The 288,358-nt window shown below is 43.4% G+C and overlaps 3 protein-coding genes and 1 long non-coding RNA gene across 13 annotated transcripts; 2 read left to right on the plus strand and 2 right to left on the minus strand.

The window, feature by feature from the left end:
* The first annotated feature begins 8,139 nt into the window (after nt 1–8,139).
* On the plus strand, nt 8,140–9,525 carry LOC142826838 (uncharacterized). The gene is made up of 3 exons (XR_012901099.1): nt 8,140–8,343; nt 8,462–8,533; nt 8,999–9,525. It is a non-coding gene; the product is annotated as an uncharacterized LOC142826838 (long non-coding RNA).
* Nucleotides 9,526–22,690: 13,165 nt separating this feature from the next.
* C2H7orf78 (chromosome 2 C7orf78 homolog) lies at nt 22,691–88,202 on the minus strand. 9 transcript variants are annotated; one of them, XM_075922297.1, is made up of 9 exons: nt 88,075–88,202; nt 86,056–86,142; nt 82,988–83,133; nt 73,315–73,465; nt 39,448–39,926; nt 33,465–33,549; nt 32,191–32,330; nt 31,023–31,103; nt 22,691–25,745 (listed from the first exon to the last, which is right to left on the minus strand). In XM_075922297.1, the coding sequence occupies exons 4-9, from the start codon at nt 73,358–73,360 to the stop codon at nt 25,728–25,730; spliced, it is 849 nt and encodes a 282-aa protein (XP_075778412.1). In that variant the 5' UTR covers nt 73,361–73,465; nt 82,988–83,133; nt 86,056–86,142; nt 88,075–88,202; the 3' UTR covers nt 22,691–25,727. The 9 variants fall into 9 exon arrangements, with proteins under 9 accessions (XP_075778412.1, XP_006114585.2, XP_075778415.1 ...); XM_006114523.4 differs by lacking the exon at nt 82,988–83,133; XM_075922300.1 differs by lacking the exons at nt 73,315–73,465; nt 82,988–83,133.
* VWDE (von Willebrand factor D and EGF domains) lies at nt 88,084–124,563 on the plus strand. Its single transcript, XM_075919835.1, is given in 25 exon segments — nt 88,084–88,137; nt 90,795–90,901; nt 96,796–96,983; nt 97,862–97,875; nt 99,259–99,288; nt 99,602–99,648; nt 99,763–99,987; nt 99,989–100,182; nt 100,185–100,614; nt 100,964–101,106; nt 101,305–101,332; nt 103,647–103,719; nt 109,626–109,737; nt 116,184–116,455; nt 116,573–116,771; nt 116,774–116,819; nt 117,870–118,003; nt 118,615–118,792; nt 122,102–122,485; nt 122,712–122,794; nt 122,797–122,932; nt 122,934–123,076; nt 123,155–123,231; nt 123,234–123,273; nt 124,448–124,563. Coding segments are annotated over 25 exon segments (3,453 nt in total).
* A 92,917-nt stretch (nt 124,564–217,480) lies between these two features.
* TMEM106B (transmembrane protein 106B) lies at nt 217,481–256,788 on the minus strand. Of its 2 annotated transcripts, XM_075922306.1 has the most exons (8): nt 256,558–256,788; nt 242,752–242,973; nt 230,943–231,006; nt 228,497–228,656; nt 225,780–225,920; nt 225,644–225,693; nt 224,456–224,509; nt 217,481–223,337 (listed from the first exon to the last, which is right to left on the minus strand). In XM_075922306.1, the coding sequence occupies exons 2-8, from the start codon at nt 242,969–242,971 to the stop codon at nt 223,199–223,201; spliced, it is 828 nt and encodes a 275-aa protein (XP_075778421.1). In that variant the 5' UTR covers nt 242,972–242,973; nt 256,558–256,788; the 3' UTR covers nt 217,481–223,198. The 2 variants fall into 2 exon arrangements, with proteins under 2 accessions (XP_075778421.1, XP_006114584.1); XM_006114522.4 differs by lacking the exon at nt 256,558–256,788.
* Between the last annotated feature and the right edge of the window lie 31,570 nt (nt 256,789–288,358).

Below are 288,358 nucleotides of genomic sequence, written 5' to 3' on the forward strand. Positions count from 1 at the left end.
CTGCCTCCCCTAGCCCTAGCTGCACCAACCACCCATGGCTTAGCTATTAGAGAGGGTTTTTTTAGCTTAAGCAGTTAGGGGCTCATGTACCAAGCTCCAGAGGTCTCAGGTTTGATTCTACCGCTTGGCATTACATACACACAGTGCTGATGCAAGCAATCAAATATTCATGCAACTGAGTGAAATGCAAATTTCTGCAGTTTTACACCAATATAACTTATGTCAACCATACCTTGTAATGTAGCCAGAGCCTGAATGAATGAGGTGAGGTCACACTGTCTTTTAATCCAACACTCTTTTAATGAAGTTAGAACCCTTAGATGATAGTGATTAATGCCGTGGGTGGTTGGTAAAAGTAGGGCTGGCAATTTGGGAAGGCAGTGCCTTCCCCTGCCTAGGATAGCGGCTTGCCCATGATTACCTCCCCAAGAACTAGTTACAAGGTACACCAAGCTCTAAAACACTTTCTTTTACTGTCCATTCCTCTCTTGGGTTTTTAACTCTCCCATCCACAAACTAGTTCATGAGAAAAGGGAAACCGTTATACCGCTCCCATATATGTTCCCAAATGTGCTTTTCCCCAGCAAAATACTTTTGTTCACTTCTAAACCTTAGCATTGGCTTGTGATATTTATAATAGAATCATAGAATACCAGAACTGGAAAGAACCTCAAGAGATCATCAAGTCCAGTATCCTGCACTTGTGGCAGGACCAAACACCATCCAGACCATCCCTGACAGATGTTTGTCTAACCTGTACTTAAAAATCTCCAATGATGGAGATTCCACAACCTCCTTAGGCAATTTATCCCAATGTTTAACTACCCTGACAATTAGGAAGTTTTTCCTAACATCCAACCTAAAGCTTCCTTGCAACAATTTAAGCCAATTGCTTCTTGGCCTATCATCAAACATTAAGGAGAATATTCTTCTCCTTCCTCCTCATAACTACTTTTTAGATATTTGAAAGCTGTTATCAATTCCCCTCTCAGTCTTCCAGACTAAACAAACACAGTTCTTACAGCCTTACTCACCCCTCCTCCCCTCAATTTGCAGTCAATGGACCATCAGCCACCCAAAATCATAGAACATTAGAACTGGAAGGGACCTCCAGAGGTCATCGAGTCTAGTCCCCTGCCATCACAGCAAGACCAAGCACCATCTAGATCATCCCTGATAGAAGTCTATCCAACCAACTCTTAAATATCTCCAGTGATGGTGATTCCACCACCTCCCTAGGCAATTTATTCCAGTTTTTAACCACCTTGACAGGAAGGTTTTCCTAATGTCCAACCCAAACCTCCTTTGCTGCAATTTTAGCCCATTGCTTCTTGTCCAAATATTAGAGGCCAAGGAGAACATTTTTTTCTCCCTTCTCCTTGTAGCACCGTTTTAGATACCGGAAAACAGCTATCATATCCCCTCTTAGTCTTCTCTTTTCTAAACAAAACAAGCCCAGTTCTTTCAGTCTTCCCTCATAGCTCATGTTTTCTAGAACTTTAATCATTTTTGTTGCTCTTCTCTGGACCTTCCCCAGTTTTTCCACATCTTTCTTGAAATATGGTGTTCAGAACTGGACACAATACCCCAGCTGAGGCCTAATCAGCACAGTGTAGAGCAGAACAATGACTTCTTGTGTCTTGAGCACAACACTCCTGTTAATGTATCCCAGAATGATGTTTGCTTTTTTTGCAAGTGTTACACTATTCACTCATGTTTAACTGGTGGCCCACTATGACCCCTAGATCTCTTTTTGCCGTACTCCTTCCTAGACAGTCGCTTCCCATTCTGTATTTGTGAAACTGACTATTCCTTCCTAAGAGGAGTACTTTGCATTTGTCCTTATTAAACTTCATCCTATTTACCTCAGATCATTTTTCCAGTTTGTCCAGATCATTTTTCATTATGACCATATCCTCCAAAGCACCTGCAACCCCTCCCAGCTTGGTATCATTCTCAACTTAATAAATGTACTCTTTATGGTTATATCTACACTAAAATGTTTTTGCACAAAAATGGCAGTTTTTGTGCAAAACCCGGTGGAGTGTCCACACCTCAACTGCACTTTTGCGCAAGTAAATCGGCAGAAGAGAAGGCATTTTGCAGTACAGTTATTCCTCTCCCCATGAGGAATAACTCCTTTTTTTGCTACAGCTCTTGTGCAAAAAGGCAGGTGTGGATGCTCCAGAGGGGTTTTTGTGCAAAAAACCCCTATTGCAAAAATCACAGGTGCTCTGATGACCATTCTATGAATGGCCATCAGAGCTTTCTTGCACAAGAGCATCCATGAAGTGTAGACGCTCTCTTGTGCAAAAGCACATTGCTTTTGCGATACTCTTTGAGGTCTGGACACGCTTTTGCATGAGACGTTTTTGTGCAAGAACTCTTCCGCAAAAGGCTTCTTGCGCAAAAACCCTGCAGTGGAAATCAAATGTTACATCTTTCTATTCAAACTGATCTGTTTATTTAAAATTTTCAAATGACAGGTCATATTTTGTGCTCAGATGTATGTGTGTAGCACCACTGATGTCAGTAAGGTTATTGGTTTGGTGAACAATGACAATGTGCTTGTTCCCGTACAACATACATAAACAAAGTTAAATATACTAATGCTGTTTTAACTGATTTATTTAAGACAGAAATCAATGAGAACTACCCATATAGTAAGGTACTGCTTAGGCTGGCAGAATTTGACCTTTAGTTCATTTACACAAATTTGCCTTAGCAAGTTCAAATACCAGATAATTAGCTGTTTATTGGTTTATTAATAAAGGAACCATTAGTACTTTTAGCTCAGTGCCATGTATATTTATTTGATTACCTGCCCCACAGTCCAAATTCTATATCCACTATTATTTTCAGTCTTCCTAGAAGACCTTTTGCAGTCTACCTCCGATCATTTGATTGTAGTTTTAGTCCCAGAATGATCCCCAAAGATTTCTAACTCTTGTCCATTTATATCCGAGTTAACATCTAAATCCAGAACCTCGTGCTACTTCTCTTCGCACACTTAAATCTAATTCACAGTCTTCTTTTTGCAAAACTGAACATTGGCTTTGTTAAAATTAGTTGTATTTAGCCCTAACCCTAAAGCATTTATATTTTGAAACAGGCTTAAAGCTCCCAACAGATGAAATTATATTTTGGATCAAGTGTCCATCTTTAAATTACAGGGATTATATTTGGACTAGTCATTAAGGTAAAGTTAGCAGAAATTTTACATTTTAATCTTCAATATGCACTTGCTTAGTGCTTTCTATTTTGATCTAAACATCTATTCCCCAAAAGAAAAATAGTTGTTTGACAATTCATGCCACCAACGATATGGAAGGTCATATAATTTAAGTAGCTTTTGATTTCCAGAAACTATGGGTCACATCATGCTCAGTTTACTCATTAGCAGTTTCATTCCTGTTTTCAAATTTACCTAGGAAAGTCCATTCAGGCTTGCTGGAGAGAAAAGTGAGATTTACGCTTAAAAATTAGATTGACCTAGCTATGGTTGCTCAGGGATATGAACAATTTCATTCCCTAAGCACTGCCATTAGGTTGACCTAACTCCTGTTGTAAACACAGCTTGGATGACAGAAGAATTCTTCCATCAATGCACCTCAAGCTTTGTTTTGATAGGTAGCTGTTGTTTTTTTCACTGAACAAGGTGAGAAAAAGAGGAATTAAGAAAGGGGTCACACAAGGGTTTGCAGAGGGCTCATTGCCAGCTTACCACATTCCCATGTCACTCTGCTCCACAGTCCAAGCCTAAACTATGGGACTGCATGAGCTTCCTCTTTTTTCTTCCCATTTTGAGCAATGGTAACACCTTACAGTTTGCTTCACACTGAGTAAATACGTAAAAGGCATGAACTTGGCCAAAATCCAACCTAAAGCCAATTTCTGTGCTTGTTACACTGCTGTAGATCAAAGGTAAAGACAACAGAGTTACGCTGGATTTCACTAGTATAAAAGAGCAACTCTCCTCCACAATGCAATGATCAAAGACTTTAGTGATGTGCACTAGGGATATTGCAGCCCAGCAGACAGCATGCTAGAATGACGGTCCTAACCCTGCCACTGCCTTGGTAAGTGACCTTGGGCAAGTCACTTTTGTCAGTGTAAATTCTCTAATCTGTAAAATGTAGCTAATGATACTGACTTCATTTGTAAAGCACTTTGAGATCAACTGGTGAAAATTGTTATATAAAGAGCTAGTTTGCATTTAATGAAATGTGAATTTGATCCTTAATCTGTATATACAATTCTTTGAAGTTTGAGAAACAAAACTATCCATAATCTTATATTACATCTTTGAAAAATGTCAGTTGTCACTATTGACACTAATAAACTATTTGTCAGTTTTAATCTAAGTCTAGACAGCTTGGTAAAACATTTTAATGCCATAGTGAGAGAAATTAAGCGTCAGGAATTTAATATGGTAGAGCAATGCCTTTTTATACAGTTTCCTCCTGGTCCGTGGAATTGTTTTGGTATGGGTTGGTTTTACCTCTGGAGTATTTTATACCTACATTAACAGTTTGATTAATAAATTACAATTTCATGTCCAACCCAGCCAATACAAATGAGCTTAGTTGCATGTTAATACCAATATTTAAAACCACAAGAGAGCAGAGATAAGGAATCCGAGACATTTGCCTTCGTCAATGTTCTCCTCCCAGCATATCACCTCCCTTGCTTTTATGTGTTATGATAGAGTCTTTCATTGCATGGTCATAAGGCGTTAGCTAACAGGAAATATTCATGGACAAATATAGGTTTCCAACTCTGTTGTCTGTCCTGATACTAACTAAGCATGGTGATAACTGTAGCTAGTTTGACAAAAATTCACCGAAATCACTCAAGCGGGACTGGAGTTTGCTTGCTTGCGTTTGGACACCACTGTCAAAAGTTATTTGGCAAAAGGTTGGAGATCTGTGCCACAAGGAAGATCAAGCCTACAATGAGATCATGTTTCTTATCACAAAGCATGGAGTAAAGGCAGGAAATAAAGGAAAATGGAAAATTAAGTAGTCTGATCTGAGAAAGATTCAGGGCACTAGGCCAGATAATTAGCTAGTGTGATTCAGCATATTTGAATTGAAGTCAGTGGAGCTAAAATAATGTACATCTACTGAGGATCTGGCCCAATATTGTAGGTCATCCCTTCCCCTTCATTTCTTGGCTAAAGGGTCACTTGAGGCCTTATTTTCCAGTCAGAGTAATAAGGATGCAACAGACAAGAGAGTAAGTAAGAGACTGATCTTTAGTAACTGGGGGTATGTCTACACTACCACCCTAGTTCGAACTAGGGTGGTTAATGAGTCAATCGAAGTTGCAAATGAAGCCCGGGATTTAAATATACCGGGCTTCATTTGCATCTTGCCGGGCGCCGCCATTTTTAAATCCCCGGTAGTTCGGACTCCGTGCCCACGGCTACACGCAGCATGGAGTAGGTAGTTCGAATTAGGCTAATTCAAACTACCGTTACACCTCGTTCCACACTCCTCGTTTTATTTTTAGAACTGAGAAGTGGTGGTGTACTGCTGAGTTCCCCATTTCTATCTATATGTATGGCTTTACAGAGATTTGTTTATTTCTCTTTCTACTGGTCTGAGTCTTTACAAAGTAAAGAAGGGGAAACTGTCACACTGCTGTGCTATTTATAAACATTATTTCTTCAACACGCATACTTATAAAAATTAGACTGAACTACCAAAACCCTAGGAAATGAAGTTCTGGCAAACACACTACAAGACTCACCAATCAACACTAATTTATAGAAAGTACAGTCCTCCTCTAGACTCATTCAATGCAACATCTATCATATTCATAAATCAACTATCCATTAAACCAACCTTTACTCTGTCCTGATAATGATGCAAACATTAAATATGAAAAAGGTAGCAATCTTCTCCATCCATAATAAGTTTTAAAGCATCAGTGACAGTGAATCTCAGAACATTATTAAGAGAAGTTCTGTTCCACGGAACTTTTATTACTGGCATGCAAATTAACCAATTTAGCATAAACTAATGCTGTCACCTCGGGAGCTGTAGACCACCTTAGAAAATGAGATTTCTTCTTCCATGATAAAATTTCCGGTTAGTAAAATTTCCCCTTTATAATTTTTAATACAAATATTTTGAATTTGTTAATTTGTTTTAAAAGCCAATCAACCAACAAAAGGAAGTTCATTTAGACTTCATGAAATTTAGGTTTTTTAAAAACTAAAATACTTTATTTAAAGTTTGGAGATACCTTTATTTTTACTTTCTCTCAGCTGGAAAAGGGGTAGGAGAACATATGAGAAAGAGAAGAACACTTCAGTGTTCATTCCTTTAACTGTTCAATTAAAACAATAAAAAAAATATGAAAAGCAAATTTTCTCACACTTTCCAAACACTCTCTAACTATTTTCCCAACTGACAAAATTTGGAAAATAGTACTCCAGAATGGGGAATTGCTCTATTTTAATTTTTTAACAAAAATTTTAACTTGGAATCATCAGTTTTTCCTACTCGTTTTTTATTTTTTGTTAATGAAAAAACATTTTTTTCTATAAAAAAAAATAATTTTAAACAAACTCCTATTTCCCAACAAAAAGTTTTCAGCCATCATTAAGTAGCTTGCTTCATAGTCTGCCACAACTCATGCACTCTCCTGTTTCCAACCAGCAGCACTGTCGTTCTTGAGATATAGCCACACCGTGGCATTAAAGAGACAATTACAGAAAAATATTCTAATTGTATCTAGTTTTGCTGTAAGGAAATCACAATGATAAGTTCTCTTGTCTAGTTCCCTTTCTCTTAAAGCTTTTTTCAAATTATTAAAAATAAATAGCTTCAGGGGGTAGCAGAGTTAGTCTGTACGGAAAAAAACAACAAATGGTCTGGTAGCACTTCATATAGACCAACAAAACACTCAGAAGAAGTGGGCTGTGCCCACGAAAGCTCATGATATCATCTGAATGTTTTGTTAGTCTACAAAGTGCTACCAGACCATTTATTGTTTTTTAAAAATAAATTATTAGCCATACTCAACAGTAAGCTGGGATTCAGCACTATGTTATAAAATGGCAAGATGTTGGAGAGTAGCACTAGCTAATTATGAGTTTACTGAAAAATAGGAGTCTAATTCCTTTATTATGAAAGAAACAGTATCAGATTTCTTACTTCAACAGTAGCCCAAAGTGCTGGGAAACACTACTTCATGTCAGTGTTAATAGCCATTGCAGATGCCAACACTGCTCTTCAATTTTAAGTAGAGCTACTGTTCTTCATTTCCTTTTTTCAGACTCCTGCTTTGATGCTCCCTAGAGGTGGTTACATTTCAGTAATAGCTGGACTTAATCCATTTACTTACGGTGAAGTGTTTTGGGATCCTTCTGGATGAAGGGGCTATTGCAGTGGTCTGCACATTTTTGAATGCCAGGGTATTAAGTATATGTTTCACCTACTATCATAGGCACTGATACAAGAACCAAACTTGCCTGCACGTTAAAAGAAGGGTCAGTTTCAAAAAGAAAAAAAATATTTCAGAGCCCCGATTCACCACTATGGTTTGGTGATGCAAAGCAACTGTAAGCTTAGTTTAACTGGACACCTGAAGTAGGTGGTCAACTGTTTTGCATTATCAGAAAGACACAGAGCAACTATAGGGGGGCTATGTCTGCACTGCCCTCTCTTGCACAAAATGCAAACGAAGCAAAGTGTAGCATATCGCAGTGCCTCATTTACATAATTAATGAGGCTGTATTTTTGTGCAAGAGGCTTTTGCGCAAAAAGGAGCTGTCTACACAGCTCTTTTTTGCACAAAACCCTCCTCTTGTGCAAAAGCCATTCTTCCGCTTTTTTCAGGAAGAATGGCTCTTGTGCAAAAACGGAGCCTAATTAATTATGGAAATGAGGCCTGGGGATATTCCACACTTTGCCTCATTTGCATATTTTTTGCACAAGAGAGGGCAGTGTAGACATAGCCTTAGTGTGTAATGGTGTACCTGGTCCTTTAAACACATAGCTAGGTCTTTGCTAGGAGAGTCCAGCGATTTTCACTTTAATAAATAAAAATCATTTCAATGAACTTTTGGTTTTGTTGTATTTAATTTTATACTTGGCTTTTCTCCATTGTCTTTGATCTGTTCTTTTTAACCCTTGCAACATTTGTATGAATTTTAAAATAAATTAGAGATGACAGTTTACATTATAGAACCTTCTACTTTGTAGTAATTCATGGAAACTTTAGAGTTTTTGTTCCACTGAGAATTGTACTTAGCACAATGTATACATTCCATCATTGTAGGTGAAAAAATAAACCAGAAAAAGCATATGGCATGATGAGAGACACTAGCAGGTGAGAGATTTTATTTTCTGGACAATAATTATGTAAGTGACCTCAGAACTAGGACGTTCTTAACTTTAATGTGACCTTTCTGAAATTTAGAAGCTTTTTTTTCCTTACATTTTTGCAGATCTCTCTAGAAACACAAATAATAAGGACTGAGTAATAACTTGCATACGGTTTTACACCAGACTCCAGTGATGTAAGTAGTTCAGTGCAGTAAATTTCTATAAAACCAGCATCAACTTCATCTACAGAGGCTGGATTGTAGACAGAAATTACTGAGAAACAATGGTGTATGTGGGTGAATATGGGATTGAACATTTTCCAGTTTGCTCAAGACATCAGAATTCTTACACCCAGCATTTTAAAAAAACTAGTTAAGAGATTCACATTTGTTTGACTAAAATACTACTGTATTTTTTGCCATCTTCAAGGAATGGAGTTCAAAATGGTTTCTAACTACATTTAAATATACTGTTTTTAAAATATATTTATGAGTCATGAACTATTATGTTTAATGTTAGCCTGGAAATGAATGTTAACTTTCAGGCTAAGAAATATAATTTAGAAGAAACTGCACCTTCTGTCTCTTTGAGGGAGAAATAGAGGGTTTGTTTGTTAGTTTGTTTGGTTTTGTTGGTTCATTTGTTTTTTTCTTTTACAGAGCTCTTTGGAATTCTCTAAAGCGTCTAGGAGTAACACTTGAAGCAAATCTCTCTTGATAGTCTGGTTTGGCAGAAGTCAATTTTTATTTATTTATTTTATCATTTTGATGGACAACGATTCTTTTTAAAAATGTGATTGATTTAAAGTTTTCACAGTTGTTAGAAATAATGAATAATAGTTCATCAAATGACAGAAAACATTGAGACTAAAAGTTAAAGCTTTATAACCATTCAGATCCAAATTGTCAACATCACATGTAAAAATATACAAATTAAATAGTTTTAAATCAAACTCGAATAAGGTCTCCAGCAGCATTTTCTGATTTGGCTTATCTGTAAACTTTGATTATCTTCAATAGAAATACTTTTTCCTTTGCTTGGTTATGTATAGTGAAATTGACATTTACCGATAAAAATCTAATTCTTTCAAGCCTATTGATAGGATATGGTCAAGGAAAACACTTTAACATAGAGGAAGGTCTATTTTAAATCAAAGCTTGGGATTGGTTCCTGTTTCCAGATACTGATAAACACATTTAGTGGAAAAAGGCACATTTTTCCTGTCCCTTTTCTGACTGCCAGTGACCCTCAGAAGTATAGGGAACATGCTCTGAGGTTGAAAGGCATGTTATCAAAATAAAATTCTTTTCAAGTTTATTTCACAGGCTTAAATGACAAATGAGGACACCAGGATATATCACATTAACTGTAAAAGCCATCTAGTGCATTTTATCAGACAAATGGACATGTTACAGGGACTTACTTTGATTTGTGTATCCAAAATGAATCCATCCTACATTAGGCCCCTGTACCAGAATTAAGTATCAAAACATAAACATTACGGGAAACATTATGTAACACATGACCTTGCAGTAGGGGACTCTCAAGTTTAACTCTGTCACTGCTTGTAGATATATTTTACTAGAACCACAGTTTACCCAGGACAACCTGATAAGATGTTAAAACCCTATCTGTACTAGCTGCAAGGTCACAGTTAGCATCATGTTAATACTTATATCTCTTTAAGCTGACGTGCTAACACAACCTAATTTCCTAAGGAAGACACACCCTCTGGGACATAAATGTGTCTTTTCAGCAAACTCCTTTGTTCCCTGTCTATTTCACTGTATATACTGATAACCAGCCAGCAGGTATAAATATCAGAATTCATTAATATAAGGACATACCTGCTGGAGTGTTTCCTGCTTTTCTGGGCACAGCCCTGATGTGAAGGCTTTTCCAGCAGCAGATATAAACACACTGTTCCCTACCACCACTGTATGTAGGCACCAGAATTAATCTTTTATGGATGTAAGCAATGGACTAACCCACAGTTACAATCGCATACCTGCACCTCATTTTCCCCCTGTAAGCAGCATCTGTATGAATGTTCCCTGACAGCCCGCTGGAAAGGGGGAGAGACCCTCAGTGTGTCTATGTAAATATAGTTTTTGCCTATTTGCTTAGATTTGCTAGATATTCAGCTGAAAGAGTGATGTTTTTGCTCACTGTAATCCATTTGGCTGGTGTTAGGTCACAAATAATGTTAGTGCTAAAGGCAGGAATTGTGAAATTGGCCACCAATGCTTGTAATTATTGTGGGAATGCAGAAAAGACAGACTGCGCTTAACCTGTCCTTAGTTTAAAGAACATTGGATGGAGAAGGGCTCCAATATCAGACTCTAGCAGTCTAGCAGGACTCCCAAACAGTAGGCTGTATGCCTCAAGGGTCTGCTGTAAGACTGGTTCAACCTGTTTCTCGCCAATGTTCCAAGAACAGAGTTAAATAGGCTTCATTAGGAGTCACCTTTGTTATTTTTAAATTGCTCCATTGGAGCTGAAGTCATTTGTGGTAGGACTGTGCTTCTGTCATAAAGGTGAAACCAAAAGAGATGAAATTACCTGGAGCAAGACCATGCTTCTAATCAGAGAGACTGCTTCATGCAGACAGCTAGCAGGAGCAGCCAACAAGCAACCAGGAGGGCAGCTGCACAGAGGCATGATGAGCAGCCAGCAGGGCAAGTAAGATGCCTCTTTACCTCACCTCACTGAGGGTGGGAGATGAACTCTGCAGATGCACTTCTAAACTCTGGGTCTGCATTAACCAAGGGCAGCAACTGTGAGTGGCGCGCAGAGAAGGATTTGCGCATGTAGAGAACATTTACACTGCTGGACTTAAGAACCTGAGAGGAAAAGGGCATTGCCCAACTTAAGTGGAGTGGGATTTTACCTCTTGGTTTATGTTTATTATGAACCTTGTTGTGTTTTCCCAAATTAATGCCAAGTTACTTCCTTTCTTTTATTAAAAGCTTCTTTTCAACACTCAGACTCTGTGTTTGCAAGTAGGGAAGTATTGCCTCTCGAGGCTCCCAGGGGTCGCGTATGAATTTCCAGGTTACTGTGTGGAGGCTTGAGTCAGTTCTATCTTGTATCAATGGAAAGGAACCCCGAGATATTGAACCCGGCCCAAGTTGCTGCTGGATCCACCTGACAGGAGGGTTACACCCAATGTCAGTCTTCCACAAGGTTATAACTCTCTGGTCAAAAGCCTAAAGTGTTCAGCCCTTTCAGCGTTAAACAAAAGCCCAACACCATCAAACAGTCTCCCAGCCATCAGCAGTTCTTCACTCCTGTCATCACAGGGTGCATCCTCCTCAGATTGCAGCTCCTCTTTGTGCCTGCTCCTGGCTACAGTAGTCTAGTTATCCCCTTTCTGCACTGAGTAGTAACCATAGCTCCTTTCCCTTGCTCAGCAGCTCATTGACCTGTTTGCTCAGGGGTAGAGAAAAAGAATTCACTTTCACCCTCACCAGAGGCCATGTCTTGGGAAAATGCAAATGTCAGCTCATGCCTGAACACACCTTGCACTCTTCTTCTGGGGCCCTTTTTTCCCCTCGTGTCATCCATTCCAGAAGTCTTTCTGCATCCTACCTCTTAACCCCTATAGGGCCCTCTCCAGCCTCCATTCCTCAAGCCCTCTTGCCTTGGCACTGCAAAGCAACCACCTCTACATTTTACCTCCAACCAAACCATTTTTAAACTGAGCTCCATGCTTATTTAACACAGAATGGCAGAAATTACTGACATCCCTCTAGGACTACATTTCCCAGTACTCCCCTGCCTTAAAGAGTCAAATCCCCCCTATCACTGGGATTGGTGGTGCCAGCTCTTACAATGCTCATTATGCTCCTGTACAGTGACAATGAGGTGATAAAAATAGAAGCCCAAAAATTCAATAAATACACTTCTCAGATTTATATAGTATCTTTGTACAACACTTAGACTACAACACAGCACCATGATGATGGAATGTGTCCCTGCCCAAGGGATGGAGCTAACACACTAGGGACTGATCTAATTTTTATTGAATTCAGTGGAAGTTCGTCCACTGACTAGGTATGTCTAGACTACATGGCTCCATTGACGGAGCCAGGTAAACTAGTTTACCCGGCATAGTTAAAGAAGCGGGGATTTAAATAATCCTCGCTTCATTAAAATAAACATGGCCACCACACTGTGCCGACGATCAGCTGATCCGGCATAGCGTGGCAGTCTAGACACGGATCTGTCGGCTGGGGAAGCCTTTGCCAACTGATCCCTTATGCCTCGTGAAACGAGGTTTACAGGATCAGTCGGCAGAGGCTTCCCCAGCCGACAGAGCCGCATCTAGACTGCTGCGCTGTGCCGGATCAGCTGATCGTCGACACAGTGCAGTGACCGTGTTTATTTTAATGAAGCGGGGCTTATTTAAATCCCCACTTCTTTGACTATGCCGGATAAACTAGTTTACATGGCTCTGTCGACGGAGCCATGTAGTCTAGACATACCCACTATGATGCAAAAAAGGAGTTAATGGAAACATAAATTGTTACACAACTTCTCCCCATTCAAATATGAATCGACCCTCATGTTTTATGTATACGATATCAGCCAGTTGCTAAAGAAGTGTTCAATGGATAGTGTATCTATCTTCTTGGTACTTTTAAGATAAATCAGATTATGGATTTCCCTTTTATTTGGTCTCCTTCAGTAGCTCAGTGCATTTCCTTAATCGAAAAAAACAACTCTTTGGCTTTGTCTGGTTCTAATTATGCTTGACTATTAAAGGTGTATAACTATCAACAGGAGGCTTTTCCTCTTTGGAAAAATATGCCCCAGAATGTATCTGTTTACTGCACTGCGATTAACTTTCCACAGTGTGCCCTGGGATTTTTGTGTGCCTCACCATTTCCAAAGAAAGGAAACAAAGTATATAACAATTGCTCAGATATAATTATCTTGAGCTAAACAAGGATGCAGACTGAGAAGAAACTGCTGCAGTTTCCATTTAGAAAGTGAAAGATGATCAGTTAAGAAAAGTCAAGAGAAGCAGACAACCAAGATGCCTTGGACAGAGTACAATTTTAGTACAGACTACATGGCAGGCATTTTCTTGCCATGTTTTTCCAAGTAGGAAGAATTAGTGTTATTGTAACTTACCCCGCACTTGTCTGTTTATAAATCTTCATGTGTCAAGAAGGTCCAGCACAGGTCCTCTGCAGCGTAGAAGTGTTACATTAATCAGGAGTATTTCCAAGACCTTCTGTTTGCCCTACATCTGAGGATCTTATTAAAAGGCCTAGTTCTCATCTCTGATAAAGTAGCTCCACTGAAAGCCATGTTGTTACATAGCGTAAAACATGTGCAAGTGAAAGAAGGCTCAGGCCTAAGGCATTTCTCTTTCAGGCCTCAACCCTGCCTTGAGCTCTGCCCCATACTTGCGATTCTCAGTGCAAGGTGGGCCTTTGACAGGCAGGGATCTCCCTTCCTGTCTTACAGGAAGCATCTGGCATACTTGAGAGTGATATAAGTTAATTGTTAAGCTCACAACAACAGCAACCATAATGCACAATGCAGAGTGACACAAATGGCACTTTCTATTTCTAGAGTAGTGACTGGAAACGATGTATTCATTTATTACAATAGTATTCTCTCAGAGTAAATGCTGATTTGAAGCAGGCCACATATATTGGTCCTCTGTTCAAGAAAATCTGCACTAAATTGTGCACCAGCATTGCAAATTTTGGTAAATTAGGTCCTCGGGATTCCTAATCATCAGGAACTGGCTCTTTATTTCATCTAAATTAAATAATGAATTACAAACTTTGGCGGCTTCTTGAATTGTCAGGTGATTAGTTTAGTTAACTCAGATCCCCAAAGGTATTTAAGTATGTAACTTCTATTGATATAAATGGAAGTTAGACACAAATATTTTTGAGGATCTGGACCGTCGTGCTCACAATGATTCTCCCATGTTCTTTCCTGGAACTGTTCAAGAGAGAAGACTGCAACCTTAGCTGTGCCCAAGACAGTTATTTAATGCAGGCTGCCACTTCTCCTGTACTAGGACAGAGATACAAGCTGGAGAGATCAGCCAGCATGTCTTCTGGGACGGAACAGACAAAAACCAATACACAACTGTTGAAAAACAAACACATTGACGTTGGTAGCTAGTGGTAGAGAAAATGGAATTTTACATGTGTTTTGATTTTTAAATATCACATGGTTGAGAGGGATAGAGACAATGCAAATTTCTTTCAAATGAGCCTAGATATAGGTTAGGTGAGAAAACTGATACTGCACAAAGAATACAATTACCCTAACTCAAGCTCATCTGAAGAAGTGAGTTGTGCCCAGGAAAGCTCATGAAACTGTAAATTTTTGTTAATCTCTAAGGGTATGTCTACACTACCCCGCTAGTTCGAACCAGCGGGGTAATGTAGGCATACCGCACTTGCAAATGAAGCCCTCCTCATTCCACAAGGAGTACAGCTAGTTCGGATTAGAAGCCTAATCCGAACAAGCTACTCTGTGCCACGTGTAGCCGTGCGGCACGGGGTTCGAACTAGCTGGGATTTAAAAATGGTAGCGCCCGGCTTATGCAAATGAAGCCCGGGAAATTCAAATCCCGGGTTTCATTTGCAAGTGCGGTATGCCTACATTACCTTCCTAGTTCGAATTAGTAGGGTAGTGTAGACATACCCTATGGGTGTATCTACACAGCAAGTTATTTCGGAATAACGGCCATTATTCTGAAATAACCATGCGAGCGTCTACACAGCAATTCCGCTATTTCAAAATTATTTCGAAGTAACAAATGGCTTATTCTGGCTTCTGTAAACCTCATTCTACGAGGATTAGCGCCATTCCAAAATAGATAGTTTGGAATAGGGGCTGTGTAGACAGGGTAAAAGCAAGTATTTCGAAATAGGGGGCCTCCAGCCCTTCCCAGGGTGTCCTGCTGGCCACTCTGTCCATGCTCAGCCAAACTCTATCTTCCCATCCCCCCCCCCCCCCCCCCAGAGCCCTTAAAGCTGTAGCCCCTACAGAAAGAATTTGTAGCTAGCAGGAGGCCTGACAGCCCTGAGACACCCTGCAGCTGCACCTGCCTCCCTTTGCCCCTAAAATGAGCCAGTCTGCTGCTCCCACCCAGTGCTCCACTGCTCCCAGGGAGCAGTCAGACAGCTCCCAGAAGCCTGCCAGGGGCCGAAAAGATTCATGCCTTCCTGGTCTGGTGCGGAGATCCTGGACCTTATTGGGGTTTGGGGTGACAAGACCAACCTCCAGGATCTCCACACCAGACATCTATGGCCGGATAGCCTACAGCCTGGCCAACAAGGGGCACATCTGCACTCAAGAGCAAGTGCGGATGAAGGTTAAGAAGCTTCACCAGGCATATGCTAGGACCAGGGAGGCCAACTCCCGCTCCAGGGCAGAACCCCATACCTGCCTTTACTTCTAGGACCTGGACTGCATCCTGATTGGGGGGGGGGGGCAAGAGGAGGAGCAGGAACCGGACGAGGCCAGCATCAGCTGACCCTGGAGCCAAAACCTCTCCCTGTGGACATGTCCCTGGCGTCGTCCGAGTCCAGGGAAGGAACATACTGTGAGTGCCATCACTTTCCTTTCACACAGGGGATGGAGGAGGTGGGCAGTATCTGGGTACTCCTTGCTTGCCCACACTCTCAGGATAGCACCCACTCCCAGGGACATCTGGGCCCACTGGCCGGAGCACATGTGCCCTTCCTCCAAGCACATCGCCTTTGACTGAGCTGAGAACTGTCACTCTCGGCTCACAGATGAGGGCTAGGCTTCAGGCACAGTGCTCCCTGGGATGACTGACCATCTTTCTTTATTCTCCACAGCCGGACCAACTGTGGGAGAGGGTCAGTCGACACCACCCGGGACAGCCTCCCAGACCTGAGGTATCACAGGCCCCACTGACCCATGGACGAGTTCCAGAGACAGCACCGGGTGCCATTCCGATTCCTGGAGCAGACCATCGACTGCAGGCTCCAGGAGGCCACCCAGCTGTGTTGTGAGAGCTGGAAGTTGCTGCTGGTGCAGGGCCGCTCTCTGTGCGTGGATGTGCACTCCCTCATAGTGAGTACGATGCCAGCTCCTGCTCCAGCTTCTGCTTCCACTCCTTCTGTAGTTCCTCCTTCCACTCCTGCTCCCCTGCCACTTCTCCCTCCACAGCCTCCCCACCCCGCCATGGATGCTTAGGCCTCTGCACCTGTGGTGGTGGGATCAGCGGAGCCAGGAGCCACTCCCAGCCCCAGCCTTGAACCACCCTTCCACCTTCCAGCTCCCTCCTTCATCCTCCAAGGTTCTCAGCCCCCCTGCCTCCCCCCTCTCTCCTCCCTTCTCCCAGGTTCTTTCCACATTCTCTCCTCAGTTTCTTTGACCCCAAATTTTTCAAAAACAAATATGTGGTTTATTTTGTCACCAGGGAACGGGAAGGAGGAAGTGGTTACTGGAGGACAGGCAGTGAGGGGTGAATTAGAAACCCCCAGTGGGGCAGCCCAGGGGAGAGTGTCACTGGTCCCATGGGGAGAAGTTCTCCCTCTGGGCCTCCCTGATGTGCATGGCCCCCTGATGGGCCTGCCAGATGGCAACAATGTGTTGCTGTTCATAGGCCCAGCCTATGCGGTCAGCCTCCCCCCACCCGTGATAGGAATGCCTCCCCCTTCCTCTCACACACATTATGGAGCACACAACACACAGCCACCACATGTGGAATGTTGTGCTTCCCGAGGTCCAGACAGGTGAGGAGGCATCTGAAACACACCTTCAAAAGGCCGAAGGCACTCTCGACCATCATGCGGGCCCTGCTGAGCCTGGCATTGTACTGTTCTCTGGAGGGGTTGAGGTGGCCAGTGCATGGCTTCATGAGTCAAGACTGGAGGGGATAGGCTGCATCCCCCACCAGGCAAACAGGCATGTCCATGTCCCCGACCCAGATGGTGCGGTCAGGGAAGAAAGTTCCAGCATGAAGCTTCTGGATCACGCTAGAGTTCCTAAACACACATGCGTTGTGCGCCTTCCCTGACCACCCGACATGGATGACAGTGAACTGGCCCCAGTGGTCCATCATGGCCGGCAGGATCATTGAAAAGAATCCCTTGTGGTTGATATACAGAGATGCCCGGTGGTTAGAGGCCCGGATAGGGATGTGGGTTCCATCAATAGCCCTACCTCACAGTTGGGGAAGCCCAAGTCAGCAAACCCGGTGTTGATGGCATCCACATCTCCAAGGTGGATGACTCTGAGCAGCAGGGTGGTGTTGATAGTCCTGACCACCTGCAGAAGGAGACAAACAAACAGAGAATCACAAGGGTGCCAGGGTGTCTAAGAGTTCCTTCAGTCCATTCTCCTGGTCCCCCTTTCCCCATGCTTACCAGGAGCAACTCCCCAATCACCCCAACCCCTGGCAGGGCTTTGTGAGGGTGGGCATGAAAAAAAACCTTCTGGGAGGGGGCTTGCACCACCCCCACCCTCATCCCCCTTTTCCCTGGGGAAGCCTATTCCTTCAGTCCACTCCCCTCCTGGAACAATAACCTCAGAATGCCATACCTGCATGACCAGGGCCCTGACGGTCGATCTCCCCATACCAAAATGGTTCCCTATGGATCAGTAGTGGAAAGCTTCCAGAGGGTGATGGTGACAAGCTTTTTGAGGGGGCTGGCAGGTATCATGTGCATGTCTTGTCACCACAGAGCAGGGGCGAGCCACTCACAGAGCTCCATAAAGGTGTCCTTCCTCATTCTAAAGTTCTGGAGCCATTGTTGGTCTCCCCACCACTCCAAAATAATCCAGTCCTACCAGTCTTCACTGGTGTCCAGACACCAGATGTGGTGGGCACATGCCCAGGGGAGGGCAGGTGGGATCCAGCTGCAGGAGCCGCACCTGCAGAGATACAAGGAGTGTCTCCCAGATGGGCTGGGGGTTGGGTTCTTGCAGAGCCTGGGAGGTTGCATGTAGAAACTGTTGCATGACTTGCTGCAAGAATTGAAAACTGCGCAGAGGCAGCTCCAGCTCCATAGCAGAGAGTGCTGTGGTGTCTAAAAGCAGGGCAACCACAGCATACAGAGGCAATGCTTTGCTGTCCCTCAGTAGGCAAGCAAGCAGGAAAAGCTAAGAAACGGCTGTCCAGGGGGGTCCCTTTAATGATGAGCCTCAGATAGCCTCAAGCAGCAGCCAGATGAAGTAACTACTGACCTGATGCCCTGCCTGAAGTAGTTCTGGGTGCCCTTAAATGTGATTCAGTGTCCAATCAATGTGGATGCTCTATTTAGAAATAGCTAAGCGCTATTTTGATGCACATTTTGTGTGTAGTCATGCTATTTCAAAATAAGCTATTCTGGAAATCTATTCGGGAATAGCTTATTTTGAAAAAAAAATGTGCAATGTAGACATAGCCTAAGGTGCCACAGGACAACTCACTAGTTTTAAAATTACTCACAGTGAAATAGGATCAAATGTGGGCTGTGAGTCAGGACACCTGAGTTCTAATCTAGACCTTGACACAACATTCTGTGATCTGGATCAAGTCACTTCGACCCAGATCCTCAAAGATATTTAGGCATCTCCCACCCATTGAAATCCATGGATGTCAAGTACCTAAATATTGTTGAGGCTCTGATCCATATTCCCTAAGTCAAGGAAGCATTTAAACACATGCTTAAGTCCAGCCCTGATTAGAACAGCATCTAAGCACAGGCTGTGAGGAGTTGGTATCAAAGGCCAGGGCAGGCTAAGACTCCCCTAATCCAGGCCATGGCCATGCTCATGTTCTATCCCAAGGCCCCGTTTCCCTCCCCATCTCCCCTGAAGCTGGCAGGGGCTCAGCTCCAGCCAGCAGCCTGAAGCGTGGGCCTGTCAACAGCCTAGGGCTGGGGCGACCCTGGGCAGATTGGAGTAGCTGGGCAGTGGCCCTTCTGGTGGGGGAGGAGGAGCATTCAGGGGCTCCTATCGCAGTGAGGCGATGCCTCAGGCGAGAAGTCTTGGGGTTCCGCTGGCTGGGGGGGGGGGGGCATGCAAGCGGAAGGGGTAGGGCTGGCAGATTAGGATGGATTCATGTGCGTAAGGACTGCCCTAAATAGAGATGTTTTCATGGCCTGAGGCCTTAAAATCTCTCTTCTGTCTTCCTGTCTCTAGAATAGTGATAGAAATGTCTCTAGAATGAAGTTGTTAAAGATTCATGAAGTATGTTAAGCTCTGTACAGAAAGTACCATCTACATGTCAAGTGGGACGAATAGATCATGAGCCTGCTGATCTTTCCTTTGACATAGTGAGTTTTCTTGGAAAACAGAATTGCCCATATTCTTGCCCAGCACTCTGGTCTCAGGGCATGTTTCAGAACATTCCATGTATAATTAATTAATGTGTATGGAAGTTATTTTTCTTCCGTCTTTTAAAAGGACCCAAACCAACACTTCTCAGATTTACTCTACTTGTATGGATAAAAAGGGTGCAGAAGTGTGTATAAAAAGCACTGTGTAAAAATACCAGAAAATGCAACCCATTTCAGATTTATAGCCTGTGGACAATAAAAGTTCTGTCCCAAACAAAACAAAGAAATAAATGATCTTCTCTGGGCCTACTCCATAGCCCACTGAAGTCAATGGAAAGACAGTCATTGACTGAGTGACTCCCAGCCAGCTTTTATATTTCCAAAGAGATTTACAAGTAATGGATACTGGCTGTTCTTCCTACAGTATGCAAAATGGTGTTTGCATTGCAGCTCATTGCAGTTCAGCATGGGCATAACTGTCAGTAAGATTTACAGTTAGGGGTACCAGATGGTTTAAAAAAAATACCGGACACACGATCTCAGATTGGGGTGGGGGACCGACCGGGAGGAAAGCGGGGCTAGCCAGAGGAGATGAGGAGGAGGGAACCGGCCGGCAGGAAGCAGGGCTGGCCAGGGGGGAACCAGCTGCCAGGGACCAGGGCTGGCCGGAAGGGGAGTGGGGGGAGAACCAGCCGGCGGGGAGCAGGGCTGGCCCAAGCGCATGCAGATCCCTGGGTGCTGCCCATCCCGTGCACAGCCCCGGTGGGGCACATGGGTGAGTCTGGCCCCGGGGATTCCATCCCACCCCAGCCCCGCCCCCACCTTCGTCTTCTCTACTGTGTAGTTTCATACTGCCTAGCTGGTAGACATGCTGATGCAGCATGAGCGTGTCTACCAGCCCGGCAGTGCTCAACTATGTACTGATACTCATGATAATAATAAAAACTTAATTAGAAAATACCGTACATACCGTCCATTTATATGTCCGGTATTTTCTCAATTTGTTTCCCGGACAGAAAGTTCAAATACCAGACTGTTTGGTTCAAAACCAGACACCTGGTAACCCTATTTACAGTGCATTGCTCAGTCAGAGTGAAAATAATGAAAAGGATCAGGGGTAACACATGGGGGGGATCAACCGGGGTCCTGTGCCCCTCACACTGGGTGGGAGGGCAAGGGCACAGCCAGCACCGGTGGACAGACTAGCAGGAGGGACCTGGTGCATGCAGCAAGAGTTCACCCACCGCTCACTGGCATTGGTGAGAAAAGCGGAGTGTTGCTCCATCTTGCCCTACTCCTCCAGGCATGTCACTCAGGGGAGGAGTGGTACTGTCACCGCACTTACCGGTGGGAAGCAGAGTGATGTGGTCAGAAGAGCAGAGTGAGGCAGTCTTGCTCTACTTCCCCCTCCACTGCTGGTGAGTAGAGGGGGGGCAGACCCCTGCTGCTGGCACTGAACCTGCAGCCCTGCTATTCCCCCCGGGCTGCCTCAGTTGGGGTGGGGGTGGAGCAAGGGTGGGGAAGAGGTGGGACAGGGCAGAGCAAGAGTGGGGAGGGGGCAGAGGAAGGGTGGAGAGAGGTGGGATCTGGGGTGGGAGGGGGTTGTCCTGGCCCTTCCATAAAATGGGAGGGGGGGCCACATGGCTAGTGGCTCCCTGGGTCCCCCCTCACCAGTTGCCTTTGAAAAGGATTAAAACATTTTGCTGGAATCTCCAGTGCCAACAATTGTTAAGTCATAAGACCAACACACTCTAGCCAGTGCTTGCTACCAAAACATAGTGCCCTTTTTTAAATTTAATTAATTAATGTTGTGAAGCATGTCAGTAGAGAGGGATTCAGGGTTGAGTGGCACACGTCTTTGAAGTAGAATCACAGGATCTTTTGTGTTGTGAGTGGGTTCAGGCATAGAATATACGGACAAAGTGACTGTTTCAGTGACAGCACTAGCAGCTGACAGTTCTTTGCGTAAGTGAGTGGTTTTCCTGTGGGTATCAGACTGCTGTGGTGAAACCCTTATGGAAATCATGCTTTTTTTTCTGCATTTTGCTGAACATGAGAGCTCAGCACATTCTTCTATCTTCATCTTGCCACTTGTAACTGTGGAAGACTCTATGGCTATGTCTGCACTAAGGATGTTAAAGACTAGGCTTTTGACTAGTTGATATCCCTCCCTTGCTGACTATAAGATAGAGGCAGAAAAGCAGGGGGGAAGGGGTACTTCAAAGTAGCAGCACCGCACAACAGTGCTGCTACTTTGAAACCCTAAGGCTGCCACCGCACAGCTGATCCACGGATCAGCTGTGCGGTGGGCTTCCCCTTTAAAATGCCACCTCCACGTGATTGAAAGGGACAGCTGCCATCTAGGGACTCCTAGCTGACCCCAGACTCCTAGCAGCATGCAAGTAACAGAGATAGGTGTCCAAACCTCAGAATCTCAACCTTGTTTCTTAGGGTATCTGTTATGAGACACATGTTAAGAGGAAGCACTATGGTTTGCCAGAAGCTGAGAATGGGTGAGAGCGGATGGATCACTTGATGATTACCTGTTCTGTTCATTCCCTCTGGGGCAGTGGTTCCCAAACTTTTTGGCATCACACCCCCTTTTTGATTATTGAGAAACCCTCGCACACCTCCATAGCAGCAAAATTTGAGCAAAAAAAAAAAAAAGGAACTGACCCGGGTTGAAAAACAAAAATAGCAGCAAAACTTGGGGGAGTGGGTTGCCTCATGCCCCTGCCCCCTGGAATTTCTTCACATCCCCTCATGAGGCACACCTCCCAGTTTGGGAACTCATGCTCTGGGCCATCTGGCACTGGCCACTGATGGAAGAGAGAATACTAGGCTAGGTGGACCATTGGTTTGAACAACCATAGGGCTGTTCTTATGGTTTAATGCAAGCCTACCAATGAGGTGTGAAAGGGCAAATGGGGCAGTTGCTTGAGGGCCTAGCGATTTAAAGGGGCCCAGATTCCCAGCCTCTGCTACTGTGGCAGTGGTAGTGACCAGCCCTCTGGGTCCTTTAAATTAGTGCCAGAGCGCTGCCCTGCACACTTCACATGGCTCTGAGGGCTGTGGAGGGAGCCTAACATAATGCTGTGCAGTGCATAGGGCTGGCTGCCCCAGTCCCAGCCTTTTCCAGGGCATGGGCAGGCCTCCCCCCACACTTTGCCCGGGGGCCTGTGGAAGCTGTTACCCCCTGGTTTAATGGACTGAGCACAAGTCTGACATCCAATTCAGGATGTGAAATGGATGTTTTCTGTGGCCATTGGCAAGTGATTAAATGTATTGGTGCCTGTTTCCCCATCTGTAAATGATTGTTGATTATAGTGCTGGAGGGATACTAGGCACACCACAATTACTGTGTATTATTTCCTTATTTCACATTTGCCAAGTGGTATATGAGTGCTGTTTTATTAGTGTATCCACAAACATAAGGTCAAATTCTGAGTTTCTGATGCAGTTTTTAATCAGGACTTGTATTGCTGGGTAAGAACAGTACAAAGTTGGGGTTTTTTGGTTTGCTGTGTTTTAAAACAAAACAAAACAAAGGCATTGTGCCTCTCCAGCACACAGCAAGGAAAAGAAATCCCAAACATGCCTGGAACATAGTTCATTTGAGGTCCAGATTCAGCCCTTGAGACTTAAACAATGAACTTCACATTTCAAACCAGACAAGGATCTGGAAATGTAGTGAATTTGTTCTCTAGCCAGTAATATATGAAGGCAGATGTTGGTTTTCAATATATAAAAGGTCAGTTAACACAGAAGTTTCTTGGGGAAGATTTGGAGAGAGACTTTCAGAGAAAGACATACATGAAGAGCTATGATATTATTGCACAAGGGAGTACCATTGGTGGGAGTTAAATTAAGGTCTCCCGCTTTCCAAAGCATATGTGCATTGCCATCAGCCTGAAAGTGCAATTCAATCCAGAACACAGTTTTCTCAGATAAAATCATCATTGGTGTGTGTTCACACTGCATTGCCTACTTATGACTTCAGTCTTTTTCTGAGTCAAGGTTGATAATCAGAAGTGAAGCCCACTGCAAGTGGCTGCTGTAACAGATACTGCAATTTCTAGAAATTTCTTCCACAAAGAAATTAAACTTGTTGAATTAAGTTTAAGTGTTTTAGAAGTTCATTGTATTAAAATACACGTTTATGTATTACTGTGGAATTGTATATGACATCTCCAGTCAAATATATGCCTAATGTAGACCTCTGGGAAGTGAGGAGAGCTTCATAAGACTATTTGAAACAGTGTCCTCAATCTTTTTAAGCTTTGTCCGAGAAAAGAACCTGTCTGCTGAGCTGCAGTTACATGAGGACAATATCAGAGGCTCACATTATATAAAGAAGAGGCCCAAAAAATTCAAGGGGATACCTGTTCTGAACTTACTGCTATCATGAACTTTGACCACAACAAATCCCCTAGCCAGGGTTTGAAAACCTAACCACTGACCAGAGCCCTCTCTGGAGTTGGGGTTACCTCTGCTATCCTTACTAGCACATGTAGGTTCTTGATTGTTTTAATATGTTTCTGTGGAATGCTTTCATGTTGCTTGCTTAGAAAGAGCAAAGTGGTAACTTGTAACTGTGGGCAGTTACACTGTTCTTCAGCCTTGGAAGAGTAAGCAAAGAACAGATACTGGCTGCTTAGACAGACTCCCACACACCACTGCCTCCAGAGCAGCTCAAATGGGGCACATGACAAGTGGCTATTATTGACACAGTGTTATTCATAGCGGGGACTAACCACATGGTGGGGGCATGAAAGGGACGCCCCCCCAGAAATGCCCCTGGGCAGGAGGGATAAGGGGCCAGTTAGCAGCCGACATGGCCAGAGTCCCCGAGCATAGAGAGGAACAAGCTGGAGAGTCTGCCATAGGTGACTGGTGTTTGTGGAGGGATGGGGTTGAGGGCCATCCAGAGGAACAGGGAGGGAACATGACGAGGCATGCCATTTCAAAATTAAAATTTTAGCAGCAACACAGGGAGGTGGTACACTTCCCCAGTGATACCATGAATCACTGATAGGGCTTGGCGCTCACAGCAGGTGCCACCCCCATTGGTAATGGTGGGAAAAAGTGAAGCAACTTGGTCCCAGCTTGCTCTGCTCCTCCAGCTGCATCACTGGCAGGGAGTGGAGTGATGTGGCTGAGTGAGGAGAGGAAGAGATTGTGGGACCACACTGATCTAGGGCACTGAGCCCAAGTACTTTGCTTGGGAGAAGATTGCAGAAGGTAAGTTACTATTGGTCATTCTGGCTTTCATCAGGAGCCAGCCAGGGGGTTTAAAGGCCAGATTATCTAGTCTGAGCTCCTGTGTACCACAGGCTGCCAGCCCCACCCCACACCCTCACACTAAACCCAAATCCAGGCTTAGATCAAAGTATTACAGCACTCAGGAAAAAAAACCAACTATTGTTTGTGAGTCTGGTGTGTGCCATTGACAGAAAGGAAGAGGGACTGTGGTGTGCCCTTACTTCATCTCCTTCTATTCTTCCCTTTCTTCAGTAAAATGAAGGAGGAAAGGGAGAGTAACTTGGGGAAATGAAAAAGGGGGAGTCTGGACAGAGAGAAGGGGGGATTTGTGGATGTATAGGAATTAAATAGTAGAGGTATGTGGGTTAGTAAGAAGGGGAAGAGATTGAGGGGCAAGGAGGAAAGAAAAATAAAGAGCTATTCTTAGGGATGAGAAATTCATAGCATTATCTACTTCATTTCTTCAGGAATAAAAATGCTGTAAGGGAGAGAGTTCCCATGTTCATTTTTAAAGATTATATGAGTCAAAGCCTTGGAGAACTGTGGTAGATGTAAGGTTTCCATTTTTTACTGGTATAAACTTAAAGTTATGCCTACTACATTATGCAAAAGATATTCCAGATCCTCAGGGTTTACATCAGCTCAGGATCATGCCCTCATTTGTTACTCCAGCTTGGAGTTCTTAAAAAGTTAACATCTGACAAAACAGAACATACAAGAAATGCAGCGAAGCACCACTAGTATCTTTCACCAAGTTTGCTGACGTTTATACATTTCATAGGACTGGACTTGGGGCATTGACTTGGATCCTGCTAGAGAACATCCACTGCACTGCTTTTTCCTCTTCCTGCTATTTGGACTGGCATGCCTATAAAATTAAAACATTCTCATTTAGTGCAATATACCATACCAAGCTGCACGGAGCTTGTAATAGACCCCATGAAGTTGAAAGCAAAGTAAGAACAGAATGTTTACAAAAGACTAGTCTATAAAAAGGAGAACAAGGACAACCTGAGAATCATAGACCAGTCAGTCAGTTTGACTTTGGTACCATTGATACAAATATGGAGCAATAAATAATGCAGCAAATAATCAGTTTGTAAGCATCTAGAAGTAACAGTTAGCATGTATAAAAGTATATGATGTCAAATCAACCTAATATTCTTTTCTGAGAGAGAAACAGACCTTGTAGAGGATGGGGTGGGAGAAGAAGTAGATGTAATATCTTGACTTTAGTCAGGCTTTTGATATGAATATGATCTTATCATAAGCAAACCAGGGAAATATAGCCTATATGAACCTATTATAAGAGGGGCACCCAACTGCTTAGAAAACCAGACTCAGAGAGTAGTTATCACAGGTTCAAACTGGAAGGGCCTATTGAGCTGGGTCCCACAGGAATCTGTCCTGAACTGAGTTCTCTTCATTATCTTAACAAATTATTTGAATAGTGGCATGGAGAGCTTGTGGGTAATGGAAAGTTTGTGGCATGGAAAGTTTGTGGATAATGCCAAATTGGATGGACTTGCAAATGCTTTGGAGGATAGGATTAGAGTTTAAAATGATCTTGACAAACTGGAGAAACAGATCTGCTGTAACTAGGATGAAATTCAAAGAAAAGCAAAATGCAATGTACTGCAGGCACTTTGATTATTCCTTCCTATCACACAAATAAAAAGTAGGAAGTGAACACCTAGGAAGGAGTTCCATACAAAAGCAGAAAATGCACCACAAATTAAATATGCCTCATAAATGTAACAATGTTGCAAAGAAAGCAAACACCATTCTGGGCTGTTTTATCAGGACTGCTAATAATTCTTCCACTCTATTCAGACATCAACTGGCATACTGTGTCCAATTCTGGTCTCTGCACTTTGGGAAAGATGAGGAGAAACTGAGGAAAGTTCAGAGGCAAGCAAAAAAAATAATCAAAGGTCCAGAAAACATGATTGATAAGGAAAGAGTGAAATATAATTGTTTAATCTGGAGAAGAGAAAACTAAGATGGGACATACATTAAGCACATAAAAGTCTGTTGAAAAGAGTGTGATAAATTGTTTTCCTTATCCCCTGAAGAAAGGATAAGAAATAATGGGCTTAAATTGCAGCAAGGAAGATGAAGGTTAGACACCAGGGAAAAGCTTTGGTCATGGTTGTTAAGCACTGGAGCTAGTTACCTAAGGAGGTTGTGGAATCTCTGTCCTTAGAGGTTAGAACATAACATAAGAATGGCCGTACTGGGTCAGACCAAAGGTCCATCTAGCCCAGTAGCCTGTCTGCTGACAGTGGCCAGCACCAGATGCCCCAGAGAGGGTGGACCAAAGACAATGATCAAGCGATTTGTCTCCTGCCATCCCTCTCCAACCTCTGACAAACAGAGGCCAGGGACACCATTTCTATCCCCTGGCTAATAGTCTTTTAGGGACCTAACCATGAAATTATCTAGCTTCTCTTTAAACTCTGTTATAGTCCTAGCCTTCACAGCCTCCTCTGGCAAGGAGTTCCACGGGTTGACTACACGCTGTGTGAAGAAGAACTTTCTTTTATTAGTTTTAAACCTGCTACCCATTAATTTCATTTGGTGTCCTCTAGTTCTTCTATTTAGGGAACTAATAAATAACTTTTCTTTATCAGCCCTCTCCACACCACTCATGATTTTATATACCTCTATTATATCCCCCCTTAGTCTCCTCTTTTCTAAATTGAAAAGTCCCAGTCGCTTTAGCCTCTCTTCATATGGGACCCGTTCCAAACCCCTAATCATTTTAGTTGCCCTTTTCTAAACCCTTTCCAAGGCCAACATATCTTTTTTGAGGTGAGGAGACCACATCTGTACACAGTATTCAAGATGTGGGTGTACCATAGTTATATACAGGGGCAGTAAGATATTCTGTATCGTATTTTCTATCCCTTTCTTAATTCCTAGCATCCTATTTGCCTTTTTGACCGCCGCTGCACACTGCGTGGAAGTTTTCAGAGAACTTTCCACGATAACTCCAAGATCTTTCCTGATTTGTCATAGCCAAATTAGCCCCCATCATACTGTACGTATAGTTGGGGTTATTTTTTCTAAAGTGCATTGCTTTATACTTATCCACATTAAATTTCATTTACCATTTTCTTGCCTAATCACTCAGTTTCGTGAGATCTTTTTGAAGTTCTTCACAGTCTGCTTCTGTCTTGACTATCTTAAACAGTTTAGTATCATCTGCAAACTTAACCACCTCACTGCTTACCCCTTTCTCCAGATCATTTATGAGTAAGTTAAACAGGATTGGTCCCAGGACTGACCCTTGGGGGCACCACTAATTACCCCTCTCCATTCTGAAAATTTACCATTTATTCCTATCCTTTGTTTCCTGTCTTTTAACCAGTTCTGAATCCATGAAAGGACCTTCCCTCTTATCCCATGGCAATGTAAATTACTCAAGAGCCTTTGGTGAGGGACCTTGTCAAAGGCTTTCTGAAAATCTAAGTATACTAGATCTACTGGATCCCCCTTGTCTGCATATTTGTTAACCCCATGTTTGTGTTCGACAAACAACTCTCAGGGATGATCTAAATAATACTTTGTCCAACCTCAGTGCAGGGGTCTGGACTAGATGACCTACTGAGGTCCCTTCCAGTCCAACATTATTTTTATGATTCTAAGATTGTACCTGCTGAGAGATCAAAAATTTGCTTTTGAAATGTTAAATGATCACAGCTATGTGGGAAACGTAAGCTCTACAGTCAATGTATCTACATTTGTTGGAATGTTCTGTTTCTCAAGGGGGGGGGGCTTACCCAGGGCTGAATTAAGGGGGGTGCCAGCTGGGCAGCTGCCCGGGGTATCAACCTATGGGGGCACTTGATGGCAGCTGTAAGGGATGTCGCGTGGTGCCCCTTAGATCTGCCATCAGGCGCCGCGCGCCCAGGGCTGGTGGCCACGTGGCGTCCCTTAGAGCTGACATCTGGCGCTGTGCGCCCAGGGCCAAGGGCCGCGTGGCGCCCCTTAGAGCTGCAATCAGGTGCCGTGCACCCAATTGCAGCTGTAAGGTGTGCAGCGTGCCGAGGGGCGCAGCCATGCATGTGCTGTGTGCCCAGGGGCGGAGCCACACATGCGTCGCACGCCCGCTGCCAGGGTGCAGGAATGGCTCAAGCCAGCCCTGGGCTTACCTAGGATGGGCATATTTTCCAATGAGAAAAGAGGACACCCTCTGCTCCTCTCATAAGGCTGTTGCTCAAAACCGTAATGTTCCAGTAGTGCCCCCGCCCCAAACATAAGGCTGTTGTCCATTGCTGGAATCCTGTGGGGGCCCCTCAGTGTCTCCCCCTCCCTGCCAGCTCTCCTTCCTCACTGGTGAGGGGCTGGCATCTCTGGTCACCGCTCTACACCACATTCCTCCCCATCATGCCTTTTTTGACAAAAGTGGGCATTTGTCCCTTTTGCTCTTGCCAACTGATCACATCAGCAAAAGCAAATGGGACAAATGCCTCCTTTTGAATACAAGAGTCAGGATGGATGGGACAGAGCTTTAAAAAGGGACCAACCTGCCAAAATGGGCAGCTGAATAGAGGTGGCTTGTTATAAGTTGGAGAGGACTCCTGAAAAGGTCCACAGACTGGGAACACAACAGGAGAAGCATCGGAGAAAACTCTTGAGAATTTATTTTTAAGTGTTGTGATGCTGCACTAACTGATCAGGACAAAAATGTACAACTCCAGGGCACTTAAGAGAATCACTGAAGCACTGAGACGGTGGTGAGCAGCGCCAGCAAGATGGTTCCCAGCAGCCTTTCTAACACTTTATTCAGCAGAGCACTACGCTACAGTGGCCCTGGCACTGAGAGATTGTAAGGGTAAATATGCTAGTACATCAGGGTGAATTTCACTTCTCTCCACTGGGGTAAGCTACAGCTTTATGCACTTTGTAAGACCTCAGCATTCAGGTGAATTTACACCCAAATACAGAATACAAAATTATTTTAATTATGTTAATCACAAAACCAACATCTGATAAAAACACTAAACTTTCCATGAGAAAGATGCCCTCTATTTAAAGTATCACCTGCCAGTATTTTAGGATATAAAAGATGCCCTTGTGTTTAGATTTTGATCCCCACTTTCAATTTGGACTGCAAGGATAAGCAAAATTCATTTCAGCAGATCCCTCATCACCAACAGCTGCTCTTCTGAATCACACCCTGGCTAGAAATAAAAGCATGCAATCTGGCAGAAGGTGAATCTTTAATCAGCATGTGTCTCAGTCCTGCTTTTTAACAGCGCAGTTATAGATCTGAGAGCTGCTCCAAGAGGGGAAGAGTGCACTGTCTGCATGTTAACGGATGGAGGCAGCATGCCTGTGTAGGACAGGAACAGGCATAATGTCCCATTCTCCTAGGCCACGTCTACACTGGCAGCTTCTTGCGCAAGAACAACTGTTCTTGCGCAAAAACTTGCCGGCTGTCTACACTGCATGAGCGTTCTTGCGCAAGTAAATTTGCAGTGTAGAGTTGTAAAACTGGGCTTCTTCCCACAAGGAATAAGCTCTCTTGCACAAGAGCTCTTCTACAAGAGGACAGTATAGACAGGCAACATGAATTTCTTGCACAAGAAGCCCCTATGGTTAAAATGGCCATCAGAGTTGTCTTGTGCAAGAGAGCATCCACACTGCCATGGATGCTCTTGTGCAAAAGCACATGCTCTTGTGGAAGACTTTTTGCACACAAACTCTTCCGCAGAAGAGTTCTTGTGCAAGAAGCTGCCAGTGTAGACTTAGCCCTAGAGTATTATAAGGAGCTCTGTCACCCATGGCCCTTGCTGCTCCTTTTCTCTGCCAGCACGCAGAGAGCTATTGGTATCAGTTCAGGTACTGCCACTGTATTGGGCTCCATCGGATCTGAGCGCGTCCCACATCCTAAAGGGAACACCTGAAGACTTTGGCAGCTCTCTTCTCCATCCCCCAGGCAGGGTTTATGTTTGTGTTTAACCTCCCTTCACTCTAGCCAGCCACTCCCCCTGTGGAGGCATAGCATGATCCCTTTTCCCCTTGAGTTCATGAGAAGTAAATATATCCTCGCTCTCCCCTGCGCAAGCAACCATCATGTGGCCCTAAGGAAACACCAGGTATGCTCCATAGAGAACACTACAACATCACCACCTACTTCCTCCTGCAATGTTGTCCGCAGCTTTTCATCCACACGATCTAGGAATGCTGTGTAGGCATCACGTCGCTTTCTGTGCCTCTAGAACAGGAAAGATAAATTAGAGCCATTCAACAACTCTCAGGGCATGAGACTTTCCTTGTCTTTGACAGGAGGGTTAAAGAACCAGAAACTCAGACATACTTACACGTCTGACTCTGGGAATAGGACATGCAAATGTTTGAGGCACGCGTGCATGTGCAATCACTTTACTTGCCTGTGCAAATATTACAAGTAATACTTCTAATTAGCAAAATAATTGCTGCAAGTAGATTAGGTACAGATGATCTAATGCAGGGGTCATGGCCCATCATCCACTGGCAGGCAGCGAGACAGTTTGTTTACATTGAGCATCCCCAGGCATGCCCCCCACAAGCTCCCACTGGCTGCGGTTCACCGTTCTTGGCCAATGAGAGCTGTGGGGGGCCATGACTGCAGGTGTTCAATGAAAACAAACTGTTTTGCAGCCTACCAGCAGATTGCCCTGATGGGCCATGAGCCAAAGGATGCTGACCCTTGATTTAATGTTTCTCCTCATTACACAAGGAGACAAATTCATCCATCTGCTACCCATACAATATCCGTGTTCAATATAGACTCCATTAACATTAATGGGAGTTAAGTGCATGCGCTGGGAACAGATGTAGAGGACATTTTAGCTTGATGGGCTTGGTTTGTGTTTGTAAGCCATTCCGACATCATTCCCTCCCCCACACCTTTGGAAATCACCAGTGTCTTGCACCAGGAATATGATTCTTCCTCTCTCACCCAGCAATGAACTTCCACACAATCCCCTGGCAGTTTAAAGCTATGAGGGTATGTGTCACTGCTGTGTGCTGTGATGTAGACTTTAACAATAAGGGCTTAATTTGCAAAGCAATCACTAGGTAACTGTAATATCCTCCCAAGTCCCATCACAATCAGTGGGAGTCCCCCTTGCCTCCAGGTACAAACTACAACAAGAGTCGGGAGAGAACCAGACCAACCATCTACTGAGTCTCCTATACTCCCCAGTAGACTGGTGCCCTCATTAGCTGCATCAAAACCTCCCAGAATCCCTAGCGACTTGATCTGCAGCCCACTGGAGTACAACAGAGTGGCAATAAGCTTGGCTTAGAATACAACTAACCGTAAATGAAGCAGACTTAGGTGGCCAAGGGGTCTTTGGTAGAATTAGCCTGGATTCCCATTTGCATTCACGAGGCTTGCACGTAATGAATCTCCCCTTGGGATCCATTTGCTTCTCTGTCAGTGGCTGAAGTCCACACACTGAAGTAGTAAACAACATAGGAGTAGCTGTAAAACAGGCCATCAGTGCTCTGGAGTTATATCCTACATTGCTATCCCCAGGAACTCTAGAATCATTGGGGTTTGGAGAGCTGTCAGCAGATGGAAGTTTGGAAGACAGTCCCAGAAAGAGGAATATGTGAAAAATGCATAACCCTTGTGAACTCCCTGCCCATCCCTTTGCTGTAAATGGTCGTTGATATTCATGTTTTACGGAAATAGCATATATAGAGAGTGGTCAGAACTATTGTGCAATTGTTGACCAGAAATATGGGACTTGAGAGCTATAGCATTTACAGTAAGAGCACTTTTCCCTTGCTCCATCTGCTTAACATAAGAAACCACAAACTAACTCTGAGCAGTGTGCATAAGGAAGAGTGTGTACCCTGAGCTCAAATCTCCAGAGGTGCAGTAGAGCTGCATTGCTGTTGGGGAACTTCTCCCTGAATTTTCCCGCATGCAGGCGAGCATACTTTGCACCCCCTACATAAGCCTCATTGGGAGGGCTATGGTTGAGGAGTGGAGAGGTCTGGCCCTGTTTCCTCAATGCGCTTTGGGATTGTGGATACCCCTACGCTGTGGTGGAGATGGATCAGTCCCTTTTTCCTCCAGGCACAAGGATTGCAATTGAGCCTGTCCTGCAAGCCATGTGTGTGATTGGAAGATCCCTTGTGCTCTCCCCCCAGCCACACATTCAAAAGGGCCAGGCACAATCTAACAGTGACAGCTGACTCAGGAATGGCTGGTTACAGTAAATCTATGTCTAGAAGCAATTTCTCCAGCAATTTGCTGTCACTTTCATGCTTGCATGCTACCCCATGGTGCTCATCCAGTGCTATAGGACCCAATCCTGCTTCTTAAGGTATTCTGAGACAATCTGATGATGTGCATGAGCCAGGTCTGAGACACAAATCCCATGTTAACAAGGAAAATAAATTTGATTTTATATACTAGTTATCCAGACATATTGATTTTAAGTGTATCATGCTTCATTTTAGACCCCTTAAACCTGCCCTAAGGTCAGTTACCTCAAAATTATCCCTACCCCCCCTGAATTCACCACATCAATAGCTAACTTCTACAGTACCACACATTTGCACAATAGCAAACACTTACCTATGTTTAAATGCTGAGACTTGAACTTTAAATTGAAAGGGTCTCTGGGGTAACTTGTCACAAAGTTTGGTATATTAGTTTCATACTGCACAAGACAAGGAACATTGCAATGTTAGACATGTCATCATACCGAAACCAAGAGTCAGGGAAGCCCTGATGTGCTGAAATTAGCTAACGGGCAAGGTATACCACTACATCAAAAATAGCTTTAATGACTTTTCAATGCATAAAACAAAAGTTTGGGATTAGCTCCCCATCTGGCTAACCTGGCATAGTGCCATTCACTTCAACAGACCTACCCCAGCTCAACATCTGTTCATTATTTTAGCTGCCCAGAGATAAGCTCTCTGAGGTATGAGCCATCTTTATAGTCTGTTTGTACAGTAGTTAAAACAATGTGATCCTGGTCTATGAGTGGACTCCTAAGCACTACCACCATCTAATTAATAATAGCAGTACAACATTTTCCCACAGGAGTCAAGATCCTAAAACTGCTAGGGATGAGGATTACTTTCTGTGAATGTGATGAGGGAGTACTTAAGATTGCCTTCCAACAACCACATTTGGTTGACCTAAGCAGCATCATGTACTAAAGCTGCTGAGGGATTTTTTAACAAAATGTTGTTTTTCAACCAAATGCCGATTCACTGAAACCAAACCTTTTTACAGAAATCTATTTGATTCAATGCAAGTTTCTCTGGTCCAGGATGGAATTTGTGATTGTGGCAAATTTTGAAATCTCAGTTTTGTGCCAGTGCAGATTAGGAAAAATGTTGGAAATCTCAACATTTTTGAAAGACTAGGAAACTGTTTCCAGTCAGCTCTAATCAGTACTCCAGTGAACATGTTTAAGAGATTCTGGTTAGTGGAGAACAAACTAGCAACGCTGGAACAAAGGAGCTTCAAGAGATTCTGTATTTGAAAGGATGAATTAAGCAAAAATGACTCTAGGTTCAAAATAGACAAGATTAAATGGACCTGTAGTTTGCACAGGAGGACATGAAAGTTGCTAATGCTTGGTAGTTTTTGACTGAACTAATAGCCTGTCTTCAAACAGCGACTTCACATGCATGGGGCAAGATTGGGTCCTTGCAAAATGGACTTTGAAATATGCAGGGAAGAGAGACTTCATTAGGGTGAGCTCTTTCACCTCGTTGGGAATTCTGTGAAAGGCAATGGTAGAAAGGGAATAAACACCATTCCCTGTTCGCTGACATGGCTTCCCTGTTCGCTGACATGGCTGAGTGAGCAGTTGCACACAAGGGTGAGCTACTAGGTGTGCTTGCCATGGTGGGCAATCAAGAAAAGATATTTTAAAAACCTACACAGAGCTCTCATGTGGGGTAGGGAGAGGAGGAGCTTCTGGTCCCAGTGACTACAGGGCAGCAGAATTTACAATTATGACCACAGCAATCATGGTCGCAAGGAATAGGGCATTGTGGGACAGCTTCTGAAGGACCATTGCAATAGACACAGGTCACGGAGTTTATATACTAGCGCAGCATTGACTTCAGAAGGTCGATCATGGTTTTGTGCCACTCAGGGCCATGGTTTTACAGCATCCGTGTAATGAGATATTATGTCAGACACAGACAAATTTGAATGCAAGATAACTAATGTCGACCTAACTTTGTAGCACAGAGTAAGGTGCTTAACTAGAAACACAAACCAAATTCACAACTTTCTCAGACCTCCACAAAGCATCTAGGATATAAGCACCTCTGTCTAGGCAGACACATCCCAGTGGGATTACAAAGGAGTGATCTAGTATATTGGAAGAAAACAGGTCATCATAAGGCTTTGTGGTATCTGAGTTAATGATCTGTGCAAATTATGGGGATATTATGCTTTAATTAACTGGACATGTGAAAACAAACGGTGGGGGCTTGTGCAGCAAAAATAGTTCTAGGGCCAAATTCAGAGGTCATTAAGTGGCAGTGTAAATGACAGACTGGTAATTTGATAAAAGCAGATGTGGAAGGGTAAATTGATGGAATGTGGTGTTCACACACACACACACACACACACACACCCACCCCCAACCAGTGGGTCAGAACGGGGAACAGCAGGAAGACCTACTAATAGGAGTGCTACCTTGAACTCTACTAGCTGAACCTGCTTTCTAGTCTTGTTGAGCCCAATTCTGCCTTCAGTTATAATGTGCCACTCCTACTGACTTCAATGGGAATTATACTATGTAAGTGAGAGTTACTGGGCTTTCAGTATGTAAATGACACTAACTTAAAGCCATTTACATCCACTTACTATCATAATCTGCATCAACATTTACCTCATCTCTGAATTTTATACCTTGTTTTTTTCGTCTCAGACCCCATCAATACTGGAGGTTTTGGGACTAATATAATTACACCCAGCAAATTTTTAATGTAGACACACTGTACTGGTGTGTGTCTTGCACTAGCATCGGTTCTCTTATTCCCAAAAATTGTGCAGCTACATCCACGGACAAGGCCTAAACCATTCTGATCATAGGAAATCTCAGCAGAACAGGGCCCAAATGTGGCTTTAAGCCATGACATCAGCCCTTCACTAGTTTATGTTGGTGTGCTTCTGTTGTGTCTTAAAGGCAGCATTGCACAGAGCAGCCTTGCCACAAGGGAGAACCTAGGACTGAAATTGCAAGGGCCTGTCTCCGTGGGGATTTTACTGGTATAATTATGTCAATGAAATTGTGCCAGTAAAATTCCTTATGCAGATAAACCCTTCACAGCTCTCAACTTGCATCACTATCCAGAAGATTATTCAAGAGCTGGCTTGCCAGACTTGTGCAGTTTGCCAGTTGGCTGGAACTGTGGTGAAGTGTAGCCAATTAGGATATGTGTACACAGCAGCTAGCGTTGTGGGGGAGGAGGGGAGGAAGGGAAGAGGCAATTCCCAGCATGGATACACAGACGTGCCTTAGCCCTGCTCCCATTAGTGCACTAAAACTAGCAGCATGGCCCTGGAAGCCCAGGCTGGGGCTATAGGTAGCTATCTGTGAACAATCCCGCCCAAGCCTCCAACACAGACTTGGGTGGCTAGCCTGAACCACTGCCAATGCCACAATGTTCATGCTGCCATTTTGAGCATAGTGGTGGCATTAGCAAGTGTATATCTACATGAGGAAGGAGTCACACCTCCCACTTCCTCTGGGTAAACATCTCATTTCCTAATTTGCAGTGAAAGAAGCACCAGCACTCAAGCAAATTAAAAACAGATGCACCAAGCCCAGGGGTGCCAGAGCCGTGAAGTTCTGGGGCTTAGCCCTAGCAAACACTTGCACAAACTAAGCTCTGAAACAGAGCCTTGGAGGCTGAATGCTGTATTCCTCAAGTCGTTAGAGTGGGGAATCCTTTTGCCCTCTGGGCCTGATCCTGAAGGCAGGGGGAGCGGAGGATATTTAGCAGTAAGCAGAAGCAGACTCTCAGTGCAGAGCTGGAATCAGAGTGGCCAGGTGAATGTGTTTTCTTTCTGTTGATGGCAGAGTTTTGCCTGGGAGGTTTGAGAAAAAGCTTTCCTCTCTAATGTATTTAGTGGAAGGAGAAAAGTTTGGATTTGAGAAGGTTAATGGAAATTAGTTTTTCCGCTAGGATTCCTGTAGAATGAAGTGTTGGAACACATGAGGATTTCCCATAAGACAGCATTCAATTAGACAATTTTCCTGTACCAGTAAAGACTAAAGCCAAATCAACACTTCAGACTTCTGCCAGCACGTGTGTTTATCAGGGGCACTCCCTGGTCATCAACACAACCCCCCCCTCCACTGTAAATGCAACTATACTGGCAAAACTGTATTTTCACCAGTCTAGCTTGTTTGACTCATTGGTGGTGCTTTTACTATGCTAGTACAAACTGTAGCTTTACCCGTAACGTTGTATCTGCACTAGGAATACTTGGATGAAAGATTAGACAAGTATTCCTTAAATACTCCTGGTGTAGATATAGGCTGGAGAATTGGCATTTATTTAACCTGAGTAAACAAAGAATAGAGGAGATAAATTCCAGTGAACGCAATTTGGCAATGGAATTTAGCCCTGGGTACAGCTGAGACTGAAAAGTGGGGAACAGTTATTTATCATTTTTCTGGTAAATATGACCTATAAAAGAAAACAATAGGGTCTATGCTGCTTTTTTTGGTCACTTTGTGAATTATAACAAAAGTTAGTTTTGGAGGGACGGGTAATTGCCATTTTTCACCTTAGAAATTTTCCTCCCATTTTCCCTTGTCGTCCCCCCCCCCCCCTGCTGATCTAGCTCTGCTGACAAAACTCTGTAGGGTAGATCCAGCCACAATCTCACCTATTACACCAAGTGTAAGATAGTTGAATAGGCATTGAATCATGTGCAAGGAATGTTTTGTGATTGGCATCTCTTTGGGTATGTCTACACTACCCTCCTAGTTCGAACTAGCGGGGTAATGTAGGCATACCCTATCTTAGGGAATCTAGCCTGAAAAACTGAAAATTCAGTTTCAAATTCATTTTCAAATTCTTTATTTTAACCAAAGCAAGGCCAAATTGAGATGAATTCACAAAATATTTTAGTTGTCCAAAATCTGCATTTTTGGGCAAAATAAAAATTATGGTTAACAGTTTCACTATTCTATTGCAAATAAATACAAATAATAAATGAAGATACATTTTCCCCTTCAATTAGTTAAGCACTTCAGGCAGGGTTTTTGGAGACCCGACATTGCAGCCATACAGCAAAGAGGGAAGAAAAACCATAAGGTAAGGGGAATGAATTAGTCATGAACCACTCAGCCATATTTTTTATTTCGATCTTGTATGCAAAATTATGTAGAATTCCAAAACATTAGGTCCATCAGGGAACCCGTGTGCTTTCAACAAAGCTTTTCAGAGACCATTTATTTTCTTAATCAGAGCTTGTATTTAGCTATCTACAGCAAAGTTGGGTAACTACTGCCCAGCCTTTGATCAAAGTTTTTATTCCAAGAGTGACATCTAGTGGCCTAGGTCAGTGTTTCTCAACCAGTGGTATGAGTACCCTCAGGGGTACTCGAGAGAAGTCTGGGGGGGGGGGGGGGGGGAGGAGAGAAGGGGGAGAAAGCCCCTCAACACAATTGAAATTTGGAGAAAACTGAATTGGTGTTCAGTTTTACAGCGCTTTATTTTTGTACTCTTTACACCCAAAAATTTCAACCACCCGGCTAGGATTAAGTTGTTTAAACAAATGTGTTTCAATGGTAGACAAGAAAAATGGTTCTGAAAACTGTAGGTACTGGGGGTACTTTTAAAAAAAATAAAATAAAATAAAATAAAATAAAATAAAATAAAATAAAATAAATAAATAAATAAATAAAGGGGATACGTTAAAAAAACGGTTGAGAAACACAGGCCTAGATAATGGTATTGTAGCTGTGTTGGTTCCAGGATATTAGAGAGGTAAAATGGGTGGGATAATGTCTTATTGGACCAACTTTTGCTAGTGAGAGAGACAAGCTCATACAGAGCTCTTCTTTACCTTGTCTCTTTTACCAACAGAGGTTGGTCTAATAAGAGCTATTATCTTACCCACCTTGTCTAGTGGCTTAAGACGTTAACTATCAAGGATTTTATGGCTACTGAAAGAAATTGCTTCAGACAGTCCAGAGGGATGCCCACATGGCATTTTGGAGCAATCCTTCCCACCTGGGTTGACCTATCATTTTTCATTGTCCAGTCAGAAGTCAGGGTACTAGGCTTGATGGGCCTTTGGTCTGACCCAGCAGAGTCATTTCTTATGTGCTAGCACTCAGAAAAGGTGTATAGCCAGTGCTTTGAAGTTGCAACACAGGCTCTGAAGCCTGGGGAGACGGGTGGACTTCACAGCCCAAGCTGAAGCTTCAAAGTGCTTCCTATATGGGAGCGCTAACCTGGACCCCGCCAGGTAAAGTCTGTTGACCATGGCTGGAGGGCGTGTTTCCACTGGTTCCAAACTGTTTTGCAGACATACTACCATGTCATACTCTTATGTACCTTACCTGCCTAAAATCATGTGGTTTGGGATCACGGTAGATGCCACTCTTATATTTTCCATTCTCAACAAACATTTTAGCTGCCTCAAATGAGCCTATACGCGGAAACCTTGTGACAAGCTTGGGTAACTCTTTCTTCCTTTGCAAAGCAGGGTAGAACTGGCTGGTGTCTATCCTTGGCAGACATTGCTTAGTCTCAGGTTCTTTGTTATTGAGGGTATCCAGCCCTTCCTTGTCCTTTCCTGGTGCCTTTCTTGAAAGTGTGGAAGATGTATAGAGTTTATAACTAAAATCTGGAGGCTGCTTTTGCCATCTATCCCTCTGGGGGATGGCTTGGAGCTGCTGTACAAAACTTTGGTTGTGTGCAAAGGCCAAATCCAGATATGCTGAAAATTTGATTTGTCTCTCAAAAGAGAACATGGGATGTCTGCCTTCACAGCGAGGGGTGAACATTATGGGATCTTTCCTTGCCGGTATTTTAACCCCTGGGAGAAAGAAAAAAAAAAAAGACAACATGCATCTGATTAATGATTGTTCTGCATGGGTTTCACACTGATTACATGCCCAGTGCTGTACAGTTCTAGTGCAGCTCAGATAAATGAATGCCTGTAAAACTTCGCTCTTCATTACATTTCATTCAATATCAGTATTTAGATTAATATCATTGGGTGGTCATATCTGGAAGAGGGATAGGATGAGTCTGTGGTTCTGGCACCCAAATGGGACTCTGAAACTAGGTTCAATTTTTTGCTCCACCAGATATTCAGTTCTAGTCTATATAGGCCCCTCTAGCCCATTTATCACCATGCTATCTGGATTGCCTTTTATGAGTCCCAAAGGCCTCACGTCTGTAAGCTGACTGGAACAAGCAAACACTTAAGGCCACTTAGAGCCTCATTAAAATCAGCTGGGTAAGAGAAAAGTTAAGATTGTCATGATTATTTTTAGTAAAACTCAGACAGGACATGGACAACAAACAAAAATTCACAGAAACCCACAGCCTGTCCCTGACTTAGTAACAGTAACAAAATGATTAGGGAGAAGAGTCAGAGGGTGTCTGGGCATTATGGGGCCAGTGGCTAGGATCTGAGGGGACCCCTGCTGCCTGCAGCAGCTGTGAACTCTTGGGTCCTCCCCAAACCTGTGGCAGCTCAGAACTGTGGGTCTTCCCTCAGACGCTGAGCACACCAGGGTCTTCCCACCCCCTAGGAGCTCCAGGACCTTAGCTGGCTGACAGCTCCAGCCCCACCACCCCAGGGCTGAAGTGGAAAGTGTCACAGAGGTCTCTGGAAGTCATGGTTCCGTGATCTGTGACATAATCGCAGGCTTAGGTATGAGCACAGGGATCAGTCTGTGGATGTCAGCTTGTAGGATCAGGATTTTGATCCTGCTGTGCCTTAGTTCCTCAGCTCTAGAATGGTGATGGTAATGCTCCCACCAGGTGTTTTTTCTCCTCTATTTAGGATATGGCTAAAAGCTGGAATGTACAGCTTTTACAGTGCACTAGCCTAGGACTCCCAAGTGTTTGGGTTTTGACCAGCATACCTGGTCAAAGGGAACCTGGTGGCTCCAGACAGCACTGCTGACTGGGACAAAGAGTCCAGCTGGCAGGGCAGCAGAGCAGGCAGGCTCCCTAACCTGGCTGCATGTAGCTCCCAAGAAGCTGGTGGCATGTCTGAGAAGCTCTGCACTTTGCTCCTGCCCAAAGCAATGGATTCACTGCTCCCATTAGCTGGGAACCATGGCCAATGGGAGCCGTAGGGGCAGCTTGCGGAGTTCCTGGTCATATCACCACCTAGGAGCTAGAGGAATATGCTGGCCACTTCCAAGAGCCACCTGAAGTAAGCCTCCCATGGAGTTTGCATCCCTCACCCCAACTTCCTGCACCAGCCCTAACCCCCTTCCACCTCCAGCTCCTTCCTAGGGCCTGCACCCCCTTCTAGACCCCAACTCCCAGTTTCAGCCCAGAATCCCCACTTGCACTTCAAACCCTTCGATCCCAGCCGAGCCCCTTCCTCTACCCCAAACCCTTCATCTTTGGCCCCACCCCAGAGCCTGCACCACTAGCTGGATCCCACACCTCCTTTCACATCCCAACCCTTTGCCCCAGGCAAGAGCTCCCTTACATCCCTCATTTCTGGCCCCAACCTAGAGCCCACAATCCCATCTGGAGCCCTCGCCCCTCTATCTGCTCCAGCTTGATGAAAGTGAGCTAGTATGGGTGGGGGAGTGAGCAATGAAAGGAGGGGGGATGGGGTGAGCAGGGTCTTGGAAAAGGGGTGGGGCCTCTAGGAAGGGACGGGGCAAGGCTATTTGGGTTTCTGGAATTAAAAAGTTGGCAACCCTACACTAGCTGCCATGTAGTAACTCTCCATGGGGACTCTAGGGTGCATCGACCTACTCCTTGTTCAAAGCCGACTGAGTCACACTAAGGAACTTTTAATTTTCAATAGCGGTGTCCATGTGGACTGCTATTATGTGCAGTAGTAGTGCACTGTAGATTTAGCCACAGCCTTGCTATGCTCTACCTGTTCATTTAGACAAGCTCTTGGACTGCAAAGTTCTTCAAAGCAGACTGTTAGTAGGTATAGATACACCATCCAGCACAAAGCAGACTTGTAGGCAGCTAGGCCCTGTAGGCAGAGTTGGTAATGTTTTACACCCACCTTGATCAAGTATAAATGACCACATCAGGTGCAAGGTGGAGGGGAAAAAAAAAAAATCAAGCCCCTGGACACTTTCTCCATCTGCTTGGTGAAGGAACAGAACTGGGGTAGAAGAAAGGCAGCTTTATGCCAACTTTGTGGTTCTCCATATTCTTGTATTTGCCCACACCGCACTGCTCTAATTCATACCCAGCTTCTATGACCATCTAGAAACTGCTGCATCAGCCCAGCATAGCTAGCATGCAACTGTACACACCAGCTCTGCCCTTTCCTCCCAAGCTCGTCATATATTGAGGGCTGTCAGGGAGGCAGCCCTCACTACACTATCCAGGGAAACATTGCTGCCAAGTGGAGAGATCTGATCCTCATATAGACCCTTTATCCCACTGGAGTGACATTAGTGGAATGATGGGCAATAGAGGATTTTTCCCCCCAATGCCCCTACACATGGCTGTGGCTAAATGCACAGAGGAATTCCCATTGATCTCAAAGACAGTGCTATAATTAATTTCCTTTTCTTTTAACACCGTTGTAAAAGTTTGTTTAATGAATTCCTGGCATCTCAGGCAACATTTTGAAAAACTGCATTTGATTTTAATGGCATTACATCAGCAACTTGGCCAACATATTAGGAGCCAGTGTGCCAATAAATCACAATGTTCACATTTTCCCCCTCCTTTCTTTCATATTACTAAGGAAGCCTACATAAAATTTGGAATCTTGCTGCTTAGATGAACAAATGCTCTTGCTGTTTATCATTCAGCCCTTTAAAGTCATAATCTCCTAGGACATCACAATCAATTCTTGGACATATCTGCATGAGATCACAAAGGATTTGGATTAGAGAATGGCCAAGTGAAAACCCCCAAAATCTTTAGAGGCTATTTGCATCCACATCAGACTTTGACAGGCATTATACAGCTAGATTTGAACCCCGGAACTGAACTTCTGAAGAGTCAATTCAATTCAGAGTGACTTGGGCACGCTCCAGGACCTTATCTCCATTAGAGAAATTCATAAATATGCTGGTCCAAGTATGGTTTATGTGAAAGTGGCTTCAATGGATAACCTAGGAGAGCAAATTGTACCGGCAAAAGCCATGTACTGCATTACTGAAGCCCTATGCATTAGGCGTTGTTTGCACCAGTGTAAATTGCTCCCGTGCAAGTTGCTTTAATGTGAGCAGTGCCCAATGATGACTTTAAGTACAGGGCAGGTGAACTCCTGAGCAACAAAGACCTCATCTGAATGTAAACGTGCAGAGCATTAGGAAAGGGGGGGGGGGGGGGAGGGGAGATAAATTCTTAGAATCCAACATTTAGAGTGATCTCATTGGGTCTCAAATGGATGACTGACCACAATCAAAACTATCCTGAAAACCTTCAGAGGGATAGCTGAGTTAGTCTGTAACGGGAAAGCTTTAAAAAAAAAAAACCCCCACACAACAACAACTAGTCTAGTAGCACTTTAAAAACAAACAAAACATGTAGATGTTATCATGAGCTTTCATGGGCACAGCCCACTTCTTTAGATGACTGGGGCATGCTGGGCAGGCCAGCCCACAGGTCTCCTAAGCACCAGTCCTTCACCAGAATGCTTTGGTCTGGACCAGAGAGTCTCACTTTTCAGAGGTTCAAGCTGTATACTTAATTGCCAGGCGCACACAGATCCATGCATGTGGTGACAACCACAAAAGCAGCCTCAAAGAGAAGCATCAACAGAAGTGTTTAAGAGACACCACTCACCGCTGTAAAGTCAGGTCTCTCTGGCTGTATCAGAGGCAGGCTTGTCTTCTCCACAGCGCTAGGGGACACTGAGCAAAGAGATGAACTCACAGCACATGTTTATTCTGGAAGCTGTTTATTCTTTTGTTGCACTAAAGAGCTCCAATGTATAATCTGGCTCGGCCCCTCTGGGTTGCTAAGAAACAGGATCATTTTGCTTCAGGGCTTGATTGAGAATTCAAAAATGAAAATAGTGCCTCTCTCGGTTGCATAAATTTAACTTGAAGCCTAGCAACAAGGCCACAAGTTCACTGCTATTGTTTCAAATGTTAGAAAACAGAAAATATGATATAAAAGAAATATGATCCAGGGAGAGAGAGCGGCTAGTTGAAAGGAGAGCACATCTGCTGTATTTTGTACAGTGTCAAGCGATGGAATTGTGCAGAATACACTTTTCTCCCCCTGAAAATATAGTGCCCAAACCTTTACCACACTGCACCTTTTTTGAGTCACATACAAGCACAGTCAGGGCTGGATTTACACCTTATGCACTTGTAGGCACGGTATCTTCAGCAGACCCCTGCCTACAGCTGACCTGTGTGTTGCCCATAGTTGGAGAGGGGTCAGGAGCCCTTATAACACGGTCACTCCTAAACATGTGCCTAATTGGAAATCCAGCCTGCTGTGTGTAAAGCAGCTGTGGATGAGAATGACGACATTTTCTACTGATAACTTTGCATTGGTATAAATGACAACAAGGTGCAGGGCAATGGAGAATAAGTTCCTCCATTTGCATTTCACTTTGTAACTAATCACCCTCCCCTCCCCCATCCACTAGAAGGGCACCATCCTACAACTGCATAGATTATACAACTTTAAGGAAAAAACTAATATACATATACATATACACATGCGCGTGCGCCTGAAAATACAGAATATTTTCAATGTGTGATCACAGTATGCCTTTAGCACAAAAAATTGCCAGTGATGAATTGTGAAGTTATAAGTACAATACAATGTTCATCCATCTCCATGTCCTCTGTTTAATTCACATGGGAAAGCTTAGCATGCTACAAACATTTAGTTACAAAACCGGTTTCAGATTGCCATTCAAATTTTAACCTCAGGCCAGGACCCCAGAAAACATTGCAATTCTAGGTCAAGCTTTTGAGGAAGACTGGGCTGAGTGAGTTATGACTTTCAGCTTGGAAAACCTTGGATAGTTTCTTGGAGGGAATCAAACATATATAGACTCACTCTAATTTTAACATTGTAATCTGGGGTGAGAAACCCCAAAACATAATGGAGGCATCAAGTTGTGCTACCTCCAAAACTAGGTGACCATTCAAACTTCTGTCACCACATTATTCTCACACAGAGAGCATTGCCTCTAAAAGAACAGCCCGATTCAGTTTGTTCTTACTCATGAACAAAACTGGAGCAACTCCAGTGACTTCAGATGATAGATTACAAATTCATGTAGGCAGGACCTTTGTCCTTTAAAAGAACAGCATTAATATATAGTAGGGCAAAATGCAGCTGCTGATGGTTTCATGGCAGTTTCAATTGACATGTGAGATAAGGTTTTGGATTTGAAGGAAAGATCATGCAGGCATGCTGAGTTAAAAATCAGGGATGTATTTGCATAATCTTCTACAAACCAGCACCACTGAGATTTCAGTTTCATTGAAGAGTGCCTTCAACCATAGGTTTTCCACTTCATAAACACTAGATGGCAGCCTATTACCTGCTATATCAAAAAAGAAAGCTGTGAAAATTATGAAAGAAACTTTTTGCTATAGATATGTAGTGCAAGGGAGCCTGTATTTTTCTAATCAAAATAACCATACATTTGCAGCTAAATGCAAGCCACCGTTTCAATTAAATATGAGCAAGCAGACCATGTAGCACAGCAGATAAAACAAAGTGAAACTAAGAGGATTCTAAAACAAAATTCAGGACTATGTAGCACTTTAAAGACTAACAAGATGGTTTATTAGATGAGCTTTCGTGGGCCAGACCCACTTCCTCAGATCAAATAGTAGAAGAAAAAAGTCACAACTATATATATCTCAAAGGGTACAATTAAAAAAATGAACACATACATATGAAAAGGACAAATCACATTTCAGAACAGAATGGGGATGCGGGGGGGGGGGGGGAAGGAAGGTAGATGTCTGAGCTAATGATATTAGAAGTGATAATTGGGGAAGCTATCTTTGTAATGGGTAAGGTAGTTGGAGTCTCTGTTGAGCCCCCCGCGGAGAGTGTCGAATTTTAGCATGAATGACAGTTCAGAGGATTCCCTTTAAAGTGCAGATTTGAAAGTCTTCTGGAGTAGGATGCATGTAATTAGGTCGTTGAGACCCTGTCCTTTCTGGTTGAAATGGCAAGAAAAAGTACCAGGGTTGGTATTCGTGTGGTATCCTTTGGTATATATGGTTGTGACTATTTTCTTCCACTATTTGATCTGAGGAAGTGGGTCTGGCCCACGAAAGCTCATCATCTAATAAACCATCTTGTTAGTCTTTAAAGTGCTACATAGTCCTGCATTTTGTTTCAGCTACACCAGACTAACACGGCTACATTTCTATTACTAAGAGGATTCTAATGTGAGTCATTACATCAATGTGTGATCTTGGGGGAAAAAGTCACTTGTGTGAGACTGAACATGGAAAAGTATGCAAACCACATGCTGGAATTGAATTGTGTGATGACTAATAGCGTCTCCTTCAGAAAAGAAGTTTTCAAATAATGAGGCTAGCCCAGTCTACCATTTATTTTTAACCATCTTACTTGTATTGTTTGTATTCAGTTTTGTCAACTCCTTGGAAAAAGGCATCATCATCCAAATACTTCAAGAAAAACTATTCCATTTTATAGTATCATTAAAATGACCTTTCATGTGTTTTTTTGTTTTTGTTTAACTCTTCTTGTGCAATATGGTTTCCCATTGCAGTAACAATTTAAAAAAAAACAGAACAAAAAAAAGGCCAAAAAACCTCCCAAAGAATCATTAAAGGAATTTTACAATTGATTTTGAAGGTAGATACATTTCTCATTAGAAATGCCCCCTATGCTAGGAGAGAAATAGGTTTTGTCAGGAAATTCGCATGGACACTATTGGATACTTATGAATCTGATTCTCATTGCACACTTTTACACTAGCTAACACAGTTGGCTTCAGGGCAGTTACTAATAGTTTGCAACAGTGTGAGATCAGAATGAAGCACTTAGAGGGAAGCACTGGTAGCTGCACCAAACAGGGAATAAGCACAAGGCCTACCATCCTCATGTATCAGAGCATAATGCTAACCCTCTGATGTCAGGGAAAGATTTCCTTTCCCCTCATGCCTATGTTGTGTGATATGGGCAAGAGCATTACAAGACATCACGGACCAAAATTTGCTCTCTGTTATACTGGTGTAAATATGGAATAAGCTCCCTTCTTACTCCTTGGAAGACAGGATCACTCCTTGGAAGACAGGATCACTCCAGAGTTACACCCATGTGTTTGAGAGAATATAGCCCACTGTCTCATCTGCCCTGGGAACAGCTCACCAAACTCAGGGCTCTGGGAGATCATTTCCTCACCATTCATATGCTTTGCACAGAGTCACGAGGAAGAGGAGTACAGCAGTCTCACCAGGAAAGCGATGACCTCAGATTCTGCTTCAGGAGCAGAAGAGAGGCAGAACATTTTGGATAGTCAGGAAACCAGAAAAAGTAAGTTACAACTTAGCCCAGAGATCACATTTCCAACCTGAGAGTGTTTTAACGGTCGCAGTTGGATTGGGAAGGGGGGGACGGGGCATTTTCCATTTCCTTTATAAGGTATTAGTTTAATGGTCTAGAGCCGTGGTCCCCAACCCGGTGTCCGTGGGCACCATGGCGCCAGCCGGGCCCTTTACGTGCACCCGTGGAGCAATCTGGGCTGGCCCCGCCCCCAGGCGTGCGGCAGGTGCCAGCCCCGGGCGCATGGCCGGCCCCGCCCCCAGGGGCACCACGCATGCCCTTGCTGGCCCTTGCCAGCCCTGGCCTTGGCCCCGCCCCCAGTGCTGGCCTTGGCCCTGCCCCCAGGGGCGCCGTGTGTGCCCTGGCCCTGGCCCCGCCACATGGAACCTGGGCAGCCCCTGCCCGGGATCGTGACACATGCCAGTGCTGACCTCGGATGTGCGGCGCATGCTTGGCCCTGCCCCCAGTCACGTGGCCTGTGAGTGGCCCCGCCCCCATATGCGCAGCACATGAGCAGCCCTGCCCCCAGGCACCCGGCAGACCCAAAATGTTGGGGACCACTGATCTAGAGCCTGCGGCAGCTTTGCATTACTCCAGTGCATATGAGAATCCTGGGAGGGAAAAGGGCTAGAGAGCCCTTGTAGTGGTTCCTAGGCCACCTCCCTCCTAGCCACCAATGTGAGGAGAGTGGCCAGGAGAAAGAGCAAGACTTAAGAGATCCTGGCATCCTTACTAATTGCTAGCTGCTAGAATTAATCGGGGAAGGGGGGCTTCCGTCAGTGGGAGAAGGTTACACCATCTTCTTGCCACGTGGATGCTGCAGGGGTACTGGAACCATTTTTATACAGGCAGTCCCTGGGTTAAATGGATCCGACTTACATCGGATCCCTACTTACAAATGGGGTGAGGCAACCCCCCACTTCCCCCCCAGCAGACCAGGGAGACGCGGAGCGGCTTCTCAGCAGACACCTCAGCTTGAGAATAAAGGACTGAGGGAAGTGAGGTGTGGGAGAATAAAACTGAGCTCTGGAGAAATGTTTGGCTAGAGTTTCCCCTACAATATGAACCAGTTCCTACTTACATACAAATTCAACATAAGAACAAACCTGCAGTCCCTATCTTGCACGTAACCCGGTGACTGCCTGTAGTGGGGCTGCTGAGAACCATTGAACCAAACTGGAAACACTGTATACGATGGAAACCGCATCAAGCCACCCATAGTTCCAGTACCTATGTGATACTGTACTGGATATGCAGCTGGAACCAGTTGTGCTAAGCCAGCTCAGGAGTGTCATAGAATCATAGAATAATAGGACTGGAAGGGACCTCGAGAGGTCATCGAGTCCAGCCCCCCGCCCTCAAGGCAGGATCAAGCTCCGTCTACACCATCCCTGACAGATGTCTATCTAACCTGTTCTTAAATATCTCCAGAGAGGGAGATTCCACCACCTCCCTTGGCAATTTATTCCAATATTTGACCACCCTGACAGTTAGGAATTTTTTCCTAATGTCCAATCTAAACCTCCCCTGCTGTACTTTAAGCCCATTACTCCTTGTCCTGTCCTCAGAAACCAAGAGGAACAAATTTTCGCCTTCCTCCTTGTGACGCCCTTTTAGATATTTGAAAACCGCTATCATGTCCCCCCTTAATCTTCTTTTTTCCAAACTAAACAAGCCCAGTTCATGAAGCCTGGCTTCATAGGTCATGTTCTCTAGACCTTTAATCATTCTTGTCGCTCTTCTCTGTACCCTTTCCAATTTCTTCACATCTTTCTTGAAATGTGGCGCCCAGACCTGGACACAGTACTCCAGCTGAGGCCTAACTAGTGCAGAGTAGAGCGGCAGAATGACTTCACGAGTTTTGCTTACAACACACCTGTTGATACAACCTAGAATCATATTTGCTTTTTTTGCAACAGCATCACACTGTTGACTCATATTCAACTTGTGGTCCACTATGACCCCTAGATCCCTTTCTGCCATGCTCCTTCCTAGACGCTTCCCATCTTGTATGTATGGAACTGATTGTTCCTTCCTAAGTGGAGCACTTTGCATTTCTCTTTATTAAACCTCATCCTGTTTACCTCTGACCATTTCTCTAACTTGCTAAGGTCATTTTGAATTATGTCCCTATCCTCCAAAGAAGTTGCAACCCCACCCAGTTTGGTATCATCTGCAAACTTAATAAGAGTACTCTCTATCCCAATATCTACATCATTGATGAAGATATTGAACAGTACGGGTCCCAAAACAGACCCTTGAGGAACTCCACTTGTTATCCCTTTCCAGCAGGATTTAGAACCGTTAACAACAACTCTCTGACTACGGTTATCCAGCCAATTATGCACCCACCTTATCGTGGCCCTATCTAAGTTATATTTGCCTAGTTTATCAATAAGAATATCATGCGAGACCGTATCAAATGCCTTACTAAAGTCTAGGTATATGACATCCACCGCTTCTCCCTTATCCACAAGGCTCGTTATCTTATCAAAGAAAGCTATCAGATTAGTTTGACATGACTTGTTCTTCACAAACCCATGCTGGCTATTCCCTATCACTTTATTACTTTCCAACCAAGCTTGGGTAAAACAAGGAAGATCATTTCTAATTCAATCCCATATGGCTGAAACTTCATTGGCCACCACTCTTGCAGTTTATAGCACAGTTCTAAGACAGGGCTCTGTCAGTAGCTCCCCCCCCCCCCCCCCCCCGGTCTTTTGAAAGCCTTCTCTACAGGCAAGAGCCACACATGTAAGTTAAGCATCTTAACTCTGGTTTATGCCATACACATGATTTTTCCCCTGCCTTGTCCATCCTCCGCTCATTACACTGGGCTCAAGGGATCCAAAGCCTCCATACCCCCAGCAATTGTTCAATCTTTTATGGTCACCTTAGAGCTTCCTTTGAATGGCCACCACTGCTATTCCCAGAACGAGGCTATTTAGGACAGACTGCAAAGCTACCTTAGCAGTCCATTTCTCCCAGCTCTGTTCCTTCCAGAACATATTCACTCCCACCTCTTCTAATTCCCTTGTCTCTCACTCCTGTGAGGTATCAGAGGGGTAGCCGTGCATCTGACGAAGTGGGTCTTTGCCCACGAAAGCTATGCTCCTACACTTCAGTTAGTCTATAAGGTGCCACAGGACTCCTCGTCACTCCCGTGAGGCATCCATTTCCCCTTCCACTGTTCCGTTTTACTCTACGGACATTTTTCAAAAAACCCAGATCTCTCTGAAGTGTTTTTCCCTAGTCAAACAAAAAGCTTGAGGGACATTTAGAAAAGTTATACATTTGTATGAGCAATAAAATCTCGTTCCCCAATCAGTTCTGGTCCCTCTGTCCTTTATACAGCAGGGTTTCCAAAAAACGCGAACTCGCACTGAAAAGTAAAAGCAAACAAGCAAAGACTTGGCAAGAGATGAAATTCATAATGAAGCCATCGCAATTCACAGTGACCTACCAAATCCCATCTTATTGCAGGGTGGATTGGCCTTTCAAGAGAGCTTGGTTCAGCACCTGTGATTAATCAGCTGCCTCCCAGGTGGTCAGATGAAAGTCTGCCAAGCTGTTTAGTTGGCTGGGTGACCTGCAAGGATTAGGTAGGTTCCTACCAGACATTTTGGCTCATGGGAAAGTGCCTGGCTTATATTCAACTCTCAGGCAGATGGCTTGGTTGGGGGCTGTAATCCCACAGGGAGCAGGGATGAAAGAGAGAATGGAAACCAGATACTTTCCTTGGATGGCCTGGGAAGTGAGACCCAAGGGGAGCCTCTGGGAAAGGAAAGGCCATAATTTACATGAACTGTTTTATTTAGAGAAATAAAACTAAGTCCCTGAAAAAAAACGAGTAGTCCTGTGGCACCTTAGAGCAGTGGTCTCCAACCTCTTTAACTACAAGACCACTTTTTCAATTTAAGTGTAATGTAAGATCTACCTCAAACCCAAATACCCTTGTCCCACTTCCTTCCTGCCACTGCTCCATCCTTTTTCTGAGGCCTCACGCTGCTCATGCTATCCCCCTTTCCTCTCCCATCCTCATTCACTTTTGCCAGGTTGGAGTGCAGGCTCTGGTTTGGGCCAAGGGGTTTGGAATGTAGGAGCAGCTCTGGGTTTAGCTCAGGATGGGGGATTAGGGTCCATGAGAGGGTTCAGGGTACAAACTCTAGGAAGGAGTTTGGGAGCAGGGGAGCCCATGTCTGGGGCAGGAAGTTGGGTGCAGGAAGGGGCTCAGGACTGGGATAGGGATTCAGGATGCAGTGAGGGCAGAAGGGACACCTGGACATCAGCACCCCCTCCTTCTCCCTCCCACTCTCTGAACAGCAAGCAGGAGGCTCCCAGGGTGGCAGCTCCAAGGCAGAGGGCAGTAGGTGGAGGGGCAACTGAAATGCCAGCACTTGGTAGCTTCCTGGCCAAACCAGACAGGATCACCTGTCAGAAGCTCCAAGATCCACCAGTAGATCCTGATCTACTGGTTGGTGACCACTGCCTTTGAGACTAATAAAAAAAATTACACACACAGTACCATGAGTGTTAGTCTAACTTTAAAAACGAAAGCTTAACATGGCTTCTCTTCTGAAACTTTTTATCCCCGAAGAAAGGGATTGAACTGCTGTGGCTGATGAGAGCTGTCTTGGTCATACAGGCCTGTGAGTTGGCCTATTGGTACACACAGCAATACTTTTCAATGCTGCTGTTCAGACTGAGCACACAGGAATAGATAGGTGATTACCCTGAAGAGCTCAGACTTTTAGGCAGACAACAAAAGGGGTTTTGTGTGTCAAGCAATAAGATTCTTGATGGGCAGCGTTCAGGCGACAGTGGACAATGTAAGGCAGCAAAAGAGGAATTGGTTTTTAAGCTACAGGGTGTGAATAAAAGCTATTGAACCTAATACACTTTCTATATTTTTAAATTAAAAAAAACACCCACTAAATCCTGGGTTCAGACCTAGTACAGGTTAAACCTTCCTGGTCTGGCACTCTTGGGACCTGACTGGTCCTGGATAATGGATTTTGCCAGACTAGGGAAGGACATTTCTGGCTCCCCTGCTACCAGCCCCTTCCAACCCTGGCCCCAGTGCCAGCCTCCTGGCTGACTCCCCCCTCTCACTGGCCTCTGCTGCCCTGTTAGCCCCCGCTTCCCTACAGGGCAGCCCCTCCATCTCCATGCGCACTGGGCTCCAGCTGCAGCACCCCACATGCCCTCTGCCTCCCCAAGCAGCCCTCAGCAGTCCCACTGCCTCCCTGCCCCTATTCCTGCTGCCATACCGGGCAGCCCCACTGCCTCTGCACACTGGGCTCCTGATGCCCTACTGGGCAGCCCCATTACCTCATGTCAGGCTCCCACTGACCCGCCAGCCTGCAGGGCTCCAAGGCACTAGATCTCCACTGGGACTATCTGATCCTGGAACACCTGGGCCAGAGAGTTCCAGTTAAGAGAGTTTCTACCTGTGTACCAATTACAGTCTAGAGGCATTAGCATGAAAGTTTATAAACCCTTTCAAAGAAGACTTGGCACACTAGAATTGCTGGCAAAATCTAAACCATGGTGATTCTACATCATAATATTGTGGCTTGGAAGCCAGTAATAGTTGTTAAATCAATTATTCTTCCCTCCTCCTCCCCCCCAAGAGTTCTGAATCTAATGGAATTTGGATGGCCACAAGTTTTGAATTAACTGGAGCTTAGTCTGTATGGAAGATAGATGCCATGCTTATTGTATTATTGTTTTTTGTTTAAAGAACTCACCATGTCTCCTCTGAACTAAATAACTTCAGCATTCTACATTTACTTTTCCTGGTTCCTTTCCTTGTGATTGATGTGCCCTACAGGTCTCGATTTCACCCACCCACCCACCCACACACACACACACACACACAATAGCTGTGTGATGACTGGCTGAAGGCTAGGGTTGGAGGACTAGTAGATTGTTACAGTTAAACAGGGTTTTGGAGCATTTCCAGCTGTGGCATTTCCACAGCAAAATACTCAGTCCAGGGATTCAAATATCTCTATTAGCATGGCCACTTCTAAACAGGGATGATTTTGAAGGCCACCTCACATTGATATATACCAATCACATTGATAATGTTGTAAGAACCCCAAGGCAACCACAGGAATTGTACACATGGAAAAACCATAACAGGACAGTTCTAAATGTATATGCAACTGCTTTTAAATGAAATTTAGCAGCTGAAAGCAAGGAGCAGAGGTAGCATGATGATATCAACTAGCTGTTAACACTATACCAGCAAGTGTCTTGTGGACACCTATCCACTGACTCTTTAGTGTGATATATGATAACAAGATTGAACAAATGCTCATTCTTGGGAAACACAATAACTCAGTTATATAAATCTCCTGGAGACCTCACGTTCAAAAGGTGTAATTTCTATAGATGAAGCAGAACAAACAGGAACATGCATGTCTAATTCAAGCAATACAATCATCATTTATAGACTAAAAAGCCTGAAAAATTCCACAGAAGACTTCCAGACTTGATAGCATTTCCAGACCAAACTTGCCCAGAGAGGTCAAGAGAACTAGGATACAAGCTTTATGGCAGTAGAACAAACATGTCCATATTTATTCTAAATTGTCATGGAGAGAATGAACTTTAAGGTGTGCACATTCATACCACGTTATGAATAATTTATTCTGCTTGGATGGAGGTTAGTGGGTCTGTCTTTTCTGCCATGGTCCCCACTCCTGAAGTGAGGACTGCCTCCAGGTGTCACGTTAACTAATTCTACCTTCAATGTGCAAATAGCAACATGCTGCCAAGACAGTCTCCATTCCCAAAGAGCAGATAGCCCCATTTGGATGAATTTTGTTTGCAGTTTTAAAACAGCTGAGCCGACCAGCTGTGAGCCTGTGTGACAGTTTAACTTCCAGAGTCCCCTCGAGGGCAATCCTAGCCTGTTTCTGAAGTCAATGGGAGTTTGGCCAGAAATTCAATGAGGCTAGGAAGTCATCCTTTATGTCCAGCAATAGAAGGCATAGAACAGTTGAGACAAGCTTAACAAGAGTATTACAAAAAAGATGCAATGATCCATTCCTTTATTGGCAACTATTTCTTTGTTCCTAACTCCTGCTCTCTAGGGTCTCATTCTTTTTTTCGTTTAGTTGGTTTATTAGGAGTCCCAAGGAAAAAGCTGTAAGAGGGAAGTCATTCACTGCACCTTTAATTTGGCGGTATATTTTTGCTGCACTTTTCTCTTGGCCTGCTGCCTACACAGCATCCCTCCCTCTGGTCAGGAATAGGGGAGCCATAGCTTCCTGCAATAGTATCTCTAACCAGCCTATCTGTTTTGAACTCAAAGCCAGGTCTTTGTGCTCTCTGCTGGCCAGTGGGCATACAGAAATGGGCACTGTCAAGTCAAGCCATGTTCCTTTTTCTCCTGCCTAGCACTTTTTAAAATGCAGCCTGGCAGGAGATGGTGGTACTCATGGGCTGTTCCATTCCAATGCACCAGTGCTGACACAATCAATGGATCTTATTTGTGTTGGTTTTACAAAGTCTCTGGCTGCATTTCAAATAAGGCCCTTGCCTGCCAGCCTTACTTCAACTGCAATCTATTGTGTGTGTAGTGCCATTGTTTCCCCAGGGGTAATTTAGAAACCCCAGTTCAGTTAGGCACCTAAGGACATGCCTGACTTTAAAGCTTGTGAGTAGTCCCATTGGCTTCAGTGGGATTACTCACTTGCAGAGTCAGGCACACGCACAAGGCCCCTTCTGAGTCAGGGCCAAAGAAAGTGATTTACTGGGAGAGGGCTGGTATTGGAACCTTTCAAAAGCATTGTGATTGCACACATCAGAAGCCAACCAGTTCCAAGGATTTACACTGAGAAATAGCAATGACAACTAGGGACCCTTGCATTCATATAGCCACCAGAGAAACGCCAAGAATCGTTGCTGAATAAACATGACTTAGCTCTAGGAGAAATTCCAGCATCAGCACGGCTGGTAGAAAGAGTCACCAAAAGGTTGGCAAATAAATACTCAAACATGACCCCATAGAGAAGAATACAGCAATCTCACCATGTTTAACTGAATGCTGGTATATTTCTAAAAATGTTTGCAAATCAACATTATAGCTCTACTATTTGCCACAAAACACAAAAACACTGACCTGCATGCTCTAGGCCTTCTGACATTATACCAAAATTAATTCCCAGATATCTAAAGTGCAGCAGAATAATTCAGCAATAACCCACTATCAGCAAACAATGCTACTCAAAAAAAATCAATTTACCCTTTGCCCCCTCTTATGCAAAGGTCAAAGAGAACAGTTTGCAACTGAACCACAGGGTGAAAGTTGTTTGTATCCTTTTATGAATGCCATGCACACATGAATAGAAATCAGGTTCATTCAGAAACACAAAAAAGGGCTAAATTCAGTGACTCTCAGTCACGAAAAATAATTCAACTGGTTCTAATCTCATTTATGAGAAATTTATGTGGCAAATATTGTAGAGGTATTCTGCAGTCCTTGGGGGTTGTACATTAGTGTCTATTAGTAGTAGTAATATTAGTTTTAAGGATGTAGAATGATGTGTTGTTCCACAGCTGTACCACAGAACACAGTGGCATAAGGGTATGTCTATACAGCAAAGTTATTTTGAGATATCAGAGGTAATCCCAAATAGCTATCCCACGTCTTTTGAACACATCCGCTATTTCAAAATATAGCGGGACGTGCTATTTCACCATCCCTGTAAACCTCATTGCATGAGGAGTAAGGAACGGCTTGAAATAGCACTGTATTTTTGAAATTTGGCACTGTGTAAACAGCACCAAATGACGAAATAAGCTATTTCGTAATACTCAAACTAAGCTATGAGTTTAGGGTGCTGTGTAGACACACCCTAAATGTGCACCAATAGGGCAATGAAAACATAACCTCTTAAAAAAAAGTTTAACATCATTGATCCTGAACTGGACCACAAAATCTGGATGCTTGGAGATTTGTAGCTCTGCATCAGGACTCTGTGGTTCTAGCCCATCTCTATAAGAACTAGCAGTGAAGGAAACGATTCACTGCCTCATGACAGGGTCCAAGAATGTATATTAGAAATACATAAACTGATAATTGATCCAAAGAAATGGACACATCTACACTTCACATTTCATGGAAGAGGGTTCATGAGAATATCTGACAGAAATTATAGCCAAATGGTTACCTGGAAAACAAAAAACCAGAAAAACTCCCCCCCCCCCCCCCCCATGAGAAGTAGAGAAATGTTACTGCTGTAAACCAAGTCCTCCTCATGAAAGTTTACAGAGTCTAAGTGCTTATGAGGGCTATAATGTCCATTAGAGACATTGCTGAGACTCCCTGACTCATTTGTCATCATTTCATGCAGACAAGCTGGCTGCATTATATGGATGTGCACAGGTAAAACTATTGGACATTATTTCATATTTGGCCTAAACCAGTCCACAGTATTCACTATTAGTCAGAAATTCAGACCATATTAATAATGCTCAAGCTTAGAACACCCCTCCCCCCCAAAAACCATTACCATAGATAACTCAGCACAGCACCCTTACAGCATCTACCTTAATGTGTTATCCTGGGCAGAGACATGAAGGGAGAGAGCTAGAGACTACGCAACCACAATGCTGCTGATGGGGCTGAGGTAGTGAGCAATCCCAGACTAGACAGAGGCAGTGACCTCACAGAGGCTTGTGGCATAAGGCAGGCAAGACTTCTTTGGTTAGCTAGGCATTCAATACAATAAATAGCCAACTAGTCTGTGTGTTTCAGTTACACTGTGGTTGTGCTTTGATTCCTACTGATTGTATGGATTGATTAATAAGTAGGTTAACTGTATGACTGTGCTGTCTGTTTCATACTGTATGAATTTTTAGAATCCAGGTACACCCTATTTCTATTGTAATTACTTTATCATTAGTTAACCTGGCTACACAAAAAACCACCAATGGGCTGGTAGTGCTACCAGACCATTTGTTGTTTTTTTTTCCTGTAATCGACTAACTCCGCTACTCCCGGAAGCCCCTGGCTACATAAATTAGTGGTAATTATTCTCAAAAAGAATGACCACAATGTATTTGTAGTCACTGCACTGTTAGGTGTAACCATTATACCTTTGATATGTACATTCATATTCCAACAACTCACTTATTTTTCTATTTCCAGGCCCACCAAGTAAAGGAGAAAGTGTTCTTGTAGAAGCTGAACGATTCTCTCAAGCACAATCAGAAGGTTTAACACTTCTACAAATAAATACACCTTCTGTTGAAAATACTTTCCCCCCCCCCGATATACTGGGATCAAGTCACCTCTCAGTTTTCTTTTGAGAAGCTATACAAATCAATGTCTAAGTCTCACTGCCAGGCATTTTCTCCAGTCTTCAAATCATTTGGAGCTCTCCTCTCTAAATCCTTTCCAATTTTTCAACATGCTAGCATCTCTCTCAGATATTTTCACTGTAGGGAGACAGCCCACTTCCCCATCGTCACTGTGACCCTTGCAGAATTTCCTGTCCACTCTTTGTAATATGGAGTCACCAGTGACAATTGCTTTTCTTCTCAGGAATATTGAATAACCTCTTCCTTAGCTGCTTACTTCATACTGTAAGGACCAATAGAGGAGCCTGGCACTCAAGAACTACTGGAAGTGCCATAAGAGGACTTTCTGGCTCTCAAAGAAATTGTTGGAATGAGATTCAAGCAGTGACAAGGACACCCAGCAAGTAAATCCTCTGTAGCTTTTTATTCCCAATCCTCCAGAGAGGTTTCTTAGTGTATTTGCTGAGTAACTAACAGTGATTTAGTAGTTCTAACTGGGGGGGATTGCCATTTGGTTCTCCCCCCCCTTCTTGGCCACAAACTGCCAGCTGGGTTTCTTCTCTCCCCACTTCTAATTGCTGATCCTGCCTCCTATTGCTGCTGTTGAAAGACTTTTGCACAAATATCTACAAGTTTGCTTAACCGAAAGAAGGTACTGGATATTAATGTTATGGATGGACTTGGAAAATGACTTACGTGGACTAAATCTATTTTAAAAAAATGCCATGTGTGTTTAAAAATCCTTGATTGTCACCAGGAATGTATTAAATAAAAAAAAAGCATAAGATAGGAACTCTCTGCAGTGTCTTTTAAAAATGTATTGATGCAGACACAGTAATCAGTGAGAATTGTGGCTTCTCAGCCACCTCACAGTTAAGTTCTGACACAGCATGTTTTTACTACATTATTAAGTCATATTTCAGAAGGCATAGCAGAGTTCTCCCCCCCCCCCTCCCCCTAAAGGAAGAGAGGAAAATTTACCCAGTGTAATGGGGAGTTAATTTATTCTGTTAAAGTGAAACCAGAGTTACACAAAAGTTCGCTGAGTGGAACCAGGATTATACCCATTTTGCAGACCTCAACAAGAGTTTCTACCAATCATGATTGAGTTTAAAACAGGTAGCACTGCCTATATGATTGCCTTGCCAGACATTTCCCACTATAAGTTGGGATTTTTAGTTGTAATTTTGCTTAACTTTAATGGTTTGGGCTGAAATTTCCCATGCTAAGTGTTTCAGGTTGAACATTTTTGGAAAATTTCAACAAAAATGGTTAAGCCTTTTCAAAGAATGAGATTAAGGAAAAGATACATGTTTTTTACCCAAGCAAACATTCATACAGGTGATTAGATAAGAAGTTCTAGCATGCTTTTGAGCAAGTGATTGAAATTTAGTGGTGTTGGGAAAGGTGGTGTCTGGATGTCAGGGACATGCTCTCAGCTGTTCTCATGGAAAATTGCCCAAATTTTCCAAGTGATAAAGCTTTGCAAAAAATCTCAGTTTGCACAGTCAGTAGAGATGTGTAAGAATCTGACATCTAAACTCTATAGATCAGTGGTCTAACCTTTTTAAGCAGGAGATAACTTTTTGAATTTAAGTGCAATCCAGGATCTACCTCAAACCCAAACACCTTTGTCCCGCCTCCTTCCCACCCCTTCTGAGGCCCCGCCTCGGCTCACCCCATCCTCCTTCCATTCCCCACCCTCACTCACATTTATCAGGGGGGGGGCAGAGGGCTGGAGTGTGGGGGAAGGGCTAATGGGTTTGGAGTGAGGGAGGGGTTCTGAGCTGAGCCTGGGGCAGAGTTGAGGTGCACAATGGGTGTATGGCAACTCAGGGCTAGGGCCAGAGTAGGGGTAAGTCTGACTTATTCACCACCACTCAGAAGCCACCTGTGCCCAGCTGGAGCCTGCATTCCAAACCCCAGCCCCACTCCTGAACCCCTCCTGCATCCCAAACTCTGCATCACTCCCAAAGGCAGCCAGAGATCTCTCTCCATCCCTGCCCTCCCCCTGCATGCTCAGTGGAGATAGGGTACAGGGTGGGGGGGAAGGCACCTTGACATCAGCACCCTCAGGGCCGGTCCACAACATTTTGGCACTTGAGGCAGGGAGTTCAAATGACACCCCCCCATATCCCCTTGCTTGGGCCAAAACTTCGAAAGATCTCAATTCTGCCTTCTTCCTGTTCTACTCCTCTCATGGTACTGCAGAGAGAATACATATGCACAAGCAGCAGACAATTTTCTACACTCTGGGTCCTTGGGGGGGGGGGGGGGGGGAAGAGAGAAGAGGGGCGTCACTGTCTGGCACCTGAGGCGGCTGCCTCAGTTTGCCTCATGGTAAGGCCAGCCCTGAGCACCCCCTCCTCTTCCTGTGTTCTGCACAGCAAACAGGCTCCGGGGTGGAGCAGCGCCAAGGCAGAAGCAGCAAAGCAGTGCTGAGATGGGCAGATAAAGTGTCAGCACTTGACAGCCTCCTGGCCAAACCCGTCAAGATCACCTGTGAAAGGCTCCAAGATCTACCAGTAGAGTCTGATCTACTGGTTGGTGACCACTGCTATAGATTCTCACCTACACTAAGCATGTGCCAGATCAGGGATGGCTGAGCAAGATTTTTCCCTGCAATTTCTCCAACCAGCTGTTGAAGTCTTTTAGGCAGAACTGAGAGTAGAGAAACCCTCCTTTCTGTCCTCTCAATGCTCCTCCTGCTGGCACCCAGGAAATGGGGCAAAGGATCACTCATTTTTAAACTTACCAACCAACATGGATACCTCTCAGGCTACCTCTACACTGTGGCTGCGTCTAGACTGGCAAGTTTTTCCGCAAAAGCTGTCTACACTGGCCACTTGAATTTCCACAAGAACACTGACGATCTCATGTAAGATTGTCAGTTCTTGCGGAAATGCTATGCTGCTCCCGTTCATGCAAAAGCCCTCTTGCGCAAATGCTTTTGTGCAAGAGGGCCAGTGCAGACAACATAGTATTGTTTTGCGCAAAAAAGCCTCGATCGCGAAAATGGTGATCGGGGCTTTCTTGCGCAAAACTGCGTCTAGATTGGCACAGACACTTTTCCGCAAAGGCACTTTTTGCGGAAAAGCGTCCATGCCAATCTAGATGCGGTTTCGCGCAAATGCTTTTAACGGAAACGTTTTTCCGTTAAAAGCATTTGCGAAAAATCATGCCAGTCTAGATGTAGCCTGTGTGTTTGTGGAAGAGGAAATGCAAATGGAGCACTTATTTGCATATCTTTAATCTTTTTTGTGGAAGAGGTTTTTGCGATAAAAAGTCCTGTGTACCTGGGGCTATTTGTCAGGGAAACAAAAACAACAAAAAACCCTTTTGCACCAGAGCCTGTAAACCTCATTTTTTGAAGCACTCTTGCACAAAAGGGTTCTCTCCCCAAACAAATGGTCCCATCTACACAGGGCTTTTTAATTGCAAAAAAACCCTCTTCCACAAAAAGGATTGGAAGATACGCAAGTGAGCACTCCATTTGCATTTCCGCTTCTGCAAGAAACACAGTGTGGACATAGCCTGAGCGTATTAGTACTTCATTATCCCACCTAGGCTTTGGGAGGATGAAGACATTAAAGACTGGGAGTTGTTTAATACTATAGTAATGGTGGCCATCTAAATATTTCAGCTGACTGGGAAAAAGGGCGAGAGGGAGATTGGGTTTGGGAGGTGGGAGAAAACAGAGGCACACTGCTCAGCCAAGAAGCAGGTGAGACAGTACTGGGGCAGGAATAGTCTGGCAGGAATGGTGCCAAGGGGTCAGGCATGGAGGAGGGGTGGGTGGGGGAGGAAGAGGAAACAGGCAATATGGCCTTTTACCCATCAGAGCAATCTTTCCTAGAACCTGGAATGGAACCCAATATTCCTAAGTCTCACCCTTCCTCTGCTGTCAGTAATTATTTGTGAAACCCACTAGCAAAGTGTGCTTCAGCCCCCTCTAGCGCTGGCCTGCCAAGAGGATGATAACGTGCTACTGCTATCGCTTAGGTCATTAGCTCAAGTGGATGGAAAGATTGTAGCCTGATGTCCCATGTAGGGCTCAATGGGATGCTACCTGATGGATTTTTTTAGCCTATGAAGTTACACATAAAAACTATGTTAGAAGAATGAAGGTTGCAAAGTGGACCACTAGAAAGTTAAGAAATAGCCAGAATTAAGGTTGCTTATTCGACCTTTATTCAAGTCCTTTGCTTCTATTCATGATATGGTCTTTCATTTCAGGAGCACACTCCTGGCTCTCCCACTCAGAACCTTGCTTCATTCAGTGCACAGGATGGTCAGTATATAACAAAAGTTCACTGTATTCCAGGTCTCAACATACTCTATGCTTCCAGAATCTGTAACTCCATTGTGCATAAGCTGCACAGTGGCAGATACAGGAGACTAGAAAGCCAACATTGTATCTTATTTCCTCATCATGGACCTAGGACTTCCAGAATAGCAAGAGAAAGGATTTCCAGAGAGTGACTGTCAATTTTCTATAAAGACATGTTGTTTTAATTACATTGTTTTGTATTTGCTAACCAAAGAGTTATTTGCTGCAGGATATTTTTCCTACTAGGCATCTCTCAAATCTTCAAGCTTATCAGAAATAATCACTTAATATGGACAATTTTCTAATGACATAATAGGGTGCTTCCTCTTTCCAATTAATGTTTTAGTAATCCCCTCATATCTTTAGTAGAGGAGAATAGTTATTGAAGCTCTATAATCCATTAAACTTCTTCAGTGAAGATCACTGTCCTGAAATATCCAAGTGTCCCATGCAGATTGAGTACTACAGATTTACTATACTATATTTAACATATAAAATATTCAGTATCTGACCATTAAAGGCTGGAGCATAATTCATTTAAACTGGACTGTTTTCAGTAAGACTCCTCAAGTAATCATTAGTGAACCTGAATATAGACTGTGTGGTAAAGAGTTAACTGTTCTGAACTTCCATAGGTATTTTGTTCTGTGATTCATTGCCAAGGCCATTATATGATACAGAATTACTAAGACACTAATAAAAATACACATCATGTCCAAGATTTGAGAGGCTTTGTATGTATCCAGACATTTGTGCATGGAGCTCTAAATCACTACTGTCCAGATCCACAAGTGTATTTGGGTGCCTACACTCCAGATTTAGGGGCTTGAACCTGAGTTTAGACACCTAAATCCCAGTCCCTGTTTTGGTTCCACTGTGGTTCATGAACCCCCAGCAGAACCCCATGGCTGCCTAAATTCATTCTGTGTCTTAAGTTTCTGTGGTAGGAGTTCCCCAAGTGCCTATGTTTCTGCTTCTGATCACGCACAGTGCATGCAGTATTCCTTGCTGCCGTTAGCTATATTCTGCCAAAGCTATGGAGTGATTCACAAGCCAGCACAAGATTAGCATTCAGCCTACCCTTCCCTTCCCTCCCCAGGCTCAAGCTACTCTGGGGAAAAGTGTCTCTTCAAAAATTGCTTTTGATGCACCCTATGTGGGGTGGCTGAGGAGCCAACACCACTGACTTGGGTCTGGGGAAGGGACAGGACACGTTGCTGCAGCTAGACTGGGGCTTCTCTGGACAGTGTGTGTGTGTGTGTGTGCGCGCGCGCACGCGCGCACAGGGTGCTCCTATGGGCAGATGTGGGACAGGGCTGTGAGTGGCCCCAGGGTCCTCCGTTTGAGGGGTACGCTTGGTTTTTGCCCCCCCTCCCCAGAGTGAGAAGTGGGGATTGGCCAAGGGGGATGGGTTGGCAGCCCATTGATTGTTTTGTCCTGGGGCCTGGAATTGCTGTCGGTGAAAATGTTCAAGTCAAATCAAGATGCAGAAAAGCTCAGTTCAGCAAGGAAATTCCTGCCCAGGGAAATAAAAGTATAAGGAAAAGTTGTTATAACTGACTTTCAATCTTACATCAGGGAAATTTTGTACAACTTCCAATCTCAAGTGAGCAGTTTTCTATTCGTAGCCTCCCATCCAACGCATAAGGGTGTATCTACACAGCAGAGTTATTTCAGAATACCAGGGGTATCCCAAAATAGCTACCCTGTGTCTTTGGAATGCATCCGCTTCTTCAAAATATAGCAGACACTATTTCGTCGTCCCTGTAAACCTCATTCTATGAGGAGTAACAAATGGCTCAAAACAGCGCTTTATTTTGGAATTTAGCACTGTGTAGACAGCTTATTTTGTCATTTGGCGCTATTTCAAATAGACTTGAATTAAGATACATAATTTGCATAGCACAAATTGTGTATCTTATTTCAAGTTTGGGTGCTGTGTAGTCACACTCTAAGTCTGCGTCTAGACTGCAAGCCTCTTTCAAAAGAGGCTTTTTCAAGAGAGACTTTCAAAAGAAGCTTTTTCGAAAAAGAGCACCCAGGCAGGCTGGATGCTCTTAAAAAAAAAAAAAAAAAAAAAAAAAGCAGTTTGCATTACATAGCACCTTTTTTCAAAGGAGCACTTCCAAAAAAAAAAAAAAAAAAAAAAAAAAGGCATTATTCCTCATGAAATGAGTACCGCCGTTGGAAGAAAAGCACTGTTTTCGATTTAGTTTCAAAAGAATGCGGCTGTAGTCTAGACACAGGTGAAGTTTTTTTGAAAAAAGGCTACCCTAGGGCCGCTCGCAGCCTAAGACAGTCACAGTTAACTGTTTCATCAGTAGATTTATGACAAATCATTTGTTCACAACTGATTTTAGTTCATAGCTGAACAACTCTTGATCCGGCCTACCTGTGTTCCTAACTGAAATCCATATAATTAGTCTCTGTGAGCAGCAGAGTGCTTTTTACAGCTTCATGGCAAAGGGCAGTCTAGAAATTAGTTTTCTGTAACCTGCCAGCCTCAATGGCCTGGCTTGAAACACCTGCGAAAACCAATGCATTTTTATGAGCATCATGCTATGCTAACACTCTTATTTTTCACTCCCTGAAGACATTCCTGGGTATGTTTAGTCAGTTTCAGTCATGTAGCAATAGCAAGAAAACCAGGCTTAACTTATCAAGTGGCGAGCCAAGTGTCATCTTCTCTAGATACAGTCAGTCCAGGGTGGGGAGGGAAAGGGGCAGCTACCCTGGGACATGGAGATTGAAAATGGTGCAAGATTCCTGGCTGGCACCAGAGCCATGGGCCCTTCAAACTGCCATCTGGGCCTCAGGTAGAGCTAGCCTCCCCAAGCCAGCCTTTCAGGGCTTCCTGACGCTTCTGCGTGAGGCCCAGACCTGTCCTCCCTCCCCTCAACCTTGGTTGTGGGACCTGGCAATTCTGTCAGCAGCCCTGAGTAAGACCAAAAAGAAGAACAACCATACTGTGTCAGACCAAAGGCCAAATTAGACCACTGTCCTGTCTTCCAACATGCCAATGCCAGATGCTCCAGAAGAAAAGGTAATCAAATGACCTATCCTACAGTAGCTTCTGTTTGCCTGAAGCTGCGAATTGGTAAGGATACCACCCTTTGGAACATTCCTTTAGCTATTCATTCACGAAAAACTACGGTCCCTTTCTGTGTAAACAATTTGGTGCACAGTGCAACGGCAGATAAATAATTGAGACGTATCTAGATAATCTTGGCAAGTGACTCAAACTCACATGCTGCGAAATAAAAAACAGCCAACATCCTTCCCCTGAGGATACCGCCCACCTGAAATAAAGGAAAATTACTTTTCGACCCCACATATGGCGATCAGTTAGACACTGAGCATATGGGGGGGGGGAAGCCAGTCAAACCCCTGAAATAAAGAATGTTTGGTCCCTTCTCTGCAGCAGAGATCATCCTGAATGGGTTCTGAATGCTGCTGGGGGGAGGGGGGGGAAGGAGGAGGAGGGAGGACAGAACAAAAAACCCCACTCCTAGAACAGTCTAGGAGGGAAAGATCACTTCTTGACTCTGGCAGGGTTTTTTTTGGCTTTACAAATTTGTCTTTTTTTTTTTTTTAAAACCGTCTGGCAACCCTACAGGTGAGCCGGGTGGTCACCCGAGTCCACCAATTAGTTATGACCGGCCCTGCATGAGCCTTAGGAACATTAGCCATAAACTCAGAGCCCTGCCCCTACTCCACCACCGCTATCACAAACACTGCAGTCAAAATTGCATGCAGTTTTGTTCTGTTAAAATTAAGTGGTTTATCTTAAAAGGAGAAAATGAAGTATAGAAAAAGTTAGGTGCCTTATCCAGGATCAAATAAGTCAAAAGAACCAGGAGTAAAACACAGATGGAGCCCAGTTCTCAAGATTGAAGTCTCACTTGTAACTTTTAAGGCCTGGTCTACACTAGGACCTCTAGTCTGAAATTAGTCCTTCAAGGTCGAATTTGTAAGTGATAGTCCACATTACCAAACCCATTATTCCAGAATAAAGGTCTGCAGAAATCAGACTCTATAGACCTGCTTTTCATGGAGGAACAATACTATTCCCAAACTTGTAAGTCTGAAATAATGTTAGTGTGGATGCTCCGGTGCCACTAATTTCAATTTATTAGCCTCCAGGAGGCCTCCTGCAGCGCCCCCACGTGCTTCCTGGGACTGAGGTAACGCATCCACATTAATGGAGCCTGCCTTGTATTACATTGGATTCTTCCCTGCAATGAAGACATGGAACTTCAAATTTGTAAAAATAGGGTGTCTAATTTAGTAAATTGGAAATAATTCCATGTCTGCACTAGAAGAATAACAATGTCCTGTGAGAAGGAAATAGGAACCCAGGAGTCCTAGACCTACTGGCTTGCTTCAGCATAACCATGCTCAGCATACTGTATAAACAGATTAGCTCCAGTTTAAAAAACCTAATTTAGGTTTTATCAAAGTGATCAGTTAGGTGGACAGCTCTGGAAAAATGAAGCACTCCAATAAGACATGGACCTAAACTTTTAGTTCCATACTCTGTAGCAGTCCCAATCTGAACTCTTTCCCTGAGACCCATCTCTTCACAAAACAAGCAGATCATAGCATAGGTACAGGGAGCAGTGTAAACTTTTCCTCACTGGTCCAGTCATCAACTGTGTTTTAGAGGAGCCACCTATAGGGGGAAAGGAAATAATTCTATTTCAGTTGTTGACCTTTCAATGTCTTTCATGACCCCCATCATTACTCCAGACCTATACCTATGTAATTCCATAGACACGAAAGGAGTTGCTAGTATAAATCTAAAGCATTATTTGGAGTAGAATTTAACCCATATTTTCTGCTTCATGAAACTAACTATGTTCCAATAATATAGACATTTTTGCAGCACCACAGAAAGTTTAGCAAGGGAAAAATTGCTGCCCCAGAGGATATCAAAACCAAAAGGAAAAAAGAACTCCAAACTGAAATGAAGCAAAGACAAGTGTTCTCATTGACCATTAAAAAACCCCCCCGGGGGGGGGGGGGGGGAGGGAGAGGGGAAGAGAAACACACAACACCTCATTTCCATTTCAAATGTTTCATGTTTTTCATTTGCTTGAGTCTACTTCTGAAGAGCAAAGAGATTCTGCTAAAATATGGGGGTTTTTTTACCCCTGAACTATGGGGACAGCTACTCAAGTAGTCTAGGGTACTTTAAGCAAGAACCTTGATTTTTTTCAGCAGCCACTGCCCTTTCAATGAGACATCCTTGGTGGGCTTATATGCATGACAAAACAAGATGAAAAAACCCCCCACATCTTACCCAATCCAACCTGCCTTACTCAGGGATGCCAGTGGCCATTATGACATAGCAAAGTTTGCAATATTGGGTGACTCAGAATCAGATTAGTGCTGCTTCAAACCTCAAAGAACTTCCCAATAACCAGAGGTCATCTGGCAGGGCAATTGAGGGAAAAAAAAATAATAGGCTGGAGGCAAGAAGTTTTCTAACAGTCAAACTACTGATATCAGGGATGCGACAATCACAGTAGCTCCTGGAGCAGCCCCTAAGCTAATGCATACTCTTTGGTCAGAGCTAAAAGACTCTAGCCCTTAGTTATTGAGACACATATTACCGACTGAAATCATACAATAGTGAATGTATATTAATATGCAACTTTGACACAAATCAGTGTATTTGCTTGGTCAAACTATATTTGAAAGTACACAGTCACTGATTAATTAAGAGTCTGGTGTTTGAACAACTTCAACAATCCAACTGTATAGGAAGTCAGTCTAATAATAGTAGTAGTCTTTTCTATACTTTCTATGTACATGAGATAATTTGTTGTAACCTACTTTTACAACTTTCACAAACTAGCTATACGTTAATTAGCACCCCAGGGTACATGTTACTAGTGCTGCTAAGCAAACATTTTCTAAATAATCTCCAGATGTTCAAATTGTCATGGGATAGCATGGCACAGATAAAACAGACAAGATGTTATGTTGTATGTAAGCAGAGGACCAGAGCTAATTCGCTTCTTGGTACACTCAAAACTTCCAAGTGTGCAAGAAAAATCAGAATTAGGCCCAAAATATCCAGTAATTACCAAATAGTAGTTATAGATGAATCCCCCAATTCTGTATAACTTTATATCTACACTAGATTATTCCTCACATTAGAGCTGATGTGTTGCCTTAGTTCAGAGTTACCAAGCAGCGTTGATCTAGTTTTGACAAGTTACCAAATACTGTTTATAAAAAGCACCTGCATTTGAGTATCAAAATGATGGAATCTATTTTCCTTGTCCAATAAAAATATAGTCCATCCAATAGTTTTATCACCACAATCTTTTGTCAACTTTTTGGAAACACAATAAATATATTTTAAGTCATTGATGAGCATCCTTCCCAGAAAAAGCCCTGGATGCTGCTGGTCTTCCATACTCAAGTTGAGTTAATACCTATTCTAGACTAAATCTGGAGTAAGAATGTATCATGGGAGGCCATCATGCCAAAAGCCTAGCTACAAGCACCTATGATCAGCTATAAGAGATACATGAAAAGAGAGGAAAGCAAGTGACCATGGATAAAGTAACTGAAACTAGAAAGTTATAAATACAGTCCCAGGCTAGATCTTGAAAATCCATATTACAATCATTTATTTATGAGAAAGCCTGTGTGTTAATACTCAAACAGAACTAGCAGAATTTTAATTGGGGGAATAAAACAATATTTATTTAAACATTTATTGTGAAGGCAGAATTAGTTTAGGTTACATCTACACTGCAATGCTATTTCAGGGTACTGGAGTATCCCGAAATAGCTATCCCATGTCTTAACAGCAAGCCTGTTATTTCAGGCTCACTATTCCGATATCCCCATAAACCTCATTCTATGAGGAGTAAGGGACATTTTGGAACAGTGTGTTATTTTGAAGTTTGGCATGGTGTAAACTGTGCCAAATTTCAAAATAAGCTATTTTGAAATAAGATACACACTTTGAGTTACACAAACTGTGTATCTTATTTCAAGCTACGGTACAGTGTAGGTACATCCTTACTGTCCTTAGCTACTAAAGTGGTCTACCACACATACACACAGTTCTCCAGATGGAATGTAATTATCGGCTTTAGTTGTATGCTAGTCCACTAGCCAGGTGGTCTAGACATGAGGAGGGGAACCGGGTTGTGTTGGTACACACCGATTCTCCTGGAGGATGGTTGTAGAACCAAGAGACCCAATTCTGTAATTTTGCACTCATTTATGTTTTAGTTCATGGATCACATCTAGTCCCTTTTCTCCAGGGCACTGTATGACCATGGGTCATCTGTTAACAAGCAGATTTTGATCTTTTCTTGATGGGGCTTGTGTCTGAGTAGATTCTTTTGCAGGGCTCACTTGCCTCGTTCTTTGGCCATCAAGGTGGTGCTGACAACTGGTCACCCAGACAGGGTGTGTAAAGGGATCAGTCCCTCAAGCCACACATACCCAGTCACACTTCTACATACACACCCAATTTAGACAGAATGAAGGCATTGCAAAGTTTGAAATGGAATTTCAGTTACAATATGGAGTCACTTTAATTACAATGCATTAACAGTTTAAAATGGGGTTTGTTAAAAAAAATTACCATAACAGATTCTTCAAAGGCAATTCTTAACAGGTTAGTAACAAATCAATCCAAATCCCATTCATAAGACTTAGGCCACAGTTCATGAGGTAACAATGGCAGATACAATTCATTAAAAGGGTATTCTCATCCTTCAGCTCCCCATAGGATTATATGAAGCACAGGCCTTTAGCAATGTTAACACAAGCCCCAAATGATTTCTGTGTTTGTAAATGAAAGAAACCAGATTCTCCTCATTTTAGGAAGGTGGTAATTACAGAATAACCATTCCCACTTCTGTCATGCTTAGCAATAGGTTAATAGACCTTTACATAGCTTGTGAGCCCTGATCTTACTGTGCTCCGTGCTTTAGAAGCCAGCTCAAACAAGCCAGAAGCAGGATACAAATGGTTAGGCCTTGCATGTTGTGTAGATTTGGCCCTGTCATGATGATGTGGTTAATTCATATTATATTTGCTGTGCAAGATATATACTCTTCCCATCTCCAGCTAGTTAGACTTTCACCACACTACCCCCGTTCCAGCCACCCATTCAAGCCCCGCTAGTTAGATTCCCCTCCCTCCAAGATGCTTACTATGTTCCCACCCCACTCTCAAAACCAGAATCTCACACCAATATGTCCTCCCATCATCTTAGAAATGCTTAAATACTTGCTTCATCTCCCACCTAGCTCACATTGTATTGTCATCTTCCTCAGTCCCTTTGGTGTGACAAAACTGAGTACCACCCAGAACCAGAACTCCTCCCCAGAAGCCTTGATGTGCAACCTTGTCTCCTGCACTTGGACAGAGACACAAGGCAAGGCTCATTTTCTCACTTGGAAATCTTCCTTCCAAGCCATGTGAAAAGGATAGCTCCATGGATTAAGGGACCCTCACTAGTACAGTAAACTTCCGATAATCCGGCACCTTTAGGACCCAGCGGGTGCCGGATTATCAAATATGCCGGACTATTGGAAGGGGGGCTATGAGGTATCTAGGGTGGTGTGGGGGGATGCCACCCCAGACCCCTCATAGCCCCCCCTTCCGATAGTCTGGCTCTGCCCCAGGAGTCCCTGATTCAGCCGCTGCTGGTCAGTTTCAGCAGCAGCTGAATCAGGACACCTGCAGCAGAGCAGCTAGGGTGTTGCCGGGTTGGTCCCACAGCGCCAAGGGGCGGTGCTACTGGACCAACCCGGCAGCACCCCAGCTGCTCTGCCCCAGGCTTCCCGGAGTCAGCCACTGGTCAGTTTCAGCAGTGGCTGAATCGGGGAAGCCGGGGGCAGAGTAGCTCCAATGGTCCGGCTGCCCGGAGCACTTCTGGGTTCCTGATGGTGCCGGACCATCAGATACCGGACCAATGGAGTTTTACTGTATAATCTTTGCAGGAGATATCAAGGATAGGATTTTCAAATACACTGAACGGATCTAACTCTATTACCATTGATTTCAGTGGGAGAATTCCCCATTGATTTCAAGGCGCTCAGAGTTGGCCAACAACAGTGTGATTCTTAAAAATCCTATTCCAAGTCTGAAAGACCTACAAGCAAAGGTGGTCTAGAGTTGGAAGGGGACCTAGATGAGCAAGCTAGAGAAAGGAACTCTGGATTGCAGAGGCAGCAGCCTAGAAGTTCATGCCATTCCAAAATAAATTACATTTGCATATGACTAAATTACATCGTTATTAATACAGGTGGTACCTTCCTGGTCCTGAACCCTCAGGACCTGGTCCCACATGAGAGATTTTGCTGGACCACAGGATGTCATTTCTGGCCCCCCTCCTCCTGGTCCCATCTCCTGTCCTGCCACTCCACCTGGCTCGCCTGCTCAGCCCTCCATCCCAGCTGAGCTGCGTGCTGGGCTCCCCAGCTCCCATCCCAGCTGAGCACTAGGCTTCCTGGCTCCCTCACCCTCTTCCCTTGGCAGCTTCCTGTGCAGCCCAGCTGGACAGCGCACCAGGCTCCTGAGGGACCCCCCCCTCACCTCCTGCAGCAAGCCAGGTCCCTCCAGGGCTCCCCATCCCCACAACATGCCTGGACTCTGATCCTGAAACATCCATGGCCCTGCCGGATCACCAATGTTGCCAGACAAGAGTCCCAGTTTATAGAGGTGCAATCCGTAGAGACTTCTGTAGTGAAGTTATAACAACCCCTCCCCCCCCACACACACACCCACACCACACCACCACAACCAAAACCCCACACACATTGCCTTGTGTTTTTATTGAAGACTCAGGAGATTGCTTAGTCAATAAAAGAGGTTCACATTCAAAGAAATTATAGATGAGATGTTTATGTGCATGGGACCGATAAGATCCAGTTAACAAGGGACACAGACTGCAAATGCTCAAGGGAATCTATTAGCAACAATGTCCTACTGTGAAGTTTCCCCAGTAAGGTACCAAGATCATTTGTAATAATCATTTGTTAGAAGTGATAAATCATGGATATGTTCCAGCTGCCATGGAACAGTTTATAACTTATGGAGAGGCAATTATGGTAACTGGGCCAAGGATAATGAAAACAAGGGATAACACCATCAGTCTGAGAAGTATTTCATACCAGTCAGGTGGGAAGGAAGGATAACACCAATGTGTCCAATGACAGCAGGTTGGAGAGTATTTATGCTATGTCACAAGACTTCAGATACAAAAATTGGAAAAATCATCCTCCCCATGGCTATGTCCTAGAGTTTTGTGCAAAAACTCACTGGAGGTGCTCGAGAATCAAAAGAGCAGAGGGGTTTTTGCACAATTGGTATTCCTCTTTTAAGGAAGAAGCCTTTTTGTGAAGGTTTTCACCAAAAAGCATGTGTGGACTTGGATAAGGGAGTTTTTGTGCAAAAAGAGGAAACAGGAAAAAGTGCAGGTGCAAATTCTATGCATACCAATCAGTGCTTACTTTCAAGACAGTGTCCATGCAGTCTAGATGCTCTTTTGCAAAGAGTGCATCACTTTTTTGATGTGCTTTTGCAGTGTGGATGCGCTCTTGCACAAAAAAGTTTTTGCGGACAATGTCTTCCGATAAAGCCTTTTTGCGCAAGAAGCCTGCAGTCTAGAGGTAGCCCATAAGTGAAATGCTGGAACAATGAAGGAGCACAGTTTCCTGGTCTGTCCCTTGGTTGGTTTTTTAAAGGACTGTGTTAAATCTGTCATTTTCTAATTCACAGCAATCCCTAAGGAACAAAAAGTACTATTGATTTCTTCCAGAAGCTCAACATATCCATGAACAGGAAATATATGCACAACTTTCCAGTGCCAGGAAACTTAGTGTATGAGTTAATTCCCTCCAAGACTGAGGTTAGAATCCCTTTTTATCTAACTCAGTCCTGAATGGTTTTTATTTTCCCATTGACCAGAGATCTTTATTTTCCTTTTTCAATTGCAATGCAGCCATGTTCTTTAAAGAATTATTCTCCCATTACCAGATATATTAGTAAGATTTTCTTCTATTACTTTGATGCTGAGCAAGATGGGAGTGGAGCTCTGTAAAATGACACAAATTCTCACCATATTCATTAATTGGTTGAAACTTTTCTTGATCTCTGTGAGGCATAATTGCCCATTGACTAGTGTGGTAACCAGGTTGCTAGTGTGCTGCCACGGGTGCGGGAGCATGTCCCGGCTGGGGTGGTGCGCCCTGCACGAGCAGCTGGTGCAGCTGTAGAGAAAGAAGAGAAGTGGTCAGTTCTCCCTGGGGACGCAGAGGATGATGCCCAGCCCCCTCCCCCACTCCACAACGTGAGGGTGACCATGTCCTGCACCGTCAGAGCCGCTGTGCTTGTACAGAGGCCATGGTCAGGATGTCTGGCTCTCCCCGGGACTGGGAGCTGCCCCAAGACCACACCCATGTCCCTGTGCCATGTATAGTGTAAAGCCAGATTTTAGAACTTGTGACAATAGAGTAGCTCCCCTGATTTAGGAAACCAGAAACATTTACGGTCATTAAAAAAAAAGATTAACCTTTTGTTACAAAAGTTATATAAGCTGATCAATAGTATTACAAACTTTCCACGGATTCTTCCTAAAGACCAAAAGTTACTCCAAGCCTGTCCCTACTAATCACTCACAGGTGGCTTTTGAGATTGTGGCCAACATTTCATCAGTTACATCAATTTTGCTAGGAACTCCAGCCCACTTCAGAACTGTTGGGGAGCTGCTGCCTGAGTACCCTTCCAGCATCTTAACTAGTCCCTGTCATGGTTAGGCAATGTGACTTCTGGCACAAAGAAGGGCCATTTAAAAACAGAAGGCTGTCTAAGCATAGAAGGCTAAGAGACAGTGCTGTATTCTAAACTTGACGAGGAGTCCTGTGGCACCTTATAGACTAACTGAAGTGTAGGAGCATAAGCTTTCGTGGGCAAAGACCCACTTCGTCAGATGACATGCATCTGACGAAGTGGGTCTTTGCCCACGAAAGCTTATGCTCCTACACTTCAGTTAGTCTATAAGGTGCCACAGGACTCCTCGTCGCTTTTGCAGATTCAGACTAACACGGCTACCCCTCTGATTCTAAACTTGGTTTGCAAATGGTGTTTGTGATGCTGAGTCAATATTTGAGACTCAATTGGTAGGCCTGAAAGGCTTTGTCCTACCAATACACCAGGGGATCATACCAGGGAAAACAAGATTCTGCACAGCCAACTGTCTCAATGTGACACCAATTTCTTCCCTAGCTGACCAATGACCAGGAAGACAGAATGGAACCCTGCATAACAGCTGACTCCCAGCTGAGCTGCCTGTTCCAAACTGCCAAACAGGCAGCGGCGGATTTAGGGCAGGGCGAGCGGGGTGTCTGCCCCAGGCTCCGTGCTTCCCGAGGCCCCGTGCATACGTCGTGGCACCACAGTGCATGCGCCATGTCAAGGGGGGAGGGGGGGGAAAGAGCGTGAAATTTTGCTGCCCTGGGTCCTGCAACACTTTCCTCCACCCCTGGCTACAGGTGACCATAGGTGGCAATCCGGGCAGAAGAGACCACCACACTCTTACCAATATCTCTCTTCCGTACATTTGAGAGAATTTGTCTGTGCATGAGTCTGTTCAAGAACTCCTCCTAAATGGTAAGAGTTAGGACTACCAAATGCAATCTACTGCTTCCTCTTATCATAACTTAAAACAAGGTAAGTGTTTGGTTGTGCCAGTAAAATGGGATGTGCCTAGAAGGATATTGCCGCCCATAAAACTGTACAGAAAAGAGACCATCACCAGGGAGGTAAAAGGGGCTTGCTGTGGATGCATCCCTCCTCCCCCCCATCCAGGACTGTCTGCTCCAGCCCCAACCCTCCCACCCTGCAAGTTCCCTTTAGCAAGGGTAGGGGGGGCTGAAGCCCCTCACAATTTGTACAGAGACACTGCTAGCTGTTCCCCTTCATCAGGGAGTGAAGGGAAGTGCACAGATTGCTGCATTCCTCACTCTGGCTGGGGAGCCCTGGGGGCAGACAAGCTGTACACTTTACTCCCCCCCCCTTCCTGTGCCTGTCAAGGAAAGCAATCAGCTCCAGTATGATCTCAGTGAGGGGGCATGTTCCCCGCCCATCCTCTCCACCCACTCACCCCCCCCTGCCCAGAGTCCACTTCACCCCTAACTCCTGCACCCCACACATCCCCAGCCATCTGCTCTGAGCTCCTCCCTGAGGACTCCAGCAATGCTAGGTGCTAGTACTATTATGTTTGCAATGGGGATGCTGAGAACTGTAAAAAGAGAAGGAAATTGGTCCCTAAGTTTGCCTTACAAACCTCTCAGCTTCTATATCAGGGGTCATTCTAATGGCACTGATCTGAAGTTCTGCTCTGAGATGTGACTTCGCTTTGTATTGAGTCCCCTGTCAAGCCAAAGTGAGGGCATCATAATAATCAACCTGAAATCCAGTTGTATTGCTTTAGTGCAGCATTACTCAAAGTGGGCTGTGGGCTGCTAATAGCACCCTCCACTTTCCCGCTACTCCCCTGGATTGGAAACAGTGAACCAGAGCCAACAGGAGCCATGAGGCTCCATGGCTATGGAGCCTTTAGATAAACCAGAGGGGCCAGGTAACGGCTTAGCCAAAGTAGGCCTGCAGCCCACTTTGAGAAACACTGCTTGATTGTGTACCTTCCAAAGTACTATGCGAAAGCACACAACATATATTTTTTAAAATTCTGCTTCATTCTATAGTTTTTTAATACATTCATATTTTTCCCTTGCAGGTTTGGTGCTGCTCTGAGTGACTTAGGGCTAGATCCTGGTCCCATTGAAGACAAATTATTAAAAAAGATTTTTATGAAGTCAGGATCAGCTTCTCAGGCAAACCCAAGGGATACATCTAGACTGGCATGATTTTCCGGAAATGCTTTTAGTGGAAGAGTTTCCGTTAAAAGCATTTTCAGAAAAGAGCATCTAGATTTGCAGAAAAGCGTCCGTGCCAATCTAGACGCGCTTTTCAGCAAAAAATCCCTGATCACCATTTTTGTGATCGGGGCTTTTTTGCGCAAAACAAATCTCAGCTGTCTACACCGGCCCTCTTGTGCAAAAGTTTTGCGCAAAAGGGACTTTTGCCCGAACGGGAGCAGCATAGTATTTCTGAAAAAAAGCACTGATTTCTTACAGTAGAAAGTCAGTGCTTTTGCGGAAATTCAAGCGGCCAGTGTAGGCATAGAGCCCCCAATGTTCCATGAAATTATTCATACAACAACCCTGTAGGTATGGAAGTACTGTTGCCCCTAATTTACAGACTCAGAGACAGGGGCCATGTCTTCATATCACTGCCGTGGCCAATCTTTGGAGTTTGATTTAGTGGGGCTAGTGAAGACCTGATAAAGTGAACTCACAGGATGCTCTCAGTGGGTGCTCCATCAGTGCTGGTACTCTGGCTCTTCAAAAGGAGTAAGGGAAGCCAAAGGGAGCATTTGCTCCTGTTAGAGTTTGTGCTATCCACACAGGAGACTATTTAAGATATCTTGACTCCAGCTACATAGTTCATGTAGCTGGCATTACATATCTTAATTCAACCTTCTGCTGTAACGTAGGTGACTTACCTAAAGTCAAAGTTTGTGATGGAGACTTAAATTCAATTCTTTGCTCCATGTCCAAACCACTGGAGCATCCCTTCTTTTGCTATGTTCTTGAAACAAGGGGTTTGTCATGAGAATGCCCTTAGATTTTCAGCTAGGCAAAAAGGAATACATCTCCATAATGATGGGACCAGTCCATTAAAGAGAACGAGTGCACCTAGACTGGCAAGATTTTGTGCAAAAGCATCCGTGCCAATCTAGACGTGCTTTTGCTAGTAGCATTTTTCCGTTAAAAGTATTTCTGCAAAATCATGACAGTGTAACCTTGCTGCCAGGCCGAGTTAATAGCAGCAATGGCCGGGTTCAGTATCTAGGGGGTCTCCTCCCAACAATACAACACTGGCTCAAGCCCCCACCCAGTGACCTGGGAAATCTTACGTACACCTCTGGGTTCCTCAGAGGCAATTCTTCCCCTCACAAGCATAGAGCCTCAGTATAGCAGCAAACCTTTAACAACATGAGGTAACCGACATCAGCATTAACTTGGGAAAACACCACAGCTTGGATTCATAGACCAAACATGAGCAAATACCCACCCCCCAGCCACGAATCACCTAAAGTCCAACACCCCAAAAGTCTCTGCCCCCGGTCAGTGCTGCCTCAGGGTTCAAAAGTTCACCCAGCAGGGCTTTACCATCCCAATCTGGAGGGGGCAGGGATTGATACACCTTACGTGGTCCGCCAATGGCTCCGCCTCTCCGTAGGGTTCTGCTGCCGCCATCAACACGCATCACCCCACCACACTCCACCTGTTGTCCAGTGAGTGGCCTCAGCTGTCCCACAAACTGTCTGGCTCCATCAGCAGTCTCAGTCCACGCCCCTGTCTGCCAGCTGGTTGCTCTTGCAGCTGCTCCACTGGCTGTCTGCTGCCGCTCCTACCGGCTGCAGGTCATCCCCATCAGCCGTTCTGCTGGCCGCCTGCACCCGCCGGTAGCCCCAGCAAACCACTCTGCTGTTTGCCTGCACTTGCTGGTTGTCCCTGCAAGCTGCTCTAGCTCAGCAGCATAGCACCAGGCTCCCCTCAGCAACAGTGATTTCAGCTCTTCAGCAAGTTCAGCTTATGATAGAGGAGCTTCAGTGCTAGTGCTGCACTGGCCCACAGGGAAATCAACTCAGCAACTCACAAGTAGACTTCTAATAGAATCCAAATTAGTTCCGATATTCCACAGTGGAGAGAGGGCAATCGGTGTTGTTAGGCCCTCAGACAGGGCCACACCATCAGGTACAAAGACCTGTCCCCAGCCTCTCTCAACTTGACTGGGTTTGGAACCCATGCCCTTTGTCTAGCAAGTGCTACTTCGTTTATGGCGAATCCCTGTGTCAAACAGTTCCACCATTCCATTGTCCTTGATCCACATAAGGAGAGTAACACCACTTTTATCCCCCCGCCTCAACAACAGAGAAACTGGGGATCCCACAGTGGCCAAAGTAACCACTTGAGCTGCTGTGAGCACAATCTAGGTGGGGTGGGTGTGTCTAAGCAAATGAGATCAGCCCCTGAAGTCTTTGCACCACTTGCCACAGTTCACCACCAGATGTCAGGTTAGAGCTTATCCTGACCCTGCTTACACCAGTCTAGACGCAGCCAACTAATTTAGGGAATCATTTCATAGAGCTTATATCATTATCCAGTGATTTGGCATTGGTAGATATCAGAAGTAATCTTGGCGTGTGGGATTTTCCTATTTGAGTTAATTTGTGTTAAGGAAGTGTTTGTTTTCTATTGTGACAAACAATTGTTTACAACCAGGCCTTAAGATACAACTGGATTTGCTCCAATCCCAGACAGAAACAAACACCTACAAGATTTATATAAAGCATTCTTAAAGCTTAAATACCCACCCATAGAAGTGGGGGTGGGGAGGGAATTAAAAAAAATTGACAGAGCCAGATGAGTACCCAGATGTCAGCTACTTCAAGATAGGCCCTACAAAGAAAACAGGACACCCCTGCAATCAACTTCAATGCCAACTTGGTCCACCCATCTATACAAGCAATATCAAACAACGTAACCACCACACCAGAGGCTCATATACTAATGTGATTTATGCCATCAAGCACCAGTGTAGGCTCTCTGCCATGTATATTGGCCAAACTGGACAGTCTCTGATTTGTGTCCATTAATTCTTTCTCGCAGATATCCGAAAAGGCAGCACAGAGAAATCTGTTGGGGAACATTTTAGCCTACCTGGGCACCCATTAATGGATCTCATAGTCACTGTATTATTTCAAACTAATTTCAAAAAAGTCAGCTCAACAGGGAAGCCACAGAACTTACTTTCGTTTACACGTTTGATTCCTACAACAGAAGTCTAAACAAAGACATTTCATGTTCTAATTTTTTTTTTTTTAAAAAAAAAGGTACTTTAGAGTTGGTACCAAGTCTCATTAGTTTCATTTAGCATGGATACTAATTTTTTCCCTCCCTTCCCCCCTGCATCCGCTCTGTGCTATTTATTGAAAACTGGCACCCTTAAAACCCATTCATCTGAAGTGGGTTGTGCCCACAAAAGTTCATGATACCATCTACATGTTTTGTTAGTCTTGCAGCACCATTGGGACTATTTGTTGATTACGTTTTTCTAGTTACAGACCAACACGGCTACCCCCTCTGTAACTTTTCAGCACAGCTCCTCCATAAGTCTCATCTAAGTGTCCAATCATGTCAGCACCACAGCATCAGTGGTGCCCGATGGCAATTCAGTGGTGCCCGATGGCAATTCAGTTAGGCTTTGTCTAGACTGGCAAGTTTCTGCTTTAGCAGAAAAACTTGCCAGCTGTCTACACTGGCCGCTTGAATTTGTGCGAGAACACTGACGATCTAATGTAAGATTGTCAGTGTTCTTGCACAAATACTATGATGCTACCGCTCAGGAAAAAGCCCTCTTGCACAAATTCTTTTGTGCAAGAGGGTCAGTGTAGACAAGTAAAAACTGTTTGGCGCAAAAAAGCCCCGATGGCAAAAATGGCAATTGGGGCTTTCTTGCACAACACTGCATCTAGATTGGCACGGACGCTTTTCTGCAAAGAGTGCTTTTGCACAAAAGCATTTGTGCCAATCCCGACATTCTTTCCCGCAAATGCTTTTAATGGAAAAACTTTTCCGTTAAAAGCATTTGTGGAAAATCATGCCAGTCTAGACGCAGCCTTAGTGTTTATTGCCATTTTGAGGTGGGCAACCTGTGGCCTGCAGGTTTCATGCAGCCCATTGGGATTCTATGGGTGGCCTAAGACATTTTGCTAATTTTTGCTCAGAAACAGGGTTTCCAGGTTTTTGCCTGAGTAGTTCCTCCCTGCCCCCCCCCCCCAAGGTATAACTAAAGTGACATGCATGTAAAGTAAGGGCATGCCAAGTGAGGTGCATACTGATTATACATAACATTGACTAGAAGAGCCATGTCCTCCCTCTGCATCCAATCAAAGTGCTGCTATGGAAATTCTATATATGCAAGCTCAGTTAGCAAAACTATCCTAACCTGTGTTGATTACAACAATTTTGCAGCCCACTAAAATGAAGGAGGCCACTCATGCTGCCACTAGTCTAGATTGCCTATTACCAACTTAAGCCATCAACAGCATTATTTATTTGTTGACTTCTGAAGAAAGGCTACTCTGGAACCACTTTTCCTGGCAATCAGTGAAGCCCAAGGACAAGGCCAAATCTCCACTTGCCACACCAGAGACTGTAAAGACCTGCTAAATCAAATGCTGAAGGTGCTCCCTGTTGGTGCTGGTACTCCTCACAGTCACAAGGAGAAAGGGAAGCCGATGGGAGCATTTACTCCAGTTGACTTCCCACTCTGAAGAAGGCACCAAACTTGGCTTAAGGAACATCAACTCGAGCTACAATGTTTATGTAGCTGGAGTTGTGTACCTTAAGCCAAAGTTCCAGGTCTAGTATAGACCTGGGCCAAGATCCTGTTTCAACATCACCATATTGAAAAGTTTCATGTTGTGGTTGGTTAGGTATGAACAAAGCAAGTGTTGTATTCATAACATGATATTAAGAAATATTAAGAAATTTCTGGGGACTATATTTGAAAAGTAGTGTTCCTGAAATTCCATCACTGAAGGAAGTGTAACTTTACTAAATACAAGTGGAAAAAAACAACACAAAACCCCCAAGGAATTACTATTGAATAGCTTAGAAATTCACTTTAGGCTTAAAAGAAGTCCCAGATTCTTCCAGAAAGTGATTAATATTGCATTAGAAGAATCTGTGAGTACATGGGTTGTCATCTACTATCTTGGTTTCTATTAGAGTGAAAAATATACTTGCACTGCATTTGGAATTATCTGTGTCTTCTTTTCTGCCCTAGTCTCCTAGGACCAAATTCTGCCCTTAGGAAGCTGACTGAATATCTTAGGGACTTGGATATTACATTAATCATGGAGTGCAGAATTGGATCCCAAAATTAAGTTGGAATACAGCTGCAAAAATCCTCCTGTCACAAATAGGATTTACATTTGCTAAACAGTTCAGGACACCTGCAGATAGGCTTTGTATTGTGTAAGTGAAAGGATGGATGTCTGGAGTCCATGCAGGTGAATGGCGACCCAAGTTCTAGTGAAACAGAAATCATCATAGTGGCCTATTTGTACATACAGTAAATGGATATAATTTATAAGGAGTCAGGTATGTTTCACTGGGGATCAGGTAAAAACAATTCCTCCTATTCAGCCAGATAGTGGTGCAACTTATTCCAGTTAAAGCTAAAACAAGTCTTAGGACTAAACAGAGGATCGTACAAAGAGATCCAGAGTGGTAGCTAGAGAGAGCCAGACTTGTTTGGCTTATTTTGGACATGTTGATGTGCAAGTTTATTACTAGTGGAGTTGGAAGAGCATTTCACAGAGGATGGGAGGATACATATAGTTATGGAAGAAGCAGGTTTCATGATCTCACCGTATAGTACTACACAAGTTTCAAGCACTCAGACAGAAGACAGGCACAAATCTTTCACACTAGTGGCTGCATCTAGACTGGCAAGTTTTTCTGCAAAAGCCCTTTTCCAGAAATGCTTTCGTGCAAAAGGACCAGTGTAGACAGCTGAAAACTGTTTTGTGCAAAAAAGCCCCGATGGCGAAAATGGTGATCGGGGCTTTCTTGCGCAAAACCGCGTCTAGATTGGCATGGACGCTTTTCCACAAAAGCACTTTTGTCACAGATGCTTTTCCACAAAAAGTGCTTTTGTGGAAAAGCGTCCATGCTAGTCTAGACGCTCTTTTCCACAAATGCTTTTAACGGAAAAAACTTTTCGGTTAAAAGCATTTGCGGAAAATTATGCCAGTCTAGACGCAGCCATTGATTTTGGCAGAAGATTTAGTCTTAGGTATTGGTGAAATATCAAGGATCTAGTGTTTTAAATGGAGTGGTCAAGAGTTTGACTAATATCCCCTTCATTGTATGAATTCACCCCTTGTTCTAGGTTTCCTCTAGTATTGGTCTGCTTAGATTCTAGTGTCTTTGGGCTAGAGAGAGCAGTCTAACTGTATGCCTGAAGACTGTCTGGCACACTTTTGGGCACCATATAATAGTAATGTCTTAACAGTTGGTTCCTAACACAAATACCAATTTAGATTATACTTTTATGTAACAACTGCTACTGTATATTCGAGGAATATCACTTGCAGTTGCCACCCTGGAAGCTGGAATAAGGGGGAAATGTCACACATTAAGACAGACATAAGAGAAGAGAACTGAAAACAGCTGTGGAAATAAACTGGGTCTCTATGAACACTTAAAAAAAACCTGTCATTTTCTCCTCTGTATACCTATAGCAAGGCTCTGCTTGAGGCAGTGCAGAAGGGTGCAAATGAGTATGCCCCCAGCATGCCAGCTGTTGCAGTATAGCTAGATATGCTCGTGTCATGTAATATTTATGTTTAAAAAAAGCTTCATTGAGAGTGGGTACCTCCCTGGGATTTCATTGCCAGAAGCAGCAAGAGCAAATGTGTTCTCAGGGATTCCAATTACCAACTCAAATTGTAGCATGGTGAATTAAAACCCACAGTTCAGAGCAACAGGGTGCAGCGGCAATATCCCTACCCTCTTCAGCCACCCTGCTGCCTCTTCTTCAGCAGAATTAAATGGTTAGAGATTCATTAAATGGATCTGAGAACATTAACCTACCAGCTCTGCTGACCAGACTGGACTTGCATGGGGGTGCGCATTGGTGAGAAATCAGATTAGTAAGAGATGTCTCCGAAGATGCAGTGAAATGTTTTGTGGGACAAGACAACCCTGCTGTGAAATACTGTTCTCTTAGCCATACCTTGCTGGGAAAGCAAATAAAGCAGCATTACTTGTCACTGTACAAATTTACCATATCACTAGAATGCACCAAGAGAATTAAACTTATGTTAATGATGGCACTGTGCTTCAATTCTGATGACCACACATGTGGAGGGCGCACTTCTGAATTAATGAACAGAGCCACAGTCTTGGCATCAAATTTGGGGCAGCACAGAGTTTAGAGCATCTAATTCATTGCACTCAGTTTTGTAAGTGTAAAGTACTTGAATACTTGCATCAACTAAGTGATTGGCCAGATGTCTATCTACTCAGTTTCTAGCAGCAAATGTAATTTCTTGGGTAAGTCTTAGATGCAAGGTTTTGGTTTTACCAGAGTAGAGTCTGATTTTAAGATGTCTATGTAGTTTTACCAGACATCTGTTACACCCCCAAGTCTCTTTTGATTAGTAATTGTACCACCTCCCTCACTTTGGTGAGCACTTGTGCTTATAGGCCTCTAGGTATGGGAAACCTTTCCCCACACTATTGGGTCCTTGTTTGTTTTCAGGGTAGATTTTTCAAAATTCGCAGAAAAAAAGTGTATTGCTACACAAGTACAAAAAGTTACTTAAATTCTCCTCGTGAGTACCTCAGTGGTTCTTGGACCTGTTGGAACAAGAGTGAGCAAAAAAAGGGGAGGGACAACTGTCCCTAAAGTCAGCTGGTACGCTGAAGACTATTTCAAAATACCTTTACGGTGTGCAAGCCCACAATGTGTGATCAACACCCCGAATATGCCCTTGTATGGACTAGGTTTCATCCTGCCTTCTGAAAAGAGACTGACATTCTGGGGGCACAAAATGGGTCTTGGTCTCCATTGTACACAACATCTAGAAGACAAATTTGAATCTTCAAAAATATTCTTAAAGCACACTGTCTTAACGTTATAAAATCTACACAAAGTGACTCAGAAAAGCTTGTGGCCCAATCCTGCAAGACGGCTCCATACCAAGTATACAGCACAGCCAAGGGGAAAATGTGTACATTATTTGCTGTAGAACTGGATTCTTTGCTGTCCTGAGCAATTGTGGGCCCTGTGCAAATTTACTGAAGACGATGAGGTTACACAGATGGGCTTTGTCTACACTTCAGGGTTTTTGCACAAGAGATCTTCCACAAACTTCTTGTGCAAAAGTGTCCACATCTCAAAAGTGCATTGATAAAGCAGTGTGCTTTTGCGCAAGAGAGCATCCACACTACATGGACGCTCTTGTGCAAGAAAGCTCTGATGGCCATTCTGTGAATGGCTATTAGAGCACCTGTGCTTTTTCTAATAGGCCCTTTTTGCACAAGAAACCCCTGTGGTGAGTCACACCTGCCTTCTTTGCACAAGAGCTGTAGCTCTACCAGCAAAAGCCCTCTGTCCTGTTGATTTCCTGTATTTTTTGTACAAAAACATGCTTCAGGTGTGGACGCTCTGGCCATTTTTGCATAGAAATCTTGGAGTGTAGACATAGCCATGCAGTTAAGTCTGAAAAGTTGGCCCTCTGAATATTTTTCATTTAGCAACTTTCTGAAGTTAGTAATGATCTCAATCTGGAGACACAAGCTTGCTGCACCAAGATCATTTTACTGAAGCATGGCCATGAATCCTCTGATGTTTTTAAACCATGAATACACTATCAGAGAACCTGGATATAGAACAGAAGAAATATTAAGAAGTGTACCATTAATTAGAGCTGGGTGGCTTACGGGATTAATGATTTACTTTCATCCATTGGGCTTGAGGGATAAATTAGCAATGAGCAGAAAGTTTAATAAAAACTGTGAATCCTCATGAGCTTGCTGACATTAAACCCAAAGCAGGCATTGCTTTTATTTTAGACAGTCAACACAAGAGAGACATCTGAAATGCACTCATTAAGCATGCTACTCCTATGATTGGTTACGAAGGAATAAAGGAAATCCCAGGTCTGTTCCCAGAGGCCCACAAATGAATTAGTTCTCTCATTTCAAATTTGCAATACAGTCTCTTAAATAGGTCTTTCACCACCCAAAATGAATATGCCTGGTGTGACTGAGGTGTTGCCTAGCAATGTTGGGTCCAATACAGCAATGATTCTCAGCCCCGCAAGACTCCTGTACACTTATTTGTCCCAAATTTCACCTCACTTAAAAACTCTGGTCTTGGCTCCAATCTTGCTGAAGCCGAAGTCTCACTGTGCTTTCCGCCCTGGGTCTCAATTCTCAACCAGTTGAACACTGCCCCTCACTGTCAGTGGGCCTGCCAAAGAGGGCAGCTGCCTCTTGGCCAAGTGATACAAGAGGGCCCAGAGCTCCCTGCCACCACTACTGCAGCTGTGACAGGAGCCCTGGGCCCTTGAAATTGCTGCTGGTGTGCTCTGCTGAGTGCTCCAGGCAGCTCTGAGGGCTGGGTGGGAGGTGCAGTGCTCTCCAGGCAGTGCCCCACCCCTTATGAGGGCATGGAGCAGGGCCTCCTTATCCAGGGATCCAGTGAAGCTGTCAGCCCCCCTAAACACTGGTGACCCTGATGACTCCATTAAAATGAAGTTGCCCACATTGAGATACTTTCATATAGTGAACTGTTTAGTTTGCACTGACTTTGCTAGTTCTCTCTCTGTAGCCTTTTGAAAAGCTAAGCAAATATCTAGAGGAGTTGATGTACCCCCTGGAAGAACTCTGCGTATCCCCAGGAGTACACGTATCTCGGTTGAGAACCATAGAAATACTGCACATAGAACTATTACAGTGAGGCTCATAGCCCAGTCATCTGGAATAAGGAGATGGTGTCTGCAAGACCTTGCTTGTGAGGCTACATTTTAATTGGAAAGGTACAGTAACTATCAGTTAACTGTCACACAAAGCTTTCCCTACGTAAATAAGATGAGAATGCAGCTAGCTCTGTGCAAAGAATACAAATTAGGACTGATGGGGGGAGACTTTACCCATTGTGCTCTTTGCTCAGGACATGGCCACAGCTGCAGTCCTGGAGGATGGTCCACAGTGAGTGCTGTTGAGGTGGCTCACCTGCCCTAAAAGGAGCCGGGGAGACACAAAAGTCAGATGAGTCCGTATCGCATAATAGATGAAAGCATACACCAATGCTCTTCACAAGGAGTGGCTGTGGCAGCATTCTCTAGGAACTCCAGGAACCCTGGGTCTCCTGTAGCTGTGCAGCTCCACACCAACCTGATTAGGGCCAGGACCTAAGGATTTACTAGGGTCACTTAACATCTCACCAACACCTGGATGTTGAAGTACAGCAGGATAGAGACCCCTTTGGTGAAGATTGTCATTATTTCTTTTAACACTGTCATGATTTCTTTTAACGCATCAAATGACTAACTGTAAGCACTACAGTTCTCATGTTGGGTCTATCATCAGTGGCAGCCAAACACACCTTACAGGACTCAGCTCGGCACTGGGCGGATCCCTGTACCAACAGAAGCTCTTTGCAGGATCAGAGCCTTAGACATTTGTTCCCCTTTGCCTATCTCTTCCTTTGATGTAGGGAGAGTAGACTTAAGTCCATTACATAGTATATTTTCTTTCCAAAACACATTAGAATATTGATAGTGAATGACTCTGCCTCTATGTTGCTTTTCTTATCATTCTGTGGGCCTCTAAGGGTATGTATAGACTACATCCTGTCTCAAAAAAAAAAAAAAAAAAAAGATGTAAATTAGACACTTTGAAATAAAAAGTGAAGCCAGGATTTAAATTTCCCATGCTTCACTTGCATAATGACGGCCACTTTTCTTTTTTTTTCAAAATGCAGCTTTGAGAGAAAGCCAGCAGCTTAGTCTGGGATCTTTCAAAAATAAACCCTTTTTTCAAAAGATCTTGTACTCCTCAAAAAATTAGGTTTACGGGATCTTTTGAAAAAAGGGTTTTATTTTCAAAAAGATCCCCATCTAAACTGCAATTTTTCCTATCGAAAAGCCACATTTTGAAAAAACCACGGCTGCTGTTATGCAAATGAAGTACAGGAAATTTAAATCCCAACTTCATTTGCAATTTCAAAGTGTCTAATTTACATCCCTTTTTGGAGAAAAAGGATGTAGTCTAGACACACCCTAACTGATATCCTGAAAGGTTAATGAAAGCTTCATTCTTATATAGTTTTGCTATTTAAGACAACAGTTATGTTTCCACTTATGCAAGGTAAAAGTGATTTGATGTTTTCAGAGTGGCCAAACTCTGCAGCTCTTGCTGTTTGCAACATTTTTCAACAACCGCCATACTATTCAGCTTGTATGTATTTGGATCTGAAGTAGTATAAAAAATTTCATTACATGCATTATGTATTTTTGGTGATGTACTTGTTTGAGGTTTTCCATTACATTTGCATTGTTTTTTCAGAGTTAGCTCATGTTACCAATACAACTAGTTTTTTTAATTAAGAAGGTGAGATTTTCAACTGTTTCATCAACCAGTTCTCTGAATAATGCAATTTTCTGTAACGATAGCTTGAAGAGGTTGCTGCTATCTATGGACATTAAAAGTTAGTAGCATATAGAATTTGAAAACCATGGAACTATGAAAAGGAAGACCAGACTTATCTTGGACTCCAAAGCACTAAATTTCCAAGTAGAGATAAAGATAGCTAGCTTAGCTTTACTATTGGAAGGCAATACAGATTGACACAACAGAACCATCAATTAGTCATAAATAAGAGCACTTTTCATGGACCTGATCGCTTGTGATATTGGAAAGGAAGTAAAATAATCAATAAAGAACAGTTGTACTAGAAAGTTACTGTTCTACCAAAACATATTTGTCCAAATAAATGGCATCAATAATGTACATTCAGAAGACTGCTTAAAAGCTATTGCATATTCAAAGGAGATTGCCACTAACCCTAACGCCCCCCCCCCCATCATCACCACCACCACCAACAAAAATCACATGCTCCCACATAGTAGAATTTAAAAAGAACAAAACCAAAAGCCCAGGAAACTTACCTAGAAATAATGCAGACTCACAAAACAACTTTAAAAACACTTGATGACAGCTATACAATACAAGTAATCATTGTTCTCCATCAGCAGAGAGGGAGAGCACAAGCTCCTACCTTTTTCCTTTCTCCTTGTGGCTTTCTTCCCCTGAGGCTTTTCTGCACCTCCAGGCTAATTAGGTAGCAGCTGTCTCTGCTTCCCCAATTAGGGTTAGCCCTCTCTAATAGATTCCCCTAACAAGGAGAGGGTGAGACAGAGGGCTGAATCAGTAACCCTTTGCCCAGCACCCTATCTCATACATACAGGCCATGATCCTGCAACTAGTTATGCACTTAACTTCATGTATTTAATTAATCTCATACAATTTAGCAGTGTTACTCATATGCATATATATATATATATATATATATATATATATAAACTCATGGCAGGCTCAGTTCCTTATCCACGATGAAATGGATAAATTTTTTAACCTCAAGAAAGTTCAAAAGTAAAAAGAGGTATAAGTAATGCAGATTTTAGGCACTACTCCTATTCATGGAACATTTAAAGAGATTTATAGACTCCAAACCCAGAAGAAATCATTGTGATTATCTAGTCTGACCTACTGCATAACAGGCCGTAGAATTCCCTCATTCCCCAAATAATTCAGACTGCAGATCTTTGACAAAAACATCTAATATTGATTTTAAAGAATGCCAGCAACAGAGAATCCCCCACAACTCCTGTAGTTAACTACACACACTTTTATTTTCTGTTTCAATGTGTCTAGCTTCAAATTCCTGTGATGTTATACTTTCCTCTGTTAGAATAAGCACCTTTTTATTAAATATTTGCTTCCTATGTAGGTGCTTATAGACTGTGATCAAGTCACCCCTGAATAGATTGAGCTCCTTGGGTCTGTTTCCTAATCCTTTAATCATTTTGGTATCTCAGTCTGAACCCTCTCCCATTTATCACCATTCTTATTGAACTGCAAACCCCAGAACTAGACAGAGTAGTCCTACAGCAGTCACACAAGTGACAAACACAGAGTTAAAATAAACACTCTGTACTGCTACTTATGGTTCTCCTGCGTGTTCATCCAAGAATTGCACTAGCCTTTTTGACTACAGCCTTGCACTGGGAACTCATAAACAGCTGATTATACAGCATGACCTTTAAAGTGTTTTAAAAGTGTCTGCTTCTCACATTTATCATTATTGTCATGATCATTTTAAATTTTCAATTTTAATCTTCTTATACTTTTGTTGCTAGCACTGAAATCAATGGGAACAGGATTGGTTTTACTGGAATAATGTATCAACATTGTAGATCAATTTGTTGCATGCTATTAATCAATGAGTTTAAAGGATATTTAAGGATCCAAACTTGTGTACCTGCATCCAATCAATGGGGGCACGTCTACACTACAGGACAGAGTTGAATTAAGATACTCAACTTTAGCTACATTAATTGTGTAGCTGAAGTCAAAGTACCTTAACTTGGCTTTTGGGTGTGTCTAGACTATATCCCTCTTTCGACAGAGAGATGTAAATTAGGCACTTCGAAAGTGCAAATGAAGCCGGGATTTGAATTTCCCGCGCTTCATCTGCATAATCGCGTCATGGCGCTCTTTTGAAAAAGTGCTATTTTGAAAGTAAAACTGCAGTCTAGACATGGTTCTTTTGAAAAGGTAAGGCTTTTTCAAAAGATCCTGTAAATTTCAAAAAATGAGGTTTACAGGAATTTTCGAAAAAGGCTTCCATTTTCGAAAGAACAGCGTCTAGACTGCGGTTTTACTTTCAAAATAGCGCTTTTTCTAAAAAGCACCGTGACGTGATTATGCAAATGAAGCACGGGAAATTCAAATCCCAGCTCCATTTGCAATTTTGAAATGCCTAATTTACATCCCTCTGTCGAAAGAGGGATGTAGTCTAGACGTACCCTTGGTGCAGTCTACACAGTAGAAAGTCGAAAGAAGAATACTTTTCCTTTGATTTCTCTTACCGCTCATAAAAGCAGGGTTACCGGCATCTATCAGAGTGCCCCTCTCACTTTGAATTAGCTGTTTTAATTCGAACCCTGAAAGATTGAGGCAGCTTCAATCTTCCTCTGTAGTGTAGATATACCCTAAGGGTACATCTACACTGCAGTGTCTTGCACAAGAACGTATGCAAATTAGATGTGGTGATGAATATCGCCGTGCCTCATTTGCATACTTAATGAGCCATCATTTTTGTGCAAGGGGCTTTTGCAAAAGAAGGAGCAGTCTACACTGCTCCTTCTTGCACAAAAACCCCCTCTTGCGCAAAAGGCGAGAGTTAAAGATCAATACAAAACACAGTCTTCTCCTGCATTGGTAACATGTCTTATCCGCTGCATTGTATATACTGGTATTGAAAGCTGAACACAATATTTCACCATTAGTAAGTTTATCATAGATAGTTGTGTTATAAAAAAAAATCAGAACTGAAACTAGGGCATTATAAAAATGAGTAGTCCTGTGGTACTTAACAGATTCTCTAAAAGATTCCACAGGACTACTCATTGTTTTTAAAGTTACAAATTAAGATGGCTGCCCCTCTGAGACTTTTTAGGACATCATGCTTCATTTTGAGTAATAAGAGTTGAAAGAACAAGACACAAAGCTGTAAAGTTGATCATTGTTTCATTCAAATGATAGGATCACCCATCTGCACAATCCTTTATTGCAGTACTTTGTCAACATGTTATTTTCCTTACAGCATCAGGAAAAAGAAATTTCCATTAAGCCAGCCGTCTCCAAAAGGATAACCAGGAAAGCAACTGTTCTGAAGCAAAATTCTGCATTTGCCTTGGTAAAGAAAGCAGAGTAATTTCAAAGCCTTCATTATTGGCTGTTGACTATCATTATTGCTGTTGTTTTAAATGGCATTCTTTACAAGAAGTCACATGTCTCGTTAAACAAATGCATCATTCTATGCAACTTCTGGATCACTACCTTTTCCTACTTAGGAGGAGACTTGAGTGTGAAAAATTTTGTAGCATTTTAAAATATCATGACCTAAATTGGCTACATGATTACATAATCTGAGCAAAAATAGATTAATCTTCCTGACATCAATTTTCACAGATATTGCACATCCTACATTTCTATCCAAATCAGTTGGAATTGTAGGGGCTCGGTACCTTAGGATTTTACATAGAAAATAACCTTACAGTGGTGAAGAAATCTGGTAGCCCAATCTTTTTCACTGCCCAGATCCCCATTTAGGAGAACCTTACAAAATCAAATATATTCCCAGGAAGGAAAGAATTAAATACGTTGTTATCTTATGCCAACAAATACAGATGTAAACTGAGATTCCTCTTTTGTTGACACAGTTCATAGATTCCAAGGTCAGAAGAAACTTAAAAAACAACAAATAGTCTAGTTGCACCTTAAAGAATAACAAAACATGTAGATGGTATCATGAGTAACCACAAAAGCTCATGATACCATCTACATGTTTTGTTAGTCTTTAAGGTGCTACTACACTATTCGTTGTTTTTTAAGTTTTTCCTGTTACAGACTATCATGGCTACCCCTGCGAAGGTCAGAAGAGACCATTGTGAACATTTAGTCTGACCTCTTATATAAAATATCCTATGGAACTTCACCAAAATAATTTCTAGATCATATTTTAGAGCGGCAAATCCAATCTTGATTGTAGAATGTTTGGGGAATGTCTACACTACAGAGTTTTGTTGGAAAAATGGCTGTTTTTCCAACAAAACTTCACTTAGGTCCACACTGCAATTGCATTCTTCCACAGGAAAATTGAAAGAACAGAGGGGTTTTTCCAGCATTGGTAATCCTCATTCTATGAGGAAGAAGCCTTTTTGCAAAGAGCTCTTTCGGAAAAAAGGAGTGTGTGGACGGGGAAGAGGGAATTCTTTTGGAAGAAGAGGAAAGAGGGAAAAGCACTGGTGCCCTGGTGGCCATTCCATCCATAGTAATCACAGCTTAAATGTGAGAGAGCGTCCATTCAGTCTGGATGCTCTCTTTCAAAAAAGGAGATCACTTTTTCGATGCACTTTCACAGTATGGACATGCTCTTTCGGAAGAAGTTTTTTCAGAAGATCTCTTCTGAAAAAAGCTTCTTCCAAAAGAAGCCTGCAGTCTAGACATAGCCTCAGTGAGGGAGATAGGCACTGGAATTAAGGCTGTGGGGCTGTTGCAGTCTAGCACCCATGAGCCTGGCTGCCTCTCTGCATACCACGGAGCTCTGCTTCAGCCCCACGCATTGTGGCCCTGCACGCCAGGACTTTGCTCCCAGCTTCAGTTTTGGGAGGAGTGGAGAGGACGGGGGTAAAGAGTTGGTGAGGGAGAATGCACCAAGCTATATGGTAAATTGTTGCAATGGTTAATTACTCTCACTGGTAAAAATATATGCCTTATTTCCAGTCTGAATGTATTTAGCTTCAGCTTTCACATTGTATCTTTCTCCACTAATTGAAAAGCCCGTTATTAAATATCTGTTCCTTGTGTAGCTACTTATAGATTGCAATCAAGTCATCCCTTACCCAAGTCATCTGGTTCTTTGTTAAGTGAAATAGATTGAGTTCCTAGCATTTGTCATAAAGAAGGTTTTCTAATCCTTTAATCATCCTTGTGGCCCTCCTTTGAACCCTTTCCAATTTATCAATATCCTGAATGAATTCAAACAGTCCAAAATTATGTTTGACATGTAAAAAAATTTTAAAGATGTTATTGTGGCTCCCATCTTTCTCTTAAAATTATTAGTATCTACGGGCCAGATATTGACACCCTTATTTATTTGGCATGGATTTTGCAAAAAAGTGGAACTTGTGCTTTAACTTTAAGTAAGTGGATGTGCTAAATGTGCTAAGTATGTGCAGGAACTGGGCATAATGGTACTGCTATTCAACCCCAGCCCATGGCAGAATCTGACCCTCTGCATGTTGTTAGGTTACAAGTACTTGTAGAGGCAACTACCTTCCTAGACATGGAAGGAAACAAGAGTTAGCTCCCCTTATTCTTGCCACTGGAGGAGAGAAAGCACAGAAGCCAGTATAAGTTAATGAAAGAAAAATGTGATCTAAGCAATATCAAAAATAAAACACTGTTTTTATTTCATTGTCATACTGTTGCAAAACAGTTGTGTGTATATTTTCTAGAAAAAAATGGTTCTCAACAGCTTTCAGCTATCTAGTCTTTATGGGCTTTAAAAAGACTGAGGGTATGTCTACACTGCCACCCTAGTTCGAACTAGGGTGGCTAATGTAGGCATTCGAACTTGGAAATGAAGCCCGGAATTTAAATATCCCGGGCTTTATTTGCATGTTCCTGGGTGCCGCCATTTTTAAATGCCCCGTAGTTTGAACTACCTGCTCGCAGCTACACGCGGCACGCGGCACGGCTCCTAATTCGAACTACCATTATTCCTCCTCCAAGTTCGAATGCCTACATTAGCCACCCTAGTTCGAACTAGGGTGGCAGTGTAGACATACCCTGTAACATTTATGGAAGTCCTGTTACACAGAACCATGACAGAATTACACTGAAATAAACACACACAAACCCATAGCCATAGAAGTGCTGCAGAGTTATACTAAAAGTACGACAGCGCCAAGTGATTATAATACAAAGTGTAAGACTGCCATGGAGCAAAAGTCAGGACAGCATGTTTCAGGAATAAACTGATGACTAAACAACCAATTCCTGAGCAGCTGAAGAAGGTTTCGTTAAACTGTTTTGACATTGAAAAAGGTTTCCTTAAACAGTTTTGACATTTCTAGAGGTAATTGACTTGGCTACAGCCTTTAGGTTACAATGGTCACAAAAACATCATGAAAAAATTAAATGGTGTGTTCTTCATGCTTATGTTATTTGGAAGTTATAAAACTTGTCTATTGATCTAGAATTAGACCATTTTGATGTAAAAAGCCAGGAGTTTGGCTAAATCCATAGACATGTTTTGGCCTGCCATAGCTAGCTATCAGATTCTGAGAGTCAATGAAAGTTGTAATAATCTCTGTGGCACATTTTTTAATTTGCCTCTATTGATTAAATCCAATATAAATTAAATATAAGTCCTTTGCTGCTCCTGTTGAAGATGGGAGTTTTGCCATTGATTGGAATGACCTGAAGGTCAGGTTTATATGTAAAGTTCTTTACTTCAGAGGGAAATAATAGTCCATGAATATGAGTCAGAAGTATATACCACAGCTTGCGTTCCAAAGCCTGTTCACTTTGTTCTAGCTTTACTCAGATAAAACTCCCACCAAAATCAATGGTAGGCCTGTTTAAGTGAGGACTTTAGGATTTGAATTATACCCCAAGATCTATGTACAGAAGACACTGGAGGCTCGTCTAGCCTACACTGAAGTTTCGAAAGAGGAAATTCTTCAGATCTCACTTTCGAAAGCAAAGTTTTCGAAAGTGAAAGTAGTCAGGATGAGATTTTTCAGCAACCCCCCCATTTCGAAAAGTCACGTAAACCTCATTTTTTGAGGAAGAACAGCTTTTTGAAAAAGGGAGGGTTGCCATAACAAACACGTCCCGACTACTTTCATTTTCAAAAGCTCTGCTTTCAAAAATGAGATCAAAAGAAGATATGCAAATTCTGTGGGAATTTGCATATCCTCTTTTGAAACTTCAGTGTAGTCTAGACATAGCCCTGGTCTGCGGATCTCTCCTCTTCCCCATGCAATTCTCAGAAGACCCTGTGAAGGAAACCAGTTTACAACTACCTAAGCCATGTGAGTGTTTACATATGATGAATAGCTCAGCTTTCAGGTGCAGCATGCACAGGACCTTCATTTCATTGTTGCACTGCAAATAATGTCAATTAAACAAACAAGGAAGAATAATGTTGCATAGTGCACAGATGTGTTATAAAACATGCTGGTTATATTTATATTCACGCTATGTCTAGAATACGTGTTTTATCAGAAGACACAATACAAGTGAAGCACCGATTAGCATTGTTTCATGCTTCATTTGCATAATCAAGTCCAATCCGTTTTTGCACAACAGGTTTTTGTGCAAAAACATGCAGTATGGATGTGTCCTAGAGAGGCAGAAGGAGCTTTCACAAAAAGGGGGTTTTGCGCAAAACGGACAAGTCCACACTGCATGTTTTTGTGCAAAAACTTTTTTGGGGGGACATTTTGTCATCTAGGACTGATGTGATTAATTGATGCCGGTCTTGTAATCAACGTATTGAACGTCTTTAGAAAGACATTACAGCCTTTCAAAGAAACCGATAAAACCTTTTTTAAAATTAGTTTTTCCCTTTAAGGAGTTGCTTGTTTCCTCCAGCTTTGATTTTAAAAGGGCTAGAACAGTTGACTCAGAAGGGAAAGGCAACTGTTTAGGGTTAGCGGGTGGATTCTGTTCCCTTTAGTTCCTGTATAGCTGTCCCCACAAAACTAGTTTCCCCGGGTTCCCAGAAATTGGAGAGTAGCACAGGAAAAAGAGTTCTGATTATCTCTGTTATGTAGAATCAACCAACATGTGATACACAGCACTTGCAGCCGATAGGTAATTGTTGGGATTATGTCCAGGGGATTCAAGTACAGGGTGAGGGAAAGTATATGTCCAAACACTATAGAAAAACAGAAAATTGCCTATGGAGCAGTGACCTCTCCTTTCCTCAGTGATTAATCCTTCAGCCCTGGTTTATACTAGGAAGTTATTTAAAAATAACCCCCCCTCCCCCATTTCAAAATAACAAGTGGAGCGTCCACACTACCAAGCCTGTTATTTCGAAATAATAACTCCTGCTTTCCACGAGGAATACTGCTTATTTTGAAATAGTTATTTTATACCTGTTAATGCTACAAAAGTAGAACTAAACTTGATACAAGGGTACCCCCCCACACCAAACAAAAAAAGGTAAACATAAGAACCATTGCAGAAGAGATTGTGTGTCCAAACAAGTTAGGTAGGACTCACTGCTTGAGGCACTGGAGCAGGAAAGTTAACTAATTATTAACACATTGGTTCATTTGGTTTCTCAAAAACAAATGCTCCTATTGAATTGTGATAGGTTAAAATGATTTCCTTTGTCCACACCACTTAGACAGACTGAGGGTATGTCTACACTACCCCGCTAGTTCAAACTAGCGGGGTAATGTAGGCATACCGCACTTGCAAATGAAGCCCGGGATTTGAATTTCCCGGGCTTCATTTGCATAAGCAGGGAACCGCCATTTTTAAAACCCCGCTGGTTCGAACCCCGTGCAGCGCGGCTACACAGGGCACGAACTAGGTAGTTCACGAAGAGTAACGGTAGTTCGAACTAGGAAGCCTAGTTCGAACTACCTAGTTCGTGCCCCGTGTAGCCGCGCTGCACGGGGTTCGAACCAGCGGGGTTTTAAAAATGGCGGCTCCCCGCTTATGCAAATGAAGCCCGGGAAATTCAAATCCCGGGCTTCATTTGCAAGTGCGGTATGCCTACATTACCCTCCTAGTTCGAACTAGGAGGGTAGTGTAGACATACCCTGAGTGACTCTAAGCCCCAGGTGCTCTTTAGTGACACAAACTGCCTGACTGAGTGGTTTTTGACTAAATGCTTCACTGTAAGAGATTGTAATGTCCCAGGGCTAAGGCAATGTTTGGACTCTGGAGACAGTTTTTGTGAGATAGAGATGAGCTTGGATGAAGCGCTGGAACACAGAGCCATTTGAGATGGTCCTCTAGCACCACGGCAAAGTTATAAATAACAATGGAGGAGGAAGGACTATTGTGAACTGAAGCCTACTTGTTTCTCCCTCACCTGAAGTTGTGGCACAGTTGGTTGAAGGCAGTGTTTACTTAAGGTGTACTTTTGATGTTCCTTTCACAAACAGTTCAGTGGCTTTTATTGTAACTTGGTCCAGGCTTGCTTCTGAAGGCATCAAAGAAGAATTGAGACAAGAGACAATAATTCCCACTCTTGAAAGCAGTGAATTTTTTTGCTGGCATTAAAGTGCTTTGGAAAGGAAATAATATTTTATTCTATTGTAGCAGAAGCTTTTCTAATTAATAACAATAATTACAACTGTAGCAATAGTGCAACCATTCTAAAATATTATTTGCTTATTAAAAATACCGGCATCAGTAGTTGATAAAAGAACTCAACTTCAAATGCTATTTCTTTTGTGTTTTTTCATTCCAATCCCACTTGCTAAAGATGCTAAATGAAGTGTAGGTGGGACCAAATAAGTAACGAGAAACGTGTGACTACTAGACACTCTAGAGGTACTGATAGTAAACTAATAAGGCACACACCTCCAGCTGTGCAGAGCTCAAGTTCCACAGGTGGCAGGGGAGGCAAAACTACTTTTATGCGTCTGCAATCACTGGCTCCAGTTAGAATGGCCCCCTATGGACTGTTCCATTGGCTAGGGATAAAGGCCTTAATTCTGCAAAGACTTATTCATGTGCTTAACTTTGCGTGCTGTGAGTGGGACTGTTCTCAGTGTATTAAGTTAAGAATGTGCATAAATCTCTGTATGATCAGGACCCATGTTAGCACCATATTATTTTCTTTTCCACACAATTTTGCATGCAAAATTGGACCCTATATCAATAACCCAATTTTAGGTTTCTTTGTAAGTCAGCCTACTCATATTCGGTTATGTGTATTATATGAGGATTTATATTGCTAGTTTATAGAGGCAGATTTTAGGGGAAATAGAGTATTATGTTTCATTTCCTGTCAAGATTCTGCTTTCTCTAGGAGGCAATTTATAGACAACATATTTGGTTTATGTAGCTGCAAAAACTATATTTTAACTTTTTAAAAAATTATACAGAATATGCAACCTTGTGTTATTACAGTAAGAGAATTACAAGTAAATATTTGTATTCTTAGCATGCTCTTTTATATGCCAGCTGCATCCTGAGTCTCTCAATATACCAGAAGATGTTATATAGCCAACTTGAAAATTACTGCAAAATCTCATTAAAAATAAACACTACTAATCATGGTAAGCATTGTCCTAAATTTGTTGTTTACCACTTTGAATATGTACTTCTAAACCTTCCACACATGTCTTTTGGTGCAAGAGCTATAGCGCAAAAAGGAGTTATTCCTCGTGGGGAGAAGAATAACTCTACCGGCAAAAGCCCTCTGCCCTGTCGATTTACTGTAATTTTTTGTGTGTGCAAAAATGTGCTTGGGGTATGGACGCTCTGCCAGTTTTGTAGTATAGGACAGCCTTGTAGTATAGGACAGCCCTACCACATATACTGGAGCTAGAAATTTCTTCTCCAAGTCTAACTGTGTTGCAGCACAGCCTCATATGAACAAAGATTTTATGAGCATGTTCATTGCATTAAAAAACCCCACAGACCAATTAACTTGATTCTATCATTCCTTCTTCGGAGGGTGTTAGCTTCATAGGTTCTCCTCTCTTCTGTGGGCAATTTAACCACTGAGGTACTTTAGTATTGGGCCTGTTGGTGACTGTCTTGCGAAAAGCATGATGCCAACAAGAGAGAAGCTGATGGTTTGGAATAAATAATGCAACCTCTTTTATTTACAATCTGGAAACAAGACATACAGGGCAGTTGTCCTTAGAGAATCACTAATTAATGCCTTTCAGTCCTGACAGGATGGCCATCCCAGCTCCACATGCACTATATCTACAAGCTAACTGTGCATATAGCAAAAATCAAGCGTGATGTATGCTGTAGTTAAATTTCAGAGACTATATGGCTACGTCTACACTGGCCCCAAATTCCGGAAAAGGGATGCAAAGCAGGTAAGTCAGAATAGGGAAATCCGCCGGGGATTTAAATATCCCCCGCGGATTTAAATAAACATGTCTGCCGCTTTTTTTCCGGCTTGGGGAAAAGCCGGAAAAAAGCGTCTAGACTGGCGCGATCCTCCGGAATAAAGCCCTTTTCCAGAGGATCTCTTATTCCTACCTATTCCTTTCAGGTAGGAATAAGAGATCCTCCGGAAAAAGGCTTTATTCCGGAGGATCGCGCCAGTCTAGACGCTTTTTTCCGGATTTTCCCCAAGCCGGAAAAAAAGCAGCAGACATGTTTATTTAAATCCGCGGGGGATATTTAAATCCCCCGTGGATTTCCCTATTCTGACTTACCTGCTTTGCATCCCTTTTCCGGAATTTGGGGCCAGTGTAGACATAGCCTATGTGTCTTGATGTATTTACTAAACAATTTCCATTTGTTGAATTGAATCCCAGTAAACTGAATGCTTGTCCTTGTAGGTACAGAAAATTCCCTTTATGAGAAAAAAGGTATGACTTGTGTTTAAACTAAACCATTTTTGAGTCTCCAGTAATATGCACGTTGCTGTTCTGTTGCTGTTGAGTTCAAAATAGAAGTCTATGATCCTCTAAACCATTTATTGGCTGGTATGTAACCATGGAAAGAAATTATGGAAATGTAATTATCTTATGGCACTAATTATTGATATGACAAATTAATGCTTGAGAATTTCTATTTAGTATTTGTTAAAAGGCTATTAAACTGCATAACTGGGTGTGTGGTACAAACCAACACCTCATGCAATTCAATCATGTTGTCAAATTTTATTTGTAATTTAAATAGGTTATTCAATTTTTTGAATGGCTAAATGATGATATTCAGTACCTACAGTATGTATATCCAGTGGTGTAAAACAACAGTGTGGACTTCTATACTAAAATAAAAGAATTCAATTATGTAACAATTTGCAGTGTATTCATTTTTCTTTTCCCCTTCTTTTATAGACTTTCACCAGGAGACAGTTTGTTTGACAAAACATCAGATTCTTTAAGTTCAGCCAAGAAAACAGCCTTCTGTAGTTGCACAGTAGATGATGCTGGATTACATCAATAGGTGAACAATTTGGATTATGTTTCTCAAACAGAATTTGCTTCATCTGGCAAAGAAAGTGAAAATGTTAAGTTTCTTTCTTTGATACCAGAACTGGATGTCACTGCTGAGTATTTTAGCTGTTAATCTTATTGGGCACTTAAGCAGACTTGCACCTGCACATGAGAAGAACTCCTCTGCTCTTCTGTCTGGAGAAAACCAATCTGTTAATTACACCAAACTTCATGCACAGACCCTAGCATATACAGCTACAAATTCAAAGGGAGACACTGGGACAGAAAAACAAGGCTCACCATACTTGAAAAACAGAAGAAATAACAGAAATATGACCACCATCTCAGCAAAAGACAGCCCATTAGAAACAGATGGAAGTGCCAGCAGGACTATGAATACCTTTCTGTCTTTCCCTTCCAAAGTCTTAGCCACATGGACCTGGAAGGGCTTAGCTATTTTTTTCCAGAGGACTATGCCCCTGACACACACACCGAAATTTTCCCTTCTTGGGCCACACCTTCTGGCCTCACTGAATCCAATGCTTTGGCACGGTGCAAGCAGGCAATAGCTAACTCCAGCTTAAGAAGATCATGCAATGTTCTTCTTGGCAGGAGGATATAGGATACAGGAGATATGTGTATGAAAGATCTACTGTTGAAGGATGATCTCAACTGGTCTGAAGCAGACATGGCCCTGTTAGAGAATGAATGTGAAAAGAAGGTTTGGAAGAAATACATTACAACACACAAGGGGTGCATCTAGACTACAGGCTTTTGTCGTTAGAAGTTTTGTCAACAGATACTGTCGACAAAGCTTCTGTCGACAAAGAGCGTCTAGACTATATCCAGTTCTGTCGACAAAGCAAGCCACTTTGTCGACATGACAGTGTAGACGCAAAGGACAGTGTAGATGCAATAATGTCTTCTTTCGACAGAACTCTGTTGACAAAAGGCGTTATTCCTCGTAGAATGAGGTTTACAGCCGTCGGCAAAACTGCTGAGTTCTGTTGACGTTATGTCAATAGAACTCAGCGGCAGTGTAGACGTAGGTATAGTTTTGTTGACAAAAGTACATTTTTGTCGACAAAACCCTGTAGTCTAGACACACCCAAGGATTTCAGAGCTCAATTGAAGACCTCTCAGCATTAAAATGCCCTAATCTCTGCAGTCGTAATGGACAGTGTGTAGAATGGGGCTATGCATGTTTTAAAGTTTTTAGTTCGTATGTCCGCATTGTGTTGTCTGGTAAGTCGAACTATAAAGGAAAATTTATTCTTACACTCTTCTTGGATTTTGTGCCAGACTAGCACATTTTATTGCCTTTCTCCTCAGGTTTTGCACACTGAAAGTCATTCCCTACAGTGGGCCTACTCATTATCCCACAACTTTATTCCAATTTAAAACAGCTATATTTGTTATCTGTTCTGCTTCTTGTTTCCCCAGGGCAACGCACAGACTCAATTTCTGGAATGTCAGAATTAAAATATTGACCAATCTCACTGAATATACAATCTAGACTAGTAGCTGAGGAGAATGGCATATTTCACATACTCTCTTCTGTCAAGGAGCCCTATCAAACAATTCCCTATATTTAACTTATTTATGGGCCCTGATCAGTATTTAGTAAGAGAATATTTTTTTATTTTTATTTTAGCAGGAAAATGAGGAGTCCAGTGGCACCTTAAAACTAACAGATGTATTTGGGCATAACCTTTTGTGGGCAAAACCCCACCCAAATAGTTCCACAGGTCTCCTTGTTGGTTTTGTGGATAGGACGAGCTTGGCTACCTCTCTGATATTTTTAGGAAGGTGTCTAGCTCCAAAAGAAAACACTGAGGCTTGGGCTGTAGACTCTTTACACCCATTCATTTCTAACATTTCCAATGTTTGTTAGGGCCTGATTCTAAGGGTACGTCTAGACTACAGGCTTTTGTCGACAGAAGTTTTGTCGACAGATACTGTCGACAAAACTTCTGTTGACAAAGAGCGTCTACACTACATTCAGTTCTGTTGACAAAGCAAGCTGCTTTGTCGACATGGTAGTGTAGACTCAAAGGACAGTTTACATGCAATAACACCTTCTGTCCACAGAAACTCTGTCGACAGAAGGTGTTATGCCTCGTAAAATGAGGTTTACCAATGTCGACAAAACTGCTGAGTTCTGTCGACGTTATGTCGACAGAACTCAGCGGTAGTGTAGACGCAGGTATAGTTTTGTCAACAACAGTCCACTTTTGTCGACAAAACTCTGTAGTCTAGACACACCCTAAGTTACATTTTACACTGCCAGAGGAGGTTAAAGGTGTTACTCTAAGGCCATGTCTACACTAGGAAATTATTTCAATTACTAAATTCAATATAAATAAATACTAAATTACTAAATTTGACTTAAGAATTCCCAATTTAACAAATTTGAATTTGAATGTCCTCACTATGGGGAAGCATCTAAATTAGTCCGAGACAGGCTTTGTGGATGCACTACCTCGGACTCAGAGCCCCAGGAAGCACTCTGGGGAGCTGCGGGAAGCCTTCCACAGGCCAATTAGTTCAAATTAGTGGTACTGGAGTGCCCACACTAACATTATTTCGAACTTGCAAGTTTGGAATTAGCATTATTCCTGATGAAAAGCAGGCATATACAGTTCGAATTCCATGGCCTGTTATTCCAAAATAATAGGCTTAATAGTGTGGATGCATCACTTACTAATTTGACCTTGGGAGATGGAGTTATTTCAGACTAGTGTGGTCCTAGTGTAGACAAGGCTAAATGGAAGCAGACCCAAGACATACTCAGCTTTTTCTTAGCAGCATGACAGTTTCCTTGGCTACTCAATATCACATTTTCAAAAGTAGAGTTAATCTAGGAAGTTTGAAAAGTCAAATGTATAAATCTTCCCATTAATTTCTTTCTTTGGTTGGATCTCTAAATTAGATCTATAAGATCTTGTAGTGCATTTGTATATCTCTTTCCAATATCAGTTGTATGACAGATCTCTGTCATTCTAAAATTGTATCTGAATTATGATTTAAACATTTTAATCAGTCAAAATGAAATGTTGGAGACAGCTCAGGCAGGGGCAATATTGTTCACTATTTCTCTTATTATATATATAGTTACAGAGAGAAGCATTATGTTTTACATAGTTTAAATGTGTGTTAATTAGTTACAGTAAAACTCCGGTGGTCCGGTACGCCTGATGGTCCGGCACCAACTGCAACCCAGAAGTGCTCCGGCAGCTGCTTCAAGTTGTTAGAGTAATTGATTAACTGCGGCTGGATCCACAGCCGACACGCAGTTAATGTAACTTTCCTCTCTACTGCCGGGGGGGGGGGGGGGAGAGGAAGGTAGGGGTCGGTGGGAGAGGGGGAGGAGGACGGGGTGAGGGTGTGCCAAAGCAGCCGCATTCAGGACGTTCTGGTCAGTTACAGTCACTCTGGCTGGATCCACAGCCAACACACAGTTAATGTAATTTTCCTCTCTACTGCCGGGAGGGGGGGGGGGGGCAGGGGAAGGTAGGGGTTGGTGGGAGAGGGGGAGGGGAAGACGGAGGGGGTGAGGGTGTACCAAAGCAGCCGCATTCAGGACGTTCCGGTTAGTTACAGTCACTCCGGCTGGATCCACAGCTGACACGCAATTAATGTAATTTTCCTCTCTACTGCCGGGAGGGGGGGGGGGCAGGGGAAGGTAGGGGTCGGTGGGAGAGGGGGAGGGGGCGGAGGAGGGGGCGAGGGTGTGCCAAAGCAGCCGCATTCAGGACGATGATGGATTGTATGATATTTGACAGTATGACTGAGAGAGCTTTTGGACAAGGATTCAGAGAGCCACCAACTCTGAAATGTGAAGTTATCAAACTGCAGGTTTGTAATTTATACTTATATTTGAACTTTTCACAGCACTGGGATTAATTTTAATTACCTGGGCAGAGTAGAAGGAATTTAGATTAATGCATACAAGGTCCAATCATGCAATGGAAGCTGAGAGCAAATATATTCAGCACTTTACTGTAGGCACTCAACTCTTTGCAAGACTTCCATACCTTCAGTGGTAGGTGAAATAGAAAACACAATAGGAATTTTTAACAGTTCAGAGGGATGTACCTACACATGGCAGTCAGTTATCAGAAAAACATGCTGAGAAATACACCTATGCAAGTGCTGCCCTGTGTTGGGGAATTTCAGGAGTGATCAGCTGGTTGTAATGAAGTGTCCTTACTGAGAAGGCCAGAATCCCGTTCTTCAGCTGCCTGAAGAACACACCTAATTTTTCCAAGTTGGAACCTGATGCTTTAAATATATTGTTTCGACAGGATAAACCTCTAAAATCCAGGACTCTATAGTCCAGTAACATTCATGATCTGGAAGGAACATGGATAGTGCTGGATCGAGAGCCCCACTTGGCCAGGTTCAGGGGCTAAGCTGGCGGTGCAGAGCACAGCCCCAGCCGGGGCTGGTGGCGGGGAGCATAGCCCTGGCCGAGCCGGCAGAGCAGAAGCACAGCTGGCCGGGGCTGGCACAGTGGGGAGTGCAGCCCCAGTCAAGCCAGAGGGAGCGGGGCATTGCACCCCGCACATGGTAGGGAGCACAGCCCAGTCTCCAGGCAGGATCACAGCCCTGGCAGGGCTGGGGACAGCAGGGCTGGCAGGGAAGCAGGACCAACAGCCAGAAGGGAAGCCTTGACCTCCTTGGTCCAGCAAACTCTGTGGTTCAGGACTGCTCATTTCCCAAGGATGCCAGACCAGAGAGGTCCTACCTGTATTATAAAAATAGAAATGAATTTTTTTGTCGTACTTGGGTAAAATACAGCAGCCATTTATTAATACAGAGCAGCAGTACACATTAGTTTAGGACAGGACATTTAAAATATTGTAACACATGTTAATGAAATTAAAGGAGGAATTTAGATGGATAGAATGCTAGAATTTCCCAGGATACCTGATTAATTCATAAGTATTCATGCTGCAATGAAGAGTTGGCTCTTGATCTTGGACAAGAGACTAAGAAAACTCCAAAGTAAAATTGCTTCTTATTTATGTGGGGTTTTGTTTGGAATGTATTCAGTGGGAAACTTTCCTTATTGAGAAAAGAAACTTTTACTCAACTAGTTCCTGCAGATGCTATGATTATTTTGACAGATTATAGAATGCAGGCTATAGCTATTTCTTGAGCACAACATGGCTCCACTTATCTGCATGTTGGTTCAAATGAGAAAGTCAACAGCAAATTTACACTCCATTAGGTTAAAAGCCCTTCAGAACCAGCTCACAGTGAAGTAATTATTGAGAGTTCGCTTATCACAGTTTGAAATGTCCCACTCTCACCTCATGGCAAGGTTTTCTGTTATAACACTCTCCGTGGTAGCACATTTGGTTCCCAGCTACAAAATCTTTATCGTAAATCACTTTTATTGACACTCTTAGTACTGACTTGAGCTCAGTTAGAAAATGCACCCCCCCCCCCCACTAATATTTGTACAGGATCAAACTTGGTGGGGAATCTGAGGGATTGGAATTTTTTTACTTTCAGCTATATCTGCCCTGTGCAATTACAATAGTGTAAATCAGGAGTTTCCTGCTAATGTTAATAGAGTTACAACAGTGTAAAATGGGTCCATTACAGCAAGCCACTCTGTGGTTTGGGACAGACCTACTTGCTCCCACATCTCATAGAGGAATCATTTTAGCAGGCACCTCATTAATGAAGGAATATTTAGCTAAATTCTTGTTCTTCAGTTTCTTATTTCTGGTTAAACAAATTCATCCTTATTCCCCAGAAGTGTCAGTCCTGACAGAGAGTAGGAAGGATGTGTACCTGCTGCATGGTGGAAATGAAGACAGCTAGGGAAGCCTGCACACACACAGTGAGACACTCCTCTGTAGGATTTTGGGGGCCATAGCCACTGAGTCTATAAGTACACAGATACATTGGGGAAATGTAGTCAGGTTTGGTAAGGAGGGTGGAGACAGTTTAGCCCACAGAAACAAAATGCAGCGTAAGATTCAATCTGATCCGCATGAAATTGTACATGTACATAGAGCTGGGAACATATCTTATCTCACTACTATCTAGGGGTATGTCTACACTAGAAAGTTAGTTCGAACTAACGGACGTTAGTTCGAACTAACTTTCCTATGCGCTACACTAGCGCTCCGCTAGTTCGAATTTGAATCGAACTAGCGGAGCGCTTAGTTCGAACTAGGAAAACCTCATTTTACGAGGACTAACGCCTAGTTCGAACTAGCTAGTTCGAACTAAGGGCTGTGTAGCCCTTTAGTTCGAACTAGTGGGAGGCTAGCCCTCCCCAGGTTTCCCTGGTGGCCACTCTGGCCAACACCAGGGAAACTCTATGCCCCCCTCCCGGCCCCGGACCCCTTAAAGGGGCACGGGCTGGCTACGGTGCCCGTGCCAGGTGCAAGCCTGCCAGCACCCAGCTAGCAGACCCTGCACCTGGCACGGCACAGAGCCACCCACCCGATGCCCCCCAGCCCACCCCCTCTTGCCGGGACCAGGCTGGCGGCTCCCGGGAGCTTGCCCTGGACCGCAAGAGGCGGGCACCTTCCTGGGCTAGTGCGGACATCGTGGACCTCGTCCACGATCTCCGCACTAGGCACAGGAAAGTGGCCGTCTAGGGCAGGAGAGCTGCCAGCCTGGCCACCCAGGAGCAGGTGTGCATGAAAATCAAGGGGGTCCACTGAGACCCCCGACACTGAGCCCTGAGCTTACAATGGCCGTCCTGGGTCAGACCAAAGGTCCATCTAGCCCAGTAGCCTCTCTGCCAACAGCGGCCAACCCTAGGGACCCTGGAGGGGATGGACCGAAGACAATGACCAAGCCATTTGTCTCGTGCCATCCCTCTCCAGCCTTCCACAAACTTTGGGCAGGGACACCACTCCTACCCTCTGGCTAATAGGACTCCATGGACCCAACCTCCATCACTTGATCTCACTTCCCTTTAAACTCTGTTCTAGTTCTAGCCTTCACAGCCTCCTGCAGCAAGGAGTTCCACAGGTTAACTATTTGCTTTGGGAAGAAGAACAACTTTCTCTTACTAGTTTGAAGCCTGCTACCCATTCCTTTCCTTTGGTGTCCTCTAGTCCTTCTTTATGGGAACTCATGAAGAACTTTTCTGAATGCACCCTCTCCACCCAACCCCTGCTTTTAGAGACCTCTATCCTGTCCCCCCTCCGTCTCCTCTTTTCTAAGCTGAACAGTCCCAGTCTCTGTAGCCTCTCTTCATCTGGGACCTGTTCCCAACCCCTGATCATGTTAGTTGCCCTCCCCTCTCCCAGCCTTTCTCTTCCCCTCTCCCACCTCCTTTTCCCAGTCTCCCCCAGTTTTTTTCAATAAAGACAGAGTCAATGTTGGAAGAAACGTTATCTTTATTTTGTACATCAATAAGAAGGGGGGCTAGGGAAGGGCAAGTGGAAGAAGGTGAGGGAGGAATGGGGCACGAGCCCCCGATGGGGAGGACTGGGCTGGCTCTGCGGGCTTCTGGGGGTGGAAGCTCTCCTGCAGCCCCCCAATTACTCCCTCTCCCCAGATGGCAGCCTGCGGCAAGTGCAGCCGGGCTGATGGCCGAGTGGTGTGATGTGCCCAGTGTGGGCACTCAGGGCACTCCAAGCCAGAACTTCTTTGCAAGCGGGGCACCCCTTAGAACTGTGTGTCCGGGGTGGGGGTCGGGACCCTTTAAGCGCAGCCCTCGGCTAGCCTGAGACAGTATCTCCACGCTCTAAGTCCTCCTCTTATGCCCTGCCGGCACTGCTTCCGGCCATCATTAAGCCCTGTTCAGAGTCCACTCAATGTGGACTTACTAGTTCGAACTAGCAAAACGCTAGTTCGAACTAGTTTTTAGTTCTAGATGCGTTAGTTCGAACTAGCTTAGTTCGAATTAACTAATTCGAACTAAGTTAGTTCGAACTAGCGCTGTAGTGTAGACGTACCCTAGCTTTATAACATCTAGCTTTATAATTTTTAAAAAAGTCAATATGTCTCTGTAGCAAATTTATACCTCAGAATTCGCAAGAGTGGTAACAGAAAGATGACCGTGGAAAATATCTGCATCACATTTCAAAGGTTATGAGGTTAAATGCCATCAAAACTGTGGTTTTATTAATATTTCTATTAACTGTAGATTAATTCATTCTTGCCACATTCCTTTTAAAAAGAAAGATAAGAAAGAAGGATAGACTGTCCTTATATCAGAACCAAAATAGTTCGTATGTGAAAAAACCAGCAAAACAAGTGTCTAATTGTAATGGGAAAATGTTAGCTGTATAAATAGTCAAATTAATTTTGACCCATAATGAAATTTCCATCTTTACATTAAAAGAGATGTTGTATGAGGTTATTATTTGTGTGCCTGACCTAGAAATATTTAATTTTTAAAAAATGAATTTGAATACATTGTGAACCATCTCTTTCAGTATCTAACTATTTTTTATTAAAGTAGGAGAGGCACAACTGATCATACAACTAATGCATCTAGCGATTGTCAAGCTGTCCTTCAGTGATTCAAGAGTGAGAGTACCAGCCTCAGGGCAGATGGTTAGGAAAGAGGGCACAAACCCCAAATTTGTTGTGACTTCCACATTTAGAGCTCACGAAATTATCGAGTATAAACGCAGGGACATGTAATCTTAGACATGTTGATGAGTCTTCCTTGTCTGCCAGAATGTAACATGTTCTGTTGGAAATCAGCACTTTACATCAGCTAACGTCTCTCCTGTCTGGTGATTTACATAGTTACAAAAGTCTTATAATGCAAAACACTGAAATTGCAAGGCTGAGTGAGACTGATCAAAAGTAATCAAGGGAACAAAGGATCAAGCACTCCCAGTTCACAGGATCCCAACTGCCATAGTAACTGAAATCACCTGCAACAGAACAGAAACAAAATGCAAACAGTCGAGCAAACTTACTTACGCCAAAGCTAGTCCACTCTCCAGGCAGCCTATTCAGCTGCGGGATCCCTTATGTTCCCTCTCAAACTCCCCTGTCTGCAGCCCCCTGTCCACCAGTAAGAACTACTCTCCATCTGTGCCCCTGTGCTTATTATGAGGGAATGTTATTATGTACTATCAGGCCCTTCTCAGACAAGTAGATAAATACCATATACCTGGCATTCATAGTGAACAACAAAGGAAAGATGAAATTGAGTGAAGCACAGGTTTATGTGCTGCAAGCATGCAGCATCCAGGCTATGAGTGGTGGGAGTGGGCATTCAAATAATCAATAAAATAAATTTATTAAAATCAGTTATTTTTCTTTTGTCACCTTACATTAACATTTCCTGCTTCAGCAAAATAATACATCACACTGTGACATCATAAAGGCCAGGGACTAATTTATCCCTAGTGCAACTGTTTATTTCATTGACATTACACTACTGATAAATTTGGTCCTACAAGTTTTAATGGTGCGCATGCCCTGCATGAGGTCAGTGTGTTGTCACAGAGTGAAGCATTTTGGGATATCTTCAAAGAATCAGGAAGTTATCAGGGGAAAGTGCAAGAAGTATAAACAATATAGTAAATCAGATTGTAACAATGGGATTTTTTCATGCACAGATTGGGATAAAGCAACTTTGGAAATGTTGCCCTCAAATTCATTCCCAAACAAAAATGAGTATTTTATTCAATTAAACTGGTAAGTTAGAGTAGATTGTCTTTCTCTGACATTTTAGAGTACATAAAGATTTTATTGTTTGTTTGAGAACCAAGAGAAAACCCTAGAAATTTAATCCATTTTACACTGACATTTCTGTTAAGAAAACATGCAACATAGATGATCTCTGTTATAGGGAAGGAGATACAGATCCTACCAGCCCGGGCTTACTCTGCAGACCTGACATCTCAAAATTAACTTGGTCAGTTACTGAAAGTAAGTTCTGGAGCCTCTCACCAGGATTAGGCTAAAACTTAATGAAGCGGTGGTGTTTCAAAATTGTGTTGATATAAGCAAAATATTGATCATGACTTCTGTTAAGTTGTGTACATGAAATGGGCGCTGACTCTGGTCCTGACTCAACGTTCATTGAAGTCAGGGGGAAAACTGGACTTTGGACTCGGCCTCTATTGCACAAACTTGCACATGTATTCACATGACCAGACTGGTGCACAGCTCGGGCAACCTGGTAAATTTGCAGTACATAGAGGCAAGTGGCTATTTTCACACATGTGATTTAATAAAAATCAGCCCATTGTTTAATACTGTATTCTCATCATTGTCTGTGCGTATTGTTTTGCATTGTGTGAGCTTGGGGACAGTACCCTGTTAAATGCCTGACATGCTTCATTTATTGTACCATGTACACTAACAACAATATAAACATCAATTTAATTACTGCATGTTAAAAGAATAGTAACTGATTGTGTTCAGATGCGATAAAAAGAAAAAATAATGAGGAGAAAACTAAATTCATATTGACACGGTGCTGCTCAAGGGTGCTGAAAGCTCATGAAAATGAGGTGGCCTTGCCCACTCACTGGACTGCTGGAGAACCTATCCCCTTTCTCTCTCTCTTTCTCCCTCCCCACCACATGCATGGAGTAAGAAGGCTATTGCAGCCCTGGGGCGTTAGTAATCCCTGTAGAGCTGCTTGTGCAAAGGGTCGAGGAAAGAGGTTGAAAAGGAACCAAATGAAATGTTGAGCTCACTGACGGTATGCTGGAAATTAGCTGGTGAATAGATGAGGACTTGGAGGTAAGTCTTCTGACAATCCTAGTGAGGAATTCCTTGGTACCAACAGACTCATTTGTGACAATTGGTGTCTCTACTTATGTGCAGTGATCTCATGCAGATGCCTCTCACTGGAAAGTCACGGTTGGCACTAGATTCCTGATATCACTCTTCTATGCCCCCCTCTTCTTACCATATGGGCAACATGCCTCTGGTGGCATGTGACCAGGATTCACCATCAAATGTGGTATGCTGGTTGAGCCAGATACTGAGTGGGAATGTGATAGGAATGCGGATCCATGCCTCTCTACCCCGCTCTGCAATATTTAGTAGGAGGTAGAGTCACTGATTCATGGAATGGTGGCAGTGGGTGGCCTTGCCCCATGGAATTCACATAGCTCTTTATGGGATGAGAATCCACCTAGGCTATGGATCTCAGTCAAGAGTATGTACCTGCTCAACTTACCATATACTCCAATTCTGTGACTTGACAGTATAGCAAATGGAATTCTAACAACCTGTTCCTTCAGATGGGTTGTTGGATGGTTATCTATCTTTTTACGCTATGGTATTTGATCACTGACTATGTTCACATGAAACTCGCTGGGGACATAAAATCTATTCTGTGCCCATACATTGTGAACATAGCTATCTACATGTTCAGAATTGCAATCCCATGATTAGAGCTCACTTCTGAAAAGTAGTTCTAAATGTGTATGTTCCTTAATAGAATTTCAGAGTTACAGAGCATCATTTAAAAGTTAAGCCATATTCAAAAATCAGTCTGCAGGCAGAACTCTGATGGTAGTGAATCAGGATTTTAGTAGCAGAATTTTTCATTTAAGTTGTTCAAGAGGTGACATTGCCCCTGTCCCGTAAGAGACATGACATTATCTACTATATATTTACGTGAATTTGTCTGTCTGTCTGTTTGTTCAAGAACTCCTCTTAAATGGTAAGAGCTAGGACCACCAAATTCAGTATACTATTTCCTCTTATAACTTAAAGCAAGGTAAGAATTTGGCTGTGCCAGGAAAATGGAATGTGCCTGGAATGGGATTGTTTCTCATATAACCATACAGAAAAGAGACAGAATTGCCAAGCAGGTGATAGGGGAAAGTGCCCAGTTTGCTGCATTCCTCATTCTGTCTGGGGAGCACAGGGGGCAGACAAGCTGTGCACTTTGCTCTTGCTCCCTGACAGGGACAGGAAGGGGAAGAGCAAGTAGCCCTGGTATGAATCTCAGGGTGATAGGACTTTACTCCCCATGCCATACATGTGCGTGCATGCACACACACACATACACACACACACACACACACTCCCCTGTCCAGAGCCATTCCTCACCCCCAAACTCTGACTCCTACACTTCTCCACCCTACCCGGAGCCCCTCCTTAAGGACCTGAGCAATGTCATGAAAGTGTGCTAGTGTTTTTAGACATAGACATATAAAATGTAAACCATTTTGTAATTCAAGTGCAGGTCTGGCTCTCATTTATAGAGAATCAAAGTATATGTCCAGATGGTTCAAGGGCTTTGGGATTCTTTGTACATACAATTAAAATAATCTTTCTGCAATATTTTTGTATGTAATAAACTAGATTTACCCAGTGTTGCTCAGGTCCTTAACTCAAATGATTTTTGTTTTTCTTCATTTAAAACATTGCTCTGGGGTCAGAATAGACTTTTTAGAAGAAAATGATATATTTTCATATCTATAAATGCTTTACCTGTTGTTTATACAGCTTGTGAACAGGAGCTGCAAACAGGGAGTTTTGAGAGGGAGTTCTCCAGGTAAAGGAGGAGTAAATACAGGACCCTTGAGGTAAGTGGCTGTCTGTAGTGTGTGTTTGTGTGTGTGTGGGGAGGGGGGGTTACTTGCTGTGTGCTGAGCTTGTGTTTGTTTGTTTGTTTGTTTGTTTGAAGGAGCGTGTGCTGTGGCCGGCAGCTGGAAGCTGTAAGCTTCTAAAGGTTTGAAATCTAGAATCCTCTGTTAATTGACTGAGCCTTAGTCAGGGGGCGGGGCTACCAGGGCTTTATAAAGCTGTGAGTCAGCGACCAGGGAGCTTGCAAACAGGAGCAGCAAGCAGGGATTTTTGAGAGGGAGTTGGGAAGGGGAGTGAGAAGGGGCCAAGGTACTCTTGCCAGTCTTTATACTTTAGTTTAAAGGTTTTAATAAAAACTTCCTGTTTTAACTAGAAACCTTATCAATCAAACTCATTCATAGGAAAAAATGCAGACAGAAGCTCAGCAGAAGACTGGGGGCTATCCTGTTTATTGCGCAGAGAGTAACATGTATGATTACCTGCCCTATGGGTGAGTGGCAAATGTATGCACCTGTTGCAAGGAGCTCCTGACCCTCAGAGACTGAGTTCGAGCTTTGGAGGCCAAGGTGGCTGAACTGGAGGAGCTAAGGGACGCAGACAGCTATGTTGATGAGACTTTCCAGGACATTGTAGTCCTGTCCCACCTCCAGTCTGAGAGCCCCAGTGCTGTTAAGGAGGATGAAAGTCTCAGGGGAACAGAGCATTCAATGGGAACAGAGGGAAACCATCCCATAGATGGGACCCTCGTTCCAGAGGATGTTGCGATATCCTCTTGCACTGAGGATACCTCTGAGGGGGAGGGAATGTCAGTTGTTAGGAAGAGGCAGGTGTTAGTAGTGGGTGATTCGATCATTAGAAACATAGATAGTTGGGTTTGTGATGACCGGGAGAACAGTATGGTCACTTGCCTGCCTGGTGCGAAGATTGTGGATCTCTCGAGGCAACTAGATAGACTTACGTGTAGTGCTGGGGAGGAGCCGGTGGTCGTTGTACATGTAGGTACCAATGACTTAGGGAAGGGTTGGAGAGATGTCCTGGAGGCCAAATTTTGGTTGCTAGGAAAGAGACTGAAATCCAGGACCTCTATGGTGGCATTCTCGGAAATGCTTCCAGTTCCACGCACAGAGCTAGGTAGGCAGGCAGAGCTTCAGAGTCTCAATGCGTGGATGAGACGATGGTGTAGGGAGGAGGAGTTTAGATTTATTAGGAACTGGGGACACTTTTGGGAGAGGGGGAGCCTATACTGGAAGGATGGGCTCCACCTAAACCAGGATGGAACCAGACTGCTGGCACTAAACATTAAAAAGGCCGTAGAGCAGTTTTTAAACTAAGAGATGAGGTATAGCCGATTGGTGCGGAGAAGCACATAAATTGGATGGAGACTTCTCTTACAGGAGAATCCATTGATAGAGATTCTCTAGGCTGTAGTCAGAAAGAGAGGAATGGAGAGGACAAACCATGGGCCAGAGCAGACAATCATATAAAGGAATCCAATGCATCAGGCAGACAAATAAGCAGTGGCAATTTTTTAAAGTGCTTCTACACAAATGCTAGGAGTCTGACTAGTAAGATGGGTGAACTAGAGTACCTCGTATTAAAGGAGGAGATTGACATAATAGGCACCACTGAAACCTGGCAGAATGAGGAAAATCTGTGGGACACAATCATACCAGGATATAAAATATATCGGGAGGATAGGTCAGGCTGTGTGGGTGGCGGAGTGGAGTGCAGGATCAGGTCCAGGAGATAACCATTACAGGACTGCTTGGGAATAGTGACTATAATATAATAACATTTAACATTCCTGTGGTGGGAAGAACACCACAGCAGTCCAGCACTCTGGCATTTAGTTTCAAAAAGGGGAATTACACAAAAATGAGGAGGCTAGTTAAACAAAAATTAAAAGGCACAATGACTAGAGCCAAATCCCTGCAAGCTGCATGGAAACTTTTTAAAGACACCATAATAGAGGCCCAACTTAAAAGTATACCCCAAATTAAAAAACATAGTAAGAGACGTAAAAAAGAGTCATTGTGGCTTAACCACCACATAAAAGAAGCAGTGAGGGACAAAAAGGCATCTTTCAAGAAATGGAAGTCCAATCCCAGTGAGATAAATAGAAAGGAACATAAACACTGGCAAATCAAGTGTAAAAATGTAATAAGAAAAGCAAATAAAGATTTTGAGGAACAGTTAGCCAAACACTAAAAGAGAAATAGCAAAATGTTTTTAAGTACATTAGAAGCAGGAAGCCTGTTAAAAAACCAGTGGGTCCCCTAGACGATAGACATATAAAAGGAGAAATCAAGGACAATAAAGCCATTGCAGAGAAACTAAATGATTTCTTTGCTTCAGTCTTCACGGCTGAGGACGTTAGGGAGATTCCCATCCTTTGTAGTTGATGAATCTGAGGAGCTGTCCTAGATTGAAGTGTCATTAGAGGAGGCTTTGGAACAAATAGAAAAACTTAACGTTAACAAATCACCGGGACTGAATGGCATTCATCCAAGGGTTCTAAATGAACTCAAATGGGAAATTGCTGAACTATTATCTGTGGTTTGTAACCTATCCTTTAAATCGGTGTCCATACCTAATAACTGGAAGATAGCTAAGGTGACACCTATATTTAAAAGGGCTCTAGAGGCGATCCTGGCAATTACAGACCGGGAAGTCTAACTTCAGTACTGGACAAATTAGTCGTAACAATAGTAAAGAATAAAATTGTCAGTCATGTAGAAGAACATAATTTGATGGAAAAAAGTCAGCATGGTTTCAGTAAAGGGAAATCATGTCTTACTAATCTATTAGAGTTCTTTGAAGAGGTTAACAAACATGCAGACAAGGGGAATCCAGTAGATATAGTATACTTAGATTTTCAGAAAGCATTTGACAAGGTCCCTCACCAAAGGCTTTTGAGTAAATTACATTGTCATGGGATAAGAGGGAAGGTTCTTTCATGGATTGAGAACTGGTTAAAAGACAGGAAACAAAGGGTAGGAATAAATGGTAAATTTTCAGATTGGAGAGGGGTAACTAGTGGTGTCCCCCAAAGGTCAGTCCTGGCATCAATCCTGTTCAACTTATTCATAAATGATCTGGAGAAAGGGGTAAGCAGTGAGGTGGTAAAGTTTGCATTTGATACTAAACTGTTTAAGATAGTCAAGACAGAAGCAGACTGTGAAGAACTTCAAAAAGATCTCACCAAACTGAGGGTATGTCTACACTACCCCCCTGGTTGAAACTAGGGGGGTAATGTATGCATACCGAACTTGCTAATGAAGCCCGGGATTTGAATTTCCCGGGCTTCATTAGCATAAAGCCAGCGCCGCCATTTTTAAAAGCCGGCTAGTGCGAACCCCGTGCAGCATGAGTGGTGTGGAGAGGGTGAATAAAGAAAAGTTATTTATTAGTTCCCATAATAGAAGAACTAGAGGACACCAAATGAAATGAATGGGTAGCAGGTTTAAAACTAATAAAAAAAAGTTCTTCTTCACACAGCGTGTAGTCAACCTGTGGAACTCCTTGCCAGAGAAGGCTGTGAAGGCTAGGACTATAACAGAGTTTAAAGAGAAGCTAGATAATTTCATGGAGGTTAGGTCCCTAAAAAGCTATTAGCCAGGGGATAGAAATGGTGTCCCTGGCCTCTGTTTGTCAGAGGTTGGAGAGGGATGGCAGGAGACAAATCGCTTGATCATTGTCTTCGGTCCACCCTCTCTGGGGCACCTGGTGCTGGCCATTGTCAGCAGACAGGCTACTAAGCTAGATGGACCTTTGGTCTGACCCAGTACGGCCGTTCTTATGTTCTTATGTCCTTATAGGAGAAAATGTTTACTTTGTTGCAAACAATGATCCTCCTGTGCTTCAAACTTTGCAAGGCACACTAGAGACATTTTATGGGGAAAATTTTGTGTATCTGTTTATGGTGTCAGATCCAGAAGGCTCTACTGTCCTTTTCACATTGGACTCTGCTCTTGAAGGTGCCAGCCTTTCCTCTTCTGAACTTCTTATATGGAAAGCTGCTGCAAAGAGTTCACAGAAATTGGTATTTTCTTTGACAGATGATTGCAATGTGGACAGTAAAGTAATAATAGAGGTAATGAATATTTCAATTAAATGACGTATGCTAATTCCTAACCTCTAATCTACCTAATGATAAAACTAATTGGTCATTCATAAGAAGTAATTGGTTTTTATAGGGCTTATCTTGTAGGTCAATGTGAAATTGTGTGATTGTTTAAATGGTAGATCATGTGTGAAAAATATGCATTTCCCATCTGGAAATGGAAAATACCTCTGTGTGTGTGAGTGTCTGCCTGGTTTTGAAGGTAACTTCTGTCAAGTGAATATTAAGGACTGTAAATCTAATCTCTGTGGTATTGGCAATTGTGTTGATGAGATAAACAGCTACTACTAGAATGCACACCTGAGCTGCAGGGTAAATTATAATTTTTCTTTTAGTAAATAAATGAATTTTCTAATTGTTTTTACTTTACTTGTGAGGACTGAAATTAATTTGCTGTGATAATATGAAGTTTCATTGTCTTGTGTACTATAAAGTACTATATTATATTCAGCAACTTTAATATTTTCTTGCATCTGTGTACATAATCTTGGCCATATGACACAATTCATCAGAAGCACTACTAAGCTGTGAATCCCAGCCCAACTGACTGACTCTGTGAGCCCAAATCATAACATTTCTGACTGTAATAACTTGTTCACTGGCCTCTCCAGACAGAAGAGGCTGATCTACTAAAGCTAACATATATATTGAGTTTACATTTTCTTCTGTGAATCTTTTCTCCTTTACACCAGTGCCTGCCCTCTGAAGTCAGTGGACCAGTATGTGTGTAACTGAGGGCACAATTTGACCCCAAACAAGTAGAATTACTTGCTGAGCATAAGTAGGCATGGGAAATCAAAGGATCTTGCAACCTAAATAGAAGTCCCTGTGCTTCAGCATGGAGGAATGATTTATAAGTTTGGAAATTTATCCCCCAAAAGTGAGACCTGTGGATCCACCTACAAATCACCATCTGATCCTGTCTCCTTTTAAAAAGGATGTGCATAACATGCCAGAATATCTGCTTATTGATTTATGCCCATATTTTTATTAATGTCAAACAAAACACAGGTAATCATTTATGATTTTTAATTAAAAGTAATGAACTCTTCCCCAATTCAGTATTCCTGTTAAGCACATAAATAGTAGGCTCGACTTTACTGGGACCCACTAAACACACTTAAAGTTAAGCACATGGTTACGTGCTTTGCTGAATTGTAGCCTACAAAATTCTTCCTCTACACATATTCTGCAATAAGGAAAATATTCGCTATTTAATAGAAATATAGTTTAATGTCAGGTCTGGAGAATTCATGCAGTTTGTACTTATATGTGTGAAATTTGTTTTCTATTTCACTGCCCTTATAAATTCCACCTTTTAAACATATATCGCCAAAATTGAGTAAAGTGATGCTCTAAAAGTCTGTATTTCAATTTTATACAGAGATTGCCAAGAAGATCCTGATGAATGTGCATCCAAGCCTTGCTTCCTTGGAATATTTTGCTTCAGTACATTTTGTTCCTATTATTGTGGTCCATGTCCAAAAGGTCTACATGGAGATGGGAAGATATGCCATGGTAAAATAATCTTTTCCTATAATACTATAATCATCAAATATTAATTCAGAGTCTTTGGTCTGTTGCATATGTCAAACAATAACAGAGAGCTGACTGGTATTTGTTATGCTTTTCATCAAAATGTATCTTTGCTTAGTCAAATATTACATTTATAATTCTGTTATAATGTGACAGTAGACAGCTGGAACAGATAGCTGGTGCAAATCCAAGTAGCTCTATTTAACTCATTGGAATGACACCAGTTGTCACCAGTCCATTTATTTATAAAATGCTTCTTTAGATGCTTAGAAAAAGGAATTATAAATATTTTGCAGATATTTAATGAGACAGAATTAGGATCCTTCCTATTAATATGCAGTGTTTTGTTAACATGTACATTTATTCATCAAATATCTGAATTATATTTCAAGAAATCTAATTACATGTGTTCAAATCAAACAGATAACTTCCCAAGGTACCTGAAAGATTATGTAATATTGCAACTGCTGAATAATTTAAGTTTTGTTCTGTACTTTTCAAACATGGAGAGCCCTCACTCTTATCTGACCTTTCAGAATCTTGAGATATTTTATTTTGCTGGCATTTTAACTCTACTAATGTTTTATATGCAGTTGAAACAAAATTGACAAGTGATGTTCCCTCACAACTTATGGTTCCAGAAAGCTTTGAAAAGGTTTATGATAAAAGAGAGGATGACACTGAAGAAACAGGGAGTAATCAGGGTGAAGATTACATTTTTCATAAAGAAAATGGAATTGCTGATGCACATACTGATGAGAATGTATCTGGCAAGTAAAGCTACCAGTCAATTTTATGTTGTTCACATGATTTCTACGTTTAAAAGGAAAGAGAATATATTTATTACTTGGGCTGCATTCTTATTCTTGAGTACAAAAATAAAAACAAAATGTCAATATCAAAACATCACTTAGGATACCAAAGTCACCTGATTGATAGTGTAATGAAGTAGTATGAATGGTGTATTTTGTCTGTCTGTGTGCTTGCATGCTGCTATAAAATAGATAACATGCAGATAGGGACATCAGTTATGTGAAGTAGACAGTTGTTTATGATGATGTAGTGACTGGCATTTTAATTTTTAAACTAAATACATAGGTGAGGAGCATTGCAAATGAACTCCAATTCTAACCTCAGAAATATGTAACTTTTATGCCCTGCATTTCCAACTCTGTCCCTTGCCAAGCCACATTCTCAGGAAATTTCCCTTCCGTTAATGTTCTAAAATGATAGCGGGCAAAGAGAGATGCTTTTCACTGGGGTAACTAAAACTAGTTAATTCTTCCTCAATGGCAAATAGCGTGTTTCTCAACCACAGATGATATAATTACGTTAGCATTTCACTCCAGGAAAATTTCCCCTTGTAAAAGGACGTCTAAAAAAAAATTATGGCCAGATCCTTAGGTCTGGCTGAATCATATTTCGCTACTCTTGGAGAGTACCTGTGGCCAGATCAGCCACCCACATAAGACAGAGCTGCTTCTGGATTGCTGTGACATCAGCAAAACCCCCATATAAGCTAATTTGACAGCCCAGGATGGTGCTCCGATACTCCCTTCCACCACACCCCCCAAATGTCCTCTTTAACCCTTTAAGGACAAGAGGGACTAACAGAAGGTGGTCAGGGGACTAGGAGAAGGTCCCTTTCCATTCATTTTGTACCACTCTCATAGAGGCTCAGGAGCTGGCCCTTTACCTCCATGTGTATTATGAAAAATTCAAACATTCAATTACTAGAAACTATTTTTGGGAACTCTGTGACTAACCACTTTACACATGTGCATACACCACAGCCCATGCTATATTACTTAAATCCATGAACAAATCCTTCAGTTTTTAATACCTTAAAATAATTTCCTTACTCTACTTTATGTATAATCAAAGCAATTTTAATTAACTGAAATCTCGGCTAATTGAAAGGGAGAGTTCACAGACAGAAGATGAACCCTAGGGTATGTCTACTTTGCAATAAAACACCAACGGCTAGGCCACATCAGCAGACTCAGACTTGCAGGGCTATGAAATTGTAGTATAAACATTTGGGCTCAGGCTTGAGCCTCTGCTTTGGGACCCACCTATCTAAACCTGAATAGCTGCACTGAAATTTTATAACCACACAGACTGCAGCCTATGAGTCTGTCACCTGATGTGGGTCATTCACAGATGTTTTATTGCAGCATAAATATACCCTCTGTGAGCCTAGCTAGGCACCTATAGAACTGTCCATTTGGCCCTGTGACGGAGCCACGAGTATGGCGGCAGCAGCTGCCGCTGACTCCCTTGAGCCCCGCACTCCCGAAAACCCCGCTGAGGTGCTTTGCGGGGAAGGCACAGTCTCTCAGCGGCCATGTGCCGCTTGTTCGGCTGCTGCTCCCAGAAGTGACACAGATCAGCGTGTTGACATGGGGGGATGCTGGAAAGGGGGCGGAGCCCAACCCAGAGAGATGCAGGAAGTAGAAAAGGGAGCCAGGTGGGCCGAATGGGGAAGGAAGGAGGAGGAGAAACAGGAGCAGAAGAGAGGGGAGAGGAACAGGGAGGAGTGGAAGCTGCCGGCAGGGAAAGCCAGAGGCTGGAGAAACCAGACAGTCGTCAGGAAGCTGGCTAAAATACTGCCACGGTGACGGGAGGAAGTGACCCAGGAGAGAGCGCTGGAGCCTTGCACGCAGCTCGAGGGTTGGTGAGTTACCGCGGCTGCCCCACCAACTATACAGGGAGCTACCTCCCTGTCCTTAGGATCCTGGGTCGGGACCTGGAGTGAGGGTGGACCCAGGTCCCCCTCCCATCAGTTGGGTAGTATTACGAGGGCGGAAGCCCTAGTGCTGGGGTTATCCCAAAACGTTTTAATGGCAAGTAGTGCCAAGCTTAGAGCAGTGAGGACTGAGACACGGGGAAGGGAGAGCACCTGGGTGGGAGGCTTTGCCTCTAAACCCAATGATGACACGGCTGTAAGTCTGAGGGGAGGCTCAGTTCATGACAGGCCCTAATGAACGTTTATCACTGTACAGAAAAGGGAGGAAAATAAACATTTGGAATATGCAAAAAATTAAAGCAGATGGAGTTTTCTAGCACAGCAGTGCTAGAAAACACCTACACACAGTATTCTGGCCAGTAATCAAAATTTTGGTGCAGAGAATCAGTAATGAATACTACAGTATATTGAGATCTATAAGCTGAAGATATAGTGGCAGCTCTACTTCCTACTTTATCAATATGTGCTCTTACACAAGAATTTGCTTCACTGAAGTTGATATTCATATGCAGCTTTGTAATACAACTCATTGAAATACCTGTTTTCATTTTTGTCTGTTGAAATGTCTGATTGTTTATAATCATAAAAAGTGTGCTGATGCAGAGCAGAGTTTTATATTGCAAGCCAAACAAATAATAACTTGAAACAATAATAACAAAATCTTTGTGGTGGAGACCAGTTGGAATTATGTAGTAGCACAGTTGAATAGCAATAACAATGTAGCTCTTATATCTATATGTCTGGATTCTAATAATGTGAAAAAAATATTATTTCATAGCATTTTTTCATTAAACACGATGATGCCATTTAAATTATATAGGCAGTTTTATGAGTAGCTCAGGCAAACATTTTTCATGCCGTATGCTATTTTGAGGTAATAACTGTATTAGGCTTTTTATACTCTGGGTGTGGGTTGGCTTGACATATATGTGCAGTGTTATGATAGCAAGCAAACTCTCTAATCCAGATATTCCCCTCTGCAATATAAAGAAGTTGATAATCTGTCCTAACAAAACAGCTGGTCGTTGCTTGTGTGTATGTGTGTATATATATATATAATCCTCGCTTGACTTTCCCATCATAGAGGCCATTTAGGCAGGGTGAGGGGATATAGCTAGAGTGCCTTGTGCTTTGCTGATCCTGCTGCTTTGGGGCCAGTTTCAGGACTTAAACCCTACTGAGTGTATTTATTCTGTCCCAGCAAGTGTGGAAGAAGGGTTCATGAAGCACAGAATGCTGACAGGACAAAACTTTGTCTGATCTGAATATAACTGTACAAAAATGTCTTACAATATTTCTGCACTATTTTTTTCTCTGCAATGTTTTGTAATTTATCAACAGTCATCCACTGACAGAGTTCCTAATGCCATACATTTCACTCCCAATCTTACAGACATTGCTGAAAACTTGATTTCTATGCAAAGGGCCAGCAGCATCCCCTCATTCTCCATAACAAAAAAAACCATGGCATTGAAGCCATTAAATTCTCAAATATCAACTTTTGTACAGTCTACTAGTATCATATACATTGGCCCAACCGTCACTGCCATCAATGACCAGCTAGGTAACACAGGAGAAAGCTCTGCCATGTATACTCTGACCAGTCCATCTTTTAAGAACCGTCCAGTACTACGTGCTAAGACAACAATGACACAATCTGAGGCCTATAGTACTTTAGAAACAAAGCAAGGAGATGTTGCTAAGGAACAAAATAAACATAGGGTACTTCTAAACTACACCCCTCTGTTGGCAGAGGGATGTAAATTAGATGTTTCGAAAGTGTAAATGAAGCCAGGATTTAAATATCCCGTGCTTCATTTGCATAATGGTGGCTGTTGCTTTTTTTCGAAATGGGGCTTTAAAAAAAAACAGCAGTTTAGATGGAGCATTTTTTATGGAAATGCCCCGTTTCGAAAGATCCTGTACTCCTCAAAAAATACCCATTGCCTCCATAATGAGCAGGGTATTAACAAGAGGAAATAGTTACAAAGTTCAACATCCACCAGTCAAGCATAAGTATAGCCTTTTCAATCTGGTTTTGTTGAAATCACTGTCCCAGAAAAACTGCCTGGTACACATCAGGAATCAAATGGAAGAGCAGTACCTGAGGCTATGTCTAGACTGCAGGCTTCTTTCGAAACTTCATTATGCTACACTGCTGCTGTCATTTTCCTTACTCTTCCACTCTTATTTCTCTTATTGCCTGGCAGCAATATGCAGGCATGCATGTAGTAAAAACATGGCATGTATGGCATCCCGTATTTGCTAATGCAAACATGGCTACTCTGGGTATAACTGTCAGAATGGTGAGTATGGCACATTGCAATTGCCTTTCTAGTATGTGCTAATGAAAGGGTTTAAAATCATGTGTTGATTTAGCACAGCTGTATGTTGCCCAAGCTGTAAAATCCATGGAAGGTGCATGAAGCCCAGTGTCTGTATATGTCCCCTAGGATACAATGAATATGTCCCCTAGGATACACTGAATCAACGTGTGAGGAAGGTAATTGGGCTGTCTCCTTAAAATTAGAATCATGGAGTCTCCCAAAGGTCAGTCCTAACTGACTGTCACTACTGTGAGTATTCATCCTGACAGAGGGAGAGTTGGCTGTTGTTTTACACAACCCCTAGAACTGTCATAGACATGAATTCATAAAAATGTAGGACTAGAATGGACCTTGATAGGTCATCTAGTTCAGTCCCCTGCACTGAGGCAGGATTAAGTATTCTCCCCTGACAGGTGTTTGTCTAACCTGCTCTTAAAAACCTAAAGGAGATTCCACAGCCTCCCTAAGCAATTTGTCCCAGTGCTTCACAACCCTAACAGTTAGGAAACATTTCCTAAAGTGTAACCTAAATCTCTAGATGCAGTCGAAGCCCATTACTTCCTGTCCTGTCTCCAGTGGTAAGATAACAACCTTTTGTGTACTTGAAGACTTTTATCATGTCATAATTAAATGTGTGTATTAATTGTGTACCTTTTGTAACACTTTAATCTCCCATGAAGGCTATGTGTGGTGGAATGTTCCTAAATTTAGTGAACTATACAGACCAAAATAATTTTGTCTTTCATTTTTATGTATGGCATTATCAATGTATTTGGATGCTCAATTATATCTGCACACATATATACACACATAGACACACACGCAAGTAGGGATTAATAATTTTTGTAAGAATTCTCCCATGTCCCTAAAATATACAAATCCATCTGGGAACAGAGTGCCAGGTGCACGAGCCATGCTTACTATATTAGTTTGAAATTGGATGTTTATAATTTTAGTACATCTGATAAAGTCAAGAACAGTCCTTTTAAGCCAAACTTTGCCCTCAGATGCACAGATGTCTCCGCTTGAACATAGCGGGCCACATTAAGTGTCGACCTACATTGGGTATAACTCTGTTGATTTGAATGGAGCTGAGCCCACTCATAGTTGTGGCAAATTTAATCCTTGACAAGCTTCATATGCTTATCAGGCAGAATTTTATCCATTCTGCAGTTTGCCACTGTGGAAAGAAAGAGGTGGTCTATTGTTAGTTCCTCAATGGGTCTTCAGTTTATTTTCAGGGTTTTTTTGCTGATACAAACATTACCTTCATGTATTGCTAAAAGAGAATCAATTTCTATATATATTTTTAGACCTGACTTCTTGAATAGCATAATTCTGTATCTGCAGCACACTGTAACATGCTGTGTCAACATGAGGGCTCATTCTTACCCAGAAATCTCTGCACCTGTCCGTATGGTTTTGTGGGACCCAGGTGTGAAACAAATAAGCAAATGAAAATATAGAAATCAAGAATACAAATAATTTTATTCTTCTACACTAGAATGTATTAAAAGAAATGACACTTTATATTTCTGATGCACTTTATCTGCTGTTAGCAAATAGTAAAATCCAAGATGACTGAAGGCTGTTAGAATTGGCACCTGCTAATATAAATCCAATAATGTTTGTACAGCACTTTGAAGATGTGAAATTTTATGTAAATGCTAAATAATTTATTATTATTACTATTAGTCACTGAGGGTATGTCTACACTTGCAGCCTATTTCAGAATAGGGCTGAAAATGTAGGCATTCGGAATGGCAAATCAAGCCAGGGATTTAAATATCCCGTGTTTGATTTGCATCTTCCTAGCCGGGCATCATTTTTTGAAATTTACAAGCCCGGAATAACTGCCCCCGTCTACATGCAGCAGTGAAACAGCTAGTTCGAAATAGGGAATTATTTCAAATGCCTGTTTCACTGCCGCATGTAGACGGGGGCAGTTATTCCGGGCTTGTAAATTTCAAAAAATGATGCCCGGCTAGGAAGATGCAAATCAAACACGGGATATTTAAATCCCGGGCTTGATTTGCCATTCCGAATGCCTACATTTGCAGCCCTATTCTGAAATAGGCTGCAAGTGTAGACATACCCTGAGGATATGTCTACACAGCAGCATTATTTCAGAATAACGGATGTTATTCAGAAATAACATAGTGCACGTCAACACTATAAGCCTTTATTTTGAAATAATGTCAAGCTGGAGGACGTCTTACTCCAATTCATGATGACCCTCACTTCACAAGAAATAAGGGAAGTTGAAGGAAGAGTGTTCTTCCTTCGACTTCCTACTGTGTAGAAAGCGTCAAAAGCCGAAATAAGCTATTTCAACTTAAGCTGTGCAATTGAGGTAGCTGAAGTTGTGTAGCTTATTCCAACTTTTCCCTTGCTGTGTAAATGTACCCTCAGGGAGATGGGTTTAGATATTATCCAGAACAAGTGTAATTTTTGGCATCTGGTTATGGTTTCTGGATTTCTTCCTTAAACTGTTGGGATGGTCCTCATTCTGAGGCTGATATTAGAAAATGCCAAGACAGTGGTGTGTAAGACCACTAACCGTAACAGCACATTAATGGACTTATCCTCTGACTTGGACTGCAAAACTGAGACCTTTGCTGGGTACCATAGCTAGGCCATTTGAACAAGTTAGTCCCAAATGAGATACTGCTATATATATCTGGCCTTAGATGCTCCAAGTGTTTAACTCAGAATTTTGGTTGATTTGCACACAAGTTGTATCTGTTACATACTCACTGAAAGTTTCATGTTTAGAAATCAGAAATTCTACTGGGATACTATCCACTGTAAATTCTTCTCTTTGTTGCTTTTGGTAGCCTCACATAGGCTGATCCTTTGGGTTTACAATTGCCATGTCAATAAATACTGTGTTTTATGAGATTATAAGATCCGTGAAGAAAGGCCTGTAACTTGGGTTTGCATCTGGACTCTGAGAAATGAAAAAGCAAGGAAGGAGACTGTAGTAAAGTACTTCAAAGTTATCATTTATTCAAGAAACCATCTTTTGATGTTAATGTGCCATTTGTTGCTCAGCCTTGAAACTTCCCTTTTCTAAGTGTAACCCTTCTGCCAGGTAGTGCTGGCAGCAGCCAGGGCTGGGTTCAATATCTAGGGAGGGGTTCCTTATCACCCTCCTATGCAGAACTGGCTTGAGCCCCCACCCAGTAGCCTAGGAAATTCACACTCACCTCTGGGTGCCCCTGAGAGGCAATGCTTCCCCACTCACAAGCACAGAGTCTGAGCATAGAAAAGAAACTTTTATGAAAGAGGGAGAGAAGTCACATGGCATTAACTTGGGAAAACACCACAGATTTCACAACCAACCCATGATTAAACGTCCCAGCTCAAGTATATTGAGCAATGTCCTTTGCCTCTCTGCCTCTCAAGTCTAGCCATGTAAGTGTCCCATTCACATGCCCAACCTTTCTCTGTACCCCTCTCATAGTGGCTGCCCTTGGTTGCGGCAGACCAGAGCTCAGAGGTGATTTTCAGAGCTCACCTCCCACCCTTAGGGGGGTGGGGATAGGAGGCGTCTCACCCACTCCATTGGCCACTTGCTGCTGGTCCTGCTAGCCGCCCCAGTGGCCGCCTACCAGCCATTTGCTCCTGCCAGCCACCCTGCTGGGGTGTGTGTGAATCTAGTTTGGGGTAGAATTGTTAGCTAATTACTAAGGATGGGCCAAAGTATTTATTTAGTGCCTGTGAAAATTCATACAATTTTTTGAAAATGTAAACCTCAATTTATATGAAATACTATTATTTTGCTGGATTTTAATGTCTGTGATGCAAGTTTTTGAAGGGAGCTTAATTTATATATTTTTTTAAAATTCTTTGTTCATTAAATAACTTTGATTAAAAAATGCCCTTTATGGATATCTTGAAAATTTGAATCTGTTATTAAATTGTGTAGCTTGTATAAATAGAGCATTTGTTCTGAGTTGTAAGTGTTTCCTATTCAATACCAACAGTACAGTATTTACCATTGCAAAAAATATTTGATTCCAAGTATCTTCTATATATTTTTGGAATGGTAGGTTATTTTTAAAAAGCCCCAAGCTTTATGGATCAGTATTCAATATTCCATTTCCGAGTGTGTCGGGAAAGCAAATATTCACTGGAAGCTGTTAAAGTTTATGATGAAAGTACAGCACATTCTGAGTACACTAAAATCTTTTATTTTCCCCCAGGTACAGAGATATCATGGTTGAAGAAAATCAAGTACTTGGATTACAAAACCGTGCTGTAAGGACTTAGAGGAACATGGAACTAAAAAGAGGCTTTGAAGGCAGTAATGAATGAAGTTTGTTTAAACAAAGAGTGATGTCTTGAAGCATGCCTTTAAAGTATTCATTATGATTTTAAAGCCAAGAACATTAATTTTTAAAGAGCTGTAGAACAATAACATACTAAGAGCAGAAATGGAGCAATTTGTTATAAATCCTCATTTTAGTGCTACCTCACACTAAAAAATCACAAACTCTGACTCTCTCTGATGGACTTTTAGGGTACATCTACACTGCATGGCTATTTTGGGATACCAGAGGTATTCCAAAATAGCTACCCCATGTCTACACAAACTGCCTGTTATTTTGAAATATTTTTCAAAATAATGGGCGTGCTATTTCTCCATCCCAGTAAACCTCATTGCATGAGGGATAAGGGATGGCTCAAAATAGCATGTTATTTCAAAATCTGGCAATGTGTAGCTGCGCCAAATTTCAAATTTCAAAATAGATTCAAAATAAGATACGCAAGTTGCACAACGCAAGTTTATGGTGTTGTGCAGGTGCACCCTTAGGTATCATAGATGATGCAAACACCAGATCCCTGCCTTGCAAAGTAGTCACTGGAACTGTAATTTGTAGTGAATGTCCTTTCTTGTCACCTCATCTAAGCATTTCTAAGAGCAGGAAGATAACACCCGTATAGGAGCAGGTCATAAAATACAGATGTTACCTAAGAACATAAGAATGGCCATACTGGGTCAGAACAAAGGTCCATTTAGCCCAGTATCCTGTCTGCCGACAGTGGCCAATACTTGCTGCCCCAGAGGGAGGGATCACAACAAGTAATACTCACGTTGATTTTAAAAAGCAGTTTCTGTTGGTTTAAGAATTCTCTGCCTGTAACAAAGAGATGGGGGCCCAGGTTCCTACTATATCATTCACACGTGCCAGAGTGTGTCATGACTGTTGATGGACTCAACATCCATTTCTAATTATATTTAATATGAAACTGTGACATGCAAGACGATTGAAATAGTTCAGTGATTATATCTGACTGCATCTATGCCTCTGTGCATGGCCATCATTTTCAAATATCTGTGAGATAATGCAATTGCCTTAATACACAATGTAATTCTCAAAGAAATGCTTTAAAAAGTCACTCATATGTGAAAATACCACATATTAAAGTAAAAGGATCATCTCAGCTCAGCAATTTTCCTCAGCTATAAGTTACCTGTCAGACCTTTTAAGAAACAAGGACTGTAAATAAAGGCCCATGACCTTCTAAAAATGGTCACAATTTTTTTTTACGATGTTTAATTTAAGAATTGATTACTCCCCTTTGTGTATTTATGTATCTATCTGCATAAAGGCCTATGGTCCATACCAGGTTATTTCTGACTTCATTCATTTGTTCCACACATGGTGCCCAGTTCTGGTACAGGCCTCTGCATACCCTGAGACTGCAGGTGCTCATCTGCTAATTGGGAAATCTAAATGTGACTATCAGCGTTCTTTAAAAGAGAGAAATTTCTTGTCCTTTCCCTGTGAAGACCATAATCTTTATTTATACGAAGGGGTGGCCAGACCAGGACAATAGGACATGAGAAGGTTTCAATATTAGTATATTCATAGGGTGAAGACTCTGCCCATTGCCCATTACTTGCAAAGGGTGAGCCTAAAGACAGTTCACGTGAAACCTGTAGTATTGATCAAAGAGATTGGATTGTAGAGTGTCTTTGGCATTAGCAACATAGAAACTGTAGTTCTCAAGAGCAATGGACCTGGAGGGTTTTAGCATCATCCTAAGCACCTGCACCCTTAGACCCTTTAGGAAGTTAGCAAAGTCCCCCTCTGGAGGGTGGTTAAACATTAGAAATGCTGGGCTCTCTTTGATCTGCTTTTGTTTCTGGACTGGAGTATCTTCTGTGGGTGAGCAAACCAGGACTACTTTTTCTTCCATTTGGCTTTTCTATGATCTACGTTGGTTCATGCTGTACTGCATAGTCTGCAGGCACTAGCTGGGCTAAAACAAACCAATGTCAATTATGCAGGCAAGGGAATGTGCCTAATTCGAAAGCAAATCCAGAATGGTGCTGATTTAATCAACGGCTGAACCCTGTGTTCTTCAGCCAGAGTTTGAGATTGCTATCTTCAGTTTGTTGGTGTTTTGGGGCTAGTCTAAGGAGCCAGTTATATAGTATTTTTCCTTCTTTGTGTTGTTCCTGTTGTTCCTCTCCCCACCTCACACACAGCTGGGCTTTGGGAGGGTGTGGAACCTTTCAAGGAGAAGTGTTCTAGATCTAAAAATCCTGCAGGTGTGGCAGTGTTTTTGTCCAAGAAGTCTTCAATGCCAGGCCTTGAAAGGGTGAAAACGGAGAAGAGTTCAGTGAGTGGATCAGATTATGATCAGAATTCACTATGTGCATACACACTCATGCTCTGTTCAATAAAAGAAACCAGTGTTATCTGCTGAAAGCAGTGGATTACAAGTGGTAAGTAGCAATAATACTGGGGACCACTACCTAGAATTCCCAGCCATTGTGAGCCGCTACCACTGGCACAGTCAAGAGTGTTTTGGGGGTTAGATTTTAACCTGCTTGTGCTGTTCTAAACATTATGTTCCCATCAGCAAAGTGTGAAAAGTCGTTTTAGTCCCTCGGGCAGTCAACGCAGCAATGCTGAATGATACACATCACACATTAATTAGGAGAGGCAATTCATGACCTCAGATTATGTTCAGGGATGCCAGATTTGTACGGTTTTCTCTTTCCTAGTCTTCATTTTGGAACTGGTATGATTTTGCCATTTTGTGGGATGTTGACTCCCAGATTAGAGTGGTCACCTATCTTATAGCTGTTCAGCAGTTCTCAGTAAAGATTCTTGTTCTCCTACATAGCCCTATCCAGTCTCTTCTGTAAAATAAGAAGGCATTTTCTGAGCTCAGCCTCCTTCCTGCATAATACCTGCGGACAGCTATGCATCTTACTGTGGTGTGTGTCGAAAGTCTTTTCAGTTTCCCATTGGCATTTTAAGATGCAGGCAAGCTGCTATGCCTGCTTTTCAACAGCTTCCTTAAATCCCAGCATATAAATGGCAGATATCCAGATTTGCTTGGAGAAGTTTCTCTCATATTCACAATATACTCAGCTGAATTATTTTCCCTTTCTACTCTTTGGAAAATGAAGTGCAAAATGACCAAATGCTTCTGCCCTCCACCATTTTGGCAACTGCTAGAACCAAGCCCCTTGCTTTTTTAAAATATTCCATGAATAAATTTTAAGATTTAAAAATGTTTAAAAAATACATAATTGCCAATGGAGCAAACTTGTAACAAACCTACTCCTTTAATTACAGCAGTGGTTTCAAAATTGAAAGGAAGTTATGTCTGATATACTATTTTTTTGATTTGCACATCCTTCCACTCATGAGTTATATTGAGGCTGCACATCTTTCTATGGGTTTACTCTCATTCATAAAATCAGTCTTTAGGATTTCCAATGTATTTTCAGTGCCTTTAACATGCTGCAATTAATTTTTTCCAATTTTTTGAAAAGCACGCTATGGAAACCAAATCATAGCATTTTGGTAGACTAGTTAAAATCTAAAAAAAAATCACAAAATACTATACTATATTTTTCAATTAATGAAAATTTTAAGGATGGAAGGAGCTATAAAGTAAGACTTTTCTAAAATGCATTTTAATGGTGTGATGGATCTTTTATGCCAGATTATAAATCATGTACATTAAGTAACATTTGCAACTGGTTTTGTGTGTGTGTATGTATGTATGTATTCCTATTTTATTATAGGGCTGAAAATATATTTTCACAAGTTACCTTGATTTGAAATTTAAAATATACTATTTCAGAAAAGTATATTTTCCCATTGATCTTATTTACTGTCATGACTCCCTTTAATATTTATAGAAATAAGAGATGTTATTCATGCAATGAGTGAATACTGTAGTGCATGAGTGAATGCTTTGACATGAAATCTCAATGCAGCAGGATGAGTAGTTTTTTACTTGAGCAGGATACAATATAAATTGAATTAAAAGCTAGTCAAGAATCTGATTATATGAGTATGCAATTTAATGAGGAAGCAGGTGAATGTAAAGAACTAGCACAACGGGCTTATATCAGAGGGATTGAAGGAGTGGTCCAAAAGTTGCATAATGTAATCTGAAATAGGAACATACAGATATTTATTTTAGTATTTTGCAGAGCATTCTACAAACATGATCTGTCTTGGAATGAAGGGGAATGTGACATACTATGGATCTTACAGTGACTATCAGTTGATGGGACAGGCAACAGAGGCTGGCTGCTTTTGTTGAAAACTATAGTATTTTCTGTGAAATAGCTCACTCTGGCCCTATACCCACACAACCCACTAACTTCAGTGGGAGTCTTTCCATCAATTTTAATGGAATTTGGATCAAAAAATTAGTAGGTGCAGAAAGGGCAGGAGTAGAGAAAAAGGGGTCTAGAATGGATTAATTAGGTTTCCATTAATCCTACTTACTCTGTTACCTTAGCTAACATTGTTTTCTTATCTACTGAAAACAGTTTGAACCACAAGATATTGGACTCTGACAGAAGGTTCCAGTTCCCTATTTGGTCTGATTGAAATTACGGAGATGAGGCTGGTAAACTCTTTTATTTAACAGACATGTTATCCAGGAAGTCTTCTGCTGTCTTGGAAAGAATATTTTGAATGTTTTCTGAAAGGAAAAAACCTCTCCCTTTTCACATAAAGCTCCAAAGAACTTATAAATGAAAGATATAGTTCTCCTAGATCTACACTTCTATCACCTAACCTTTCACATGTTCCACTTGTAAAATGATCCGCTTTCACAGAAGGTGATACATACAACCATGGCGCAACATAAAAAGTGACTTAAGAGCTCTAGCACATTAAAGGATTCTTTCTTACAGGTCAGCAATCAATACAACCAGGAGAATATCATGGTATCTTTAAGGTACTAACCAGCCTAGTTTTCTCAAGTTCATTTTCAGGCCCTTTTGAGAAAATCAAAAGTTTCAGTTCACAGTAAAAATTATTAATATGGGTGGATACAACATCAAATATATCGGACACCAGATTTTATTTCTGGCCAATTAGATTCTTTCTATGTCTTAGAAAAGTGGAGACTAAGAAGGGATATGATAGAAGTCTATAAAATCATGACTGGTGTGGAAAAAGTGAATAAGGAAAAGTTATTTACATATTCCCATAATATAAGAACAAGGCGTCACCAAATGAAATTAATAGACAGTAGGTTTAAAATAAACAGAAGGAAGTTTTCCTTCACTCAGTACACAGTCAATCTGTGTAACTCCTTGCCAGAGGATGCTGTGAAGGCTAGGACTTTAACAGGGTTCAAAAAAGAGCTAGATAGATTCATGAAGGTTAGATCCATCAATGACTATTAGCCAGGCTGGGTAGGAATAATGTCCCTAGCTTCTGTTTCTCTGGAGGTGGGTGACAGGGGAGGGATTACATGAGAATTACCTGTTACGTCCCCTAACTCTGGGGCATCTGGTATTGGCCACTGTCGGCAGACAGGACACTGGTTTGGATGGACTATTGGTCTGACCCAATATGGCTGTTCTTATGTAAATAGTATCACATGGTACATTTTTTCAGTTATTGCTGTAGTTAGGAAGTACATAGAAAAATTATTCTATTTAGAAGTTTCATATTAAAAGAAATTTTACAGGTACTACAAAACAAGTGCCTAGTTGTTTGTTGTTGTTCCCACTGACATGGGAGGGGAAAAATAAGTAGGAAGTGAAGTATCTATTTGGCAGAAAAAATAACAACAACAACAACAAAGGCAGAAAAATAAAAAATACAGCCAGCACAATGCCTCAACAATTTTTCCAGCACAAACACTTAAACAACAGATTTTACTGGACATGGATATAAACCAAGTAAGTGAACCATAATAAATTCAGGAGATACTGCCAACCTGTCCCGCAGAATTTTCCTCACTAGAGATAAAAATCATGTTGGAGCAGAGTACATATGTGTTTTCTACAGTTGGGAATATGAAGACAGATTTATCCCAGAAATGTATGTACTAGAAATCTTCTAATGAAAAATAAAAATTGGCCACCATTGTCTCTGAGTGGCATAGTGCAATACTCAGATAGTTTGGGGATTAGAATGTCTTTACTAGGAGTTACTCTAAGAGAATGTCTACCCTTGCGGCCCTCCCTAGGTAGGCATTTGGCCTGGGACAACCAGGGCAACCCCCCACCTCAGGCCCAGCTGCTGCTCCACCCCTGCCCTCACTCCACCTCTTCCCCATACTCTGCCCCTTCCTAACCAGCCCCACCCTCTGGTTGAAGCCTTCTCCCCCAAGCAACGTGAACCAGGAGATTACGAGGGGACTGGCATGGGGCAGGAGAGGGGTCAATCCTCCTCTACCCTGCCCCACAACACTCACCACAGTAGCAGGTGCTGGAGTGGTCTGGTAGCCTGTTCTGCACCACTCTGCCACCTTCTCCCAGCCCACTGTGCTCCACTTCCCTACAGCAGCTGGGAGCAAAGCACCCAATAGAACAATTGATGTGGCTGCCACGGGGCGTCCTAAAAGAACTGGGTCTGGGGCAGTTACCCATAACTGTCCTATGAACGGGATGGCTGTGTCTATACTACAAAATTTGGTTGATTTATATCATCTGATTTAACAAATGCAATTTTGCATGTCCCCGTTAGGTGGATGTGCTCAGCAGAGTACATCCTCGCTGCCAAGAGTTGCATCAACTCAAGGAGTGATGCACTGTGGACAGCCAGGCCCGCTGACAGAGCAGGGACCAAAGGGAACAACTGTCCAGGTCTGGCTATTGGGTTTTGCTGCTAGAGCGTGGTGTGCTCTAGGTGACCCTCAGGATTACAGGGGGCCAGAGCAGCACACTTCAAGTGATACTGAGGATTGGCTGCCCCAGCCCTTCCCTGTCTGCGAGAGGAGCTGTCCCCCTCACCTTTCCCAGGGGCCCAGTGTGGCTGTTGGCTCCCCTGTGAACAACTATCCTATGGTCCCTGCTGCGGATTAGAATCTTGGGCTAGAGTCAAAATTAAGGAATGTGAACTTGTAACAGGCTGGGCTGGGTCTGGGCACCGCTAAGGGCATCAGCTCAGGGCAAATTGCTCAAAACCACGCTACTTGCAGCTCTCGACTGGAGACCTTTCCCAAATAGGCCACCAACCAGTCACTACAGAGAACTTCAGCTGCCAATTTGACCAACAGGAAGCCTCACAAGCAAAACCCCTTAAGCACTCCAGCTTTCTCTGTGCCTCGATCAGCCCCAGACCTTACACACAGCTGAGCGGTTATAAAACCCAATCTCACCATCTCCGAACAGATCCTCCCAGTCCCAAAGAACTAGCCACAGTCCGAGGTCAATTTACACCTTGGATCTTACTCACAAGAGCATGCTGGGCCAATCCCTTAGAATCTAAAATCTAAAATCTTTTATTAATAAAAGAAAGAAAAAGTTGAGAGCAAGATTGTTAAAGAGAATACATTATATACATCAGTCACCAAGTTCTTGATGCAGGCTCTTAGCAGAGATGTTAAAAACTGCTAGCTTAGAAGTCTCTGGTGTCCATCCTGTATTAGGATGGGTCAGAAATCCTTCCCGGCTCTCTGTCCCTAGCAAAGATGCATCTGGAATCAATAGCTAGATTGAAGACAAGATGGAGACGGCCTCATGGGATTTTTATATTCCTGGTGTCTCCCAAACTGAAGCTGGTCACATGATCAAGTGACCTGTCTGTGTTTCATGTGCAAGTAGCCATGAGGCATAGGCCAGTCTGCAGGTTTCCAGACACATTCCTCAGGTGTGGCTTGGCCGCTCCCGAGAGCCACTGTCCATGGACCAGTGCTAGTTAACCCAGCTATTCACTGAACAATCCTTCCTCGCAATAGCCAGTCCAGGCCCCTTACTCCCTCCCAGATAAAGAACATTTATAATACAAGAACAGATCCCATATTCATAACTCTACATACAAACATCATACAAGTACATGAGTATCATACATAGAATCAGCAGAGCATAAGCTTTCATTTGACACCTCACATGGCCTACTTTGTACGGAATTTGGGGCAAATGCCACCAGTGGGTGCAACAGTGATCTGTCTGCGCACTTTAAAATCCAATAACATGACAGAACTTGCCTGGGGTCATTGGTACCATGCACAGTTACACACATCCTTCCTCCCCAGCTTTCAAGACAGCTCCCTACTCATGTCGGCTACCACGGAGCTGCCTGCCCCTACCCTCTGCTGCCTTTGTATCAGAGGCAGCAGCATGGGGGGGGGGGGAGGAAAGGGGAAGGAAGGCGGCTCCCAAGGAGCCACCTTCCTCTCCCCCTATATGTAAATGTGTAACTGTTTAAATTTTCAACATGTTTACTAAATAAACACATTTCAACATCCCTAGTCACAATGCCTTTTGGGATGAAAACATTGTTGTGTATGGTTCTGGCTGTATGTTGTCAGCCTCCCATGACTGTGGCTCAGAACCAGCCTTGTTTTGTGCTATGCTTCTCTAATCAGCGTTGTTCCAGTGTATACTTGTCTAAGCACCTTTATTTTCATGCACTCACCTTATGCTGGAGGTGTTTGTGACCCTGGGCATGTTTAACTGAGCTGCTGAGTCTCCACCAATGGGAAACGAACATTAAAAAGTTCCTTGGAGCTTTTCCTGCTCACCTAACTGAAGAACACTGGAATTCAAAGTGCTCCCCATAGCATTCACAATGGAGCACTCTGGATAATCCTGGAGGTCAGTAACTCCAAATTGCAATACATAGTGGTTACACTGCCTTAATTCATGGAATCATAGACTCATAGAATACTAGAACTGGAAGGGACCTCAAGAGGTCATCGAGTCCAGTCCCCTGCCCTCACGGCAGTACCAACCACTGTCTAGATCATTCCTGACAAGTGTCTGTCTAACCTGCTCTTAAATAGCTCCAGTGATGGAGGTTATACAACCCCCACTACGCAATTTATTCCTGTGTTTAACCACCTGACAGGCAGGAAGTTTTTCTTGATGTCCAACCAAAACCTCCCTTGCTGCAATTTAAGCCCATTGCTTCTTGTCCTATTCTCAGAAGCCAAGGAGAACAATTTTTATCCCTCCTCCTTATAACACCCTTTTAGACACTTGGAAACTGCTATTATGTCCCCTCTTAGTCTTCTCTTTTTTAGACTGAACAAGCCCAGTTCTTTCAGTCTTCCCCCATTGGTCATGTTTTCTAGACCTTTAATCATTTTTGTTGCTCTTCTCTGGATCTTCTCCAATTTCTCCACATCTTTCTTGAAATGTGGTGCCCAAAACTGGACACAACCCTTCAATTGAGACCTAATCAGTGCAGAATAGAGCAGAAGAATGACTTCTCGTGTCTTGCTCACAGAATCATATCTGCTTTTTTTGCAACAGTGTCACACTGTTGACTCATGTTTAACTTGTTGTCCACTGTGACCTGTAAATCCTTTCTTCAGTAATCCTACCAAGACAGTCACTTCCCATTCTGTATGTGTGAAACTGATTGTTCCTTCCTAAGTGGAGTACTTTGCATATGCTCTTATTAAACTTCATCCTATTTACCTCAGATCATTTCTCTAGTTTATCCAGATCATTTTGAAGTATGACCCTATCTTCCAAAGCAGTTGCAACCCCTCCCAGCTAGGCATCATCTGCAAACTTAATAATCATATTCTCTATGCCATCATCTAAATCATTGATGAAGATATTGAACAGAACTGGCCTCAAAACAGACCCCTGTAAAACACCACTTGTTATGCCTTCTAGCAGGACTGTGAACTATTAACAACTATTAACAACTATGGTTATCCAGCCAGTTATGTATCCACCTTATAGTAGCCCCATCTAGGTTGTATTTCCCTAGGTTTTTTATAAGAAGGTCATGCGAGACCATATCAAATGCTTTACTAAAGTCTAGGCATACCACATCCTCCACTTCACCCTTATCCACAAAACTTATTATCCTATCAAAGAAAGCTACCAGATTGGTGTGACATGATTTGTTCTTTACAAATCCATGCTAGTGGTTACCTAACACCTTATTTTTTCCAGATGTTTGCAGACGGATTCCTTAATTACTTACTCCATTATCTTCCCTGGCACAGAAGTTAAACTGACTGGTCTGTTGTTTCCTGGGTTGTTCTTATTTCTTTTTTTATAGATGGGCACTATATTTGCCCTTTTTCAGTCTTCTGGAATCTCTCCCGACTTCCATGATTCAAGGCATGACTGTTACCCCAGACTTTATTCCACTCTCAGAAGGAATATAAGGTCCATTTTAAAAGCCCTTCAGGTTAATGGGAGGAACTTGGCTGTATAGACACACTCATTATAAATTCAACCTAATACTGAATACGGCATCAACCTAAGCTGGTAGTGTAGGCATGTCTTACTATAACTATTACAAAATAATGTATTTAATTCAAAATCCCAGAAAGAGTAAAAGTTACTTCAGCCAGTAGATGGTGCTACATTCCAGCTATATTTTAAAAAATGATCACGTTTTCAGCAAGTCAAAAATCTTTGCTGTTAAACGAAAAGGAAAGCCATCACACTAACCTGTTCCACAATATTAAAGGACTGAAGTCATAGCTCTTTTAGATATGACCCAGACACAGCTAAAGGATATTCTAATTGTGTTCGTATTCAGTATTGTAGGTCTAGAAGGCTTCCATCAGTTTAAAGGACAATTTCAAAAATATTATGTTTTACTGTAGTTCAGAGTATTTTTTTTTTTACTTTAAATATAGCTTATTCCAACATCAAATATTTAAAAGTTAAATTTCTTCCATCTCCATAGAAATGGCTTTTAAATACAGATAGATAACTTAGAATTCTTGCTTGAAAACTTAGTAGTCACAGTTGTGCTTTGTGCATTGATTACCTGCTGCTTTTCCAAGTTCTTTGTGGATTGAGCTATCCTATATATTCCCTACCTGTATACTTTTGGGGGTCTGACAATATTAGAAGTGAAGTCCTTTTGCAGCTACGTTACTACTTGCCTGACTTCTAGTCATCTGTCGCTAATAAATCATATAAGAGGCTGACTACTTGCTGCTAGAGACATCTTCTAGCTGTTCAGGGGAATTGGTTCTGTCAGGCCAACACCCCTTGTAGTCACATTCTGTCCCTTTCTCTCTCTCTCTCTCCTTCTTCTCTGGGTCCCCCAAAATACCATGGGTAAAGTCTCCAGGAGACACCAAATGATGTGCTTTTTTGGGGGTAGAAGACTGCTGCATCTCAACACGAGAAAGAGGCCTGAGTGGCAGGGAGGGGGAGCTCTCTCCGAATACAATCTACAAAGGCAAATTGTAACAGGCATACTGACTATCCCATGTATATCACACCAATATTCTTTTGCCCTTTTTCTCAGAATGAGAGAGCTCTGAAAATGTGCTCAGCCCAACCCCTGGGGCAGACAGCAAAGGAGAGTGCTCCACTGCTTTTCAACTGCCTCTGGATGAAGCGTGGTAGCAACTAAAAGCATGATGAAAGCTTCCTCCACTTCAGCCAGTTTGGGTTAAGTAAAAGTTGAAACTTGATCAAGGAGGGTGGGGCTTACATATGGGCCCTTTCACGGGCTGACAGGAGCTAACCTGAAATCTCTTTGAAGGCATCCTACATAGAGCCAATGTCTCTGGTTGGACACCTCAACCCTACCCATGCTCACTGGAAGAGCTGCTTGGAAAATTGTGAAAAAAGCTCTTTACAAAATGTGAAACGTTTTGGCCAAATTTTGACCAGCGTTGACTAGTTTTAGTAGAATGCTGGTGCTGCTCCCTGTCCTTAGGCTGTAGCCTCTGTAGCTTCTCTCTTCAATGGCTATGCAGATACACCTCCACCCATACTATCACCAGAGGCCATTCTTCAGAAAGGAAGGATTGGTTCAATGGATAGAGCACTAGACTGGGATTTGGGAGACTTAGCTTCAGTTTCCTACTTGTCACTGACTTCCTGTGTCCCACAACAGGGATAACAGCACGGATGGTTGGTGAGGAAATAGCAAAGCCTGTGAAGTGTTTTGCTGAGTTGGTAGTGGAGACTATACAAGTACCGAAGATGGCTAGACACTCCAGATGTTATCAGCACAGAATTAAAAATTAGGAAGGTGATTGGGAATCCTGACCCCATAAAAATAAATGATGACCGCTCAGGACCCTAATTATTTTATTTTTATTGTGAATCAGACAAGGCAGTTCTCATTGATTGATCAATACATCGACAGAATGCTTTGCAGCTTGCTGCAACCTCCTTCTACTATTTCCTATTGTGATCCATTCTGTTTACAGGAGACCACTGCTATAGTAGAGCACACCATCTTCTATAAATTATTCCTACCAAAAAGAAAAACTCCCCTTTCTGGCTGGATGAGCTTAGTAAAGGTAACCATTACTCCAGCTACCATGTACTTTTGAACATAAAGATGAAAAAAAAAAGGTTTTAAAAACACACATGTTTCTTATAATCTGCTATTAAAGTAGGAAGCATATGTATGAAGGACAATGTTTCTATTTATGTTAATCAAATAAATAATTAAGAAAAAAGGCAAATAAATGCAGTATTCAGAAGGAAATATTTACTTCACCATCAACGGCATCCACCTACAAAATTGTTCTTATAAAGCACACAAAAGAACTTGGCTGCATATTCATTTGCTTTGTCTGGAATATTTTTTAAATAGTTTCCCTTTTGTACAGAAGAGCTTTTCTTTAAAATACCTGGAACAAAAAGATATTTAAGACCAATTAGGGTTTTTTTTAAACCCTCCTCCCTCTCTTTCATACTCATTAAAGCAACACAGCTCATTGCTGAGAAAAATGATCCATTCCTTTCTATAATTTGTACACTGTAGACCAGAGCATAGCAAATGACATCTGCACATATTTGAAACAATACATTTCCTTCCAGGTTGACAAGGAAGTTTACAAACAGCTGAATTGAGACTCTAGATACATGATATATCTACCATACAACACAATTTAATTTTTCTTGCATGTCTCATTGTACTAGCAGAATTGTTCCCTAGTGACAGTACTGGGACAATATCAATAAAAGCATAATGGAAGTACTGTAAGCCATGACTATCTTTGAATTATAGCCTCATGTGCCTCACAGGGATCCGGCGATGTGTCAAATTTCACTTCCACTCCTTTCCCCTTTTCTGTCTTCTCCACCTTATGAGCAGAGAAAATATAAAACTTAAATCTAGTTCTCCCAGTAAGGTTGGATTGTGACTTGGGCTATATGCCTCCAAAGGGACATGAGGCGAACAAGAATTCCTGTTATAGCTCTAAAGGCTACCTGGACTCCGGCCATAAAGGGGTAAACAGGTGTGACTTCCTGTTTACCTCGGAGAGCAGGCAGGCATGGATGGACAGTGTAATGGATTAGGGGAGTGCTGACCAGCCCCCAGTGACTGAGGGGATAAGTTCAGGTAGCTAGCAGAGGTGTTGGCTAGGGGGCCCGGGAGAACCAATCAAGACAGTGGGTTGAATTTGAATTGGACATATGTTCCCTGCTTTCTTTGTGTCGGAGAGATAAACCAGGAGTTGAGAGACACAGAATGATTTTAACCCAGGCAGGACTACCATGCCCCCACAGAATTCAGGGCATGGGAGCGGACTGAACAAAAACAAAATTATAAGTAAGTAAAGGGAAAAGTGATTCCAGTTTGTGTTCAGGGTAATTTTTCTTTATTTTGTGGTTTGGTTTGAACTGCTCTGTGTGATTCTATGCCTCCCCTCCCCAATTACCATCTAAGCATTGTTCCTAGAGATTTTCTGTTATTTAATTTGTTTTCCTTAGTTGCTCTGTACCATCTAGCAACCAGGTATGCTTTCTCAAGTTTATCTTTTGTTTTCAAATAAAAATCATTTTTTTAAGGTGAGGATTTGATTCTTGTGTCCTGGAAGGTCTGTCTGTGTGTATCTGCATGCCTCTGACTGAGAGGTCAGCTACCAGCTACCTTTCTTTTTCTCTTTTCTTTTTTCAAGCTCTTTTGGGGCAAAAGAGCTGGGGTACCTCAGGGGTGATTTCAAATGTTCACCCCTGGTGTTTAGGGAAAAAGCACTTGATGGTGGCAGCGATTCCCCAAAAATCTGTGTATTATAATTCTGGGGGGAAGTTTTTTGTAACCAGTGCCTGTTTTAAAGCTCTCTTGTGGGCCCCCACCTTCTGCATTAGGCATGCCAGAGTGGGGAACCGCCCCGACAGGCAGTGAACAGACAGTGGTTGGCCCTCTGCCACAATGTGCCATTTATATCTGTGCAGGTGTGGGGGTGCACAGGTGGCACAAGCCCCAAAAATGAAGTTCAAAGTGGCAAATGTTTGGTGGCTGCTGTACCAGAAATGATCACTAGCCCCACAACTGATGCAGTCTCAAAAAAACACACAACACCACCACCGCCAACAACAGAATGTGAAGAGTTTGATCCTTTTTATCACTATCTAGTATACAAGTCTGTAACTAATGGAAATCTTTGTCACCAGACATTTTGTAATATCTTCACAAAATGCCCTACATCTGCCCTTGAACCTCAGACCAAGCTCTTTACAACTGTATGCTTCCATTAGATAGTATACGGGATACACTGTTTCATCAGGGATCTGATTTATGGTGCCTTTCCTATAAGTGAGTAGATTATAGCATTTATTTGAGAGGTTTCCTAAACAATATCAGCGGAGTTAATGTTTCTGCTGTGCTTGGAATCCAGGGGCCACATGACTTGAGGATTTTATAAACAGTTCTTTTTCACCAGGCCATTCATTTCAAAAGGATTAATCCATAGAATTAATCCACTGACTCAAAGGGCAGCATTAAGTGCTGCTGCACATGAGATTGACTTCAAGGGCAATCTCTAGAAAGAACATCTCTTGGTCTCTAAGCCAGCCGGGAGGAAGCCTGCACCATTTATTCTCCAAATATAGTACCTCCTGGTGGCTGCCTCTTAGAACAGTGTTGTTATTGAAAATCTTATGAGCCTTCCCTCATTGTGTGAAACACTCTTTGGAAAGGTGAATACTCTTATTGTGGATCAGCAGGGGTAGGGCCCAAATCCTCAAAGGTCAAGGTGTCTTTGGGATTTAAGTGCTTTGAGCAGCTGGACATGAGTGCTTGGAAATGGCGTTGGACTAATAACCTTATTTGCTTACTTGCTGCAGTCCTTTATTTGCCCTCGCATCAAGAGGAACACAGGATACTCCCCCAAAATAGCCTGTCAAACTGTAGGAACAAAAACCTCTAGTGTAAGAGGATGTTTCATTTCCCATGTCCATCATGTCCTTCGCAACTTTAATGGCACCCAATGGTGGGTTTGTTGTGATGTGGAAAACTGTTAGCTGGAAACTGATCTAAGACCACAAAAATACATTTTACATAGGCCCACAAAAGGCACTAGATAAAGATTTTTGGTGGCTATCAACAAAACTTGAATTTGAGCCAACAACTTAGAGGTGAAATGCTCAACAGTTCCTTACCAAGCTCAGAAGCCTTGTATTTCCCATCTTGGTTAGATACCTGTGGGCACCACTACACAAAGATAGCCCAGACACAGACAAGGACAGGATCATTCATGTGTGGCTTTGTCAGGCATCAATGCTTTGTATACAAAAACAGTAGTTCAATCCAAGATATAAAATACTGACAAAAAATAAGGAGGAGACCTGTGGCACTTTAAAGACTATTGGATTTATTTGGGCATAATGTTTTTTGGGTAAAACCCCACTTCGTTAGCTGTTAGGGTACGTCTACACTACAACGTTAATTCGAACTAACTTAGTTCGAATTAGTTAATTCGAACTAAGCTAATTCGAACTAACGCGTCTAGAACTAAAAACTAGTTCGAATTAGCTTTTTGCTAATTCGAACTAGCAAGTCCACATTGAGTGGACCCTGAACAGGGCTTAAGGATGGCCGGAAGCAGTGCCGGCAGGGCATCAGAGGAGGACTTAGAGCGTGGAGATGCTGTCTCAGGCTAGCTGAGGGCTGTGCTTAAAGGGTCCCGACCCCCACCCTGGACAGACAGTTCTAAGGGGTGCCCCGCTTGCAAAGCAGTCCTGGCTTGGATTGCCCGGAGTGCCCACACTGGGCACATCACACCACTCGGCCATCAGCCCGGCTGCACTTGCCGCAGGCTGCGATCTGGGGAGAGGGGGCAATCGGGGGGCTGCAGGAGAGCTTCCACCCCCAGAAGCCCGCAGAGCCAGCCCAGTCCTCCCCATCGGGGGCTCGTGTCCCATTCCTCCCTCACCTCCTTCCACTTACCCTTCCCTAGCCCCCCTTCTTATTGATGTACAAAATAAAGATAACGTTTCTTCCAACATTGACTCTGTCTTTATTGAACAAAACTGGGGGAGACTGGGAAAAGGAGGTGGGAGAGGGGAAGAGAAAGGCTGGGAGAGGGGAGGGAACTAACATGATCAGGAATTGGGAACAGGTCCCAGATGAAGAGAGGCTACAGAGACTGGGACTGTTGAGCTTAGAAAAGAGGAGATGGAGCGGGGACAGGATAGAGGTCTCTAAAAGCAGGGGTTGGGTGGAGAGGGTGCATTCATAAAAGTTCTTCATGAGTTCCCATAAAGAAGGACTAGAGGACACCAAAGGAAAGGAATGGGTAGCAGGCTTGAAACTAGTACGAGACAGTTGTTCCTCTTGACAAAGCAAATAGTTAACCTGTGGAACTCCTTGCTGCAGGAGGCTGTGAAGGCTACAACTAGAACAGAGTTGAAAGGGAAGTGAGATCAAGTCATGGAGGTTGGGTCCATGGAGTAGTCTTAGCCAGGGGGTAGGAGTGGTGTCCCTGCCCAAAGTTTGTGGAAGGCTGGAGAGGGATGGCACGAGACAAATGGCTTGGTCACTGTCTTCGGTCCATCCCCTCCAGGGTCCCTAGGGTTGGCCGCTGTCGGCAGACAGGCTACTGGGCTAGATGGACCTTTGATCTGACCCAGGACGGCCATTGGAAGCTCAGGGCTCAGGGTCGGGGGTCTCAGTGGACCCCCTTGATTTTCATGCACACCTGCTCCTGGGTGGCCAGGCTGGCAGCTCTCCTGCCCTAGACGGCCACTATCCTGTGCCTAGTGCGGAGATCGTGGACGAGGTCCACGATGTCCGCACTAGCCCAGGAAGGTGCCCGCCTCTTGCGGTCCAGGGCAAGCTCCCGGGAGCCGCCAGCCTGGTCCCGGGAAGAGGGGGTGGGCTGGGGGACATCGGGTGGGTGGCTCTGTGCTGTGCCAGGTGCAGGGTCTGCTGGCTGGGTGCTGGCAGGCTTGCACCTGGCACGGGCACCATAGCCAGCACGTGCCCCTTTAAGGGGTCCGGGGCCAGGAGGGGGGCATAGAGTTTCCCTGGTGTTGGCCAGAGTGGCCACCAGGGAAACCTGGGGAGGGCTAGCCTCCCACTAGTTCGAATTAAGGGGCTACACACCCCTTAATTCGAACTAGTAAGTTCGAACTAGGCTTAATCCTCGTAAAATGAGGTTTTCCTAGTTCGAACTAAGCGCTCCACTAGTTCGATTCAAATTCGAACTAGCGGAGCGCTAGTGTAGCGGCTATGAATGTTAGTTCGAACTAACGTCCGTTAGTTCCAACTAACATTGTAGTGTAGACATACCCTTAAAGAATCACAGGACTCCTTGTTGTCTTTGCAGATTCAGACTAACATAGCTACTCCTCTGAGACTTGAAAAAGAAATGTCAAAGTAGTGTACTTAAATGACAGGCTCCACCAACCCGTCCTCTTGGACAGCTACAGATTCCAGGAAACACATTTGCCCCATGATTCCAACACCCCCCCAGGAAATTTCTGGAAGGGAAGAATGAATTACAAAAAAAAAACAAACGAGTCCTTTGTTACACATAGTATGTTGGATTAATTAAAAGCATGGGGAAAATGAACAAGGAAATAAATTCTTTCCTCCCTCAGACATCATAAGTGGTGGCATCAATAGAACTACGAGCAGGGACAGCCGCCCCTGAAGCACAAAGCAATGCTGCTCAAAGCAGCTAGCTGTGCCCTGTGGCTTTCTGTGCTGCAGAGAGGAGGGGGCGGGGGGAAGGTTTCACCCTCTGCCAGTGTTCCCTCTAAGCTGTGTGGCAACACAGCTTCACAGGTGATTAATCAGCCCTGCCCAGTCAGAGGCTCAGGGCTCCATGCATGGAGCTCACTGACTGGCAGAGCTGATTAATCACCTGTGAATATGTGCTGCCATCCAGCTTAGAGAGAACACTGTCTGATGCGCCCACCCCCATCAACTGACCAATAGGAGCTGAGAGCTTTTGCTGAGGGTCGGGGCAGTGTAGCACAATTTCTCAGCTACTATTCGTCGGTTTCTGGCCAGAGCTAAGAGATTTTGATGGGGCTAGGGCAGTGTGCAAAGCCCAGCACAAAGAACTACATGGAACAGCCAGCTGGGTGCTGCTGGCAGGCAGGGAAGCCTGCTTGAGAGTGCTGCTGGACAAGAGCTGCTTACACATCTTCTGGCCAGAGCCTGCCTCTGACACTCCAGCCCCTCCAACACCCAATTCCCTCCCAGACCTTGCACCCCCCCTCCCCCATACTCCTTCCAGAGGCCAGAATCTTCTCCTGCAAACATACCCCCTTCCTAACCCAGCACATCCTAATACCCTCTCCAAGTCATCACCTAAACTCTCTATGCCTTCCTCCCTACCACCTCAGGTTACAACTCCCTCACAGACTCTGCACCCACTCTTTCATCCCTACCCCAGCCCAGAATTTTCTCCCACACCCATACCCCCTCCTTGACCCTGGAACTCAATCTCCTGCCCCAGGTCACAACCCCTTCCTTCACCCTAACTCCCTCTTAGATCCTACACCCTCTTCTGCACTCCAATCCCCTACCCAAGCTTCCTTCTGCACCCAACCTCCATCCCAGACCCCACACAATCTCTGTAGAAAAGTGCAGCCCTTGACCACTTACCAAAATCTTGGAGTAGAACCCCCCCATCAAAAATAACTGCCCACCCCTGACTAAGATACTAGTAATCTAATCGTGGGATATAAAATATTGAGGTTTGAGGGTCAGCTCTTTCATTGGTATAAATCAATGTAGGTCCACAGCAAAGGTATGTCAGTTTTCTCTCTCCTTTGAGGTTCTGGCCTATATATTAAACATTCCAAAGAGAACAATCTAAATGTATTAATGTAGCTTCCATTCACTTAAAGGTTCAATGAGCAACCCATCCTTTGTAGGATCACACAATTCTTAATGGACCTACAACACTGTAGCTCAAAGTAATCTGATAGCACTTCGCTTTGAATTAATGTCACCAGCTAGTACAGAACAGCTCCTCCACTTTTACTGGAACATTGTCATTTGCATAATTATCAGCCCTTTACTCCTTTTTAAATGTTTTTATTGGCTTTGCAGTTACACCTCATGCACATTCAGAACATGTCCATTATTCTTGCAGTCACTGCATTCGCGTACATAATCCAATTCCATTTTATCTTCCTAATAGAAAAGCAATGTTGCCATTTTAACCAGGAAAAAAAATCTGTTTCTTCAAATTAAATGGCTTTTACAGCATAAGAGTCTGCTCCCAACTACTTCTTACACATTCAGCCCCTCATAATCAGTCTGAGCAGACTTTAGTGACATGTCTGGCAAAAAAAAATTCATTCCCACAGATCTCTCATTAGGCTGCCATCTGGGCATCTTTACAGCCCTCAGACACTGTTAGCATTTGAGTTACCTCAGGTGCAAATCAAATATAAATCTGGGCACTTACCCTCCTGACATCTTGATCCTGTCCACCCAGAAGCACAAATAGTCTGCACTGCTCCATTGATAGAGATGACTTCCCCACCATTCTGACACCCTCCTTTACAGCTTATTGCAAAAGACCATCACAGGCACTGAACAAATCCAGGAGACAATTAGCATTAAATTGCCCATTTTCTCATTGTAGCAAAATCCGAGGCAGAGAACAGACTGAATTTTTAGTCTCATCACTAATTAATTATTTGCATTTATTTCTGTTGGATTTTAAGCTTTACAATGTGCTCTTTAGCTACAAGGTATTATTATTTAAATGTATTGAAATTAAATAAATTGCTTAAATATTACAAGAATTTCTATCAACTAGTTTAAATGTTCATATGTGTATTAGCATAGTGTCTGATTCTGCTGCCCTTCCATTTAGCAGAGTGAAGTAAGGAACTACTTAACGCGGGAAAAGATGACAGGATACATTAGAGTGGGGTCAATTTTTTTGACGTAGATGTTTTTTTTTTCACTCAACAAATGTTGATTTGAGTCCAACATTCTATGAATGAATATGGTATTTGCCAATTTGTTTCTGTCCACAACAAACACTGAAAAAAACCCTAAACATTTTGACACAGTGTGAAGAGGTCCCCCGTAAGGAGTCCGCACCTCTTCACTTTCTCCACCTCTGATCCCAAGTCGTGACCCCGGCGACGAGGGTTACTTGTATTCTCAGCGGTGCACAACTCCCGAGCAGGGTGTGAGGGGGACCTGGGCCCTCCCTCTCTCCAGGTCTCAGCCCAGGGCCCTAAGGTGGGGGTGGTCTCCTCCCCCACCTGGCTGGAGGGACTAACCGCTGTAACTCGACAGCTGTCAGGCAAGACTCCTTCTGCCCACCCTGGGCCACTTCCTCACCCGTGCTCTCTGGCCCTTCTTCAGGCCTCTCTCTCCTGGCTCGGTGACCCCTAACCTGCCTCCACTCCTGTCGCCCCCCTTTGCCAGGTCAGCCCTTCACATGTTATGGGCCACCAGCCTCCACCCTGGTCCGCCCCCAGCATGCATGCGCCCGCGACCCCAGACTAGCCCCTAACACGCATGCGCCAGCGTCCACTGGATCTGCCCCTTGTGTCCTAGACTTGGTGCTCTATGGCCCGCCTTCCATGGCACCTGCGCCGGTGTCCCCCGTGCCTCCGGTTCCCGTGTGAGTGCTTTCACCCTCCTGGTGCGTTCTGGCAGCTGCCGCCTCTCCCACCGCTGCGGGAAGAGCCGGATGGCTGCCGCCGCCTTTCCGGGTCTTGCCTCCAGGAGTGAGGGGTTCCTTCACCACATCACACACAGTCAAAAATTCAATTTTTGAGGGGTTTTTTATTCAAAATGATGTGCTTTAAAATTTACTTCAATTGAAGTTTAACTCCCTCTCCCAACTGAAATCTTTTGCTTGATCTCAAACAATTTTTCACTGATTTTTTTTAGCTCAGCTAGCAAAATGAAAAATCAATTATTTGCAGAATTCTAGATTTGAGTCCTTAGGTCTTGATTCAGTAAAGCACTTAGTCATTCATTTTAAGGATGATTTCAAATCCTTTTGATTTCAATGGGAGAATCTGGTCTTACTGATTTTGGGGGAAGGTATTCTGTTTTGGGCAACCTATAATTGGCCATTAATACTTCTCGGGTCAGAGACTTCCCCACCCCCTTGGTAATGACAGCTTCTTCTTTGGAGTTTTTCTTTGTAATAGAGCAAAAAGAGCTTGTATCTAACATTTGCAGTATATGTATTAATACAGCAGCAACCAGAGTCTGATGCTGATTAAAGCAGGGACAGAAAGAGACAGGATGGGGGACATGGCAGAAGGAGTGGAGTGGGGACAGAACTGAGCAAGAGTTGAGTAGTCCCCCAGGAATTGAGGAAGTCGACACATCTGATTTTTACTGTCTGTCCGCTGATTGATTGTTTGCAGCAGCCTTTTCATCTATTCCCTTTCTTGCAGATACTTAAGTTCTTTGCTGAATTGGAATAGATGTATTTAAAAGTTCTTTTCAGAGATTAAAATGGTTAGAAATATTCCTGACTGGAATTACTTGACCATAATGCAGGTGAGGAGATCAACACTGCAAAATAAAATGCAATTTATCCCATATTCCTTCAATTTTTCTCAGACTTGCAGAAATGATTGGATTTACTCTCATATCATGACCTAGCTGATTTAAAGGTGTGTTCCATGCTGATTAAAAGAATAATAATTACTAAATTATCCGTTATGGAAATTCCTAACTCCCATCATTTTTCAATGGGGTTGTCAAACTGCCATTTGTACCCTTTGAAAAATTCCCCCCTCAAAAAAAAAAAACAACCCCTAAATGAACTTGTCATATAAAAATTCTAGGCCATTGCTCAAAGGTTGCTGAGTTTAGCAGTTTATAGTCAGTATTTGTAAAAAGCATCTCCAATCCAAAAAGGATTATGTGAATTTATTTCTTGTTTGGTATGAAGGGATAATGATCTTTATACAGTATTTGGTTTAGTCCTCAATCCATTTTGTGGCAAACAAGATTTAGTTTTTAACTTACAATAGGATGCTGAAGGCTCAAAGAGATGTGTTTTAAGGATTGTCTGCACAGCACAATTGTGCAGACTACGGAAGTGCACATTGCATATTGCACCAATTGTCCCATGTGGACAGGTACAAATCAAACAGTACTTAGTTCATATTGACATAGTCCAGGGGCAGGCCAGATATGGCCCATGGCAGAATCGGCCCACCAAGCCTTTTGATTTTGCCTGTGCCCACCCCTACAGCAAGGAGTAATGCTGATAAAAGCAACTAGCTGTTCCATGTTGCTCTCTGCCATGAAGGAAGGAAGGAAGGGAGAGGCTTCATCAGTCTTCCCCCACTCTCCCTCCACCCACAACAAAATCTCTTAGTTCCTATTGGCTGGGATGGGCAGAGGCAGCATGTGAAGCCTCTCTCTCCCTCCCTCATTCTGGCAGTGCAAAAAGTCACATGCACAGCCAGCCAGCGGTCTGGGGCTGCTGAGGGCGAGGGAAATCTGCCTGAGAGTAAGCACCTCCTGTCATGCAGACAGGAGGAGACAAAGGGGCCTGGTAATTCAAAGGGGCCCAGAGCTCTGCATGCAGTAGTGGCAGCAGTGGACAGACCCCCGAACTCTTTAAATTGCTGCTGGAGCCACACACTCCAGCCAACGGCTGGGGCAAGGAGTGCCAAGATCCTGACAGCACTGAGGGCTGGCTGCCCTCGGCCCCACCCCTTCCACTTTTGGCTCTGCCAGAGACACCCCCCAACCCTTCTCAGGGGCCTATGGAGGATGTTGGCTCCACTGGTTGTAGCACAACTTGGTGCACTGTACAATTCACACATCAGTAGGGCGCATTATAGTGCAGTGTGGAGATAGCATTAGTAGTGCCTAGAGTGTCAATCAGAATCTTGCATAATGTATGATTGATCACATGTATAACACACAAGTGAGGATTTGTTAAAAAGAGCTTGCTGTGCTGACCCACAGACAAAATGAATTATTACAGCATCTGCTAGAAGGGCTTGGCTGCTTAGCTTAAATTGCAGAAGCTCAGACCTTCAGCTCTGGAGGCCCCAGTTTAATTCCTAGTCTGTTGGCTCGAAAAAGGGGAGATGTCATGTTAGTATTATTGTGGAATAACTATATAGCGGTTGGGCTCCAACGAGTAGCTGAAGTAAACTTGTGCATCCCACAAAGATACTAATATAAGGCTTTACTTTGTGATGTGCTTACAGAAGAAGTCCACTGGGATGGGCACACTTCATCTCTCTGTTAACATGGAACCAAATGGCTTAGGATTCTCTAGAGAATGAATGAGAGCTTTCTCTGATAAGGTTATCCATGCAAAAAGAGATCTGGGTAAATGACTCTTATTGAGATTAGCTACTTTTCTTCTCTCCCACAAGGACATACAAAGAAAAGGTAATGTTGTCTCCGTAGCCTTTTTACCTGAGGCACCATGGTCTTGGATTAGTGAATGGAGTGATTCTTTTGTGACAGCCATAGCTTTTCCTGGTTGGGAGGAGGAGGCTGAAATTGTACTCTATTCTGCAACAGTGACAGTGTAACACCCCCACCACCTTTTGGGTGTGGGATACTGTCCTATAGTGGCACCAAGACCACTTACAGTGAGCATAACGAGTCTTCTCTATGGCCCGTTGGCTTTTAGATCATGTGGTAGAGTCTCATACATTAAGTTCCAGAGATTCCCCGGTTTGATTCTTCCCCAGTGCCCACAGATGACTGGGATCTGTTGGACTTGCAAAAGGAGGTGAGGCAAATATCAAGATACTTGTTACTATAATGAAAAAGATTTAACTAGATGTTTCTCCAAACTACAGGTTGATGTTAGTATTTCACCTATTTAGCTTCCAGATAGAACAGAAAATGCATTGGTTACCAATGATCTACTACAGGAAAGTGATGGGATAGACAAATAGTATTTGTTTCTACTGTTGGTGTTAGATAAAGGAGGAAGTTTGGGGGAACTCTTGCTGAATTAACCACCCAGAGAGCTCAGGTCTCCCTAATGGGATAGGTTACATCAAGGATGAATTTTGGTTAATTCATCTTGTGAGCATGGCACTGATTGAAGTACCAAACTGGTATAACCACAGCAGAATGTGAGATTCAGGAGGTATGGTTAATGAGGAGAGAGATTTTAAAGGGTTACTGGTTAGTTTAAAAAAATTACGATTTAAAAATGAATTATTTTATCTGCCTTAGCTTTTTACCTTCATAAAGGTACAGGGTATGCTGTTGTGTCTTGGGCCAGTCCTGGGTAGTGCCATGTTGTGTTAGAGAAGCAGTCTCTTCATTCAGATGCATTAGTATTAAAAATGCTTAAGGATATCTTAGATTTGCCACTTACTAATGGCCTTTAACACAAACCTCACAGTCTAGTCAGATAAATATTACCCTGTTCTGCAATTAAGTTGCATACAGGTGTTTGGAACTATTGTCTCTCTCGCTAAAAAAAAATGTTGGGAAGGAAGAGAGCGATAGGAACATGAGTTGCCTGAATGCTTTGAAGCCAAGGATCTTGCATAAAGATCATACAGAATATTTTACACTCTTTCCCCTGGCTTCTTTCTCTTTGTTCTATAATTCCAGTGTAATCAAAGTTTCATAAGGCCACCTTCTTCTCTATGAGATCCTCAAGACCTCTTCAACTGTGAGGCATACAGGAAATTAGCTAAGTGGTGATAACTAGATGTGGCAGTTGAGGATAACTGATACTGTTTAATTATTGAAAAACAAAGGCTGTCTACACTACAAAGAAAAGTCAGAAAAAGATACGTAAATTGCGAACCGCAATTTGCATATTTTTTTTGCTTTTCTTCCGAAAGAGGCTTTTCCGACATTTGGTCTGTCTATACAGGGCCAAATGTCAGAAAAAAAAACCTCTTTCGGAACATCTCTTCTTCCTCGTAAAACGAGATTTACAGGGATGCTGAGAAAACACATCTCCTTTTCTGAATTTTTTTCAGAAAAGCAGATGCATTCCTTGGATGTGGCAGAGCTTTTCTGGGATAACTCTGGTATCCCAGAAAAGCTCTGTAGTCTTGATGTACCCAAAGTCTTTTAAATATTTAGGATCCAGTTCTTAAATTATGCACACAGCTAATTTTTGGGACCTCAGTACTCTTCCCTCATTTTCCTTCCCTTTCCATCGCACTATCTCCTGTGGTTTGCTACATTCACTTTTTTTATGTTGTGTCAAGGTCTTTAGGTTAAAGATTCTTTTTTACTATATGCATATATAGCATCTAGTACAATGCACTCCTGCTTGAGTGCCACTGCGGTACAAATAATATTTTTCTGCTTAAATAGAGAAGGTTGTAAGACCACATTAAATTATGTGAATATAACCATTTAAAAATTAGGTATTTATATTTTAAAAATTAATCTGCTTCTGCAAGCAGCTTCCAGTGAATGGAAGGAGTTGGTCAAATGCTGTAAAACAGTTTTTTCATAGTTGAATTTTGAATGGCTTCTTGGTTGAATCATATTCCTATCCTTTATTTGCTAAATATTAATATTCATGCGTGTGAGGTATTGTTCACATTAATATTTAGGGAATGCTGTTCTTCATTTGAATACCTACATTCACATGCAGTGAGGCATATTTGGATGCATACAAGAAGATTTGCTATTCACTATTTGTTATTCACTGTTCAGCCTTGGTTCTGTGTTATTTTTCCAATTTAAGCTTTTCAGTCATCCAAAGAGAAGAAACAACAGCATACGATTTACAAAACCAATCACAACGATCAGTAATGGATAGCCAAGTGCCAAAATTAACAATTTGCAAAAATTCTATAATCTGACATTTATTTGTGAATAACAAATTCATTCTACAAAATGCTGATGGATGCATGAATGATTTTAGAGTAGAGAGAAGGACTAAATGTATCCAAGAATATATTTGCAAACAACAATCAGACTGCAATAGTCCAAACTATGTTAGATATGACTTCTTATTCATGGCTTATATTGCACATCCTTTAGCTGACAACACTGAAGGAGGCTGCAGAATGCAGGAAGAACGTAGGATATTTTCTCATCAACTGCATCACATTTTCATCATAAACCATATTTATCACAGATGAAATCTCAGGAAACACTTTGCATTTTAGTAAGACTGTCTGGGAAGAAAATTGAGGCAGGGGTGATGGTTGGGGGTGGGAAGTGCTCATTTACCTTTAGACAAGAGTTTGTGAAAGAGATGCATAGAGAAGATGAGAAAATAGTACAATTCAGTGATTGGAGAAGGATGCAGGGAACCATCTATATTTAAAAAGCTGACTGTGTAGTTAAATAAATCATAAGAGCAAGAAGGGACCAGTGAAGCCATCACATGCCTTTTTTTTCCTAATTTTCTGGTTTATTTTCCCCTATATCTTGACCTAAACTGTCATAAAAGCTTCAGTTGAAATTCTAGTACAATGCTGTTTTTCCTGTTTCTATACATTTTTCAGGTCTTTTTGTAAGTGGCTCCAAATTCTCCTTTGTCTGGACTCTTTGTATTAAGTCTGAAAGTGCAAAAGGTTGAAATCAGCTTACTCTGAGAAACTGACCTGTCATTGTTATTTATCACTTTACCAATGTATGTGTCATTTGCTAACTTCAACAACAGCTATTTTATTTTTCTTCCAAATCATTGATCACACTGTTTGATCTTAGGCAAGATGCTTAATTTCTCCTTGTCTTCATCAATCAAGCGGTTATCATTATAGTTGTATATGGGTATTCTGAGACTTAATTAATGTTTGGCAAGTGTTTTGAGAAAGTCAGAAGAGATGTGTTAAACAGCTTCCTTGGTAATCTGAAATATTTAGCATGGGTTTAAAAAAATGAGTAGAAAAAGGTATTATAATGAAAGCAGAAAGTTCTCATGTTGCTGACCATGGCAGCTTTTCAGGGCTAGAGACTTTGTGTGAATAAACCAGAAGTGATAACAAAGTTGCCTGAACAGCTTTCTGCTTGTTTCAGAGGTGCACAATGTAAATTATTCCCAGAATTACACCATGTGCTGCCATTAAAATTATGCACCATGACAGAATTTGGGCTATAATATGGAAGTGCCTCAGAATTTGGCCCATAACATTTAGAAAGCCTTTCACCCTCTGTAGCTGGGGAAATTCAAATTAATCTCAAATAGTACACCTATAGAAATGATTGAGTATTTCAGTGTCAGAGTATCTTCATCAACAGGCAAGAAACAAAAATTCATTGAATTTGGGGAGAGGGGTAAAATGTAAAGCCTTCCATAAAAAATTGGAAATAAGTGTTAGTTATTTGAAATGAGTGAAAGGGACACGTTCCAGGGACAATGAAATACATTCTATGGAGCCTAGTTTGTATAAATGGAATAGGTGAATGTGTCTATCTACAAAGCCTTCTATAAGAAGTAAATTGCTATGCCACAATGTTTCCTCCTCCTCCCTCCCCCCCAATTGGTCCTTATCCCATAGCTATAGATACGTTGCAGTAGAGCTGGCACTATCCTAATTATATGAAACATCTGAACATCCTTGCACTAGGATCCAAAACTAACTCCTCAGAATGTGCCAGTAAACACACAGTCCACATATCTCCTCAGTACAGAGGCCCTTAGGACTTTAATATAAAGAAAACAAAAAGCACCATGAATTATTAGGAATTTAAAAGATTACACAAAAACTGACTCATGACTGACTGACAGAAGACCTGACATTTGGAGTGTGATTTGTATTTAACATACACATCACACACAAGTTATCTGGGGACACTTGTCTCCTAGACCAGGACAATTTAGGATCATTCTACAATTGTTTTCTAGCATTCATTTGGGGGCCTTTCTCATCTGAATCATTTTAGCAGGTGAGCAGGATTGTTAGTCATGGTTAAACAGTGACCAGGACAGCAGTGTAGAAAACAGCTTGTGGAACAATTCCTATGGACATTTTTCTACACACCACACACCTAAGTATCCAAAGTTATTAATAATAACTACACTCACCACATACGTAACAGTTCCAAAGTATTCACAGAGGCACCATTTTATAGATGGAAATTAAAGCAAAAGAGGTGATTTGCCCAAGATCATATTGATTTCCAAGCCACTGCCCTATTCACTGGTGTGTTCTCCTTCTAAGAAGCCATATTATAACTCATCTCCAGTTCAGATATGAATGATTTTTTATTTACAGGAAAGCAAGGATAATCAGAAAATGTGTATCTCTCTTTTTATGATTTTAACAGCTTTTACGGGCTATAATATTTTCTATCATTTAAATATTGCTCAGAGCAGATTCACACTTTTTTTGCCTAGATTCACCCCAGAAGGAATTATTAAGGTGAGTTTTAAACACCTACTATTTTAAATGCTCATAGAAGCACTGATACAAACTGTCTAGAGATGAGGGGAAAAACTCATAATTGTGCTCTATGGTACTCTGCTGGGTAGCGTTAATTTATACACTACTGTAGTTTAATTCTCATTCAAATTAATCAGAGCCCTCATTGTAGTAATTTGATTTCTGGTACTCTTGCTTCCTGAGTTTGAAAAAGTGTTAATAAATGCAGGTTAATCAGTGACTGAAGTAGGTGGCATCGTGATCTGAAACCTTAATTCATTGTCATTGGAAATAACAATTAGCTTAATTGCTTTAAAGAATAAAGACAAGAATATTTTTTTTTCTTTTGAAAACATATTTTGGTTTAGTAACCTGCTTTGGTCCCCTTTATACACAAGAAGCCTGGGACATTTGGGGTTCTTATGGGAAATGGGCACTATTGAAAATCCCAGAAGCTGCCTATCTGTACGGTTAGGTACCTAAATACCTTTAAAAATCTGGCCATTGGTTCTTTTTCTTCTTCTTGGAGGGATTAAAACAAGTAACTGAGCTGTTGATTGAAGTAAGAAAAGCACCAATTTCCTATGGAAAAATTGATACCAGAAAGTAAATTCTGAGCAAATGGGTTTTTCTGGGAGGGGAGGGGGACATGGAGAAATACATGTGCACATGTAAGGTGATCTTAACAAAATTGAATTTAGCCTGTTGACAAGGAAAGTAACGTTTTAACCAGGTGTTATATGCAGTGCTTTTTTTGTTTAAAAAAAAGCTGGAGTGGGGGCCGGCATTGCCCTTTTATGACACACAGCCCAGCCGACTGTTGAACATTTGCGTACAGAGATGCCGGTACACTCCGTTCTTTCCAAGTAAGCTCTGACTGGAGGTGCCAGTACTGTACCATCACAAAAAAAGCACTGTTTATATGAATGCGCTAGGTGAACCTACAGATGTGAAGTAACTATCTTTGCACACCATAGGCAAAATTCTCTCCTTGCTTGTACCCAAGCAGCCCCACTTCAGTATAGATTGTTATGGGATTCCAATGAGCATGTGAATCCCTAGCTACACAAATCTCTGCATGTTTGTGATAGCAGTGCCCTCTATAAGAAGCGAACTGCTACGCCCCTTGGGGCTAGATGTAATATTCTCTCCTGTCTTCTGTACATATGAGAGCAACAAGGCTGGCCAATGAGAGGATGTCTGGCTCCATCTCCTATTCACGGGCCAGAGGTGCTGATTTCTCCAGTCAGATGTGGGGGATGGGAGAGGACAAGGGGGAGAGGAATTACTTTGCTTCATCATATGGAGTGAGGTAACATCTTCTTCTCCCCAGAGCAGAGAAAGAAATGGGACTTTCTGAATTGAATCTCAGATTGTTCTCTGGTCAGATCGTGTTTCTTCCTCAGGATAGATCATTTTATAATCTAGCCCTTAATAAAGCCATTGCCAAAATCTTAATTTTATTCCACCATGCACTTTATTTTTCATTCTTCATGCTTTCACCGAAACATACTGTTATGTTTGTAACATGATGTCAGGATCAATCTTTATGACACCTTCATTCCTGGCAACAACTCAATCCTGTGTGGTTCTTTTCCAGTTTTAATGGCTGGTCCTACATTATTTATTCATCACATAAAGAGCCTGGTTTTTAAATTGTTTTCTATTGTTAGTGTCGATCCCGTCTCTACCTCTCCCCCAAAGAGGATTGCTGATGGTCTGGGTTATTAAGAGGCCTTTCCCAGTTCCTTTTGAACTGCCTTTAAGAGTCTTAAAAGAATTAATATGAAAGAAAATACCCCTACCATGAGATATGGCAATGTCTTGCCGATGGAACTAAGTAGATACATAGAGTGTATTAAGTAAACTTGCCCAGGTTTCTAACTGAATTAAATAAATTTGTTTTACTGTTATATCTAGTGTTAAGGATTAGGCTGAATCATTATCTTTGTGCATCTAAATTCATTGAAGGGCTTACCAAGTTTGTAGTGTTCATTTCTACATGCTTCAGGGCTTGTGTCAGCCTTCTCAGAAGTCTCACTTAAGCAGCAATGCTGCCAGGAAACAGAAAACCCTTTTGTCTTAAAAATGAAACCCAAACACAAAAAGGAGTCTAATGGGGGGAGCTAAATTGGGCTGTGTGGGCAGCGAGGCAAATGGCAACAGGAGAAGACACAGTCAGGAATTACATTTGACACTTAGTTGCAATGTGTAAAATAAAAATAAAGCTGCAAATCATGCAGAAATGTTGTTCCTTGTATTTTCACTGCCCATTTTTTGTGACCAGGATTAATCAGGACCCGAGTCTGGTCATCTAATGCTCCCCCGCAGAGGATTAAGGCAATGCAAGTAACACTTTAACTCCATTGGATTGACCACCAGCATCCTGGGTAGCAGCATTAACTAGCCTCTACAAGACAGCAATTCCCCTTTCTGTATAGGTAGGTGGGATGTGGATGGTCAGGGAAGGAGGGTGGACAAAGCTAAAGCTCCCAGATCATACCCTGGCCACAACAGCTGTGCAGAATGCTGATGGCACAAATCTATGGTAAGTAGATGACTAGCACAGATTACATTCTCCTTCCAAGTGAGGAAGAACAAGGAAGCAGAATTTGCATGGGAATCAAAATCTGGTTCTAATATACTTTTGCGGCTGGGCAACAGCACGCTGCCCCTGCTCCACGTTTGTGATGAAGCCCCAATTACCCTCAGTGATTAAAGGTATGCAGTCCTGAAAGGACATAGTTTTCTCATCCTGTAATCATTTGAGATTAACAACAACAATTCCCATTCACAGGAGACCAAGACCTTCTTGAACATGGGGCTCCTATATTCCAACTGCAGCCTAACCTTGAGGACCTTCTCCCAATGACTGCCTTGGTTTCAACAAATCCTAGTTTTGCAACAAATAAATGTTCCATCTGAAAAATCCTGGCCTACTCTAGCTGTTGGATGTAGAAATGGCTTTACATATAAAGCACTGGTCATTAGGCAAAATAAGGACAAGCTCCTTCCATTGTTTTACTGCAGCTGTTTTATGGGGGCGTGGAGAACCTAATTTGAAACAATGATAATTAGTCTCCATTAAGGGCAAGATTCTGCTATCCTGTCTCACCTCTGTTCAGTGTATGAGATCATGAACTACTTACTCTGCAGCATCAGTAAGGGTATCAACAGCTGGCTTTACCAACGCTGCACAACTTCTATCTGCTCTCAGGGCCACAGGGCATGCTAGTCATTCCTGCCTACAAGTCAAGCTACTGGTTTACAGGAAAATGTTAAACTTCTACAGAAAATGTGAAAGGGGAGGAAGGTCATATGGGGAAGTCACAAAAAGATTATGCAGAAAATCTAAAGTAGAATTAAAGCTCCTGCTCATTCACAAATGTCACAAGAGCTGACAATTTGTCTATCAACCCACAATCACACTAGATGTTGAAGTGATTTGTAGCAGGCTTTGATCATTATTCCAGCACTGGTTCAGCACATCAATCAGTGGGAAAGCATACAGTTTAGCACAATTGATCGTGACAGTTTTCCAGCTGAAGACCTTGTCAGAGCTTTCAGATAACTTATGGCCAACATCATTTCATCATTTTTTCTTCATCTGAATTTGTTTTAATGCAACTGAGCTAGATTTGCATTTAAGGTACACTGAACAAATGTCAGTGTTAGTTTGCTGCAAAAAAAAATTTTTTTTTAAATGTCAAGCAATGTGTTTAGCTGATTTAGGTGAGCAGAAATTAGGGTTGTACACATGCCAGTTGCAATTACAATTTGTACATACACATCAGAAATGAGTATCAAAAGGTAAGTGCCTAATCATCCCCAATGTGCAGATGTGAAACAAAGATATTTGCGTCTTCATAATAATACATGTGCACAAGGCCAGACATGGTTTTTGCACAAATGGATCAATTACAGACAGACCATAGCACATTTTGTAACTCATAGAACTTCCAAACAGTTACTAATTCAGCCATCACGCCATAATCTCTTTTAGGCACTAATATTATCTTTCAGAATCACTGTGGGTGTGTCTAGACTACAGGGTTTTGGTTTTTTTTAAAAGTGGCCTTTTTTCAAAAAAGCTTCCCCTGTGTCTAGACAGCCATGTCATTCTTTCAAAAGTAAATGAAAAGAACGCGGCAGTTTTTTCGACCACGAAGAACCTCATTTTATGAAGAACGCCTTTTTTCGAAAGTGCTCTTTCAAAAAAGGCACTATGTAATGCAAACTGTGCTTTTTCGAAAGAGAGCATCCAGACTGCCTGGGTGCTCTCTTTTGAAAAAGCAGCTTGCTTTTTCGAAAGTACTGGTTGTAGTCTAGACAATCTTTTTCAAAAAAGCCTCTTTTGAAAGAGGCTTGCAGTCTAGATGTAGCCTTAGGGTACATCTAAACTACATCCCTTTTTCGATAAAGGGATGTAAATTAGACTTATCAAAATTGTAAATGAAGCTGGGATTTGAATTTCCCATGCTTCATTTGCATAATGGCAGCCGCGGCTTTTTTTTTTTTTCTGAAAAGGCTCTTTTTGAAGAAAAAAAAAAGCGGTCAAGATGGAGATCTTTCAAAAGAAATGCCCTGTTTCGAAAGATCCTGTAATCCTTTTTTGAAAAAAAGCTGCAGCTGTTATTATGCAAATGAAGCACAGGAAATTCAAATCCCGGCTTCATTTTCAATCTCGATATGTCTAATTTACATCTCTTTATCGAAAAAGGGATGAGTTTTAGATGTACCCCTAGCAACAACCAAGCTAAGAACGTTTCAGGGAACAGAAGTAAATTACAATAGCTTTTCCTCTGGTTTTAAAGTTGTAAAATGATATTACATCATGTTGAAGGGATACAAAAGAAAACTGTGATCCTGACACTATTGAAATCATTGGGTTTGGCCACTGGGACTAGCACTGACCCCAAAGAGATGTCAGATAACATCATGCTCCCTAAGATCTCGACCTGAAGCTTATTAAAATAATTGATCTGTGCGGTGTTGGGCTTTGACTCAAGCCTGGAGGACCAGAAATTCAAAAGCACTCTGTTGCCATTTGGTACATACACAAACTGGCAGCTTTTCAGAAGGACTCAGTGCCCAGAAGCTCTCTTTATACTGTGGATGCTGAGCATTTTTGAAAACCTGGCCACTTCAGGCAGGTGCCTCATTCTGAGCACTGCACTTTTAGAAAATGTGTCGTTCAATCCACAGGTTGCCTCCCGATGCCTTTTGGTATTGTCACCATTAAACTCAGCCCTGAAAGCTGAGGTCTTACTGGGAGATCAGTGCTGTGGAGAATGGTCTCCTAGGTTTTGATTTAGTGGGTCTAGTAAGGACCCACTAAATCAACTACTATTGCTCCCTCATTGATTCCAGTATTTCATCGGGTCATGAGGAATAAGGGGAGTCATTGGGAAAGTGTTTCCAATCAACCTCCTGAAGTGGGGATGCTGCAGATAGTCTACCTAAGGTACTCTTCCCATAGCTGGATTTGTGTAACTTAGGTTGATTTTCTCCCCTAGTGTAAATCTGTCCTGAAAAACATTGAAGGGATTTAAGGAATATGTTGTAGTCCCCTTCTCCTCCTCCCACCCAAGAAAAAGGGCAGGATTGGGATAGTGAAAGAGATCTTTTTAAAAATAAGGCCCAAGTTCTGCACATTTTCTGAGCACCTTCTGAGAGCAAGGAAGTACTCTGCAGTCCTTATTCAAGCAAAATTTGCATGGGCTAAGCATCAACTCATGCTCCCATTGAAGTCAAAGGGAAAACTACCATTGACTTAAATGGTGACAGATCAGACTCTAGCCAAGGGCATGATCTGATGAGGTGCTCAGGGCTTTCAGTGACTTGCATGGGAGTTCAGAGTATTCAGCTCCCCACAGAAGCATCAGGACCCAACTGAGAAATGGTTCCCCTGCTCATTCTTCCTTCTCTTCCCTTTGTATTAAATACAGCTGAGAAGCTGAAGTCAGCAGCTGAAAAAACTTTAATCTCAATTGTGTCCCTAACATAAATCGTTTATTTTGGTCAGTGAATCTTATCTTTTACCCTCAAAGAAGTTTGCCATAATAAACAATGAAAACAATAATTAAACAGGACTTGATGTGATTTTTGTAGAGCACCCAAATGCCACAGTGATGAATGCAGGATAAATACTAGGGCCTAATCCTGTATAAATTCACTCAAATGAAAAGTCTTTATTCACTCAATTAAACCTACTTAATTCAAGGAGATTGCTGAAGCGAGTAAAGACTCTCTGAGAGTGTAAGGCTTTTCAGGATCAGATAGTAAATGCCTATTGTTCTGTTAAATCTATACATGTCATATAGCAAATCCACACATTAATTATCGTCTTTGATTTGTGTTATTAAATTTTATCTAAAATCTGGGCCACGTTTTCCATTCACTTGCACTGATGTAAATCAGGAGCAACACCATTATATCCATTAGCGTCCCCCCACTATAGAGGTGGTATGGATGAGTAAGTGTCGAAATGTCCTTTGTACGTACAGGACATTGTCACTTTATCCACCACAGAAATGCTGCCAATCTTAGGATGAACATAACAACTGTTTAACAGTGCACAGCAGTTTAGGGCAGGAAATGAAGAACAATGCCAAATAATATTGTAAGTGGCGCATGAATGAGGTCTCTCTAACAGCTAGCTGGGAGGGGGAGAGAGTTCAGGAGCAAACTGTATTTACATGAGCACACTGCCTCAATAGCCAGCAGATAGAGCTGTGTTGCTCAAAGTAATCAATTTTGTCTAGTGTTGAGTTACAAATCACTTTAGTACTGAATGTATGAGTAGTGACATGTTGTTATCAGTGTCGTTGTCTTTTTCGTATGAATAAAAGGGAACAGAACTGTGCTTGACCAGTCCCAAATGAGGGGGTCACCCTCAGCTGAAAGAAATGTGTTAAGCCAGGAGTTCAAATGCCAGACCCTATGAAAGAAGGGTGAGGACAGATATCTCATCCAGGAGGTGTGGTTTAATCTGTTTCTCCCTACTGTTTAAAGAAAGAGCTAAATAGACTCTATACAGTTTGCTTCTGTTTTGCTAAATTGCTCGATATTCAGCAGATGAAATGGCATTTTGTTCATTATAATCAACTTAATTTATGATCCAGCTATGTTTGTATTAAATGCAGGGATAGCTAAAATATGGTTACCAATGTTTGTAACTTTGTGAGAATACAGATAAGCAGGACTGTGCTAACTGGTTCCAAATGAAAGGGCTCACAGTAAGCAGAAAGAAACTTGCAAATGCGGGACTTGATTTTCAGAACTCTATGAAACGGAGGGTGTGAGGGAAGGTTATTCTGGTCAGGAGGCTATATGGCTTCCCCTGTGTGGATGGGTTTGACCTGTTCCCCCCATCTCCACTCCCACACACTATTCAAAGAATAGAGCTCAATAGGCATCATTAAGGGCCTCTTTTCTTATGTTAATGGTGTTGGCGTTGTATTTTTTTTACCCTGTGTGCCGAGATTGAAATCACCAGAAACTGAAATCATTTGAGACTGATGGGCAGAAGTCACAGTCAAGAAGTGGCTGGCAGTGGATGGTGACTGAAAGCACAGCAGGCTAGTGCTGGATAATCAATCAGCCAGCTGGGCAGCAGCAGAGAGGTGTAATGAATAGCCAGTAGAGCACGAATTGTCAGCAGGTTGGTGTCCGAGAGCAGTGAGCAGAAGGATGGCAAGTGACTAGCAGAGTGAATAAGATGCTTCTTTACCTTCCCCTGCTCAGGATGGGAGGTGAACTCTGAGGATGCACCTCTGAAGTCTGGATCTGCTCTGAGGAAGGGCAGCAATTGTGAGTGTGGTGCAGGGAAGGGTTGGTCATGTGAGGGGGACATTTAGATTGCTGGACTTAAGAACCTGAGAGGAAAAGGACATTGCCCAACCTACTTGGAGTGGACTTTTAGTCGTGGTTTTGGTTATGAACCTTGTGGTGTTTTCCCAAAATAATTCCAAGTTACTTCCTTCTCTTTTATTAAAAGTCTCTTTTTTACACACAGACTCTTTGCTTGCGAGGGGGGAAGCATTGTCTCTCTGAGGTGCCTGGGGAGGTGTGTGAATTTCCCAGGTTACTGGATGGGAGCATGAGCCAGTTCTGTGTTGGATGGATGGAGAGGAACCTGGGTAGATATTGAACCTGGCTCTGGCTCCTGCTGGCTCCATCTGGCAGAAGGGTTACATTTTTATTGCATTATCTTTCAATGCTTATTAAATCAGGTTTAATTTTTTAAACCTTACATGACAGAACAGAAAAATATGTATCCATTCTTTAACATGAGTAATAGAAAATGTCTCTGTACAAATCTGATCTCATTCACATTGAAGTCGATGAGATTATTTCTATTAATGGGAGTTGGGTCAGTAAGTAGATATGAAAATAGTTCATTCAGAGGATCAGATCCTATTACACAGGTACACAGCAAGATTGTTTTGAGGGTTAAGTTTGAATACATTATTATGGAAAAAATGTTCTATTGTTCGCTGCTTAGAAATTAGCGCATAGAACTGCATGAAACAGATGTGCATGCTGATATTGAAATATCATATATGCAGGATCTACGAAAAGCTAGAATGCTGGTTCAAGAAAGTTTAAGGATTAAAAATGATAATTGTATATATTATATTATAATAAAGGTTTTGACAACAAAAATACAAACCAACCTTTGTAAAATGACTTTAGTACCATGAAAATAAATTAACACAAATATAGTTCTGTATATGACCAAATGGAGGCTATTAATAACCTAGGCTACCAATAATGGACTTAAAGTGGCTCTTCTTCAACAAAATATAAAATTAGTGCCTTTACAAGTTCCAGAGCCAAAAATACATAGTCCTGCTAGAAACATTATTTGGTAGGTAGCCACCAGTTTGATCAACAGGCCTCTGAATCGCAAATTAAATGGCTACCAGGTAGAGGAAACGAATAACGTCAAGAATAAGAAAAATGTTAAGAATAGGTAGTATCTGTGGCATAATTATCTGTTTCTGTTTAAACACCCCATCTCTAGTGGACCATTTCTGTTCTCAATCTGTTTTTATAATCCGAGTTTTTTATGAAAGCTTAACGCCAGGGACTCTAGAGAGTGTGTGTTTCTACGTGACTGACTCATCCAAGATGCTAATCATCTAAATTTCTAAAAATCATTAGCTTGGTATTTTGCCACCATCTCTGAAATTAGTGTTGCAAACTTTTGTTGGTTTTTCTCAAGCATCATCATATTTGCTATTTTTGATAAAGCTCCTGCTCCTAGAGTGCTGTGATTACATTAAAATCTCAGCTTACATTTCGTAAAAAATGAATATAGCCCGTGTGGAAAAAGTTGGTGCCAAAGCTGTTCCCCACTCTGGCACTCTGAGTGCAGAAGATGGGGGCCCACAAGAGACTTTAAAAATACCTTGCCTTTATAGGCTTTTGCTTACAAAAACTCCCCAAGGTCACAGATCCCCTAGCCTTGGAAGATAGCTGCCCTCACCAAGTGAAACAAGAGAAAACTCCTTTTTTTCTTAAACCCAGGAAGAAAGCACTTGGACTTCTTCTGGAGGGGTACCCCCACGCTTTTGCACCAAAAGAGAACTTGAAAAATAAGACAGAGAGAAAACAAACTGCAATCTCTGATAGCTGACCTCTCAGTCTCAGGCATGTACACACAGACTTCCTGTTACCTTCCAGGACATAAGAATCAAATTGTAGTCTTAAAAAAGATGATTTTATTAACAAAACAAAAAGATATGCTTGATAAAGCATACTTGATTGCTAGGTGTTACAGAGCAACTGAGAAAAGAAGAGATTAAAACACAGAAAATTGTCTCTCTGGGATTCAGCTTAAAATACAATGTATGGGGGAGGGAGGCACATGGACTTAGCACAGAGAAGTTTAACCAAACAACAAAACAAGGAAAATAACCTGATTGTGACTAAATAGACATTTCCCTATTTACTTATGATCTGTGCTTTAAGGTCCAGTCCATTTCCATGTCCAATATTCTTTGTAGGCACGGTAGTTGTACCTGATTCAATTCATCTTCTTCCCCCAACTCCTAGCCTAAAAACTTATACAAAGAAAAAAGCAGGCAGGTATATCTTCCAATTCAAATCTCAATGACTTTTCCCATTGTCTCTCCTGGCTCCCTGCCAACAGTCCTTACATACCGGAGTTTAACCCTTCTATTTCGTTTTTTTTTTTACGTTTTTCCTTTAACCCTTTAGTCACTGAATGCTGGCCAGCACTCCTCCTATCCAGCATGGTTGGAAATACTGTTTTTAATTTGTTTCATATTTTCTAAGGCACGTTTATTATGACCTTTCAGCACATGTACATGTATTTAAAAGAAAAAACAAAACAAGGGTTAAGGCAATCTAAATATATCTGACACCAGTAAAAAAGGAATGAAAAAACCCTTCCCAAACCACAATAGAAACTATATTTCCCAGTTAAGATATGAAACCTGCAGGCAAAAACCTGAGTGAATATGGCTTGAAACATTACAGTGAATGCCACCACGGACCCTTCCCAATGCAGGCTGATTCTTGCATTGTGTCTGTGGTGGATTTTCCTGGGGTGCTATCACACTACAATCAGTGGAAGCACCAGTGGGGACACTGGCATAGACAGGGCTCTGCTATTGTTTGCACTGTGTTACTTTAAAATTACTCTGAACAGATTTTAAAAAACATGTCAGAAAGCAGTCATCTGAATACTATTCTACACTGGCATTTTCACAACTACCTCCAATTTAGTGTAGGCAAGAATTATTTATTTCTTCATATAACAAGTCTCTTACTCCAGGCCATCGTGAGGCTTAATTAGTATAGATAAAGCTCAGAGCTTCTTGAGTGAAAGACGCCATATAAACACAAAGTAGATTCTCATAACTGAATTTTAATTTATTGAGGTGGAATAGATGACCTTTTGCTGGATGTATGCTGTATTCTTGGAGGCTAATTATGTTGTTGCAATTATGGTTATGTTCCTTACCCAGTATTTCAAATCCTGTTTTATAGAGCTTCTTGACTCTGCTGTACAAAAATAATTTTGGCTTGAAACGTGACATAAAAGTTTTCCACCCAACAACAAATGTTTCAGACAATTAAAAACAAAATGTGGACTGTAGGAACATGACTGGATTCACTTGATAAAAACAAGTCCAGATGCTTACTGCCATCAGACACTCATTTTGCCTCTGATGACTTACAATCTGGTCTCTTGTTTCTAAACAAAATATTGCAGGCTGATGATTTACAATGTTGATGCCATAGGCCCCATTTCTTATATTGAGGAAAGAATAATTTAAAATGCTAAGCTATTAAGATTTGAAAACCACCTTTTTCACCGTGGAAGTACACTATAAGACATCATCTAACCAGTGTTGCTGTAAGTGCTAACGCAAACCTTGTAAGTATAGGTGCCAAGTATACCATCATAAAAGTACCAAGTACATGGGGAAATTAGTAGTGAAAAAGAATTATTTGTAGGTGTGACCCTGGCCATCCCTGAGTGTCAGTTGGTGAGGGCCTCTCATACTGTAACTCACATCAGGCCTGACAACCTCATTGCCCCAACACAGTGTTGCCATAGAAAGTATCTCAAAGGTGTCATATAAAATATCATATGTAAAATGATGGACACACTGGTCCTGAAAATCATTGTATGATGTATGTACAAGTTGTGCATAACGAGCTACAAATATGTATCAGAAATATGTTTTTAAGTTTGGGAGGCACAGCATAAAGCCAACCTACGCTAGACAAAGGAATGTGTATTTATCAAGCTGAGCACCTTGGTTATCAGCAATGAAAGTATATTTATATGTAAGATAATCAAAGCCATCAAGCTAAATAAGCAGGGGAGGCTATTGTTCAACAATCACATCAGGGAAGAGAATTTTCAGCCCAAGAAGCCTTCCTGCATCTTGTGGCAGAGATAATGAATTGTCGGTAACATTGTCCATCACTAAGGATATGTCTACACCACAGAGGTTTTTTTTCAGAAAAATCATAGTTTTCAGAAAAAAAACCTCTTCAATTACATCCACACTGCAATTGCGTTCTTTTGGGGGGGGGGGGGAAACAAAAGAACAAAGGGGTTTTTCTGACATTGGTAAACCTCTTTCTACGAGGAAGAAGCCTTTTTCTGAAAGACAGGGAAGAGGGAGTTCTTTCGCAAGAAGAAGAAAAAGGAAAATGCACAGGTGCCCTGGTGGCCACTCTATCCATAGCAATCACAGCTTAAATGTGAGATAGCATCCATTCAGTCTGGACGCTATCTTTCGAAAAAGCAGATCGCTTTTTCAATGCACTTTTGCAGCATGGACACTCTCTTTCGGAAGAAGTTTTTTTGGAAGATCTCTTCCAGAAAAGCTTCTTCCGAAAGAAGCCTGCAATCTAGATATAGCCTAAGGGGACATAGGGAACAGCATCATCTGAGCCTCCAAAAGTTGGACCTTCTTAGAGTGGAGGGCTAAGAGATGCCGGTAACTTAAAGTGAGTAAGAAAATAGCTTAGCAAAGATTGTAAGATTAAGTTTAATCACTTGAAAGCATGTTTAGATGTTCTCTTTGTAAGCATACCTGTCTCTTTTCTTCTTCCTTAGTATCTCTGTTTTTTTGTTAATCAGCTTATTCTAGTTTTATTACATCAGCTGAAGACTAGCACTTAAAGTGAAGTGTTAGTCTTCAGCTGATGTATGCTGTCTCCTTGAAGGCAAGCAAAGTTAATTATTTTTGTGTTTCCACTGAGGGTATTGCAGAGAGATGTTTCTGGGAAACTTGGAAACTGGGGTTCATTGATTGTCACCTGCAAAGGAAGATTAAGACTAGAAGAGTTTTGAAGAGTTTGCAGGCAAGGCAGACAGACTGATGTATCAGGGAGCTCACATGTAGCAGGGCAGCTCCAAAGCTCTCACTTTTGACAAAGAAGAACAGTAACACAGTGTCTCACAGTGCCCTGAACACAATGCCACAATAAATAAAAGTGTAAGTATAAGGACAGGTACTCCTGTATTCCCTGCAATTGTCTGGTCAATATATAGACAACTACCTAAATGATATAAACACACAACAGAAGAGGGAAAAAGAGGAATAAAAGTACATAAATAAATAAGCATGGAAGAGCAATGAAAAAAACTCATATATATATATATATATATATATGGCGGTGCATAATGATACTGTGTGCAAACTGCATATCATTCCATGAAATGGAAATTTTTCTTCAAAAACAACCTAACCTCAACTATATCATCCTGAAGCAGGTTCCTTCTTGGCAAAAGGATTAGCCCAACACTACTGATTAGTCTTTCTATAGGTACGGAGCACGGCATCATGGCACTAAATTTGATAAAAAGCTTAGTAACTTCTAGATATTTTCTCAGTTGATCCAGTTCATGAGATGAATCACTGAAGAATTGTATTCCAACAATTTCTATCTCAGAGTCAGATCCAGGTATCCCCGATAATCAAAGCAATAGAATGTAGTGGCAACTTTGGATGTTGTAACTTGATCTCTAGGCTGTGCAGTATCACATCAAACTAGATTATGTAAAAGATATTCTTAAAAATATAGGAATGGTCATACAAGAACAACGGTCCAACTAGCCTTTGGTATACGTGGTTGTGCCGATTTTCTTCTACATATTGATCGGAGGAAGTGGGTCTGGCCCATGAATGCTCATCACCTAATAAACCATCTTGTTAGTCTTTAAAGTGCTACACAGTTTTGTCTTTTGTTTCAGCTAGACCAGACTAACACGGCTGCATTTCTATCACTAGCCCAACCAGTATCCCGTCTTCTGACAATTGCCAATGCTAGGTGCTCCCAAGGGAATGAACAGAACAGGGAATCATTAAGTGAACCATACTCTGTTGCCTATTCCCAGCTTCTGGCAAACATCCTAGTCTATCCTCTGCAGTTTCTTTGATCCTGATTCTGCAACCAATGCAGCTAAAGGAATGGGCATGACACAGGATAACAAATGACTTTGTACATTTGTTCAGCTGCATCAAAGGTCAAAATATGTCTGAACAATTTTTAAAACCCTCTTTCCAATTCTCTAACAAGTAAGAACCGTGTTCTGGAGAAAACGAGTCAAGTCTGGATTTTAGCACCAGGTAGGAGGCAGAACGGGGGATCATCATATGCAACCACTCACTGAGAAATTCCATCTCTTGGTAGGAGAATTTTGGCACATGGAGATGCTCCATCACAATATTAATCCTATCGTGTTCGTTGTAAAGTTAGATGATCTAACAAATATTTAATGACATAAAGACATAAAATGACATCCTTGTCTGTATTAGCTTATTAGCTTTATGTTGAATTGTTTAGTTGATTGATTTGAGTCATAAACTCAGGGCCCAGCCCTGTAATACCATATCTCCAATGCCACTTTACTGGGAGTTCAGTGTGAAAAGAAAGCCAAATCAAGCTCTTTGTTTTTGTTTATAGTTTTCACCAAACTTTCTTTAGTGCTTTTAGCAGTTTTTTCTAAGCAGTGATTTAAAGAAACAACACAAATGTGATTTATTTAATGCTGTCAATAGTGCCGAATTTTTCTCTCTCTTTATTCCCACTGGCAACAGATCCAATTTATAAATATCACCTCCAATCAATAATTACATTCAATTAAAGTGACAGCTAACAACCTACATTTCATCCATAATGTTTACCACTGAAAACTTTCAAAGTGAATATGTATAAAAAATTGTTTTGCCACACTTCTCTGTTATACTTATTTATATATCTTGGAAGCTGATGCTATGCTTTCAAAAATCTGTATGAAATAGCTATAGTAGGTTTATATACATACTTTACTACAAGTTGGGTAATGAGTTTGACAAATATATTATAGACTTGTCCTATTCAGAAAACAAAGATGTCAGGATTTTACGATTTTTGTTGTAAGGAGTTGTGGGAATTGCCTAACATAATCATTTTTACACTGTTATGAACTACAAGCTAAAAAGAAACCGGGGCTCACAAAGTAAGGGAGAAAAATTCTACTCCTATTCCCCACCTAAAACTGTAAGCTGTGGCCCTGGATTGATAGGCCTGGTATCTTACTACATCTGCTTTCTGTTAAAAAATGACCTTAGTGCATATGGCAATCAATATATCATCATTCCAAGGAAGAAAGTGGCAAAACATTTCCTCTTCATCCTATAAATAGCACACTCATTGTGCTATTTCTTGTGGTGCCCTCATTGGTGGCATTACAAGGGGAAGATGGGATAATTTGGAGGATCACAAAAAGAAAATCACAGCCATTGCTTTTCTCCTTAACGAGCTTCTATGAGTTGGATTTTGAATGTTCCAAGTGTAATTTCTAATGACAGCTACAGACTGAAAGTCACTTACTATAGTATTATGTCTTTTATTATTGCTGCTGTTTTGAAGAACACATGCCTCTTCTGATAAGTATATTTACAAGAAGTTAAATCCTGCTCTTCATACCCAAGTAAACTAATCCCATTAAATCTACGTATAAACAATACATCCCATTACCGTAATTAGACTAGCATGTAATTAACTTCAGCTAGTAGGTTTTCATGGGTAATCACAGTGAAGGCAATGGGACAGTAAATGTGAGCAAAAAAGGGCAGAATTTGGCCAAAAATGAGGAAAACTATACTTTTGAAGATTTTAGTAAAATGTGGAAAACTGCAAAAAGTTATGTTTCTTAACAGGTTGTTTTTGTTCTTTTGTCTTGGGAGGAAAATGAGAGGAAAAATAATCTAATGAAGAGTTGTATGAAACACAAAAATGCTACCATATTTCCAATTTTCAGAACTAAGAAACACCGTAAGGAGATACATTGTAACATTCTCAGTTAGTTCCCACCACCCCATACACATTGCAGCCTTAGTGTATTTGCAGTAGGATATAAATAAAAGTTACTAATAGTAAAAATCAGAGCAGTGAATGGAGTTAATTTGACACTTCAAGAATTTCTGTCCTTTTTGCAGTCATAGTATTTGGTTATTATAGAATCAATTTGCAATACAGTAAGTTGAGCAACAGTATGAATAGCCCATTTAGTACATCCCACTGTATCATTAGGGTGCAATATGTGGTGTTTAGATCAGAGCTAGTCACATTTATGTACACAGTAAAGCCAAATCTGAATCTATAGACCTAAAAATATATTCAGACACTACCATTGCTGGGTTCTAGCTGACAGGTGAATCTGGAATATTGTCCCAGCTGCACAGGGATATAGTTTTGAAAATGTGGGTTAAGTTTCAGCTGACCGTGGTTTTTTGACACTTCCCATCACATAGCCAACAGTGATGGATTTTATGGCATTCCTAAAACTGCTTTCTAGGTCTCTCAATTACTTGCCCCCAGCAGAATGTCGGCACAGCTATTAGCATTTGTTTTACTGTGTCATTCCTATTATCATAGTTCCATGTGAAGTATGACTTTCTGCCATTTATTTGTTAATGGTGACTTGCTGCCTTTTCCAAAGTGATTTTTCTGGGTCATTTGCTGGCTACAGATGCCTCACTGATCTTCACTCGGGTAACATTTATCTTTTTTTAATTTGGTTTATGTTTAACTTGATGCAAGAAGACTACCTGGCAACAATTAAAATGCACAAACAGTATAATGAATGGGCATTTTCAAAGTGCAAACTTTTAACAACATATAAGAGAGACAAAAAATGTACAGAATAGTACGAATGCCAGTGTACTCTGCATGCTCTTTAGTTAGGTAACAATTGTGAATAACTGATACAGAACTTCTCATGCTCATTTTTGCTTTGTATAGCCATAGATATGAACAGAGATAGCAAAAACTGTTAGTTAGACTTCTACCTAGAAATGAGCCAACATAAACTATTTTTCTGGAAACATCCTGCACTTTCATTTCCATCTACAAAAAAATGAAAAGAAAACTAAACTTCAATAGTAGCTTAATATGCTGCTTATTCTCCTTGGGTGTACAGGTAGGTCTTTAGGAGCAACAGAGTGTGTGGCTCTTTAGTATATCAAATGTCAAAGGGGGAGGTGAGGACTCACAGGCTATATCTACACAACAGCACTATTTCAGGATATCTCTAGTATCTCAAAATAGCTATTCCGAATATTTAAAAACACCAGTTATTTCAAAATATATTTCAAAATTACAGGTGTGCTATTCTGGCACCCCTGTAACACTGGCTCATGTGAGTTAAGGGATCTGTCAAAATAGTGCTTTATTTCAAAATTTGGCATTGTAGACCGTGCCAAATTTCAAAATAAGGTATGCAATTTGCACAGTGCAAATTGTGCACCTTTTTTCGAGGTAAGGGTGCTGTGTAGATGCACCCTAACAGTACGTTTGCACTGCGATGCTATGCCGTGTCTTTGAAACAAGCCCTTTATTTCAAAATATAATAGGCTCGCTATTTCACCACCCCTGTAATCCTCGTTCCATGAGGATAAGGGACTTTTCAGAATAGTGCTCTATTTCGAAATTTGGCGCTGTGTAGACAGGACCAAATTATGAAATAAGCTATTTTGAAATTAACTCAAAATAAGCTACACAATTTGAATAGCTTATTTTGAGCTAAGGGTGCAGTGTAATCACACCCTAATTCTTCTTGCCAAATATAGCTTTTGATCCATACCTGAGATGGGAAAGCAATAGCCAGAAGTATTCAAATTAAAACTAGGCCAAGGAAGCTGGATTTGGAGGATTTGCAGAACCAATAGCCAACCCAAGAATGTTTCAGATTTGGGTGTTATTTTACCAATCTGCAAAAGCTTAGGCTCAGAAGTCACTCAGTTCTATCCTGCAGCTGGGCCAAGCAGCAGGGAGTCTATAAACCTGGGAGCTCACCAGCAGGGCCAGAGAGTCAACAGCTGGGGTCCTGGCTGGCGATCAATCAGGGCAGCAATTAGTGTATCTGTCCAGGACCCTCAATCAGGGAGGGGCATCCAGGAGGTAGTAACTCTGGTCTGAGTTCATGCAGAGCAGGGCAACAGTTCTGGGGGAATCAGCTCTCAAGTCAGAGCAACAGTCAAAACTCATTGGCTACGTCTACACTGACATGATTTTCCGGAAATGCTTTTAATGGAAACGTTTTCCGTTAAAAGCATTTTCAGAAAAGAGCGTCTAGATTGGCACGGACGCTTTTCCGCAAAAGCACTTTTTGCGATCGGGGCTTTTTTGCGCAAAACAAATCTGAGCTGTCTACACTGGCCCTTTTGTGCGAAAGGACTTTTGCCCGAACGGGAGCAGCATAGTATTTCCGCAAAAAGCACTGATTTCTGACAGTAGGAAGTCAGTGCTTTTGTGGAAATTCAAGCGGCCAGTGTAGACAGCTGGCAAGTTTTTCCGGAAAAGCGGCTGATTTTCCGGAAAAACTGGCCAGTCTAGACACAGCCATTGGGTTACCTAACTCCAGGAGGGAGCAGCTGGGATAGGGAGATACAAGCCCTTGTACTCCAATACATCCCAGCCCAGGGCCCTATCAGTGGTACAGTAGTCTGCCATTGGCTCAGTGGAGATCTACCTGCAACATGCTGCCCAGGCCCAGCAGCCAAACCCGACATAAGCAGGGTCTGAACCAACACTTCCAATGCAGTCAGCTGGAATGGGAAAGGAATCCTGGGTGGGGTTATGCTGACTCAGGTGTTCAGCCCTGTAAGGTATTCAACTGTTATGTAAATACAGTTCATGCTGGAATGGGAAAGAAATCCTGGGTGTGCTTATATAACTCCAGTTCAGGCAGAGCTATAGGCCTGATGGATTGTCAATTGTTAGAATGGTATTTTGCCTCTTGTAACTAATTTGGCTGTTGTGGGGTCAGAAGCCATGTTAACCCTAATTGTAGGAATTGTAAAATGGGACACCAGTGCTTGCAGGAGAGACACTGTCATTGTAAAGAATCTCGGATGGAGAAGCCTTTCCCCATTCCAGACTCAAGTGGATTGGATTGTGGGGGGAGAGCAGAGCTCTGAACCAGCAAGCTATATGCCCTCCTGGCATGAGCTATAAGACTGGTTCAACTCTCCCCCTTCCCCCCCGGTCCTAATAATAGAACTAAAACAGACTCCATCAGGAGTCTCTTTATTTTCTGCTGGCCTGCGCTGTGGGTCGAGAACTGAAATCACTGAGAAGCTGGAATTGCTAGTTTTGGCCCAGATCTAAACCCATCAGCAGCAGGTGGACAGCAAGGCAGCTGGCAGGAGCAAGCACTGGCAGGCAGGCAGCGGGAGTGGCAGCACATGGGCCAGGGGCATGCCGGAGATCATTTCTTGCATCATAGAAATGCCCAGAATGAGTTAGCAGCCATTAGTTTAGCTGAATGTAAAATTATATTACATTTTTATAATGAAATAGAAAGCATAATATTGGGATCATTGAAGTAAGTATACAACATACCAACTCCAAAGTATTTGTTACAAAAGTAGCTTGTTTAGTATTCAGATTCCACAATGAGATATGCATAATCAGATTATATTAGGAAGGGGAGGAGATGATGGGGGGCTGGAGGCTGTAGAAAGCACTCAGCCTGATAGGGAAACATTAAAAATCATTCGCATTAGGTCTCCCATTCCAGCTGGCTGTAATGGAAGCACTGATTCAGACCCTGCTTACATTTATTACTTGAACAAAGCTCAAGAAAACCTCTGCAAAAGTCTCTCTTGCCCTTGATGATGTTGACACATGCCAAGAATAAAAACTTACACATAGTTTATCATATATCTCCAGCAAGAGGGGCAGAGTAACAGTCCTCAACAGACTCCCTTGAAAACCCCAGCACAGGGGCCACAGCTGGGATGCCAGAGGGGTATGTCAGGATGGAACAACAACACGTAGAGCTGTGGAGATTCTGAGTTACATTGTTGTCCCATCAGGCAGTACAGGGACAGGCTGCCATAATTTAGAAGGCCCCCAAGGCTGTTTATATTATGCTGGGGTTCTTGGAGCAGCTCAGGATTTGTAGGGCAAAAATGTGCCTTACAGCCAAGTGGGCTGCCATTTCTGAGCTGGGCCTTTAGAATGTGCAACAGAGACTCTCATCCTCAGGCAATCCACTAACCACTTTTTCTTCCTTGTATTAAAAATCTTACACCAAAATATTAAGGCTGGACCTGATGGGCTTGTTGCCAGTGAAGGTTTTGCCGCTAATTGTGCTGTAAGCAGGACTGCAGATTGAAAGGAAGGCTGAATGCAGGCAACACCATGTTTGTGTAAGCCAGTTGGTGGGTTCATTCTACTCCTCTAGCTGATATTTCTGAATTTAAAAATAAAACATGATACATGAAACATGCACACGTCTCATGTTATTTGATAGCTTTTCCATCACTGTGTGAATACAAGGACACCAGAAACACTTTCAGCCCATTTACACCTTTGTGGTTTGGTAATGAAAGTCTGCACGTGCGAAAAAACAGAGTAGCTAAGCCTAGAAGCTAGTCATTAGTCTTTTTGTCAGTGGCTGTATCTCAGTGAACTTTATAAGTAATTCATGTTATTTCTTCTTTCTCACCCCATAGTGGAGAGGGGCTATCCATTAAGTCTGTAATTCCTTGTTGGGCTTTACAAATATTCAATGGCTGACCAGAAAGGGACAAAGGAGGTTTGTGAGTCTGTGTTGCATTGAAAGGCTATTGCATTTTCAGCTAAATTTGAGAGGAGGAAAATGTCATTCTGAAACAAAAGTTGCATATTTAATCCTTGTCTCAAAGCCTTATAAATCTTGGTCTCTCTGTTCTGATTTGTGAATAGATCAATTAAATGGGCATTACATACGTGAATAAACCTTCATAGTCTTCAACAATTTATTGCATGCATATGCTTTTCTGAGTGGAAACTCAAGATCCATTTAGATTAAGTGCATCCAAACAAATGGCTTTTGAAGCCACTTTCATTTCCTTTAAGAAAAATGGGTCTAAGTGTGAAATATCTTTAGATAAAACCCAGAGACTGGAGCTCCATGTGTAGGCTAAACAATAAATGTTATCTCTCAGGAAGAGCATAAGTTTGGAATCATTTTATGTGAATGTGGGATGAGAATAAAGCTTAACAATATAGAACTATTTAGTACAACTTTTTCTCTTCAGGTGAGCACACTGTGCTTTGTGTTCCCCCAACATTTCTAAGAAACACTCCTTTGTACCTACAGTAACTTGTCTCATAATGGATTCAGAACATAAGCAAGAGCCCAAAGCATGTACATCTCTATTCAGCTGTTGGAAGGCACTCACAATAGAATAAGGCACAAAGGCAAAGCATCCTGCTGATCATGAAGGCCCTCTGCCCCAAGGCCACAGACACATTTCTGCAGCCACACTTTGCTGTGAGGGCTCTGGGTTAGCCAGAGGGTGGAACCAGAAAACAGTCACTCTACATGATGTGCTTTCCTGACAGTCTGGTGGTATTTCTGCCAAAGCCCAGATGGTATTAGCAATGCTAGAAACAAAAATAATTACCAGTCCATGGAGGGGTCGGAGGCAGCCACAGAAAGAGCCATTGGCAAAACAGGTTTGGAGGTAGCAGGTCTGTAAGGAAGAAAGGAAAGCCAGAGGGCAACCTGGTTAGACTACCAACAGAAATGCTCTGGGACTGGAGCTGGGCTGGAAGTGGGAAAGAGAGACAGAGAAATCCAATCACCCATTCCAGACTACCCTATAGCCTAGTGGGTAGGGCGCTCATCTGATTAAGACCAGGGATTTGACCATGAGTCTTTCACATCACTAGCCTGTTCTGGAGTGGATTCATCAAGTAAGGCTGTGTTTGTTACGTGTTGTGTGCACCAGCTGGATTTCTGTTAGTCTATGTTTAGTTTGGTTACTTACTGTTTCTTTGTTTTAGAGGGTGATGTTTGCCCCTCACCCCTTTTCCTTGGCAGAGGTGTTCTCCATGGAGTCCGCTTCAGCTGTGCTTAGTGGTGTGACCTGCACACGTGGGGCTCGGTGTGTGCCTGCTGTTTCCTGCACTGGGGAGGACATGTTGCCAGGCATAGATAAGGTTATCGGCTGGGCTATTATAAAATCTGCATCTCAAATTAGCAAATATACAATGATTTTCCTGGCTAAGGAACAGCATGTGAATTGTTTGGCACAGAAGAAACTCTGGGTCAAGGAGTATTTTTGTTCAAGGTTTTCCCTTGTTTACTCCAGCAACTAAGGGAGTTTTTTTTTCCAGTGCCCCCTCCAACACAACCAGATGCTAGTATCTGATCTCTCCCTTACAGGAAATTAGTTTCTGCTGTTAGGACTAGCTCATTAGGCTGCAAGAATCCTGGCACCAGGTTTATGTGGTTCTAAATAACCCTGAATAGCCCTTGGACCTGGTTGAAAAGCACCACATAGATCAGGTGGATTATACAGTGTTTGTTACCTCTGGACATATGAAACATTTCCTGTTTGGTAAGAGATTCCTGCCCAGGAACTGCTGCATCAAGCATCCCTGGCAAGAATGTAGGACCCCAGGATGGTGGGGAGTGGGTGGGGACATCAAGGGGCCAGCAGGAAACTGCACCATTTGCAGTGCCAATTTCTCCCCATTACCGTAGGTGATCATTCATTGTCCAAGGAGCAGCCCCCGCCCCTGGAAAACTCTCTGTCATATCCCCATCAGTTGTGCTTCGACAGAAGTGAACCCTGGAGGTGGAGGAGCATCTGCTTGCAGATGAAGCAGAAACAAGTTCTCAAGAGGGGGCGAAGAACGGGCTGACATGACAGGTTTATGTGAGAGTATTTCTAAAAGGGGCTAAGACTCTGGAGGCTTCTGAAGGTAAGTCTACACTGCAGTGTAAGCCAGGGTTCAAGCTCAGGCTCAAGCTTACCCCGTTTCCATCACCTCACTTCCTTAACTCATAACATGGACCATGAGCAGTAGGATGCCATAAAGAAGAGGGGGGAATCTGAGCCTGTGTCAAGCCAGGATCCAGGGCTCAAGACCTGTTGTTTTGCACTGTAGATGCAGCCCCACTGGACTGGTCCTCTGGGAATCTGCCAAAAGGGTTCCATAATCCTATGAGTCAACCTTCTTTGTCCTCTGGCCAGTCAGTTTTTGTGGACAATCAAGATCAAGTTTTCCCACACTGAACCCCAAACAAAGGGCTAAGAGCCACAATTTACAAGGGTTCTAGGAAGTCTGGGAAATGGTTGGTTGTACTCAGGCCCATATAAGGCTGTGTAAATGCTGCAGTCCTACCTTGGGACCAAAGGGTCAACCTGGGATTACAAATAAGTGTAAATTCTCAAGCCCTACGTTGACTCAAGTTCTACTAACCCTGGCCTAACATTGTGGTGTAGACATACCCTGAGCTGCTGGCAGTGGCTCATGATGGGGCTATGTGCCTTGAGAAGGAAGATAGCTTTGTGTTGGATGTTAGCTCTCTGCCTGCAGCTCCCATGAAGTACAGCCTTCCCCTGGCCTGGGAGTCCTCAAGTTCCTGATCCTGACTGTTGCAGCCATGATGGTAGATCTCAGCCCAAGACAAGGCTTGGAAGTGACCCTGTGTGACGGTGAGTTGGGGTTTCCCCGATCCTGCACCCCTGTAGCAGCCAGAACGGTTTCCACCAGCCAGTAGAATAGAGAGGGGTTTATTGATTTTCCAGAATACAGCACAGCACATATGTGATGTGGCTACCGGGGGTGGGGCCAGGATGGCTCAGGCACCTAGAGTTAGGGTCCATCACCCCTAGCCCCCAGCTTAGCCTGTTCTCTCCATGCTTCCCAGACAGCAACTGCCTCCCCAAAGGCCCTGCTCCCAGCCAGGTGTTGGTCTCTGCCTTCCTCCCTTTGTCTCTCTCCCTGGGAGGCTGAGCCTAGGTGTCTGGGTTAATACACATTTGTGTGAGTCAGTGGGAATCACATCACAGCACAGGGGGACACCGGGTTACCGAGCAGACAGCACCGCCACTACACCACACCCTGATACTATTATTGTCCTGAAACGGGATTTCGGTCACACCAAAGATTGTGTTTTAAACAGGAATCGCAAGGGTCCACACAACAGTTCTGACAGCAGTGTAACCAGAATGCCACGTAGTCCTTGTATCAGGCCTCAAGTGTCCTGCAACTTAACATCTTGAGCCTTCATGGCAACCTTGATGGGGAAAGCCCACTGCAGTTTCACAACGAGAAATACCAATGCCTGAGGCACTCGGAAGAAAAGGTGCAAGGAGCCCTGGTTCTGGCCCATTTACTCAGCTGTATGACACTGACACTTCCCCAAAGTCCTTTTTCAGGTTGAGGAAATAGTCTACAGACTGACAGCAGACATTTGGCCTTCAGCTGCTGGACGGTTGGCTGGCGGTTAAGCCCGCTGAGCTCTAGAGAGCAGCCGTGTCTTTGTACTGTGCTCTGAACTCGCCTGAAGCCTGTGATGTGCTGAAGTGGAAGAGCTGCAGCAGGGATTACCTCATCTGAGTATGGGGAACAGCAGTGCCTGGGAGCCCTGCTGTTGCTGCAGGAGCTCTTTATTGTAGTCCAGCAGCTCTCTGCAGGCAGGGCCCAATGGGCTGCCATTGGAATGCTATAAGCTTTTCTGGCATCTTATCAGGGCTGTTTTCCTAGTGGGGCTGGAGTATATTCAGGTGCAAGAGCTGCTGCCCTGCAGGGCAGTAATCACAATAAAAGAGCCCCCTGTGACTTACAGAACGAGTCCTATCGCTTTTCTCTGATTATAGGACTTTATCCAGGGCCTGAGCTAACTGGCCAAAGGACCGTCTGGACTCTTTGATACTCCCTATACAAACATTGTATTGCCACCTGCTTCAGTTTTGATACTTTGTCCTTATTTCATGATGTTTTTACTGTTACAACACTTTGTCATCTGGATACGAGGCTTTTTTCAAATGGTCCAGGAGTCCGTGGCATAGCCAGAAGGACCATTTGGATGGGTGACTTTGGGTGGGTGCACAATGGTGAGGGTGGTAAGTCCCTGCTCTCCAGCCCTGCTTTCTGCAGGAGCACCGGGCACAGTGGGGTCAGCCTCCGTATCCAGCCTGGGTTGTTGGGTTGGCCTGGATTTTGGCCCACTCAGGACACCAATGCCAGGAGTCCTTTGTTAGTGTTAATCCTAGCTAAACCCTTATTTACCCTAGCATCTTTTTAAAATGTTAGAAGCTTTTAGGACTGGTCAAATGTTCTCTTCTTCCACTTCTTTATTATACCATCATATTTTTAGAGTCCTAAGGATTAAGCGGGGGTGAGGGAGGGTGGACATAGCCATTGCTTCCCAGTTTGCACAGGCATTCATCAGGGGTGTACCTGTCCGGGATGCTGCATGCTCTTAGTTTGGAGCCATTTCTGAAGAGATGCAGATGCCATCTGACTGGTGTGCCTGATGCTTTCCCACCTTGTCTTTCAGTCTCTCCCAATGATACCTCAGTTTTTATTGTATTTGACAATGATGCACAGGCACCTGGTTTACAAGGCCATTTTTATGCAGCAGCATTATTTCAGAATAACATCAGTTATTCCCAAATAACATAGTGTGTGTCTACACAGCAAGCCCGGTATTTCGAAATAAAATTAAAATAACAGTCTTCTTACTCAGACTCCTGTAATCCTCATTGTATGAGGATTAAGGGAAGTCAGGGAAAGAGTGCTCTGTTTTGACTGCTGTGTAGACATCACCAGAAGTTGGGATAAACTATTTCGATTTAAGCTATGCAATGAGCTTAAATAATCAGTGCAATGTGTTCCCTGGGCAATGTGCAGCCTGGCTAGGGATTGATTACACCTTTTGTAAATTGACTTGTAACCTGAACACTTTTCAGTTGACTTGATGTGTTAATATTTTGAGTGAACTTGGTAGTGAGGATACTTTAGTGATCCATGTTTATTGGTCACCGAAGAGGTATTGAGCTTTATTTCATTCACATCTTTTTATGTATATATTGTAATTTTTAAACGTGTAAATATAGTGGCAATGCATTTTTGTGTGACTAGCAGTGTTTTTCTTGTCATCCCTCTCATCAATATTTAAATAAACCCAGTACTTTCCCACAAAAAGGTTCAGTTTAGATAAACTGGAATTTTCCCACAAACAATATTTTTTCCCTCCCCCAAAATTGTTGCTTCGGTCTACCTAGGATCCACTTCATAAAACTGGAACTTTCCCTGAATAAAGATCCACTTAGGGAGCTACCTCATAAAATTGGAACTTCCCTCCCCCCCGAATGATCTACTGGCTCACATTCAGCACATGCCCTGAAAATCAAGCAGTTCAAGTTTTGTGAGATCAACAGGGGGCACTCTGACCACGAAATAAATATTAATTTTGTAAGTGGTAGGGCTAGGTGCTCTTTATACGTTTCACTCTTCATCCTCGCCTCCTCACTCCCCCGGTTTGAAACATCCTATTAGAATCTGGAAAACAACATTCAGTTCCTTGCCAATTGTGGACTTGTGTTTTCCACCACATGGCAAAACTCCACTTTCTTTCCAGTGCGTTTGAAAGAGCTAAAATGAACATAATTCATAGACTCCCATGTGCTACAGTCATGAGCCTGGCTTTAATTCTGGTGATTTGCTTGTCTGAGCATTAGCATGACTAACATAATAAAATACAATAAAAACAACCCTTACAGCTTCACATTTCAAAAAAGCCACAGAAAGAGTTCCACAACACTCCATGTAAGGAAGGCTAACAAGCATTATTACAGATGGAAAAATGGAAGCAGACAGCTTAAGTAATGAAAATATTATGCACTTATCTAGGATTTTCATCCACAGATCTCACAGCACTTCACAGAAAAAGATAAATATCACTCACCCTGCCTTCATTTCATACATGGGAAAACTAATGAACTGGCAGGGTAAGTAATTTGTCCAACATCATCCAGTGGGTCGGTGGCAGAATCAAGCCTAGAATCTTGATTCCTGTTCCTGCTTTATCCCCTTAACCTTCCTGGCACCTTGGTGCACCACACCACACAGAATGGCAATGGTGACCACATGTGCCACACCAAAAGCACGTTCTTCTAGAGCACATAGATGCTCAGTAAGGATGTTGCCCTCACTATGGGAATAAAACTGCTAGTTAGATTTTTGCTCCCATTATTATGTCCTCTAGCAGCAGGGTGCAATGCATTGTGGGTATTATTAAAACACCGGTTATTGGGTTTTTAGTTTTAGATCTTGGTGACAGAATGAGAGATACTAAGGCTATGTCTAGACTACACTGATCTATTGGGAAAAGGTATGCAAAATGCGCTCCGCAATTTGCGTACCTTTTTCCGATAGTTTTTTTGGAAGAGGCTTTTCTGAAATTTGGCCTGTCTACACTGGGCCAAATTTTGGAAAATCCTCCTCTTTCACAAGAGCTCTTTTTCCTTATGGAAGGAGGAAGACAGGGCTTCCAAAAGAGTGCATCTGCTCTTGTGCAAAAAAAAGCGGAAGAGCAGACGCATTCCCTGGACACGGTGGAGTTTTCCTGGATACCTCTGGTGTCCTGGAAAAACCCCATAGTCTAGACATAGCCTAAGAATGCAGAGAGGTGTTGCTTGATTGGATCTTAACAACTCTATGGAAAGGCTAAATCTGCAGTTTAAAATACAAGCCAGTATCCCTTAGGTAAATGAATCCCAAAGGAGTAAGTGCCATAAACCTCAGAAGTGCATATCCTGAGAAGTTTTCTGACTCAGCTACACTTGCTGTAGAGGGGGAAGATTGAAAGGGCCTGGCTACAGATGTCCCCCACATGTTGTCTCAAGAAGGCAAGGCACCAGGTACCAGGTACCAGGAGAGCCAGGTCCATTCCATGAGGTTTAACTGTTAATTCGAACTAAGAATCGTGCTTCTCTGCCGCATGTTGACGCGGGCAGTTATTCTGGGCTAGTCAGTTTCAAAAATGGCGACCTCCCAGGAACATGCTAATGAAGCCCAGGATATTTAAATCTTGTGCTTCATTTGCAATTTCAGTTGCCCTCATTAGCCTCCCTAGTTCGAACTAGGGGACTAGTGTAGACGTACCCTCTGTGTTGTTACTGACAAACTTGCTGACAGGCATTTTGAAATAAATTACCAAAATAATTGAAACTGCCATGATTATATAGTGTTCTTTTGACAAATAGAATTTACAGAATTGTAAACTATTATGTGCAGAAAATTTAATTTTTGGTGCAGAATTCCCCTAGGAGTAATATCAAAGTATATAAGATGGGGATAAAGGGAGCCAAGGACCGTGTAACTTGCACAGTGAATGACCATAAGAAAGTATAGGTTACAATAGTGTGCAGGAGGAAAGGAAGTACTATAATTTACACCTCCTTGGCAGGTGCTTTTCCTGCTTTGCCTCTCTGCTGGTACTTCACTATGCAAACTACACTCTACATGACTCATGTACACTCCATTGCCATGGGAATAAATTACACTGCCTCATTTTGGATTTTGGCCTCAAAATATTAATACTACAGGAGAAACAGGTTCTCAGCCTGCTTTTCTAAATGTAAAGAAACTATGTTTACAGTCTTCCCACAGTACATTTCAAGGCCTGGATAGGTAACAGGACATTAACCCATTCAAGTGCACATTGCTGTAACAATGCAAAATGGGCTGATAATTTTATCCACACTTAGCTCATGTGAGTGTTGACCATTTCCAAAGTTATGAGGATGCCCCAGTGTGGACTGTGAAGAGTGAGGATACATTTTGTGCAGTGTTCATGCCACATCATTGAGCCTGGTAAGGGCTTAAGCCTGTTCAGGGCTCTACAAATAAAGAAATAATATAATATATGAAGGATGTCACAGGATTTTGGTTTTAGTGTTATTTCTCTTCCCTTCACCACACAGAACATTAGTTTGGTGGAAGTGTTGCTATGGAGGTGTTTGGTTGGCTAATTCTTTTTCATATGCTTATGTTCTAATTGATAGCCACAGGTGGGATCAAAAAGAAATTTCCTCCCAGGTCAGATTGCCAGTAAGCTTTGGATTTGTTTTTGTTTTTGTTTTGTTTTGCTTTGCCTTCCTTTGCAGCATGTGGGTATAGGTCTTGCTTATATCTCACTTAACCATGTCCCTACTATGGCAGGGGCCTCAGACAATCCTAGTTCCTTCTCTTTTATGCATGTGGAATATAACAGACTTGTTTCCTGTGGGCAGTAATACTTGGCTGCGTCTAGACTGGCAAGTTTTTCCACAAAAGCAGCTGCTTCTGCGGAAAAACTTGCCAGCTATCTACACTGGCCGCTTGAATTTCTGCAAGAACACTGACTTCCTACTGTCTGAAATCAGTGCTTCTTGCGGAAAGGCTATGCTGTTCCCGTTTGGGCAAAAGCCCTCTTGCGCAAATGCTTTTGCGCAAGAGGGCCAGTGTAGACAATGTGGTATTGTTTTGCGCAAAAAAGCCCCGATCGCGAAAATGGCGATTGGGGCTTTCAAGCGCAAAACCGCGTCTAGATTGGCATGGACGCTTTTCTGCAAAAAGTGCTTTTGCGGAAAAGCATCCGTGCCAATCTAGATGCTTTTTTCCACAAATGCTATTAACAGAAAACTTTTCCGTTAAAAGCATTTGCGGAAAATCATGCCAGTCTAGACGTAGCACTTGGGTCTAATTTTGGTTGTTGGGTTTGGTGTTTGGGTGCAGGATGCTGTTGGTGGCTTGTAATATGGAGATGAGACTAGATGATCAGGTGTGCCTATCTGGCTTTATATACTGTAACTCTATGACTATCACATGCAAGAGGAGATAGTGTGAAATGGGTCAGAATCTCCAAAAGACAGTATTTCACATCACATTATAATTTAGATCTATTAGCATCCTATGCTTAGAAAAAAGATGTGGTGAGAAAATTTGGTTACAACTGCTTCCAGAGCAGGGAGCAAATTTTATGCCAATGGTGGAGATGCCAACCTTTCCAGATCATGTCAAAAATTATTAGTAGAGCAATGAAGGAATACTGTTCACTGCACAAGAAACTATGAACGAGTAGATTCAGTTAATCTGCAATAGTAACTTTAGTTTAATGAGAACCAATGAGCAGTATTGTCAATTTATGTAATACTTCACACTTTTAGTAATACTATTTTATACTTTTAGTAATACTATTTTATATAGAAACTTTCATGCAAGGATATCAAAGAACTTTATAAATATTTATTAAGCCTCACAATTATGTCAAATTGGTAAGACAATTCCCTCATCTGACATACATCTGATGAAGTGGGTCTTTGCCCACGAAAACTTATGCTCCAATACATCTGTTAGTCTATAAGGTGCTACAGGACTCCTTGTCGCTTTTGCAATTCCCTCTTCATACTGAAAGGTAAAATGAAACACAGAAAGGTTAAGAAACTTACTCATATTCAAAAGGGCCTGATACAAAGCTTGTGTATGTCACTGCGAATCTTTCCAGTGACTTCACTGGGTTTTGGATCAACTCTGTAGCTAATCTGTAGTACAGCCATGATTCAATCCATGAATTCTTCTTGTTAGTCCTCTCTGCTTTAACAATTAGGCATTAGGTGAATGTGATCATACGGTGTATTGTTTCTAACTGAGATTTTATAAATTCATAGTGCTGCATGGATTATGTTTTGCTACTTGGTAACTTAGAAATATTAATACATGTATTTGATCACATATTTTGTGTGCACGCTTATTTACTCTATAGATCCTTCTATGATGGTATATATAACCTGTATGGCTACGTCTAGACTGGCATGATTTTCCAGAAATGCTTTTAACGGAAAAGTTTTCCGTTAAAAGCATTTTCGGAAAAGAGCATCTAGATTGGCACGGACGCTTTTCCGCAACAGCACGTTTTGCGGAAAAGCGTCCGTGGCCAATCTAGATGCGCTTTTCCGCAAAAAAGCTCCGATCGCCATTTTCGTGATCAGGGCTTTTTTGCACAAAACAAATCTGAGCTGTCTACGCTGGCCCTTTTGCGCAAAAGGGACTTTTGCCCAAACGGGAGCAGCATAGTATTTCTGCAAAAAGCACTGATTTCTTACAGTAGGAAGTCAGTGCTTTTGCAGAAATTCACGCAGTCAGTGTAGACAACTGGCAAGTTTTTCCGGAAAAGTGGCTGATTTTCTGGAAAAACTGGCCAGTCTAGGCACAGCCCATGTGTTTTATCTAAATTTAACTAACACACATAGGGTATGTCTACATTGCATTCCTCTTCCAAGAGAGGGACACAAATGCAGACAAGCGAAATTGCAAATGAAGCACAGATTTGAATTTCCCACACTTCATTTGCATAATCACAAACCGCTGCTTTTCCAAAATAGTGTCTTTCAAGAAAACAAACACAGTCCCCACAGGGTTATTTCAAGAAAAATCCTATCCTTCGAAATAACCCTTACACCTCAAAAGTAACCCCTTACTTACTTAGTGAGGAGGTCTGTGGTTATGCCAATTAAGCACAGGAAATTCAAATCCATGCTTCATTTGCAATTTTACTGGTCTACATTTGCATTCCTCTCTCGGAAGATGAATGCAGTATAGATATACCCACACAGAGTATGGAAGATACAATATTTTAGAGAGAAAAGAAGCCTGCAAAACACAGGAGGAGCTTTCCCTAACACATTTCATGTACAATAACTAGAAAAGCAGCAGTGTATAATTATGACAATTTTCTTAGAGACCTCCTCATGTAAGAGATGAATCCTGAAGCATGGAAATTTGTGAGGAAAATATTCTTTTTCAAATCTCATTTTCTTCTCCAAATCCCCAAACGTCTCTCGCAAATATTAGATATTTCTTTCCAAATCTCTGGAGACTTTCCTAGATGTGTTCTTCTATTTTCTCCTTCATGGTCTATTTCCTTTCTGCCTGTTCCCATCTATTACCAATGAACTGAAACTATTAGGCACTGGTCAACTCTGCCTATGCACAGCAGTCCACCTGCACACTCCAAGATCGGAGAATTTATTTTGTAAATGGAACAAGTGCAGACTTTTTTGCTGATTGCTCCCGAAAAACATGGTAAAGAAAAATAGTCATTAAACAAATTTTTGTTTTCCCACTTGTTTGTGCATATTAAAGCATATATCCAGCACCCACTAACCTTTGATAACACAGTCACCATGGAACCTCACTGAGGAATCATAGGATCATAGAATCATAGGGCTGGAAGAGACCCCAGGAGGTCACTGAGTCCAACTCCCTGCCCAAAGCAGGACCAACCCCAATTAAATCATCCAAGCCAGGACTTTGTCAAGCCGGGACTCAAAAACCTCTAAGGATGGAGATTATATCACCTCCGTAGGTGGCCTATTCCAGTGCTTCACTACCCTCCTAGTGAAATAGTTTTTGCTATTATCCTACCTAGACCTCCCCCACTGCAACTTGAGACCATTGCTCCTCATTCTGTCATCTGTCACCACTGAGAACAGTCTCTCTCCATCCTCTTTGGAACCCCCCTTCAAGTAATTAAAGGCTGCTATCTAATCCGCCTTCAAGCTTCTCTTCTGCAGACTAAACAAGACCAAATCCCTCTGCCTCTCCTCAAAGGTCATGTGCTCCAGCCCCCTAATGGTTTTCATTAACCTACACTGCACCCTCTCCAATGCATCCACATACTTTCTGCAATGGGGGGGGGGGGGAGAGGGCAGAATTGTACACAACTCTCCAGATGTGGTCTCACTAGTGCCAAATAAATGGGAAAAAATCACTTCTCTAGATCTGCTGGTAATGCTCCACCGAATGCACCCTAATATGCCATTAGCTTTCTTGGCTACAAGGGAACAATGTTGGTTAATATCCAGCTTCTCATCAAAATCATCTATCCATGCATCTTATCTTGGCACTGATGAAAAGTTGTTACCGGAGTTTTAAAATTAATACAGACTTCAGTACTGCTCTGTTTTATGGGTCCTGGCCCTCCCATGCTCAGATATGTGGATATCTGAGCATGGGAGGGCAAAAACCTATTTAATAATATGGCTAACTTAGCCAAACATAAGCAGTTGATGTCACCACTTGAGTTATTACTTGTGAAATACTCCTGTGTGCTATTTATTATATTTATGCAAATGGAAGTATTAGCATGTAAATCCTCATTCATCCCTAGTGTAATTAGACTGTGTCACTTGGAATTACACCAAAAATGAATATAGGCAGCAATTCTTCAGTAAATAGAATGATGTGCCCCAAGCTTTGTAGTGCCTCTGAGCTAACATGGGATTTTCTCTCATACGGGAAGCTATCAAAAAGCACCTCCTACTTATAGATTAATTTAAATTTTATCTGGTCAAGAAACCATATCCTCTGCCTTCCCCTGCCCTGAGGGAACATCTCCCTAGGAAGGCAGTGATAACACTGTCTCAATATCCATTAAGTCACAGACTTCTCTGTTGAGGTTGCTAAGAATAAGTATCATTTGTCATCTGACCCTCTGCCTACTGAGACAAAAATATATATATATAGTGTGCAAGGCAAAGAACTATCATTAAACAATTACTTTTGCTCACTGCTGACTTGGCACCATCCTGTCCAATGATGAATTTGCAGGCAGGATTCAAATCTGATGCTAAATTATAATCTGAATATAGTATTTTTGAAGTATACATCTATGATGCACCAAAATCTCGAATAAACTGTAATACATGAATGCATATTTATTAATCATGTCTTCTGTAGTGAGTTTTTAGTATCCGATAGTGATGCATCACAGTTAATTCTAGCTTTGCTGGTTCATGAGCCATCAGACCTCAACATTATGTTATTCGGATTAAACTTGCATAAATATGCAAAGGGAAACGCAAAACATCTAGGCTACGTCTAGACTGGCATGATTTTCTAGAAATGCTTTTAACGGAAAAGTTTTCCGTTAAAAGCATTTTCGGAAAAGAGCGTCTAGATTGGCACGGATGCTTTTCCGCTAAAGCACTATTTGCGGAAAAGCGTCCGCAGCCAATCTAGACGTGCTTTTCCGCAAAAAAGCCCCGATTGCCATTTTCGCGATTGGGGCTTTCTTGCGCAAAACAAATCTGAGCTGTCTACACTGGCCCTTTTGCACAAAAGTTTTGCGCAAAAGGGACTTTTGCCTGAACGGGAGCAGCATAGTATTTCCACAAAAAGCGCTGATTTCTTACAGTAGGAAGTTAGTGCTTTTGCAGAAATTCAAGTGGCCAGTGTACACAGCTGGCAAGTTTTTCCAGAAAAGTGGCTGATTTTCCAGAAAAACTGGCCAGTCTAGACACAGCCCTACAGAGAACAGTGTCAGAATAGCTACAGCAGTGGTCCCCAACGTGGTGCCCGTGGGCGCCATGGCGCCCGCCGGGCCATTTCTGTGCGCCCGCCAAGTGATCAGGGCCGGCCCCACCCCCGGGCACGCAGCACATGGGCAACCCCATCCCTGGGCATGCGGCGCATGGGCTGTGCTGGCCCCGGAAGCGCGGTGTATGGGCGTCCCCGCCCCTGGGCACACGGCAGAGGAGCAGCGTTGGCCCCAGGCGCGCGGCACATGGGCGCTGCTGGCTCCTGGGCGAGCGGCACAGGAGCAGCGCTGGCCTCAGGCATGCAGCGCATGGGCTGTTCCAGCCCCGGGCGTTCGGCATATGGGCAGCCCCACTCCTGGGCTCACAGCTCAGGAATGGCACCAGCCCTGGGAGTGCAGCGCATGGGTGGCGCCGGCACTGGGCATGCGGTTTATGGGTGGCCCCGCCCTCGGACGTGTGCGCAGCCCCGCCCCACTCCCGGGCGCATGAGTGACCCCACCCCTGGGTGCCCGGTGCGTGAGTGGCCCTGCCCCCGGGTGCCCGGCAGCCCCAAAAGGTTGGGGACCACTGAGCTACAGGATTGGATCTCTGACTCTCCAAAAATGGAGAGTTTTGAGTTTCCAGGCCTGATAGATCATCATGCCCATTATTTCACTCCCTACACCCTTGGGCTGAGCAAATATGCCATGGGGCATTTAACAAATGGGACAGGGTGCTTTCAACATTCTAAGCATCCTGGGCCATCCCATAATAGGAGAGGAAGAATGGTTTAAGATTAAGCTACTGGTTAGTTCTTGGGAAATCTGAGATCAGATCAGCTGCTGTTGCGTTTCTAAGTGACCGTTGGGGTGCTTAGTTCCCCCCAGGCTGTAAAACCGGATAATAATACTTCCTAGTGTTACATGGGCATTAAGCATAAATCCATAAATATCTCTTAGGTATTCGGCTATTACAGGGATAGACACCAAACATGGGTTTTGTCCTGAGTGCTTTGAATGCAGACATGCTATTAACAATGCTTCCATGCTTCCAAAATATGTTATATTTAGCACACATGTAACATGGCATTTCGCCTGAAATAATAATTTCATGGCGTCTTCATTTTTTAAGCTTTCAAGTGTTTGAGCAAATTTTAAAATTATTTTAAAATGAGGTGACTCTTCCTGGGTGTACTGATTTACAGAGATTATTTTGTGCCTTTAACATGGAAACACAGATGATGAACACTCAAGTCAGTATAAATCATCCTTTCCTCATGGATAAGGTCTGCTTATCTTTGTGTCCAACTACTTGAAATTCTATTAAAATTATCTTAATTATATTCCACCTTTTGTTATATTTAAATGATTGCATTTTATATGCAGAACACATTTTAGATTTCATTAGCATAGTCTTCAGTTTTTCAAAATGACTTGAAATGATTTGTTTTATGCTTCTAATTAAACGATTAAGCTGACAAAGGAAATGATCAAGGGATTTGTAACAAGCAAAAGAAAATTAAACTATCAAATGACTACCCTTCCTCTGGAAAAAAAAGACCTTTATCAAAGAAGTTAATCCATAGTTGAAAAATAAGAAGAGAATTAGATTTTGTTTCATTAAATAACATGGCTAGCATTCATTTTTTATATATGCATTCCAGTTCCTTCAAATGACAACCTCATGCAAGTAATCACTACTGTGGGACTTGTGAAAACTGATTCCAATCTTGCTTTCTTTGGTTAATTCATGGGTGTAATGCATGTTCATGCTTAATTTCTCCAGATTGTGCTTTTTTCCATCACCACCTGCCACCAGCTAAGGGAGGGCATTTGCTATTCTAAATAACAGTACTTAATTCATTTTCCATGATTTTAAAATATAGGAACTCAAAGGTAGGTTCCTAAACCCATATTTATCAAGCTAAATAAATGGCCTACTTTTCAGAAGTACTAAACAGCCAGCAGTTCCCACTGACTTCATTGAGTAGTTTTGAAAAATCAGACATGCCAAATGTATTCTGGTTTGGGTGTCCTGTCCCCCCCCCAAAGAATCCTTTTTCTTAGATGTTTGGCTGATATGTCTTCCTCAGGAAAGATATGAGGTTGGTGAGTGTTTTCGCCTTCCTGTGCTGCACAGGGCCAATGCCACATGTTGAATTGCCTGGCATTACAGAGACTTTGGGCATTAGTGGCATTTCAGTCTTTCCTGGTCTCTATCTATGGCACATAATGGTTTAGTCTTGTGAGGACTGAAATGTTTTAGTCTAACCCAAGATACTGGGTTCAACACAGAGTTCAGCGGGTGAAATGTAATGGCTTATGATATACAGGAGATCAGAGTAGTCTGGTCTCTTCTGGCCTTAAACTTTATTTCACTTTTTTTTCCATTTGAACTGATTTATTTTCTGCATAGTGGGTCTAGGTTAGCTATTGAATAGCTGTTGAAAAATCAAAATATGCCCTTCAACCATAAATGTAAGGGACACCAATGTTTTCTCTAAATAACATTTCATTTACAATAAATTCTCTTACCATTAATTCTTAGCATAATACATATGGGCTGTGTGTACACTGCACCCCTTTTCCGGAAAAGGGATGCAGACGAGACAAGTCGGAATTGCAAATGAAGCGGGGATTTACATCTCCCCCGCTCCATTTGCATGAACATGGCTGGCGCTTTTTTCCAGCTCGGGGCTTTGCCGGAAAAAAGCACCAGTCTAGACGGGGATCTTTCGGAAAATAAAGCCTTTTCCGAAAGGTCCCTTATTCCTCTTAAAAATCAGGAATAAGGGACCTTTCGGAAAAGCCTTTATTTTCTGAAAGATCCCCGTCTAGACTGGCGCTTTTCTCCGGCAAAGCTCCGAGCCGGAAAAAAGCGGCAGCCATGTTCATGCAAATAGAGCGGGGGAGATATAAATCCCCGCTTCATTTGCAATTCCGACTTGTCTCATCTGCATCCCTTTTCCAGAAAGGGGGTGCAGTGTAGACACAGCCATACACTTTTAAGACCTGATGGATTACTAGCCCATCAAGTTATTGTACTGTAAGAAAAAACACCATCCCTGCATCCCCTCTCATATAAAAACAGACACAAGACAAGGTTATTTCTCTTCAACAGTTCAGATGAAATTTGTGTTGGATTCTGAGTGGGTTGCAGTATGCACCAGTCAGAATGCCACCTTTCTGGAAGAAATGAGGTGGAGACATAGGAAACACACACATACCACTAAGCAACCACCCTGACTACAAGCCAGTGCTGCTTCATGGAAATACAGCTGGATGTTTGTGTCTAGCATTAAGTAAGTAAGGATGACCCATGAAGGCACATTTTGGAAATTAGTTGACATTAGCACAGTGGGCAAAAAGCTGAAATCCTGTAAACGGTAAATAATAATGTGTTTTACAATTACATGTAATTGCATCATTGCTCAGGTCCCCACTGCGCAAGTCAGTGTATTTTTGAAAAGCAGTGGTCACAGCTTTTCAAGGAGTTGCCTAACTATTGCTGAGCTTTTTTGAGTCACCACTGTGAAGGAACTGTCTTTTATAATGTATCTGAATTGCTGGAAAAAATATCATTTTACTTGATATTCCTACAACCAAACATTTACTCAGAAGTATTAACATACACAAGATTATTTCACAGATTGTGATACTGAGTCCATTACACCAACTATAAAGATTGGCCCAGATCACTAACTTCACAATAGCATATAGAAAAAAATACCAAATTTTGAAATAAAGATGATGCATTTATTAATTTTAATGTAAAAATGTAATATTGACACATTATGATGGACAGAGCGATTACAGCCCTTCATATTAATTGCTCTGCTATGCAAAGTTGGTGGCGCTCATTATTCAAATAGTTATGGGAACATATAAAATATATTCATTAACATCCAAATTCTGGAAAATCAGAATTTCGGGTAAGGGATGTTTCAGAATTTTGGATTAGCAGGATTCAGCATGTCAGAGGAGTTATTTGTATCTAGGCAGAGATATAGAGGGCCTGATTAAACTCCAATGGAAATCAATGGAAATATGTTCAAAATTAGTCATTGAGGATTTAGTATTTCAAAATAGCTATGCCGCGTCTTAAGAGCAAGTCCATTATATCGAAATATAACAGGCTCGCTATTACAACGTCCCTGTAAACCTCATTGCACGAGTGTTAAGGGATGTTTCGGAATAGCACTTTATTTCAAAATTACCTCAAAATAAGCTACATGATTTGTATAGCACAAATTGCATAGCTTATTTCGAGGTAAGGGTGCTATACAGATACACCAGGGAGATTAAGTCTAAGCTATTGTTTTAGTACATATATATATATATATATATATATATATATACACACATACACACACACACACACACACACACACACACACACAGAAGCTGCTTATTTTTTCTTAATAACTATTTCATTCCATTAAATCCCACTTGCAAATTATTGAATGGACTAAGAGATAAAACTCTCGCACTAAGAATGAAATATTCTATGACTGCTGACTTCTTTTGACTTCAGTGGATATTGAATCAAGCCCAGAGCAAAGTGTGTGCCAGCGCATTATAAATTAGCAGCAGGCAAGGATGCCTGTGCAATGTATACTAACTCAAGCATTTAATAAAACAGATTAAAACTATTGTCAGACAACATAATTAGTAAATTTTCCCATGTTAAAGGACTACTTATAAATTATTAAGAGTGTTTTTTTATGAGGCCATCTGTGCTCAAATTCTGGAATCAAATAAAAGAGCTGCACAAAGTCAAGTTCTCAGTGAAAAATAAAAGCTGTGGTTTTTCTGTCCCAAAGGCACACACGCTATTGCTGAAGCTGCTTAAAGATATTTTTCCTATGCATATTTCCCTCGACCATCAACATGACAACCCTGTATATATATATTGTGTTTCAATATATATTTGGAATTATGTATTAATATGTACCACTTGAGATTACAAACAAGGAGATGCAGTGAATAATGGATTTAGAAGAAGAAAGTGCAAAGTTTTATAAATCTACTTCTTCTGGCTATAGTATTTCATGTCATCCTAAACTAGGACAGCTGCATAATTTTTGAAACCTTATTGGAAAAAACAGCTGACATTGTTCAAAAAAAAAAATCTAGTGTTACATTGACTCTGATCCATTTTATACTGACAGTGCCTCCTTGCCACACTGGACATTTTGCTTGACATTATTTATAAAATATTTATAAAGCTAAAGCAATATTTCACTCTTAAAGCTGATTTCCACTCCTTAGTCCATCCAGGGATTTGCATGTCTGAGGTTTGGAGATTTACATTCATGTTCATATTTTCCTAAGTTATAATTTAGTATCTTTGGGTACGTCTACACTACAGCGCTAGTTCGAACTTAGTTCAAATTAGTTAATTCGAATTAAGCTAATTCGAACTAACGCGTCTAGAACTAAAAACTAGTTCGAATTAGCTTTTTGCTAATTCGAACTAGCAAGTCCACAGTGAGTGGACTCTGAACAGGGCTTAAGGATGGCCAGAAGCAGTGCCGGCAGAGCATCAGAGGAGGACTTAGAGCGTGGAGATGCTGTCTCAGGCTAGCCGAGGGCTGCGCTTAAAGGGTCCCGACCCCCACCCCGGACAGACAGTTCTAAGGGGTGCCCCGCTTGAAAACCAGTCCTGGCTTGGAGTGCCCGGAGTACCCACACTGGGCACATCACACCACTCGGCCATCAGCCCGGCTGCACTTGCCGCAGGCTGCCATCTGGGGAGAGGGGACAATTGGGGGGCTGCAGGAGAGCTTCCACCCCCAGAAGCCCGCAGAGCCAGCCCAGTCCTCCCCATTGGGGGCTCGTACCCCATTCCTCCCTCACCTCCTTCCACTTACCCTTCCCTAGCCCCCCTTCTTCTTGACGTACAAAATAAAGATAACGTTTCTTCCAACATTGACTCTGTCTTTATTGAACAAAACTGGGGGAGACTGGGAAAAGGAGGTAGGAGAGGGGAAGAGAGAGGCTGGGAGAGGGGAGGGCAACTAACATGATCAGGGGTTGGGAACAGGTCCCAGATGAAGAGAGGCTACAGAGACTGGGACTGTTCAGCTTAGAAAAGAGGAGATGGAGGGGGGACAGGATAGAGGTCTCTAAAAGCAGGGTTTGAGTGGAGAGGGTGCATTCAGAAAAGTTCTTCATGAGTTCCCATAAAGAAGGACTAGAGGACACCAAAGGAAAGGAATGGGTAGCAGACTTCAAACTAGTAAGAGAAAGTTGTTCTTCAGAAAGCAAATAGTTAACCTGCGGAACTCCTTGGTGCAGGAGGCTGTGAAGGCTACAACTAGAACAGAGTTTAAAGGGAAGTGAGATCAAGTCATGGAGGTTGGGTCCATGGAGTAGTCTTAGCCAGGGGGTAGGAGTGGTGTCCCTGCCCAAGGTTTGTGGAAGGCTGGAGAGGGATGGCACGAGACAAATGGCTTGGTCACTGTCTTCGGTCCATCCCCTCCAGGGTCCCTAGGGTTGGCCGCTGTTGGCAGACAGGCTACTGGGCTAGATGGACCTTTGGTCTGACCCAGGACGGCCATTGTAAGCTCAGGGCTCAGGGTCGGGGGTCTCAGTGGACCACCTTGATTTTCATGCACACCTGCTCCTGCGTGGCCAGGCTGGCAGCTCTCCTGCCCTAGACGGCCACTTTCCTGTGCCTAGTGCGGAGATCGTGGACGAGGTCAGGAAGGTGCCCGCCTCTTGGTAGCCAGCCCGTGCCCCTTTAAGGGGTCCGGGGCCGGGAGGGGGGCATAGAGTTTCCCTGGTGTTGGCCAGAGTGGCCACCAGGGAAACCTGGGGAGGGCTAGCCTCCCACTAGTTCGAATTAAGGGGCTACACACCCCTTAATTCGAACTAGCTAGTTCGAACTAGGCTTAATCCTCGTAAAACGAGGTTTACCTAGTTCGAACTAAGCGCTCCGCTAGTTCGATTCAAATTCGAACTAGCGGAGCGCTAGTGTAGCGGCTATGAATGTTAGTTCGAACTAACGTCCGTTAGTTCGAACTAACATTGTAGTGTAGACATACCCTTTCTTAGATGGCATTTCTAATGATACACTGAGTAAACTGCCTCAAATGAGTCCCCCAAACATCTTATTTGGGCAAAACTTTCTTTTCGACATTCATTCATTCCTTCCAAATAGTGGAGAAACCCTCTCGAATGCATGTTCACAATAAAATGTTGACTAACTGGTGAGCACATTCTAATACTGGCTCTCAAATCAAGGCTTCAACCATATAATTCTCTTTATATTCTGCTTTAGTACTTCATTTTTATAATGGGGATAATGATCATACTGATCATATAGGGATCTTATTAGGACCAACTGACATCTGCAAGGTATAAAGCATTTAGGGTTAATATTAATGAAGAAGAGATTATTAAAAATAATTTCCTTCTGCTCCAAACACAATTATAAATGACTGAAGTGACAGTTGTGCTATTTTAGTTCAAGTAATATCAGTATCTATTTTAGTATCTCAACCTCTTTGTTTTCTGAATGTAAGGTTTTTGCTCACAGGGATATTTTTAATTTTCAAATCTTGCAAAGCATGAAAAGTTACTTGTCATAGTAACTGGGGCTTTTTGAGACAACCAGAAACGTCCACAACCCAGATAAAGTACATCCTCTTGGTGTATAAGCCCAGAGCTATCGGCATTGCAGTGGCTTGCTGGAGAGTCACATGTACCTTTTAGAATCGTCAAATGTAGGGCTGGAATGGGCCATGAGATGTCGTCAAGTTCACCCCATATACTGAGGCAAGACCAAGTAAACCTGGACTATCTCTGACAGGTGTTTGTCCAACCCATTCTATAAAACCTCCAGTGATGGGTATTCCACTATCTCCTTTGAAAGCCTATTCCAGAGCTTAACAACACTTACAGTTAGCACATTTTTCTTACTATCTTATCTTGCTTCACATTTCTTGTCTCACATTCAGTGGGCATAGAGAAAAATTGATGTGTGTCTTTTTAATAACACTCAATGTATCTGAAGACTTCTCATAGCCCCCATCATTCTTCTCAAGACTAAACATACTGGCTACGTCTAGACTGGCATGATTTTCCGCAAATGCTTTTAACGGAAAAGTTTTCTGTTAAAAGCATTTGCGGAAAAGGGCATCTAGATTGGCCGGTGCTTCCCACCCTCCTCCTCCCCTCCCCGCAAGCGCCGCGTGCCCGGGGCCGATGCTCCCCGCAAGCGCCGCGCCATGTGCCCGGGGCCAGGCCAGCCCCGAGCACCTGGCGGGCGCACCGTGTTGGGGACCACAGACTTAGATGTAACAGACATTTTCTAAATCCAAAGGAGTTAGTTTGATTGGAAAACTAAGTCCAGAGAGTAATGCTGGACAGAACATTAGGTAAGAGCCATTAACATATTATTGATAGAAACAAGTAGCAGAGGTTGCCTTAGAGCTGACAGAACAAACCTTTGTGGTTCTGGATTCCCCATTCATTCATATCAGGGATACAGCTCTGGTATTAATCCTATGCACTACCACAAAAAAACCTAGGCATTTTATAGAATTGCTTAGTTCCATTAAGATAGCAGGTAAAAACCATTCTAATATCTATGCCAGGTAGTTTTACCTCCTCTTTAAACAAATGGGCTGTGTCTAGACTGGCAAGTTTTTCCGCAAAAACACGTGCTTTTGCGGAAAATTTGCCAGCTGTCTACACTGGCCACTTGAATTTCCGCAAGAACACTGACGATCTCATGTAAGAAATCAGTGCTCCTTGCGGAAATACTATGCTGCTCCCATTCAGGCAAAAGTCCTTTTGCACAAAAGGGCCAGTGTAGACAGCTCAGATTTGTTTTGCGCAAAACCGCATCTAGATTGGCACGGACGCTTTTCCGCAAAAAGTGCTTTTGTGGAAAAGCGTCCGTACCAATCTAGATGCTCTTTTCCGCAAATGCTTTTAACGGAAAACTTTTCCGTTAAAAGCATTTGCAGAAAATCATGCCAGTCTAGACGTAGCTATGAAAAAAGGAATCTTTCGGAAAAGGCTTTATTTTCCACAAGATCAGCATCTAGACTGGCGCTTTTTTCCGACAAAGCTCTGTGCGGAAAAAAAGCGGCAGCCATTTTTATGCTAATGAAGCGGGGGAGATTTAAATCCCCGCTTCATTAGCAATTGCGATACATCTAATTTATATTCCTTTTGCAAAAAAGGGATGTAGTCTAGACGTAGCCATGAGGTGTGGAAGAAAACACAGGTAGATTATATTTTTTATGTTACCAGTGAACCTAAATGTCCCAACTAAGCTTGGTCACATAGTGCTAGATGCTGGTCTAGTATTATAGGTATCTAAGTCCCTGCCCAAAATATTTGCAATTTAAATAGATAAGATATACATAATGAGGAAGAATGGAACTGCAGTTATCTTCATTTTACAGAAGGGCAACTGATGGTCCATCACCAGTGTTATGGAATTAGATACAGGGCACAGTCCAGCAAAGTGTGCTTGGATCCAAGAGCTTCTTATCTGATGTGATTTTTAACCAAAGATTGCATTGCTCGTGGCAAATGGTGCAGGGAACTTTCCCCACCATAAATCACGTACAGAATTCACCTGTAGTTTTGTTTTTACACACTGCAGGGCTCATTTTTATAAGAGATTTGTCACCAGTAATTCTGTTGCTCAGGAGTAGAGCACTGTGGCGCAGCATTTGGCTGCAGAGTTTGAGAAGCCAGCTACTAGAGCTGTCAGAAGGGCCCAAAAGGGCTGTTAACATCAGAGAGGTTTTGAGGGCGCACTTTGAAAATGAGGGGCACTGAAATAAGCCTCTCTTGCATTTGCTTCCAGACTGACCTCCCACCCCCTCAATTCAATGCAACACACAGCCAGAATCATGTCTTTAAAGCCTGCACTGAGATCACAGTGATTGTTCTGTGAGATTGTTGAACGGTAAATGAAAGCCTTTTACCGTTATTAAAATGTGCCTTTATTCATCAGAAAACAGTGAAATGAACTTCAGTGAAGCACCCCTGATAGCTGTAATAGAGGTGCCAGCAAAGGGTTACCTCACAAATGTGTGTACATCCAGGTATCCATAGGCTGTAGGGGAACCTAGGACTGGTGGGTGCACTCAGCCCCAGCTCTTCCACATGAGGCCCTGCTCCCTGCAGAAGCCAAATCCCCCTACCACAGAGGCAGGACTCCGGCTCTCCCCCTTCCCTCTGCAAGTCTCCCCCAGTGTATGGGCAGGTTTCCAGTCCCCTGCATGAGCACAGGGAGGGCAGGTTGTGTGCAGTCCCAGCCTCAGCATGGCTGAAGTCCGGGGCAGCTCAATAGCCGAGCTGAAGCAGGAGTGGAGTGTGGGCAGAGCCATGCCTGGCGGCTTTGGAAGGTACTGCCTTCCCTGCCTCTCATATCTCCCCCACCCCTCCCGCAAGTATCACAATCTAAGTTCGGAAAGGAGGTGGAATGCATGGGAAAATGAGGACTTCCAGAGAATGAAAAGGAACGTGAGGGCATGGGGGAGCTGTTGGACACACAGACTTTGTCTACTCTACGGCTTTTGCTGGAAGAGGCAATGCAAATGAAGCGCAGATTAGCATTTTCTCACGCTTCATTTGCATAATCTCTTCTGATCCGTTTTTGCAGAAGGGGTTTTTGCGCAAAAACATGCAGTGTGGCTGTAGTCCTTTTGCACAAAAACGGACGGAAGAGGTTATGCAAATGAAGCACAAGAAAATGCTAATCCGCGCTTCTTTTGCATTGCCTCTTCCGGCAAAAGCCATAGTGTAGACAAAGCTAGAATTTAGAATCTGCTGTGTGTGTGTGTGTGGAGGAGGTGGGGACTTGGGGGAGGGGGAGTTGAACACCTTGGCTCACTCTGCTGCTTAACTAAATACTTGGGCTATATCTACACTCGTGGCTTCTTGCACAAGAACATCTTGCACAAGTGTTCTTGTGCAAGAAGTCTTGCCCAAGTGAACGTCCACACTGCCATGTGCGAGCTGTGCTTTTGCGCAAGAGCTCCCATGGCAGTGTGGATGCTTTCTTGCGCAAGAAAGCTCTGATGGCCATTTTAGCCATAGGGCATTCTCGCGCAAGAAATCCCTGCTGAGCATCCACACTGCCCTCTTGCGCAAGAGCTCCTGTGCAAGAGGGCTTACACCTGTAAAAAAAGAGCGTAGCTCTTGCGCAAGGAGCCCCCTCTTATCACACTGTACTGTAAATTTACTTGAGCAAGAGCAGGCGGGCAGTGTGGATGCTCTGCAGATTCTTGCGCAAGAACGGCCATACTTGCGCAAGAAGCCGCAAGTGTTGACATAGCCTTGAGGATCTTCATCTAGTCCTCCATTATCTTGATCATGTGTTCTGCAGCCTGCCTGGCAAAGACCTGCTTGTTCTTGCAGTTCTGCAGATCCCTTTCCAAACATTGTTCCTGATGTGTGCATTCACTTGCTGATTTAAAACCTCACAAACTATATCCTCTTGATTGCTTTTAGGGAGCATAGAGCACCATGATTTGTAAGACCTACCGGTTGTGTCTAGACTGGCAAGTTTTTCCGCAAAATCATCTGATTTTGCAGAAAAACTTGCCAGCTGTCTGTACTGGCAGCTTGAATTTCTGGAAAAGAACTGACGAAGTCATGTAAAATCATCAGTGCTTTTCCGGAAATACTATGCAGCTCTCGTTCAGGCAAAAGTCTTTTTCCGAAAGACTTTTGCGCAAAATGGGTAGTGTAGACAGCATAGATCGCGAAAATGGATATCAGGGCTTTTTTGCGGAAAACCGCATCTAGATTGGCCACAGACGCTTTTCCGCAAAAAGTGCTTTTGCAGAAAAGCATCCTGCCAATCTAGATGTGCTTTTCCAAAAATGCTTTTAATGGAAAACTTTTCCGTTAAAAGCATTTCCGGAAAATCATGCCAGTGTAGACGTAGCCACCCTGTATAGTGTACCTTATCCATTGTATCAAATGCCTCAACAAACCCCATGCATGAAAACAGACAGTCACTATCTTCTCCAATTAACTCACACAGAAAAGCCCACAAGCAAGAAATGGGTTTTCAATGTTGTGGGGCTTGCAAGAGGACAAGATGGGTAGCTGGTCCTCTGGCTGTTGGACAGCGGAATTCAAACTGCTGACCAGAGCGGCTGATTGGGAATTGTGGGCCACTTCCTGGAGGCTAGAATCAGCCCCAAAATGCCTCCAGGTGTCTATGCTGCATGTTTGTCAACAACAAAGGGCAGGAAAAAGAAAAACATTCCTTGTGGAGCTGGAAGCTTTATGTTGACAAACATAACTGTTTTTTCCCAACAAAAGTCACATTGTAGTGTGAACACTCACGGATTGTCACCAAAAGGCACTTTTCCTTGACTAAACTTGCCAGCATACACAAAGCCTGAGAAACATGGAGTACTGTACACATTCTTTTTTAAAATAGAATGTGGGGTTTTTGAATTGATTGGACTAAAATCCCATTTTAAAATTATTTTACGATTAAACTGTAGTGGCACTAAAAAAGCTACTGTGGTATAAAGCATTATATATTGCCAAAATTAAAAGGTGCATAATTAGGAGTGCATTTAACAGATCACTATGATTAGTTGTGTAAGTCATATGCAAACTGTAGATGAATTCAAGAGAGAAAAAACATGGACTATGAAGTAGTTTTGGCTTCTTCATTACATATTGGCTGTGTGTAGACTAGCAAGTTTTTCCGCAAAAACAGCTGCTTTTGCGGAAAAACTTGTCAGCTGTCTACACCGGCTGCTTGAATTTCCGTAAGAACACTGACAATCTCGTGTAAGAAATCAGTGCTTCTTGCGGAAATACTATGCTGCTCCCGTTCGGGCAAAAGTCCTTTTGCGCAAAGCTTTTGCGCAAAAGGGCCAGGGTAGACAGCTCAGATTTGTTTTGCACAAAAAAGCCTCGATTGTGAAAATGGCGATCGGGGCTTTTTTGCACAAAAGCGTATCTAGATTGGCACGGACGCTTGTCTGCGTGCTTTTGCGGAAAAGTGTCCGTGCCAATCTAGACGCTCTTTTCCGCAAATGCTTTTAACGGAAAAGTTTTCCGTTAAAAGCATTTGCAGAAAATCATGCCAGTCTAGACGTAGCCATTACGCATTTTATACCTTTTTCCTAAAAGAATATTTTTGCTTCTAGATAAATTTAAATGCAAAAGACACAAAAATTAACAAGAGCAAGGAGGCTTATTGCAATTTTAATACAGTGCTCTCTTTCCATGAAGCCGTCTTTTAGTTTTCTTACAAGTTAATGCAAATCACACACACACCCTTTTATGACATACTTAATCAGTGCAAACAAGTGTATGGCACCATCTACTGAAAGAAACGAGCACAGCATGTCACTGTTGGCACATTGCTGCTCTTCTTATAAAAATGCATGGCCCTAAAAGCACTGAATTATGAATGGATCACAGGCTGCCTCAAATTCTGATCTAAACTGGAACCTATTCATAACCATGACAGCAAATAGAATATTCAGAAGCTTCTCGACATTAAACTCCTAGGGTGGGGTTTTTCATTAATGCTCAGCACTAGTTTAAATGCTTTCATGGAAGTCAATGGCACTCCATATGCAAAGACTAATTAAACACTATGGCTGTGTCTAGATTGGCCACAGTTTTTCTGAAAAATCAGCCACTTTTCCGGAAAAACTTGCCAGCTGTCTACCCTGGCCTCTTGAATTTCCGCAAAAGCACTGACTTCCTACTGTAAGAAATCAGTGCTTTTTGCGGAAATACTATGCTGCTCCCATTTGGGCAAAAGTCACTTTTGCGCAAAAGGGCCAGTGTAGACAGCTCAGATTTGTTTTGCGCAAAAAAGCCCCGATCACAAAAATGGCGATCGGGGCTTTTTTGTGGAAAAGCGTGTCTTGATTGGCCATGGACGCTTTTCCGCAAAAAGTGCTTTCGCGGAAAAGCATCTGTGCCAATCTAGACGCTTTTTTCTGAAAATGCTTTTAACTGAAAACTTTTCCGTTAAAAGCATTTCCGGAAAATCATGCCAGTCTAGACGTAGCCTATTAGTGTTAAGGATGGGAATATGATTTTCTATAACAAGAGAAAAAGAATCCAAATTTCAGTTTAAAAATCATTAAAAAAATCTTAATATCCTGGTTATTAGTAGTTTAATTCAAGGTTGATTAAAACAGTTGGAATAAAGAAACTGAACACCTTAAAGGTTTGGCAGAGTTTGCTTGATATTCCTTTTTTATATGCTCCTCCTATGCAGCCCCTTCCACCTCCTAACGATCTGTACTTTTGGTAGACCTTGAAAACACAAAATAGCAGGAGAAAACCAGAGTTATTTGTGAATCAATCACAGTGGGGCAACATGGGAAATCTTATGAGGGTGAGAAGTCAGTGCCCAATTTCTAAGCCAATTTCTCAGTCCAAGAGGTTATTTTAGCATCTGACCATTAGGATATTTCCTAAAGCAAAATACACTTTCTAATCTTTAGAAAGCTCACCTACTACAGCTATAAAACTAACAGCAGGGAGGTGGATTTTGAGGATTAGCCACCTCTTTGTTTCTCCATGTAGGGCCATCCCCCGAGGAAATATCAATTCTATTCCTCTTTTGAACATCACACATTAAGAAGAAGTTACTCACCCTGTGTAGTAACGATGGTTCTTCGAGATGTGTCCCCGTGGGTGCTCCACTCCAGGTGTCGGGTCCCGTCCCGGCGCCGCTGGTCGGAAAACTTCTATAGCCGTAGCCGAGCCGGACCGCGCACGCGCGAACACAGCGCGCGGCGTTCGCGCCTTTGCAACGGACCGGCTCCCCCTTGTCAGTTCCTCTCACCGCTCGGTCTCTGAAAGATAAAGCAGAAAGACCCGGAGCGGGGAGGAGGGTGGGGCGTGGAGCACCCACGGGGACACATCTCGAAGAACCATCGTTACTACACAGGGTGAGTAACTTCTTCTTCTTCTTCGAGTGGTCCCCGTGGGTGCTCCACTCCAGGTGAGTATAAAGCAGTAACCCAGAATGCGCTCCGGGTCAGTTATTTTCTACTGTGGACAGGACTGCAGAGGCTACCGCTGTATCTGAAGCCCACCTCTTAGTTACGGCATAATGCCGTGCGAAAGTTGCGCTAGAGGCCCAGGTAGCTGCCCGGCAGATATCCGCAAGGGGAATACCCTTTGCAAAGGCAGTGGTAGTCGCTACCGCTCGCGTAGAATGAGCCCGAGGTAAAACAGGTAGAGGCTTATTCCTAAGGAAGTGGCATTTCGTAATACAGAGAGTGATGAGATTTGCAATGCGTTGAGCAGAAAGCGCTTTGCCCTTTGATCTAGGTGCCAAAGATACCAACAGCCTGTCAGTGCGTCTCCATTGACGTGTTCTATCTATATAGAAAGAGAGCGCACGTCGGACATCGAGCGTGTGAAACAGAGCGTCCCTAGTTGAAGAATGAGGCTTGGGATAAAAAGTCGGGAGGACCACAGGCTCGTTAATATGGAAGGAAGAACAGACTTTGGGGATAAAATCTGGGTGTAATCGCAGCGTCACTGTATCTTTGGAAAAAACTGTAAAAGGAGGGCTTGCCATCAACGCCCCCAGTTCACCTACCCTTCTTGCCGATGTAATTGCAAGGAGGAAGACTGTTTTCATTGTTAGCATATGCAGAGAAACTGATGTCAAGGGCTCAAAAGGTGGGTACATAATGGTGTCCAATACTAAATCCAGATTCCAAGAAGGGGAAGGCGCCCTTCGTGGTGGATGCAAATTTAGGAGCCCTTTAAGGAACCTCTTTGTAATTGCATGGGAGAAGAGCGAGGAACCTTCTATTGGCTGGTGAAAAGCACTGATGGCTGCCAAGTGCACTCTTAGGGACGATAGTGCCAGTCCTGAAGTCCGTAAGTGAAGGATGTAGTCCAAAACGTGTTGTAGAGGAGATGAGAGAGGGTGTATGTCGTTTTGAATGCACCAGTCAGCGAATCTCCGCCATTTTGCAAGGTACGTGTTCCTCGTAGAGTCTTTCCTACTGTGTAGAAGTATTGTCTTGACCTGCTCAGAACAGAGATTTTCATCCCCTTTTAACCACTGAGGAGCCACGCCGTCAAATGCAACGCCTGCAGTCTGGGGTGTAACAGCGTGCCCCGTTCCTGAGTAAGGAGGTCTTGGTGAAGAGGAAGAGGGTAAGGTGGTTGAACTGACATTCTGTGTAAGAATGGATACCAGGCTTGCCTGGGCCACGCTGGCGCTAGCAGAATGACAGTCGCCGCTTCTAAGCTGATTTTCTCCAGTGTCCTGGAGATAAGCACTGTGGGGGGAAAAGCATACAGAAGTGTCTTCTTCCATGTGACCAGAAGCGCATCGCCGAGAGAGCCCTTGCCGAGCCCTGCTCTCGAGCAATACAGGCGACATTTCTTGTTGTTGTATGTTGCGAATAGGTCTACCTGTGGAATCCCCCATTTCTGAAATACCACAGAAAGTACATCTGTCCTTATCTCCCACTCGTGATCCGTGGGGAATTGCCTGCTGAGAGAGTCTGCAATTACATTGGCGGTGCCAGGTAAGTACGACGCTGCTATGGTTACGTTGTTCTGTATGCACCAGTTCCAACATCGCACTGCTTCGGCGCATAGGGATCGTGACCGTGCTCCTCCTTGTCTGTTGACATAATACATTGCAGCTATATTGTCCGTCAGTATCCTCACTGTCAGACCTCTGATGTGGGGAAGAAAATGTTTGCATGCGTAGAAGATTGCCCGAAGCTCCAACAGATTTATGTGCAGACGCCTTTCGCTGGGAGACCATTTGCCCTGAATTCGTTCGCTGCCCATGTGGGCCCCCCAGCCGATGAGTGAGGCATCCGATGTTATCTGTACCGATGGTTGTTGTCGATGGAATGGAACCCCTGGCAGAAGGTTTTGCTTTTTCGTCCACCACTGCAGGGATCTTTGGACATGCGGAGGTAGGCATACTACCTTTTGGATGTCGTGCCTCACAGGGACATAAACTGTGGACAACCAATGTTGGAGACCCCTCAGGTGGAGGCGCGCATGAGGAACTACAGCAGTGGCCGCTGCCATGTGGCCCAGGAGACGCAGGCAACTGTGTACCGATACCATGGTGTTGCTGGTTAGTATGGTCACGAGATCCTTGATCGCTTGAAACCTTTCGTGAGGTAAGTAAGCTCTTGCCGTGCGTGAATCGAGGTTTATCCCTATAAACTTTATGAATTGCGTCGGAATAAGTGTTGATTTTTTCCTGTTGAGGAGGAGGCCGAGTGACTCGAACGTTTGTTCTACCGTCGCCACCATCTGCGATGCCTCTCGGTGCGTGGCACCTTTTATTAAACAGTCGTCCAGGTATGGATATATTATCACCTGTAACCGACGCAGATGAGCTGCCACGACGGCCAGGGTTTTTGAGAAGGCTCTGGGTGCTGAAGCCAGACCGAATGGTAGAACCCGATACTGAAAATGATCGAGACCTATCACAAATCGCAGAAAACGCCTGTGCGCGGGATGTATTGTGATGTGAAAATACGCATCTTGTAAATCGAGGGCAGCGAACCAATCGTTGACATCGAGGGATGGGATTATGGAAGTCAGTGTCACCATTTTGAAGCGCTGTCTGCGAAGATAACGATTCAGACGTCTTAGATCGAGAATGGGTCTCCAGCCCCCCGTTTTCTTTTCCGTTAGAAAGTATCTGGAATAGAACCCTCTTCCCCTGAACTGATCGGGGACCCTCTCTATCGCTCCGATGTCCAGGAGGTGATGGACTTCCTGTCGCAGGAGATCCTCGTGAGATGGGTCCCTGAAAAGGGACGGGGAGGGTGGGGTGGTGGGAGGGATGGAAGTGAAAGGAATGGTGAAGCCGCTGCTTATGACTTCCAGAACCCACTTGTCCGATGTTATTGCGACCCATTGATGATAGTAAGGTCGTAAGCGGTGGTGAAAAATGGGTTTTGTCTGTGTAATGACGATTGGTATGATGCGCTTGCCCCCGACAAGGGAGTCAAACTTGCTGTTTTGAGGCGGGCGTGCCCGTCACCCTGGGTGGTGGTGGACGCCTTCGTTGAGGGCGCTGTCTAGGTCGCGACTGGTCGAACGGACGATTTGTTTGCCTCCGAGACTGATAATCGTACCGTCTTTGGTATGGAAAATAACGACGGCGGCGGAATGGCGGTGCGTACATCCCCAGCGTCCGAAGTGTCGTTCTTGAATCTTTCCCCGTGTGAAGCACCTCATCTGTCTTTTCTGCAAACAACCTCACCTTGTCAAACGGGAGGTCTTCTACCTTGGAGTGCAACTCCTTGGGCACTGCCGCCGTGGCGAGCCAAGAAGAGCGCCTCATGGACACCGCTGTTGCCACTCCTCGAGCTGCTGTATCTGCTATATCCATGGCTATCTGAAGATTGGCCTTGGAACATGCATAGCCCTCCTTGAGGATCGATCGTAACAACTCTCTGTCTGCCTCCGATGATCTTTGGGACAGGTCTGTAAGTTTCGCTATACTGTCAAAGCTATGATTCGCCAACAGAGCTGTATAATTCGCTATGCGAAGCAGCAAGGTGGCCGATGTATAAACCTTTCGGCCAAATATGTCCAGTTTCTTTGCCTCTTTATCAGCCCCCGCATTCTTCACTTGTGGGTTCTTAGCCCTTTGGAGAGCTGCGTCGACGACCAAGGAGTTTGGTTGCGGGTGAGTAAACAGAAATTCCGAGTCTTTGGATGCTATAAAATAACGCTTTTCCGCCGGTTTCGAAGTTGGTGGAGTCGAAGCCGGGGTATTCCAAATCTCTGCTGCTGATTGGAGGATCGCCTCGTCCATAGGAAGAGCAACCTTAGATTGTTGTTTGGGGTGTAAATTTCTCCAGAGCTTAAACTGCTTCGTTGGAGTGTCTGCTATCTGAACCTCTTGAGACTGGGCTACTCTCCTAAAAAGGTCTTGAAAGTCTTTAGTGTCGTCCGGGGGAGATGGATCCCCTTCAAACACTGCATCGTCTGGGGAAGATGTCGAGATATCTTTTTGAGTTACAGATCGTAATTGATCGTCCGTATCCGATATCTGGCCTTCCTCGGGCTCAGATAGCTGAACTGAAGGCGAAGGATTCTGGTGCTTAGGCGATGCCCTCTTCCAGTGTTGAATTGGAGATGATTGACGTGCCTCATGAGGAGTATGGCAGCAGCAGTGATGAGAGCGAGAATGAGGTCTCCCATATCCCGAAACTGACCGGTGACTTCTATATTCAAAATGGTCAGGGGAAGACCTTCGCGAGGAATATCTGCTGTCATACCGCCTATGATAAGCTCTAGGCGGGGAGTAGCTAGGTGAGCGGGATCTGTATGATGATTCCCGACGGTAGCAATGATATCGTTCCCGATGGTCAGAGTAACAAGATCTTGACCTACAGCGAGGAGAAGGCATTGTTGGGCTATGAGACAACGGAGGATGACTAGCCCTCATTGACTGAGAAGGAGAAACTGAAGGCTGAGGTGAAGGTGAAATTGAATGCCTTCGTGCTGACTTTCTAGCAGCCTTTGTCGGGACTGCTGAGGCAGGGGAAGCCTCTCCCCCTTGTACTGATAAGGAACAGCTGGTAGGGGGAGGAATAATTTCGCCAGGATTGTCGGCAGGCATTAGCATCCTGCCCGGCACCGCAGGCAGAGGGTCACCCGGTGCAGCTGCGATAGCAGCATGATCTGCCGGTGCCGACTCGGCACGGTGGGGGGCGATCTGCCGGCCCCGTTCATTCCGCTCCCCGGTGCCATCTGGCAATGCGGCATCCGGTGCCGAGCACGGTGCCGGCTTGTCCTGGCCCCCAATAGCCGTTTGCGGTGCCGCTCGATGCGGCTGGGCAGACTGTCGCGGCTCCAGCCCCTGTGGCGGTGCCGAGCGTTCCGCAGCGACCGTGCTCTCGGCGGGACGCGGAGCCGGTGCTGATAACGAGCGGCTTGCCGCTTGCGGCTTATGCGACCTGCCTGAGTGCGTTGCCGCCCCGGAGACACCCGGCTTGTGCTCCTGACCAGCCCGGGACAGCGAGGGAGGCGGGAGAGAGCGGGTGGGAGAAACTCTCTTCTTTTTTGATCCCAACGCCTCAGGGGAATCTGATCTCTTCCTTTGTGCTATAGAGGACTTTGAGACCTGCTGCTCCGGAGGCTGTAAAGCTTTGTCACACAACAGCAGTTTCAGGCGCATATCTCTATCTCTGCGTGCCCGCGGAGTCAATTTAGCACAGTGAGTGCATTTTTGTGGCACATGCGCCTCTCCTAAGCATCTGACACAGGCTTCATGCCCGTCAGATGCTGGCATGGCTTCTTTGCAGAGAGCGCACCGTTTAAATCCCGGTGACCCAGGCATAATTTCTCGTTTTTGTCTTTTTGTCTTCTTTTTCTTTTTCTTTTTTTTTTTTTTTTTTTTTAACCTAACTAACTATTATTAACCAATTAACTAACTAACTTTCTCTTTCTTCTTTTTTTTTTTTTTTTTTTTTGTGTAGTAACGGCTCCTGTCTGAGGAGACAAACGGCGTTCCGCCAGCAACCACGGGCGGCTGAGAGGAACTGACAAGGGGGAGCCGGTCCGTTGCAAAGGCGCGAACGCCGCGCGCTGTGTTCGCGCGTGCGCGGTCCGGCTCGGCTACGGCTATAGAAGTTTTCCGACCAGCGGCGCCGGGACGGGACCCGACACCTGGAGTGGAGCACCCACGGGGACCACTCGAAGAAGAACCAGGATTTTTTAGACTAGGTCTGAAGAATGATACACATATTTTCACACTCCCAAGTGATTTAGCAGTGGTGGAGAACCAATCCCCACCCATGCTGCTTCCCATTGCCAAGGACAGCAATTTGTGGCAACTAGGAGCTACAAGCAGCTGTTCTTGCAGACACTCAGGTAAACAAATTGTCTGGTGGCTTACAAGTGGCTAACCCAGATGAACTGTATGTGGCTGATGTGGCAGAGGTTTCCTACCCTGGCAAAATACGGCTGTAGTGTAGAACTGACTTTACTCAGTCTTGTTGCTGTTGAATGGGGGGGGGGAGGCGCAGCGGGAAACAGGCATCATGCCAGACTGCACCAAATTGCTTTATTTTCAGCATGCTGAAGCAAATAAAAGATGTAAGTGCCATTAATATTAAAGCAATTCACTCTTTAAGCAATTCAAATTAACCTTTGAAAGGGTTTTAGCAATCTTGTATCTTGCAGAGATGTGTTAGCTCTGAGAGGGAGAAGAAAGTTTTGATTTTGATCCTTGGCTAATGATTTTTTCCCACCTATGTAAGACTGGCCTTACTGGGTCAGACCAAAGGTCCATCTAGTTCTGCAGCTGGTCTTCCAGCAGCGGCCAATGCCAGATGCCTCTGAAGAAATGAACCGAACTAATCATCAAGTAATCCATCCTCGGTTGCCCAATTCCAGCCCTGACAGAGGCTTATAATTTTGGCTTTCACATCATCCTCTGGCAAGGAGATCCACAGGTGGACTGTGTGATGTGTGAAAAATAACTTATTTTGTTTTTAATTTGCTGCCTATTAATTCATTTGGTAACTTAGTTCTTGTGTTATGAGAAGGCATAAATAATCTTTATTTACTTTCTCCACCCAAGTCATTATTGTATAGACCAGGGGTTCCCAAACTTTTTGACACGGGGACAAGTAAATCCATTCATGAGCTTTTGGAGGACCGGTAACATTCATTTGCATATTCATTAACCAAATGATGAATATTCAAATAAGTTGTTTCTGGTCCTTCTAAAGCCCCCAGTGCCAGCGATCTCCCCTGGCCAGTCCCACTGCCCCCATCCAGCCCTGCTTCCACAGGCTGGTTCTCCCATCCTCCTCCTCCCCTTGATGTCCCCCGTTCAGGCCCCCCCGTCCCGCTCTGCTTCCGTCTGCCGCCGCCCCCCCATCTCCACCGGACAGCCCCACTACTCCCAACTCTGCTTCCTGGTTTCCCACCCCCTCACCCCCACCCCTCCTCCTCCTCCCAGCCCGCCCCGCTCCCCTTCCGGCAGCCACACTGAGGCCCGGTATTTTTTTCCCATGGCCCGATACCGGGCCGTGGCGCATAGTTTGGGAAATGCTGGTATAGATCTTTATTATATCCCACCTTACTTGTCTCTTTTCCAAACTCAGAAGTCCCAGTCTTATTCATCTCTCATATGGCAGCCATTCTATACTTCTAATCATTTTTGTTGCCGTGATCTGAACCTTTCCCAACTCTAATATATATTTTTTGAGATTGGATGATGACACCTGATTGCAATATTCAAAATCTACTGGCAATGTGCTATTATATTTTATTATTTATTCATTTATTCATGATCCCCAGCACCTATACTTCCTCTGTAGTTCTCTTGTTGTGGTTTTGCTTGATTTAGTAATTTAAGATTTCAAACTTCACTAAAGTCTTGGGCGATGGCTATATGTATTACAAAGCTTACACAAGCAGAGTTGCAAATGTGCAGCTGTACTGCTATAGCGCTGCTGGTGCAGACAGTAAGCAAACAGGAGAGAGCTCTTCTGTTGACTTAATTACACCAGCCCTTGCAAGGAGCAGTAGCAAGGTTGGTGGGAGAAGCTCTTTTGTGGGTGACAGCAGTGTTACAAGCCCTTAGGTTGGTGTAACTTACATCACTCCGAGGGTGACATTTATGCCCTTGAGCAACATTACAGATTACATCAGTGTAAGTTATGTGTACATAGCCCTACTTTTTACTTTGCTTGTGAGAGGCAGGGCAGTGATTTTCTTTTCTCTTTTAAACAGTGTAGCACTTTCTAACCCTGGGAACATGTACCATCACACAAAATTAAAATCCTACAGTGCCTATTCGTGCAAGTTGTCACATTATATTTTTGTGCTGAATCTTACTTTTTTTGGTGAACTAGTCATCACAAAGCAGCAGCCTGAAGTATTCAGATCAGTAGCTGTTATAAGTCATTTCCTTCTGTGAAAGATGTCTCAGAGGATGACAATTAAATTGTAATTTCTCACTGTCAAACACTTAGGATGATATCATGAACAAAGTCTTGTCACTTCCTTAGGTTCTTCCTACCATCAGATATTTTCACTAGTGAAACAAGATATTACCACTTGAAGGAAAACAAAATGCAGGCTAATCTTCAGGACATCTTTTCCAACAAGGAGATTGGTTAGATGATGGAATACCCTTCTCTAGCAGAAGCAGTAGCAGATTTATTATTTGGGCTATTTAACACTAGGCAAAACAAATATAATATGCATGATTGCTTTTTACATCATGTATTTACAGGGAGTGGAGCTAAGGACTTTACAACCCCTAATCAATACTGCATAGTCTAAGCAAGCTATGTTCAGTCACTAAAAATGAACAGTTCACATGCCCTAGATTTGTAATAGTGTATACTTACTCCTTGTTGATAACCAGTAGTTACTGTATTGCTGAGTTGATCATCTCATGGATATGTATGTTGTACCACTTGTACAGTACATACACAAAGATTGACACTTTAAGTTCCTGGTTTAAGGTTTTGCACAGCAAGAGAAAAACCACTAATGATGTTTTGAAAAGTAAACAGTGAGAGAAGGGAAACCTGAGAGGGAGTCTGTGAGATAATACAACAAAATAGTCAGGGGCAAGTTAAATGCCAACCCATTCACTCATTAATGGACTTGAAATTTTGTGCCCACTAATCTCCACGGAACACAAAAACACCCAAAGAGAAGAAATTTCTGCACAGAGCCTATAAATTAAAGCAACTGGGATTATGCAATACTAAAATCTTAGATCTTATTGAATGAAATAGTTCAATTTAAGTGAATGAAACCACTTGTCCTGTGCAGCTGCCATTCTAAATGTACAAAAAAAGAAAAAAAAAACATATTAATCTTGTGTAGCTGTTCTAGATGCATTGCAAACATCCATTCCACAAAGTTTCTTTCAGTGGTACCGATAAGCATGGCAGCTTGAGCTCCCTTTCCTGCCACGTGCCAGTGCACATCCATGTAAATGGTCCACTGCTCCAACCAACCTGTTCCTTCTTGGCAGACAACTCCGATGCCAAGGGATAGGAAGGTAAGTCAGGGAATGGACATGTGCATAATTTTGAGTTCAGAGGGGCCCAGAGCATCCTATACCAGGACAGATATATGCATTACCAGTGTGGGGTGGACTATGGGAATGCCAATACAACCATTGAGTTAGTTTGCCCACCAATCTAGCAATGTTAGTACAGCTGGTACTCCAGCACAGGAGGTCATGAGGACCACAGGAGATCAATATTATCTAGCAGCATTGCTAACACTTCCACTGCTTACTGGGCTTTTACAAGATTCTTAGGGGTAAATTAGCACTAAATAACAGCACAGAATACTGAGAGCTAGTGCTGGTGGCTATAAACAAATTTTATAGGACTTTGTGGAAACTCAGCCAGATGCCCACTTTTCATAATGTGGCCAACTAAAATCATGCCAAACCACGGATGTTTCTGCACCAGAGTTCCGGACTAGACAGGTTCAATCTGTATTAGCGAGGGCATAGTGAACACAGTATTCAGACTGGGTACATCTAGGCTACATGCCTCTGTCAACAGAGGCATGTAAAATAGGCTACCCGACAGTCAATGAAGCGGGGATTTAAATATCCCCGGCTTCATTAAAATAAAAATGGCCACCGCGCTGTGCCGGATCAGCTGATCATCGGCACAGTGCGCGAGTCAAGACGCGGATCGGCTGACAAGAGAAGCCTTTGTCAACCGCTCCTGTAAACCTCATTTACATATGTGCAAAAAGTTACTGGCTGGTTGAAGCTTGAGATTTTCCACAAGAGATTGAATTGTTTGGACTCTGGTGCATGGAAGAAAAGCTCTGGTGTAAGTAGAGTCCAGCACTGCTCCTATAAATTCTATCCTTCGCCCTGCCCAAAGGAAAGGCTTAGGCCACATCTACACTAAACAGACATTTGATACTAACATGACTGATCTTCTGGAGTTCAATTTAGTGAGTCTAATTAATACTTTCTAAATCTTTCTCAGAGAGAGAACCCGCTGGCAGCTGGTACTCCTGCTTCTGCTGGGAGTAAGGGAAGTCAACAGAAGCATTTGCTCCCATCTGCCTCCCACTGTGGAGAAAGTGGGAAAACTCAAAATCAGATACGTCAATTCCAGCTAATGTAAAAACAAAAAAATAATCTAGTAGCACTTTAAAGACTAACAAAACATGTAGATGGTATCGTGAGCTTTCATGGGCACAGCCTACTTCTTCAGATGAACTGAGTGTTGTATGTCCAGAACCAAAATAAATAGGAGAGAAGGAGAGGGAGGGAGAAAAAAAATGGGAAAGGCGGGGGGGACAAAAGGAGGCAGTGGGTATATAAATATAAAAAGGAAAACCAAGCCGGTATGTAACAGGCAAAACTGATAGTCTATAAGCACCTAAATCTGGATAGGTAAAAGAAGCAGATAAGGACCATTAGTTAGCAATTAGAGAGGAAGAGTAGCTAGAGTTCCATATCTTGATTCAATATATCCTTTTAATTTTTATTTATTTAAATATTTTTACCTCATCTTTCTATTTAAAATATTCAAGGTGGCTTTTAAGTGTAGACCTGGCCTTAGATCATTTGATGAACAGATCTAGAGCTTTAAAAACCTGATTGAATGAGTTGAACACTGGAGTGAACCTAAATCTTGGACTAGCCCTTGACTAGCTGTATGGCTAGATAAGGATAGACCTGTCTGCCTAATCTCCTCAGGAATGCCATCAACCTAGATATACATTTTGTGAAAATCTAAGGAGCTGTTGCCAGGCCAAAAGGTTCATAATGAACTCTCATCACCAGTGAACTGGTAGACTTTTTCACTATGAAACTGAGAAACTTTGCAACCTTGGTAAATTGCCCCACAAAATTTGGCATATCTTAACATGGAAAGTGGTGTACCCACCTCCAGAGAGGGAATAATGGAAGTCAGGGCAAGCATGGAAATGATCTTTTACAGATATTTGTTGAGTTGGCACTATTCTAAAATTGGTCTTAGACTTCCCTTTGGTTTCAGTATTATGAAACAACAGAAATAGAACTCTTTCCCTCTGTGACGCTGTGGAATTTCCTTTAGACACACAACATTCTGGATTAGAACAGTTACTGTATTGCTGTATTCAGGGGTTAGCAACCTTTCAGAAGTGGTGTGCCAAGATTTAACTTGGGCAAGAGCAGGCTAGGTACCGTGACCATATTTTCAGAATCAGCTGCAGCTAGGGAGAACGGTTTAATTTAAATTATTAGACAGATTAAGCATTTTAACTCTCATGTTAGTTTATCAAACTCCATTTTAAATGAAGTAAAATATTATGTCCAACACAAAAGGTTTCAATATTTTCTTTATTTATGGGAGGAGCGAGGAACCTTTTTTGGGTCAGAGGGTCACTGCCCACACAGAAAATATCAGTAGGGGACCACACAAGTGAAAAGCAAAAAAAAAAAAACTCCTCCAACCTCCCCAATCCTCACTGATGTGGCCTCCAACTGAGATACTTCACTCCTCTGGTGCTCGAGCCTCACAGGGTGAGGGGAAGGGACAGAGGACAGAGGTTCAGGGCCAGCCCACTTCACTTGGGCCTTGTGAAGGTTGGTGTTTGCACAAGGTTAAATTTTATCCAACTGTTATGCAGTTGGAAAGCACCATTACTGTGTGAGCTGGAGAAGGATTGTCTGTAGCACCCTAGACTGATGCTCCCTCTCCCCCTCAGCTCCCGTCTCGTACCATAGGTTGCTGACCCCTGACCTAGAGCATTGGGCTCCAACCTTTTTATGGACATGATCACTTTCTGAAATTAAGGGCAACCAAAGATCTACCCTGACCCTTCCTTGAGGCCATGCCACACTCACTCAACCCCTCACCCTCCTCTTGCTCACTTACATTAGGCTGGGGAAGGAGGTTGGGGTGTAGAAGGAATGCAGGGTGCTGGCTCTGAGGGTGGTCAGGGCTAGGAAAGGTGCTCAGGGTGCAGGATGGGACATGGGCTGCTGTCGCTGAAAGGGAGGTTAGAGCTGGGGCAGAGATCTCAGGGGGCAGGAGATAGTTTGGGGTGCTGGCTTTGAGAGTCGGATCAGGGCCAGGGAGCAGGAGGGAGGGGAGCGGAAGGGCTGGCTCTGAGAGAAGGATCAGGGCTGGGGCTTAGGATGCAGAAGGGAGTCCAGGGTGCAAAAGAGTGTAGGACAAGGTGCTGGCTCTAAAGGTGGGGAGGTCAGGACTAGGGCAGCCTCATAAAGGTTTGCTGCTAGAGAGCCTGAAATGTATATACAACACTATAACACTTAAGCTATTAGTGTATGAAAGCTCAAGTCACAAGAAAATTCTTTTCTTAGAAAACACAGGATTAAAGTCAGTTATTCAAAAACTACAGGATGTAAGTTTATTTTCAAAAATTAACTTTTAATCATTCTTTCCATGAGTGCACAATTCCTTTTAAAATTCCCACTTTGACGTCCCTTTCAGAATTTTAAATAAAAGTAGTGACAATTTTATAGTCCCCTCAGTTTACTAACATTAAGATAAACTGATGCGTCCTACAAGCATGTCCACATACACTGGCATATGGAAGTTTTATTTACCATGCTTATAAATTGAATGCAAACATATCTGCTACACAATTACAAGGGCAACAGTTACAGTTTCTAAATTACAAAAATAGTTATCACCTATTAGCATCTCTATACATATCTTTAGCAATATGCATTTTTTGTACAATTAACATTAATAGTGGTTATATTGGTGAAAATGATTCATTAAAATAAATTCAAGGACTAGCTAATGAAGTGGCTTAGTATGTAATGTAAAAACTTTAATGCCCAAAAGACAACTACACCAAAAGCATAGGGCTTGTTTCCCATCAATCACCATAACCAAATGTCATTATACTTATTGGTGCACAACCAATACCTAAAGCTGTAACACAGCATTTTAATCCAGTCCTGGGAGTACCTTCTGGTTTAGACAGATGCCAAAAGCAGGAACTTCTCTGTTCTTCACATTTCTTACCAATTAAAAATTGTTCCTCACAGATAATGAGGATCGTGATAATCTTAAGTACATCCATGTCTAAACAGGCCCAAAGAATAGAATTTCATGGCCAGAAGAACGAACTACATTTCCTTACCCTGTCGGCATACCCAATTAAATACATTAGGCCATAAGTATGGCCAAATGCAACAGCGTATGATGTTTTTGTAATACATCTAGTAGTTATCATTCCATGGAGCAAGATAGTTCAAAACTGACCTTAAAAAAAAATCAAAAAATCAATCTAAACAACAAATACTGTTACTTTAGACCTCTGAACACACTAAATTGATATTTTTAATATGCTGAATAAAAAGTCTATAGTTACTCATTTATCCCAACTCATTTCTGATTAATGCAGTTTACAGAAGATAGATTGCCCCTTCTACAAAAGGAATATATCTTGAAGTGTCACCACACAGGTAGCTTTTTGGATTACTTTTTATTTAAGTTATGAAAATGCCAAACAAGGCACTGATTCTGCAAATGTTGCTCATGTAATTAACTCTTGGACATTAACTAGTCCCACAGAAGTTAACGGGAATATACACTTAAACAGGTTCCACTGTCTAGTACCAGGTAGTTAGCAAACAAAACTTACAAAAATTTTTTGGTTATAGACTTCTTACACACGTTTAAGAGTAAGAGTTTTTCATACTATATTTCAGCTTTTAACAATGGCAACTAAAAACTTTTGACTACAACTCAGCATACTGCCTCCAAACACTTCCATTGTTTCACCCTCTCTAAGGATATATTTCAATGAATCAGCTGGCAGTACTAAGTCCATGATGAAAATGTAAAACATCAGTGCTTCAATAGTCTGCACTGGTCACTTTACATTAAAAAAAAAAACAATGTTTTGAATACTATTTAGCAGATTACTCAGAGAATTTCAAGGACAATATGTATCAAAGTCATTATATATGTTACAATAAAGTTGTCAAAGGTAATAGAAATGTTAATATTAAGGTCATGCACACATCAGAAGTGCTTTAAAACTGTCAAGCTATGCTGCATTGCAAATTGTTACAAGAACACTAATCTCCATACTCAATTTTTTAAAATAATTATGCAATTTTCTATCAAGAGTCTCAAGATGAGGAAAAAAGTTAGAAGTGAGGTGAACATCTCAAAGGCGTTTTTCTTCTACAACTGTTAAGTAACAACAAATCATTGGCTATATCTTTCAGAACAAAATTTGCCTTTTGAACTCCTTTACTGTGTATTTAGTGGGTAGATCTCCAGAGTTTGTAGGATACTTTTTTGATAACATCGTATTTTAAATTAAATGGGGTTCAATTTTTCTAGGTAGAAACAGATCAAAATGCATAATATCTTATTGACCTACCATTCTATGCAGTTTACTTCAATATAAATTAAGCATTTAGTTTTTTAAACATTGCATATATTTGATAATCATGTTTTAAATCACGTTTGACAATCATGGGCCACGATTTTAGAAGAGGGGCCACTTCACAAATATCTGAAGTGGCCCTGGGCCGCCCCGGAAAGGGTGAGGCCTTGGGCGGAAAGGGCGGGGTCAGGACACTTCCCTGCTCCCCCACCCACAGACCCTGGTTAGCCTGGGGGTGGGGAAGCATATGAAGTCTTTACCCCCATTTTTCCTCCAAGAGAACTGCCAGTTGTACTGAAAGGCTGGCATTTCCCTCTAGGTGCCTGCATCCCTGGAGGTAGGAGGAAGCTTCGCACACTCCCCGTACTCCCAGATCAATTAGAGCCTAGGAGCAGGGGAGTGTGCAAAGTCTCTCACTCCCTGCCCCCGCCCTGCAAGGGGCACATGGCACTTACCACTGTTCACTTTAAGCACTGCATTCCCCTGGTAGGGCAGGAGACTATGCCCACTCCCCCATCCCCAGACCCTGATTGGCCTGGCGGCGGGGAGCGGCAGAGCATCCACGGGCCAGCACAACCTGCTTGGCAAACTGGATCCAGCCCGCTGAGGCTGTCTTGCCCATCCCTGTTTTAAAAGCACATTTTCTGTTTAATGTCATTAGAGCACATTATTTATTATTTGTGTAACTAGAATGCCTGGGAATCCAGTATTTGATCAGGACTCCTCTTGTTCTATGTGCTTTATAAACACAGAATAAAGAGGCAATCGTTGTCCCTGAGCTTACATCATCTCAGTCATATGGCAACAGTTTCCATTTAGAGTGTAACAGATCTGCTAAAAAATAAAAACTATGAAAATTCAAATGACACACTATACTGAAGATTTTTTTGGGGGGGAGGGAGGAAGGGAGGAGATTACAATTTTTACAATACACATTAACCTCCCCTTCCATCTTATGTTGGGGTTCCAGAATCAATTCCAAGTTAACATTCCAAAGGTGCAAATTAAGCACCTTAATTTAAGTTATATATCCCTCCCCTCAGAGGAGATTTTGTGACCAAATAAATCAGTATTTCAAGGATATGCTTCACTATGGACCCAATTAGCAGTTTTGGGGGTATCTATGAAATGAGGAAGCTTTCTAACTTGAGTTTCTTGTACTATTTCATGCCCTATTTCTCACCCATTCGACCCTACCCACACATTCAGATAGGTCCCCTTTCAGAATCAAGCTCTTAGCTGTTTAATATTCCTATATTCTTGAACCAAAAGTTTCTTAGCTGGACTAGCCTATGGAAAGTAACTAGCTTCACACAAATGTCTATCTACTGACAGCACTATTCATTTTACTCAGGGATCATTGTCTTAAAATAGCTAATACTCAAAGCTTATGTAGAAGTAAAATTACAAAAGAGTTTTGGTCTATTTCAGAGCCCCCAGTTTTGCTCATGGAATGTTTTACACTGTACCATTGGCCGGATCTGGCCTTAAATCTGGCATGGCCAGATTCAGAAAGATTACCATGATCTATGGAGATCCTTCAGTGGCAGAGAGCTCTATCAGCAGCAACTCTTACCACGCTACTCTCTACTGCTGGCACAAGAGTTTGGCCAGAGCCTCTCTATATGCCAGTCAATAGTTAAGAAATCATCTCCCATTAAACTATAGACAGATAGCTGCTCCTCGCAAATTCTGGTACAACTTCCAACATAGCCAATCATCTCAACCCTCCTGAGCTTTGCTATTGTCAGCTATAAGACTGAGCATTTACAACTAAGTATTTATGTGTAAATGCACCAGGTTATATTAAGTGCAGTATACTGTTTTTTATTCCGTTTATTCATCATTTTTCAAGTTTACCAACCTAGTACTGAAAATATTTTAAGAATCCAAAAAGTAACTTGATTTTGTAATGCCAGCATAGTGTCTTCTGGTTCTATTAGTGTCAACTGGCCAGCACAATTTACAAGATTATGATGATTTAGAGTCCAATAATGTAAAGGGATATAAACAGGCACAACTTTATACCCATGCGGAACTTTTTTTTTTTAATTGTGAAGTTTAATTTTATACTACAAAAATATGTGAGAGGAAAAAAAATGCATTTTCAAATTTTCAGACTGTTGCTTAACTGAAAAGTTACCTTTAGGATATAATACTATTTTCAATGAACTGGATACTTATTTCTAATATCCTATGTTGGAAAAATATGGAAGCACTAAAGCTGTTTAAAAATACTGTTCATTTCAATTTAATAATCTAACCACTAAATAACACAGTATACAATCTGTAATTATCCAATTGAGAACTAAATTAGGATTCTTTTAGCTAAAGCTCAAGCTTTTTTAATTCTAGTAAAAGAACAAAAGTGTTTTAAAGACATTAAATATACCCAAAAAAACAGATTTTAAGATTTACTCTAAATTAAATTATGCTCCTCACAAGGTGAAACGTATAAATACCCATTTCCAGGGCCAATTATACCTGGCCTTCAGTGACATGGAAAACGTTTATACTCAGGATTATTTTGTTTTGTGATGAGAAAGAAGCCATATTTGAGTTATTCTAGTTTGGTGTTTGTATAGGCACTTGCATTTCCAAATCTCATAATTTGAAGTGTGAGAGTTCAAGAGCATTTGTGCAACAACTGCTTAGTCAGTCCATACAGACATTAACACTGACAAGTTGTTTAGGTACACATTCAAAGCGATTATGATTAATTATATTTTTAATTTACACCTTGCTCTTCAAAAGATATATCTAGTCTTGCTACGCACACAATATTTAAGTGATTTTTGTGAAATCTTGAAAGTGACACACTTGTAACTCCAAACTACAAAATAAAGGAATAACAACTTTACACAATTTGTATCTTTCATAATCCAATAGGGACTTTAACATTTTTCTTTAACTCATGAATTTTGCAAAGCAGTACATTTTTGTTATATACACAATTCATTTTTTAAAAATATGAATAGTGAACATTTTCTTAGCTTCCCATCCCATGGTAGAGGCAGGGAGGAGGTAGAAACAAACGACGAACAGTAGCCAACCTGACAGGAGATCCAGAATTCCACATTCAAGGAGAACAAAAACTTTCATTCAAGTCAGTAAGAGTTTTGTTTATGTTTAAGGAGTGAAAAAAATAATCAAGAAGTTAACCTGTAACGGAAATATATCTAAACCAGAATTCCAATATAAAGGAAGCCATATTGCCATAAATTTACTAATTTAGCCTCAACGACTAGTTACCACATATATAGACATATCCAGACAGTCTATAGGAAACTGGTGACTTAAATAGAAGCCTTGATCTGTAGTACTGTGTCACAAATTCAGTTCTCATTACTTATCTTTCAGTTCATATAGTTTTTCCCTCTCTCACAAGTGTTCCTTAGAGATACTGTTTCATCTTTATGGCTAAATATATGCACATTTTAAAACTCTTGTACTGTAGGGGATAATCCAAGTTCTCTCTCAAAATTTAAGATGCTTTTTTCCTAGAAGAGAAAGGGCTATATACATTTTGCATGGTTTCTCTCCCCCTGTCCCCCTCAGATTATATAATAAATGAGCAGACTTTCAGGTTTTTTACTTTACACACACAATGCTTCAAATAGCAGCAAATCTGATCAATAGTTCTACTAAAATGAAATCTGGCAGCAACAACTACCATATTTTTCTTTCCGCATCATCCATTCTGCCACTTTTATTGTGGAGGTTGAAGTACATTTAGATATTCTGACTGGCCCAGTTGATAAGTCGTGTTTCCACCACAGTCTACATACTGGTATCTCTCCTGGGATATTTGTTCAGAGTGGCCAAAGTAAGAGGTCGTCACTGTCACTCTTAAATACAGACAAAAAGAAAAGAGATGTTTGGTTTGTAAGGACTATAGAAAAAAATTGTGAGATGATTAGTATTTTTAATCAGATAAAAATTGCTTAATTTATATAAAATGTTTTAAATACACATTTTCTTCAAACATTTTATTTTACATTAGTAGCTAGCTAAGTTTAATTAAAGTTAATATTGTACTACATACACAGAGCTACCATTATATAGGTCTATTCTATACTTGGAGATGATGGTGAAACCAATGAAGTGGTATTCATTTACTCCAGTTGACGGTCTGATCCCTTAAAACACACTCCTAGCGTATCCTGTTGAGTTTTAAAAATAGTCATGGACTGGATTAAGTGTTAAGATGAACTGTAAAAGTCCAAACTTCGTTCTATTTTTTATCTGTGTACAAAAGCAAGGTAAAAATTGATATCCACACCACACCAAATATTCAACACCTCTAGTCTTCACACCCACGACAAACTGGCAGTGAGCCTGCAACAATGTATACAGGTGAAGAAGAGGAAAGAGATAGGTAAGAGATAGGGATGTGACTGGTTAACCGGTTAAATGGTAAGCTTCACCCTTAGCAGGTTCCGGTTAACCAGTGGGGACAGGAGCAGTTCCCCCTTTAATTAGTTAACTGATTAAACATTACTTGTAACTAGTTAACCAATTAGGTGGGATTTTACATCACTAGTAAGGGACAATTTCAGGCTTAAAGTGAAACTTTTATAACTATAAAAATACTATAATCCTGTCAGTAAGTGAACAATTCATTTTAAGAGCTTTCTTAAAAATTAATTTATCAGAAAAAGGTCTCCAATCACAGAGCAGATATACCACTGGAATTGGCTATGCAAGTTTCTTCACACTTCCAGGCTCCGTATTAAGGCAAGATCACATTTAAACTGCAAATAACTTCTTAAAAGCTGAAGCATGCAAAGAAGAGATTTAATAAACCATAAAGCCATTATTACCACATTATAAATTAAAACGTTTATTCATTTTATATAGGATATATTTCCCCCACATTAAAGAACACTGTATATGAAAATATTCAAATGCACTACATGACTTCGCTAGTTACTTTTATACACAAATACTACGGATCCATACTTACTGCATCATGACTACTATGTTATGCACTTTAATAGATGACAAGGTACAGTAATCGCTGAAACAACAAAACCAGAATTAGACTAATCAAGTGGTAAAATGTAACTAGCTAAAACACAAAACTAAATATATATTTTAATTGACAGGCTATTTATGTCCTACTTCATCTTTAACTATAAAATATTTTAGTTAAAAGTTGCTGCAAATAGAGCATATTGGCATCTTCTCTACACACAAATCCCTTTAAGTTTACATGCAAAAAGTCATTTTATCTAAATGTAAAAAAATTGTCTGTTAATTGCTTCTTTTTAAAGTGAGTCAAGGGAAAGATTAGTTGTAGACTTGACATTCAAAGGGCTTTGTAACCAGGTGATAGTAGGGCTTTGCAACCAAGAATGCAATTGAAATCTCAAGATATCAGCAGAAAAAACACAACAGAAAAGCCTCAATACATAAGGCTACATTTACACTATAGCTTAAGTCAACGTAAATTATGACGCTCAGGGATATGAATAAGCCACTTGCCTAAGCTCCATACGTTACACTGACAAAAGCTTTGGTGTGGATAGATGTTGGTGGGAGACAGCAGTCAACTAATTAAATACAAAAAGCTCATCTGAAAGACATTCATGGACAGAAGATTCTTCATATTATGGTAGCAAAAATGAGAGAATTAAGTTTTACCAAGTTACAAAATTCAACTGAAATTTCAACTCAAACCACATTATTTGAAATTATAAATGTACAAAAGCATCTAAATAATGTGTCTCCTCAATTGCAATCACACTGGTTACATTATACATCCATAGACATAGCCATAGTCCAAATAGGATAAATAAGGGATATAATCCCTCGTTTTGCCTATAAATCAACTTCTAGCTAAACAATATTTCAGTATTGGAGGAGGTTATTGTATATCAGTACATTAAAAGAATTCTTACACCTGTCTCTGAAGCATTTGATACTGAATAATGCTAAAGACAGGAAACTGAAGTAAATGAACCAAAGATCTGATCTAGCACAGCAACACTCATAGTCCGACATAACATTCACAAAAAGCAATATTTGCTTTCCTACTGTATAAATTCAGTTCTTTCTATTCCAAATATAGTATAACAGTGTGGTAAACAGTTTTTAGTGGGCACTATTAGTATAATACTGTACACACATATTTTAAAAGCCAAACACTTACAACATGTAGCTCATTTCATCTTGAATGACTGTGGGCACCATGTAATCAATCTGGGGAAAAAACCACAATAAGTCAGTGTAATGATAAGAAACACAACATAAAATACAGTTCATTTAAAAAGCATATCCACACTTACCTGCTTCATATCCAGTGGCCCAATTTTGGTAATATTGTTTAGCCTTGCCTTTCCAATAACTGTTTTTGAAAACTGAACTTGAGCTGTAATGTTTGCCACTTCAACAGAATAATAATTATTGTTTGTTATATTTAGAGTGTTCTGAAGAAGAAGAAAAAAGAGAATTTTAGAAGTGCTCATCATGAGTTTCTTGGAAAATAACCATTTTGTGATTAGAAGACATTAAGGCATCTCCTGTCAAAGTGGTATAGCTGTATAAGCTATCTTTTGCTTTATCTCTTTCGCTACACATATTTTTCAAAACTGTTTTTCAAATGTGGCTACCACGGCTGCATATAGCCACCAGGGACTTTTCTTGCAGCCACAGACTCCTGAGCTGTGACTGAAGGGGAGCAAGTGACAAAACAGCAGGCCCTCCCTGTTACTCCTGGATGCACCATCTTGGTGCTGGTTGCTTGGGCTGCCAGCAGGGGCTGGCCCCTGCTAACCTCGTCCTGACTTCAGAGACACCTCAGGCACAGTGCTGGAGAAGGCAGTTGAGGAGTTCCACATCTTCCTAGGGTGGTGGGGCCCAGTCTTTGGGCTTCAGCCCTGTGTGGGGGGCATCAAGGTGTTGGGATCCAGCTCTGAGGCAGCAGGCCCTGGAATCTAGCCACAGGGCTTCAGGCTCCAGCTCCTCCTCTAGCAACCCCCCCATCCCATCTCTCCTAATTCTTGTTGCCTCCCCGACTCCCATCCAGCAATGAATTTGTCCCCAGGCTTGCCAGGGCTGAGTACGTGTGCTGTGATAAGTGATGTGTTCATTTGTTAATATCACTTATCACACCACAGACTTACTAACAAACAAATAAATTACAATTAGTTGGACATGTATATGTGCATGGTTATTTATTTTTCCTAAAACTAATAAATATTTTAGGAAAAATATGAAAGTGGTCCCCCAGCAGGAACTGATTATAGCAGGGGTGGGCAATACATTTTTTTTTTTACCGGGGCAACTTCAGAAATGTTTGAAGTGGCCCCGGGGTTGCACCAGAAGGGGCGGGGCCTCAAGCAGAAAGCTTTCCTGCTTTCCCACCCACAGACCATGATTGGTCTGGAGGTGAGGGAGCGCCTTTGTCCCCTCCCCGAGATTCCCTCTGGGCACCTGTGCCCCTGACAGCAGAAAGAGACTTTGTGCACTCCCCCTTCTGTCCCCAGGCCAATCAGGGCTTGGGGGCAGGGGAGCACGCGAAGTCTCATTCCACCCTGCCAGGAGTGCAATGCGCTTCTAAGCGCCACACACTCCTCACAGGGCAGGGGCAGGGTGGAGAAAACTTCACATGCTCCACCCGCCCTCAGGCCAATTAGGACTTGGGGACGGGGAGCATGTGAAGTCTCCTCCTGCCCTGCCAGGAGACTGCGCTGCATATGTGCTTCTCCCTGCCCCCAGGCTCGGGGTGGGGGAGCAGAAGGGGCCTCCACAGGCTGGATCAACCCACTGGATCATAGGGATGTTAGTAGGTAACCACTAACTAGTAGCTAACCCTAACCATTGCCTTTACCAGTGATGGTTAACCAGTACCTGGGGAGCAACCCTACTGCGTCCCAGCATGGGGCTGCTAGTCTGGGAGCCAGCAGCTCCATGTGGGGATGGAAGTGACAGACCCATGTGGAAGTGGCACCTGTCTGCATTTAACCAGTTAAGTTTAACATTTAACCAGTTAATTAACTAAACAGTATTTTACATCCCTACTCTGAGGTCACCAAAAATATTTGTCCTGAGAACTAACAGGTTAAAACATGTTTTAAAACACTAGACAGCATCTGGTGGAGACAGAGACAGTGGTGTTTTCACAAATGGTAGTTAATATTTTTACTAAATTTCATTACTTTTAGGCTAAACAAGGTCTTAGAAGGTAAATGTGAGTGTTGTAAAAGTATGCCAATTTTCTTCCCACAATATTTGTCAGCTTATTCATTAATGCATGCAGTAAAAGAAAATTCACTCCTGTTCAATACAATGAATAACTGGGTTTTCATAAATAATTCAAACTTCATGAAGAATAGAGATAAAGGAAAACTGGAACTACTTCACCTGTTCACAGGAGAACATACATCTGCATATACTACATGTGGAAGTTTTAGCAATTGTATTCAGAGTGGCCCCTCTCTCAGCCTCCCTCCAGCATGCTGCCATCTGTGCACCAAATTATTTCCCTGTTCACCATTTTATCCAATTCAGAATGCTGGTATTGAACACTTACAATACTCACACATTTTAGAAGGCTGCATTTCAAAAAATGCAATCACCCTGTACACGATATTTAGTAGATTACAGGTACAGATCTATAGAAGGCATATCTTTCTTAAGAGTAGACTCAGAATCCAGGGTACACCTTCCCCAAGCAGTTTCTACCTCTAAGTCATGCTGCAAGACCTCTACCCCAAAGGTCCAGACCAGATGGAAGTTTGACAGTAGATTCCCAGGGTGGCAGCCCATGCTCATACAAACAGGGAGGGAATCTGACCATTCAAACAGTTCTCACTGTCTTTATAATCAACATAAAATGCAGATAAACACTGTCAGAATGCTTATAAATAAAAGATACACATCATGTGCATGGTAAATTCTATATAGTAAAGCATTTTTATTTTGAACCATGCATTGTGTTTTATAGGGAGACAATTTACACAAATACACTGTCCACTTTATCAATAGTCACAGAATGCCTTACCGTAATATTTAGATATATTATGCGCCTACTTGTTTCATAACTGACATATACTGACTTCACTCCAATGTATTCAACATCGATGGAACGAGGAAATAAGAAGAATACAGCCAGTCCAGAAAGGAGTAAACACACAATTACAGAAGCCGTCACATAAAGCTTTCTGCAAAAACAAAAAATGTTAATTTAATTATATAACTGACCAAAGTAATTTGTTATAAAATTCAAACCACTTCTTTCCTATATTTTCTTCATAAGTATATGAGCATTCCTCCATAAAATCAAGATATTTAATCCGCTTTGTTTCAACCTTTCACTTTAACTCCTTAAATTCCATTTTAACTGAGAATAATTAAACTGTATATTATGTTTAAGAAAAAATCTTGGAACATAGGTTTACCTTGCTTTCAAGCAGAGTTCAAATATGTAAGCAAGCAATGTAACGTAGTATATACATGGATGCTCTGATGTAAAGTTTATAAAGAAATTTTGGTGTTAAGTATATTTAAGAAAAAGACCCATGATCCAAAAATATTCTTAATTTGAAGTAGAACTCAGAACAAGCAAATCAAATTCTGAAATACTGTCATATATGAAAATGAGGCTCTCATATGCCCTGCAAAGCATCTGGTCTTCCAGGAGAAATATTTAATACTAAATCTAAATAGTACTGCCACTAGTTTGCTTACATTTCTGTTTAACTAAACATTGTGAGTTTTGGTTTCCTGGAAAAAAGAGCAAGGCATATGAAATAAAGCTTTGTAATACTGCAGATTTGTTCCAAGCTTGGACAACAAAAAGTTTCTTTAGAATCTACTTACCATTGTTCCATATCTAGACGATTCCTAATCGCACCACATAATCTTTAAGTGCTCACAAATTTTAAATTGTAAAATGTGAGAATTTTTACATCCCCATAAAAATGGTATCTTGTCATAGTTCAATATTATAAAATAAGGTCTACTGGAGGAGTAAGACTGTGTCTGTCACAGAAGTCACAGATTCTGTGACTTTGTGACCTCTGCAAAGGGTAGTGCAGCCAGCCCCTGAGACATCTGCACTGGCTTCAGTTAACACAGTCTTGGGACACCTCAGCCTCTCCTTACCCAAGCTGCTGCTGCTGATGGGGGTTGGAAGGGGCTCAGGGCTGGGGCAGTGCTTACCTCAGGGGGCTCCACAGATGCAGCCAGTATGTCCCTACAATTACCAAGGGGATGAGGTCAGGAGAGTCTGCACACTGATCCTGCCTGCAGGCACAAGCCTCATAGTTCCCAGTGGCTGTATTTCCTGGACAATGGGAGCTGCAGAGCAGGTGCTCATGGCAGGAGCAGCCATGGAGCTCCCTAGCCTTCTATCCCCATAGGAGCTGCAGAGACATGCTAGCTTTATCCAAAGCTGCGCAGAGCCAGGTAGGGAGCCTGCCAACATTGCCACTCCCAAGCACCCATAGTCCCCAGCTCAAGTTTTAGTTAGTGTATATACATAAGTCATGAACAGGCAGAAATTTCTATTTACTGCCTATGATCTAGCTATGATTTTTACTAAAAATACCTGGGACTAAAACATAGCCTTAAATGTGAGCAAATAAAAAAATCTATGGCTTCAGTAAAATACATTAGGTGCCGGAAATCAGAAAATGGAGCTAGTTTAGCAGAGAGATGACAATCTTATAATAAAGAACTATAAAAATGTATTTATCTGCTAACGTTTCAAGTACATGTTAACAATTGCTATTATTGCTAACATCACATTGTTGCCAAATTAAGTATTGCGGAATTTCTAAAGTCTGCTAGACATGAAAGCAAAAAGTCTATTATAGAAAAATCTAAACCCTATTGATCACCATCAAAAATATATCATAAAATCACTGAGGTTTGACCAATTTAATATATGGGAAGATCTAGTAAGTTTAATAGACACAACAACAACAACAACAAGACTACATCATAATGACACTGATGACCAAGAAATATTCCAAAGAAATATACAACAGCAGCTGCTTTATTTAATCACAGGGGACCAAATGCACAGCTGATTCAGATGTGACAGTGAAGTTGGGTCTACCTATGTCAAATTAATTTGGCCTTTTGTCTACATATTAGAGTAAAGGGTATTGAATTCTCAAGCAATATACAGCCAGAGTCTTCTAAAATATTTATCATTCCACATAAGTACCAAAATATATTGTACTGCACAATGTTAAAAAACACCTTATTAGAAAATAGATGTGCTACCCTGCACCTCTGTTGTCAATGTTTTGAGAGTTGGCGGTAGTTCTGTATAAACCATGGTTTGGGACTATTGTTTGCAGATAATGAGCCTAAGAAAAGACTGCTCAGTGACTTTACTTATCTTTCTTCTTTAGAGAAAAACATCTAAGTTAAACAAAATGTATCAGCAAAAGAAAAAACTAATCACTTCACACATTCATATTCTTACTGTAACTTACGTTCTTCTTGGCCTCAGCCTCTGATCACTGTATGGAATCAGTGCCACAAGCTGGTTTTCCTGACCTACAAATATACAAGAACAATCTTCAGAAATCTCTTTATGTGGGCTTATTTATTTTTTAAGCAAAAAGAGTTCAAGCAGCATTTTCCAGCACAATTTAATAGCACCTAACGCTGGATTTTGTTTTTAATAAAAAGACACCACAATTAAAATAACATTTTGGAAAGTGTACTTCGGTATGGAATAGAGATGTGAATGGGTAACTATTTAACCTAAGGATTAACCGGTTAAATCAGGGGTGGAGAACCTCCGGCCCACAGGCTGTATGCACTTCATCAGAGTTAGCTGCTGGTGGGCTGCAAAATTGTTTGTTTACTGAGTGCCTCCAGGCACAAAGTCCTACAGTTCCCAGCTGGCTTGGTTCAACATTCCCAGCCAATGAGAGCTATGGGAAGCAGTGATCTGGCCTGCAGGGTCCCCACTCTGGGTTAAATGATTAACCAAGATTTTACATCCTTTTTATGAAACATCTCTTCCTAGACTGTACATTCTTTTAATTCTATGTAACAGAACAATGTGTTGGTACATTAAGGGACATATGCATTTATCCCAAAAGAAAGGTTAAAAAGCAATTTTTGACATTTTTCTCTCTGGAAGACAATTATTTGTACTGTATTAGCCAGCAAAAGCACCATAGAACCATGGCCCCCATTATGCCTGATGCTGTATGAACACATATGGTACATCTACACAGCAGAGATACTTCAAGATACCCCAAGATATCCCGAAATAGCAGACCCGATATTTCACCGTCCCTGTAAACCTTGTCGCACGAGTGTTAAGGGATATCTTGAAATAGCATGTTATTTCGAAATAGAACTTGAAATAAGCTACACAATTTGCATAGTGCAAATTATGTAACTTATTTTGAGTTTCAGGTGCTGTGTAGATGCACCCATAGAAATACACAGTCCTTGTGCAAAGAATTTCCAACCTAACCAATTTCTAATCTCTATTCCTTTCTTACGAGTCAACAATAGAATATTGTAAGCACTTTGGAGCAAAAAAGAGTTTTTAATGTACCATGCAAAACTAGGATGCATAGGAAGTAAATAATAATCAATGAGTGAGAATTAATTTCAACAGCATGGCAGTAAATGAAGAAGGAACATCACTAATACTAAAAGTAGGGTTGTCAAGCAATTAAAAATTGTTATAGTGATTAATCGCGCACACTGCCCCTTTGACATGCTGCCACAGCGTTTCAAACAGGCAGTGCTGCAGAAGCCCGGAATCATCTGGAGTCCTGAGCTGACCCCAGGATCAGTGAAGTTTCCCTTTTGAAATGCTGCAGTGGTGATACAAAGGGGCAGCACCACAGGTGCCTGGGATCAGCTGGAGTCCCCAGCTGACCCCAGCTCCGTGCACCTCACTGACCCTTGGAAACACCAGACTGGCACTACAAAGGGGCAGTGTAACGCGGAGCCCGGGATCAGCTGGAAACTGCAGCTGATCCTTGTTGGAGGCAAAGGAGGAGCAAGAGGAGAGTTAAAATGGTGGTTGTTCTTTCTCACCTGTTAATGTTATTTGGTTCCCTAAACTGTTGGAAGTGTTGTCTGTTAACCCCCTATCCCTTCCCTAAGTGAATGCAGAAGAATGTCTGAGGTAAACAGCAGGAGTAAACAACAATGCACACGGCCCCCAGCAGGGAGTGCACATGGCCCCAAGAGGTCCAGACTCAGAGGCTGCATGTGGCTGATCCTAAAAGGAGAGAGGGACAGAGACACAGTGGTTGTTGACCATCAAGTGGAGCCTCCCAGAACACCCTCTGCTCGGATCGCCTGGCCAGCGGACCAGCTTAGGAGTCAACTTGGGAAGATCAAATAATATGAACTGCCTTCTGCTCGCCTTATCATCCTGCCTGGGACTGTAAGTGTGGTTGAGTGCATGAGTGAGATTCCCCTCCCTTCCCAGTTTTAGTTGAATAAACAAACCCTTTACACTCCTATGTGGTGATCCCCTCTCCTTAGTGTTTAAAGCAGTTGCAATCCACATCCCCTTGCAACAATCCTGGGCTCTGTGTTGCGCTGCCCCCTCTGAAGCGCCGCCCTAGTGCCTCAAAGGGGCAGCACATTAGGAGCCTGGTATCAACTGCAATGCCCAGTTGATCCCTGGCTCTGTGTTGTACTGCCTCCTTGAAGCGCCACTGCAGTGCTTCAAAGGATCAGCGCATTAGGAGCCAGGGATCAGCTGGGGACTCCAGCTGATCCCCGGCTCCTAATTGCCTGCCCCTTTGAAGTATCGAACCAGTGCTCCAAAGGGGCAGCGCAGCATTACCACCTGCGATTAACGCATTACAAAAATTAATGTGTTAATCCTGCCTTGCGATAATTGCAGGCATTAGCGCAGATCAACTGACAGTCCTAATCAAAACTAAGTTTAAAATAGCAAAAGAACTAATGTTACTTAGGTAACATTACCTGGGTTACTTGGGTAACTTTATGTCAGGACCAAGAATTTTGCACACACTAATTAATTTTGCTCACACTCAGATGCAAAGAACACATGAAAGTTTACCAACACATTCTCTATGAAGTACAGGTTGAACCTCTCTAGTCTAGCACTTCCTGGTCCGGTAACATCCATGGTCCGGCATGATTTTAGTTATTTAGAGGCTGACTTATCATGAGCATGGTCAAGTTCCCCATGGTCCAATCAAGTTTGTTTACAACAACCAGTCCTGACTCTCAGGCTGTGTCTACACTGGCACCCTTTTCCGTAAAAGGGATGCTAATGAGAAACTTCAGAATTGCAAATTCCGTGGGGGATTTAAATATCTCCCGCGGCATTTGCATGAACATGGCTGCCACTTTTTTCTGGCTCGGGGTTTTGCCGGAGAAAAGCGCCAGTCTAGACTGGATCTTGCGGAAAATAAGCCCTTTTCCGGAAGATCCCTTATTCCTACTTTCAAGGAAAGTAGCCTCAGTGTTCTATGCTGTTCTTTACTCTAATTTACTGCTAAATGTCTCCCAAGAGCCCATTTAACAGTGGAAATGTTGGTAATACTGCTAGACACTACTGACCTCCAATAGTTGAAGTGACTATCTAGAAAGGAGCACTGAAGAAAGAGATCTGGGGGTCATAGTGGACCACAAGCTAAATATTAGCCAACAGTGTGACACTGTGGCAAAAAAAGCAAACATGATTCTGGGATGCATCATCAGGAGCATTTTGAGCAAGAGACGAGAAGTTATTCTTCCGCTCTATTCTGCGCTGATTAGGCCTCAATTGGAGTATTGTATCCAGTTCTGGGCACCACATTTCAAGGAAGAGGTAGAGAAATTAAAGACGTCCAGAGAAGAGCAACAAGAATGATTAAAGGTCTAGAGAACATTATCTATGAAAGAAGGCTGAAAGACTTGGGCTTGTTTAGTTTGGAAAGGAGAAGACTGAGAGGGGACTGTGACGGGGTGAAGCAACCCCGTCACTCACGCGGAGCGCACGGGGCAGCCGGGGAGCAGACAACCGGCGCGGCAAGCCCGAGCGGGGGAGAAGGGACGCGTCATCACACGGCGCCAGGGCGCGCCGGGGGTGACGTCACAGGGGCGACGCCGAGGAAGGCGGAAGGGAGGGGGAGGATAAAAGGAGGAGGGGCAGCCGGGGCAAGGGGGTCGGAGCCGGCAGGGCCGGCAGCGGCGGGACCAGACCCGGCGGCGGCGGGACCAGACCCGGCAGCGACACCAGAGCCAGCAGCGGTGGGGCCAGCGACACCAGGCCCGGCAGCGGCGGGACCAGCGACGCCAGAGCCAGGGGCAGTGAGTCCAGCGGCGGCGGAGCCAGCGGGGGCAGGAGCCCAGGACAGTGAGGCAGGAACCACGGGAGCCAGGCAAGCAGGCAGCGAAGGCGGCTGGGGACCCGCCGAGGCTAAGGCGGGACTGGACGGCTACGGGTCGGCGGAGTGGAGCCAGACCCAGGGCGGGCTGCGGAACCCGAGAGCGGGGGTGTTTTGGGGTACCAGCCCCCCCCCGCTACCACTGAGAGGGCGCCTCTCAGTGTCAGGGCCCTGGGTCGGGGTCCGGAGAGAGGGTGGGCCCGGACCCCCTACTCCGCCCGGCGACCCAGAATCGAGGGGTATCTTGAGCGCGGCCTAGGGGCAAACAGGAGGGGCGGCGGCCTGGACGGGCGGCCCCGTGACAGGGACATGATAGCGGTTTTCTGGTATCTAAAAAGGTGTTACAAAGAGGAGGGAGAAAAATTGTTCTCCTTGCCCTCTGAGGAGAGGACAAGAAGCAATGGGCATAAACTGCAGCAAGGGAGGTTTAGACTGGACAGTAGGAAAAACTTCCTGTCAAGGTGGTTAAACACTGGAGTAAATTGCCTAGGGAGGTTGTGGAATCTCCATCTCTGGAGATATTTAAGAACAGGTTAGACAGACTTCTATCAGGGATGGTCTAGACAGTTCTGGGTCCTGCTCTGAGAGCAGGGGACTGGACTTGATGATCTCTGGAGGTCCCTTCCAATTCTAGTGTTCTATGATTCTATGGTTCATTGAATTCTTTGGCTTGGCACTGGTCAGATTCTGAAGTGCTGGACTAGAGAGGTGCAGCCTGTATCAACAAATTATTCCTGCAGTAGTGAGCTGAGCAGCAGCTATGAAAGTTCAGAGAACTATTGCACACCTGATGTCCTTATATCAACATTTAGGCACAAAAAACTCCAACATGTAACTAATACATCAGACAGAAAAAATGGTGAGAGGAAGATCATTTTTGACTCCGTGTGTGATTAGGATACATGGGAGCATCATTATTAGAGACATTAGATATCAGGTAATTGAATAATTATGTAACCACATCAAGTTTTAACAGTTACACAGCTATTCGATCGTACCCAGGGGAGAGGCTGGTAGCCAGTGCATGCCTGGCCCCACTCCTGGGGAGCCCCCTGCCACCCTACGCTGCTGTCTCTGAATCAGAGGCTGCAGCATGGGGTGGCAGGCAGGAGCTGGCCCATGAGGGGAGCTGGTTTAAAAATAGAGGCAGCAGCTACTGATATAGAGGCAACAACCCGTCTGCCGGGGGCCCAAGCTCTCCACAGACAGAGGCTGCGTCAGCATCCCATGGCGAACAAAGGCTGCCCCCCACCCTCCAGTGCTGCTGCCTCTGATAAAAACAGTAGTACAGGGGTGGGGGCGTTGGAGACAGTGCTCCTGGGGAGTCAGCTTTTAAGCCAGCTTTCCCCAAGCACCAGCTCCCACCATGCATATTGGCTCCTGCCTCCCCCCTCTACCACCATGCTGCTGCCTCTGATAGAAACACAGCAGCATGGAGGGACAGGCGGTTCTGCTGGAGCCAATATGTGTGGGGAGTTGGCTTAAAAGCCAGCTTCCCATGTATACTGGCTCCTGCCTGCTCACCTCACTGTTGCGTCTGTCTCTCTGTCTCTGTCTCTGTCTCTGTCTCTCTGTCTCTGTCTCTCTGTCTCTGTCTCTCTGTCTCTGTCTCTCTGTCTCTCTCTGTCTCTCTCTGTCTCTCTCTGTCTCTCTCTGTCTCTCTCAGGCACTAGTGCGGGGTCGGGGTAGGCAGATCCATGGGATCTGGTGTTCATAGGGAGCCAGCTCCCAGCTCCCCCATGCTTGCTGCCTTTGACACAGAAGCAGCAAGGTGGGGAGTGTGTGTAGTTGACAGGAATAACCGATAAGCCCACTCTTACTGGTTAATCATGTAGTTGACTATATGCTGACACCCCTAATTATTATGGGTCTGAACCCAGAGATATATTACTTTATGTTGACACAGCAATTAGACACTCATGGCTGCTTTGTGTTGACTCAAGGTTGCAGGGATCTGGCTAAGGTACTGTTTAATTGTGGTGTAGATGTTTGTGACTTGGCAGGAGCCTGGGCTCAAGAATCCTGTGAGGTCTACAAAGAGACTTGCAGCAGTGAGTCTCAGACCCAGATCACCTGACTCATGTTACTGGACTAAAAATAACAGTCTAGACATACTAATGCTGAAACCTAGATTCTGAGATCCAAGTTCCTCACTGGGTCTTTCACTCTTCTCTCCCACATCCTGTACACAAACCCACAGGAGGATAAAGAGTATAATAAATATGGACATTTTCCTAGGATTCCTACTGCAGGCACAAGACTTACAAGTTATTAATTTGTCCATGTGGTATTTTTGAGGGAAAAAATGCAAGTCCCAATAAATTAAACAAATGACAAACTTAAAAATATAAGCAGGACTTGCACAGAAGAGAAGTTGAAGGTATGCAGATTACTTAATGTTGAAGCTGTGCAAAAAGCAGAAGAAGAGATAAGGCAGATATAGCAAAACAGCATGTGATGATAGTTGAGTTTAAGTGTGGAGCCTAAGCACACACATCTAGATATTAATAGCACCAGTCAGCTCAAACATAGGTTTTGCAATAAGGTATTAAGGAAGTTAAAATAGGTTGAAACACATCAGTTTCTTGTCCACAACAAGAGATCTCTCGACATTTCTATTGAACCCCCACAGCCTCTTCTCCGGCTGCACAGTTTTCAATTGTAGACTCATGACTGGAGAAACAACAAAAATAAAGCCACACAAAGCTTCTTTAGGGCACAGAAAGTCTTTGGCTATGTCTACACTGGCCCCTTCTCCGGAAGAGGCATGCTTTTTTGAACTTTGGAATAGGGAAATCTGGGGGGGATTTAAATATCCCCCGCGGGATTTAAATAAACATGGCCGCCGCTTTTTTCCGGCTTGGGGAAAAGCCGGAAAAAAAGCGGCAGCCATGTTTATTTAAATCCCGCGGGGGCTATTTAAATCCCCCGCGGATTTCCCTATTCCAAAGTTCGAAATTAGCATGTCTCTTCCGGAGAAGGGGCCAGTGTAGACGTAGCCTTTATGTTTGTAAAACATGAAAAGCTAGAAACATGGTTAAAATGTTTGGGAAAAATTCTGGAATTATATTTTCTAGTTTGAGAGAAAAAGAAAAAGCTACTCAAAATAATCATGTGATTGTTTAAAAATAGTCTTCAAAGTTAGCCACAAAGTATTATAGTGCTACTGTGTGCTGGGTTGAACAGCTGGATTTGTCCAGAAGAAACAAATTCTATATGATTGTTGCAGTTTAACAAAAAGCATGAATCCAAGTTCATTGTGCTTCTATTTCCAATAGGACAATATAGTCTCATTTATTCAAAATATTTTTACTAAACTGAAATCTCATTTTCAGTGCACAGGATATTTTAAGATAAAATAGTTTCATTAGAACTGGCTAATGGAGTGAATTTCAGAGTTGCATTAGTTAGCTCACATTTTTAATGTTTAGTATGAGACAAGCATACCAAATAACGTATTTAATAAATTACCTAATGTAAAATTGAATAATGGTATGTTTCACAATTTTCTATTTTGATTTACTAAATATTAATTCTAATTTTTACATATTAAACACCCTCAACTTAAGAGATACCTACTATCCTAACACCTAACATTACTATTACAGGAAGATTAAAATGATTTCTATTTAATTTGTTTGTATGAAATACTTGCCAGCCCTTAGTATGGGTCTTTCACAAGACAACAGGAGAGAAAAATATATGGCCATAAAACTACAAAAACAGAAGGACTGGGACAGATGCAACGCCTAATTGTACTAAACCTCTGTTCTGGACGCTAAGTTTTAAGATGATGTAATTGCTTACCTAAACCTAAAGGAACAACACTGATAATTTAATTTGCAACTAATATCAGTGTCTTAAATTTATTGGTATTTAAAAAAAAAATCTAGTGGTTTTAGTTCCTTTCCTCCCAGAAGATTCTGAAATGCTTTACAAACAGTATTTGAATAAGAATGCTTAGCCAGTACTGAAATACAGCTCTCTGGAGTAGAATTTTGCAGCCTTTCTATACCAAAATAACATTTTATTCCTAGAGGCATTCTGTGCCAAAAATAAAAATTCTGTTCATATTTTAGAATTCTGCAAAATTCTGTATATTTTGTCAGATGTCATACAATGTAATCATGCCAGATTCAATTATTTTGGTAATTTATTTCTATATCTGTCAGCAAGAATGCCTGTATCAATACAGACCAAAAATTGATTATGGTATTTTTTTGATTAATAGATTTACTGGGCATATTAAAACAGAACTGTGAGTCCTTTAAATAAATTACAATACAAACTGTATTTCTTGCACCCATCAAAAGCAAAGCAATAGCTTTGGTGGTGGTGGGGAAGGAGGGTCAGGAGAGGGAAGGAACTTGGAATGAAGATGGATGGTTGTTAAGGTGTGGAAAAAGTATTGAATGGGGTAGGGAGGCTTTTGGGGGGGGGAGGGGGGAGGGGAAGATTGTTAGGGAGTTGGAGAGCCTCCCCATGCAGACCCTGGCTGACCAAGTCTCTCCCATTTAGTTAGACAAATCTGCCCCATCCCCACACTCTCCATCTAAGGATGTTAAAATGTGGTTAATTGACTAGTCAACGGCATTTCTGTCAACTACTCAATGTACATTTCAAAGGAGGAATGCAGAAGTGCCTAAGAGCCCCCGCTGGCGCTCTTGTACATTCCCAAGCAGAAATGCGGAACTCTGCGTACAGCCCGGGGCCAGCAGGAAGACCCGCTGACTCCGAGCTGCATGCATGTGCCTGCTTTGAAATGCACACATGTCCCCAGCAGGGCTCTTGTACATTTTAAAGGAGGAATGCAGAAGTGCCTATTGAGTAGTTGAGGAGCCCCCCAAACTCCCTACATTCTGGGCCCCCCATATCCTTCCTTTGTTCCAAGGGTGCCAGCTCTGTCCCTCAGGAACCTGGGTGGGCTGTCCCTGGGGGGGAGGGGAAGGGGCCAGGGCCCTCGACCTCTGGCTTCAGAGGCAGGTACCTTATCCACTGGGCCACTGGAGGAGCCTCCCAACAATCTGGGCCCCCCTTATCTGTCTTATGTCCCAAGGGTGGCATAGGGTGGCTTCTGTCCCATAGCTGTGCGGCGCTGCCACTCTGAAGTACCCCTTCCCCCCTGCTTTGCTGTCTCTATCTCATAGAGACAACAAGGGGGGGAGAAGTGGGAGAAATCAACTAGTCGAAAGACTGATAAGCAAATGCTTATTGGATAGTCGACTAGTCTTTAACATCCCTACCTCCATCCCCATGGGTTTCCATAGCATCCTCCCATGCCCATGTGACTTTGCACCCCCACTCTCATTAAGTTCCTGGCTTAACGCCATCACCCCACTAGCTCTAAGCACATATCCCAGTCTGTCTCCTGCATTAGCCATTCTGAACACCAGTCTATGACAACACGCCCTCCGCTCCACTGAGCCAGGAGCAGCCCTGTGTGCTCCACTTTGTCTGGCTCGGCAGGCTGAATGTTGTAATGAACTTCTACTCCTGGAGGAATTCCACAACCCCACCCCAAAAATACATTCTATCCCAGAAGTTGTGCAATTCTGCCTTTTGCCCAGAGGCTATTGTGACACCAGAACAGCTAGCTGTATTCATATTGATGGCCAGGGCTCGCCAAACTGCGGCAAGCCCTGCTCGCCAGCCGCGCTGTACGGCGATCTGCGTATACGCAGATCGCCTGAACCCGGCTCTTCCGGGTTGCAATCTACTCGCCATGGGCGAGTAGATTGCATTATTTGTCGAGCCCTGTTGATGGCTATTCTGGCACCACTATGGCCTCTAGCAGACAAAAGTAGAACTGCAGCATTTCTTGGGCACAATGTACAGAAAACAAGTTCTGCAGGACACATGAATTCTGCACATGAACAGTGGTGCAAAATTCTCCCACAAATAACCTTTTTAGGAGGGAAAATGAAAAATAGTCAAATTAAAGATGCAAGAGTAATTTGAGGAAGATTATCTTTTGCTGAAATATAAATGAGGTAGTATACCTAAGACTGTCTCTTTTACAGGAAAAAAAATTAGCTAACACATGGCAGTATGCTCATGAAGACAAGGAAGTCATAGATTTCGTACATTTCAGAAAGTCAGGGTAAATCCTAAGTGCAGCATGTAGAACTACAAATGTATTGTCTTCTCAAGGATTGTACTTCCTGTTACTGAACACACAGTAAGAATTCTAATTTTGACCAAAAAAAGTCTACTACTGAAGAGATGGACTTTGCTTTGACATGGGTATCTACTAGTCATTTGACCAGGCTAACCATAATCCATTTAAGGATGGAAGATGAACCTTTCCAAAATGACATCTGTCAAATACACCACAGTAAAAGACACAGCTTTAAATTAATTTTTGTGATAACTTTTTAAACGCGTTATATTACCCAAAGCCAAGTATTTTCAAAGCTGTGTACACCATGATACTTGAAGGTGCATTTTTTAAAACCAAAATGCTGAACTTCAACAACACTGGGTATTAGACTTCACCCAAATTCTCATATCATCTGCTAGCTAGCAAGAAATCCTCCAAGGAATGTCAGCTAGAAAGGATAATATCACCATATGATGAACTATTTCATCCTACTGTTCACAAATATATTTGAGAATCTTTGCATGAATACTGTCAGGAGCGCAAACATGCAAAGACAAGTGCATCATCTTTTAAGAAAAACAGAAGTAACAAGGAGCATCCAACAATGAAGTCACAGGAGAAAAACGTTTCATGTCCAGAAATATAGCTAACCTATTTTAAATGATTTTCCCAAGCAACAATTAATATTTGATATTGAATGCATGCAAAATCCATGGATTTCAAGAAAAAACCCTTATCGGGGTATACACAATACATAAAAGCATAACTACCTACTGAGATCTGAATTTCTCAATTATGATTTTAACAAGCAGAATACAATGTGGTTTTGCAATGATTGACATTACTATCTATAAAGGAGCAAAGACCTTCTTAAAGGCATAAAAATGCTACTTTTAAAAGAAAGACAAATAGAAGTAAAGCTTTTAACACAAGATACAAAGGACAGCTAAAAGGAAAACACTATATGTGCTACTGTAATTAGTTTCTATAAAGGTCATTTTCCATATTATAGTTCATTTTAAGAGGTGGAGTAATTTAAGGTATAGATTTGTCAAAGCAAAAAAAAACACAACAGATTCTCTGTACTCTCATTCCTTGCCATAGTTAAAAGGCCAATTAAAAGACCTAGCTTTGCCTAAATTTCTCCATCTATAAAATGAGAGCTACATGTTACTGTCCAGTTAAAGCGCTTTAACTTTTAACTAAAAATTATATAAAACTGCGAAGTTCAAATTTTAAAATGTTTTCAACCAATATGTATGATGGTTGTACATATTGTACATCAATTGTAAGAACTGTTACCTCACAAAACTGGTATGACCATTTCTGTTAAACAGAAATGCATACTGAAAGCATAACAGCAAAAACATCCAGAAGACCCTACACTTGATGGACAGCTAAATTCTAAGTTGACTTACATGTTTTAAAAATAAAAATTAGAGAGAACATTATTAACATAATATCCTCAAGAGTGCAGGTTCTGATTACCACTGTATATATTCCAGTGAGAGGTATCATAAAACGTCCATCTGTACAACTCTTCCTACTCGTTTCAATATATAGTTAAGGAATAAAATATCTAGATACAAAGAGAATTATGAGCACATATGCACAAGCAAATCAAGATTAAATCTTCCACTGATTTTCTCATACATATACTGAAAAGGTAATTTATAAAATGTTGATTTAGCATAATCTGACTATCTTCTCGGCAGTGCACAAATAAAAACAAATTTCAGTTACGGAGTTGTAGTTACTGGATGCAGGGCATTCGCTTAAAATTAAACATATTTCCTCGTAAATTATAACACCTACCACGTGGAATTCTCCCTGTTCCTTGGCAAGTGGGACAAGTGACACTGTCTCTTCCTGTAAATTCCACATAGGGGAACTGTGACACATCCCCACTTCTTCCATCTTCACTATGGGATTCAGAGTGAACTAATCCATTCCTCATGTTTTCAGATGCTGTACCTCCATCATAGCCATCTTCCTTACACGTATGTAAAGGCAGGTGAGAAAAGGATTTCCCCATGTCTGATGGTAGAGAGAGTAAAAAGTAGGTTTTAGGAAAAACACTCAAAATGGTTTACTATCTTATACAAAACATAGGAAGAGCTATTAATTTTGCAGTACTCATAATGAAAATAGCCCAATTAATTTAGAATTCATAATAAAATGATATCAGAAGAAACAAAACAAGATGCAATCTGAAATTGAACAGCTGACAATTAACAGTTTACTCTGAAGAGAAGTCAAATACATGATTTGCAGATTCCATCCAGCCTGCACACAACATTCAGATTGTCCAGAATCTGTTTTTTTTTTAATAATATTTGTAATTAGGAGAGCTAAAAGCAAAAGCTTCCTAATATGAACTGAGCATAACTGGTGTGGTCGTCTGCCTGAGTCTGCGAACAGCCTATAACAAAGTCTGAGGAGCACGAATTCCCCTAGATTCTATTATGCTAACTGGACATCAACTCTAAAATTCAATTATAACAATGCAGTAATAATATTATTTCAGTGTTGATAATTTTTAGCGAAAAGAACAATGAAGGAAATAGAGTAAACTTATCGGTTAATGCTACAGACTGCACGCATTCCATCCCCCACCTCTGGCCAGTACATTTTTTAGCAGGCTGGCCAGCAGCCTGGCTTACTTCCGGCTTGAACCTGATCTAGAACTTACCCTGCTGCAGCTCGGCATTTAAAGTGTATTAGAAGTCAGGCAGGCAGCCCAACTCAGTTCTGGCTTGCACTGGGTCCAGGAGCTCAGACTGCCCTCCTCCCCCTGAACAAGGCCTACTGCCACTCTGCGCTGCCTCTGTATCAGAGGCAGTAGTGCGGGGCAACAGGCAGCCAGTCCATGAGGGGACCTGGTTTTTAAACTGGATCTCCTCAAGGGCCAGCTCCCGCCAGGCACCCCATGCTGCTGCCTCCAATACAAAGGCAGCAGCGGGGAGTGGCAGAGGACTCCTTGTGAGTGCAGCCCTACCCCTGGGGATTTCAGACTAGTCGAGTAACCAATAAGAATTTGAGGTTAATTGACTATTCAGTTAACCAATATTTAACATCCCTACAATGGAGCAGCAGGAAGTCATACCAGGGAAAGGGAGCCTGGGAGCAGCACGGGTGCAAAAAGCAAGTAAGTGTCACCGAGATCCTACCTCCTTTACTCCCCCAGTCTGCTCCTGCCCCCTTCCCCCTGGCCAGACACCCACCCACACTAAGGATGTTAAGAGCTAGTCAACTATCCGATAAGCAAATGCTTATCGGATAGTCAGTTGACTAGTCGATCCCCCTCTCCCCGCCTTGCTGCCTCTATCTGTGCAGCACTGCCCCTTTCAACACCGTCTCGGCGTTTCAAGGTGGCAGCGCTGGGTGAAGCCCAAGGTCAGCTGGGGACTCTAGCCTGGGATCTGATCCCGGGTTCCTCCGAAATGCAGTAGGGAGCCCGGGATTAGCTGAAGAGTCCCCCGCTGATCCCGGGCTTCACGTGGCATTTCAAACCTGCAGCGCAGCATGGAGCCCAGGGTCAGCAGGGGACTCTAAGTGTCCCACTGACCCTGGGCTCCATGCTGCACTTCTGCTTTGAAATACAAGGGAGGCCCTGCTGGGGACTCTGGCTCCAGGCTGCATGCAGAAGTGCCTATAGACTAGTTGATGGAAATTCCCACACCCTGCTCCTGCCCACTATCCCCTGGCCAGCCATGCACCCTGCTCCTACCCTCTCCCCCCAGCCAGGTTCCTACCCCCCCAGCTTGTTCCTACCTCCTTCCCGCAGCCAGACATCCTACTCTCAATCTGCTCCTGCACCCTACCTCCCACCCAGATTCTGCACACCCATCCCTCAATGTCAGCTCGGTTCCGCAAACTAGAACCCACTAAACCTGGAACCCCAGAAAAGTTAACCTGGCCTGAGGCCTTGAACCTCAATCCTCCCTGCCCTTACTCTCTCCCTCCTTCCCCTGTGGGGCTGGAGTGCCAGGTGTATCAGTTGAGGGCCACATCAGAGAGGGTTGGAAGTTTTTGGAGAGTTTTTTTTTTTTTGCTTCTCACTTGTGTGGTCCCTGACTGACTTTTTGTGGGACAGTGGTCCCTGACCCAAAAAAGGTTCCCCACCCCCGCCATAAATAAAGACAATGTTGAAACCATTTGTGTTGGACATAATATTTTACTTTATTTAAAAATAAAGCCTGGCCAACAAGTCCCAAATCTGAAAGCTGCATCATAACACTCCTGCACCTCCCACGCCCCAACCCTGAGCCCCTCCTACTCCACATACCCAAATTCCTGCATCTCCATATCCCTGCCATAAGAATGACAGAGGACAGCCTGAAAGTGTGCATGAAGCTGGATTTGACCAGTTATGTGCAAAAAGATGCTGCAGCAGAAGTCGCATTAAACAAACCCTGAGTACAAGGTTTCATTTATGCTATTATTAATCATGTCAATTACCAATAATCAGGGCTTGACGAACGGCGGCAAAAACCGCTCACCAGCCCCGTACTGTACATGCGCAAGGGCCACATTGTGCATGCACGCATCGCGAATGAACGGGGCGCGCAGCTGAAATCTACTTGCCAGAGGCGAGTAGATTGTATTGTTTGAAAAGACCTGAAAATAATATTAAGTCATATATTTCCAGTCATGCAAATGGGCATTCTTATATGGCTCTCTGCTGACCAATTGTTGTAAATTTTGATGTAGTTTGGCTCTTTGGTTTGAAAAGTTGCTGACCCCTGATCTATATTATAGATTTACCCATCCCTCCACCTCACACCACCAAACACTAGGAATGTAAGCATCAACTAGCTCAGTGTTTCCCAATTGGTGCTCTGGGGAACCCTGGGGTTCTGCAAAGCAAAACTAGGGGTTCCACGAGGAGCCAGCACTCCCCCGTCCCCTCAGAGAGAGAGCCGGCTAGCCAGCAGAGGCATGGGCAGCGAGTTGTATGGGCTCGTGGTGCCCATGCTCCTCCAATATTTGGAGCTGGAGCAGGCCCCGGCCCCCAGTGCGTCCTCCCACCCCGGCCCCAGAGAGTCTCTCCCCCACCCCCGTCCCTGGACCGTCCCTGCAGTGCACAACCTTCACTGAGCTCCCCCTTGCTGGCTGCTGCTGCCCTGCGTGGCGTGCTCCAACCGGTGGGCAGGGAGACGCCTGGGCATGACGTAGCGTCACGGCTCAGGATTTTAAAACTGCTGGGCTCTGTGTTGCACTGTGGGGCTGAGTTGCGAGTTCTGAGTCCAGGGACAGAGCACAGACTACAGCCATGCAAAGTGAAAGGCAGAAGGAAGAGGAAGGGCTGGGAGAGGAAGGGGCTTGTGCAGAGGGGGAAGAGAGGGGAAGGCACCAAAGGGACAGGGTGGAAGAGAGACTCTACCAGGGGGCCAAGTGCAGACAACGAGGAAAAAGGCAAGAGGGGAGGTGTCAGTGGGAGTGGGACAAGGTGATGCTGGGAGGGGAGAGGGTAAGGATATTGGGGACAAGAGGGGGGAGGGGAGGTGCTGGGAGAAGGCTTGAAAGAAGGGGTGGGAATGAGGAAGGCTGGAATGGAGCAAGTCATGTGTGAGGGCACAGAGGGGCATGAGAGGAACGGGGGCAGAGGATGGTGAGGGTGTGGACATCAGGGAAAAAGAGGGCAAAGGAGGTAGGGGCAGTGAGGGAAGGGGGAGGCACCAGGAGGGTGCAGGGGTAAGGGAAGGTGCAGGTGCCAGGGGATTCTGGGGTGAAGCAGAAGGGCAGACACCTGTAGGGGAGGGACCAGCACCAGAGGAGAGACGCAGGACAGGTTTGTACAGGGAGGTGTTAGAAGAGGGGATGAGGAGGGGTAGCTCACATGATCAGAGTGGGGCTACTGGAGGGGTGGGCACAGAGAGGAGAGAAGGGCTGGTGGAGGGGGGCAGGTAGCAAGAGGGCTGAGGGCAGTGAGAAGGGCAGGAGTCAGGACAGCAGAGGAGGGTGAGGAGTTGGGGGGCAGCAGGCACCAGGGAAGCTGATGGAACGAGGGGAGGAGACATGGCAGCAGAGAGAAAAGATAAAGGTTTAAAAATATTTATTAATAACTCGGGTGCCACAGTGGCACATCAAACAAGCCACATGAACTCAGTACTTGCGAGCTGTGCTTTTACACAAGAGCATCTATGGCAGTGTGGATGCTCTCTTGCCCAAGAAAGCGTCGATGGCCATTTTAGCCATAGGGCTTTCTTGCACAAGAAATTCATGTTGCCTGTTCATACTGGCCTCTTGCGCAAGAACAGTTGCACAAAAGGGCTTATTCCTAAGCCGGAGCATCATAGTTCTTGCTCAAGAATCCATGATTTCATACATGAGAATGTCAGTGTACTTGCACAAGAACACGTGGCCAGTGTAGACAGGAAGCAAGTTTTTGCGCAAGAGCAGCCGCTTTGGCGCAAGATCGTGCCAGTGTAGACACAGCCAAGGGGAGGGCAGGAGGGAGGCAGGGGCAGGGAATCAGCGCTTTCTCAGCATGTCTGCATGGTTTGGGGGAAGGTGCAGGGAAATTGAGCTCAGCTGGGTTGCAGAGTGGGGAGGTCCGGGGAGCTGAGCTGGGCTGGGCTGTGGGGTGGGGGTGTGTGTGTATGGAGCTCAGAACTCAGTTTGGCTGCAGGAGGAGGAACCAGGGCTAGATTCAAGGGAAACGGGGCTCAGCTGTGCTGTGAGGGAAGCATGCAGGGAACCAGTGCAGGGCTCAGCTGGGCTGAGGTGGATGGGGGAGGACATACGGAACAGACAGGCAGCTCAGCTGGGCTGTGAGGGGCTGCAAGGAACTGGTGCTGCACTCCCTTGGATTGTGGGGGATGGTTTTGGGGGAGGTGCAGGGAACCAGCAGGGGTGGGCAGCTCAGATGGGTTGCAGGGGTTAGAGGTGCAAAGAAGCCTAGTGTGTGGGGGCGGGGGGAAACCAGGAGCACTGAAATGACCTCTCCTCGTCCAAAAATCCCTCATCTGGGACCAGGGCAGGTCCAGAGGGTGCCAGATCAGGGAGGTCCAACTCCTCCTACTCAAGTCCCCTCCCTGTCCCTGGCCCCAGGACCCTGCCAGTCATCCTAGTGCCCAGCAGGACCATGTCCTTGACCCCAGCACCCTGCCACCTGCCTGCCCCAGCACCCTGCCACCTGAGCCAGCATCCTTCCACCTAGCAGCACCCTCTCCCCAGCCCCAGAACCCAGTTTCACTCTGTCCCCTGCACCGACCAGCACATTTGGGACCACATCAGTGAGGCTTGGGGATTTTTGGAGGGTTGTTGGATTTTTTTGCATCTCACTTGTGTGGCCCCAACTGACTTTTCTGTGGGTCAGTGACTCTTGACTCAAAACAGGTTCCTCACCCCTCTCATAAATAAAGACAATGATAAAACCTTTTGAGTTTGACATAATATTTTATTTAATTTAAAAATAATATTTTATTTTATTTAAAAATGAAGCCTGGCCAACAAGCCCCCAATTGGGGCCAAACCCCAATCTGACTGCAGCATCATAACACTCCTGCACTACCTGACCCCAAATCTGAGCCTATCATACACTGGAACCCCGTCCTGAGCCTCTTACATCCCCAAACTCCCCACATCCTCAGTCTTCTGCTGCAACACTCCTGCACCATCCACACATCACAAATCTGTGTCCTGAGCCCAACACTCACAACCTTCTTGCCCTAAGTCCCTCACATATCCAGCCCAAACTCCTGCACCCTCACATCCACAAGCCCATGGCTTGCTCAGCACCCCAACCTTCCACCTGAGCCCCCTCCCGAAGCCAACATCCCCTTCTCCTGCATCCAGATTCCCTCCCAGAGCTTGTACTTCTCACCCCTTCCCATACCCATATCCATCATTCCCACCCCACACCTCCTGTCTCAACCTAGTGAGAGTGTATAAGGGCTGGGGATAGCAAGTGATGGAGAGGAGGGGAACAGAGCTAATGAGGCCTCAAGGAAGGAAGGGGGGTGGGGGGGTCTTGGGGAAGGAATGTGATTTTCATGCATTGGTGGGGATCCCCCCCTCCCCCCCCCTTTTTTTTTTTGCTTGACAAACCTAGGGGTTCCTTGAAATTCTGAAAACCTGAAAATGGTTCCTCGGCCAAATAAAATTGAGAAACACTGAACTAGCTAATAAGCCACTTGACTAGCCACTTTTCCCTCTGCTCGATGCCTCTATCAGAGAGAGGCAGCTGGGGGGGGGGGGGGATAGGAGCCAGTGCTGGGGGGAGCCAAATTAAAAGCCAGCCGCCCCTACCGCCAGCACCATCTCCACAGGGGAGGCAGAGATGTATTGGGGACCAGGTGCAAACCAGGAATCAGCTGTCCAGCTTGCACCTGGTCCTCCCCCAACTGCACTTTAGTCTTTTAAATGTATTAAGAGCCTAACGGCTCTTAATATATTTAAAAGGCAATGCCACAGTAGGGTTAGCTCTCGGGACCAGTCCCCCGCTTATCAACTAATATTAGCTGATTAAATGCCACTTAACATCCCTACCAAGCACAGTCCAGGAAGACATCTGATGAGAAAATAAGAGGGCAAAACAGGCATGGACAGTACATTAGCCCCAGCACTTGCTCATGGCCACCATTTCTGTACCAACCTCTAACGGGAATAATTCTCTACAGTGGGTTTATGGCTATGCTCCAGTATAATCAGTGGGAGTGTTACTACTGTGGAAAAATAACCCCAAGGTAAAATATTTTGCAAGCGTCTGTACCTTTCTAGCAGACAGAACATAAGAATGGCCATACTGGGTCAGACCAAAGGTCCATCTAGCCCAGTAGCCTGTCTGCCGACAGTGGTCAACACCAGGTGCCCCAGAGAGGGTGAACCGAAGACAATAATCAAGCAGAATAGTAATAGAAATATAGCCGTGTTAGTCCTGTATTTTGCTTCAGCTACACCAGACTATGTAGCACTTTAAAGACTAACAAGATGGTTTATTAGATGAAGAGCTTTCGTGGGCCAGACCCACTTCCTCAGATCAAATAGTGGAAGAAAATAGTCACAACCATATATACCAAAGGATACGATATGTGACCATTTTTTAAAATTGTATCCTTTGATATATATGGTTGTGACTATTTTCTTCCACTATTTGATTTGAGGAAGTGGGTCTGGCCCACGAAAGCTCATCATCTAATAAACCATCTTGTTAGTCTTTAAAGTGCTACATAGTCCTGTATTTTAATAATCAAGCAATTTGTCTCGTGCCATCCATCTCCAGCCTCTGACAAACAGAGGCCAGGGACACCATTTCTATCCCCTGGTTAATAGCATTTTATGGACTTAACCTCCATGAAATTATCTAGCTTCTCTTTAAACTCTGTTATAGTCCTAGCCTTCACAGCCTCCTCTGACAAGGAGTTCCACAGGTTGACTATGCGCTGTGTGAAGAAGAACTTTCTTTTATTAGTTTTAAACCTACTACCCATTAATTTCATTTGGTGTCCTCTAGTTCTTCTATTATGGGAACGAATAAATAACTTTTCTTTATTCACCCTCTCCACACCACTCATGGTTTTATAGACCTCTATCATATCCCCCGTCAGTCTCCTCTTTTCTAAACTGAAAAGTCCCAGTCGCTTTAGCCTCTCTTCATGAGAGACCCGTTTTAAACCCCTAATCACTTTAGTTGCCCTTATACAGATCATATAACCTACCACTATTAATTTTTACTGCAGAATAGCACACCAACTACCATGATTTAGATCAGCGGTGCGCAACCTCTTTTCAACCACGACCATATATACTCATTTCATGACCCCCAAGATAATTTGAGCAGCATGGTGCAACACTTAGATCTGGCCGGCCGGCGGCTGGGCCCAGCCATTGGCAGCCCTCCAGGAAGACATCCGCAACCCCATTGGGGGTCGCAATGCAAGGGCTGTGCGCCACTAACTTAGATTACAGTCTTTCACAGGGTCTGAACAATTCTCATACTAATGCACAGTCTGATCCTGAGCACATTACTCCAGCCCATACACAATTCTTCCATTGAACTCAAAGCAAATTTTGCCGTAATAGGGACTGCAGGATCATACTATTAATTTCTGATATGGCACCAAAAAAATCTAAAATATAAAGGAAATCCATTCCTGCAGTTGCATAATAAGATGGTCCATACAGGGAAAGTAAAGTACTATTTTAAGAACTTGCATGCATTCCTGCTGTATGGACTTCTCATGTTTTGAAAATATATATTATTTATTCCAAGGACTGATAAAACGTATTAGGGAAAGGATAGAAAAAGGTCAGAAGTTCATTGATATCTTACTGGCAGTCCCAGACTTCCAGAAGCATTACTACATCATCATTACAGTTGGGAGAACACAGACATTTGCTGGAACTAAAAATTATGAATGCGTGTGAATATTCATGGCCAATTTTCCTGGTTTAAGCAAGTATTCGTACAAATCAAGTTTTAGTCACAAGAAAATTCATGATAAGGACACCTACTCAGATGGATATTCTTACTGCCATTTTGAATGTGCTTTGTGGATTTGGGCATGATCCAATAACGGATCTGAAATAACAGACAGCTCAGATGACTGAAAACACAGAGCATACCGTAAATAATAAGCATCCACAGCTCAAGCTTCAGCAAGTAGTTTATGAACAATTTCAAGGCTGAAACAGGGTCACACAAACCATATAAGTAACGAACACATTTAGGATTGGAATTTGTTAGCAAAAACTGAAAAAGTGGCTAATTTAATAAACTGTTCACTGACTACAAATGACGCCTTTTGCCCCCTGTAGTCATTTGTCCATTTAGGGCAAGGGTGGGCAATAATTTTCGATGGGAGGGGGGCACACTCCAAGATTTTGGAAAGTGACCAAGGGCTGCGTTTTTCTGTGGAAGAGATGTGGGGTCTAGGATAGGGATGTAATAGTATAGTCGATTAACTGATAAGCAAAAGCTTATAGGTTAATGCTATAGACTAATGCTCTCCCCTTACACCAACTAGTAAATTTTTTAGCAAACTGGCCAGCAGTCTGGCTCACTCCTGGCTTGAGAGGAGTCTGGGACCTACCCCCACTGCAGCTCTGCATTTAAAGCAGGGGTGGGAAATAATTTCTGATGGGGGCAGGGCACTCCAAGATTTTGGAAAGTGGTTGAAAGCCACACTCTTCCATGATATTAATGGAGATGCAGGGTCTGTAATGGAGGCTGGGTGCAGAAGGGAGCATTGAGTAAGGGGCTGGGGTACAGGAGGGAGACTGGAGTCTGGAAGGGAGTCGGGATGATGCAGGCGATCATGACCTAGGGCAGGGGACTGAAGTGCAGGGGTTTGGGTTGTGACCTATGGTAAAAGGGGATTGTGATCTGGGGCAGGAGATTGAGGTGCCAGATCTGGAAGGAGGTATGGGTTTAAGAGGAGGACAGAGGTTTTGGGTATGTCGAGTGGGGGGGGACAGAGAGTTGGGGCGGGAAAGCAGGCTGTGGCCAAGAAACTTACTTGTCAGCTGCCAAACTAGCCTGCCTACACAGATTAAAATGTTTCCCAGCCAGCCTGCCTGCTTGCCAGGCCACGCGCTTCATAAATAACTTAGCCCAGAAGAAGGGATGTGATTCTTCTTAGCTGCCTGTTATTCTAACAAGCAGCTCACATTGGCTAGTTTCTACCAGAAACCGGCCAATGATAACGTGCTAGGGGCAGGGCGGCTCCTAAATCTTCCCTCCTCTCCTCTAGTTTTAAAACAAAAACAGAGCGTTTCTGCACAGCGCGCGGAGCAAGCTGGGGAGCCTGCCTGGGGCTCCCCACTGCCTCCGCGGGCTGTATCCAGTAGCTTGACAGGCCGTATTTTGCCCAGGCCTAATTTAAAGTGTATTAGGCACTAGGCAGGTAGGCAGCCTGGCTCAATTCCAGCTTGCACTGGGACTGGGAGCTCATACAGGCAGCTAGTCCATGAGGGAAGCTGGTTTTAAACTGGCTCCCCTCACAGAACAACTCCCACCCAGCAGTGACATAGAGGCAGCAGCATGAAGTGGCAGGGCACTCCCGGCCCCACCCTCAGGGACTACAGAATAGTTGAGTAACAGATAAGAATTCATGAGGTTAATCAACTACTCAGTTAACCAATATTTAACATTTCTAGTCTAGGATGAAGATTGGGTGCAGAAGGATTCACGGGGTAAGGGACTGAGGTGAAGGAGACAGTGTGAGGTCTGAGAGGGAGTTTGGGTGAAGAAAGGGGTGATGACCTAGATCAGGGCAATGAGATGCAGGGTCTGGAAAGGAGTTGTGAGCTGGAGCAGGGGGATGCAGAGGGTTTGGATGGTGAGCTAGGGGAGGGACTTGGGATGCTGGAGGGACTGAGGTACCAGAAGCAGGCTCTGGCTGGGAGGCTCTTAACTAAGCATCTCCTGGCCAGCACCCCTGCAGCAACCCCAATCAGGCTGGGCTTCCCACCTGCTGCAGCCCCAGATTGCTTAAAACTGCAGGCCACTCCCTCCATTTGGCTCCCAGTTCCAGGAAGGGGAGAGGGGGGAGAAAAAGGCTTGCCATCTCCCAGGTCAATCTCTCAGTTCCTATTGACCAGCTGCTGCTTCCAGTCAATAGGAGCTGAGGAGTGGGCTGGGAGATTCCGCAAACCCTCCCTCTCCCTTCAAAGCAGACACACACAGGGGCTGCACTTTAAAATGTGGCAGCTGCATGTCTGAAGGTCCCAGCAGGATGGTCCAAGGGCCGGAACCAGTGGCTTGGTGAGCCGGATCTGGCTCAGCCCTGATTGAGAGAGTTTTATGATTCTGCCAAACTCTTTGGCTCCCCAAGTTCTTCACACTGCAGCTGGAAACATGCCCCATCTCAGAGCAGATAAACAGGCTCTCACTAGAACAGTATGAGGTTCTGCGCTAAAAATAGCATAGTGACCATTACCACATGGACAGTGAATGGGGCCAGTCACCTGAGCTCAGACCCCCACATGCTTATCGGATAGTCTGTCGACTAGTCAATTTCCCTGCCCTACCCCTTGCTGCTTCTATGAGACAGAGGCAGCAAAGGGGTGGTAAGGGGTACTTCAAAGTTGCAGCACTGCCGCTTTGAAACCCCAAGGCGGCGTTTTAAAGGGGCAGCTGCTGTGGAGCCCGGGGTCAGCTGGGGACTGCCCAGATGATCCCAGGCTCCCCACGGCATTTCCCCAAAACACAGGATCAGCTGGGGTCTCTCCAGCTAACCCTGGGTTCTGCTGAAATGCCGCACGGAACCAGGGTCAGCTAGGGAGTTCCCAACTGACTCCGGGCTCCATGCTTTTGAAATGCACAAGAGCCCTCACTGAAGACTCCTGTACATTTCAAAGCAGGCACCCTTGTGCAGCCTGGAGTCAGCAGGACTTCCCACTGGCCCCCAGCTGTAACGGAGTTCTGCATTCCTCCTTTGAAATGTACAAGAGCCCCAGCTGGGCTCTTGTACATTTCAAAGGAGGAATGCAGAAGTGCCCATTGACAAAGTCAATTAACTGCATTTTAACATCCCTAGTCTCTACTAGGAATGTAAAATCCTGTTTAATTAGTTAACTGGTTAAGCTTAAGTTTAAACAGTTAACTGATTAAAAGGGACCAGACCATCACCTCACTCCCCCACCCCTTCTACCACTGCGAGGATGAACTTCTCCAGCCCAGTTGCTTCCAACCTAGTGAAATTGCTCCCTAGGTACCAGTTAACCATTACCATCCCTAGTCTCTATCTGTGCTGGAAGGCATACTCTCCAATATAGATATACCCAGGACTCCTAATTGTTTTTGTGGATACAGACTACCAGGACTACCTCTCTGTTATCTCTGCTACTGTTATGCTACAGTTGCAACTAGCTCATCCAGCCACCAACTTAAGTGAAAGCTACCATTTTATCTGTAATATTTTACATCTCAAATCTATAAAGTTTCAACTCTGATACCCCTCTACAATGGGGTTTTAAAAAGGTAATATTTTGTAGATGAGAATACAGAAAGAAAAAGCAATTAGGAGAGTTGCTTGAGCTTAAACACATACAATAAACCAGTGTTGGAGCCAAAATTACAACTCAGGAATTGCTGGCTGCTAAACCTGCAGCCAGCTCCTTGGACACAATACTTCTGAATATTACACTACAGCCTATACCAGCATAGCTTATGTCACTCAAGAGCATAAGTAAACTATCTTGCTGAGTGACATAAGTTATCAACATAAGTGTTCGTCCATACAGCACTATATAGGTAGGAGAGTGTTTCCTACCAACATTGCTTATGCTGTTCATGGAGGTATATTTTTTATTTTACACCAGCAATGCTAGTGCAGCATTGTATGTATTGACGTAGCCTACAGGGATGAAACTTTCTTTTAAAAAAGACACATTAAAAATGGATTTATTTCACTCCTACTATATGGAAAATTAAAATTCCACTCTTAAAAAAAGCAAACAAAATGATAATAGTGCACCCAGTTTTAAAAGCCTATTCGTTGCTGTTGTCTGCTATATCAGTTGAGAATTAGTCATTAGTATTACAAACTGTTCTTGAGTACATAAGGTAGAAGAGATAAGAGAGACATGGGGTGGTATTCAGAAGTTTTTCCAGCCTGGATAGACAAGGCTAATAACATGGAATACACAAGCTTTCACAATCTTTGTCAAATCGAGCCTTCAGCTATACACAAAGTACACAGGGGGGAAAAAAAGGTTTCAAGAAACATATGTTGGGACCTTGAAACTTACATCCTGTGTGAACACAGCAGAGAGCCAGCCCTCAGCGCAGCCAGGGCCTACAGTGAGTTTACAGATGAATGCCGCCACCGCCACCGCCCCCGCAGCCACAACACAGACACCACAACAGAAAGCAGAAACTTTTATTTCACCAGAGACCTAAATAACCAACTATTAGCAATCCCCCCACACATACACACACAACTCAAAGCCACAACATGACAACGCCGCCCATCCCACCTGAGCACACACACACCCCTCCCCCCCCACACACACCGCCCCTGGGCCGCACATCCCACCTGAGCACACACACACCCCTCCCCCACACACACACACCGCCCCTGGGCCGCACATCCCACCTGAGCACACACACACACCCCTCCCCCCCCACACACACCGCCCCTGGGCCGCACATCCCACCTGAGCACACACACACACCCCTCCCCCCCCACACACACCGCCCCTGGGCCGCACATCCCACCTGAGCACACACACACACCCCTCCCTCCCCCCACCCACCCCTGGGCCGCACATCCCACCTGAGCACACACACACCCCTCCCCCCACCCACCCCTGGGCCGCACATCCCACCTGAGCACACACACACCCCTCCCCCCACCCACCCTGGGCCGCACATCCCACCAGAGCACGCGCACACCCCTCCCCCCACCCACCCCTGGGCCGCACGCCCCACCTGAGCACACACACACCCCTCCCCCCACCCACCCTGGGCCGCACATCCCACCAGAGCACGCGCACACCCCTCCCCCCACCCACCCCTGGGCCGCACGCCCCACCTGAGCGCACACACACCCCTCCCCCGCCAACACTCAGTGGCGCCGGCTCACCAGGCCCCTCGCCCGCTGCCCAGGCCGCCCCGCACCACGGGCCCCTCGGCCCCCGCCGCCCCAGAGACGCCCGGCGGCCTCTCACCTGCAGGCCGGGCCTGGCTGCTCGCGCGCGCGCTCGCTGGGGGCCGCTGGGCTGCGCGGCGGGTCCCGGCTTCCGACGGCGGCTGAAACAACAACAAAGCCGCCGAGCTCGGAGCCGCCTCAGCGCGCAGGCGCGGCGAGGGGGCAGGGGGCACCTGCCTGAGGGAGGGGGCTGCAGGGGCGGGGCCGCGGCCCGGCGAGGAGCTCCCGGGGCGGAGCTTAGGGCTGGGGTCGGGGGAAGCGTCTCAGCCCCCCCCCCCCCCCCGGATCTGCGCCCGCCCCCCTGCGCTGGGAAGGCCCGGCCGGACTCGTGCTGCCAATCCCCGCCCGCCTCTTTAGCCGTTCGCACGCGGGCTCCAGCCAGAGCCCCGCAAGAATCCTCCTCTGGGCGCTCTGACCCTCCGGCTGCAGAGCCCGGGGCTGGGCCGTGGCTCCCGCTGGCCTTGCTCTGCCCCGGAGCGGGCTGGGCACTGACCAACAGGGCCACTCCCCAGCGCCCTGCCAGAGCCCCTTGGACCTCACTTCTGGAGCTGGGCGTGCGGCGCTTTTGGCCTTTACAGTGTTGCCAACTCTGATGATTTCATCCCAGCTTTTGTAATAGTCAGTGGGTTTATTTCTGGAAACCTCAGCCTCCCAGAGTCTTGCGACAGATTGCTTTAGAGATGGGCAGTGCTCATAGGGAGAGGTGACTGGCGAGACTGTTCCTATTTCTTAGGCAGACATATTGATAGAGCCCTGCACAGATACAAAATAGTGTTCTCTGCATCCACAAAAATGAGGTGCGAATATCCACCTCTGTGGACGTGGATACCCACGTATGTAAAGTGGGTATTTGCCAATGTACAGGGTTCTACATACTGACATTTGGAATAGGAATGTAAGTGACTAGTCGAGTGACTACTTGCACCCCCTCTTCACTGCCTCTGTATCAGAGGCAGCAAGGGGGGGAAGCAGGAGCCAGTGTGCAGTTGCCTATTTAAGAGCGGGTTTGCACCATCTCTGTAGTTTGGGGGGGGGGGGCAGGGGAAGAAAAGCTGGAGCGGTTCTGGAGCCAGCGCAAGCTGGGACTGTTTAGTCCCGGCTCACGCCGCCCCTGAGGTACTACATTTAAAGTGCAGAGTTGTAGCAGCAGTAGCGAGCACCCCCCTCTTATCAACTAATCAAGTAGTTGATGGAAATTCCATTGACTACTCGATTAACTAATTAACCATTACTTAACATCCCTAATTTGGAAGGGCTTTCTTTAAGAGCTAGATAGATACATGGAGGTTAGGTCTATCAATGGCTATTAGCCAGGATGGTTAGGAATGGTATCCCTAGCCTCTGTTTCTCTAGAGGTGGGTGACAGGGGAGGGATCACATGAGGATTACCTGTTGTGATCTCTCCCTCTGGGGCATTTGCTATTGTCCACTGTTGGCAGACAGGATACTAGGCTAGATGAACCTTTGGTCTGACCCAGTATGGCCATTCTTATGTTCTTAAGCTCCACATCCCCTCATTAACATCAGTGGTGACTTTCACATTGTACCTGTAGGGGACAAATAGGGAGGGAGCAGAGCAGAGACACCTCCTCCCAATCAGTCAGCATAGCTGACCATGCAACAAAAGCACTGTTTCTCAACCTTTTTTTTTTATAAAGTACCCCTTTCTCTCTCTCTCTCTATCTATAAGTACCCCCAGTATCTACAGTTTTCAGATACACACATTTTTTTTCTACAATTGCAACACATTTGTTGAAACAACTTAATTGTAGTATGGCAGGCGATGAAATTTTCAGGTGTAAAAAGCATAAAAATAATAAAGCACTGTAAAACTTAAACCAAAAATTCATTTTTCTCCAAATTTCAGTTGTGTTGACATACCCCCCAGACTTCTCTCAGATACCCCTAAGGGTACTCGTACCACTGGTTGAGAAACACTGCAACAAAGGAAAGAGCTGTCTTCCAAAAAGAAAGGAGGGGAGGGAATATCTTAGACCTTATCTATGTGCGACGGGGTGCAGGGGATAAGCCCGGGGAACACCTCACCCCGCACTCTGGCGGTGGCCCGACCCAACGTTGTGCCAGAGGAGTGGGCATGCCGGGGCTGTTCAGCAGCGGCTGCAAGTGCCGGCGTGGTGGTGCGAGGAGACTCAGCTGACAGGCGGCAGACAGCGCCTGCGCAGGGGGGGCTGGAGTCTGCGCAGTCGGTGGGGGCGGACGGCGCCTACACTGGCGTTCAGGGGAGGACGCCAGCCTCAAAAGTTGGCGGCGGCTCCCAGAGAGGGGTGGATGGGTGTCTGGCTGGTGAGCACAGGCTCAGAGGGGATGGATTTTCCCCACTGCTGCTGATGGGATAAGTCATGCATTGACCAACATTAAAGCCTCTTGGTGAGTGTTACCCCATCTGGACTGTGATTATGGGGAAAAGGGGGGAGATCGGACCAACAATACTTCCCCCCCAGAAAGGGGAGATCATTAACAGGTGGTGGAGAATGTGGGTATTGATCCCAGGCACCTTGGTGAAGGGTGTAGCTTTAAAAAACACACACAAAAAAGTAAGGTGAATAGACTTCTTCGATAGATGGTGGGAGACGATGGACCCCACAAAAGTATTTGAGTGGATAAGCGAACAGCAAAAGCAACTAATACAACAGTTGGCCATACAAAATTAGGAGCAGCAGAGGCATCTAATAAGGGATTTGATGGAGCAACAACAGGCTTTGCAGGAATGACGGCTGCAGCAAGGTGCAGCCCTGGGGCAGGTTAACCCGGGGCCATCTGTGGGGCAGATGGAAGGACCAGCAAGGACCCCTCAGCTCCCAATAAGACTGACCAAAATGGGACCATTAGATGACCCCAAAGCTTACTTGGTGACTTTCAAACGTGTGGCCTCCGTGGCACAGTGGCCGGAGGAACACTGGGCCATCCTCCTGGTCCCCTATTTAACAGGGCCAGCCCAGTTAGCCTAACTGGGTTTGGCCAGCTGGGATGCCCTGAATTATTATAAGGTCAAAGAGGTGATATTGGAGCAGGCGGGGTAACCCCCGAGACTTACTGCCAGAAGTTTCAGCAAGAGAAATACCTGCCGGGGGCCCAACCCCGGGCAGTGGCCCAGAAACTACACAAATGGGCCTGGAGATGGTTGGAGCCTGAGCGGCACAACAGCACTCAGCTAGCAGACACCATCGTCCTCGAGCAGTTCCTCCAGATCCTACTGACAGGGGCACAGCAGTGGGTGCTCAGGCATCACCTGCCAGTGGTGGCCAAGGCAGTATCCCTCATGGAGGACTACCTGGCTGCTGAAACACCAGCCGAGGTAGGTAAGGAGGGAAGAGAAATCCTCAAGGAACCAATAGTTTGGGGAAGGGCTCTGTGGCCCCAGGGCCTCCAGGACCCAGAACCCCGTATCCCCGGGGGAAGGCGGAGGGAGTATAGACCCCCGGAAAGTATAAAGGAGGAGCCCGCAGAAACCCCGGGAGAGAGAGAGGACCACCTAGAAGAGAAGGGGGTGGCGGCCTGGTGGGGGACTGGCCCTCAAGGACGTTGTTTTGAGTGTGACCAGGAAGGACATTTCCGGAGGGACTGCCCCTTTATGGACTGTTCCTTCAGGCAAGAGGTAGCAGTTACCTCTCCGGCTTGCCAAGAGGATGAAACCAAAGTAACCACTCGTGTAATGGTAGAGGGGGTACCTGTAATAGCCCTGGTAGATTTCGGGTGCAGGTAGACCATGGTCTGGACTGATTTAATCCTGGACCCAGAGCCTGCAGGTACTACAATTTGGGTCAAGTGTGTGCATGGGGAGGCCCGGCCATACTTGACATCGTGGGTGCGGATCCAGGATGAAGTAGAAGAAACTGTGTGCCAGGTGGCCCTAGCTCCACAACTGGCCTACCCGGTGTTATTGGGGCATGACTAGCCTGGATTTACCTGAACCATGGCCGGATGGCTCCAGTGAAGTCTGCCAGAGGCGAGTCCCCAGGAACAGGAGAAGAAGGGACAGCGTCCCGGGAACAAATAGCTGAACCAGACTTGGTGACAGGCCAAGATTTTGCTCAGGACCAGTGCAAGGATCCCTCGCTGGCTAGGGCATGGGAACAAGCGGAGAGTGAAGGAGCAGAAAGGGAGAGCTCACAGACTTCCAAGAGCCACATTTCAAAGTACAGGAGGACTGCTTGTATAGGGTAGTCCCCAAGATGGGAGAATAGGAGAGAGTGCACCAACTATTAGTGCCAGCCTGTTATTGAGACAAAATTCTGGCTCTGGCCCATGAAAATCTCTGGTCAGACCATGTGGGTAAAGAAAAGATTCTACAGAGTCTGACCCAACTATTCTTTTGGCTGGGGATATATAGGGAAGTTCAAGAATTTTGTGAATCCTGCCCCGAGTGCCAGCAAACGCAAGAACGAACAGGGCCCAAAGCTCCCCTGGTACTCCTCCCAGTGGTGGGAGTTCCTTCTGATCAAATAGCCATGCACCTAGTGGGCCCCCTCAAGCGATCCAAGGCAGGTTTCCAGCATATTTTAGTCATTGTGGATTACGCCACACGATACCCGGAGGCCGTCCCCATGAAAAACACAATGGCCCCTACGATCACTAGCGAGCTCGTTAAGATCTTTGCACGGGTGGGGTTTCCCAAAGAGATCTTAACGGACCAGGGGACTAACGTCTCTTCCTGCTTTATGAAGGAATTGTGCAGGTTGCTGCGAATTAAGACCTTGCGGACTTCAGTATACCATTCTCAAGCAGATGGCCTGGTAGAGCGATGGCCTGGTAGAGCAATTCAATCGTATGGAGCAGCCCCGCCTCACACTCAAGCCTAGGGAAACCACCTGGTGCAGCCCTACTGGGCATGCTCCCAGGGGAGCCAAGGTATAAAAGGCTGCAGGCCTGCTCAGAAGGGGCAGACCGCCCTCAGAGCTGGAGCTAGCGCCCAGCCTCCCGAGTCGCAGGCCCAACTGCCAGACAGGGCTTCGTCAGGCCTGCTGAACGCGTCGCTGCCAGGCCCAAGCCGTGCTCGACCCCAACAATGGAGCCGCCGGCCAACCCCGACCCAGGCACCGGACCGGCCACCGCAAACCCCGACGCTGACTGGGGAAGTGCCGCTAACACCACCCGACTCGCGCCAGCAGGTGGGACCGCGACGGGCCGCGGGAAGGGGGTAGGAAGTGACCCAGGGCAGGGAGCTGGAAAGGCCCCTGAGGGCTCAGTGCATTGCGGGGAGGAACCCCCACCGAGCCAGTGGTGGGAGCCACCCGCTGCTGATAGGGCCCTGGGTCGGGGCCAGGTGGAGAGGGAGGGCCTGGGCCTCCCCCACCCCTCCTGCCCTGAGTCCCGGCGAGTGGGGGCTCAGCTGAAGGACTAGGCCTCAGAGCCTGCATACAAAGGACGAGGCCGTATTTCCCCCTAATACAGGTGCAGTGTACTGTGAGACTAGGCTGGTGGGCCATATTTCCCCCTAATACAGGGGCAGCGTACTGCGAGTCTAGACCCAAGAACTCTAAACTATGCCCCAGACAAGGGCGGCACCCCCCAAGTCGGGGATGCCCCCCGACATCCTCAAATTTATAGAGGAAGAACCACAGGAGTGGGACAAATTGCTACCTGCCCTGTTGTTCGCGGTGAGGGAGGTGCCCCAAGCATCATTAGGGTTCTCACCTTTTGAGCTTTTGTATGGCCGACAGCCGTGGGGGATCCTGGACCTAATTAGGGAAACATGGGAGGACCAGGAGACCCGGGTACAGAGCTTGGTATCTTATATTCTGAATTTATGAGAAAAATTACAGAAATTGGGAGATTTTGCGAAAGAGGACTTCTTGCAGGCTCAGAATCGACAGGCCCACTACTATAATAGACAGGCTAATCTGAGGGAATTTAGGCTGAGGATAAAGTACTCCTGTTGTTACCCACAACAGAATCAAAACTATTAGCAAAATGGCAGGGGCCAGTTGAGATAATCCGTAAGGTAGATTATGAAGTGCAGTTAAAGGGAAAGAGAAGGAGGTCACAGGTATATCATGTTAATTTGCTTGAAAAAGTGGAAACCATGAGAAACACTGATGATAGCACTGGTGACCGAGGAAATAGAGGTGGGACCCTGGGCGGGCTAGGCCAGGACTCGGCAGTGAAGATGGGAGAAGACTTGACAGCGACGTAGCAGGAGGAGGTGGTAAGACTCGCCCAGCGATACTGCAGGATCCTATCTTTGGTACCAGGGCGAACACAGGTAGTGAGTCACCATTATAGCCACCAGCCCAGGGCGTAAGGTATGTGATGTGGTCTGCCCGCTACCCCGGAGGATGTTGGAGACAGTGAGGGCTGAGGTAAAATAAATGTTGCGATTAGGGATGATAGAAGAATAGCAATTGGTGCAGCTCAGTTGTGCTGGTGCCAAAACTGGATGGGTCTATTAGGTTTTGGGTGGACTTCCGAAAAGTCAACACGATCTTGCATTTTGATGCTTACCCCATGCCCTGGGTCGATGAGTTATTGGAAAGATTAGGAAGGGCCCAATACTTGTCCACACTAGATTTAACCAAGGGATACTGGCAGATCCCTCGGACCCCAGCGTCCACGGAAAAGACTGCATTCTCGACTCCCTTTGGTTTGTTCCAATTTAAAACTATGCTTTTCGGGCTACATGGGGTGGCTGCTACATTCCAGAGGCTAATGGATCGGGTTTTATACAACCAAAGTCCATATGCGGCAGCGTACATTGATGATATAGTAATATATAGCGGAAGCTGGAAGGAACATCTATGGCATGTGGAAGCAGTATTACAAACATTATAAAAGGCAGGCTTGACAGCAAACCCGGCGAAATGCCGTATAGGATTATGGGAGGTTATGAATACAGTGGGGAGGGGAAAGCTGAAACCCCTAGTCAGTAAGGTCCAAGCACTAGCCAGATACAAAGCTTCAACAACAAAAAAACAGACCAGGCAGCTTTTAGGCCTGGCCGGATACTGCCGCAGGTTCATTCTGAACTTTGCAATAATAGCTGCCCCCCTCACAGACTTAACGAAAGCTGCACAGCCTAACCGGGTAAAGTGGTCAGCGCAGTGTGAAAGAGCATTTAGGGAACTTAAAACTTGCTTAATGAGGGCCCTGGTAGTAGCACAACTGGACTTCTCTAAAAACTTTATAGTGCAAACATACGCTTCAGCCCTGGGGCTAGGGACTGTCGTGGCCCAGGAGATCGAAGGGGAAGAACACCCCATATTATACTTAAGTAGAAAACTGTTTCCTAGGGAGCAAGCCTATGCAACAGTGGAAAAAGAGGCGCTGGTAGTGAAATGGGTGGTAGAATCCCTACGCTACTACCTGCTCGGAGACTTGTTCCATCTGGTGACAGACCACGCCCCATTGAAATGGCTGCAATCTATGCAGGAGTCGAACCTGAGAGTGATGAGATGGTACTTAGCCTTGCAGCCATTCCAATTTGAAGTGATACACTGGTCCGGAAAGAAGCATACAAATGCAGACTTTTTTTTCAAGACTTGGGGAAAGGACTTCATCAGAAGTAGGAGAGAACCTGAGGGGGGAAGTTGTGACAGGGTGCAGGGGATAACCTCAGGGAACACCTTATCCCGCACTCCGCCGACGGCCCAACCCAGCGCCGCACCGGTGGAGCGGGCGTGCCAGGGCTGTTCGGCAGTGGCTGCGAGCGGCGGCACAAGGCAACTCAGCTGGCAGGCAGCAGACAGCGCCTGCATGGGGGGAGCTGGAGTCTGCGCAATCTGCGGGGGCAGACAGTGGCTGTGCCAGCGTTCAGGGGAGGACTCCAGCTTCAAAAGTTGGCAGCGGCTCCCGGGGGGGAGGATGGGTGTCCAGTTGGTGGGCACGGGGTGTCTGGTTGGTGGGCACAGGCTCGGAGGGGACAGATTCCTCCCACTGCTGCTGATGGGAAAAGTCACTCATTGACCAACATTAAAGCCTTTTGGTGAGTGTTACTCCATCTGGACTGTGATTACGGGGAAAAGGGGAGGAGGATAGGACCAACGATACCTCCTCGCGGAAAGGGGAGATTGTTAACACTATGCTACACAGCTTTGAAAACAAAGATTAGCTTTTGTCGACAAAGCAATTGAGATGTGCACACATCAAGGCTTCTCCCATCCATTTAATTCCCCTGCTATACCAATAACATAAAATCAGCTCAATACATGGCATAGAGTTTTTTGTGATAAAGTTAGAGTGACACTACGCCAGCATGAACAGTGTACTTCCTTATTTTGCCTTACTTGGCCTCCAGAAGGTATCTCAAAATGGCCATCGAGATGGTTCTTGTCAGCAGCTTAAGCTCTGCTGCTCTGCATGTATCCACCCACTCAACCACCCATTTAAAGGCATAGGAATTTTTGAAATTCCCCTTCCTGTTTGCTCAGCATGGACTGTTCACACAGTGTCTTCCCAGATAACCATGCCAGCATTTTGTTGGCATTTTGTAACATATGGACTCTCACATGGAGTATACCGGAGTTATTGGATTTGCTGGCTCTGTGGGGAGAGGAAGCTGTGCAGTCACAATGTTACTCAAATCATACGAACTTCCATAGCTACAAGCAGATTGCTCATAGTATTCAGGAGAAGAGCAATGAAAGAGATAGGCAGCCGTGCTGTGCTAAGATCAAGGAGCTCGGGTAGGCATAGCAAAAAACAAGGGAGGGCAACCATTACTCTGGTGCACACTGATGACATGTCACTTCTGTGAGGAGCTGCACATCAGCCACAGTGGTGACCCAACCACTAACAGACCCATAGGTATTTTGGTGGGGTTGGAGGTAGAGGCTAGTGGAATCATCCCTGAGGATGAAGTGATGGATGAAAAGTGGAGTTGGAGAAGGATGTGGGACATGCAAGAGGCAATCCAGTGGCATGGCAAGCCAAGTCCTATTTTTTACTCCAGAGGGGTCTATCCAGTCCCAGCACTCAGACTCTAGCATTCATGAAGCAGGAGAAGCTGTAGCCAGACAGGCCCCCCTGTCACATCCATCTTGTTTGCCCCTCTGAGGTGCCTGGAGAATGCAGGGCAGAGAGGAGCAATAAAATCAGCATAGCCTTTGAAGCCTCGATGCGAGGCCAGGATATGCCGGCTCATCTGACCCTGGGTAAGCTGAAAACATAGATATGAGAAAGAACGATTAAGGCAATAAGCTGACCTCGAGGCTGTGAGAACTGCCCTGGCTGGCACCTATATTGATACGATCACACACAGTCGTCCCTGGGAGAGGAATCTCCCACTGAGAAAAGAATGCTCAGTACTCCCAATTTAATTATCTCTCTTATAAGTGTAAATTAAGTTCACAACTCCCTTGTAAGAACTGGCGTCACAAAGATGGACCAGCACCATTTGGCATCACAGATAAGAAAGAGAAATACGTGACCCCATGGGTATAAAGATGGGTCCAGCAGCACACTCACTTTGAGCGTCAATCTACCATCTATCTGCTGGCCGGGTTAGGTGATTGACCTCCCAAGGTCCACGGGGACGCCCACCTCGTATTTCGTCTTTCCGAGGAATTGAGGGACCGATCCTGTCCTGACACGCTGGGACCGAGCAACGCAGAAGGGGGTAAAAATTGTACCCGTATGTGTTCTTTTGTTTTTAGTGCATGCATAGAATAGAGCTCTTTAAAGATTAAGCTGTCACTTGGTACCATTATTTCTATTTTCTATCTTCCTACTTCCTGTGTAACCATAAGATCTGTATTTGCTAGCAGTTAAGAAAGAGAGCAATAGCCATTGTAACCATATGATTTATAAGCTTCTTTAATAAACCTGTAACTGTTTAAGCTGTAACCTGACTCCTTCAGTTACTGTAATAGAACCAAGCACAATTTAAAAGAACTTCAGCCGGTCATAAGGGACAGATATAGGAAGAGCTGGGGCATTTGGATCATGTCACTTCCAGAGGACAGATCCGTAGGGGCATCTCTCAGTCTTCCCTAGGCTGCCCGCTGTGAAGGGATCCCGTATCCTAGCAGTTAAAATCTGAGATGTAATAAGCTCTTCCTATAAACTCTGGGGCGTCTGTCAGCCTGTTGGCTGCCCTCTGCGAAGGGATCCTGATCCTAGCGGACTAAGACACAGACGTTAAACTCCTCAGGACGCCCGTCAGTCTCTCGTAGACTGCCCACTGCGATGGGGCCTTGTGTCCCAGCAGCTGAAGACTTGGGTGTAACACACACACACACACACACTGCCCTGACCTTCAGCTGTGGATGTGAATGGGTAACCCTGCTGGCTCCCATCCACCCTGTGCGAGACTGCCGATTCCAGCCAGACCACAGTGCCCCCTGCCTCCAGCTCTCAGAGCACCCAGCACAGCACACCGGCATTCCTGTGACAGTTCAAAGGGGCCTGAGACTATATGCTGCCGCCGGGAGCTCTGCGCCTGCCAGCAGCCAGGAGAACTCTAGGCCTCTTTGAATCTCTGGGCCCTCAGGCAATTTGAACCTTTTTACCCCCCTCTGATGGTGGGTCTGCACTGGTATATTGAGGAACATATGTTGTGGCTGATATAGACCACTCATTCCAGTGCATCAAGATGCTGGGAAGGACATTGTAACTCCCAGAATCACAGTCTCTCTCAAGGACTGCTCCAATGGCAGCACAGCACCACAAACTTATAATGTAGCCAATACTTTGTTCAGTAATATGGTGCTGTGCAGCAGCAATTCTTTTAAAATTGTGTGGTCACATTTCCAAATGCTTATTTCAGCAATTTCTGCATTAAACAGGAATTTTGCCACAATGTTCCACCCTTTCGGAAGAGTACGCCCGATAAGGAGTATATAAATAAACACTCAAAGCATTTCCATGCAGCATTCTTTGCATTCCAGAGTTGCAGCTCTTTATGAGGAATGCACCACTGGAATATTTGGATATATTCCTTTATGGAAAGTCTCAGCTCTAGGTGCTATCTGGTGTCTTTGCATTGAGCTATCTGTATAAATAAAGAATAAAGATATTCAATATCTGATGGGCTTTGGATGTACTGCATTCCTACTAACAACTGTCATTCTTGCTGCTCTGATCTTATGAATGCGTACCTTCACATTTATTTTGGGTCATTATTTATACTGTATACATGATACAGTAGTTACTCACTTGACATGTGTGAGTGGATTAAATTCTGCATTATGAGGGAGACACAGAAAGAACATAACTTATCGCAGTTACTATGCAATTTTAATGTTGTGTATGAACTATGACTCTCATGCAGAATACATATTGTCAGAGCATTATGAAGGAAACAGCCCCTATTTCTCCATTCTTGCATGTGTCCAGCTTTCATATGTAAAACCCCATGGCTCACTACTAATGAGCAAAATATCATCAATATAGAACAGCAGAATGTTTCTTTTCTAATTGAATGAGTGATCCACTATATTAACATAGAACCTTTTATTAGAAGCACTCCAAAAATTATGGTTGGAGCCTTACCTCAGAAGAGGTGCAGCTGGCTGCAGAGGTGGCCAGATTCTTCCACCCTTGCTTATACATCGGGGTGGGCAAGATACAGGCCATGGGCTGAATCCAGCCCACCAAACTGCTGAATCCAGCCTTCAGGCTGCCCCATACGGCCTACAGGCTGTATGATCCAGCCCACAGGTTGCCTCACCAGGACCGTCAGGCACAGAGCAGCCCCAAACTGCTTTAAGTGGCTCGCTGCTTCCTGTGATTCTTTGCTCTGGGTGCCTGGGGAAGGGGAGGTTTCATGGACACCGGCCAATGGGAGTTGAGAGGTTTCGCTAGGGCTGGGGGCAGCAGGCGAATCCTCCCTCCCCCCAGCATCCAGAACAGAGAGCCACAGGAAGCAGCTAGCCATTTTGAGCTACATGGGACTGTGGCAGGCAGGGGGCTTGTCAGGGGCCCTGCGGGACTGCTGGCCAAGAGCCACCTAGGTAAGTAACTCCCAGTCAGAGTCTGCCTCTGGCACCCCAGCCCATCCCTCCCCACAACTCCTTGCCCAAGTCACCACCCTACTTAAGTTTCTGAAGTATTACATTGTTTTGGTTTTGAGTGCAGTTATGTAACCAAAAACATTCCACATTTGTAAATTTCACTTTAACAATAAAGAGTTTGCACTACATACTTTTCTGAGGTGAACTGAAGGATACTTTTTATCATTTTTACAGTGCACGTTTTGGAATAAAATATGACGTGAGCACTGTACACTTTCTATTCTGTGTTGTAATAGAAATCAATATATCTGAAAATGTAGAAAAAAACATCCAAAATATTTAATAAACTTCAACTAGCATTTTGCCGTTTAACAATGCAATTAATTGTGATCAATTTTTTATCATGATTTTTTTTTAGTTGTGTGAATTAACTGTGATTAATCAACAGCTCTACTTGTGAGCTCATCTCCTTCCATTCTTTCTTATTTATGTTTAACAAACTAATGCATTTATCATAGAGTTTTGTTGGGAAGAGGATGAAAACTTTGGCATTTATGCAATGGAACATACTTAAACCTAAAAAACCCACAACACTTTAAAATATTTTTTTGGTGAGAGAGGATAAGGCCTACATAAGACCTTAGGAAAGTCTGACTTCCTGCATATAACCTATGCATCTGTGTTTTAAAAGGCGCTCTCTGACATTGTCAGCCTAACACAACTATTTCTAAAGACAACATACATGCATGTCAAAATCTCCAAGTACTGTTTCCTTTAATCAGATATTATTTGGCCAATACAAAGAAACCCCTCCTGTACTTTTGATTTCCCATTTGCATTTATTATAATATCTTAATCTATAGTTGGTGTAAAGAATCTTGTTTAATGTCTTTCTTCTAGGATTCTCCCATCTGCTTTTAAGATTCAGGCGCCAAACAGCAATCTCCATTTATGCATTGAAATTGATTTACTTCATCTTGGCACCAATGCAATAAACTCAGAGGGAGTACCATTTGAGCCTTTATTGAAGCATGTGAAATGGCACCACAACAGACTATTCAGAGGTAACAGAAGATGCAGCATCAGGAGAACCAGCAGGCACAGACTACCTTAAAGCAGTCCTGTCATATATGGCATTAAGCCAGGTTGTCCCTGGTTCTCCTGCTACAGTGAAAGTTCAGTATTACACTTATTAATGTACATATTTATTACTTCATATCAAGATATTTAATATAGTCAATTGATTCATTTTTGAGGATTTACTTTTAAAATGAATGCTTAAGTATGGACTCTGCTAGACTGACTAGTTACTATCCATGATGACAAAAAAACTGATTTTTTTTAAACAAAGTTTTGAACACTTCAGCATTTGCTAAATGAAAAATTCCAGTTTTCCACTTCAAAATTATTTTTGTTTGGTAATTCAAGATAATTACAGTTTAAACATTTTTATATAACTAATATCAAAATGAACTATTGATGTTTTCTAAACAAAACATTTTGATGAATTCCAATTGATATTTTCTTTTAAGGTTTTCAGTTCAAGAAAAATGTTGAGATTTTTTTTCTTTTATCATAGTTTAGGATGGAAGCACTTTTTGATATTTCAATTTTTCATGGCATGGAGAAACTGTTTCCTGATCAGCTTTTCTGAGGGTATGTTTCACAACTAGCATAGTGCAAATCTTTGTGTACTGTCAATGCACAAAGACAATCCATACATGTTACAGTATGGAACATGATTGTTACTCATAGCCTTAGATGTAGCCTATGTTTAGTCTACATCCCTTTGTTGGCAGAGGGATGTAAATGAGGCACTTCAAAAGTGCAAATGAAGCGGGGATTTAAATATCCCATGCTTCATTTGCATAATTGCGTCATGGCGCTCTTTCAAAAAAGCGCCATTTCGAAAGTAAAACCGCGGTCTAGACGCATTTCTTTTGAAAACAGCAGACTTTTGAAAGATCCTGAGGTTTACAGGATCTTTCAAAAAAGCCTGTCATTTTCGAAAGAACTGCGTTTAGACTGCAGTTTTACTTTCGAAATGGCGCTTGTTCGAAAAAGCACTATGATGCAATTATGCAAATGAAGTGTGGGATATTTAAAGCTCCACTTCATTTGCACTTTTGAAGTGCCTCATTTACATCCCATTGTCAACAGAGGGATGTAATCTAGATGTAGCCATACTGATTGGCAGTAAAAAAGCCTAGTATAATAAGCCTGAGTAGACTCTCTGACAAGTAAAGAAAGTCATTTTATACTTTGAATATCATGAGAGTTTATTAAAATCTGTTGGCCACATTTTGGGTGGATAAAGGTTGAAAGAATAGTAAATTAATGGCTTGAGAATTCAATTAACTTTTTATTGGTTTCATGGTGTGGTATGTAATGTAGAGTTATTACCGTTATTGATATCACAGATGCATTACATTCACTTATCTTTGGCTTATTAACTAATAGCTTTGAGACTGATCTCAGGGTTTTCACTTAGGTCAGGGGTGGAGAACCTAATGCCCGGGAGCCGGACGCAGCCCTCGGCTTGCCTGGATCAAGCCCCTGAAGCTCAGGGTCTCCTCCAGTATTGGGGAGCCCGTGCTGGTGCTCCAGCCTCCCTGTTAGCCTCCCTGGGAGCTGGAGTGCACAAAATCTAATAGTCTGGGCCACCCTAGGCTCTGGTGTGTGCGGGGAATGTGGAGAGTGTCTTTCTCCTTCTCAGTCGGGGGCCACTTCTCACTTGTGTGCAGTTCCCCAACTGATTTCTCTGTGCGTCTGTGGCCCCAAACCCAAAAAAGTTCTCCATCCTTGACTTAGATCCAGATCTTCCAAGATGTCTAGGTTCCTAATACCCACAGATCTCCGGGTTTATTGGTGGATACCAGAACTAGTGCATCAGCTCCTAAACAGAATCTTTTACAGATTTTTTAAAAACAAATCTTGTGACCTACAAAGACAAGCCCCGATATCACCATCTTTTCCTAGGCAAAGCTCTTGTTGACGTAACTTGGAATTTTGCCTAAGTAGGGAATGCAGGATCAGGTTCACTGACCTCCAGCTAAAGGACAGAAGTCCCATTCACACAACTTTTTCCCATGCCTTTAGCCGGTCAGGAACACTTGTTAACACTTGTAACACTTCTTCAGGTTACAAGTCACAAGTAACTAAGAAGACTGTTCCTCTAACTGATTAAAATGTCATAGTTGTAGTGTGGACAGTCTATTAATTTTAAAAGCAAAATATATGAGCATACTGTAATGCCCTATCTGGTTTACTTATTCTACCAGAAAAAGAATTTCTGGCCTTTTAAAGAGCAGATAATAAATGCTAGGGAGTCTTGCCCTTTAAATCACTATGATTGATAGATGGATATTCCAACAGAAGAAAACACCCTTCTAGCAAGCCTATGGAATTAATACAATTTGTGTTGGAAAGACAACAAAGGGCCAAATGTGGAGATTCTTACTCGATTTATGTCAAATCCCTCTCAGTAACAACCCCAATTGAAGTAAATAGAAAATTACTCAAGTAAGTAACGGGGTGGGGGGGAAGGGGACAGGAAGAGACTGAACAAAAACTTCAGAATTTGTCCCAAAGTAATTAATTAAGAGAAACTAGAGAAAAGAAACACAGTGCAAGATTCTGATCTCAGTTATCCTGGTGTAAATCTGAAATGACTCTATTAAAATCTGTAGTCACTCCAAATGTGCATTTGTGTAATTGAGATGAGATTCTGGCTCATTTTATGTGAAAGGAAGCAGGAAGGAAGATAACGTAGCTCAGAGGGACAAATGAGCATAGAACTACAGAAACATCTTTGTGAACTGAAGAAATACAAAGTACCACAAAATGCTTAACTTTCAACAGGGAAAGGGAATTTTTAAGGAGTGCAAACTCCAGAGCAATAGTGTGACCAGTTTATAAAATGACTTTCAGGATGCCATTTGCTCTAGCTCTATTTCCACACTAATTCAATAAAATGACCAGCTAAAATAGTGGATCATCTTTGCTGTTCCTAGACCTTTCTATGTAACAGAAATTTGCATGCATTCATTCTAATTTAGTTCATGTTCATATATACATATATATTTTATAACTCATTAACCATTTTTCTTATCTAACTATGCAAATTGCATGTCTAATAGAGGAAAAAACAGGAAATACTCATTCAGCTCTAATCAAGTCAGCTTGGATGTAACCAAAGGCAGAATGAGGCTCACAGAAAATAAAATATACAGATAAGCATGTGTAAAACAGTAGCAGTCAGATTAGGTGAAAAAGAAGAGACAGGATGAAAATTGCATAAAACTAAACATAGTGGTACTTGAAAGAATTCTCAGCACCTTCCAAGAGCGTGAATATTTTTTGAAAATGCATAGTAATTTTCTCCTGTGTTTCTAAATATATTTATGCTGAGAGCTGAGTACAGTACTTGGACATTTCTGAGTGCTGGTGTGAAGAACAAGGGTATTTTATCCTATATCTTGGGATGAAACATATGGGATCTGAATTGTATTTTTCACAAGCTGCCAATCTAATTTCATGGGGTCTTCAGGAACATATTCTCTCGGGAGTGCCCACAGTCATCCTGATGTTCTTTTTTCTATTGTGTACTTTTAAACCTTAACATTGGCACGCTCTCTGTTTGAATATTGTGTATAAAAACATGTGAACATACAACTACTGCTAATTGCAATAACTATTGGGCACCTATTAAACAGGAGTTCTTTTCTTTGACACATACACACACATTTGATTTTTAACACATTTAAAAAAAATAGACTCTGGATTAAAAACACCCCTTAAGGACTAGGCAAATTTCCTTTCTGGTAAACAACTGGGACTACTGTGCATGTGCAGCAGAGACTTCAGAAATCTCTGCTTAGAACCCAGATGCAATTGGAGAAGATCTGTTCATGTATTATGACAGATGCATGTTGATTTAGTTTCTGCTTATTTCAAATCCAGCCCATGTATCTCATGGAATGACACAGCTTTCGTCATTAATTTGAGTAGACTGAAAGGTACTGTCTCTATATCCATTTTTATTACTAAAATGTATACTCCTGGCACTTGATTTGTGATAGCTGACACTTAAAAGCTGATGTATGACTCAGAGTTAAGAAGCATGGGACCAAACAGGAAGAGTTAGTTGTAATCCCTCAGATATATAATATGCTCTTCTGTCATCAAAATGTGAAAATCACCTGAGTGTAAATAGTGTCATACAGAAAAAAATACCAAGGTAAATAAAGTAGAAAATTGTGTGAGTTTTAATCAGAGGTGAAAGTAAGCGGGTGCGTCCTGGTGCGCAGCTCTGGCAAGAGCTGTCTAAGCTACAGCAAAAGCCAGCAGGAAGCTATTTAAAGAGCTGGCAGGGACCCGGGTTGCAATAGGACAGTACCTGTAAGAAATTTTAAGTTACTTTCACTGCTGGTTTTAATTCAGAGTGGATTAAGCTCTCCAAAATGTTTGCTTATTTATTTTGTATCAATTTCCCTTAACTCCCCAGGAATATAGAAACTAAACTAATTTTCTTTTCTTACGCAGTAACTTCTCCTAAAAAGCAATCAAAATGTTTCATGCAGCCAGCATAATGTATAGTCTCTGACAGCTGAACTCTTCATTTGCCCTCCCATGGCAGAGTGAAAGTGGGAGGGTGAAAAGAAGGATTCTGATGCCTTACAACTAGATTGCCTTGTTAGCCATGGTAGGCAGCCCACTTAGAGGGGACTTCAATTTAAAACCAAGAATGTCAGGATTGGCTAGCTGGTTTGTAAATGTTATGCCAATGGCACATACTATACGGCTACGTCTAGACTACATCCCTTTTTCGGAAAAGGGATGTAAATTAGACGTATCGTAATTGCTAATGAAGCGGGGATTTAAATCTCCCGCGCTTCATTAGCATAAAAATGGCTGCCGCTTTTTTTCAGCATGGAGCTTTGCTGGAGAAAAGCGCCAGTCTAGACGCTGATCTTTCGGTAAATAAAGCCTTTTCCGAAAGATCCCTTATCCCTCTTGAAATAAGGGATCTTTCGGAAAAGGCTTTATTTTCCGAAAGATCCGCGTCTAGACTGGTGCTTTTCTCCAGCAAAGCTACGTGCCAAAAAAACCTGCGGCAGCCGTTTTTATGCTAATGAAGCGCAGGAGATTTAAATCCCCGCTTCATTAGCAATTGCGATACGTCTAATTTACATCCCTTTTCCGAAAAAGGGATGTACTCTAGACGTAGCCATATGAGTCTTTGTCTTCAAGTAGTGTATAAGTACAATGCTGTGGCACTCTCCAGGCCGCAGTGTCTGACCGCTTAGCCTGTAATACCTGTGGAAATTGGGAAAAGGCTATCATAATCTGGGTGCATGTGACTAAAGAAGCAATCCCAATAGCTATGATTTCCCTGAACTGGGGAACTGTGACCGGGAAATCTGTGTAAGTTGCTGTCGTGTTGAAAAGCAGGGGAGTGCACGCATCCTGTACACAAGAGATAAAATGGAAGTGGACAAAATCCATGAACATCAGGAAGGGTTGTAAGATAATGTATCAAGGCTCAGTAACAATGATAATGGAACAGCCTGCAGAGTGGAGCAAGAGCACATTGGACCCTAGCTTCAGGCATAAAGGAGACATGCAAGAATGTATTAAGTACTGATCCATCGAGTTAATGAGTCACACAGTGAAATGACTAGAACGAATTATTGAAAAAAGACTTTGGGAGGAGAGGAACATTATGTAAGTGACAACCAATTAGAGATTATCAGGGCCACAAATGGGTGGGGATGGAGGGAAAGGGAGAAGGGTGCAGCTGCCCAGGGCCCTGGTGATTAAAAAGGGCTCCTGGATGCCAACACTGCTACTGTGGCAGCCACAGTGGCCAGAGCCCTGGGCCCTTTAAATCACCACCAGAGCCCCAGACAGTCAAATCCTGGTGGCACTGAGGGCTGGCTGGGGGAGGCTTGCCCCTAGCCCCATCCTTCTGTCCAAAGCCCCACCCCTTCCAGGGACAAGAGCCAGCTCGCTGCACCTTGCCTAGGGGACTGGAAAATCTGTTGCCTGCCCTGGAGTTTATGCTAGAAAAGTCAACAATGCAGCAATGTTTGCAACTCGAAGATCTCAGAAAAAGTACAGGGAGAACTGCACGTAGTGTTTGTGGATTTAGAGAAGGCTTATGACAAAGTTCCTAGAGAGCTGTTATGATGAATTGTTATCCTGCAGTCATACAATCTGCCTGAGACATGTGTTCACACTATCACAGAGAGGTATGATGGTAGCACAACAATAGTGGGAAGAAGCTGCAGCTATAGCAAGTCATTCACTGTGAGGTTAGGCCTACATGAAAGATCTGCTTTGAGCCCATTCATATTTGTGAATGTAATAGACACTTCATGGTTTGTGCTTTTCATTGATATTATGTTATGCGATGAAATAAATATGAACAGGAAAGAGACCTAAGTATGGAGGACGTATCTGAATAAAATGGCTTATGAATTAGTGAACAACAGATAGAATACTTGTGATGTTTCATTGAGAGGAACAAAAAGAACTCAAAGCTAGTTAGTATCAAATTTATGTCTGTGCAACAGTTTAAATAGCTTGGTTCAGCATTGAGCCATGATGGGAATGTGGATGCAATGTTAGGAGCTGAAAGAAGAGCACATAGGGTGAACAGAGGGAGCTGATAGGAATTCTCCATAATTTGAATATTCCAAATAAACTAAAGAGCAAGTAGGTAAGATCATGATGAGGCCTGTGATGACATATGGATCAGAATGCTGACCAATAAGGAAAAGAGAAAAACAACTGCTTCACTGTGCCAAAATGAGAATGTTCAGGAGGGTGTTGGGAAAGATGAAATAGGCTAAGCAATGAAACAGTTTAAACTATGACACAGGTAGCTCCTGTCATGGAAAAGCAAAGAAAGTGTCAACTAAAGCAGGTGGGTCATGTGTAATAATTAGGTGTTGGATATGTTAACTAGAAAACACAACAACTCAGTCATAGGACAAAACCAACAAAGAAGACCTAGAGAAAGGTAACTGAGGGTATGTCTACACTACAGAGTTTTGTCGGAAAAACAGCCATTTTCCGACAAAACTTGAGTTACTTCCACACTGCAATCGTGTTCTTCCAAAAGTAAATTGAAAGAACAGAGGGGTTTTTCTGGCATTGGTAATCCTCTTTCGTCGAGGAAGAAGCTTTTTTCTGAAAGAGCGCTTTCGGAAAAAGGCATGTGTGGACAGGGAAGAGGGAGTTCTTTTGAAAGAAGAGGAAAGAAGAAAAAGAACAGGTATCCTGGTGGCCACTCCATCCATCGTAATCACAGCTTAAATATGAGATAGCGTCCATTCAATGTGAACACTATCTTTCGAAAAACATGTGCGTTTTTTTGATGTGTGTTTTTTGATGTGTGTTTGTATGTGGCAACTCTCTTTCAGAAGAAGTTTGTTCAGAAGATCTGTTCCGAAAAAAGGATCTTTCAAAAGAAGCCTGCAGTATAGACATAGCCTGAGACACTGAAAGGGTGTGTCTACACTGCTGACTCAGGCTCGCTGGATTTGGGGTAAAAGGCTGTGTAATTGTTATGCAGAGCTTTGGGCTCAGACTGCAGCCCAAACCCTGGGACCTTCCCACCTTTCAGGGTCTTACAACCCAGGCCTCAGGTTGAACCTGAACTTCTTCTCCAAAATTAAATAGTACCTTAGCATGAGCTCCTTAGCCTGAGTCAGCTGGGGCTATGTCTAGACAATGCTGAAGTTTCGAAAGAGGATATGCAAATTCCATGGGTAGTAGTCGAGATGGTTTTTTTGGCAACGCCCCCCTTTTTTAAAAAGCTGCGTAAACCTCATTTTTTGAGGAAGAACGGCTTTTCGAAAAAGGGAGCGATTGCCAAAAAAACTGCACCCTGACTACTTTTACTTTTGAAAGTTCTGCTTTCGAAAGTGAGATCAGAAGAAGATATGCAAATTTCCATGGAATTTGCATATCCTCTTTCGAAACTTCAGCGTAGTCTAGATGAGCCCTGGCATGAGCCAGCCATGGAATTTCAACTGCAGACATACCAAAGAAGGACATGAAGAGGGTTGGTGTCAGCTTAGAAGATGTACTTGAGATGAAGAAAAAGAGTGACCCTTTTCCACCTGATGAGATAAAGTGAAGATGACACATTAATTCATTATGAATTTCTATGGATGTTAAATTACATATTAGAAAAAAAGAAGAAAAGTCCAAAGCCTTTTCAGCCAGAGGACAAATGGCTAATTGTCACAAATTATAATGAGGAGAAAAGGCAATTGTCCTACTTGCAATATTTGTTCCTAGGATTTGTTTCTTAATCTCCTTTTAAAATGGTGATTGAAACAAGAGCAGACTTTATCATGACCTTTGGGATAGAAGATTAGTACCCTGAGTTACTACAGTGGCCACACTCTTGCTTTAAATCCCCATGTAGTCAAAGAAGGCCAGTTCTATTTAAATCAGGTTTGCAATGTTTAGGTTAACTAAGGGTATGTCTACACTACCCCGCTAGTGCGAACTAGCGGGGTAATGTATGCATACCGAATGTGCAAATGAAGCCCGGGATTTGAATTTCCCGGGCTTTATTTGCATAAGCCGGCCGGCGCCATTTTTAAATGCCGGCTTATTCGAACCCCGTGCCGCGTGGCTACACGCGGCACGGGCTAGATAGTTCGGACTAGCAAGCCATTCCGAACTATCTGTACGCCTCGTGGAACGAGGCGTACAGATAGTTCAGAATGGCTTGCTAATCCGAACTATCTAGCCGCGTGCCGCGTGGCTACACGTGGCACGGGGTTCGAACAAGCCGGCATTTAAAAATGGCGCCGGCCGGCTTATGCAAATAAAGCCTGGGAAATTCAAATCCCGGGCTTCATTTGCACGTTCGGTATGCATACATTACCCCGCTAGTTCGCACTAGCGGGGTAGTGTAGACATACCCTAAGGGAGTTACATCTTTTGTCTCTGAAAGATCCCTGAAGGTGACATTTATAGTTACTCATCTAGTCCCAGAATGCACTCATGTGGTGTGCCACAAGGTTCTATTCTGTCACTCCTTGTCAGCGTGTATGTGAGGCATGGGAGTAGACCGAGAAATGATTAGGCCTGCAGTGTTGCCATAGTGTGGATGACTTGCAGCTCTGTTTTTTATCAGCAAACCCAGATGGTGCAATATCTTTGCAATTCTGGTGTTTTGCCAAAATGGAACTTGGATGAGGGTGAGTTGGTTGAATGTTTATCCAAGCAAAACAGGAGATGCTACAGTGATCTTTCTTAAAATGTCACTGTTTGCCACTAATAACTGCACAGTGGTATCTGAGATTTAGAGCAGCAGACAAATACTCATATCCCAGTGTGATAAATGTCACTAAAGGTGTATGTCTTAATAGCAATCACATTGGTGGGCAGAAAGAAGGGTTTTCAATATATGGAAGGGACTATTTCAGCCCATTAATTAGGGAATTTGTCACCATTTGTTGAAGAGGTTCTCATCCACTGAAATGACTGTGCCCACCTCCCCCCCTCACCCCACCTCCCCCCCCCCCCCCCCCCGCCACTGGCTGACATGGTCTTTTAAGAAGGTGGGTTTAGCTCTGCCTCTGACTAATTAGCTGTCTCCCAGGTGGTGTGTTTCAAACTAAAGATTAGGTAAGAGCTGTAGATTAACGGTCTCTGGATCAAAGGCAAACAAGCAGCTCTGTTGGGAAAAAGAGACTTTGTAAGTAGACTAGTTTTGGGAAAGAATTTGTTAGTCCAACAAGCTACTGAAGAAACTGTACAGTTGTGGAAAGGCTAGTTTTGATTTGTTGATATTTTAATTATGATATTTTCAATAAAGCAAATCCCAAGAAAGGATGTTATTGACTTATGAGAGCTTGGGTGCAATTTTGGAGAACCTGAAGAAGAGAAAACTGTGGCAGTAGTAAGGCCTGATTCCAGACTGTGTAAGACCCTGTTACAATGCTTCTGTGTGGTATCTTATATGTACACCGTAACCTGAGATGAGAAGAACCCAATCAGTGTAGTGGGTAGTTGGGAATTTGACAAGTCAACCATATATGTAGTTTACTACATTTTTCATTTTGCACTTGGCCTGGACTCCCCTTAATCTTATTTAACTAAGATTTATAATACATATTAATACAGTACCTATCTTATTACCTTTCACTTTAAATTAAAAATGCAATTGCATTAAGAGAGAGAGAGAAAGGGGAAACTAGCTAAGCAGGCTGAGGACAATTCAGGGGGCAATCCAAAACTTATTTTAAAGAGTTTGAAGTCTCTGTTTTGTGATATGTGATGCTATATGCCAGATCCTTGCTTAGTATGCCAAACGTTTGTGTAAACTTTTCAAATGAAAGATTCTTAGTGGATTTTTCTTTATACAAACTCTTACTTTCCTTATCACACCCTGTCTCTTCCACCTACTCTACAACTCATGTGGCCTGGTGTTAGCAGCAACTTAACTACTCCAGAAGCCTCAAGTGGCATAAGGGTACAGTGCCTTATATGAGGTCAGAGTTTGGATTAGTGAATGTCCCTTCCACCTGTGTTCATTCTCTCTTGTTAAAGAGTTTCAGTCATCAAAGTAGCCTGTTACATATGTAAAGATGATACTTAGTTGCTAGGCTGCAGCTTAGGACATAATTTTGAAGCCTAGTGGCAATTGAAAATCAATATATATCAATTCAACGTGCATGTAGCTGACAGTTTAAATTTGCTTTGTATTTATTTAGGTCTGACTGCTACCATTTATTTCACCTTTTATCAACTACCAGCAGTATGAGGCTAACAATGAAGAATGATGCAAATTGAATGATCCTATTGACTGAACTGCAAACTTTTCTCCTTGAGAGAGAGAGAGAGGTTGAATTCACTTATGGAAAAAGACAGAAGGCAGGTAATGGACTCAAATGAGTTAAGTGTGGACTGAAGTTCTTGGTATGGGCCAAAGCGTAGAAGAGTGGAGATCACAAGGGAAGTAGTGGGGGCAAAAGATCTATCTGGCTTCAAGATTAAACTAGATTGGTTTATGAAGGGGATGGTTTGATGAGATAACATGTTCTTGGTAACTAATTGACCATTTATTATCAGTGAGAAATAGGTCAATGGAGGGATGATAGGAATTACTAGAGAACTTTCTGGGTGTCTGGCTGATGAGTCTTGCCCACATGCTCAGGGTTTAGCTGATCGCCATATTTGGGGTCGGGAAGGAATTTTCCTCCAGGGTAGATTGGCAGAGGCCCTGGAGGTTTTTTGCCTTCCTCTGTAGCATGGGGTACAGATCACAGCTAGAGGATTCTCTGCATCTTGGGGTCTTCAAAGTATTTGAAGGCTTCAATATCTGAGATACAGATGAGAGGATTATTCTGGGAGGGGTGGGTGAGATTCTGTGGCCTGCACTGTGCAGGGGGTCAGACTAGATGACCATAATGGTCCCTTCTGACCTTAAAGTCTATGAGACTCTATGAGGGTATGTCTACACTACCCTCCTAATTCGAACTAGGAGGGTAATGTAGGCATACCGCACTTGCAAATGAAGCCCGGGATTTGAATTTCCCGGGCTTCATTTGCATGAAGCCAGCCGGCGCCATTTTTAAATGCTGGCAGTTCGAACCCCGTGCCGCGCGGCTACACACAGCATGGAGTAGCTAGTTCGGATTAGGCTTCCTAATCTGAACTAGCTGTACTCCTCATTCCACGAAATTCAAATCCCGGGCTTCATTTGCAAGTGCGGTATGCCTACATTACCCTCCTAGTTCGAATTAGGAGGGTAGTGTAGACATACCCTGAGACATTATATCAATCTCTTGAGCTCATGCAGCTCTGTGTAAATGACTGTAAAAGAGATAGAATTGATATTAAAAAATCTGCTTCACAGAACAATAAAATGAATATTACATTAGAGACTTCCTAAGTATCAATTAAAAAAAAGACAACTGCTAAGGCACAAGGTTTGTTCCACTTCAAAACACTGAAAACTGTTTAGGGCCAGATTTTGTCACAGCCTTACAGGAGCATAAGAAATATCAAATCCATGCTTCCCCCTGATTCCCTGCATCTTAACTGGAGAGGTAGACTATCCTCCCCAACACATCATCCAGCACAGGAGGCGGACGAGGATGGAGGATAGTGTAACTGTTATAACGTGATCTCCATTCTTCCATGCTTTGGCCCGTACTAAGAACTTCAGTCTCCCCGCCCCTTATCACAGGGCTGGGCAAGATGTGGCCCAGGGGGGCCAGTTCCAGCCCAACTAACAGTTTGGTCCTGCCTGTGGACTGCATCTGGCCTCTTTCTATTTATATCAAGTTGTCTGTACCACCAAATTTCCAGAAACTAGGATCCTATTTCAATGGCTCATGTAGGGTTGCCAGGTGTCCAGTATTGACCCAGACAGTCCAGTATTTACGGCTCCTATCCGGTAAAAAATTCAGAAAGTACTGGACACTTAAAATGTCCAGTATTTTCTGATTTTTTTCCTGGACAGAGGGTGAAAATACCAGACTGTCCGGGTCAATACTGGACACCTGGCAACCCTACGACACACTCAGCAATTGGGCCCAGCTCCCCCACCCCTCCCGCTTACCTGGTTCTGCAGGGGAGCTGTCTGGCCTGGAGCAGGGAAGGAGGCAAGATGGCTGCTGGCTGCCGGCAGCCTGTCAGGAGAGGCAGAGCCTAGCCCTTCCTGTTCTTAAAGGGGTCATGTTGGTTTTTTTATTTTAATTTTTTTGTGTTAAATAACTCTCTGGGTCCTTTATTTTATTTTATTTTATTTTATTTTATTTTATTTTGGCTCAACAACTTTGGTCCTCCCCCCTTTTTTTCAACAAAATTTTTTTCCCCACTTTTTTTTGGTGGGGGGGATGTTCGGTATTTTTGGTTAAACCATCTGGCAACCCTAGGCTCATGGCTCATAGTTATGGCAGGGTCTGGAGCCATGAGTCCTTTAAATAGCCACAACAATTCCTGGCAGCTGCCAGGCAACATACTAGCAGCAGACCAGCTAGCTCTTTGCTGTATTTTTTATTCAAAACCTCCAGCCCCAGACAACTACCCCACCCCTTCCGTGTCAGGCCCCACCCCACCGGAGGGTGACCCGGCTCATGGACACGCACCAAAATTCATTAAGTGGCTCCCTGGCAAAGATTATTGCCCGGCCCTGCCTTAGCAGCACCACAGACTTTGTGGGATGGGAGAGTAAACATCTTACCCTTAGGATAGCAGCAGATTATTTCTGCCTGTGTTTCCCTGCACAAAGGACTATCCCCTTCTGATGCTACTTCAGAGTTTTGGTTTTATTTATTTTTAAATTATTGGCTAAAGGATTTGTATAGGTCATCCATTAGGCCATGAACAGGGAACAGCAACATGTGGCCAGTGGGACAGATCCGGCTCACCAAGCTGTGAGGCTTTGGGCTGTGAGGCTTTGGGCTAATCAATGATGTTTGACAGGGAGTGAGATGAATCCCCACACAGTGCCTGGGAGCACATCTAGCAGATGTGGTCTGGGCTCTCAGATCCCCATCATGTGGGACATCTCCTGGACAGAACCAGGAGAGTGACTGGAGAGTGTCCCATCCTTGCAGCAAAACTCAGGCGGCCCTAGGGCCGTCCCAAGCACTTCCCCCCTACCCCTCCTGCTAGCCTTCACACATGTAGCCCAGGGACATATGTGGCCGCAGTGGGGACTTCCCTCGGGGGGCCAGCCAAGGCACCGGGAGCAGGCGAGGGACTCAGTGAGGGCCACGCTCACAGGGCTGTGATGCTGCGATTTTCCCAGGAGTAGCTGGCTGTGCCTCACAGCCAGGCATGGGACAGTGTGCCATTCTGCGTGCTGCACCCTTGCAGAGGTGCGGGCTCTGGCCTGAGCCCCTGGGGCCCTGGCGGGTTCCAACCGGCATCCATCCTTCCCCCCGGTCCCGCCAGATGTGTATGAGCAGCACAGTCACAGGCGTGCCCTGAGGCTGCCTGCTGCGGTCACATGGTTGCACGTGCTGCATACTGCCTAATGCTACACAGACCGTGCAGCTCACGTGGTCTGAGTGACGTGCACTCCCCCTCTGGGCGCCTGGCTCCCCGCCCCCCCCCCCCACGCCCTTGTGAATGCAAAGTGCAACACTCACCGGTGGATCCTTCCCTGGCCTCCGAGGACGCACGGGACATGTCGGGGCTGCTGAAGGGGGCCTGCAAGGTGGCAGTGCTGGCCTCATCCTCTGACCTGCTGCTGCTGTCTCCTTCCCCCACCTTGGTGGTCCTGGTGACGGGGGGTGCATGCAGATGTCCACAGGGACATCCGGTCCCTGCGGTGCTGGCTGGCCCAGGATGGTGTGAAGCCATTGGTAGTGGGGGCAGGTGTCGGCTCCTGCCCTCTGGCCCTCGCTGCCTCTCACATAGCCCAGGCGCAGTTCTTTCACTTTAGCCCGGACTTGCTCCAGGATCCGGGCTGGATGTCCCTGCTGGGCGAGCGCCTGGGCCATGCGGTGAAATATGTCCACATTCTGGCACCGGGAGCGGGTGTCATGCAGGGCCTTCTCCTCCTGCCAGAGGTCCAGCAGTGCCTCCAGCTCCCCCGAGGACCAGGATGGGGCCCTTCTTTTTCGGCCCCTTTGGGCCTCATGTGCTGGGGGTGCGGGTGTTTGATCCTCCCCTAAAGCTGCCATCGTGGTCTGGGTGGCGTTGGGGACATAAGGGGCCGCGTGGCAGAGCTGTGGCCAGAGGTCCCAGAAGGGCTTCTGCCTCGTGGCCTTAGCAGGCTGCGTCTGCCTTTAAGGGGTCTCGGGTTACAAGGAAGTCAGGAGCAGGCTTGCATCTACGGAGCCGTCCGAACGGCTACTAGGGCTTTTTTCCAGTTAGCCTGCTTTTCCCCAAAACTTCTTAGCCGCCTGTCTACACTGGCCCTCTTGCGCAAAATCATTTCTGCAAGAGGACTTTTTCCTGAACGGGAGCGTCAAAGTATTTGCGCAAGAAGCACTGATTTCGGACAGTAGAATGTCAGTGCTCTTGTGCAAAATCAAGCGGCCAGTGTAGACAACCCATAATGAACAATGTTGCAAAATGTTGCAAAAACCCCACTTGAATTTATAGCTCAAACTCAGGGAAGCATTCTGTCTATGAGAAGCATATCATGAAGAAGATATTCTGAGCATTTGAAAACAAGATTAAATCCAGTAGGTTGTCAGCTATAAACATAGAAAACACAAGGTCAGAATTATGAAACCATAATCATGACAATGGCTTGAAACTAGGGTAGGCCCAATCTCAAAATCCCACAAAGCCTGTAAAATTGCCCTGTATACCTACGTTTTCATCCATTTCCCATACACATCCAAATCCTAAAGATAACAGGTCCAGCTCAATGATATCCTCCCCTTTAAAACAGTTACTCTAATCTTCTAATGATTCCCCTTTTCTCTTCTGCTGTAGCTATCCAGGGTCCCTCTGCTGTTTCTGAGTCATCTTTATTTTACAGTGCCTGTTTTCTTGTGACAGGCTCTTTCCAGAGGAACAACAGAAATTAAAGTTGTGATCTCGTGCCCATGGTAGAAAATAGCTCAGAGGCATTTCCTATAGTGAGTCAAAAACATTTTGTGGAATTTCATAATGTACTTCTGGAGGCACAAGGATGTTTATATACTAGCCAGAGATGTGTGACATTTTCTTTTCCCAGAAAGAGCTCCTGCCAAAGGTAAGGCAACCAGCTACAAAGGTAGTATCCAGAAGCAACCCTTTTAAAGATATGTTTGGCGTTTTACTAGCCACTCTTTCTGGATGAAATGTAAGCATACAAATGTGTCACAGAAGTCACAGTGACTTTTCCAGAACCTCCGTGACTCCTTCTGGAGTACGACTGAGGCAGCTGTCAGCCCTGAAACCGCCGGAACAATGGTCCTAGGGCTGAAGCAGCAGTTGGGGCTGAGACAGCCTGTTTGGAACAAGAGTGGTCAGCTCTGGAGCAGCTGCTTCCATACCCGCCCTCCCTGCCAGTGTATTTTTAGTACAAGTCAGGGGCAGATTGTGGGCTTCTGTGAATTTTTTGTTTATTGTCTGCAACCTGTCTCTTTTACCAAAAAATACCAGTGGCAGAATCTTAACCTTAGTGATATACCACAGCTGAGATCAGGGTGCACGCTTGAGAAGAAGCCCCTCTATTAATAAAAGGAGAACTACCATAGGGTGTTCTCTGTGAGGCGCTCTCAAATTTGGAAGCTAATCCTCTTCTCCCAGCCGCACACATTTGCTGATATTGTGTGAATGCTGTGAGGTTTCATTTCTGTGCACAGCTTGTGGAAGAGGGAAGAAGATACTGAGGCTATGTGTGGGAAGAGAGGTATTATTGTTTGGGCTTGATTTTACTGAGGTTAGTTATCATATTGGGGTGAGGGAGTGAGGAGCAGATGCTGTCTTTATTTTTAATTGTTGGCTTATGTGCCTAAAAGCCAGAAGTAAATAACTAAATGAAAGAAGGGGTGCCTAAGAGATAGCCACGGAACAAATATTTGACTTTTAAATAACTCATTCCATATTTAAGCTTCTGTCACCAATAAATTGAGTCTCACTTCCCCAGGCTGCTCTCCTGTATGTACCCATTCAAGTTACAACACTGTAAGGCAGTGCTCACCAACCAGTAGATTAGGATCTACGAGAAGATCTTGGAGCCTCTAACAGGTGATCCTGACTGGTTTGGCTGGGAAAATATCAAGTGCTGCACTTCAGTTGTCCCTCCACCCACTGTCATGCTGCTCCTGTCCTCTGCCTTGGAGCTGCCCCCCTGGAAGCCTCCTGCTTGCTGTGCATGGTGTGGGATGGAGAAGAGGCAGGGCTCTGATATTAGTGTCCTTCCTTCCCCCACTCCTATGCCCTATCTCCACACAGAGAGAAGGGGATGGTGGGAGCTTGGCAATGCAAATCTCTGTCACACTCATTGTGTGTCTCTGTCATTCTCTCTCTCACACACACACACACACACACACTGTCCTTCACTCTCATCTCCCAACCCAGCATATACGTGGGTTGTTGTTACTTCTTTTACAGCTTGTAAAGTATGTTACTGGTCTGTGCATTTCATAATTCTCCTTTCTCTCTTATGCTTACATTTAATTCTTTGAGCAGTGAGTTCTAAAATGCCTAACGGGTCGTGGCTGGAGTAATTATCCCTGTGGTAATTGCTGCTCCTGGAAGTGGCTGGCATCAAACAAAGGGGGTGTGCACTGGGCATTGGGGGCTGTGTGTGCTGGGCCACACTGTCAGCACCCTCCAGCGTCTCTTTAGGGGAGGGGGCTGTCCCCTTGCAAGGGGCATGGCGTTGTGTCCAGTGCTCCACCCAGGAGAGAGATACTTTAACGCCCCGCACAGAGGCGAGAGGTGACAGGCGATGGCTTTTCTCCCAAGCTAGGGAATTCCCTGGAAGCTGCTGGAGGCGGTGCAGTGGCTAAGCTCCTATCTTCTTCACTACAGGCATGCTGCCCCACAGGCTGGCTCCTGCCACCCTCAGCTCCAGCATTGCCCTTATCCCCCACCTTCCTCTGTCTGCCCAGTCTTTTTTTGTGAGCAGCAGTCACTGCTGCCACTAGGAGCGAGGCCAGGGGTGGAGGGAATCAGCTTCAGCCAGCCAGAGCACGGGGGAGGGAGGCTCAGCAGAACGTTGCTCCTGCCTTGCCCCAGCTGACTGGAATTGGCCCCATGGGGGACCATGGTAGACCACGGAGGGGCATTCACACCCTTCACAATGCCCCCCCCCCCCCACATACGGGCCTGAGCATGTAGATAAGGTGTTTTTTAATGCTCTTGCTTGCTTCAAATGCTAAATGGATTCTTGTGTAACTTCACCTGAAGTTAATGTTCCCCTTCCACTCTGTGCAGTTGCTTTTCTGCTGCCTGGTCAGTTCCAGTTTTACTTTTGCTCTGCTAGCAGTAATCCCCTTCATGCAGGGCCTGGAGAAGAGCATGCACATGAGCACAGGGTAAATACGATAACTAGCTACCACAATGGGAACCATCCCTGGCAAGGCCTCTGTTGGCAGTGTAAATTATACACAATACTACTACTAATAAAGCAGTGTATGGGTATGTCTAGACTACTTGGCTCTGTCCCACGAGGCATAACGGGGCAGTTGACAAATGCCTTTGATGTCGACTGCGGAGAGTTCAGACTAGCACGCTGAGCCGACAAACAGCTGATCAGCTCAGCGCGGCAGCAATTTTAATTTAAACGAAGCGGCGATTATTTAAATTGCTACTTCATTTGGGTATGTCTAGTAAACTAATCTACATGGCTCTGGCGACAGAGCCATGTAGTCTAGACATACCCTATAAGAGCAGTGTCATTGTGGGAATGCACGAAACAGGAACTACAATTGGCTGTCAACAAAACCGCCTATCAGCAGTTTCAGTAAGTGCTGTGAACAGACTGAAACAAAAGAGAAAATATTGGGTGGCTTTTCTAATCATGTACAGTATTTAAAATAATATTAAGGGTTACCTGTAGAAAAGAGAAGGTACACATTTTTTAGATGAAAATTTTATTTTGAAGCATTGATGGTGACCTTTCAACATTATTTATCATAATAATTTATTGAATAAACTGGCCCTGACCTGGAAATAACAGTTTATAACTGATTACATCCTCTTTATTAGTTGTATTCATTTGTGTTATTAGTGGTTCAGAAGAACAGCCTAGCTGGTTTCCATTTCTATTTGCAATTTTTGGTAATGATCTTCCAAGTTAATGTTGGCATCAAATATTTATTTGTACACTGATTATTCTTTTTTGCTGGCAGCTACCATCTGCTGAATAGTGAGTGAGAAAACATTTCAATATAGGCAGAGAGCAGCAAGATAAAACCAATGACATGAGGGAAATGTCACCAGAAGACTTATTACTGTTTGGGATCCAGCAGTGGAACA

Source organism: Pelodiscus sinensis, chromosome 2 (genome assembly GCF_049634645.1).
Source record: "Pelodiscus sinensis isolate JC-2024 chromosome 2, ASM4963464v1, whole genome shotgun sequence".
NCBI lineage: Eukaryota > Metazoa > Chordata > Testudines > Trionychidae > Pelodiscus > Pelodiscus sinensis.

Excerpts from the sequence above, each read along its gene's own strand:
- TMEM106B (XM_075922306.1), bottom strand. The coding sequence starts at position 242,971 with ATGGGGAAATCCTTTTCTCACCTGCCTTTACATACGTGTAAGGAAGAT. Across the intron at positions 231,007-242,751 it reads AACAGGGAGAATTCCACGTG|GTCAGGAAAACCAGCTTGTG; the intron begins GTAGGTGTTATA and ends GTATATTTGTAG. Across the intron at positions 224,510-225,643 it reads GATGAAATGAGCTACATGTT|CGATTACTGTACCTTGTCAT; the intron begins GTAAGTGTTTGG and ends TTGTTGTTTCAG.
- C2H7orf78 (XM_006114523.4), bottom strand. The coding sequence starts at position 73,360 with ATGCCTCACAGAGATCAAGAAAAGTTTCAACCAATTAATGAATATG. Across the intron at positions 33,550-39,447 it reads AACCACATGATTTTAGGCAG|TATGAAACTAATATACCAAA; the intron begins GTAAGGTACATA and ends TGTCTTGTGCAG. Across the intron at positions 31,104-32,190 it reads CTAAGTCTGCTTCATTTACG|AGGCACAGAAAGCGACGTGA; the intron begins GTTAGTTGTATT and ends TTCCTGTTCTAG.